This window comes from Pinus tabuliformis, chromosome J (assembly GCF_031772625.1).
Source record: "Pinus tabuliformis cultivar Carrire ecotype Pingquan chromosome J, CPIR1, whole genome shotgun sequence".
NCBI classification, from domain to species: Eukaryota; Viridiplantae; Streptophyta; class Pinopsida; order Pinales; family Pinaceae; genus Pinus; species Pinus tabuliformis.
Genome location: NC_142295.1, coordinates 911168368 through 911456725, shown reverse-complemented (window position 1 = coordinate 911456725; position 288358 = coordinate 911168368). Strand labels below are relative to the sequence as shown.

General features: G+C 39.1%; 1 protein-coding gene across 1 annotated transcript; it reads right to left on the bottom strand.

The window, feature by feature from the left end:
* Nucleotides 1–77890: 77890 nt before the first annotated feature.
* On the bottom strand, nucleotides 77891–283719 carry LOC149229703 (ATP phosphoribosyltransferase 1, chloroplastic-like). Its single transcript, XM_089378700.1, has 11 exons — nucleotides 283179–283719; nucleotides 251212–251271; nucleotides 232963–233076; nucleotides 155379–155444; nucleotides 155169–155276; nucleotides 154857–154940; nucleotides 79661–79762; nucleotides 79093–79203; nucleotides 78715–78795; nucleotides 78491–78610; nucleotides 77891–78337 (listed from the first exon to the last, which is right to left on the bottom strand). Exons 1-11 carry the CDS (start codon nucleotides 283473–283475, stop codon nucleotides 78242–78244), a joined length of 1239 nt encoding a protein of 412 aa, XP_089234826.1. The 5' UTR covers nucleotides 283476–283719; the 3' UTR covers nucleotides 77891–78241.
* Nucleotides 283720–288358: the final 4639 nt, after the last annotated feature.

The following is a 288358-nucleotide window of genomic DNA, read 5'->3' as shown; positions in this document are numbered from 1 at the left end:
CCTTTGGAACATGTACATATGCATCACATCCAAATACCCTCGAATGTGAAAGAGAAGGTTTCTTACCAGTCCATACCTCTTGTGGGATCTTATCCTCCAACGCTGATGAAGGTGATCTGTTGACCAGGTAACATGCAATCTCCACCACCTCTGCCTAGAATTCTTGTCCTAACCCGGCACCACTGAGCATACTTCTCACCCTTTCCATCAATGTCTTGTTCATTCTTTCTGCAACTCCATTTTGTTGAGGTGTGTATGGAGTAGTCTTATGCCATGCTATACCACACTTCTTACAGAACTCTTTAAATTCCTTCTTGCAAAACTCTCCACCATTATCTGTCCTCGACACCTTTATTTTCTTCTTTGTCTGGTTTTCCACTAGAGCCTTAAATTATTTAAACCTATCAAAGACTTCAGATTTCTTCCTGAGGAAATATATCCATGTATTCCTTGAGAATTCATCTATAAATAATACATAGTACACATACTTTCCCAGTGATGGAACCAACACAAGTCCAAACACATCACTATGCACAAGCTCTAATATCTGTTGTGCCCTCTTACCACCAGAGGGGAAACTCACCCGAATATGCTTCCCATATACACAATTTTCACAGAAATCAAAATACAGAGAGAAATTAGACATACCTTCTTCCATACCATTACCATGAATTATTCAAAGTCCCTTCTCTCCAGTATCTCCAAGCCTTTGATGCCATAACATGGTATTTTCTCCAGAGACCATTAGATTTTCTGCTCCACTTTCAGGAACCAGAGAACTGGTGCACCCATCAATAACAGTGCTACCATGAAGCTTGTGTTATCACTCAGGTTTTCCTAGAAGTTGTTGGGAAGAGGAAAGGGGCCTGAGGTAACCACAAACCAATCTTTTAGATACAGATTCTAGCCAATATACATCCAGAGAGGGCTCTCTCTTTCAAGTTTAGCTTTGTTTTCGAATGATATTAGGCTAGTTGTGAAGTTTAGGGGTTTTGTTTGAGTTTGGGTGGTGAGATTCAATAGCAAAGGGGTAAAACTGAGTATCTTATTCCATTGGGTTGATGGAGTCAAAGAAAATGGCTTAACTGGACTTGGTTTCTTCACAAAGGATGGTTTAAGAGAGCAAGGTAATCAAACAGGGAACAACTAGAGACTGAAAGATGGGATGGGTTTAAAGGGTTAAAGAGCAACTAAGAATCCTTCAACATACTTTAAAAGAGCAAGACGTGACTAACCACCAATAAAGAGAAATTAAGAATTCTTTATTAAATGATTAAAGTGAACAAACTAGGAAACAAGAGCAATCAAGAATTCACTGTTTATACTAGTTCAGAAGAAAACATTGAGAATAATAACGATTGAAAACAGAGTGCAATTAAGCATATTCTGAGTTATTCTTTTTCGTTTATCATTCAGATGTGAAACATAGATGATATTTTAAACAAGGAAAACTTTAAAACATAAGGTATAGATGACTTATTGATCCGGTGTTTGATTCAAGAATTCTGAGAAAAGTCCTTAGCTCCAATTCTTCATCCAGCAAGCCACAAAGTTGGTCCAAACAACACTTTATTCCAAAATAGTCAATATTACAACAATGTCTAAGAATCCACCCTCAATACTCCAATTGAGGGGGTATTTATACAAAAAATCCTTACAAAAATATCTCCTAGCAGTGTGAGATATATTCTAGTGAGGACTAATTATTTTTACAAAAAAATAGAGCCACTTAGGCTCGAAGATAGGAGAATGGTGAATTGTTGATGTGCTGTTCCTATTCTCGTTGAATGTGCTGGAGGCAGGTCCTTTTATTTGGTTTGCTGCTGTCCTCTTTAGCAACTTTGTGTTGGCTGCCCTGTTTTGACCAATGCTTTTCACCTGTTCTGATACACTTCGACCTGTTTGACCCTTTTCATCTTTGTTCCTCTTGCTATGGTGAAAGCCGAAAATTTACATTTTACCAAAAGTAAATTTACAAAAGTTTCAACATATTTTCCCACCATTTTTTCTCTGGCAATCTGTGTTTTTGAATTTTCCTTAGAGTTTCATCAATTTCTGTATATCTAAAAAAATTAGGCTGGATTTGGAACAAGTGTTTTACCTCATGCTCAATATAGAAAAATTTCTCCAAGCTATCATAGAACTCGGCCTGTGGGGAGTGCTTTCATTCCTGATGCATTTGTTTATGAGCTTGCTTGACTACCAGCATACTTATTCAATCTATCTACATAATCAATGTGCTTCATTAACCTGTCATTGATGACCAAAGGACTTGGTAGCCCTTTATTTTGCAAAACTGTGAACTTATCCATGAAAGAATTGATTTCTACCTACATATTTTGGCATCTCCTCTCTATGTTCTGCATTAAAGTCCTCATGGTTAGCACCCTTTTTTATTTCCATAATGGTGTCTATTCTGTCTAGGATGCCAAGTCTTTCCAATTGTTCCCTACTTCTGTTATTCAAAAGATGTATAAGTCTGTTGGCTTGTTCAGGCATCTGTCCTAACAAAGCTTTCGTTTTTTGAATTTCTCTATGTGTTGCTTCCACTAAGTCAATCTGCTCATAGATCACTTGGATAGATGGCCACACATCATTTATAGATTGAATGATGTTGGCCCAAGGGATTTTCTTGATCTCTGTCAGGGGTTTGTCAAAAGTGAGCTCTTGTTCCAATGTCTTAACTTTATTTTCTAAAGCTTTAATCTCCCTTGTCTTCTTTGCAACACTGATTTTTGATTTATCATAATTTATTTCTATCTTAGCCAATTTCTCCTTTACTTGTTTCAATTCTGAAACTTGTAGTCTTAATTCTTCCATGGCCTTTATCAATTCTTCAGTACTCATATTGGTGTTGCTGCCTGCTGCTGTTCCTGCCGTTGATATACCTGTGACCACCTCTGTTGTGGCTGCTGGGATGTTTGGAGCCAATGTTGTTCCGAGTACAAAAGGGACTGTTGTTGATGTACCCATAGGAATTACTTCAGGAGGCTGGGAGGTCGACTCTCCTTGCTTTTCCTTCAGTGCTTTCTCTAATGCCTGCTCTGTATCATTCAATCTTTCATTAAGTTTCATGAGTAGGTCCATCATATCTTCTTCTGATTTCTGTTGTATAACTTCGACTGTTTGAGGATGCCTTGAGGGAGGCAGCTTTAGCTGCTTCCTCAAGGCAACAATGTCCTCTTCTTTCTTCTTGATCAGAGCCTGTATGCCTTTAGCATCTTTGGGATCATGTCCCAATCCAATGATGATTTCTTCTAATGATTTTATTCTATTATCCTTGGCCAAGGAGGAGGCTCTCTCCAAGTGAAGTTGAGTAGCTATATTATCCAAGAAATTTTGTAGCTTGTGGGCCATCATTGCTTTGTCAGCCAGTGTGGAATAGACCATTTCCCCAGTCTGCTTGTGAAGTTGAATCTGGTCCATAGGATGAATATCTTTGGCTAAGACCTCCAAATTTGTTCTGATGTAATTTGTTGCTGACTGAGGTTGTTGCACCTTTGGCTTGAAGTAACTCATTAACATTTTTCCTTCTTTAATATCATAAGCTGACATCAATCTCTGCTGGTTTGAGGGGGCCATTTTCAGATATTGGTTATAAATTTGAAGCCTCACTGGATCATTCCTAGCTTTTATCTCTGTAAATGTTTTCTTTATATCTAAGGCCTATTTGCTTTGTGGCCTAGTGGATGATACTTCTGCACTGTGTTGCTTTTCTAGCTCTTGTCTTTGTGAGCTAAGAGATGTTTCTCCCACTGGAGAAGTTTGCTGGCTCACTGCTCTTTCTTCTCTGTGGCTGTCTATGGTTTCTTCAATGATTTCCTCTTCTGAAAAAGGATTCAATCTCTGTCTCTTTGCTCCAGGTTGTTTTGTAGGTCCACTGATAGGTGTGGTGGTTTCCCTATCCCTTTTCTTGTTTCTTTCCTCATTTAGAGGAGTTTGTAAACTTGGAGGTCCTTCAGCAATGTTTTGGCCTGGAGGAGTTGGTATTTGAACCTGTTCTTTAGCAGTTTCCTGTTGTTGGGACATTGTAGCTTGTTCAGTGGTCTCTACTTCTTTGCCTTTGGAAGTTCCTGTAACTGGTATGCTGGTTTCCTGTGCAGGCTGTTGAGAAGTTCCAGCAATGGATGCCCCCCTTTCTGGCCCTTGAGATAGCTTGAAAAATACCTACCCAAAAGAATCCAGGTCAAGTCTTTTCTCAAGATCTTTCATTGCATTTTCCATTTTTTCCTTTTCACTAATTTCTTCTATTAAGGTCCCTTCTAGCCATTCATCCTGATTTGCAAACTATTCAATTTCTGGGATCTTATGATGTATATAAATTGACAGCCTGTTTCTTACCCTTCTGTCACTTATGAAACTATTTGGGTCATATGGCACCCACCAAAAGATTTTCTTCAATCTAAGGTGGTCTTCTAAAATCTTTTCAACTTCTTGCCATGCCTCTCTAGAATTGATGACAAAAGGGCCTAACTGGTTCTTGATTCTCAGCTGAGCCTTTTTCTTTGCATTACAAAAGTGGGTTAAGTCTGCATTTATGATCTGTCTGAAATATTCTAGTGCAAATAATCTCATGGGCACATATCTAGGTAACTTGAAAAGGCAAAGTTCACATCCATACATTCTGATTTTTGTGTGATTTTCATATAAGTACCAGTCACCTATCCTGTACTGTTTAGAGAGCTGCAGAATCTTTTTCATGTCACCAGAGATTCTAGGAGGGGAAACTCCTATTAACAGACTGGTTTCTGGATGAACAAATAAGTCAATGAACTCATTATAGTTGTAAGGGGACTCATAGGTATTATGAAAGATTGAACTCCAAAAAATCACAGACCTTCGATTTCCTTTTGAGTCCAATTTCCTGATGGGGAAAGGAAAGTTGTCTGGCTGATGATATAACAAAAGATGGTATATGAAAGATGTGTATTTGAAAACTCCTTCCCTATCCAAATTCAGGAATTGTTCATGGATTTTGTTGGCAATGAAAGTGGCATAGTCATATTTGACAGTAGGGGGCTGTCCTGGAGTAAAAATTGACAGTAAAACTAAGGTGATCTCATCAACATATTCACTGGTATTAAACCCCATGATCGAGGCTATCATATCAACCATGAATCTTCCTGTTTCAGTGAAGAAAACATGCAGATAAGGAGGTGGACCTTTGGGCTGGTGCTCTGGTAGCATGAAGGTCTGAGCAATACGGCTTATTTCTAATTGGGACAACTGAGATGCTTTTTCAAGTAGATAACCCATGGAAAGAGGAGCAAGGGGCTCAGTGGAGTGGAACTGTATCATTTCATTGATGGATTGAGCAGTTATGGGAAAAAGAACAGTTTGGGATGGGGACATAACTGCTCTATGGATGGGAACATAATTGGCACAGCAATGGTGAACTATCTCTAGGAAAATATGGACTGAGGGGAGAAAATACATGGGAAGATTAGATTCCCACAATCCAAAAATGTCAGACTTGTTTAGATAACTGTCTCTGGTTTGGCAAAAGGCTCTCAAATGATTATAATCAGTGGTTAAGTCCTTTATTTGAAAATCTCTATCTGCAAGAGGCAGATAATCCAAGTCTTTGTGAGGAGTGTTCAAGGGCGCGACATTCAGGGCTACCGGGGTTTCCATATTTGGTTCTTGTGTATTCAAACTGGAATTGGGGCTTTCTATGGAAAGAATGGACTACACAACAGTTTTGGGGTCTTTTATGGTAGTTACAGATTGGCTTTAACTTGAATTTTGGCTTTCGCTGGTAGAATTCTTGGTGGAAACTGAAATTACAGGTTTACAGGGTAAAATGGATAAATACCTGGATTAAGGAGGAAAACTGTGTAATTGCAGGTTGGTTGGCAGACTGCAGAGCACAACGCTGGATTTCCTTGTCGGGTGGTGGGCTGAATGCTCGAACAGTGGACTTGGTCGTTAATTTGCATGGGAGCACAGTATGCAGAAAACTACAGCGAAAAAAGACCTTTCATCGTTTTATTTAACGAATTTCAGGTTGGCGGGACTTTTTGACATTTATTGGGCAAGTGACGTCAGCGTGATGGGACATTGTGTCGTCACATGGAGGGTGGTAAGTGGTTTTCCCCGCACCGCTTTTGGGGTCGGGTGGTTTCAGATGGAGGGCGAGCGAGCATACTGGGAGCGCGACGCGTGGCGGAGGTACGGCGAAAAACCGCCGAGTGATCGCGACTTAAAGCGAGGCGGGAAGGGTGGTCGCGATATGATCATCGACCGTTGGATGAAAAGATAGAGATCGAACGACTGACGGATAACGAAGTTGGGCGGGGTGTTAATTTGTGGTGGGCCCGATATATTAATTGCGTTAAATCGTATCGGGGGTGTTTTTATTGGTTAAAGGGTTGGTTATTAATTAACCCGGGTGGTTAATTAATCCCATGTGCGGCTGCAAGATTTAACAAGTTTAAAATAAACCTATTACTCTTTGTTTATTAAATAATGGTTATATACCATCGGGGTGGGAAATTTTATAAAATGTCGGGGTTTTACATAATTAAATAATACGGGGAAGGGGCTAATGTTTTTGGGATTTATATAATAATAGTTTTAGAAGTTAATATGAAGTGTAAGAAAGCGCCCAGTTAAAATGTTAAATTTTACATTTAAAACTTAGGCTAAAGTGTGAATAGGGGTCTTTCAAATGATATTATGCATTTCTTAAGTAAAATAGGTTTTTTACTTAGAAAAACTTTATGAAATGAAATGTATGATGGATGGATGATTTATGAGTACTTAGGCTTCTAAATCATTGGGCCGAGGGTCTGGTCCCTCTAGAAGTCAGAGAAATGCTCTAATCCCCTTTGATTTTCAAAGTCCTTAAAACTTTAGGGGGAATTAGTGAAGTCTTTAGGGGAAAATGTGAACTGAAGTTAGTTATTTATCCTTGCCTTGCTTGAATTGTATCAAGTGTAATGCATGCCTTGCACTGGTGATAAAAGTAAAGATCAACACATTTAGAAGCATTTTTCACCACAAGTATTATTCTGCAACACCATCTACCTACCCTACCTACTATAACCTGACATTTTTTCTTCTTTATTAGGGTGCACTTAGACTGGCAAACCCTTATCACACTTTTTCTTTTACATATGGAAATCTATTTCAGTCTAACCTTATTACATCCAAGGGCTCAGATTACACTGTTGAGCTCCTTTTTATTACTCTACCTATCTACTTATCTGCCAAGATTAAACTATTTGGCTAGATATTTATTCTCTATCTCTAAAACATGAAATTCAAATATGAATGAGCCAAGTTTGAACAGTTTGACCCTTCATCAATTGTGGCATAAGTTTAACAAGCTGCACACAACTGCTTATTACAGAAAATGAAAAAGTAGTGGCATTTAGACTTGCACACTTTCTTGGTCTATTTTTGTTTAGGGTTCATTTCTTCTCATTTTTTGACCGTTTTATTCTTTTTACCCTTTGATTTTTCTTTTAGGGTATACCCTCTTTACATTTGTTAACTTTTTTTATTTTTTGATAATATGGAAAACCTTTGCAACAAGAAAAGGTATGAACATATTACAGAGCTTATCAATTCAATAATGAAATATGACACCTATTTGTATAGGAGCATAACAGCTTGTACAAAGTTCCAATTCTAACTCGCCGCATTAATACTAATGCTCCCTAAACCATCTTGCAGGTATCTTTCTCGAGCACTATTTTTACACCTGCATCATCCAACTTGCTTACAAAAATCAGATTTCTGGCCAATGTAGGAATATGTAGAACACCTAGAAGTGTTCTAATCCTTCAACCTTGCAACTTCAACTTGACTTTTCCACAACCGACGATTCTAGCCTTCCTGTCATCCCCTAAGAAGACATCACCACCATCATATTTCTCATACTCCCATAACCACTCCCTGTGAGGAGTGAAGTGAAAGGATGCACCTGAAACAATCAACCATGCCTTATTATCTATATGTGTACTTGAAGAAGAAGCCAAGTACACATCCCCACCTTCATCTGAGGTGGTTTTCACCTTTGCAGAAGGAGAATCATCAGATCCCTTTCCTTTCTCAAGAGCTTAAGATTTACAATCCCTTTTGAAGTGCCCTTCCTTTCCACATTTCTAACACACCTTTACAGGTTTTCCTGGAAATTTATATCTCCCTCTAGATTTAGATCTCCCATTCGAGGACTTATTTTTGTTTTATTCTAGGACCATCCTGGTATAGACAAAGCATCACCATTCTGGCCCTCCATATTTTTCTGTCTCATTTCCTCTGACATCAAGGATAAGACTATTTCATGAAACTGCAAGGTAATTACATTACTACCTATTGCAACAACCAGACTATCCCATGAATCTAGTAGAGAACACAACAAACTGATGCACTTATCTTCATCTGAAATTTTAATATGAACAGATAATAACTGGCTTACCACAATATTAAATGTGTTTAGATTCTCTGTGACTGAGTCTCCATCTTTCATCCTCAGGTTATACATATTTTCCCATAGGAACAATTTATTCACAAGAAACTTAGATTGGTACAAAGTCCCTAACTTGTCCCACAAAGCCTTCGTCGAAGCTTCCCTTAATACATTCAGCAATACTGAATCTGAGACACACAATCGTATTGTGTTATTTCCCTTTCGATCCAACTTCACCCAGTCTTCAGCTGATATTGATGTTGGTTTAGTACCTGGATCTACTGTGATCCAAAGATCTTTATCCACCAATAGATCCTCCATATTGAGTTTCCACAACTCAAAACTCTAACCATTAAATTTTTTGATCTCTATCTTTCCACTGCTCGTCATCTTCTTTCACCACAAGAATTGATCCTGTAGATCTCCCACTGAACAGGGTCTACTACAAGCCCGAGAAAAACCCCTCAGCAGCAAATATGTCCCCTTCAAGCCAAAACAACTCTAATACCAAATGTAGGTTTTAACCCCGTACAAAAATTACCTGCATACGAATTCTAAAAATAGAAAATAAACAATGGCAAGAGTATAAAACATAAAACATATATACACAAAGATTTTCCCCTAGATCCCAAAACCGGGACTACCATATTGATTTTTCATTATGTTCCTTTCAATGTTACAATACATATATATACATGCCAAAACATCCATAAACCCCAATCCATTAACCCTGGATTAGAACATAATTGTAGTTGCCTTGACCGGATCTACAAAATACCATGGAAAGAAAACCATCATGCCCAAAACCATGTGCAAAATCCATGCACAAAACCATAGGTAGGTCTGCCCACCTAATATAGGGTAGTCGTGGAAAGAATATAACACAATCCAACAGTTCCATTGCTCAACTCCTTATATAGCAAGTTTCCAACTATTGTTGTTACTATTCATTTATGTCATAAGTAGTCAACTTCATTCTACTATTCTTGTCATATCAAGTCACATTATGTAAAGTCATGTCATTGTTTTAAAGTCATAGTCAAAATAAATCAAGGTTTGTCAAGAATGCTGCCATAGTTAACTTATTAAGTTAAAATCAAATCAAATCATGTTGTTGTTTTAAGGTCATGTAATTGTTTCATTAGTACACTAAATCAATCACCATATGTCAAATAAGGATGTCCTAAGTTCAACAAGGTCAATGATTGGCTTAGTGCATTTGATATGGATACTCAAATGATGAACCCCTTACTACAATTGTCTTCTGGTTAGAAACAATGTCATATATTGACAAGGGGACCAATGTCTTCACACATGTTACCTTGAGGTCTATATATCAATATGTCACATTATAGTTTCATTGTTTATATAGTTCCTGGGATTGTTCATAAAACAAGATTGCAATCCAATAATCAAAACCTTCCATACCTCATGACTAGAAACTTTAAAATATGTACAAGATGGATACATAGTTCTATTGAGAATCCCTTAAAGGAAACCACAAACAAAACTTCAATCTATGTTAAACCTTGGAGGCTAAGGTCTACTTACGTTGTCCTAGGATTGAAGTTTATAACAATGCTTCAAGCAACAAGGCCAAAAAAAAATCAGATCAAGACTAGTCTAATCAAGAGGCCGAAAGTCTTGCTATATAGTGGTTGTAACCAAGAATTGAAAAAAATTTAGAGGAATCTCCCCGTATGAATCAAAATAAACAAACAAAATATCCCTGGACTAGTCCTAATGAGGAGGCTGAAGTGTTGTTGTGAAATCTTTCAACAAATCAACCAAAATACCTAAAATAATATTAAAGCCAAACAAATTCCACTTATTGACTTACCTTAGGTGACCGAAAAATTCTGTGAAAGAAAAAAATTCCTCGAGAACATTCAATGTTCCTTTCCTCAAAAAGTCAAAGATTTCAGAGAGTCTTCCACAGGTAGGTCAAAAGTATTTGAGAATGTTATGTGTTAGAGATTTAGATTAGGTTTATTTTTATAGAGTTTAGAGGGACTTCATAAGTGACCTTTTAGGAAAAGGAAAAGTATTCATGAAGAAGTTATAACATTTTTAATTTATTAATGTCTTGTGTGTAGTAAGAAAGGTCGTGAGCCTTATGAGTGAGAAAGGTTGTGAGTCTTATGAGTGAAAGATATTAGCCTTTACAATATGAGGGATACCTTTTATAATAAATAAATACTCTTTCTAAGATTCCTTAAGGTATGGTTAATTTATTTTATAAGTACTATAAATTTGTTTTTTTAATCTCTAAGGAATTTGTACACTATTCCTTTTTGGTGTGTTTTGTAGGTGACATGTGAGTGTATTAAGTCAAGGATTGATTTATTGTCTTTGGTTTTGAAGTTATGTAACTTATATGGGGTGAGGTTACAATGATAAACAATGTCATATGTTGACAACCATAGGAGGAGGTGTCATGTTACTACCCCTTGGGGTTTTAGCCCAAAAAATGGGGTCACTAACTTCAATTGTGAATATCTCTCAAACTAGGAGGCCTCTCGGGGAGTAGCACATATTAACATAAACATATTTTCGAGAAGAATCTAATGGCATAGATCTCCAACCTAAAATAAATTATTTTACCTACCAAAAACCCTCGGAAAAGTTAAGGTACATCCTCAGTCTAGGGAACCCAAGCCCTAGGACTTGGGTTTTCAACCATCCAACAGTATAACTTCCATCTTGATGTAATCCAACAATTACTAAGAAGCGTTCATTAACCATTTGACATCAATGACTGGTGTTTTTGGTCAAATTCAAACCCAATCAACTCCATGGGTTGACATCAATGACAACACCATCCAACAATATCCCCCTTTTTCATTGATGGCAACACATGTACTAGTCCCGTGAGTAAAAATCCCCCTTCCTTCATGCTTCACCTCCTTCTCGAGATTTCAATCTCCTTCTCAGGTTTTTCTCTCCCCCTTTGACATCAATGACAAAGGGTTACTCCCCCTGAGAATTTTCTTGCTTCATGTGGACCTGTTATCTGCCTGTGCTCCCCCTAATGAGAAGCCTCTTGTAATAGTCTATCAATGATGGTCCCTGTGGACCTGTGTCCTTTATGTGCTTCCTTTAAAGAGAAACCTTCCTTTGTGAACCTGTAATCCTTCAACCATTCTACTCCACCTGAACCTGTAATGAAACTGCTATCTTGTTCAAACTATTTGTCTTTCAATCGTAGACTTGTGCCATATACTACTGCATAGACTCCTCTTCAAATTTCGAATCAATGAGTTGAAGCATTCAGAATAGTGAGTCATATAACGGACCATCTTGACTTGAGTCATTAACCGAAGCAATTTTTGGTTCCTTATGACCTGTTACAAATCCTGAAAGCATAACTACTGAGACCTTCTTGCCTTCTTGCTTTTCTTGCTCATCTTGTACTTGTTCATCCTATATTTGTTTTCTTTTCCAAACCTTCTTATTCTCATCATCAAGCTTTTCATTCATGGTTGATTCCATCTTGTACCTGCAGTGACAAGCTATGTATCCATAGTTATGACACTTGAAGCATTCAATGTTGTCCATAGGTGATTCCATCTAATATCTGCAATCGTGCGCGCTATGTCCATAGTTATGGCATTTGAAACATTCAAAGTTTGGCCCATCTAGCATGTATTCACTTTTGAAAAAATCATCGTGGAGCCTGTCTCGTGATCCTGCAAACTTACTTCTAGTGTTTTGTAGATAATGATTGTACATGTCAAAAACTTCACAATCCCTAGCCATATGTCCATAGTTAGCACATAAAAAGAAGTAACCATCAAATGAACATGCGTACCTGGATAATTCATTCGGATGCAATGGTCCTTGATAATTGTACCTGTCAACAACTTTACAATCCCTGGCCATATGTCCATAGTTAGCACATGAAAAAAAATAACCATTAAATAAACGAACATACTTGGAAGATTTATCATTCTTCTTTGGAGGCAGTGTTGTAGTTTGTTGTCATCCTTTTCTCTTGACTGCATTGGTCTTGTTCTTTGGAGTTGCAACATTCTTCTTTGGCTTTTCACTTAGATCAACTTCCTTCTTAGAATCATCCTGCGAAGATGTGGAGCTTGTACCTTCATCAACTGGAGCTTTACCAGCTTTAATTGCCTTCATTTTTGCTTCATCTATCTTATCTTGCAAGTGTTATTTTTGCGATCCCTTGAGTTTGTTGATCTCATCATGGGTTACATCAAGTTCTTCTTTCTTTTTAGAAAGATCTTCTTGAAACCATCTTTTCAAGATCTCCCTTCTTTTTTCTGCCTCCTCAACCTGTAGCTTGAGAAGAGTGGTCTTCTCTACTTCTCTGTTGAGAACCTGTATATGTTCTTTCTTCTCCTCATTTTCAATCCTAAGCCCGCTTAGTTTAGCTGAATAGGTTTCCAATTCCTTTTTATTTTGGTCAACTGTGAATATGTATATTTGATCAGATTCTTTCCTTTCAATTTCTGCTTCTTGCATCTATTGTTTGAGCCTGCTAATCTTTGCAAAGGTTGTGTCAAGTTATTGTTGATTTTGTTGGATTTCTCTCTTGATTTCTTGTGTCTCTGTATTCTTGAGCTCTTCCAATTGAGTTCTAGGATTAAAAATAATCTTCTTAGACTCTTCATTTCCTTTGATGAGTTCTTTTGCTGTCTTCAATTATGCTTCCAAAAGTATTGTCTTTTCCTTTTGACTTTTGAGTTCCTTTATTACCTTGATCACTTGATTTTGAAACTCTGTCTTCCTCATTTCTATTACTTCTTCATCATAATTAGAAGGATCCAAATTTTCAATAACATCTTGACCTAATTGCTTTGTTGAATAGAGATTATGAATCTTTTCCCAAAGAGCTTTAGTTGTTGAACATTGACCAACTTTTGCTTTCAAAGAATTTGGAAAAACATTCAAAATTACCTTCATGGCCTTTGAATTGTACCTTTTAAATTTGTTGGTAGATGTGTCTCCAGAAACAACTGATTCCATACTCGATGTGCCTACAAATGTACTTCCATCCTAGATCCTCATATCCAATAATTATCTGCATCAAATTCAGTGATTGGTACACAATACTCACTTTCTTCAGATTTTCTTGTACCTAGTCCTTCCTTTGAAATCCTTGCAACCTGCTTATTTGACTTTCCCATCTCTATGCTCTAAAAACTACCTTCCAATGGTTAATATGTTACTGAAGGAACCAAGCTCTGATACCAATTGTTGGAAATACTGAGAGGGGGGTGAATCAGTATTTCTTAGCAATTAGCACTTTTTAATCTTTTTCAGAGCATTAGTTAATCTTCAGTTATTATTATTGTTCTTCTTCAAATGATCATAAACAATAATCAACAGTAGACAACACCATACAACAATGCAGAAAGATAAAATAGAGGACATAAATATTTTTAGGTGGAAAACCCCCTCTGAGTCAAAAACCATCGAACGCTTCTTTAGTAATTGTCTTCTCCCTGTTAAAATAAAATTGATTACATCAAGATTTCAACTACAACTAAGGGAGGCGTCAACCCCCTAATTCACAGGCCACAACCTGTAGGACGCTACTAAACCCTAATATCTTGCTGCAACCAGAAGGACGCCCCAATGCCCTATAGATCATGCCACAACCTGATGAGTGCCCCAACACTCTGTTTACTAGCTGCTATCGGAAAGGATCTTCGTTGCCCTGTGAGTTTATCAGATACAACTAAATGGACGCCACAATGCCCTGTGCAAGCCACAACTTCCCTTAGCACCACCCTGCCACCCTGAAGTGTTCTCAGGCCACAACTTGAAGGTGACTCTAATCACCTGCCTTGAGGAGCCAAAAGACCACGTTTCGCAATTTTTAGACTAGATCCCCCTGTGCTCTAAATCAATACTAGAGTGTTATAAAAATATATTTTTGTTGCGTATACCCTATCAAGTCCTGGTAGCCACTAGCCATTGTACAGTACTGATCACTACATAATGTTGCTCAATTCATCACTACACATCAAACCTTGACTATCAATGCGGCCAAATCAACTGCACAAGCTAACCACTGCTCACCACTATATAACCTACAACCACTGACAACTCCACGTCACTGCATTTCACTACTCACATAGGCCACTGTACATCACTACTGAACCACTGCACATGAATATATGAGCGTTCATGAGCTAACAAAATTGGATACCAACATCATTGTACTAAACTACATGTACTGTTGCATGTGAAGAGTGATGATATTTCAAACCAAGGTGCCTCAAGTCATCCCTATGACCTTCTTGAAAATATCTCAAGCTTGGCCCAAGGAGGGCTATCATCATATGACTTTTCACTTCTATAGTTGATCACAAATTAAATATTGTTATTCATATCCCATGCCAATAAGTTGTACAACAAGGTTACTAACACTTGTCAAGAGTCATGTCTATGTGTTAAGTCAATTCACTATAGGTATATAAGTCTTATGTCAAAATAGGTTCATTGTAGTCTATAGATTAGGTCTAATAGGTCAAGCTTGACTGTTATATGGCATAGATTAATCAGTTCAAATCACTACTAAGTGTCTCATTAAATGAGGTCATAATATTGCTATCAATTTATAAGGTACATAGTCATATTATCAAGTCTTTATGTGAAAAGTTAAGTCATGGACAAGTCTATCACAGTCAAATCAATGTGTCAAATAAGGTCATTAACATTGTCATATCGTCGAAGGTTGTATCACTTAGTCAAATGTTAAGTCATTGTCAAATTTTTCAAGTCAACATATACAAGAAGACTATTATCTCAACTTTCAATACATTACAATGAATGTCATTCTGTTAAGCAAGGCATAGTTCCATTGCTCGACTCCTTATATAGAAAGTTTCCAACTATTGTTGTTATTATTCATTTATTTCATATGTAGTGAACTTCATTCAAATATTATTGTCATATCAAGTCACGTTATGTCAAGTCATGTTACTGTTTTAAAGGCATAGTCAAAATAAATCAAGGTTTGTCAAGAATGTTGCCATAGTTAACTTATTAAGTTAAAATCAAATCAAATCATGTTGTTGTTTTAAGGTCATGTCACTGTTTCATTATTACACTAAATCAATCACCATATGTCAAAGAAGGATGTCCTAAGTTCAACAAGGTCAATGATTGGCTTAGTGCATTTGATACAGATACTCAAATGATGAACCCCTTACTACAATTGTCTTCTGGTTAGAAACAATGTCATATATTGAAAAGGGGACCAGTGTCTTCACACATGTTACCTTCAGGTCTATATATCAGTATGCCACATTATAGTTTCACTGTTTATATAGTTCCTAGGATTGTTCATAAAACAAGATTGCAATCCAATAATCAAACCCTTTCATACCTCATCACTGAAAACTTAGTATAATATGTACAGGACCAAGACATAGTGTTGTTGAGAAGCCCTTAAAGGAAACCACAAACAAAACTTCAATCTATGTTAAACCTTGGAGGCTGAGGTCTGCTTATGCTGTCCTAGAATTGAATTTTATAACAGTACTTCAAGCAGCAAGGCCAAAAAAAAACCAGATCAAGCTTAATCTAATCAGGAGGCCGAAAGTCTTGAGATATAGTGGTTGTAACCAGGACTGAAAAAAAATTCAAAAGAATCTCTGCATATGAATCAAAATAAACAAACAAAATATCCCTGAACTAGTCCTAATGAGGAGGCTAAAGTGTCGTTGTGAAATCTTTCAACAAATCATCCAAAATACCTAAAATAGTATTAACGCCAAACAAAGTCCACTTGTTGACTTACCTCATGTGACTGAACAATTCTGTGAAAGAAAAAAAGTATTGGAGATCATTCATTGTTCCTTGCCTCAGAGAGCCGAAGATTTCATAGAGTCTTCCACAGGTAGGTTGAAAGTAATTGAGAATGTTATGTGTTAGAGATTTAGATTAGGTTTATTTTTATAGAGTTTAGATGGACTTCATAAGTGACCGTTTTAAGACTAGGAAAGGGCTTCATGAAGCAGTTATAACTTTTTTAATAAAGTCATGTCCTGTGTGTAGTAACAAAGGTTGTGAGCCTTATGAGTGAGAAAGGTCGTGAGTCTTATGAGTGAAAGATACTAGCCTTTACAATATGAGGGATACCTTTTATATAAAAAAAAATTAATACTCTTTCTAAGATTCCTTAAGGTATGGTTAATTTATTTTACAAGTAGTATAAATTTGTTTGTTTAATCTCTAAGGAATTTGTACACGAATCCTCTTTGGTGTGTTTTGTAGGTGACACATGAGTGTATTAAGTCAATGATTGGTTTATTGTCTTTGTTTTTGAAGTTATGTAACTTATATGGGGTGAGATTACAATCATAAATAATTTCATATGTTGACAACCGTAGGAGGAGGTGTCATGTCACTACCCCTTGGGGTTTTAGCCCAAAAATTGTGGTCACTAACTTCAATTTTGAATTTCTCTCAAAATAGGAGGCCTCTCGGGGAGTACCACATATCAACAGAAACATATTTTCGAGGAGAATATAATGACATAGATCTCCAACCCAAAATAAATTATTTGACCTATCAAAAACCCTCAACAAATTCGGGGTACATCCTGAGTCTAAGAAACCCAAACTCTATGACTTGGGTTTTCAACCATCCAATAGTATAACTACCATCTTGGTGTAATCCGACAATTACTAAGAAGCGTTCATTAGCCATTTGACATCAATGACTGGTGTTTTTGGTCAAAGTCAAACCCAGTCAACTCCATGGGTTGACATCAATGACAACACCATCCAACAATTAGAATACGAGGCCCGAGAAGAATAAAAACAAATGCATTTAGGAGTTTTCTAATATGGTATGACTCCAGTTGTTGGCTTATCATATTACTACAGACATATTATTAAATATGACACCAGAGTATTGAGTAATGTTGAATAATGACACCAACATGATTTAAAAAATGATGGCTTGGCAATGTCAGGAGGACACGTGTCACCCAAATTTAGCATTTTTGGCATGACATTTGTATGAATATGAGTGAACTGTGGCACATATATGTAATTTCCATGTGTCAGAGGGCATGTCAACATATACCATGTGTTGGGTGGCGGTTGGATGTTGTAAGATGATGTGGCATGCTAAGTTGTCATATCAACATATCGACATATCGAGACTCCGCGAAGGGTTGTTCCTTGGAAAAACCCTAATATCTCGATGTTCTATATACACAATAGCAATGCAATGTGTTGAGCATGTCAAAATATCACCATTTGGTGGGATACGACTACATGTCATAGATATGAGGATGCATGCTGACCTAGTCAACATCCAATCAGTCTATTGTTAATTACAAAGGTTTGTAGTTATAAGGAATTTGATGATATCTAGGTATTCCATGTTGGGATATTGCTATATCAAGACATCGACACCTCAGAGGTGTATAGAAATAAATATCAGCATATTGGCTATATCAACATATTAGGATATTAGAACCCCCAGGAATTTTGGACAAGGAACACTTTATGGAAAATGTTGATATGGTGAGGCTTCGATACAATGGGCATGTTGATGACATGAACTAGCTTGGGGGTGATACATGAACAAGGGATTCCATGTGTCGTCCACATGGCTTGTATGATTGTTGATGTGGCCCTTAAGGGATTGGATTTTCAAGATGACATAACTTTTTTAGTGGAACTCATAATGAGATGAAATTTATATAATTAGGAATCTCTTTACTGGCAGAAGACAATGGGGGTATAGGAATTTTTTATTTTAGGTGATGGAAGAAAGAGGAATTTTGATAACCATATCTTCACAATAAACCTTGAATGTCAGGTCTAGTTATGCCCTATAGCCCTAATATGATATTAGGGGGTTGAGTGGTGTTACAAGACCCTCCTAGGCTAGATCACTAGCTTCATGGATTTGATCTGTTAGACTCCCACAATGACCCAATCCCTACCTAGCACTATCCTCATTGATTTGCACTCACCTAACTCCTTGCACTTTTGATTTTATGGTGGATCTATCTCTAGCGTATTCCACTTGTGTGGAAATAATTTGCATAACTCCAATTTGGTAGTGGTTATGTCCACGACACCCAAATCTATCTTCCCCTACTACTATAAATACCAACAAGGTCTAGTATTTCTAAGGGATACTGCCACTAGCCTTGGTGGTATGTCTAACAACCCATGGATATCAACCACCACCAATTGACAACCTATAAATCCTACATCCTTTCTGCATAGCCCTTGTTTTCAGTGACTACTCTAGCACAACTTCCTCGTGCTCCTTCTGATTTTCTAGGGGTCGTGCTCTCGACTTACATTCATGGCCCGAAATCCCACTAACCTTTTTCTGATCCAACGCCCAACTATTTCTTGTGTCTAGCCTTTGCATCTAACCACATGCTCAAACTTATGTTGTTTAAAGCTACTTATTTTGAGCATGTCAGTCTCCCTTAAGAGCCCAAACAATGGTTGTTTCCCTTTCATGGGTCGATCTGTCGAACCTCCTTTCCGACAACTGGCCTTAGCTGTCGAGTTTCTTGTGCACTATCAAATCTGCCAGAACTGTGAGCTCCTCCAGCTAGCAGCTGGGTGGGTTACGATGGCTCACTCAGGGTTTTCAACTACCCAACTATATCCCCTCCTTTTTCTATGCAACCTTCAAATTGGGTTGTTGTACATTCAATTTTTCCTTCAACCCGTATCATGATTCATTTTTTTCAACGTTTTAGACATCGTACAACATATGTCCTTTGACATTCTAGCTCTCAATAATAAGACAAACTTTGTTGCCACATATAGGTGTGGCCATACCTGGAATTTTTACAACACCTATATGAACTTGGCTTCCTTAGTGATTCGAAGATTAATTTCAGAGTTTACACTTTGATACCATGTTACATTTTTTGAATCTGGCACTTGGAAATTAGTTCCTAGTAGATTTATCACAGATCTACTAAATAAATGCACAATTAAGTTCTTAACAAAATTATTAAACAAAAGAAAAATATTACACAACCAATATCAATCACATGTGACACATACAGATTCTTCCGAATCAAATCAATTCATCATTAAATCGAATCCTACTCGAGCTCACGTCCTTTGATAATTTCCCAACTAAAAAAATTTACAATGAAAACATACCTTGGATAGGATCTAGTTGATCAAGCCCTAAATTCGTCCTTGATCTCATTAGCTGATCTAGATCTCCTTTGTTGCACTTGTGCACCTTCGTTGGACCCGAAACACTAGAATGGAAGTCCTTCTCCACTCACCACTGAGATGCCTCTCTCAATGTCTTGTGTGGTTGTATGGTGTGTCTTTCTTCTATCCTTAGCCTTTATTTTATAACTTTACATTGCGATGAATCCCTAATCCTAATCACAAAAGTGATTGATGATTGACATTTGATCTCACTTCACTTGAGATCGATGATTGAGATTAAAACATAATCACTAAAGTAAACACTTTTTCTAAATTTCATTAGCTTAATATCCAACATAGTTAATTATGTATTTTTCCTAAGTTATACTTAGGCTAAGTTACAATAGAAATTTACTCATGCTTGATCAAGTGTCCTAAGGAGTCTTTAGATTACTTATACATGCCTAGACATTTAGACCTGTGTAGTACCTGCCCAAACTACAAACATCAACAAAAACAAGAATTAGTAATAGTTACCACCATTACATAATGTCTAAGCTATCCTTCCATATACATAACAAACATGATTGAAGTGAGCTACAACCTACTCTATACACATCGAGTAAAATCACCTTGAAATATTAAAACTATGTGGATTCCTTATACATGAAAATCTCTAACAAATTCCTAGATATAACCTTCTCATGGTTCCAATATTGAACAAGTACCGACATCAAATAATAGGTAGATTTGGACAGGGAATCCACTCTATAATTTTCATTGTACACATAAGAAAAATAAATGGAATTAAAGACAACATGGTAAACTTGGAGTTCCTCAAGGACATGATTTAAACACAAATTTAGCATCATGTTTTTCCCCTTAACCATTTAATAATCACCACAGAGTCCCCAATAATTTTGAAGCAAGCGATGCAACAAATTTGTTTGTTCCTAGGACTAAACTTATCATGAACCTAAAAAATGATTATTATTCAGGAAGAGAAGTCATCTTGCTCCAAACTTAGAAGAGAAGCCCTAGATTTCTCTTCAAAGAATCTATAGGTTCAAGTCTTCTTAATGTGAATTGGAACAATTGATTTATGCACATAAGGGATATATTAATCAGTAGGGGATTTTTGAGGTAAAAAATGGGTCTCAAAACAAAAAATGTACTAACAAAATTGTTTTTAAGAGAACCAATAGGATTCAAGATGATGATGTCATCCCCAAAGGAAAATATCTTGGAGGAAAAAGAAGAAAACTATTTTTTAATTGTATTTCTGGCTTATCTCCTTATAGGTTTACTCAAATTTCATATGTAGAGAGTCATTGGATGCAGAATTAAATTCCACATTAGAGTACCCACTTTGTATACTTCTGAGAAGGTCCACATCAAAAAAAAAATTGAAGATACATTAAAAAATTGTGTTCAAACATTTTTTTTAATGTATCTTCAATTTTTTCGATTGGGTTCTTCTAAGAACTATGAAGAGTGGGTACTCATTGGATGTGGAATTTAATTACGCGTCCAAAGGGTGTCTACACATGACATTTGAGTAAACATATAAGGAGATAAGTTGAAAATATAATAAAAAAAGTAGTTTCTTTCCTTTTCTTTAAAAATTCATCACTATTATTTTATTGTTTTCCTTAGGAGACCCATTTTAGATCTCAAAATTATCCTAATGACATATAGCTTCTAAAAAAAGCCTTTACATAGCATATTGAAAAGGAGGAATTAATTTCCCTTCAAATATACTTGCATATCTTGTGAGCCAAATTCCACTTGCTACTATAATAGGGAGAGACTTAAGTGTTTTAGTTTAGCTTTGAAACCCAACTTTTGAGTTCTCTATTATATCTCCCTTCCACCCTTTTTTGAATCTTGTGAAATTTTCCGTTTTAGCTCATCCTTGTTTTGCAGAATCACAAGAAATGTGGATGAACTATTGTTTCCTCATTTCCTATGCACAAAACACACAAGTTAGGGAATTTTTTGTTCCTCTTCTACAACACTTACCAAGTTAGAGGTTTATTCATTATTATGGACCACATGATAATCATTGCTTTCATGGATGACATAATCTTCCATATTGGTTTCCACCACAATTGAATATTTCTAGGACTCTTCTCACCAAACATAACTTTGTATCCTAATTTGGGAGTATAAAATGCTACAACAAGGTTTTTGATCCATAAAAGAACATCTTCTTCCTCTTTTATTTTAACATAGTTGCTTTGGAATCTAAAAATACATTGTTTTCATAGATATCCTTCATTACATTCTATTCCAAGAAGAGACATATTTTCCCACTCTCAATGCCAAATAGTCATCAGATCAAGACAAGTAACCTCAACAAGATTATATATGTCTCTCATGAAGCATGGTAACTGAATTTTAAGAAACATAAACTATTTTCCACAGTTAATCCAAGGGTTTGCTCCTATCCCCACAATATTCCCATAGCCCCATTACATGCAAGCACATTGTGACTTAAAGGGAAATCCAAGACTGTGTCTTCCATATAGTAAAAGCATTGTGAATATATTTTGGCTTCTCAATCCAATGTTCTAGTGAATCAATTTCAATATATATTTTTATTTTTATCTAACTCCACATCCCCTTCTAGGATTTTAACTTCCACAAACATTTGGCTTCAAGAACCTTCCCAAAGAGGTGTTTTTGAGGCCCCATCCTACAACATCATTAGGTTTTTTTATATATTGCCACTTAATAGATGAAATGCCTTCACTCTCCCTTTTTCCTACCCACCTAAATTTGAAATTGGTCCTTTTGATTTTCCCTAGTACTCCTGAATTGCCTCCAGTACAAATTTAACCAAGACTAACCTTCCACCTCTAGACCAACACTCGTCACACCTTAAATTTTATTCTTTTTTTTTAATTTCTCTATCAACCACCTCCAATCATTGATGCTACAATCTTTAGGATTAATGAAAAACATGTTGATGAAAAAGAAATATTTAAGTAAATTCCATCATTAAATCATCTTCCACCGCATTAAAATATAATAATTTTTCTTATTGATCATTTCAACGTGTTCTATAAACTATCATAGATATTCCACTGGAACAATTTTTCACAACAAATCTTATAATAATATGAAATATTGGCCTATGCAAATTAATTTTTTCTTAGATTGAAAATTAATTAGTTACAAGATTTGCTTGAATTTTATGAAATAAATATAATACAAAAAATTAAATAATAGGTACGCACAAGTATATACCATCCATATAAAGGAGCACAATATTTATATTGGGAAAACTAAGACGAGAGAAAACCCAAGTTGAAGGTGATACTTATGCTCTACTCTCTTTGCTTCAGTTGTAAAATGCACATACAAAAGAATGGGAACTCACACTGGAGATACATTTTGACACTGTGGCCTGCACAGTTGCTACAAAATCATTCTCCTCTATTATGTTCACAAAATACCACTCTTAGATATCATGATTAACTATGGAAAAAGATACAATGCTAAAAATGGATCATTTCTCCTCTTAGTAGCACAACATTTAACATAGCTCGAATCCATCTAGGAGTAGGGTTTTCACTTCCCCAACCCTCAATCATAAAAATATTTTGGAACTTCTGTAATCTTCTTGATGTTGGAAAAGTAACTAGGTTTGATTTTCATAATTGTCTTTGTACTCATGTCATTATGTATTTCTGATATAACAAAAGAAGAAATAAAAAGTATTTTTTTTAAGAATGGGTTTCATGCTCAAGTCTAGGTCAAGCATGTTCTTCATGCTTCAAGGTTTTTGTTAAGTCAAAAGATTAATTTTGAGTCGAATCCCATTCAGACTCTTTGTAAGAAAAAGGAAAGTTTTTATTTATTTATTTAAAACAAGTCAAATAGCCTTCTATAAGACCAAGTCACCCCTCCTATTGGTCAAGTTTTATTGTTGAACAATCTTGATCCTTCATAGTGACGAACAACTATTTATAGGCGTGAATCCTCGAAATAAAAATTTCATTCAGTTTTGTGATCATATATGAGTTTCTGAGGAAGTGATATGTGAGTTTTAGAATAAATATATGAAACTTTATGTTGGAGAATAAGACCAAAGTTTCAAGGATGAGTTTCACACCTACAGTTGCAGGATTGAAGGACGAGTTGTAGACTTGTAGTTGCAGGATTGAAGGACGAGTTGTAGACCTATAGTTGCAATATTGAAGGATGAGTTGCAAACCTATAGTTGCATGATTGAAGGATGAGTTGCAAACCTATAGTTGCAGGATCGAAATGTTGACTTGAAGTAGATTGACAATCTTTGACTTGGTAAATGTTGACTTGATTGAAGAAAGTTTTGGAAGGGATGACTTGGTACTTGGAAGAGTTATAGATATTTAGGTCTTGGAGGTTTCATTTTTATCTGATTCTATAAGGAGGATATTGTTCAGGTTTTCCCCAAGTTGTGGGGTTTTTCCTTGGCGTGGAGCCTATATCTTATGTTTATTGTCTCTTGTTATCTTCATGTTTACATTTTGATAATTTCTTAATGAAAGAGAATAAAAATAATTTAATAAGAAGCCGACAAAATTCACAAGTAATTATCAATTCAAGGAGAATCAACATTAATCGACATCCACTTTGATTTTCCAACATGGAACCAGAGCTAAGGTTGACAAAAGATGGCCAGAATATCATAGGTTACTGGCATTGTAAGAAGGTCCACTACAAAAGGATCTGAATTCAAGTCTGAATGTGGTTTTGGGTATCAAGTAATCCAAGTTCCATCCAAAATGAAGGCAAGTACATCTGATATCTAGAAATCCGAAAAATCAAATTTTGTTGTTGTATTAATCTCCTACTTTGATACAAGTTTCCTTCTTATATGACTAATCTGAAGCTATGATAGTGAAATTTATATCCAAATAACAGTGATCTGAAATCATCAAAAGAATCGAAGCATAGTTGAAAAATGGTGATGTGAGTTCCTTATTAACTATGAAAAGGTTGATAGTAAAATAATACAAGCTCTGAAGTTATTATAAGACTCAAGATCTTCATGTGAACACTCCCTCAAGTATGATGTGAAAAATGCATAACATCTTAGTCGTATGAGTTACACCATTGATATATGACATCTCCTCCAAGAAATGATGAAGATACAAGGTCCAGAAGCAATTCAAGCCTAAAGCAGTAATTAATGTCCAAACTATGACAAGAAACTACACTTATATGTCAATGATTCGAGTTTCAAGTTGAAGGTATTTTGCTTGTTGCAAATGTAAAACAATGATATGTATTATCTCCAAGACAATGCATGTATATGCTACTTCAAAATTCGACTATCCAAATTACTTTCTATGAGTTGGACCATAACAGTAATATGTGCGTTAAGCTTGAAGAGACAAACTACTAAGGAAGATATAATCCATCAACCAAGTGCAAATCATTATAGAGAAGAACATATGTATTAGAGAATATAGCCTAGATGATACCTCGATCCTTATTAGAGTTGGTATCTTAGCAAGTATGTGATCAGGTGCTCAAGTTTATGCTCAAAAATCAAAGTGTTATAATTTTTTCAAACTCAACTTCAGATCGAAGAGCTCGTCATTCCAAATTCAATGGTACGAACGACACTAAAATCCGAGCTCATATGCAGAAGTTAGAGCAAGTCAAAGTTCAGGTTTGACTTGGACACGTGGCAGGATTGGATGACATGGCAAAGGTCCCAGAAAATGGGGAAGCGCCAAGTGGTAGGTTGCCACTGGGTCCCAAATGTCACATATTAGGGAAAAATAGAGGACGCAGGTTAAGAATCGACCCCAACACAAACAAGTTGCGTTGCGATCTTATCGCAATCGCATATCGCAAGTGGAAGGTATTACAAAAATCGGCCCCCAGCAGGTTGGGTCGCTATTTGTGATAATCGCAATCACACATCGCACCAAAACCCTGCTGATATTTATGTTACCCAGTACTCTGCCAATTGTGAAAGGCCCCAGGACGTGATATGTTATACACAATATTTCATAGCCTGGTGAGTTTGTTGATATCGCAGTTTTATGGACTTTGATATCCGCCGAGGGAAAATGTCGATTGCGATTTGCGATGGGACTCCAGACCCGATATTTTATGGACTAGTTTTGATAATCTCGGTGGGTCCACAGTGGTATGGGTTCTGGTATCCACCGATGGAAAGTTCCGATTGCGATTTTTGATTGGGTTCCTGGATGCGATAATTTATATGTTAAGTTTAATACTCCTGGCAGGTCCGTTGTATCGCAATCGCATATTGCCCGCCTAGTTCCCAGTCCATAAGACCGTGGGACTCCACCAATTGCGATTTGCGATATGGCCGACAGGTTATGGCCCATGATGTAGCCAAATTCTTGCTCGATTAGTGGATTTTGGAGTGGATTTGTGGGATTATGTCCGTTTTGGAGCATTTTGTGGAACAAATAGTGGGAGAACTAGGAGAAGTCATAACTTCTTCAGTACTTATCCAAATTGGATGCAAAAAGAGGCTAGATAGTCGTTTTTTGGGTATTCTAAACTCATTGAGACAGGTTTCAGAGGCATCTGAGCATTGTAAACACACTTTTGTTGTAAATTGTGCATAATAGAGAGGCCCAAGCCATTAGAAGCTGGACCAAGGAGACGTAGCCTAGGAGGGGTGAACTCCTTTATCATGTGCTTTTTGTGTGTTTTATTTTGATGTTCTTTGTTGTTATTTTGTTGTTGTTCAACATATGTTTTTATGTTAAATTGTTTCTAACATTTACATAAGAAACTCTCATGGGAATCATTTAATTAAGAAAAAATATTAATCCTTAAGCACTTAATAAGCAAATGATAAGCATCTTGGGTTTTATTCTGAATCGGGAATTAGCACAACATCACTAATCTGCTCCATTTCAGATCAAGTTTGTATCAGAGCACTAGTTTTTGGTTACTAGATTTTCTTTGTGAAAGAAGGATTCAATTGTTTGCAAGTTTATGTCATTCTTACAAGGTTAAAGCTCAAAAGAGGTGAAAGAAATCTGGTTGGAAGCCCTGAAGTTGGGTCAAGTGGAGGAAGAGAAAGGTTTCAAAATTCTTCTACACCAATACATCCTCAAGTTGCAGAAGTTGCAGTTGAGTCTCCAGGGACCATGTCTCATGAAGGAGAACCTACCATGATAAAAGATGAGAAGACCTTCATAAATGCTTTCTTTAATATGGCAGAGATGGTGAAGGTCCTCTATGAAGAGAGGAATAGCATATTGCAAGGAGAAAGTTCCAAACCTCCCAAAGGATAAGGCTCTTCAAGAGGAGGTAATGGAAAAGGACGTAATGGGAATGGAGACAAGCCTCCACCATCTCCACCATCTTCTTCATATTCTACTTCACCACCATCTTCACACTCTTCCACTAATACAACCCTTACTCATAATCATCATCATTCTGCAAAAAGAACGGGTAAATCACCTTTTTTAAAGCTTGATTTTAAATTTGAGTTTCTATGTACAATGGAGAAGTTAATGCAGAAAATTTGGATAACTAGATTCGTCAGTTGGAGGTGTATTTTAGAATTCAGAAACTTCAAGAGGATGATATCAAAATTCAGTTGGCTTCATTGAGAATGGAGGGTGTAGAACTTGTATGGTGGGAATCAAGGACTCAAGATGAGATCAAAAAACATGGTAAGATCTCTATTACTTGGTTTGATTTCATTGCTGCTATAAAAAGAAAATTCTACCCTTTATCGCATACGAAAAAATCTATCATGAATTAGAAAAATTTCAGACAGCTAAAAGGTCAAAATGTGCAAGATTATACTCAAGAGTTTAGGAGAAGAGCTCTTATACTAGGAGTAGACTTGCAGTCACAAGATACTTTGCTTAAATATATAGGAGGTTTGCATATCTATCTTCGACATACCATTCTTATGTTTAATCCCGCAAATCTTGACGAGGTCTGTGTTCAAGCTACACACCTCAAAACAAGAGGGAAAAATGTACAAGAAGAAGGTAAGAAGAAGCCATTCCTGAGTGGTGGAATTGGAAAGTATTTTAAAGGAAAGCAGAAGAAAAATGCTTTTGTTAAGAAAGAAGGGGAGAAACGTGTGTGCAAAAATTGTTCCAAAGAGGGCCATGATGAAGTGTATTGCTGGAAGCTTCATCCTGAATTAAGACCGAATAAATTTAACAATAAAGGGAAATAGAAGACAAACGTTGTTGTACAACAAGACTTGGGTTCTGACTCAGGTGATGAATCGAAGATTGCAACCACAGTCACTAAGGGAAAAGCCATGGCAAAAGCAAGCAAAGAGGAATCCATGGCAAGCACCAGCATAGCAAATAACTCCAATAATTTTTCAAATGAGGAAAATAGAATTGAGTTGTTCCATATCCAATTTATTTCCAAACACATGAAGAGCGATACGTGGTTTGATAGTGGATCTCAGGAAAATTTAATTTCTACAGATTTGGTCAAGAAATTGAATCTAGAAACAATGCCTCATCATAAACCATATCCGTTGGGTTGGATAACCAAGGATGAAAATATTTAGGTCACAAGGAAATGTGTTTTCAGGTTTTCAATTACTGCCAATTTCATTGATGAAGTCAAATTAGATGTAGTGTCGCTAGATATTTCTGGAATTGTGTTGGGAAGCCTGTATTTGTATGACAGGAAAGTTGTTTTCCATAGATTTGAGAACAAATATCATTTGTTCAAAGACGGAGTGGAGTATATTGTAAGAGCCCATTGTAGGAAGCTTAATATGTCTTTGGCAAGCGCAGGGAAATGAAATGATTGGTCAATTTCAGCAAGAGTCTCGTGCTCCTTATGGTCAAGCAGAAGAATGACATGGAGCATGAATTTTTTGCAGGTTGTGACATGAAGCTGAAATCTGAATTGGTTGATGTGGTCAATCAATATGGAGACATGTTTCACGAACCAAAGGGATTGCCACCAAAAAGGGGAATTCAATAAGAAATTCAGCTATAGCAAGACTGATCACTCCCAAATATCTTTATGTATCGAATGTCAATTCTGGAAAGTTTAGAAATTAAGAAACAAGTCCAGGAATTGTTAGATAAAAGTGTAATTCGTCCCTCTACTTCGCCATGTGGTCCACTTTTGGTACCCAAGAAAGATGGAACCTGGCGTATGTGTGTATATTATCGAGCTTTGAATAAAATTACCATAAAGAATCGATACCCACTTCCCATAATAGATGATTTGCTAGATCAGTTGAAGCATGCAAAATATTTCACTAAATTAGACTTGAGATCTGGATATCATCAAGTTAGAATAGCTGAGGAATATATTTGGAAGACTTCTTTTGAAACCAAACAGGGATTGTTTGAGTGGCTGGTTATGCCTTTTAGTCTTTGCAACGCTCCATCTACATTCATGAGAGTTATGAATGATGTTTTAAGATCCTTTCTTGATAAGTTTGTAATTGTCTATTTAGATGATATTTTGATATTCAACAAATCACGAGAAGAGCATGTCAAGCATGTAAGGAAAGTGTTGGATATCTTGAAAAAAGAATAGTTATTTTTGAAGATGTCTAAATGTGAATTCGGAAAAACTTCCTTAGTGTATTTGGGCCACATAGTTGGAGGAGGTGAGCTGAAGATTGACCCCTCTAAAGTTTTGGTCATTGTGAATTTGCTAATACCCAAATCAGTCACAGAAGTAAGGAGTTTCCTGGGAGTATCACAGTACTGGAGGAATTTCATTACCAATTTCTCTTTCATAGCAGCTCCACTACATGCTTTGACCAGTATGAAGGTTGTCTTCTAGTGGGGAGGTAAACAACAAAAATCATTTGATGCTTTAAAACAAAAGATCAGTTCAACCCCAGTTTTAGCATTACCGGATTTGAAACAACCATTTGAAATACAAACAAATGCAAGTGACTACACCATGGGTGCAGTTCTTTTACAGCATGGTAAGCCCATTTCATTTCATTCTGAGAATTTTAATGGTGTTGTTATTAATTATCCTACATATGATAAAGAGCTTTACATATTGGTGCAAAGTGTGAAGAAATGGAAGCATTACTTGATGGGTAAAGAAACTATTATTCACACCGATCATCAACCTTTGCAATATCTACAATATCAAACAAAATTGCAACAATCAAGGCACTTTAATTGGGTGGGATTCTTACAGCAATTCCACTTGGTAATCAGGTACAAGAAAGGTATTCATAACAGAGTTGTTGATATGCTTTCTAGATTGGTTGTTAATGTAGCCATTTTACTCAAGAATAATTATGTTTTGCCTAAAATTTATGTTGAAATGATGTTGACTTTCAAGAGGTATATTCAAACTTGAGTCAAGGCCACCAAGTTGAGTAATTAGACTACCATGTACATGATACTTTGTTTTATCATTTGGGAAAACTTTGTGTTCCACGGGGAGAGAGAGTAAATGTCACAAGGGAAATGCACACTTCTCTTATTACTGGACATTTCGGTGTAAGTAAAACAGAGGAAAATCTTCAGAGGTATTTTTACTAGCCTTGTATGCTTGAAATTGTGTCACGTTTTATCAGAGGTCGTTCATTGTGTGCAGTCAGTAAGCCTAGTAATAGGAAACTAGGATTATACACACCACTTCCAGTACCTTCAAATCCATGGGAAAGTGTTTCAATGGATTTTGTAGGAGGTCTTCCTTTATCAAGAAAAGGTCATGATTATTTGTATGTAGTTGTGGATAGGTTCAGCAAGATGTGCATATTAATGCCTTGTAAAAAACAAATTACAATTGAACAAACAACTCAACTTTTCTTTCAAAATGTATGGGTTCATTTTGGATTACCTACTTCTATTGTAAGTGATCGTGATTCCTGATTAGTTGGGAATTTTTGGTCAAGTATATGGAACTTGATGGACACCAAGTTGAAGAAAAGTACAACCTTCCATCCACAACAAGATGGTCAAACTGAAATGGTTAGCAGAACAGTTATTCATTTGCTAAGAGGATATTGCAGCAAACATCCTAAGTTGTGGGATGAACAGTTTCATTATATTCAACATGCTTACAACCAAGTAAAACACTCTTCTACTCTAACTTCACCCTTTGAGGCATGTCTTGGTTATTTGCCTAAATCGCCTTTGGATTTCATCTTTGAGAAAGATCTAGTTGTAGATGGACATAGCAACATAGACAGAGCAAAGAAATTCATTGAGAAAATTCAATTGATTCACCAAACAATTCAAGAACAACTAGAAAAGAGTCAAGGCAAGTATAAGGCAAGACAAGATAAGCATCGTGTGGATCATCAGTTTCAAGTAGGTGATGAATTTTGGCTTTACATTAGCAAGGAAAGGCTTCAAGGTGAAGGTAAAAAGCTTAAACCAATCCGTTATGGTCCATTTAAAATTCTGGAAAAGATTGGTAATAATGTTTTCAAGCTTGATTTGCCTTCATATATGCAAATTTATTTCATTGTTAATGCTGAAAATTTGAGATTGTATGAGCCTAGTTTCATTGAAGATCAAGGAGAAAGTGTACAGATTCCATCAATTGAATATTTTTCTTCAGAATTTCTTGATGAGCTTCAGCAAGACACCATACTTGACAGAAGAATGAGGTCATCAAAGAGGGGAAATTTTGATTATCTTCGAGTGGGTCTCAAAGGTACAAATCCATCAAAGGCCAAATGGATTGAAGAGGGGAAGGTGAGGGAACAATACCCTCATCTATTCAATAACTGAATATAATATTTTGGGGTCCAAAAGGCTTCCAGTGGGGAGGAGTGATCAGGTGCTCAAGTTTATGCTCAAAAATCAAAGTGTCAGAATTTTGTCAAACTCAACTTCAGATCGAAGAGCTCATCATTCTGAATCCAATGGTGTGAACGACACTCAAATCCGAGCTCATATGCAGAAGTTAGAGCAAGTCAAAGTTCAGGTTTGACTTAGACATGTGGCAGGATTGGATGACATGGAAAAGGTCCCAGTGAATGGGGAAGCACCAAGTGGTAGGTTTCCACTGGGTCCCGCATGTCACATATTGGGGAAAAATAGAGGATGTAGGTTAAGAATCGGCCCCAGCACAGAAAGGTTGCGAATTGATCTTATCGCAATTACATATCGCCGCTGGAAGGTATTACAGAAATCGGCCCCCGGCAGGTTGGGTTGCGATTTGCGATAATCGCAATCGCATATCGCACCAAAACCCCGTTGATATTTATGTTACCCTCGGTACTCTGCCAATTGCGAAAGGTCCCCGGATGCGATATGTTATACACTATATTTCATAGCCCGACGAGTCTGCTGATATCGCAGTTGTATGGACTTTGATATCTGCCAAGGGAAAAAGTTGATTGCGATTTGTGATTGGGTTCTTGGATGTGATAATTTATATGTTAAGTTTAATACTTCCGGTGGGTCCATCGTATCGCAATCGCATATCGCACGCCTAGTTCACAATCCACAAGACCGCGGGACTTCATTGATTTCAATTTGCAATATGGTCGACAGGTTATGGCCTGTGGTGCAGCCAAATTCTCACTCAGTTAGCGGATTTTGGAGCGAATTTTTGGGATTATGTCGGTTTTGGAGCATTTTGTGGAACAAATAGTGGGAGAACTAGGAGAAGTCATAACTTCTTTAGTTCTTATCCAAATTGGATGCAAAAAGAGGCTAGATAGCCATTTTTTGGGTATTCTGAACTCATTGAGACAGGTTTCATAGGCATCTGAGCATTGTAAACACACTTTTGTTGTAATTTGAGCATAATAGAGAGGCCCAGGCCATTAGAAGATGGACCAAGGAGACGTAGCCCAGGAGGGGTGAACTCCTTTATCATGTGTTTGTTGTGTGTTGTATTTTGATGTTGTTTATTTTTATTTTGTTGTTGTTCAGCATATGTTTTATGTTAAATTGTTTCTAACATTTACATAAGAAACTCTCATGGGAATCAGTTAATTAAGAAAAATATTAATCCTTAAGCACTTAATAAGAAAATTATAAGCATATTGGGTTTTATTATGAATAGGGAATTAGCACAGCATTACTAATCTACTCCATTTCAGATTAGAATGCTATATGGTACCTAGAGTTGGCAGCTTGGAAATTAGCCTAGATGGTGTTGGAAATAATACTGAGAAGGGGGAGTGAATCAGTATTATCAACTCAATAAAACTTTTTCATTTCCAAACTCTGATTCATATATGCTGCTTCAGTTCAATAAACTTATGATTCAGTTAATTGATCTTCAATGAGTGCATTAGAACATTGTCAACCATATTAACAGAAAACAGGTGCAGTAAAATAGAACAGATCATCACACACAAACCATACACATGAACACCATCATATAAGGTGGAAACCCAATGCGGGAGAAAACCACCTGCTGCAAGTCATCTCAATCTTCTTCTTAATAAGAAAATCCTTTTACAATATTTCTATACTGGTGCAGTCTTATACCAGTACGCAGGCTTCTACCTGCAGAGAGATAGAACTCCCATAGACCTTGTACGAGCCGATCCATTTACTAGTACGCAGGCTTCTACCTGCTACAATGCTCTTGTACTAGCTAAGATACTAGTACGTAGGCGCCAGCCTACAATCTTCTTTCCTCTGGGTACCACGTTTCATACATTTTCAGACTGGATACACCTGAAGCACAATACATAATCTGAAAGGCCATGTTTCATCCAATTTTCATACTGGACCCTTTAATATCATTGAAGCACATAATCAATCAATCTTTTGAATCACCCAATCACCACATATAAGTATATTACGATAGTTATCACCCGATCTAGTCAACCATTAATACAGAGGCTGATTATGCCGAAATCAAAACCCAATACAGAGGATTTACATACTGCTGCGCACCCGGAGGCTAAACATTATCACTACACAGGAAAAACTTAATATTGCGCACCCAGAACCCTTTTAGTAAACAACAGAGGCGGCTAGAGCATATTTAAGAAATGAATGCAGCTTCTTTAAAGGAAACCTGCGGGTGACCGCTCCTACACCACCTTCTGTTCTGCGATTATCCACACCCGAAGAGGCTTCTGTCCTGTGCGTGTCTGCGGCTGCACAATTTTCTTCTCGGAGAGTATCTGCACTTACGGCTGCGGGTTGCCCATCTCTAGCCTGCGGTCCTTCGCTCTGATCTCTGATCTGTGCGCTTTCTCCTTGTAATCACTCCTCAACTGATCACAAGAATTTCCGATCTAGCTTTTCTTAGGATCTTCGTCTTTTTCACCGATGATGGGCCAAAAGATCTCCTTTCCTCTTATATAGTCAAGCTCTTGTTAAAAACAAAGAATCGAAACTGTAGATTACCAATACAGGGGATCCGAAAACCTGGGGCTCAATAGTTTGGACCGAAACTCATAAGATCACTTAATCGACGACTTAAGTGATAAAAATAAAGAATATGATAAAATCAGTCCAAAATACTAAAAGGCGAACTTTAAGCAATATTAAACCCACATCTAAAATATATCGGGTCCGCTTCTCAAGACATCGCCGACGGCCGATAGGCCGATGGGCCGATCCTCCTATGGACGCGATATTACATTGAATCATGTTGTATATGCCTGTCGGGTCTGCTTGCTTATCGCAATCGGCGTTCAGGTGTGGCAGGGCTTCAAGCGCTGCGATACACAACTCTCCGATATGACGGACGCAATATTATTATAAACTGTTTTTAATGCCTTCATCGGGTCCGCAACCTTATCGCTATCGGCGCATGCCCATATCATAGCCTATTGCCGACGGCCGATCCGATGGATCGGATGCGACATGGCCATTAACCATGCTTTATATATATGTCGGGTCCGCTCCTTATCGCTATCGGCGCATGCATATAACATCGTCTATTGCCGATGGCCGATCCGATGGATCGGATGCGATACGGCAATTAACCTTGCTTTATAAATGTATCGGGTCCGCATGCTTTCATCACTGTCGGCGATTGGATGTGGGAAGCCTTTATAATATGACTGATTGCCGCGGATGCGATATTATTATAGACTGCCTTTAATACCTCCATCGGGTCCGCTTCCTCTTATCGCAATAGGCATTCGGGTGAGGCAGGGCTTTTAAGCACTACGATATATGCCGGACGTGATATTATTATACACCAAGATTAATTCCACCATCAGGTCTGTTCGCAATCGGAGGTTTCAACGGTGTCACATAGCGGAACCCCCGATCAGTGATGTGTCGATATCCATATATGCCGAACTATATGTTAACACATATAACTGTGTTTTTCCGTCGAAAGGGGAAATGCCTTTGATTATTGTAAAATGCACATATATGGGTTCTAAGCGCCCAACAACTTTCCGATAGAGTTAAAACATGCATATGTGGCCTGATGACTCCGATAACTCTGTCTGCACTCCCGATAACTCTGTTTATTGCTCCCGATGGCTCCCGATAAGCTCCCGATGGCTCCTCTGGCTTGGTAGTGTCTTCCAAAGACCTCCTTGCATATGTTAATGCCTCTATTGCTCCGATAAGCTCCCGATAGCTGTGAATGCTCCTCTTCTTTGGCATATATATGTGACATATACATATATATGGCTCCTCTTGTCTCCTCTTGGCTTCTCTTGGCTCCATCTTGCTCCGATATGACCTGTTTTCTCTGTAGATTCATCTGATTGTATATAAGTGAGATGTTCTTCTATGAGAGGGTTGCCATCAAGTACAACACATGCATCATAATGCCAACAGATGGTACCTTGGCAATTAGTAGTTGTAAGTGGTAAGAGAGGAAAGATACAATTAATAGTAGATGATGTAAGAGAAGTATGAGTACTTCTAACACAAGTTGAGGCTTGTTGATAATTTATCCCTATTTGAGAGGGAGTGAGCATGAATTTCTCCTCTCAGTTTGTGAAGGAGTAATATTGGACACTTACTCTCGTTGTCTCATGTACTAGGCCAGGACTAACAACCATAATTCTAGTGCATGCATCATGGATAAGGAGAATGATGGATTCGATAAGCATCTTGGGCAAGACATTCTTGAGTCATGTAATGTGATGGAACATGATGGAGATCCTAAGTCACATGGACTTGGATAAGAATGGTCTGATGGACAAACATTTCCTTGAAGGAAATGGTCTGGTGGTAGATATACTCCGGGTATCCTAGGTGTTGTATACACCATGATGATGCGGTGTGGTGTCCTATGGAATGCCTCCCAACATTGTGCTATGATCTTGTGAGAAATAGAGTGTATCTGTCAAGACCTTGGTAATGTGACAATGTTGGCTATGGTGACATTTTGATGCTTATCAATCTAGATTCCTTCTTATGAGAATATTTCAACTTGAGATGGACCTATTGAGTCATTATGAATACCTCCCTAGTTAAGAAGGAGTGTTGGAAAAGTGACTAGGTTTAGTCTTCATAATTGTCTTTGTACTCATGTCATTATGTATCTCTGATATAGAAAAAGAAGAAAGAAAAAATATTTTATTTAAGCATGGGTTTCATTCTTAAATCTAGGTCAAGCATGTTCTTCGTGCTTTTAGGTTTTTGTTAAGTCAAAAGATTAATTTTGAGTCAGAGTCCATTGGGACTCTTTGTAAGAAAAGGAAAAGATTTATTTATTTAAAAGAATTCAAATATTCTTCCATAAGCCAAGTCATCCCTCTTGTTGGTCAAGTCGTCCTGCTAAACAATCGTAACCATTCATAGTGACGAACAACTATTTATAGGCATGAATCCTCCACAGAAAAATTTCATTAAGTTCTATGACCATATACGAGTTTCTAAGGCAGTGATATGAAAGTTTTAGAGCAAATATATGCGAGTTTTTGTGGGAAAATAAGGTCGAAGTTTGAAGGATGAGTTTTCGACCTTTAGTTGCAGGATTCAAGGACGAGTTGTAGACCTGCAGTTGCAAGATTGAAGGACGATTTGCAAACCTATAGTTGTGGGATTAAAATCTTGAATTGAAGCAGATTGACCATCTTTGACTTGGTAAATGTTGAATTGATTGAATAAAGTTTTGGAAGGGTTGACTTTGTACTTAGAAGAGGTCTAGTTCTTTGGGTCTTGGAGGTATAATTTTGATCTGATTCTATAAGAAGGATTTTGTTTAGGTTTTCCCCAAGTTGTGGGGTTTTGCCTTGGCGTGGAGCATGTATCTTGTGTCTATTGTCTCTTGTGATCTTCATGTTTACATTTTGATAATTGATAGATGAAAGAGAACACAATAAAAAGCCATCAAAGTTCACAAGTAATTATCAAGTCAAGGAGAATCAATATTAATCTACATCCGCTTTGATTTTCCAACACTTGAAAGTCCACATATGTGAGTAATGGGAAATTGATGTGGTAGCCAGAAATACCTTGGTGATCATCACGGTAGGTCACTTTGTGGGAGGCATAAATTTCACATACACACTTTGATTGAAGTGATTTTGACATTGTTGGAAAGGTCTCATGAAGTAGATTACTATCAAGGGTGTGTGCACAAGTTCCAAACATTGCAATCACAAAAAATGTCATTTGATACCTCAAACTAGATTTGGAAGGTTCCAAACCCTAACTTTCCAAACTGGGACATGCCACTAAAATGCACACTTCATGTCAATTCCTTCGATTTTTCCACTCAAAAACTACCAAGATAGATGAAAAATTATATTATGATCTAATTTGGATCACAATGATTGCACAATAAAGATCTAAATTTTCTTTTAATTTCTTGACTTCTCTTTTTAAACCATCACAAAATAAAAGGACATCATTTGCAAAAAGAAAATGTGTCAATTGTATGTATCCTTCCAACTTATACCTTTTAAAAATCTAGTGCTTATGGGCTCCAAGATGGCCCTTTTAAGGCCCTTTATTACAATCAAGAATAAGAAGGTAGAGGAAATCCATGTCTTAGCCCTTGTTATGACCTTGGAAACTCAAAGGTTGATCCACTAACATAAATTGGTGCCAAACAATACATCGCCCAATTTACAAAATGCACACCAAACCTAAAAGATGAAAAAAGATAGGCTTAGATATAACCAATTTTCTTGCTCATACGCTTTGCACAAATCCAATTTTAGGACCATAATTGATAACCTTTTAGTTTTTATGAAATGCATACCCTCTTTAACCACATCAATGGCACCATGGACCTTTTTTTGACGTAAGAATCTAATTTTTTCCCTTGAGATAGATTCAAACAACATCATTTTGATCCTCATTGCAATTATTTTGGCTATGATCTTACATATGAAATTGCATAATGAGATGGGCCTAAAATCATTAAAGTAGGGATGTCCATTTTTGGAAGTAGTTCTATGAAATTGGAGTTGAAAGACATCTTACCAATGTTCATTGACTCTTCGATTAATTAATTATATCATCTTCTATCAACATATAGAACCTCAAAGAGAACTCCATTAGGAGAATCTTTAGGTCAAAATTAGCCTCAAAACAAAAAATGTACTAAGAAATTCAACTTTAAGAAATGGGTTCAAGAGGATGTCATCCCGAGGGGTAAATATTTTGGGAAAAGAAAAAACTACATTTTTAATCATATTTTTGACTTGTCTTCTTATAGGTTTACTCAAATGTCAAGTATAGACATTCATTGGATGTAGAATTCGTTGAAAGCATCTAACAAGTACCCACTCTGCATACTTTTGATTAGACTCATATTGATACAAAAAAAAAAACAAACAAACAAACAAACATGTTTCTTGAAAGAATTTTATTTTTTTCATTTTTTCTCAATGTATGTGGCCTACTCCAAAGTATGTAGAGTGGGTACTCATTTTTAGTTTTGCATTAGTGAGTGCTACAATTGTTATTTGACTAAACTTATAAGGATACAAGACGGATATACAATTAAAAAAATAGTTTTCCCCCTTTAAAAAATAATTACTCATATTTTATTATTTTAACTATTTTTGTATCATTTTTTCTTAGCATGCCCATTTTAGCCCTAAAAATTCCCCTAATGCATAGCCCATCCATTAGGGCTTTTTGGAAAATGAGTATTGTCTATTACTTTTCTTTTGAAATTTCCTCTATCATTCACCCATTTCCCAAATAATCAACAAAATTAGGAAAGAAAGATGTCAAGTTTACGACCTCGATAATGTTTAAATAATGTAAACTATCAAACGAGAATTGTAAACTCAAATCAAGGACTCTAGTAGAAAACCAAAAAAAAACAGGAAAAAATAGCCCAAAAACGAAAAGTGTTGATGTTGCACCAATATTTTTTATTTTTATTTTTTATTTTCGGGGTAAACTTTCAATATTTTTTAAAAATGGTAGTAAAATCCAATAAGAGCCAATTTTTTGTGTGTAAAAAACACCCTAAAAACGAAAAGTGTTGATGCTTGAATAACATTTTTTTTTTTTTCAGGGTAAATTTTCAACACTTTTTAGCAATGACATTAAAGACAAAATATCATTACTCTGAAAACCTTAAAATTCCAACGATTTCCAGATATGGCATTAAAGATAAAATATCACATTTTTTAAAAACCTTAAAATTCCAACAATTTTCGGCCATGGTGTTAAAGATAAGATATCATGACTCGGAAAAAACTTAAAATTTTGACAAATTTTCAACCATGGAATTAAAATCAAAGATCATGACTACAAAAAACCTTAAGATTTTAATATATTTCAACTATGACATTATAAAGAAATTATGACTAAAAAAACTTAAAAAATGAACACTTGAATAAAAGAGTAATTATACCAAGAGTAATTTCTTTTTTAAATGCTAAAAATATAGATATTTTAAAAACTTGGCTTAAGACATCCATTGGGTTTTGGATAGACGATGATCACGTGCTTTGTTAAGGCACTTCTTGATGTGAACTCATTGGTTCAATTCCCCTTCCGGATCGGGGTTATATATTGGACATGATGAAGATGTAGTCCTACTAAGCTTACAAAAAAATCTTAGCTTAAGACAACTTGAGACATTGCAACAAAAATTTAAAAATCGACCATCAAATTCACACGCAGTGCAGGTGAACTTGACCCATTGCAATGAAAAGTTAAAAACCAACCATAAAATTGACACACTTTGGGGGCGAACTCAATCCATTATAACAAAAATTTAAAATCAACTATCAAATTGACACTTAATGGGATTGGGTCGCTAGTCGAGGATCGACATGGACCCTCTAAAAATAATAATAACAATAATAATAAGTAAATAAATAAAAATTAAAAATACAAACAGAATAAAAATTAAAACATTGAAAAAAAAAAACTAAAAAAAAGCTTAAGAAAATAACAAGTAAATAAAAATATATATTAAAACATTAAAAAAAAACACTCTAGAAAAAAATATCAAATATAAAAAATTAATATTGAAAAAAATTCAAACATAAGAAAATAGAAAAAAACAAACAAACAAAAACAAAAACAAGATAAATTAAAAATTATAAGAAAATAAATGAAAAAATAAGAAAATATTTCTAAAAAGACAAAATTTAAGAAAAAAATTAAAAAATAAACACAAAAAAAAAATACCTAATTAAATGATTAAAAAAAAAGAGCAAGCAAACAAATTAAAAATTAATAAAACATTAAAAATTAATAAATAAATATATAAAACATTAAAAAAAATTAAAAAAAAAAACACTAAATAATAAAATTAAAAATAAAATAAAAACATTAAAAGAATAAATTTAAAATGTTAAAAAATAAAAATAAAAAACATTTTAAAAATTATATATATATATATATATATATATATATATATATATATATATTAAACGTTAAAAAACAATTAGAAAAATATATATGTGTTTGCCCATTTTGGGAATTAGCCACAGCCACCCGAGGGGTCGCGGCTAGGCCGAGCGGGGCTATAGGCCGAGCCACTCGAGGGGCCATGGCCAGGTCGGGCAAGGTTGTGGGCAGAGGCTACGTGATAGCCCTACCTGGCCTGGCCACGACCCCTCAAGCGGTTGAGCCTAGCCATGCCAATTCTCGAAATCATCTTGGCCAAGCCCAGCCGACCAAGGGGTCGTGGCCAGGCAGGGCGGAGGCTACGTGACAGCCCTGCCTGGCTTGGTCCAGACCCCTCGGGCGACTGCGCTTGGCCAGATCGATTCCCAGAATCGGCCAGGCCAGGCACAATTGCTCGAGGGGCCACAGGCCAAGTCAGGAGGGGTTGTGTGACAACCGCTCTCAGCGTGGTCTGTGGGCCCTTATGCGGATGGGCCTAGGTGGTCGATTCTCGAAATCGGCCAACAAGGCAAACTCGTGTTTTATGTTTTTTTAATTGTTTTTTAATGCTTTTTTTAATGTAATTTTTTATTTATTATTATTATTATAATTTCAGGTTGCTAGGCCAGGCTAGGTGATTCCCGAAACGGAACATAATTCTTTTTTTTTTCGATTATTTTTTTTTTTTACATTTTTGAATATATATATATATATATATATATATAATTTTCAAATTTCAATCTTTTTATTTTAATTCTTTTTAATGTTTTTTCTATAAATATTTTTTTTTAATTGTATTTTTTATTCTTTATTTATTTATTTTGAAATTGTATGTGTTAATTTATTTTTTTATTTTTTTATTTTTACTTGAAAATTTTATCTGAATAAATTTTTTTGGAAAACGAAAATCAAATTTCATCAATTTTTTGATATAAAATTCATGAAAAATTCATAAAACTTGTTATTTTTCCAACTTTTTTAATTCAATTTTTTCATAAAAATATTTTATTTAGCATGTTATTGTTAGCGAAAAGGTCTTGAAATACGTGTTTTTTTTTAATATATCAATATGTAAAATGTATATTTTTTGTCCGACGTTTAAAATTACTATTTTTTAGTGACAATTATTTTGTGTATTGCAGTATTAATTAACCATATATAAATATATAAAAAATTCAAACCTCAAAATATTAATTGTAAAAAAAATTAAACATTTCATTATAAAAAACCATTTTAAAGAAAAACAAAAAAACACAAGTTCGGAAAACCCTTAAAAAATAAACATCTTTGGATGAAAAACAAGACGAGGAATTAGACAACTTGAAAAATGGTTAAATAATCAACATTTAAAAAAAATGTGTGCATAGTAAGGACATACAAAAAGATTAGGTGTCAAAAATATGCCTTAAAAAAAAGGTGTTGCTTTTGAAAGTCTGCGTGAGCCCGCTTGAAAATCACCAACATTTTAAAAAAATTATCTATACTTAATTATATCAAAAAATTAAAGTGTCAAAAATAAGCCCTCTAAAAAAGGGGGTTGATGTCACATCAACACTTTCCAAAATCATCATGAAAATCATTAACATTTAAAAGAAAATGCTCATACTTGATACAGAAGAAAATTTGAAGTGTCAAAAATATGCTTTAAAAAAGTGTATTCTGAATAAGCACTTTTCAAAATCGGATGTTTTTTTGTTACCTCAAAAAAACGGGTACTTGGTATAGTTCCGATTTGATAGTTTACTTTGTTTTTACTCTATCATCCTTTATCAATCTAAACTAAATACTCCAAACCCAACCCAAGGTCAATATTATCCTTATTTTTCCTAGAATTTGCAAATTATGAAAATATTGTGGGTCTCATTACCTTTGGAAAGACATAAAGCTTTGTTGTTTAGCCTCCCAAAAACCTCTTTATTTTTTATAATTTTCTTGTTTTTCCTACTCTAACACCTTCAAATTTTCTTGGAGTTCCCGTCTAAACCATCTTGGAGTTCAATAATTTAGAACTCTATTGAAATCAACTCTTGTTCATCCTTTATTAATTTCTAATGAGACCATGAAGACACCACCCTTTTGATAGATTTGATGTTTGAAGCATCATAATGTTTCCACTCTTTTTTTATCAAGTTAATAAAATCCTCATCCTCCAATCTAGAATGATGGAACTTAAAGACACTTGAGGACTCTGAGCCTTGCTTTGCATATTGAAAGAGAATGGGCATATGATCTAAAATCCCTCCAAGTTCAATCCACTACTTGATAATAGATTGGTCTTGCACCTATACCTTTGAAATGAGAAAATGATCTTATCTTTTTGTAACTTGATCTTCCTCCATCCTCTCATTCTTCTATGTAGGTGTCATGTTGATGTGTTCTACAAAAATCCATCAAATTTTCTCTCACTTATTAACGAAAAAAACCACTCGAGGATCAACCCTTACAACACTTGCCCAAATTTGAGCGTTACTTAGGGTTAAATTTAAATTCCCTCCTAAGATAGCATTTTTCTCCACATTGAATCATTTGTCATGAACAAACCCTCCCAATAATCTACCATATTTTCATAGGGTCCATAGACATTCACCACAAATAAGACTTCCCCCAACTCCAATTAGTTAAGTTCAACTTCAATTCCTAATAACCACAATGTTGATTAGTCTCATCATGTTATTTCCATAACCTATGATCAACCCACCGACCTACCTATAGGATTAATTGATAGAAAGGAAATTCCAATATTTCATAAATTTGGATAACCCCCTTGTCCCCATTGTTTCTTGTAACAAAATTGGCTTATGTATATCCACAAGCTTCCAAGTGGTAAATTTCCTCGAAAGGTTGCCCAACCCTCTCACATTGAATGTCATAATGATCATGGTAAACCAACATGTGGGGTATGACATCTAAGAGCATTTTTTTGTTTTCCTTGGTGAATCGTCTTCTTTGCTTTACTATCTATCTACCCTTGGATAAACATAGCAAAAAATTGGAAAATGAACCCTCCAACTTAACAAAATTCCCAAAGTTTAAATTCAATGGAGATTAAGCCCCATCATTACATTGTTCTGGGCTTGCTTCACATTTTATACCTTTATAGGAATTTTTAGGAATTAAAGGAGAAGGAATAGGCCTAATGGACTTACTCGAATCACTCCCATGGATGTATAGGATAGACATTGCTTCCTTTCCTTAAAAACACATGCATGCATGTTCACTATCATCATTTGACACATCCATGACCAAAGATTCCCTTTTGGTGTCTCCCATATCACCTTCTTTATCTAATTCCATTTTCTATATATACACAAAGCTTGTCATCCCCTTACAACATTTTACCATATTTCCTTTCTCCATGACAAGATGTTATGTATCCAAAGGCCCTTCATTTTGTTGCACTAAGTTAACTGAGATTTTATCCCTCCTTATTTTCTTCTTCAACTTCAAAGAGCAATCTATACCCAAATGACCATATGCATGACACCTCATACCCAGTAAAGGCTCCCCTATATAATCAAGGACATATGGTGTTGTCTTCATCTAAACTTAATCACAATGTCTTCACATCTTCCCTTAGGATTTGTTGCCTCAAAATCTAGCAAATCTTGTAAGAGGCTTCACAAGGTGAAGGTCAGACCTAGTTGCAACAATGAGGTGGATTTCCATTGTCACCTCAACAATCCTCCTGTTTCTCTTTAGTGGAATTACACCACACGAGAGGTTTCCCAATTTTTACCTAAAGGATACTCTAATCTAGATGGCTCAAGATGATGTGAGTGAAAGGCTAAGTAAAGGTACTTATTCAATGGACAAGGGCATAATTCTTTATGTGGAGAAGCAATGTACCGTATACAAAGCCCTAAAAGACGCACTTGTGTCCTAAAGTGTCTAGATATAGATCAAAAAAACAATGCCTAGGCATATAAGTACCAAGAAATTTTTTTCAAATGATATAATCAACAAAAAGGAAAAGGAAAACCTTCAAATTAAGCCCCAAGTTGAAGCCCTAACCAAGGTTATTGTTTTTCTAGGGTAAAAATTACTTTGGGTGGATGACATCAGCCCTAGTAGGGAAAATTCAACCATGAAAAGTGCCAGATTTTGAGTGTCGGGGATCAATAAATATGAATTCAAGATTGTCTTCCATAAAGTGAAAGCGTTGTGAATATATTAATTTGGCTTCTTAATCCAATGTTCTAGTGAATCAATTTCTATATATATTTTTATTTTTATCTAACTCCGCATCCTCTTCTAGGATTTTAACTTCCACAAACATTTGGCTTCAAGAACCTTCCCAAAGAGGTGTTTTTGAGGCCCCATCCTACAACATCATTGGGTTTTTTCTATATATTTCCACTTAATAGATGAAATGCCTTCACTCTCCCTTTGGCCTACCCACATAAATTTGAAAGTGATCCTTTTGATTTTCCCTCATACTCTTGAATTTCCTCCAGTACAAATTTAACCAAGACTAACCTTCCACCTCTAGACCAACACTAGTCACACCTTAACTTTTATTCTTTTTTTGAATTTTGCTATCAACCACCTCCAATCATTAATGCTACAATCTTTAGGATTAATGAAAAACATGTTGATGAAAAAGAAATATTTAAGTAAATTCCATCATTAAATCATCTTCCACCTCATTAAAATATAATATTTTTACTTGTTGATCATTTCAATGTGATCTATATACTATCATAGATATTCCACTCGAAAAATTTGTCACAACAAATCTTATAATAATATGAAATATTAAACTATGAAAATTATTTTTTTCTTAGATTGAAAATTAATTAGTTACGAGATTTTCTTGAATTTTATGAAATAAATAAAATACAGAAAATTAAATAATAGGTACGCACAAGTATATACCATCCATATAAAGGAGCACAATATTTATATTGGGAAATATAAGACGGGAGAAAACCCAAGTAGAAGGTGATATTTATGCTCTAGTCTATTTGCTTCAGTTGTAAAATGCACATACAAAAGAATGGGAACCCACACTAGAGATACATTTTGACACTGTGGCATGCACAATTGCTACAAAATCAGTGTCCTCTATTATGTTCACAAAATACCACTCTTAGATCTCATGCTTAGTTATGAAACAAGACAAAATGCTAAAAATGGATCATTTCGCCTCTTAGTAGCACAACGTTTAACATAGCTCGAAGCCATCTAGGGGTAGGGTTTTCACTTCCCCAACCCTTGTTCATAAAAATATTTTGGAACTTCTATAATCTTCTTGATATTGGAAAAGTAACTAGGTTTGGTTTTCATAATTGTCTTTGTACTCATGCCATTTGTATTTCTAATATAACAAAAGAAGGAAGAAAAAGTATTTTATTTAAGAATGGGTTTCATGCTCAAGTATAGGTCAAGCATGTTCTTCATGCTTCAAGGTTTTTGTTAAGTCAAAATATTAATTTTGATTCAAAGCCCATTGGGACTCTTTGTAAGAAAAAGGAAAAGTTTTTATTTATTTATTTAAAAGAAGTCAAATAGCCTTCTATAAGACCAAGTCACCCCTAGGCTTCCTTCCAAGATACCAACATTGAACCTTAAAAGTAAAATGTCAGCCCAATCTTATGAATATCACCCCCACTACAAGCCAAGAGGTTCTTTTACCAATAAAAACGCACACCTAGAGTTTTTTAGCCTCCATTGTGGTTTGGTTGAGTGAACACCACGGAGGAAGTCAAACATGTTGAGAAATCTAGGGCATCAATAGTTAGGTGATTTATCTTTAATGAGTAACTACTTGTGAGTGTTTTTTACAACTTTAGATTAGGATCTTCTTTACTTAAGTTATTAGTGTTCTTCTTCATCAAACAGCTACCAATAAATGAACGTAAATAGACAAGAAACACAAGATGTAGGCTATGAGCTAGGCCCAAAACCTCTCACTCTTTGAGAGGAAAACCCACACAAAATTCTTCTTATAGAGATTCCAATTGACGAATACTAAGACCAAGTCCCTTGACCTATTTTCCACTCCAAGACCAAGACACAAGTTCTCTTGAAAGTCAACCTTCTTGACTCCTCTTCCACTTTAACCTTCTTAGCATCGAGACATTGTCAGCACAAAGATATTATCATTGTCTTCACATCAAGATCTCCTTTACTGTGAGACCTCCTCGCTGTCACATTATCGAGAACTTAATTTTGTGATGGCATCGAGTCCTTTTTCCCATGTGATAACATTGATTCCTTTTGTGGTGCACCAAGACTTTTTCCTGAGCTAGCACCAAGACCTTTTTCCTGAGATAGTACTGATATATTTCCTTTAAGATAGCGCCGAGACCTTTACTGAGATTCCACCGATATTGTATCAATGTGGTGAGACTTCATTACTGTGTGTATACTGCAAACTCTTGTTGTAGTAGCACTGAAGATAAGATCACCTATCTGAGTTCCCTTTCCAAAATTCTTTTCACGGTAATTGTGATCTAAATTACAAAGATAAACCAAACTCCTTGACTCTTCACCGAAATGTGTTTCTCTTCCTCTCTAAAATAGTCATCTGAATCTCAGAGCTAATCCGAACTTTTGTCTCTATAGAATAGGTTGAGGTTCTTATTTATAATAGTTTCCTATGAATATAAGTTGACGTGGCCTTATGAAGGGATGTGTCTCTAATTAGGTGAGCCGACATGAGTCCTCTACTTCACTTTGAGGCCGACTTTGAAGAGGAGAACTTGTGCTTGTCTTTGGAGGGCTTCTAGACAATTCTATAGACTCATATACATTTGTAATATGCCCAAGAATGGTTCTTCATACATGAAATTGACTCCTTTTTACCTTAATGACAAATCCTAAAGGCTCTCAATGGGAACCATCTAAAAATAAAATCTCTTGCTCATGAAACCATGAAGCAAGCATTACAATAATAATTTTATTTTTCTCCTTTTCATCATTTACAAAAATCACAATTACATGTCATTATGAAGATCAAACCTAATTACACTTTTCAACACTCCCTCTTAACTAGGGAGGTATTCGTAATGGTACTTGGTCATTCTCAATCTGAAGAATTTCTCATAAGAAGAATCAGATTGGTAACCCATCTGTATAGCATCATATAAACCAACATTGTCACATATAATGGCCTTGATTAACAACTCTATATCTCCACAATATTTGAGCTCAATGTTGGCAAGACCAGTGATTTATAGACACCCTTATCATTGTCTCTCCTGGAACATACCCCACCTAGGTTCCCAGGGTGTGTTCCATCAGGACTATTCTTATCTTTGATTCCCAGTCCTCAAAGAATATCGGTCCTCTACGACTACTCTTATCTTGGATGCCCTATCTCATCCTGGATGCCCTATCTCATCCTCAAAGAGCATTGAATGCCATATGTTTACACAATCCTCCATTCATTCTTCCCAGGTAAGACAAGAATGATGTGTCTATCTCACCCTCTTAATTAAGGAGGGATATATATTCCAATAAAGGAATGTACTCATTCCTATGGAAGGAATGTACCTAAGCTCCCTCTTGGCTTAGGAATTTCCAAGTTTCTTCCAAGTAAGAAACTTTTTTCCAAACTCCCTCTTAATTAGGGACCTACAATAGCTCCTCAAGTGGAGATGAAAAGACAACCAACTGCTTGAAGAGCTCCTATGTTCGATGTCATGATTTTTTTCTTCGTTATGGAGCCTTCATCTTTTGGGACTTCTTCATAGGGCAAAGACCATCCATCACTTTCATCCATGAGTTAGTCATGTCATCATTCCTTTCATCATAAAGTGACCCATCGGTCTACATCTGGCCTTGCTTCATGTCATGTTGTCTTCTTCATATTATCTTCTTCGGAAGGATCTTACATCCTTCTACATGGTCCTCTGGGCATATATCCATAGTTCTTCCTTTGGCAGTCCTGCATAAGCCCATCCAAATATTTGTTCAAAAATAAGAAATGAACACTTAAATCAAAATTACCTTTGTGATGGTATTTCATCATGTCATCTTCCTATTGGCATCAAAATCCTACATACATGTTAATACATCTCCTCTCTCTCTCTCTCTCTCTCTATATATATATATATATATTGTCAAGGTTCTTTATATTTTCCATACTTCCATAAGAGTCTTCATATCTTTCTGGGAGATATCATAGTCAAATCCTTCAGATATTGGATGTTGAATGCCTTCTTCCACGATTGCATAGTCTACGATCTCTTCCTTTCTTTCTTCACACGTGATATTCCCAAGAACTTTCAATCACAGTTCTCCCAATTACTGTCAATCACCTCATGTTCCATATGAGGACATATTATGTTAATTCTATCTAGTGTGACCCATGCCTTCCTGCATCCTTTCATAGGAGGAGATTCCTTTCCTTTGATCATGCTTCTCAAGTTAGAGAAATGATCCATATTACCTACAACCACACGACATGACTTTATAGTATTGAATACAAGCATACATACCTCATTTACCTTTAGGTCATCTAGGCTTCTTTCAACAACTTCCGTGATTGAAAATAGCTTCAACCCCTTGATCTGCTTCATCTCTTATGTCATCATAATATCATCCCATGAATACCACAAGTTGGAGTTCCTGATGAAACACTTGCTTCCTCTCTATATTGATGAACCTTCCAATGAGGATTCCATCAGAGAATCTTGAGGATCTTGCATATCCCTATCTAGTAGATGTTTCCTTTTGGCTGATGTATGATGAGACTTGTCTTGGATGACTTCTTCCTTTTTCCCATAAGTGTCACTTGAGATTTTAATGAGGTCACCAAGAGTTATATCATTCATAGTAGACTGCCATAGATTGTGTTCTAGACATCCTTCATGTTTCCTATGGTGATGTCACAAGCTCTTACTTTTAATGTTTTTTCTTCTTCCTTGGACTTCCTTCACTTATTTGGTGATATGGGATTCTTCTCTATCTTTCTTGTTATTTCCCTTCTTGAGCTTAAGAAAATTTTGCGCATAGGATTGAATCTTAGCTATGTTCTTCTTTCTTTCCAACAAATGTTTGAGCACTTTTTGTCCTCAACCTGTCTTCTTCTATCTTGCATAGAAACCACAATTTGTTGAATGGAATAGCTTTCCTATCCTCATAGGCAGTTGTTACCTTGTTCATCAGTTAACACATTTAGAACAAAAGAGATCACTTCCTTATCTAAAATCATCTCTCCCAAATCTTGCAGTTGAGATCTTATGAAGATAACCTTTTATATTTTGATACCTTCAATTTGTGTAGATCAGATCTAAGTGATATGACCTTTCTTATCACATCTTCAGAGAATAGTTCTACGAGCTTATCATATATATCTTTTGATGTCTCCAATCCTGCTATACAGAGTCCATAAGAATCTCTTGAGCCCTTAGATCATTTTCCAAGTATTCAGAAGTACTTGACCTCCGGATGGTTTGGAGAATTTTTCCATTGATATTATCAATGACTTCATTTTTATTTGAGGATTATTTCTACCCTTCTTTTCCATGCAAGGATGTTTGATGACCCAACTAACTTATAGATCTCCTTGCAAAATGAAGTCATTTTACTAGATTAGATTATAGAAGAAAAGGTACTTACTTGTCAAGTGAAGATAAAATCTTCAACCTGATCCCTTTGGTGGTGGTTGACGAAGATGTATTAGTGCCCTTTGGGATGATCTTCTTCCAAATGAAAATCCCTTCTTCAATAAAAGTAGATTTCCCTTTGTTGGAAAAAGTAACTATGTTCGGTCTTCAATAATGTACTTGAGTCATTATGTAATGTACTTGTCAAAAGAATAAAGAAAAGAATTATTATTATTATTATTGTGACTTATTAAAGCATGGGTTTCATGCTTGGGTCACCATGTTTTAGGTCAAATTTCCCATTGATTACTTCTAGGATTTATTCTAGGTCTATAGAATTATTGTACATTTAAAGAGACCCTTCTTGCTCTTTTGAATCATGTAAAAATGTTAAGTATTGAGTCAAATATGAATTATGGAACCTCCACACCATTTCAGCCTAGGGGAATATCAAGTCGGCGTAAGACCTTATTCGACCCCATAAGAAGCCTATAAAGGAAGGACATCGAATTCATTTGGAGCATCACTTCTCATCAAGTTTGAATTCTCTCTACTGGGTAGAAGTTCGAAGTGGGTAGCTGGGAAATTCTGTTGTCGGGAAGCCAAGGTAAATGTGAGTTTGGATGAGACTAAGGAGTCAACGAAAATCGAAATTTTGGTGGTGTTCTCTCTCTGTTTCATGCTATGTATTAGGAGATCGAAGTCTTCCAAGTTGGATTGTTGCTGGAAGTTGTTGCATAGTTGAAGTCATTGGGAAGAGGTCAATCTTTGGGAGGTTTACTTGGTGTGGAGGGAAGGTTTGGTCTTGGTATAGGGTAGAGAGTCTCAAATAATACTATTGGAAGGAAGAAGTACTTTGACTTGGTTTTCCCCTCAAGGGGTGTTTTTCCCTGGCATGTCCCTACATCTTATGTTCATTGTTTTATGTGTTGCTTCTTTTGGTAATTCCTTGATGAACTAAAGAAAGAAGATATAAAGAATCTTAATAATAAGAAAAATAACAAGTAATTATCAAGATCAAGAAAATCTTTACTACCTTTCTGATTTTCTAACATGGTATAAGAGCTTTGGTGAGGAAAGAAGAAAAAGGTAGATCCATTCATAGGCACTATCTCATGGAAGGAGTCTATTATATTCAAGTAAGATGTATAACTCAATCAAGGGTGAGAACAAACTTGAAGGAGCATCCAACTTTAGATCCTGGAAGAAGACGATTGACCTAATCCTCGAGAAGAACAAGGTGTTGGATTTAGCAAAAGGAAATGTAAAGAAGCCTACAAAAGAATCCAGTGATGCCGACAAAGCGAAAATCATGGATTTAGAATTGGTGGCTATGACTCTGATGGTAGAATGGATAAAAGAAAATATTGTCCCATTCATAGCTAACATCGATCATGCTCAGGAAATATATGAAGCCTTGTCAAAGTTGTTCACTAGTAAGAACATTGGTCAAGTAGCAAGTTTGAAGAATGAGCTGAGGAATATGAAAATGACTAAAGAAGATATTGTTGCAACCTTATTTGTGAAGATAGCTAGACTCAGGGATGATCTTTTGGCCGTCGATAAGATTGTTCCGGACAAAGAATTGGTGATCACTGCTATATTAGGATTGCCACCCTCTTAGGGTGCATTTGCTTCATGTCTCAACAGTTGGAAGGTATCTCCCACCTTTGAAGAATTATGGACCGCATGTATTCAATAAGAATTAAGGATCTCAATGGTTGCCAATCCTGGAGAAGTATCAAATGCTTATGTTGCTCATCATAAAGGAAATAGATTGAAGGGACCAAGGAAGAAAGTTGACATGTCTAAGATAGAGTGTTATCAATGTCATAAGAAAGGTCACTACAAGAGTGATTTTCCCAAGAATCCAAGGAATAAGGAGAGAGGAAGAGACCAAGCCAACTTTGTTGAAGAAGGAGAGTCAAAGAAAGTCAACCTTGAAGAATTTGACATTAGGGACTTAAACTATTAATTCATTTTATTTACATAACTTGTTTTACATGTTTTAGAATTTATAGGTTTTTAACATATCTTTGGAAAATACATTTTTGTATTGCTTTAAAATTGTAGGTTTCCCTCAAGCTTTGGAGGGAGCTCCCAAAAAATCTCAAAGATAAGTATCTCATGTCTTTTCAGTTTTGGGTTCATGTACTCATTTAGTTTTGATTATATTAAATACTAATCATTTTTCTCCCTCAACCGTCTTGACTAGGAAAACATCTACAACAAGGAGGATCTCTCAAGACAAGGTTAGTCAACAAACAAAGGTATGCTTTGAATACATTGATTGAAAGGATTATTCATTTTATGATCTATTACTAACTTTGTTATGAATAGTTGTATTGAATCCTAGTGATTCTTTTTTGGGTGATTCATCTCTTGAGAAATCAACCCACCCCACTGATATTCTTGATTGACTATGTAGAACACTAGACAGGTTCTGGAAAACCCTAACCAAAGGGTTTGCTAGTGTGAATGTCTGAAACCCTAAACTACTTAAGGATATTGTCAAATTCTAGTTGAATTTTTATTGATGATGTATTGTTTTTTGGTATGATCAGGAAACCCTAACTTGTTAGGGTTGAGTGATAAGGTCTAAAATCCCCAAAACTTTGAAGCTTTGGTAATGTTGGGTTTGTTGTGTTCTACATTGGAACCCTAACTCATTAGCATTTGGTGGAATGAGTGATTCTACATTGGAAGCCTAGCGCATTGGGGTTTGGTGAAATGTGTGAGCAAGGCCCTTACATTGTCTTAAAAAATGTTTTCTTTGGTATGTGTGTGTTTGTCTAATCAAACCCTAGTGTAGTCAAAATGATTGTGTGTCTAACTCTTATTTGATATTGTTGTGAAGTTGGGTTTGACTAACACATGACATGAAATTTGCATGATGATGAAGTCTAAGCATGTATAGATATGTTCTTTTGATTGAAACCCTAACTTGGTCTAGGTGAGATGTATTAAATTTGTTGGATATATGATATGCTTATGTAAGCTTATGAATTCCTAGATATGTGTTGACCTAGTCATTGATGGTCATGAGTTTTAGGATTTAATGGAATTCCTTGTCTAAAAATCTAGGATGATGATATCTGAAAATCTAGGGTGTAATAGCTAAACCCTAGTGAAGTTAAAAATTGTCTAGTACGTGTGATATAATAATCTGAAATTTATTAGGTGATTGTTGAATCTAAAAATCTAGGGTTTAGCAGTTAAATCCTAGTAGTGACATTGTCTAGTGTGAAATGTAACAATATGAGATCTATGTATGTAATGATTGATTGAGATTGTGAAAATAAACATTAGTCAAAGTATAAATATTTAATGAATATTGACTATATGATAAATTGAGATTTTTGAAGAGATTGTTGAAATTTGAATTTTTGGTTGAGTTTGTTGGTTGCTCAGAAATCTAGGGTTTGCAACTAACCCTAGTAGTAGTTGGTCATGTTAGTGACTGATTGATCAATGATTGGAAAATCTAGGGGTTGGAACTAACCCTAGTGGAATATGGTCAGGTTAATGACTAAGCTGTGATTGAATTTGATTGATTCTATGATATGAAATCTAGGATTTGTATGAATCCCTAGTGTGAAGTTTAACAAATGTACTTTGAAAGATTTTTAGATATTTTAGATCTATATTTGTGTGAATTGTTTCTAGGGCTTTCTATATGTTGTATTAAGGTATGTCATACCTTTGGAAGACACATTGAAACCCTAGATGGAATGAATGTTGTTATGAAGTAGTCTAGGGTGTATAAAGTCCCTAAAAAGATGTTGAAGAGTATATGTCTCTTATTTGTAATTGAGTATGGGTATCTTATATGAATAAAGTTGAAATTATTTCGTGATTTTGATATGGCTAACATCATGCTTCTGTAGATTTGGTTGTACTTTATATTGAAGTTGTGCAGGTACACAATCTTCAACTTAGAGAATATGCTCATTGATGTGATAAGCATGATGGGGATTATGATAACTCTGTTGAAATGGTTGGAAGCCACGAAAGATTCTCCGATGTCGAAAAGAAGAAGTTGATATCCCAAAGGAAGCATGAATAAAAGAGATCTCCCTGAGATTAAGAGGGAGTCCATATAAAGAGGTGCTTCCTAGTTGAAAGGGAGGGCATAGCTTGGTATTATTGAAGAATGAATTTTGGAGGATATGTTGTTGCATGAGAAGTAGGAAGGAAAAAATATGATCAAGGAATCTTCTTTCAAAGATTCGAATTTATATTCCTACTATGGAAATTTGAGAAGTAACATATGTTGTCTATAAGACTCCAAAGGTTTGTATTTGATTATGTACATGTGAAAGTATATTATTTATTGGGGTTGTGTTTTTACAGGTGAATCTCTCAAAGGAAATCATGTTGGTTACCAATCAGTTTGATTGGGAGAGATTGGTTATTCTTGATTTGCTGGATCAATGGGTGTTGAGGCTTTGCGAGTGAAGCATTGCCTAGGAAGACATTTGGTTGGCACTTAGTGTTGATGTCTAGGTCCCAAAGTTGGAAAGGTGGTGTTGATTGTTGAGCTCTGTTCTGGATACACACCTGGATTTTTGGGTTGATGGTTAGCAAGTAAACCTGATGGTACCTAGAGGGGATGAAAGCTTGAGTCCATCTTTGTCCCACCTGGATAGATTGCCTTGGTCAGAAATATAGTCCATGGCATTGCTGTGCCTAAATTATTGAGTGATTTTTTGGATACATTGCCCTGGTCAGGAATCTATTCCATGACATTGTGGTGCCTAAATTTCTTCATGGTTCATATAGTTCGATATCTTTCATTGTATTTTTACATTTTGAATACCTCCCTAGTTAAGAGGGAGTGTTGGAAAAAGTAACTATGTTCGGTCTTCAATAATGTACTTGAGTCATTATGTAACGTACTTGTCAAAAGAATAAAGAAAAGATTTATTATTATTATTATTGTGACTTATTAAAGCATGGGTTTCATGCTTGGGTCACCATGTTTTAGGTCAGTCCCCATTGAGGACTTCTAGAATTTATTCTAGTTCTATAGAATTATTGTACATTTAAAGAGACCCTTATTGGGCTTTTGAATCATGTAAAAAGGTTAAGTATTGGGTCAAGTATGAATTATGGAACCTCCACACCATGTTGGCCTAAGGGAAGATCAAGTCGGCGTAAGACCCTATTCGACCCCACAAGAATCCTATAAAAGGAAGGACATCGAATTCATCTGGAGCAACACTTCTCATGAACTTTGAATTCTCTCTATTGGGCTGAAGTGCGATAATTTTGTTGCAAGGTGGAAGTGCAAAGTGGGTAGCTATGAAAGTCTGTCATTGGGAAGCCAAAGTAAATGCGAGTTTGGATGAGACTAAGGAGTCAAGTCAAATCTAAAATTTGGTGTTGGTCTCTCTTTGTTTCGTGCTCTGGATTGAGAGATCGAAGTCTTCCAAGTTGGACTGCTGCAGGAAGCTGTTAGCTATTGCAAGTTGCTGCATAGTTGAAGTTATTGGGAAGAGGTAAATATTCTCGAGGTTGACTTGGTGTGGAGGGAAGGTTTGGTCTTGGTCTGGGGTGAAGAGTCTCAAAGAATACTATTGAACGGAAGAATTACTTTGACTAGTTTTTCCCCTCGAGAGGGGTTTTTCCCTAGCATGTGCCTACATATTGTGTTCATTTTTTAATGTGTTGTTGCATTAGGTAATTGCTTGATGAACTAAAGAAATAAGATATAAAGAATCGTAATAATAAGAAACATGACAAGTAATTATCAAGGTCAAGAAAATCTTTACTGCCTTTCTTATTTTCCAACACCATTTTTATGATGACAACGCTTTTTGATCTAGTTCCATTTGTTGATGTTGATTGATGAGGATGTCTTGATGCTTCCTTGAATGATCTTCTTTAAGGAAAAGGAGGGGATCCTTGCTTCAATGAGAGGGATATTTTCGTTATAGCCTTTTTGAAGATGATGACAATTCCTTTAGCCTTCTTTGGATAACTAGCCTTCAAGATATTTCGACTTCTTTAGTGGTGGATGAGTGTAGATCCCAAAAATGCTTCTAGGGATTTGACTTTTTCCAAGATGATGTGATATTTGTCCTTGAAGTGCTTCTCTTGGACGTCTATACTTTGGTCTACCTTGCTTTGAAGATCTCTTCAACTTGATATGGGTCTTTGTGGTCTTTTGATTATGACTGGAGGATCCAAAAGTTTTGTTGGTGTAGAATTCTTCTTCGATCTAGGGTTTGATACTTCGATGTAGATCTCAACTTCACTTTGATATCCTTTGACTTTCTTTGATTCCTTTCTTGAAACTTGATCCTGGGAGTCTCTTTGATTAGATGCCCTTTTCTTGACTTTGTCACTTTAGCTCTGATACCATGTTGAGGAATATAAGGCATTAATAGTTAGGTGATTTCTCTTTAATTAGTAACTGCTTGTGAGTGATTTTCATTTCTTTAGATTAGGGTCTTCTTCTTACTTAGGTTATTACTATTCTTCTTCATCAAACAACTACCAATGCATAAACAAGATAGACAAGAGACACATAATGTAGGTTATGAGTCAGGGCCAAAACCTCTCACTCTTTGAGAGGAAAACCCACACAAAATTCTTCTTATAGAGATTCCAATTGACGAATACCAAGACCAAGACCCTTGACCTATTTTCCACTCCAAGACCAAGACACAAGTTCTCTTGATAGTCAACCTTCTTCTTAACTCCTTTTCCACTTCGACCTTCTTAGCATCGAGACATTGTCACCATCAAGATCTTATCATTATCTTCACATCAAGATCTCTTTTACTTTGAGACCTCCTCGTTGTCATATTACCGGGACCTTACTTTTGTGATGGAACTGAGTCCTTTTTCCCACGTGATAACATTGATTCCTTCTATGGTGCACCGAGACTTTTTCCTGAGCTATCACCGAGACCTTTTTCCTAAGATAGTACTAATATCTTTCCTTTAAGATAGCACCGAGACCTTTATTGAGATTCCACTGAGATTATATCACTCTGGTGCGACTTCATTACTGTGTGTATAATGCAAACTCTTGTTGTAGTAGAACTAAAGATAAGATCACGTATCTGAGTTCCCTTTCCAAAATTTTTGTCACTGTAATTGTGATCCGAATTGCAAAGGTAAACCGAACTCCTTGACTCTTCATCGAACTGTAGTATCCTTACCGAACTGTGTTTCTCTTCCTCTCTGAAATAGTCATCCGAATCTCAAAGCTAATCCAAACTTTTGTCTCTGTGGAATAGGTCGAGGTGCCTATTTATAGTAGTCTCCTATGAATATAAGCCGACATGACCTTATGAAGGGATGTGTCTCTAATTAGGTGAGCTGACATGAGTCTTCTACTTCATTTTGAGGTTGACTTTGAAGATGAGAACTTGTGCTTTTCTTCGGAGGGATTATAGACAACTCTATATACTCATATACATTTGTAATATGCCCAAGAAGGGTTCTTCATATATGACATTGACTCTTTTTTACCTTAATGAAAAATCCTAAAGGCTCTCAATCGGAGCCATCTAAAAATAAAATCTCTTGCTCATGAAACCCATGAAGCAAGCATTACAATAATAATTTTATTTTTCTCCTTTTCATCATTTACAAAAATCACAATTACGTTTCATTACGAAGACGAAACTTAGTTACACTTTTCAACAAAATTAAATAGAGGAAAGTTCTCTAGGAGGTCCCATATGGTATTCAAGGAAGACAAATTTAACATGCAATGATAAAACAAGATATTCCATAAAATATATGCATTTAGACATGGAATAAGAAAAACCCTAGTATAAATTCATCACATGAAAAACCTTAAAAATATGTAATTACATGTACAATTCTTCCAAGAAACAGCATTCTTTCAATCCCAAAAAGACATCTCTAAGACAAAAGTCATTCTCCCAATAGAAATAGTTCCAAAAATACCACATTTCCTGTTAAACACACATGGAAACAACATAATCTGAAAGATAAAACATGAGAATACATTTTTATTAACAAGTGATATACATTTATAGTACATGGTTTGACCGTTGGGTTCCACATCCCAAGGTCTCTTGGACTCCTTTTATCTATTTGGCTTCCACACTAACCCATTGAGGATTAGGTGTCCAACATTCCCCCCCTTAATCCGAAGGGTTATGTATGAGTCCAAGAAGAGATTTGTAATACAAAATGTGCAAAAATGCATGGCAGCACTAGGCTGAATGTGCTCTCTGAAATGTTGGTATAAAGGGCGGTGGTTTAAGGATGACCACCAACACTGGAACGCTTAGTGCAATTCTCGGAACTCTTCCAAAACTAGAAAGAAGTTGAAGTCTTCTACTAGATGAAGTGCTCCTATTGTTTTAAAAGAGGGAAACCTTCAACCATGAAAGGGAGGTCTCATCCCGTATAAAAGGGAGAACTTCAACCTGAAAAGGGAAGTCTCAACCTGTGATGGTTTAAGGATGACCAACAACTCTGGAATGCTTAATGCAATTCCTAGAACTCTTCCAAAACTGGCAAGAAGATGAAGTCTTCTGCTAGAGGAAGTTTTCTCAATTTTGTTCCTGGAATTTTTTTGAAACTGGCAAGAAGCTGAAGTCTTCCGCTAGAGGAAGTGTCCCAGATTACCAACTGAAGGCATGTTCAGGGGCATCTTTGTTTCTGGCTACAACTCTGAAATTGGTATGGCAGGTTGTGGCTCAGGGTCACTTGATGTGACTTTGAATCTTGTAGGTGACCATCATTTCCCCCCTGTCATATACAAGGTGAGATGATGAAGAAAACTCAACTGCAAGATTGTTCAATACTCTGGAACAAGTTCTGACATGTGACTGAAATATCTTCTTGGTTGTTGGTGCCCATTGCCAAGAAGCAATCCATCCTAGATGAATCTTTGTTCTTGCAGGAGACTTGTTTCTGAAGCATCTGTTTGAAGAATGACTGGTTTTATGACAATGCTTACATGGATGAAGATCAAAACAGTGATCTTTCAGATGGCCAATTCGATGACAGTGTTGGAATTTCACAATCTATTGTTGTTGTTGTGGAAGAGGAGCAAAATTTGGAGCAACTGGAGGTGAATTGTCATGAAGGAATCCAGCACTTTGAAACTACATGGGCTTTGAGTAGTCTGGAATATGAAAGGACAAGTCCTTCTCATATCCGAGACTAGTTCTGTGTTTGTTGTGGACAAGCTCTTCCCAAGGTCTGATGATGGGCTTGGGAAGTGCAAGCTGAACTTCTGCCTCTGCATGTAACCTTGCTGGTTTATTGGAGTCTGTTTCAATCTTCTGAACAGAAACAGGTTCAGAATGACTCCTCTGTTTTAATTCTTCTTGCTGTAGCTGAGATTCGAGCTGCAAAAAATCAATTTTCTCTTGTGCATTTTGTAGACAGACCTGAATGTCTATGAGAGAAACTTTGCTGACTTTTAATGTATCATGAGTAGTAGACAATATCAAAGTTTTGAGGAACTCTAATACTTCATTGATTCTAGCCATTTTTCTTTAATGTCAAAATTACACCTTAAAAACTGATCACAACTACTACTCAATGCAGAAAATTAATACCCACTCACAGTACACAACAATATCCTTTATAAATGTGCAGCAAATGATCAGTGTGCAACCAGAAAGCACCAATTACAATCCATTACATAAAAATAAGAGTTTACTCATGACCAGCACTATGTTCTGACAATACAACCGACTAAACTTTTCTCCACAAAAGATTACTTTTATTTTTCAAAACAATCACTGCCTTTATATAGCCCACCAAACTCTTATGCAGCAGTCGAATCAAGGAATCAATGCATATATGTAGACAAAAACTATAATGAGTTTTAAATACAATGCCACACTGGGGCAGCAGCAACTACAAACTTGCTTGGATCCTTCAAATACTCCTTCACTTTCTCGGCTAGTGGAAAAGAATAGTCAAGTTCAATATCCATTGCTAATACACTCTTGTAACCATTGATAATAGCATGTGGAATAGCTGCAATTGTGGGATTACAGATCGCCAAAGAAAGAGTTGTACATAATCTCATAAACTGCAAATTGCTTGTTGTGGTGTGCCAAAGCTGAACAGCATATATATGTCAAAACAACAGTTATGAAAACAGCGTATATATATAACAGTTATCAAAACAGTGCATAAATTTCTGCCTTTGGCCTTGACATCTGTTGGGGTCGAAGATAGACACAATCACCGACTATGAAAGGTTGTATGGATTCATGAAGCGATTTGACAGCTTCCATGGGATCTTCCTCTCCCGCAGACTTTATACAAATCTTCAATAATTGCTTCCGAGAAATGTAGGAGCCCGTGCAATCTTTTTATTAGAAAATCGACTCGTATGATTACTTCCTCGGCAGATATCGATGCTGATGTCATCGTTGTATCACAATATCTCGATTCTATGTTACAAGGCTTCGAGGCTACAGTGCCTTCGACATACAAACTCCAATGCTTCGGTGGATGATGAGCATTTAAATTCAAGCATTCCGGTCAACATGACCATGCAACACCACGAGACTTGGTATCATGGATACGCTCTGTGGAGGCACCACGATTACACTCCACCACAGTTACGCTGGAGGCACCACAGTTTATCAATCCACCAAACAAAATACCATTCAAAAGTTTCTTGCAACACATGATTGAATACAGTCAAAGCCAACGTTCACACCATTCGTAGGCCATAACCATCTATATGCAACATTGTTCACATTCTTCGAGGATTGTTCAACACATGGTTTTCTCACTCAACTCGATTCAACATTTCACCCAGCATTACAAAACTCATGCAACACGTAGAGAATTTGAGAGAAACGACAGATTCTAGAGCTTCCACAATTGGCAAAAGGGATTTACAGGAGCACAAGGAAGCTAGAAATATTCACGTCAGGATCACCACAACGTATACCATATGCAACGAAATACCATTCAACTCACAGCAACAATTTTAAATATACAAATAGACAGAAAACCCAATAGTTATGCATGGACTTGGCTCCATTCCAACACACTGCCTTCAAAATCTCAACGTACAGAAGTGCTCGGCATGCACAATGATGTTGGAGATTCTTCAATGCAGAAACACAAATCATGCTCCAGTATTCAATCGCAGAGCTAAATATTCATCACGTTCCAACATTCATTATAATGTCTCTTTTATTTAGTACTCAATGCAAATCAATCACGGTATAACCCAATGCGCACAGAGAATAAATAACAGAGTTCTAGATCATACATAGTCGGTTGTCATAACCTATACATAATCACTATGATTCTTCATAACCAACACACGAACTCCAACATAGATTCAACATCGTAAGCTATTGTTTCAATGCTTCTAGGTTCACAACCAACGACATGCATCAGGTAACGATACTGATTGGAGAGACAGGTTCTGGAAAGAGTATTGTTGCTTCACTTGCTAGTGATATGGTTGAACTATCAGAAATAACTGTTTGTGAAGATTCAACAAGATTCAATATATACAGCAATATTATGATGGGAGAGACACCACACTCGAAAGAAATCAGAATGATATGGGCTCTAATAAAAGACATAAAACTGAGTCGTGCTATGTGTCAAACATGTGGTATAGTCCTGCCACTGAAATTGATAAAGGGATGGCTGATAATCGAAGTTCCAAAATGCTGTTATCAAATGTGGAACAAGGAAGACAGAGAAGAGAGGTTCCTAATGGCACCAAGATTGAAGATTTTGAGAGCTCAGTGAAACACAATTCAAAGGAGTATAGAAGTAATGTATCTTGTCTTCCAATTAGCAGAGATGTCTGCATGAGAAAGCAAAGTGATTGAAGGATCCCAAATTGGGCGTTCCCCGGATGCGCGCCACCTCTGGAAGATCCGGCAGCAGGAATCCGACGTCTACTAGCAAAAGAAGCAGCTAAAGGGTGGATGCGGCAACGGAATGCGGTTGAAGCTTATTCATATTGTCCTCTCACAAATGTCCTAGAACCCGTTCCGTGGCTCACTTCGAATAAATTTGCCATCCCGAGTGATGAAAATGGCATTTACATGGTGTAGATGTCGGAACCGTTTGTTGTATGGGGAAATGATGGAGCGGTTATACTTATCGATCAACAAGCTTGACAATGAAACCCTAGAATGGGTTAGGGTTTATCAGATTTTGGACAAGGCAAAGAGTGATTTCTATGAATGCCCTGATATTCTGACCAGACAGGTGCCTTTCCATGGCCTGAAGGATGGGTTGTTGTTCTATGCTACCACCACAGCTAAAGGTGCGGGAATTAGAGGACTGCATCAAACACTCAAAGCTCGTCAGAATCTCTGACAGAACCAACCATTGGCACAAATTCCATGAATAGCCCTTATAATGCCCTAGAAAATGCATGTAACAAAACTGTCAGGCATATTATTATATGGCAGAGAGGAGCAGCAATTCGGTGAACCGATACCACAGAGAATAGAAGCGTTTTTGCATGGCAGAATATACAGAGCGCATGACTCACAAGCGCTCAAGGCAACCTAAATGATAGGTCAGTATTCGCAGGAAAATAATGGCTCATTATAATGACTCAAAATGGAGCAGGACCAGCAATCGCCTGCTCTGATACCATGTTAAACACACATGGCAGTAACATAATCTGAAAGATAAAACATGAGAATACATTTTTATTAACAAGTGATATACATTTATAGTACATGGTTTGATCGTTGGGTTCCACATCCCAAGGTCTCTTGGACTCCTTTTGTCTATTCGACTTCCACACTAACCCATTGAGGATTAGGTGTCCAACATTTCCATAAGTAGCGAGTTACATCTTGGCTAAGTTGAGCTCTCTAAAGGAGGCCAAAATCCACAAGCGGTGATGAAAAAATATAATGGAATGATCCTCTATTTCTATGAGGTCAATCACTTCCATTAATTTGCCGAAACACTATGACAAATTTTATTTTGAGTGTACATGAATAAAATGGGTTACAAGCCAACCCAATAGCCGAATACAATAAAATATACCTATAATAGCCCACAAGTGTGGGTTGAAACTCCTCCTAAGCATGGCATCATGCCATTTTATGGCTAATAAAGCTCCAAAAATGCAAGACAAGGACCAAATTCATCTCCAACCATCATAATCAACCATGGATTGAAGGTGAGCCCTCAAATAAAGCCTCAAAACATATCTGTGTCAAAATCCAACTTTGGGTGTCCTATGTCACCTCCGTGGGGACCATCAAGACAACATGGTGTAATCTCTTTCAAGCATTGGAGCTACATGAGGTGGTACAATCCCTCCCTAATCATCATGGGATGATCATCATCATCTAGACTCCAGATCAAACATTCCCATCAAACATTGTCAAGGCTAGCTTGGGGGCGTGCTCGATCCGCGTGGTACATATTAAGAATCTCCAACACCAAGCAAAATGAGTTCAACGTTTTAGGATTTGGAGGTGCTCTGAGGTGTCAATCAACTATTGGAATCATCAAAGTGCGCAACGCTTTGTCATAGAAGGGAAACAATGCATCTGCAAGGTCATCATTGCACTTTAGAAGTGTAGTACAACGTAGCCATATTGTGGAGTAAGCATGGAGTGAGTATGCCCACAAGGCCTCTATTGCTCTGTGAAGGACCACCTGGAAAAACCATCTTAAATTCAAGCAAAAACGACCACTCATTAGAATGACGACCATAAATGCATCATAGTGGACCCTGTGTAATTGTTAAGGTAATAGTAATACTTCAAACCAATTTTATCGGAATCGAATCAGTGACCGAACTGGAAAACCTTGTGGACTGAGAATTTCTCGAAACTAGACCAGAACCACTAAAAAAACCAGACCACAAAACCAGTTGACCAAAAATGCATAAAATATTCAAAATTTAATAAAAACATATATATTCATCTTCATCCATATGAATCCAAACCATTTATACACAAATAAGCAAAATTTATTATTTATATAGCATGTAAGGGTGCACATAACCAAAATAGCATCGAGTGCAATCTATCTATGAATCGAAAAATGCATCAACAAATAGACTCTAGATGGCCTCTAGCATAAAAAATTAAAAATAAATAAATAAATAAAAATCATGCTACAACAAAATCATATCATATCTATTATGAAACCAGCTCACAAAAAGATAGAAAAGATAGATCAACGCCTTATAATTCAGCCTCTTCGAGGGGGCAACCTCCTTTACATTACACAAATGAACAATTCTTGGATGATACAAATGAAAATACCTCCTTTCTATATATAGGAGTCTAAGGGGTCATAATATAATCAGAGCCGACATAACAATAACAATGTAAGGGCATAATAATAACAATAGTGGGCTTCTATGGGGCACAATAGTAACAATATGGGGACTACAAGGGTACAACGATATAATAAGGGGGTTGTACTAATAACAATAAGGGGTTACACTAGTAGTATAGGGACCTAACATGCCCCTCTCCTTCAAAAAGTTTTTTCCTCAACGCTTGAGTAGTTCTTGATGCTTCTGTATAAAATTATTGTCCTCCCATGTGGAATCTTCAGCGGGTAAGTTCTTCCACTTGATGAGATACTCTGAAATTGATCGATTTCGTAGCTTTTGGTTTCTTGTTTCTGTGACTACTCCAAGTTCCAATATGATTTTTCCTTCCTCATCAAGTTCTGGCAATATTGTTTTAATTGGGATCTTCTGCAACTTTTGAATGAGTGGCCACACTTCTTCATCCTTCTTCCATTCATCCTCTGATACCAAATGTTATGGAACTAGCTCGATCTTGAAACGATTGTAACTATATACTTTTGGATCTTTAAGTTCTGAAATCATGACTTGCAGTAGTCCTTTGCGTCCTCTTTCCAATGCCACTAGTCTGATTCAAATTGGATTCTCCAAGGAAGAGTTATGCCAAATCTCCCACGGTGACCTAATTATAGACCTTTTCAGAAGAGCTAACTTGTATGAAGTGCCACGTGTCACTATTTTGACTTTAGGATCTGAAAAATATACACAGGAAACTACAGTCTGTCCTCTTTCTATAACTTCTTACGAAATTTCAATCCGATGCTCAGAGAGAAAGTTATGACGATTTTCCTCAGGTCACCCGTTTGGAATGTAATTCGGGAGTTTGCAAAAACCTTAACTTCCTCAAACTATATCTCCAAAAATATAGCGAGACAGGATCTGAAATTTGGAGCCAAGGTTCAGACCGATTTCAACCCAAATGGGTTTTTGTTTTAGCATCTGAAACATCACAGAAATAAAGTTATAGCGAAAATTCCATGATGACCTGTTTGGAGCAGCAAAACCCTAGAATCCAAAGCTCTGATACCAAATGTTATGAAACCGGCTCACAAAAAGATAGAAAAGATAGATCAACGCCTTATAATTCAGCCTCTTCGAGGGGGCAACCTCCTTTACATTACACAAATGAACAATTCTTGGATGATACAAATGAAAATACCTTCTTTCTATATATAGGAGTTTAAGGGGTCATAATATAATTAGAGCCGACATAACAATAATAATGTAAGGGCATAATAATAACAATAGTGGGCTTCTATGGGGCACAATAGTAACAATATGGGGACTACATGGGTACAACAATATAATAAGGGGGTTGTACTAATAACAATAAGGGGTTACACTAGTAGTATAGGGACCTAACAATATCATATAATCAAAATAATTTCCTATATTGGGATCTTTGTCATATATATAACCCTCTTTACATTAAAATAAGATAGAAAAACGTAGCACTTCAAGTCAAGATTTTGTTTGAGTGATAGGTACATTTTTAGTAGATTCATGAGCGAAGAGCTCAATAACCAATGCCACTATGATCAAAATACATAGAGGGCTTGGTGCCCTTGATTAAATACTAGTTCATACCCTCATACATCACAAAATCCAATGGAAACATTGCAATCTCCCCAATCCTGAAAACTGTTTTGTCTGCTAGATTTTGAGTGAGATATAAAATTCTACTTTCTCCATATGAAATCCAATGAGGTTGAAACCAGCCTCAAACATCCTGAGCCATTTTATGGTAATGTTAACATTACCATTAATTTCATATAAATACAAAGGAAATAAGCTTGAATATTAGGTTGGCCTTATGGGAAAATTAGAAGCAGGCCAACCAAATGAAAAAAATAAAAATAAATAAAACAAAGGCAACATTTTTTCAAGTTGGCCCGCATAGTTACAAAGCAAATGGAATGCTAAATCCCACATCATTATATAGCTTTTATAGGTCCACATACCACTTTACTAAAGGAGGAAGACAATGGTTGAAACATCAACATCCCTGATAAGTTAATTCCAAGGTTTGCACGAGCCTTATCATCCTATAGTTGAACCTCCACATTTAAGGATCTAGAGATGTCAATGGCATCTCCATCAATGACACCTCTAACTAGTCACCTTGGCCCCTTACTATTCCTTTGCAAATTGGAGAAGACATATCTTGAGAAATGTATGAAGGATTCACCCTCCATGTGATCCTTTTGTTTAGAGCATCAATTAAGAAAAAAGGACCTCTAATGAAAATATATTGTTATTTAATGTGCCATGGGAGTATTCAATTTGCTTATCTTCCATCAATTTAGACCTACAAGAGCCCTAACCCCATATCTATATTTCCATACTTCAATTTTAAATATTTTATACAAAGATAATGTTCGAAAATAATAAATAAATATCAATTATAAATATTATGTTTAAAAATAATAAATAAAATGTAACACGATAAATTTAGTATCAATAACAAAACAAGAAAATTAATAAAATTACTTTGTCTCATGAAGTAATCTACCTTTAATTACATTGATAGGTAGGTGTATATTGGAATTGGAAGGGAGGTTCTAGATTGAATGATTGGGATATGTTCAATCGTCATCCTCCCTTTTAATCCCCGTCGTCCAACATTAATGTGGGGATTAACAACATCACTCCAAATTTGAGGCTGCCACTTTGCCATCAAAGGGGAAAATCAAATATCTGAAAGCAACACACCTCCCTAAGGATGGGTCACCATTGTAATGGAAAAATGAGAGTCCATTGTTGTTGTGGGGGAAATAAAATATATGACAAGCAATTTTTTGACAAGCCAAGATATACGGCGAATTTTCCTCCAAGAAAAATTTCAAACAAGCTAAAATATACAACAATATATGAGGAGATATATGGTTAGAGGTGTCTTGTGAGTTTTTCTTGCTTTTTAAGAAAATGTTGGTGAGTGTATGATACTAGGTATGTTACCCACCAAAATGGGTAACCCCATAGGTGAAAACCTTTCTCCCATATTGGATAGCCAATGAGGCAACAACCATTTCCATTCACTTCTTGATGATGATATTCCATATGCCATGCACCTCTCACCATATGGAATTCCTCTTGATTGATACTCAACAAGTACTTCGATCATTTTGCAATAGGGTGCCTATACTTGATTTGGGCATTTAGCATGGATAAAGAGGTGATATAGAAAATTGATCGATCTTGATTATAAATTTGATCTCTCACCTTACCTGGGGGGATAAATCCTTAGCCCTAGTCTAGTGGGACCGCCCTTGAGTCCTTAGGGTTATAGGAGGTGCACTACTTGGAAAACCTGGATTGAACTAGCGTGTTCATTCTTAAGGTCTAACTTGTCATTAGTTCATTAGGATTTGAGACCTTCTTATCCACATCCTTTAGTAGGGATGAGAAACATTGCCTTGGAGGTTAATGCAGCTAAAAGAATGGAAAAACATAATATGGCCGAAACAAAAGAAAAAGAAAATAAAAACACAAAAGATGCCCATGACACAAGATAGCATGTGGGAAAAAGCCTAGCATGATCTCTACCCTCCTCATTAGCCATCACCCAATTCCTAAGCACTTGATACTCCATCTCATCAAAAGGAACCATTGCACGTCCCAACCCCAATGACCAATAAACTGCTTCATCTCAAGGGGTAAAATTAAATTCTATATCATAAAGAGCAAGCTCTAACCCTTAAGCTATGCACCCAAAATAAAAAGCATTATTATGAAGAAGTAAAAGGTGCACTAGAGGGGTAGAAAAAATAGGTTGAGCAAGGTGACTCATGCATCCATGGTTGCTCCCTCCATTACGTCTATATACTCAGGATGTGGACTCCCATTAGCTAGTCCCCTGACAATGGCACTTGGCCATGAAGCCTTTCCCTTCCATTACCACTCATTTACACCAACACCTATTGATTGAAGGGTTAAACTTGGAAATTCCACCTCCCCTTGGGGGCTAGAAGCACCTAATAGGGTTGACTATTAGCCACCCCTACCAAGGTAGGAAACACCTTTACAAGACTTGGTCTAATTAGATATTGGAATGTGATCCCAGTTTGAAGTATTAATATGCCCTTAACATACAATTTTGGTCGACCTAGATGTTTATATGATCTTAGTCCCTAATGAATTGTTGCTTTCACTGAAATTTAAGTTGGTCTTGCCAAGTGGCACACAGAAGCACAAGCGTTGAGGGCACCCACTCCACAAGTACCCAAGCCCTACAGAGAGATTAATGACTTAGCAAATGCAATGTCGCCCACTTACAACAAAGCATTGGGAAGTATAATGACTTGAGAAACTGATACAAATCCCAGAGTACCCCCTAGACCCAAGATGTTGATATTATTTTTCCTAGCATAGAATATTCTTGATGATTGCACCACTGGACCTAGCATGGCCCCAAGTTGGCCTTAACACTACCTAATGGGCAAGCCATGATTAAGATCCTAGATGAAAATGGTCTTCCATGAGATGACTAGGAAGGGCATGTTGTGCCTAATGGAGCCCTAACGTTGGAGAAAGGAGGCACTACACTGAGAATTGGAGGCCCATGGAGATGACATGGGGGCACCCCAACTTGATTTGGGAACCTTGGAGCTTCCTTGAGGTTAAGTTTGACGACTACTCAAATAATGGATGATCATGATGCTTGGAGACACCTTTAGCCTTCTCTTCACCATCACCTAGCATTTGGAGCCCAAAAAGGGCATGACGTTGTCATATTAGAGGCTTATGGCTCACACGTGAGTTTATTTTGGCATTATTTCATTTTGAGTTAGCGGGTTGGCTTGTAACCCAAGGTTTATTTTATGTTTTCTCATTATCAAACTTGTTTTATGGGCTTCTTAGTTAAAATTACATGAGGTAGACCTCATATAAATAAAAGGTCACCTCACTTTGTTCATTCATGATCACTTGTGGACTATTTCAGCCTCTTAGATGATTTTGTCCTAGCTCTTGTAGCATTCGACCAAGTATAAGAGAAGAGTAAGCAAGTTCGGATCTGCAACTAGATAGTCAAAGAAAGGATGTGAATAGTCTATTAAAGAAAGGAAGAACACATTACACACATGAAGAAGATCCCAAAAAGGAGACACCGAAATTATGCCACATGTGTATAGATGTTTGCAACAGGAGAAGCAAAATTGCAGGGGTCAAAGTCTGTGACAAGAGCAGCGAAATTGCAGGGGTCGAAGTCTGTAATAAGAGCAGCGAAATTGTAGGGGTCGAAGGTACAATGATGGAACAGTGAAATTACAAGACCGAATCTATGATTGAGCAATGAAGTTGTAGTCAAGAATGAAGCAGTATAGTTGCAGGGTCAAGCCTGCATTGGAACAATTATAGACCTTGTTGACTTGTTTCTAAGGAGCATATTTATGTTTGGAAGTTTGTGACTTATCTTCATAAAAGGTTGACTCGATGGACGGAGGGAGGCCTTGGTCTTGGTTGTCTCATTTGACTTGGTTCTACTATTGAAGAAGTTTGACTAGGTTTTCCCCTCAAAGAGGGGTTTTACCCTGGCTGCGTACCTACACCTTGTGCCATTGATATTCATGTTTTTGGTTAGATAGTTGCTTAATGAAAAAGTTAAAAGAAATAACATAAAATAAACTAATAAGAAACAAGAAACATCACAAGTAATTATCTAAGAAAATAAGATATTTATACCTTTATGATTTTCTCACATGGGATCAGAGCTATGGTGATCAAGGAGAAGGAAAAAGGAAGGTTGAAGATCAATTGTCCTCATTTAGAAGGTTTCAAGTCTAGTGAAGAGGACTGTGTACAAGGCCAATTTAACTAGAACCAATATCATACATTTATAGGCTTGTAGAAGAAAACACTCAGAAGCCGAGAATTATCAGATTGAGAATTCGAAGAGGCTAGGACCAAGTTCCTTATAGAGAGCGAAAATCTAAACAATGTTTGAGGGTTCTAAAATCATCACTAAATTTTCAAGTTCCTAATATTTCCACAAAGGTCCAACTACATTTCTAAGAGGAAGCCCTATTTGTCAACCAAGAATCTAATTGAAAAAGGAGCCAAAACTGATCCAAAAGTCTTGTTTCAACTCTTGTCATTCAACAAAGAAAGTGGTAAATTTTGTGGACATGGGTACCTATATATATACAAGATCCAACAGTAGAAAAGAAGCTGACTATATTCCTGCAACAAAAATTCCTTTATAAATTCTTTGTCTTGGGTTTACAACAGTGGTTGGTGAAGCCCTAATCAAAGGGGTCATACTTGGAAATTTACATCAGCCTTTCACAAGGCTTGTAGTAGCCTTTCTATCTCATGTGTTATGTCACCTTGAAGAAGATCAAGTTCTTTGTTGGAGATATAGAAAAGCGTATTATGTAGTAATTAAAAGGGAGCAGTGGAATTTTGAAAAATCATATTTGCTTAGCTAGTTGAAAATCCACTTAGTCTACAAAGAGAAAATTTTGTACATAGTCTATCATTAAAATGGAAGAATTCTTCAAGTAAGCTTAGCATCTCAAGAAAGGAAGCAGTTTACAAAGAAGAATTTGTTTAGATTTTCTTGCACCAATTGTCTCTTGACCTCAATATCTTTGAAGTGATCATAACAAACATTGCAAGTAGATCATGAAGGACCAAGGTAAGCAATCCCGAGGTAAGTATAATTGTTTTATCTAATCCTTATTATATTAGGATTTTGAAATCTCTTTCAGTTCTATAGTTTGTAACATTAAAAGGATATTGGCATTCAAAGTTCTTGTAAAACCCTAGATGATAAACCCTAACCTTACTCTACCTTGTTCCATAAAAAATCTTGGTTTTGGTCTTTAGGGTTTGTAGGTAGTCTAAGAAGAAAATTGGAAACTCTAGTTAACTTTTGTACTTGTCAAGTAAATGTTGCATGTACATAAATAAATATTGATCTTATGCCATGACAGTGAGAGAGAGCTCTTCAAGAAGAAGCTTTCACATTCTTAAGCTAAGTATTATGTTGTCTTTTCTCTTGTAATCTCCTTGGGAGGACTAAGCTTGCAGATATGAATATTTTATCTAGATTCAGGGGGAGACTTGAAGTAAAGACATGTATTATGAAAGAAGCCTTATTGCAAAAGATACCCTACAAGGTTTGTGTTAGGAACAACTCGAGGTATGTATAAAGACTTATAGCAAGCCTTCTTCATATAAGTAAATATGATCATTTGCTTTATATTACTAACTCTTTCATGTCTAGGATTGCACTATATGGATTCTTATGTCATTAAGATCAAATCAATCCTTACCGTACTATCTATCTTTTACTCACTTCGGTAAAACACTAACCTTTAGGGTTCATTGTAAAACCCTAGCCTTTTGATGATTGGGGTATGTTGATAATGAAACCCTAGCCTACTTAGGGTTTGTTAATAAAGTCTAGAACATATGATAAAAATGCTGCTCTCTTGGTGATTACGGTTTGGTAATATAAAACCCTATCCTTTTTAGGGTTTGCTATTGACATCTAAGCTATATGATAAAACCATAAATCTTTATGGTTTGGTGTATTAGGGTTTATGACAAAACCCTTGGAATGTAAATCCCTAGGAATGAAACCCCTAGGTGTATATGCTTTTGCTTGATGGAAACCCTAACTTTTGTCGAATTGTTATATATCTAACATTGAAATTTTGATAAAAACCTAGTAGAGATTGATATAAGTTTCTAGGGTTTGATAATGAAACCCTAGATATAAAATGCTTTTTCTATGAATGGATTGCTAACTTGATTTAGTTGTTGATATCTAAGGCTTAAAGTCTCGATGATGGAATCTAAGGTTTGTGACAAAACCCTAGCAAAGTTGTTGAAGTCTAGGGTATGAAAGATGCAACCCTTGTTGATTGTAAACCTAACTAGGTTTAGGTTTTGGATATCTAAAGTTTGATTTCTTATTTTGATAAATGCTCCCATAACATGCTAACCTTATATTGATAAAGTTAACTTCATGCTCTTGTATATTTGTGCTTGGTCGTACTTGTTATTGAAGATTTGTAGGTACATAGTCTTCAAGATGTTGAAGATGTTCATCTACCTCATACTTAATGATAACTTGATGATAATGTTGAGCATGATGATAAGAGGGAGCTATAAAAATATTAATTGCATATCAGGAATGATGTTCCTCAAGAAATAAAGTTTTGGAAGATCAAAGTTCTCCAACGATTATGATAATGTGAAAGAAAGAGGTTGTGTGGCTGGAAGAAAGAGGTTTATATTGGACTTGTCCCAAAAGAAGCTTGGATAAAGAAAATTGTATATCTCCCCAGTTGAGAGGGAGGGCATATTGTGACAGCTATAGTGAAGACCTTGAATGAGATAAAGAAAATTGTATATCTCCCCAGTTGATAGGGGGAGATGAAGCATCTTGGGGCGACAAGATGCTTGGGAGGACATATGGTCGGCCTATGATGATATTTAGATCCCAAAGTAGGGAGGGTATCGTTGGTCTTGTGGAGCTCCGACCTTGGATACGATACCTAGATCCCTAGGTTGGTGTTAGAGTTGAAGCCTGATGGTACCTATAGTGGTAGAAGCTTAGAATACACCTTAGTCCCAACCGGTTAGATACCTTGGTCAAGTATCTAATTTGTAGCATTGTGTGTGTTGAGACTCTTCATTAAACATGCCAATTTGAGTTCATCCTTGTACCTATGTGTGCAATTATGAATACCTCCCTAGTTAAGAGGGAGTGTTGAGAAATGTAACTAGCATCGATCTTCATAATTGTATTTGAGACAATGTAGTTGTCAGAAGAAAGAAAAATATTTTTAGCATGGGTTTCATGCTTTATATTTCTAGGTCAAGCCTTCTTTGAAGGCTTCTAGGCTTATGTCATTGTCATTATTTTATACACCCTTCTTGGGCTCATTATATCATAGAAAGAAAAATATTTTATGTCAAAAGTATGTCTTGTCCCTCCTCCATCAAGTCGGCTTTGCCTCCTTTCAAGTCGACCTCTTCGAACAGTCATGTCGGCCTCAAAGTGTAGCTTCAAACCATTATATATACCCTAGCATTCGACCAAGTTTGAGAGAAGAGTAAGCGACTTCGGATCTGCAACTAGATAGTCAAAGAAAGGATGCAAATAGTCTATTAAAGAAAGGAAGGACTCATTACAAACATGAAGAAGATCACAAAAAGGAGAAATCGAAATTCTACCACATGTGTGAAGATATCTGCAACAGAAGAAATGAAATTGCAGGGGTCAAAGTATGTGATAAGAGCAGCGAAATTGCAGGGGTAGAAGTTTGTAATAGAAGCATTGAAATTGCAAGGACCGAAGATACAATGATGGAACAACGAAATTACAAGACCAAATTTGTGATTGAACAGCGAAGTTGCAATCAAGAATGAAGCAGTACAATTGCAAGGTCAAGTCTGCATTGGAACAATTACAAACCTTATTGACTTGTTTCTGAGGAGTAGATTTGTGTTTGGAAGTTTGACTTATCTTCATAAAAGGTTGACTTGATGGATGGAGGATTGTCTTTGTCTTGGTCAAAATGGTCTTCGTTGTCTCATTTGACTTGGTTATATTATTGAAGAAGTTTGACTAGATTTTCCCCTCAAAGAGGGGTTTTTCCCTAGTTGCGTGCCTACATCTTGTGTCATTGATCTTCATGCTTTTGGTTAGATAGTTGCTTGATGAAAAAGTTAAAGAAAGAACATTAAAGAAGCTAATAAGAAACAAGAAACATCACAAGTAATTATCTAAGAAAAGATATTTCTGCCTTGATGATTTTCTAACAATTAGAAGGCAATGGCATCCACATAGATGGTCAAAACTATAAAAACTCTATTCTTCTCTCTCTCTCTCACCTAATTTGACCCTTCAAGGCAAGCCACTAAGGCTAGGGCACAGGATCAAATTCAACTAGGGTAAAGTCGTTTACCTATTTTGAGGTTGCTCTTGCTGGTTGGACATTATCTCAACTAAATCTTGCATTTTTGATGATTGGAATATCCTATGAAACCCTAATCTAGCATTAGGGCTTCAACTTAGGACTTGTTGAAGGTTTGTTGCTCTCATTTATTGATCATGTCTTCCTTGCAAATCTTTTCTTGGTCTTATATACTTAATTGTGCCATTTTGCATCATATCATCTAAACCCTAGGCTATAAGCACTTCTTTGTAGATTTTTTTCAGGGTACAATATTACTTGTTGCATTGGTTTGAGCCTTATTCTTAGTTTGAGTGCCCTATCTAAGCCTATTGAAACTATCACATTTAAGCTATTGACTTATAATATCCTTTAGGTGACTTATACCGGGAAGCTTCCCTTGTGGTGAAATTCCACTAAAGAGGAGCTGGAGTGTTGAGATGATAGTGGCCTCCACCCCATTGTTGTATCTTGGTCTAGTCCTCTTCTTGCGAAGCCTCTCATAAAACCTGCTTGATTATGAGGCAATAAGGCCTATTGGTGATCATTTAATATGCTAGGACAATTGCTGCACTTAAGGTTTCTCATGAAACTAGGGTTTCTTCAACATAATTCCTTCATTTATCCAATAATGGAATAAATAATACTTTCCAACAATAATAGAACTAATGTATGACTAAGTAATTATGATTTTTAAACAATAATCAATAAGGACTTCCAAGCACATAATTGTATTCAACAATGATTCTAACACTTAACAACAAATGATCTTAGTTCCTGAACTAATCCATAGACAAGACAACAAGAAAGATAAACTCTTCTATTGCAATTGTTACTTGTTCCCTCAAGTTATGAAAAGCCACAGGAAGAGACCCTTGTGTCTCTTACTCAAAACGATACGAGTAGCCAACAATATAATGATATCATTCAACCAACCAACAGATCCATAAACCGGCATAACACAAGTTCAATAGTTATAGTTTTGAACTGACCATAATAAATTCAATAGCGCAAACAAAGCTCTGAATTAATCTAGGTTAATCCGCAGACTAATAAAAACACTATGCGAAATTTGTTTGGATGAATGCCTAAGTGGCCTTAAGAATGCACTCATTTTCTACCATTACTCAACAAATTTCGAATCTGATGCAACTTCTACCCTCACATTCCCTTAAGTAGCTCTTCCATTTTGTTACAAGAGTCGTAATTCCCTTGAAACGTCGGGTCTATGGGAATGGCCTCAAGAAAACCTTGTATTTACCACAGGGGTATAAAATGGTGTCATTTATCCTTAGAAGATACTCAATATACTATGATATCTCACAAGATTAACCCCAAAAGGTCTCACCTTGCCTCAAAGAGTTTGGATTACCAACCCTAGATGGTTTCAATGCCTTACTTCAATCTGTTGACTACAGGTGATCTAAGTTGCCTCAGTTAATTCCATTTATCTGCTTTAGATAAATTTCAGTGGGCTTCAAGATAATTCTCCTAATCTCAGGAAAATCCAAACTTGCCTTTTTCTCAGGTTTCCACCACAAAATCGTTTTTTCAGTTAGATAATCTCCCTGTTTGGTAGAACAAGTAAACAAAAGAAAAAATAGGTTGAAAGACTTCGTTGTTTCCTCAAATAGATGCTTCATGTTGCTAGAACAAAGAAAGGTGACTAGGTAGGAGAGGATGGGATCACATCCACCAAAACATGTCAAAGGAGAAATGGGGTCTTAAAATCCTCAAAGCCTCAAGCTCAAAGAAAAATAGAGACTAATAATCCAATCCAATGATGCCTCAAATGATTCTAATCCTCTTTTATTTAAAGATTTCCTTGAGGAGATCCTTTTTCTTAATTAATTGAGTGAGGTTCAGCAAACCGACACTTTGGGCTATTTTGCCCCAACTGCCCCAAAACTTGTCCTCCACTACCCAAACATCGATTATTTTGGGTTTTTCACCTTTATCACAAACTATAGCCTACGAGGATAGGCTACTTCATCTCGTGAGCCAATTAATCCGTTGGGGACATCACAGATAATCAACCATTTTACTTATATGGTTGTGTTAGTCTTATTATAATGGTCATCTTGTAAATATATGTGAAACATATATCTCATTAAAAATGTGTACAACTACAATTTGTCACTGGAATAAAGCACTAAGGGGTGCTCACTTAAACCTTACCCTAGAACAATAATAGATTACTCATGTAGACTTTGACTAGGCAGAATAAATGATTGTATTGTAGCTTAAATGCATAGCACATGACTTTAGTATTTCTCTCTTTCAACCCAAACAAATTGAATGTGCTATCGAAATAGGATATACCTACAACTCCATCAAAACCTAAGAATTCTCTCTAATAGGGCTTCAAAAGACCACATTGTGTGATACCTCAAAAATGAAGTTTGCTTTTGTTGAGAAATTGAGAGGCTTATGATTTAGATTATATTTCTCTTTACAGGATAATTACTTGTCAGTTTGTTGGCATTTTTATTATTATTATGTTATCCTTCTTTCATCAAGCAATTACCATAATAAAAATATGAAGATCACATAAGACAAAAGAACGCAAGTTATAGGCTCCAAGCCAAGGCAAAACCCCTCCAAGGGGAAAACCCAGAAAATTCTCTTTATAGAATCAGATCAAAGTGAGATATCCAAAACCCATGACCACATAAAAATACTAGTCTTCTAGATGCCAAGTCAAACCCTCCTCTTGCACAATAAATCCATCAACAACAAGAGACCAACAAAAAATCTTCATCAAGAGATATGATGAGGTAGAACTTCCACAAACCCTTCTCCAACTTCAGAGTTCGATCCTCCTCCTGCGAAGTTTCAAAACCAATTGAGTGAATTGTGTCAAAATGAGCTCCAACTTTCCTTTAGTTATATTGTCCAGAGGGGTTCAAATAGACATGTCCTTTGGGGCAAGGCCGTCTTGACAAGTAGGCCGAATTGGCATCTAGAAGGGTTTTTGACCCAAATTACATATTTAAAATTCTTTTTCTTTTTTCTTTACAATAGGTCCAAATAAAGACTCAAGAAAACCTAGAAGCATAAAGAACATGTTTATCTAATACAATTCTTTTTCTTCTTATTCTTTTACATAAAATATACAAAGATATAAGTACAAAGATCTTTATGAAGACCGAACCTAGCCACATTTTCTAACAGTTTCTTCATGAGAGATGGATGTGTTTCATATGTGAATATTTCTTATGTTCTCGGGATCTAGGCTGTCTCCAATCACATGGAACATACAACATGTCAGTTCATTATTTAATTAGGGCTTACATACAACATGTCAGTTCATTATTTAATTAGGGCTTATTTACTTGTAACACAATAAGCAAGAGTGCTCCACAAGTGGTATGCTCCAAGCGTGCTAGAATGAGACGAAAACTGAAATAGGAATATACAAGTCAAAACAGCTCAAGGATGAATTTCAATTCGTCCCAAACAGTGCATAAACATATTATATATGAATTTGAATAGTCAGGTTCGTGCATCTGTTACTTGGGAACACTAAAGTTATATCGTAATTCATTGAACACATGTGACAATTTTCTTAACTTTTGAAATCCTTAGCAAGTCTACCATAATTTATCTAATATGCACGGCATTTAAAACAATCACTATCGTTACGAGTAGCACAAGTTGAGAACAATCTATAATGCCATTCAAGCACTGAAAATAAAACATAATATAGGTTCAGTGGGATTTACTCTGCTGGCCTCATGCAATAAAATAATTTCCAATAATGCCAACAAAATACAAAATTGTCATCCCAGCTCATTGAAAGTTTATCAGATCCAATTAGTCATGAAACAAACAGAAAATAGACGAAAACAGATTGCTAACAAACCATTATGGGTGCCGGGGTAAGAAACTATAGACAATACAGATATTGGCAGATTGACTAAAACATTCCTGAAGACTCTTTTGAGTAATAAGAGCAGGACAGAATTAGATGAACAAAATTTGATATACGGAAGTATAAATATAACCTGTTCTGTTTAAAACTTTAGTGTCTTTGGCTGTCCTGACAGCAAGTTGGGGAATGCTGCTTAAACCTGGTGTATTCAATACAAATGGTTGATATAGATCTTCATTGTTACATTCTTTCTCATCCAACTTGAAATTGTAATAACGCAACTCAACTAGACTAGAGGGAAAACTGCCGAGCAATAAGCAGTGGCTAAGATTTTTCCTGCATAAGGGAATTGTTACAAGTGGTGAGCAAACGAAGCAGGCATAGGAATGCAGTCAAAGATTTAACTGGTCCAAAAGTTTGCGCCATCTTGGTGGTTCTTCATCAAAAATATATGTTAATGGAGAAACAAGAACTCCACTTCCTCCAATCTGTATGAAAATGAACACAAATAACCATTTAGACAAAAAATAAGCTCTAAAACCTTTATATAGGTGTTTCATGTAAACAAAGAACTCAGAGAATGAATGAAAGTGTATATGTCTCATGTGTACTGTATATCAAAAATAAACATAAGATCTTACTGCTCTCAACTGGCGGACAGAATCATAAAGTTGTTTTTTGGGTACACATATGACTATGGCATAATAATCTGGCTTAACTTCTCCATTTCTCTTGGAAAAGACAGGACTCACAGTGGGCCCCTGCATCAGCATACAACTTAGATTATTTTGGACAAACTATAATTTGAACGAAGGATTGCAACAGATTTAACAATCCAATCAAAACATCAGGGTGCAACTTTTACCTGTAAACCACGAAAATCAGTTTGCTTGATTACACGTTCTGCCACTTCCTCTGCCGAACTTCCTCGCATGTTTGCAGTGACCTAACATAGTAAGACGATTAAACAAGAGTTTGGTCAACGTTTTCTGAAAACTCTGCAAAGTACATAAACAAGATATTGAAATCAATTGAATTTGTTGGCATATCTCAGCATTACAAATCTTTAATGAGTATTTGTGATTAATGCTTCAACAATATATTTGCATTATGATTCTAGCACAAAACAAGAAAATGCACAAGATCCTCTCGTAGCATTGAATATCATCTTTAAGAAATCAACAGCATCGCATTCAAGAAGTGTTCACACATATATCTCAGTATCACAATGGTGGCTTATTACCGTAAACTGACCAACTGCTCTTAAATGGGCTTCCAACCTTTCGAGCATTTCATGTGCAGCCTCTAGCACATCCTTGCGCTGAAGTGCTCTCTTACTTGCAACAAATACAGCCTGCAGTATGAAAAATGGTGAGATGGTATAGTTTGCTCAAAAGGCTACAATGATTATTGAGTGTATGGATGAGCAAACTTGAAATTGAAGATATTCTTCCAAAACTCTGATCTTTCTGCTAACTAACAAATAGTCCTTGTAGAATTGTCAGATATAAAATTCAGCACATCTTGATAGTTAAATCCCCATGAACAAATAGGCCTAGCCTTCATTTTCGACTAGTAAATCCATAACCAATAAGTGATTCAACTTTTTTGTTATAGGCATAACATCGTTTGAACATATGTAACATGTTAAATGGGGAACTGGATTGCTAGGAAAATTTTTAGAAAGTCAAATATAAGGTGTTTAACTCATTATCAACACACTTTACGAGAGAACTCATTTGCACAAATCAATATCCCGAAAGAAATAATACAATTGTCTGGCAGCAAGATGGAGAGATTAACAAGAATACCTGACTCTCTACAACAGTTCCACCCTTTATTTCCTTGAGATTGTTTTCACGCAAAGTTGTTCCACTGCTCACAAGGTCCAAAATGGCATCGGCTATACCCATCTAGAAAGCAAAAAATAGACATAATTAAAATGAAACAGAAGAAAGCTGTTCAAAGGTTCTTAATTGTCAAGCATGCATCTAATCTGAAATGGCAAGAGACTTTACTCAAATCATGTAAAATTACTGAATCATATTCCATATCATTTTTCTGAAAGCATAAATAGATGGTGGTAGCACTTGCATGAGTGCATGAAACATGAATAAATAAAACTTTAGATTACAATCAACATTGGCAGAAACAATACCCACGGCCATCTATGCAGAAGACAATAGCACAGAAGCACATGCAGATATATCAACAGAAACTCTCCTAAAGGTACATAACTACACATGCACTTATATCTCAATATCAAGATTGCACATTCAGTCACACAGAAAAGCTGCCGCAATAGGAGAGAAACCTGATAAATTATTCAATATAATAATGCGATACACCAAAATGATATCAGGGAGACATAAGTTGGTGGTAATCACCAACTTGTATCTCGAAATAAATGTGACTTTATTACCTTTTTAGACCACTAACATAAAAGTACTATGCTAACTATAATATAATATCATAACACCAAAGGTGTTTCATCGTAAAGGCTATGTTTTAGATTGGACATTCATTGTCTGTTTGGCTGTCGAATGGGTTTTGAATGATAGCTTGATCGTCCATCCATGCAGATGTTTTCTGCTGTGTGTCGACCTTATGATTTTTATCACATTGATGGAGATTTGCCTCTTCTTTTTTGGAGCTGCTGGAAGAACTTGTGAGGATTTGTCTCTATGGAGACCTCTCTCTTCATGGCAATATATCATTTGATGGAGATCTTTGATTAGGGGAGTCTCACTTCTCCTTGGTTGGACGGTGATTATGCTTGCAGCTTGCTGCCTGATGGTCTTCTCAAATGTGTTTGCCTTGTCGATCACCCCTTAGTTGCACCATTGATGATTGTGAAGCGTGCTTATGGATGATGGTTCTAGTCTCCCAAGGGTTTAGATGATGATGGTTAGGTGATATACATTTCATGACTGTTGAAGTTTCCTAGTGATTTTTGCATGAAGAGGTGGTATTATTTGGTGTCACTAGGAGGGAGTGTTATAGATGGTCTTCATGTGTTGGATGTGTTATGGGGGACACACTTGATGATTGGATGGGGCTAGCCTTTTTGTTATGTCTCTCTCTTATCATGTCGCTATGGTGAAATAATTCATGTTGCCTTTGTGGGATTCTCCTAGGTGATGAGCTTTATAATATGCATTTGTTGGTCTTCATGTGTTGGATGTGTTATGGGGGACACACTTGATGATTGGATGGGGCTAGCCTTTTTGTTATGTCTCTCTCTTATCATGTCGCTATGGTGAAATAATTTATGTTGCCTTTGTGGGATTCTCCTAGGTGATTAACTTTATAATATGCATTTGTTAGACATCACCTAAGAGGAATATGTTTTATGATGTTGACACCCTCATTGATATGTTATTTCCTAAGTTTGAATTAGAAAGGGGGTATTACATTAGAATTTGATGGTGATCTAATCCTTTTCTTAAGGTTAAATGGAGATTTTGGTGTCATAGTCCCTCAATGGTGGTGCAGTTTAGGTTGGACTTTATGTTTTGTTGTTATCATGGAGGGGTTTTGCTAGGGAGAACATCTTTTATTTGTAAGGTACAACACTTTATTAAAGTGCACCCCTCATTGGCACACATGTTCATGGTGACTTTGTTGGTAACTAATTTGGAGGACTATGGTTATATTTGAGCATTAACTTTTGTGCACACAGGTTGAAGTTGTTTTGATTGTTAAATGGTTAAATTGATCTTATCCAAATAAAGGTTAATAGCTTGGACACCCAATTTTATATGCTTTCTTTTCACAATTAGAGTAGTTATTTGGACTTAGTTGAAGCTTTCTAGTGGTACGCCCCTCTTCTTGGGTACATTTTTCAAGACATGTAATAAATTTCACTCGTAGAGAGATTGGCACACTTCTATACGGTGCACTCTCTTGGGTTGGTTGGACACTTGTACGACACGCATATGGAGTGTTTTATTGGTGATTTCTAACTACCTTGGTAAATTCTCCTAGGACACATCTCAGGTGGAGAATATTTTATGATTTATTGGGTGGTTGAGGTAGCTACATGGTAGAGTTTTTTAGGGCACACATCTCCTAGGTGCTCTCTCATATTTATTGCATGGATATTTGAGCTACATCGGGCATCTTTCAACCTTCATTGGACAGCATCCTTACCTCTTTGATTTCTTTGGGTGGGTTATGGATTTGTTATTGGGAGGTGTATGGTACATGAGGAGAATCACACATGTGACTTCGCATGCTCTTGTATTTGGTCTCCTTTCCATTTTTGGAGATTATCCTTGGAAGGTGCATTGTGGTGTGAAAATTCCTTCACTGTAATTACTAGATATTATTCTCCTACTTGTTAGGAGGTAATTGTTTACGACAATTAGCAAATAATTCACAATTGCAATCTTCACCATAAAATAAGTTGCGGAAAATAAAATCAGGAGCCAAGAAATAGATGCACACACATAAAAATCGACATAATAAATTTTGGACTAACGTCCCCGGAAAAACCTTGAAGGGAAAACCGGTGCAGCAGATGAGGGTTTATTTTATTATTATGCAACAAATTCTGGTAGTGCAATAATCTGGATGACTCAATTGGCAATCCTTTGGAAATAATCTGGCAAAATATCTAGGAGAGAATTTTCTCCCTCTGCTACTTAATTGGGCATCAATTGGCCTGCTCGCACTCCTCACCAAAAATGCACACTGTTGGCCTAGAAATAACTCACATTGCCTGCTAGCTGGCTCCAAGTGAGTTGTCCTACCTCCCTCTACCTCTAGAAAAATTCGCTCTACCTTCCGGATGATCTCTCCAGCCTCCAGCAACTGAAACGACCTCTCTCTGACAACTCGCACTGGGGTTTCTGGCTGCTCACACTGGTATTCAAATTTTCTGTAGAATAATTTCAGCCTCCCTTTTCTTGACTCCCCCGCACTAGAAAATTGTTGGGAAACTCTCCAGAATTCTCCTCTGCTACTCCCTCAATCACTAATGATCTCCTTCTCTAGCTCGAACTCTCTTCCTTGTTGAACCACTGCAACTGGATAGCTCAATCTGCCAAGGTAACTCACTCCCCTCTTGTTCTCACAATTATGTCTATCTCCATTCCATCGACTTGCTCTTATAATCTCTCGCTAGAGCATCAATGACCAAGATCTAATCGTGATCAATGGCTAAGATCATCTTAGACTTGATACAAGTCATTTTCTAGAAGTCTCTACAACACTAGTATATCTCCTTAATTAATTCACTTTAATTAACCACTTTTCCTAAGTTAGACTTAGGAAATATTTAAATGATGGCTAATTAATTTAATTAAGGCGTTTCACAAGCTTATCTCACGAAATCTTTTTTGGGTTTTGGAGATCTCGTGTTCCTTAGCCTCTTAGACACAAATCGAGACTAGAACACCTATTTGATGCTACCAAATCAATCACAAACTAACACATGGAAGATTTATTCTTGCTATGTTTGGATATTCTTGAAGGGCACACTTGTGGAAACATTTTTGTATTCTTGGAGATATATATTTTATTATTTCATGGAGTTTTGGCATGGTCAAAACCCTAATTCGACCTTATCTCCTTGGATTTTCTTTGTGTAGATGGTCCACTTGCTATTTTGGGGTTTTGACTACATCTTTTCTTGCGAAGTACTCCATCCACTTGGCATTTGGCACATTCATCTATGGAGTTGGTTACCTAGGAATTCGCATATGTGTAGTAGTTGCATGCATGCAAATTCTTGGAGGGCGCATTCCGTGTGGAAACTTGGCATTTGACTTGGTTTGATGCCTATTTTTTATGGTGCATTCCATTCATGACCATTGTTTTGTGCATACTACTATTTTTGGATGAGGGTGAATTGCCTTTGAGAGGCTAATTTCTACCTGTTGTAACATGGTCAACAATGGACTTAGGAGAGATCTAACAACTCCATTATTAAAATATTTATTTGATTTGTCATGAAGTTAGTAAATCATATTTATTGAATGAGAGAAAAGACTAACTCTATAGAGAGGAGCTCACCCCCTTGGGCTATATTATATATCAATTTGGCAACCTTAATGGAATATTGGAGGTATTGCATCTTATGATTTTTGTTTCATTACATTTGGTAGTAGAGCATACAATTCTCAATTAAGCACCTTCAAGGAGTTCATCTCGTGGTTTGATTCATACCTTTGGCTATGGATATCAAATTAAGGGTTGGAAAGAAGACAAACTATATCAAGTCAAAAATTTTGTAGCAAAGGCACAAAAATCTTTGAGTTACATGCCATATAAGTTAATGGTTGTTTCTAGTCATTACACCTTGCTAGATTTAGTAGTGTTCACTAAATAAGACATATATCAAGATTTCAAGGTATGATTAAAGTGACACTAGTGTTATTGGAAAGAAAATAACACAGTAATACAAGTCCAACGTTCAGAATTGTTAGAGCAAAATTGCAAGACTGATCACCTTTACAAACTCGCCAAAGAAGGGTGAAAAACAACAAGATTTGGCTAATTGGCCATAACTTTTTCTAGGCAAATCCAAAGTGCCCAAGACCAATAGCATGTTAGCTCACATTGTCACATACAATTCCAGAATCATTAGAGTAGAAATATCGAATATATTACAAGCACATGATTGATGTTGATTTTTCTATTTCCATTAGGGTTAGCACAATATTTCTGAAATTCTGATAATTAGTCTTGATGTACATCTTCTTTTATCTTATTTCAATATATCATTTAGCAATTATACCTCAGAAATTCAACAGCAGAACAATAGCGATCATAATGCACAAAGAGAGACAAGATTTACCCTGGGTGATATGAAATGGGGCACTAAAGGCTTCTTGTCAAGCTTACAAGAACCTCTCCCACTTCCAAAGCTTAAATATTCCCATGACCTTATGATTAACCAATTGCAGAATAAAAAAAGTGCTTGAAATAGGTGTATGCTTTTAATTTGCCTTTAACTGTTCAGTGCTTTAAGTTTTGTTGCTTATGCTGATATGTAAATACATGTAACAGTAAAACAGTGCAGCAAATAAACAAACACACATAACAGCAATATTAATATGGAGTTCACCCAAAACTCTTGGGCTACGTCTCCTTGAGCTCTAGTCAACTCGACTAGGCTCTCTGGGATTATGGCATAAGTTCTTTTACAAGCTCCACGCTCAACTCCATTGGATTACACAGAAAACAATGGGCTTATAACACCATCTTATCCCTAGCTCTCGGGCTTTCTGGCTCTGGCTCTGGCTCTCGCTCTCGCTCTCGCTCTCCGCTCTGGCTCTGGCTCTTAGCTCTCGCTCTAGCTCTTAGCTCAGGCTCTTGGCTCTGGCTCTCGCTTTGGCTCTTCAGCTCTCTGAGCTTCTCTCGGCCTTTGCGTGCATCAATGGATCGCTCGACCTCCAAGCACACCTTAGCAACCTTCCAGTGGCCTTCAGCAATCTCTGCTACTGTCAATTGAGCTCTCTGGTTCACTCGACCTCCAAGTGACTCCCAAAACTCTCTGCGCTGCCTCTCAATCGTGCTCTCTGGCTTTTGTGAGGCATCCCTTCGGCTTTGCGACTTCCTGTCCGTTTCTCTGTGCTTGATCATTCCTTTGCCTCTTCGGCTGGCCCTCTGGCTTCTAGCTCTGTGGCTCTGCACGTTACAAATGCATCATTGTTTACAAAATGCCCGCTTGCAGCGTGGCACAATGATCAGGGGCAGTTACAAAGGAATCGGGGCCTTTCTTCAGGCGAAAACCCGAAAACAACAGCATAACGGAATACACAGGCAAACGCGTTAAAAACACATCATTTGCCTTTTAGCCGAACTTCAAATATTATAGAATCGCGTCTATAAACCCATCGGGTCCATCCTGTCATCGCAAATCGTGATCGCACAGGCGTATTGGCCAAAAACCCAATACACGGGAAATACACAGAAATCCCGAATTTCCAGATTTCAAAACTTATGAAATCAGGTCCATAATCCCTATCGGGTCCGGGTCCTGATCGCTAATCGCAATAGCAATGGCCCAGGGGTTCTTTCCATATACCATCGAATATTGCGATGCGATCTCATATCGTCGATGCCGATCCGTCGATCCGATCATCGCAATCACAATCGCAAGTCGGCACTGTCGCATATCGACGCCATCGCTGATCGCATATCGGCATATCGCAGTGCTACGGGTCCTTCCCTTTTGGGTGTGTCGATCCGCCGATCGCAATCGCTAATTGCACGTCGCATGGCCCTTAGCGCTATCTCCTCTGATCGCCCAATCATCAATCGTCGATCGCTTTAATCGCATATCGCTCATGCGAATCCTTCATGCCTTTGGCTTAAGTCCGCCCTTTGAGCCTTTCCGATGCGATTTCCTTTAGAAAGCCTTTATTTCTCCTAAGTCCCATTTAATAAGAAAATGTCTCATTTTCAAAGGACAATGGGCAATTTCTTTTTACAATAACTTCTTCATTTGAAGTCCGTTTTCGCCCATTCAAATTGCGTTAGATTCAGAATGAAGAGATCTCTGCAATGAGACTATTTCCAGGAACATCCTTTGACTTTCATTTTTCCTCTGTGAGGAAAATTCATAGACTTAAAAGTCTATCCAAGATCCATTTTGGATCACTGGGAAAACCCACTTCAAGGAAAAACCCAACAAGCTTTTCAATAGAGAAATTCTCTCTGTTCAAGAAGAGACACAACTAGACCTATGGTCAAACCTGGTCTTCTCCTCCAAGTCAACTCACCCAAATTGATCCTGCACTTTGTTCTGCATGCCTGATCTAGAAATTTCGGCCTCCCAGCCACTGCTCAGTAGCCCACAATTTCAACCCCCTTAAGCTGCCCAGTAACCTAGAAAATTTCGGCCCTCTTGAAGTTGCTACCCCAAAAAGATGTGAATCACAAAGAGAGACTTCTATCCACGCGTGAGTTTATGAGAGAGGAAAGAGAGAAACTCAGAATTCTTTCTTTGTCCCTCTTGACCTCCTTTGCTTGCCCAAAAGTTGTCTTGAGTGAGGAATGTGAATCTGCCAAATGAGGAGCTAGAGCTACCTTTATCTAGTAGTATGTCTAGGGTGAAAAGACATGTCTCTCGGCCAGGGCCGACTTAACTTAGAGGGATGCTGACTTGTCACTTATTGGAGCCAAAAATTACATTTAAAAAATTCAAATTTACATCTTTTAAAAGTCACAATGGGACTTTGACTCAAGATATTTTTTTCTTTGACTCAAGCATTTATAAATATGCTTTACAGTGTTAAATATAATTACATCAAGTGACCAAAAGTACATTATGAAGACTAACCACGGTTACAAATTCAATGCTCCCTCTTAACTAGGGAGGCATTCATAATCATTGTCATAGATGTTCTCATATTGAACAAATTTTTGTGAAGAAAAAGGTTATCCATTATTACCAGCATCATCATTATCAGCATTCACTAGCGGCCATTTTCTGGGCAGTACCAAACCATGGCAATGTTACCAGCATATCAGGACTCACTCCTCCAGAGTGTTCGATCCTCAAATCCCATGGCCACCACCTAGGCCGAAATGTTGAGACCCTCAACTCACTCACCCTTCCTAGTGAGCACTCTGGGCCAAGACCTTACTCAACCCCTTCCTTCCTGGTTGGTGATCGGGTCTAGATGCTAAACCGAACCTCACTCCACCCTACCCAATGTGTGATCAGGGTCCAGGACCTCACTCCACCCTACCCAATGTGTGATTAGGGTCCAGGACCTCACTCCACCCTACCCAATGTGTGATCAGGGTCCAGGACCTCACTCCACCCTTTCGGTGTGTGATCAGGGTCTAGATACTGAAGAACCTCACTCCACCATGCTTGGTGTGTGATCAAGGTCTGGGACCTCACTCCACCATTTCTAGTGTGTGATTAGGGTCCTCCAAGAGACACTCACTCAACATTGCCTGTTGAGTCCTCTGGGTCTCTTGGACCCATTCTCCCTTTCGAGAGAATGTCCATCCATGATGCAGACAAATTAGTACTCCCTCTTAATGAGAAGGGTGATCTCCACTAGCCCCATCTTTTTTCTAAAGTACACAAACTTGTCCCTTGGCAACGGCTTCGTCAGAACATCAACTGTCTACTCATCGGTGGAGATGTACTCGAGCCTTATTGCTCTCCTTTGCACCATGTCACAGATGTAGTGGTACTTGATCTCAATATGTTTCGAATTGTCATGGAACACGAGATTCTTTGAAAGCTTCACACAACTTTGATTATCGTAGTGTATCACCATCGGTTCCAACTCTTGGTCAAATAGTCCTGCAAACATCTTCCAGAGCCATACTGCTTCAGTACAAGCCTCATTGGCTGCGATGTACTCTACTTCAGCACGTTGAATTGCCTTCCTTTCAAGGTAACAATGCCATTAGTGCTACATCACATGTGAAAAACTTTAATGTTTCTATCTTTAAATGGTGTAACACTGCTAATTATGAGGATGTGAAGATGAGGCTTTTTGTTTTATCTTTCGAAGAGGATGCTCTTGATTGGCTCACTGAGCAACCTGCTAACTCATATAACTCTTTACAAGCCATTCTGACTGCATTTTTAGATAAGTTTGGAGAGAAGAAGGAAAATAGCCATTTGATCAATGCCATTAGCAACATGAAGAAAAATGAGAATGAGACCATGGAGGAGTTTCACAAGAGAATCAATGAATTAGTAAAAAGCATGCCTGCTACTGTTAAACCTCCTGATGAATTTCTTTTATGCTCATATCTAGATGCTTTTGGGGTTGACACTGCCTATGAGTTGAGGAGGAAGGAGCCTACGAATCTAAGTGTAGCTCAATCTGAAGCCTTGAAGATAGAAAGGGCTAGAAAGCAATTAGGAAAATTTGAAATTCCTGGTTTCAATAGAGGGCCATCAAAATCAAATGATTCCAAAGGCAAGGCCAAGGAAGAGACTACACATGATCCTATTAAAGAATTAACTCAACTCATCAAGAGCATGGAAGCAAATCACATTAAAGAAATGCAAGCCATGCAAAATAGGTTGGTGGCCATGGAGAGATCACAAGTGCAAAGATTCCAACCTAGGCCAAATGATAGATGGCAAAAGAATAAAGGCCCTCAACAGGAGCATAGGCCTCCAAATCCATTGGAATCCACCAACATGGTAGATCAGATTCCCCCTTTTTGTAGGCCATGTAATCAGTTCCATGAAGAAGCCACATGCCCATATGTGAAGAGAATCATGGAAAGTGGCATGTTAGGAGATGAACATGTAGGGACAACTGGTCAAATCAATATGTTCTCCATGGAGGATCAGATATACACCATTGAAAGAAATCAAGAGATTGACCATATGCCTAATAATCTTGGGGTTTACAGTATGATTGCAAATTTTGACGAGGTCACTAAGATTTTTGGGGAAAAACCTACATCTGGACAGATTCTTGCTATGGCAAAACACAAAGGGATGACTTATCAGAGAAGTGATATCCAAGACCAGAATAATCACAAAAAAATTTCTCCTCCTACTTCAAAATTGAATTTTGACTTAGGCAATTGGTTGACTAATGAAAAGGTTTATATTCCAGTGACAGAACTTTTCAAGATACCATCTCAAAGGGCCAAGTTACTAAGTGCCATTGAAGTTACTCAAAGGAAAGAAAAGCCTAGTGACAAACTAGAAGAAGAAGAAATTGTATTGGAAAGTATGAATTGTTATGTGGGGAATGAAAATCATCTACCATTTTATGTTTCTTTGATAGTGAATGATCGTCTTTTACACAACTGCATCCTTGATTTAGGGGCTTCATCAAATGTCATGACCAAGAAAGTCATGGAGCAACTGAATTTAAGGGTTTCTAGGCCCTATCACAACATATGTTCAATGGATTCTAAAAGAATTGAAGTGTGTGGGATAATTAAAGATTTACAGGTTTTCCTAGCTGCATACACATATAGAATAATGACTATAGATATTGTTGTGATAGATGTTCCAGATTCATGGGGAATTCTCCTATCAAGAAAATGGGCATCAGATCTAGGTGGTAGCCTTCAAAAGGACTTATCATATCCCACCATCCCCATGCCTGATAATACTTTGTCAGACTTGATCGAGAGTTAGAGAAAAGATATCATGTTGAAGATCCAAGGAAACCCAACAATGAGATTATCTATAAATCAGCCAGACAAGGAGTGATGCAGTGTTGACAAATTTCCTTCCCCCCTTAACAAAACAGATTCAAAACGAAGAGATTAGGCATAGCTCAAAAAGATTGGGTACTTCAAATTTTCCATCAGAGCATTTTCAAGACAAAGCAATAGGATTGGAAATAAATGCATCATCATCACCATCGCAACTAACCAAGAAGAAAAGAAAAAAGAGAAAAAAGAAAAAAGATATAAAAAATGAACCACCAGTTTTGAGCAGGATCAAATCTCAACGCATCAATACGCAGAAAAGGAAAAGGAGGAGGTTTGGTATATCTGATGGCCACAAACATTTTAATACTGGGGCAAGTCATAGTCCCAAGATAGTCAGAATTGGGCTAGGCACATCAAAGAAAGAACCTATGGACTTGCCTGTGAGTAGGCAGGTTCTTAAGATCGATTTCACCGAAGACATCTAATGCGATGGGGCATCTTTTTGTATCATATTTCTAACCTTATCTTGTGTCATTTTTGTTTAAGTAGTTTTATTTCATGAATAAATTGTCATTTATGCTCTTAGAATAAATTTTCATTTCTTCGTTTCTGTACTTGATTTCTTTTCATGATATTTTGAATGGATACTGCTGATATATGTCTTTTGTCGGTGGATGCAGATTCCAGGTTCTTGCACACTATCACTTCATATCTAGCATGCATCCCCATATGGAGCCAAATGTTGACCACTGGAGTGACACCTGATGATTATATGAAGACTCCATGCCCAAGGATGATCCAAAGGACACCTGTACCATCAGATATTGTTAGTGAACAAAGTTTTTCAACTCTACTTCTATCTTCTCATCATCTTTCTTGTACCCAGATTCCACATCCTACGAGGAATTGTAATAAGTGATAATAGTAATGATGTGTTTTGAGTGTATAACAGGCCTAGGATGTTGGGACTCGATCAACAAACGAGTACACCTTGGAGTGTTTTTTTAATTTGGTTAATTATCCCTTCTTTTTCAAAGGCGGATAATTTTCTAGGTTTTTTCACTCACGTTTTACCCCAAAGTCGGGGTGACGGTTTGAAGGTTGAGCCCCTAACACATCTTAGTATCTAGAGTTGATGTATATTACCATGCTAGATCACACAAAAAAAATTGTGGAATTTGGTTAGGTCTAAGTAGCCATTTTTTAATTTTTTAGATTTCCCGCAGGTCAAAAATTACAAATAAAATTGTATTTAAATTGTAATAAATGTAGTCTAGAGAAGTTGTACGAGGCATGAGTAATCAAAATTACACCTCTCACCCTCAACTTTCTACTAATGACACACTTTGAAGGGTTAATAATGTGTTTTGGACCCTCAAAACACACTTTTCTTAAGTTTAGTGGGAAAATTGACAATTAATTAAGCCAGAAATTAAATAAATGGAGAAAAATAAATATCCACACATGCTAAATGTTGTGGAAATGAGGTGGAAAATTATGGGGGAGTTAAAGTGAAGTCTCAAGGTGATGTGGACTCCTAAAATCAAAGAAAGGGCATGTCCTCAAATAAAATCGAATTTCTGGCATTAAATGAAAACGTTGCTTGGAAATTCGAATTTGTGAAGTTAATGCACATTTGGGAGGATTTGGGAGAATATTTGGTGGAAATTTTTGTGGGAAATTGTCCCCACATGGGTTACCACCCATTTACACTTGTCGTTCCACCATAAAATTCGAATTTGGCACATAAGAGAAGAATAAAATGATGTCCACTTGCCAGAATTCGATTTTTACACTTGGCATTGGAGCTTCATTCAACAAATTTGAATTTCTCTTTGGGATTTTCACCTCATGCCACTTGTTTAATCACTTCTACATTGGGATTGGCTCCAATGCCATTTGTCATTGTCATTCTTCATTGGGATTTGCTCCTAACTCTCTATATTATAAAGCCATGGGCTCTCACATTGTATAAGATTGTTACTAGCTATTGTGCTTGCGGAAGCGTTGCTGCCTTGTACACTTCCAAAAATATCAATAAAGACTTTGGGGTTTCATTCAAGAGGTGTTCCTCATTTTTGAGTGTGATGACTTGTTGAGCATTGGTATAATTCCTTTTATTCATGCTTTGATCTAATTTGCTTCTATATGTTCTTGTAGATTTGTTAATGTAGAGCTATCTTGCATTGACATTTGATTTAGAAGTATGCTCTAGGTATAGAATGCTCTAGTTGGTTTTAAATAAATCTCTAGAGTTTCTTATCATTGTTTATCACTAAATCTATATGGAACTAATTCTTGATTGAAGTTTTGTACAGGGAACATCTTATTGAGATTACAGAATCAAGCGTGAGGGGAAGTCTTTGGAGAGACCAACCCACTACTACATTCTTAAAGGAGCTTTCATTTGTTCTTTGAACCTTCATAGTCTTATCTTACAAAGTGGTTTTGCAAGGATTTCGGCACATAGCTTGTACACAATCCGAGAACTTCTAAATTTAAATCTCTTTTAAAAAACATTGTACTTCATGTCTTTCATTTACCATCTAAGAGCTTGAAGATGGCTAAGCAAAAATGAGAGTTTACTCTCACTCTTTAACTTAGCCTTTTGTAAATTGTAATTGTACATATACATTTTATCTTGTTGATTTTTCCATTAATACTTAACTTATTTTGCAGTCATTGTTTGGATTGTTTGCTAACTCTCATGTGGCAGATTTTGAAGAGCAACTTCCCTCAACATCTAACAAGTGTTTGCAGAACCTTTGGCAAGTGTTGGGGGTTTGATTTCCAAGGATATTGTGAGCCCGTTTCAGCCTTATTTTGGCCAAGTCGAGTTCACTATAGGGCTGCCCATTTTCCTCTTTAAGCCGTGGGCATTTGGAGGAAACTCACACCTTGTTTCCCTTGCATAAGTTTTGTGAGATCTTGTCACTACTTTCTTAAGAAAAGAGGTTTAGTGTCCAAGTTTCAAGCAATTATTGTGAGGACTCTCTTTGGAGTATAGTTGAGAACTTTGAAGGGCCCTCTTCTCATTGTAATATTAATAAAAGATCTAACTTGCTTGTGGGAGCTTGGGATATCTCCCATGGTATCCTATCTCCCCATTTTGAGGGAGGCTTCTCTTGGGTGGATTGACATTCGCATGGTTTAAGCTTGCATACTTCATTCACTTACATGCATGCTTTAATTGGGAATTAACACAACTTCACTATCACATTTCATTGAGTTAAAGTTTGTTACAATTTCATTTGAGCTTTGCATTTTCTTTCTTATTGTTGCTTGGAGCTACAAGGTTACACTTTACTTTGGACAATTCATCCTTTACATGCAAGCATTTTATACTCTTAACAAACTTTGATTCGTTTCCATTTACCTTAGTAAATTGTTTCATGAGCACTTGAATACATGCTTCAATTTTATGCTACATTGTTATCTTGAATATTGGAGCAATTTATTGTCATTGTCTATTTGAAACAAATTTTACTTTCAAGCAAATTACTTGTATCATTTTAATTTATTGATGATACACATGCACCACTTGTAAGCTAATTATATTCCTCCAATTGAAGTTATAATTGCAACTTATGTTGAACACTATTTCATTTTCAAGCATTGCAAATCAATCTCTTTGAAGCATTTGTATGTATCATTATTTTAATTTGCGGAATTAACACAATTTGCATTTCATCTAGGCACTTTAGTGTAGGAAGCCCCCAAGCCTCATTAAAATTTTACCTCCAACATAAGTTGCTTGAAGTAGACATCTTAGCTAAGTCACCTGACACGGGGATTCGGGACACGTAGGATTCGAGATTCGTGGTGTCGGATTCGGACACGCTGACCCCCGGAACAGGACACATTAGGACGCGTTATATATTATTTTATTAAAATATATATATATATATATATTAAAAATTAGATATTATCATATTTCTTACACAAATTTTAATTAATGATACAAATTTATTGATTTCAAACATAGATCTTCATCTATAGCTATTAGCATGCATAGTACATACAAAATTCAAATAAATTCAAATTCAAATAAATAATAAATCTATTAAAAATTTAAATCATGATTCATAATTCATAAGTCAGCATCAAACAAAGGGCACATAATTATGCTTTATTGTTAGAACCCTCTCCTACTGCTGCTTTGAAATTGATCTCACAATTATCTTTTACAAATATAATAGACCTCCAGCGCCACACTTTCTGGTATTACCCTGATTAAACATGTCAAAATAACCCCAGGCTACTGATTTGTCTATTTCCAAGCCTTTAGAGTTATCTCTCTTTCCCCTTCAACAGATGTGATATCCCTCTGTACGCATATCTAATCTGGTGACAGACCTGTCTAGGGGGTTGTGAAAAGTCTTTTCATTTATGGTAAGCTAGATTTCCCATATCACCATACAAGGCAAAGACATGTGACTTCTAACAGCCCTATCCTTATGCCATTTCCGCCAACATTCCTGCAGAGAATTCCCGTCCCACTTATAATCACCATCCACTAAGTTTGAAGCTTGCTCTAATACTTCCTTTGTGAATGAGCATTGCACAAAGAAATTTTCCATTGGTACATCCTCCCAGCCATCCACTAAGTTTGAAGCTTGCCCTCATACTTTGTGAATGAGCAGTGCACAAACAAATGTCCCATTGGTAAATCCTCCCTTTTGCACAAGATGCACCAACATGGACCTTGGATCATATGATGCTTCTTTCATTCTTTCATTCATTGACGCTTCACAACCTAGTTTTGGATCATATGCCCTAGAGGCCTTGTTTTTAGACCAAATAATTTCATCTGCCTTTGTACTCAGTCTTATAGTACTGTTTTTGAGGTTTTAAAGATATCATTTGCAGTTTCCACTCCTATCTCCTTGGATTCGCAATTGATCTTGTGACTTCAAACCTTGATTCCAAACTGAAGTTGATTCAGGATTAGTTTCCCTTGCTAAATAGTTTATTTCCTTACCTACCAAAAGAAATTTCAGCTCTTCTTAGAGCTTGTAAATGCTAGTGCCCCCATCCAAGGATCTTCTTCGATTCTATCTGTTCCACTAGTTTTCCAAAACAATCATCTCCCTATTAAAGGAAAAGCTTTGACTACTGCTTTACACATCACTGATCGACTTGTATACTTTTTTGGTTCCCTTCTAACGCAATCTTCAACCATTACAGGTTCAATGTGTATTCCAATCATTATCTTCCCATATAACCCTTCTAACCCGCGCTGGAAACGAGTCCTGGAAACTCGTTTGGAAACAGGACACGTTCTTCAAAATCACGACACGCTCAGCAAAATCGTGACACGTTCTAGGACACGACGTGTCATAAAGGGACACGACGTGTCATAAACTTTGGACACGAATCCATAGCAAATCGTGTCGGATTCACTGGATTCGTGATTCGAGTGGGCTTTTGGACGAATCTGGCGATCTAGCATCTTAGGGATCCTCTACTTCTCTATTGACTCCTCACTGTGAGATCCATATCATTGGGCGAAGGTGAGGTCTGAAGATTGAAGAGTTAAATTGTAATCTTGTTGTAGAGCTAATTAATAAAATTAACCAAGAGCGCTTTCCATTACATTTACTTTACTTGTCTCTTGATGGTTTGAGTTTTCATATGCAAAGTCTATTCCAAAAGCAAGTATTGTAATCATTTCAAACAAGTGTTTTCTTTTCATGTTTCAAGTCGAATCGCATATTGATGTCTTCGTTTGGCACTTCCTTTCTTTTACATTCCCAAGTTAATTACTATTTTTTTGGTTTTGGCAAGATATGTTTCACATGTTTTGATTTATAAATTTGATTATCTCAAAAGCATTTTCTATCTTACATATCTTGTGCTAACAATTCTTATTTACATTTCAAGGTTACTTTGTTTTCTCTTTTGAGAGCATTGCATTTTACTTTGAGCAAATATATCTTTAAATTGTTGAGCAAATTCCTTATAAGGCACTGGTTTTATGGTTTTTAATCATATTAATGATTGGCATTGTTATTTCAAGTTGCTCACTTCATATTTGCTCATAAATCCTTAAAAGTAATCCATTTTCACTATAACACTCTTCTAGAAATCACATCTTTTAACTTAACTTTTCATTGGGGACCACCCCCCTTAGCTAACCTAGGAGATAGCTCAAACGGAGAGAGTCAGGATTAGTGTGACAACCCCTTCTCTGAGTTCCCTGCCACCAACCACACCTTGTGGGGTTGAAGGCTTTTCTCACTGACTTGTAGGTAGGTGTAGGTGGCAAGGTCAACATCTTTGGTGCCGCTGCCGGGGACAAGCTTTCTTGTACCTGGAAAATCGACTAACCTTTTGGTTTTAGCATTTTTGAACTTTAGATTTAGATTCTTGCTCAAGTGGCGACTCCACTCAATCCAAATTTTGCAAGAGTCTCTACTAGGTAGTCTTGGGCAAAAGGTTATTTCTAATATTCATTTGCTTTTTCAAGAACAAGTAGAGCCTAGCATCATGAATGATCTTTTTGCTCCTTGTGACTTCACTAACATAAATGGCTATCCTCACAATATCCCTGACAAGGTTATTGAAAAGTTGTCTTCCTTTCAAGGTAACAATGCCATTAGTGCTACATCACATGTGAAAAACTTTAATGTTTCTATCTTTAAATGGTGTAACACTGTTAATTATGAAGATGTGAAGATGAGGCTTTTTGTTTTATCTTTCGAAGAGGATGCTCTTGATTCGCTCACTGAGCAACCTGCTAACTCATATAACTCTTTACAAGCCATTCTGACTGCATTTTTAGATAAGTTTGGAGAGAAGAAGGAAAATAGCCATTTGATCAATGCCATTAGCAACATGAAGAAAAATGAGAATGAGACCATGGAGGGGCTACAGTTAAACCTCCTGATGAATTTCTTTTATGCTCATATCTAGATCCTTTTGGGGTTGACACTGCCTATGAGTTGAGAAGGAAGGAGCCTACGAATCTAAGTGTAGCTCAATCTGAAGCCTTGAAAATAGAAAGGGCTAGAAAGCAATAAGGAAAATTTGAAATTCCTAGTTTCAATAGAGGGCTACCAAAATCAAATGATTCCAAAGGCAAGGCCAAGGAAGAGACTACACATGATCCTATTAAAAAATTAACTCAACCCATCAAGAACATGGAAGCAAATCACATTAAAGAAATGCAAGCCATGCAAAATAGGTTGGTGGCCATGGAGAGATCACGAGTGCAAAGATTCCAACCTAGGCCAAATGATAGATGGCAAAACAATAAAGGCCCTCAACATGAGCATAGGCCTCCAAATCCATTGGAATCCACCAACATGGTAGATCAGATTCCCCCTTTTTGTAGGCCATGTAATCAGTTCCATGAAGAAGCCACATGCCCATATGTGAAGAGAATCATGGAAAGTGGCATGTTAGGAGATGAACATGTGGGGACAACTAGTCAAATCAATATGTTCTCCATGGAGGATCAAATATACACCATTGAGAGAAATCAAGAGATTGACCATATGCCTAATAATCTTGGGGTTTACAGTATGATTGCAAATTTTGACGAGGTCACTAAGATTTTTGGTGAAAAACCTACATCTGGACAGATTCTTGCTATGGAAAAACACAAAGGGATGACTTATCAGAGAAGGGATATCCAAGACTAGAATAATCGCAAAAAAATTTCTCCTCCTACTTCAGAATTGAATTTTGACTTAAACAATTGGTTGAATAATGCAAAGGTTTCTATTCCAGTGACAGAACTTTTAAAGATACCATTTCAAAGGGCCAAGTTACTAAGTGCCAATGAAGTTACTCAAAGGGAAGAAAAGCCTAGTGACGAACCAGAAGAAGAAGAAATTGTATTGGAAAGTATGAACTATTATGTGGGGAATGAAGATCATATACCATTTTATGTTTCTTTGATAGTGACTGATTGTCTTTTACACAACTGCATGCTAGATTCAAGGGCTTCATCAAATGTCATGACCAAGAAAGTCATGGAGCAACTGAATTTAAGGGTTTCTAGGCCCTATCACAACATATGTTCAATGGATTCTAAAGGAATTCAAGTGTGTGGGATAATTAAAGATTTACAGGTTTTCCTAGCTGCATACACAGATAGAATAATGACTATAGATATTGTTTTGATAGATGTTCCACATTCATAGGGAATGCTCCTATCAAAAAAATGGGCATCAGATCTAGGTGGCAGCCTTCAAAAGGACTTATCATATGCCACCATCCCCATGCCTGATAAGACCTTTGTCAAACTTGATCGAGAGTTAGAGAAAAAATATCATGTTGAAGATCCAAGGAAATCCAACAATGAGATTATCTATAGATCATGCCAGACAGGGAGTGATGCAGTGTTGACAAATTTCCTTCCACCCCTTAACAGAACAGATTCAAAACGAAGAGATTAGGCATAGCTCAAAAAGATTAGGTACTTCAAATTTTCCATCAGAGCATTTTCAAGACAAAGCAGTAGGATTGGAAATAAATGCATCATCATCACCATCACAACTAACCAAGAAGAAAAGAAAAAGGTGAAAAAAGAAAAAAGATATAAAAAATGAACCACCAATTTTGAGCAGGATCAAGTCTCAACGCATCAATACTCGGAAAAGGAAAAGGAGGAGGTTTTGTATATCTGATGGCCACAAACATGTTAATATTGGGGCAAGTCATATTCCCAAGATAGTCAGAATTGGGCTAGACACATCAAAGAAAGAACCTTTGGACTTGCCTATGAGTAGGCAGGATCTCAAGATCAATTTCACCAAAGACATCTAAAGCCTTGGGGCATCTTTTTGTATCATATTTCTAACCTTATCTCGTGTCATTTTTGTTTAAGTAGTTTTATTTCATGAATAAATTGTCATTTATGCTCTTAGAATAAATTTTCATTTCTTTGTTTCTGTACTTGATTTCTTTTCATGATATTTTGAATGGATACTGCTGATATATGTCTTTTGTCTTTTGTCGGTGGATGCAGATTCCAGGTTCTTGCACACTATCACTTCATATATAGCATGCATCCCCATATGGAGCCAAATGTTGACCACTGGAGTGGCACCTGATGATTATATGAAGACTCCATGCCCAAGGATGATCTAGAGGACACTTGTACCATCAGATATCGTCAGTCAACAGAGTTTTTAACTCTACTTCTATTTTTTCATCATCTTTCTTGTACTCAGATTCCACACCCTACGGGGAATTGTAATAAGTGATACTAGTAATGATGAGTTTTGAGTCTGTAACGGGGTTAGGATGTTAGGACTCGATCAACAAACGAGTACACCTTGTAATGTTTTTTTATCTGGTTAATTATCCCTTCTTTTTCAGAGGCAGATAATTTTCTAGGTTTTTTCACTCACGTTTTACCCCAAAGTCGAAGTGACGGTTTGAAGGTTAAGCCCCGGACACATCTTAGTGTCTAGGGTCGATGTATATTACCATACTAGATCACACAAAAAAATTCGTGGAGTTTGATTAGGTCTAGGTAGCCATTTTTTAATTTTTTAGATTTCCCGCAGGTCAAAAATTGCAAATAAAATTGTATTTAAATTGTAATAAGTGTAGTCTAAAGAAGTTGTATGGGATATGAGTAATCAAAATTACACATCTCACCCTCAACTTTTTACTATGACACACTTTGAGGGGTTAATAATGTGTTTTGGACCCTCAAAACACACTTTTCCTAAGTTTAATGGGAAATCTAGCAATTAATTGAGCCAGAAATTAAATAAATGGAGAAAAATAAATATCCACACATGCTAAGTGTTGTGGAAATGAGGTGGAAAATTATGGGGTAGTTAAACTGAAGTCTCAAGGTGATGTGGACTCCTAAAATCAAAGAAATAACATGTGCTCAAATAAAATCAAATTTCTGGCATTAAATGAAAATGTTGCTTGGAAATTCGAATTTGTGAAGTTAATGCACATTTGGGAGGATTTGGGAGAATATTTGGTGGAGATTTTTGTGGGAAATTGTCCCCACATGGGTTACCACCCATATACACTTGTCATTCCACCATAGAATTCGAATTTGGCACATAAAGGAAGAATAAAATGATGTCCACTTGCCAGAATTCGATTTTTACACTTGGCATTGGAGCTCCATTCAACAAATTCGAATTTATCTTTGGGATTGTCACCTCATGCCACTTGTTTAATCACTTCTACATTGGGATTGGCTCCAATGCCATTTGTCATTGTCATTCTTCATTGGGATTTGCTCCCAACTCTCTATATAATAGAGCCATGGGCTCTCACATTGTATAAGATTGTTACTAGCTATTGTGCTTGCGGAAGCGCTGCTGCCTTGTACACTTTCAGAAATATCAATAAAGACTTTGGGGTTTCATTAAGAGGTGTTCCTCCTTTTTTAGTGTGATGAATTCTTGAGCATTGGTATAATTCCTTTTACTCATGCTTTGATTTAATTTGCTTCCATATGCTCTTGTAGATTTGTTAATGTAGAGCTATCTTGCATTGACATTTGATTTAGAAGTACACTCTAGGTATAGAATGCTCTAGTTGGTTTTAAATAAATCTCTAGAGTTACTTATCATTGTTTATCGCTAAATCTATATGGAACTAATTCTTGATTGAAGTTTTGTAGAGGGAACATCTTGTTGGGATTACAGAATCAAGCGTGAGGGGAAGTCTTTGGAGAGACCAACCCACTCTTGATACATTTTAAAGGAGCTCACATTTGTTCTTTGAACCTTAATAGTTTTATCTTACAAAGTGGTTTTGCGGGGATTTCGGCACATAGCTTGTACACAAGCCAAGAACTTCTAAATCTAAATCTCTTTTAAAAAACATTGTACTTCATCTCTTTCATTTGCCATCTAAGAGCTTGAAGATGGCTAAGCAAAGACGAGAGTTTACTCTCACTCTTTAGCTTAGCTTTTTGTAAATTATAATTGTACATATACATTTTATTTTGCTGATTTTTCCATTAATACTAAACTTATTTTGCAGTCATTGTTTGGATTGTCTGCTAACTCTTATGTGGCAAATTTTGAAGAGCAACTTCCCGCAACATCTAACAAGTGTTTGCAGAACCTTTGGCAAGTGTTGGGGGTTTGATTTCCAAGGATGTTGTGAGCCCTTTTGAGGCTTATTTTGGCCAAGTTGAGTTCACTAGAGGGCTGCCCATTTTCCTCTCTAAGTCATGGGCATTTGGAGGAAACTCACACCTTGTTTCCCTTGCATAAGTTTTGTGAGATCTTGTCACTACTTTCTCAAGAAAAGAGGTCTAGTGTCCAAGTTTCAAGCAATTATTGTGAGGACTCTCCTTGAAGTATAGTTGAGAACTTTGAAGGGCCCTCTTCTCATTGTAATATTAATAAAAGATCTAACTTGCTTGTGGGAGCTTGGGATTTCTCCCATGGTATCCTATCTCCCCATTTAGAGGGAGGCTTCTCTTGGGTGGATTGACATTTGCATGGTTTAAGCTTGCATACTTCATTCACTTACATGCATGCTTTAATTGGGAATTAACACAACCTCACTATCACATTTCATTGAGTTAAAGTTTGTTACAATTTCATTTGAGCTTTGCATTTTCTTTCTTATTGTTGCTTGGAGCTACAAGCTTACACTTTACTTTGGGCAATTCATCCTTTACATGCAAGCATTTTATACTCTTAACAAACTTTGATTCGTTTCCATTTACCTTGGTAAATTGTTTCATGAGCACTTGAATACATGCTTCAATTTTATGCTACATTGTTATCTTGAATATTGGAGCAATTTATTGTCATTGTCTATTTGAAACAAATTTTACTTTCAAGCAAATTACTTGTATCATTTTAATTTATTGATGAAACACATGCACCACTTGTAAGCTAATTATATTCCTCCCATTGAAGTTATAGTTGCAACTTATGTTGAACACTATTTCATTTTCAAGCATTGCAAATCAATCTCTTTGAAGCATTTGCATGTATCATTATTTTAATTTGGGGAATTTACACAATTTGCATTTCATTTAGGCACTTTAGTGTAGGAAGGCCCCAAGCCTCATTAAAATTTTACCTCCAACATAAGTTGCTTGAAGTAAACATCTTAGGGATCCTCGACTCCTCTATTGACTCCTCACTGTGAGATCCATATAATTGGGTGAGGGTGAGGTCTGGGAATTGAAGAGTTAAATTGTAATCTTGTTGTAGAGCTAATTAATAAAATTAACCAAAAGCACTTTCCATTACATTTACTTTACTCGTTTCTTGATGGTTTGAGTTTTCATATGCAAAGTCTATTCTAAAAGCAAGTATTGTAATCATTTCAAACAAGTGTTTTCTTTTCATGTTTCAAGTTGAATTGCATATTGATGTCTTGGTTTGGCACTTCCTTTCTTTTACATTTCCAAGTTAATTACTAATTTTTTGGTTTTGGCAAGATATGTTTCACATGTTTTCATTTATAAAGTTGATTATCTCAAAAGCATTTTCTATCTTACATATCTTGTGCTAACAATTCTTATTTACATTTCAGGGTTACTTTGTTTTCTCTTTTGGGAGCATGGCATTTTACATTGAGCAAATATATCTTTAAATTGTTGAGCAAATTCCTTATAAGGCACTAGTTTTATGGTTTTTAATCATATTAATGATTGGCATTGTTATTTCAAGTTGCTCACTTCATATTTGCTCATAAATCCTTAAAAGTAGTCGATTTTCACTATAACACTCTCCCAGAAACTCACATCTTTTAACTTAACTTTTCATTAGGGACCACCTCCCTTAGCTAACCTAGGAGATAGCTCAAACGGAGAGAGTCGAGATTAGTGTGACAACCCCTTCTCTGAATTCCCTATCAGCAACCACACCTTGTGGGGTTGAAGGCTTTTCTCACTGACTTGTAAGTAGGTGTAGGCGGCAGGGTCAACACAACCCAACTTTGTTATATTAATCAACATATAATACAATTGTCTAGGGCTCTAATGCAAGGGATAATGACCCTCAATTATCCACAAGTACAAGAATACAAGATACACTGACAATCTCGCTGCAGTCTCAATGTCGTACCTCGCCCTGTCAGTCCTTCGCTCTCGTTCTGCTCTCTAGCTACCCCTTAGTCCATCAAGAGACAACACATAGAATCTCCAGGAGGGTTGCCTCCTATCAATGTTGGAAGTCACTTCTGCTTCAATGAACACAAGCCGATCCAATCTGCTCTTCTAGGCTAGCCAACACCTGAGCTCCAATCTGCCAATCTAGTAGCTTCTTTCGTCCATCAAAGAGCTACACATTAGGCTCAATCCTTCACCCAACCTTCATCTTCCAAGCTCTCATTATCACTGCTAGTCAAGGGCTACTTTGGGCCATCAACACGCTACCCTCCACCAGTCCAATGATGCCCAATACAATCATTGTGGGATCTGCTCCTAGATGAGGCTTTCAACCATCAAGACAAGCCTCCTAATTGGCTCCCATAGGCTGCTACAATTGTCCAAACATGGACCATCCACCTAGCATCCAAACAACTCAAATACACCTATACATACCTTGGGCTGATGTGTCACTATTGTAGCTCCTCACTGGTTAGGGCACCCACAGTATATGTTACAGCCCTAAACTGCTCCAACAGTCACCTAAAAATTTGCGGCTTCCTTTCCTTTAGCTCCTGTTCTCATACGCTGCCATCTCAGCCCTTGTCGCGGCTCTTTAACCCTCTCCAAGTGTTTGTTGTATCAACACTTTGTTTTGGGCACAAGCGACAGCCCTTACGGACCTCCCAAACAGCCTCAACAGAGCTCGGACTGGTCTGTAGACGAATGTGGCCTAACAGGACTGGAAAATACCACCTTAACCACACAAGAAACGGCCCAGAAAACTCACCTCATCATGCGGCCTTCTCTGCTATGTTGGAAATTGTAACTATGTTCAGTGTTCATTAATGTACTTAAGTCATCATGAAATGTACTTGTCAAAATAATAAAGAAAATAATTTTTATTATTGTAACAATGACTTATTAAAGCATGGGTTTCATGCTTGGGTCATCATTATCTTAGTCAAAGTCCCCATTGTGGACTCCTAGGATTAATATTGAGTTTATAGAGCAGTGTTGCGAGGGAGTGCTCCCCCCCCCTCTCTCGCTCCCGCTCCCAATTCGCACTCCGAGCGAGAGCGCACTCCCTAAAAAAAAAAATTCTCCCTACCTTTTCAGGAGCGTTTAGCCTTTTTTGCAAAAAAATTTGCAGTAATGTTCGAAATGCAATTTGTTTTCAAAGAAACAAATAAGTTTTGAGTGGGGCAGCTTAATGATCAAGCCTATGGCCCTAGTATTGATATGCGATTCATAGTAATGTTAAATTCTTAAAGTAAAAGTGACATTCTCCTTAATCTTCATTTTCATCTTTTTAAATTTTTAACATTACCATGAAATGACTCAGGATGTTTGAGAGTGGTTCCAACCTCATTGGATTTCATATGGAGAAAGTAGAATTTTAGATTTCATTCAAAATCCAACAAACTTATCAGATTTTCAGGATTTCAAGATTGGGGGATTGCAATGTTTCCATTGAATTTTGTCATGTATTAGGATATGGAACTCGTATTTAATCAAGAGCACCAATCCCTCTATGTACCTTGATGTTAGTGACATTGGTTGTCGAACTCCTCTATCATGACCCTCCTAAAAATGTACGCATCACTCAAACAAAATCTTCACTTGACATGCTATGCTTTTTCTATCTTATGTTAAAGCTTAGAGGGTGATATTAATGACAAAGATCCCTATACAGATACAGAGGTAATGACAAAGACACCTCTGAATATTAATGCTTAGAGGGTGATATTAATGACAAAGATCCAGATTTTCCAACAAGACTAAAAAATTAGACATTTCTCGTGGTGGCGAGAGGCCCAAGCATAAGCAATAGATAATAGATTTACTTGTCTTTTCTAGTTTCTAGTAGTTTTTATAACTATTGACTCTTTCATATTTATTATGATATTTTTTTAAACAATATATGACGATTTAATTTTGAAGTTGGCAATTATAACTCATTAGTAATGAATTATGAATATGATGCTTCATGAAAGTTGAAAGTGGTTTCATTTCATTTCATTTTATAACATTTCATTTCATGTTAGATATTATTTGTTGTAATGGTTACACTTAGCTTACAAGTACAACTTTGGTGATCAATGATGATAAATGTTATATATTGAATTTTGAAAGCTTGAAACATTAAGATTGATGAATCACGAGACTCAATATGTTGTATGTTACTATGTTATTAACTTGTGGACGTGGTTGATGAAGATTATAACTTCTAGATGATTGTTGTTATATGGTTCAATCTATGTTTTTTTATGTTTTTTATATCTAATTCATCATTCTACATGTTTTTGTTGACATATATGTATCAAAATATAAGTTATATATATATATAAAACGCTCCGGGATTCGCTCCCAAACCGGGAGCTTCTGAAAATGTCGCTCCCGCTCCCAAGTAACACTGTTATAGAGTCATTGTACATTCAAAGAGACCCTTCTTGGGCTTTTGAATCATGTAAAAAGGTTTAGTATTAAGTCAAATATGATTTATGTATCCTCCACACCAAATCGGCCTAGAAGAGATCAAGTCGGCCTAAAGACCCTAATTCGACCCACAAGAAGCCTATAAACACAAGCTAGTAAAAGTCATTTGGAGCATCACATTTCAAGCTAGTTTGATATCTCAAGAGTAGCTAGAGAAGTGTGAAGTCTATTGTCGGGAAGCCAAAGGAAGTGCGAGTTTGGGGAAGTCTAAGGAGAAGAAGAAAATCATATTTTTGGTGCCTCTCTCTCTTTGTTTCGTGCCCTAGTTTCGGAGATCGAAGTCTTCCAAGTTTCGTTGTTGCTGGAAGCTGCCTGATGCCGGAAGTTGCTGCCTAGTCGAAGTTGTTGGAAGGGGTCGACGATCTGGGAGGTTGACTTGGTGTGCAAGGAAGGTCTGGTCTTTGTCTAGGGTGAAGAGTCTCAAAGAATACTATTGAAAGGAAGAATTATCTTGACTAGGTTTTCCCCTCGAGGGGTTTTGCCTGGCATAGTGCCTATATCTTGTCTCTTGTTTTGTGATCTTCATACACACATAATATGGTGATTGCTTGATAGACAAATAACCCTTAAACAATCCTCAAATTAACTCATCCTCTCCTCCTGTAATTCGTTGCTACAGATAGGTGGATTACTTGTGTTTGAATGCATTTGGATGCTCGAAATGAGCCTCACACACCTTCTATTTATACACTTTAGAAGGGTCAACGAATAGACATGTCTCTTGGCACATTCACACCAAGCCTACATGACTTATGTGCCAAAAATTCATTTGTCAACTTCAAAAATTCATAACTCATCAAGGACATCTCAGAATTCAACGATTCTCGAAGCGTTGGATTCTCCTTGTCGTCCTCTATCATCTCCATCCATCTCATGTCCAAAATGCTCCATGGTTTTGGCCCAAATATTGATGGGTGCAAAACCCCAACCTTGGGTTCCAAGCCCACAAGTGACTCTTGTGGTGCTCCAACCTCCAAACCCTAAACCTAGGGCTTGGAGTACCTCCTAAACTACTCAAAAAAGCAACACAACAGTGTTGAGTGCTATTGACCTCTGCTTCTTGCTCATCCACAATATCACAGCAGATCCCAAACTGAGGCATACTCCCGAGGTACTCTTCTTGTCTTCAGCACTTCCAGCCCAATCTGCATTTGATTGTGGCCATATTATGCTTTTTGTTGGTCAAGGTTGTTATTGATGTCAATAAGGCATTGTTGAAGATGCCCTAAATGTTAATCTAGGTTGTCATTGATGTCAATATGGCACTAGCCGAGATGGAAAATATTGTTGAGATGCCTGGTTCCAAATGATGATGTCATAACTCTTGTTTCATAAGAATGTCATCAATTAATATGTCAAGTCACTAATGAAGAAGTCTTAAGAAGTGCCAAGTATTTAGAAGCCCTTGATGACATATGGAGGACTAGATTTGATGATGTCATATTCTTGATGACTGACCATAATTGATGATGGCACTTGATGAGGTCTTGATAACATGGTTGGAGATCATTTGATGGTTGGAAGATTATTTTGGAGTTATCTTAATGATGATGCACTATGACTGCACTAGTATATCATGACATTGTTCATGCGTCAAGCTATATAGATGCTGCACTCCTAGATAATGACTCTATGATCCTATGATGACATTGATAACAATGGAGAAGCCAAAGAATGAAGAAGCCACACTGTCCCAAACATTCCTCATGTTGTCTCAAAACTTTTATGCATAAAATTTAAGGATAGTCACAAAGAAAAATTATTTTGGACACCTTGGAGGCATCCTTTGAAAAAGGATCCTAGACCATCTTAAAGAGGATTTTTCCCTCTTTTTAACGAGCCTTTATTTGCCCCGAAACTCCCAATAGTTTGTGAAATATTGAATTTTTAAGTTAAGGAAATTATTCCTAGCAGTGAGCCGACCTACACTCAGTCATACAAGTCGGCCTCACTTCAAATATACATGTCCCTTTAGTTATAAACGAAATCTATATAAATAGACGTCTAAACACTTCATTTTGATCAGCAATTCGGGCAAGAATTCAGAGATACGAAGTACAAGAGAAGACAGAAGGCCGAGGAGAACAAGGAGACTATTGTTTAGGACAGAAAAAAGGATAGTTTTTTTTTGGCATAAAATCTCGGTCGAAGCTGCCGTATTTTCCGTGGTCGAAGCTATCGTATTTTCAGTGGTCGAAGCTACCGTAGTTGCCGTAGTCGAAATTGCCATAGTTGTCATGGTCGAAACTGCCGTAGTTGTCGTGGTCGAAATTGTCGTAGTTGTCGTGGTCGAAATTGTCGTAGTCGCCATGGTTGCAATGGTCGAAGCTGTCGTGGTTGCCGTGGTCAAAGCTGTCGTGGTTGCCGTGGTCAAAGCTGTCATGGTTGCCGTAGTCGAAGCTGTCGTGGTTGCCGTGGTTGAAGCTGCCATAGTTGCCGTGGTTGAAGCTATTGTGGTCGAAGTTTTCATAGTTGTCGTGGTCGAAGCGTTGATTTATTGGGATTGGACAAATAGAGCTTGTTGAAGTCTTCTCTTGAGAACAGAATAGCGCAGAGTTGGAGAACTTCGTGAAGTAGCCTATTGAAGATTTGTGGAGATCATTGAAGACCATGATGCATTGAAGCGAAGAAGTTTTGTTTGGGTAACATGAAAAGTAGTGGTGACACCTTCATGTGAAGAACAAGGTTGTCATTGATGATGTGACGTGGAGACTAAGTGAAGGCATAAATAAAGATTGATAGGGCTTGTTGAAGAAAACATTGGGAGCAGTGAAGTATAACCAAACACACCTTGACAAAGTGAAGCTATAGGGTTGGAGCCCTTGGGGTTGGTGTCTCAAAATTGACAACGTTGCTGCCCTGGAAAGTGCAATTTGATGCTTGGCAAATATAGGATTGGTGTCATTGGAGTTGGTGCTCCTAAACTCAAGGTTGGTGCCTTGGATAAGATAGGGTTGGAGCCCTAGAGGATCGGAGTCCTCAAGAAACTAGGTCGAAGCCTGAACCAGATTTAGGGTTGGAGCCCTTGAGGTTGGTGCCTCAAAATTGACAAGGTTGGAGCCCTGGAAGTCCAATTCGGTGCTTGGTAAATACATGTTGGAGCCTGGGAGATTGAAGATCGGTGTCTTCACCTAGGGTTGGAGCCCTACATATATTGCGCTTGATTTATTGAAGAAATTAATAAAAGCATTTATTCTTATTGTTCATGTTGTGTTCTAAATATAAGTGATCTAACTAGTAAAAGTAACAATTGAAAAGAAACACTGATTCACCCCCCTCTCAGTATTTTCAACACTAAACCCTAACTACTTGACTAAGTACAAAACCCTAAGGTGTGAAATTCTAACCCTAAGTGAAAACCCTAGATTCCTAATATCAACATGATGAAACCCTAATCCCTAGCTCTAGATGACACCCTAGTTGTTGCATGAATACAATGTTGCCTAGCAAACCCTAGCATGAAACCCTAACCCTAGAGTCACCTTAACCCTAATTATTGAAATGCTCTAGAAACTCTAGTTTTTTATGGAACCCTAACCCTAGACTATGAAACCCTAAAACCCTAATCCTAAATCTTATAACAAATTTAAAATAATTTAAAATATTATAGATAAATTTTTTCTAAAGTCCTAAATCCCTAAAAAGTTATTCAAAAAATATTATCTTAAAAAATGGGGCCACATATTCCTTTATTTCACCATTCCCTATAACTCTCTATTATAACGAAAATCTAAGTGTAACCTCATACATTCAAATATCGGCTCTCCATATGAAGTCACACATTATATAATTGTTGAAAATGTTGGTTGTATTATAATTCATACCTCCAGAACTCTACATGTCGGCTCCACTATACACGTCGGCTTACCCACCAAACATGTCCACTTATAGGCACACGCTCAGCAATATATAAAACCATTGAATTTCGCCTAAAGGTATGTATTAGAATTTCAAAGACAATCAACGCAGAGATAGCTCATCTCTTAGATGTAGCTATTCAAAATTGTATAGACAGCGTGGAAGCACAAATCGAAACCAACTTTTGTGGATCAATGAAAAAATTTGTGGTAACTCGGATTTCAAAGTTCGGACAATTGCAGACAGACTTGTTGTAGTGAGAAGCCCATCAACTTGTGGTGAATCAGTTTTAGAACTCGGAATTAAGAACAGTCCTATAGAAGACTGTTATACTTCGGAGTTGTGACAGCAAGGTGCCATACTCTCGAACTGGTGTCAAGAGACAGTCCCTTAACAGTGGAAGTGTTGCTAGCCCGGATTTAGCATTTGTAGAAGGCTTGGGTAGTGACACTTGAAGTGAAGACAAATTCAGTTTAGTGAACAGTTTGGAACTCGGATCAAGAACAATTATTGTGGATGGCTCCTTGTGTTCATAAACAACAATAATCTCGGACTCAGTGTGACTATTGTGTGAAGGATTGTATATTTGACCTATGGAGACTCCAGTGCGTATTGCAAACACTACAACAACCATTTTTGGAGCCTCCATTCAAGCTCAGACTTGACAGAAAACAATCATGTGTTTTTGTAACTCAGACAACACAACTAGACTGTGGTATCTCTGTGCTCGAATAGTCACATAACTATATTGTGGTGCAGCTTGGATCCACTTCATTACAGTGTTCGGATCCTTGAATAAATGCAAGTAGTGTTACATCTTGTGCAGTAAAGCAACAACCTTAAGAGGATTCTTCTCTTAAATGGTGGCATTGCTAGACAACAGTATCCTCTCTTGGACAATAGCATTGATGGACTGAGTGAAGCTCAGTAGGTGAAGACAAGTGCAAGGCACAGTGAAGTCAACACAAATGATTTTGGAAATAATTGAACAGTGAAGAACTTTATTGAAGATATACAAACACCTTTGAAGAATTCTTGGCGCAGCAGATTGAAGCCTTGAGCATTGTTTTGAAGATCCTTTTGGAGCACATTGACGACACCTTGGAGCATCTTGTGAAGATACTTTGAAATTGAACTTGGATATATTATTGGAGATCATGATGCATCGCTGATGTCATCATGAGGTAACTTGAAGAAATTGCTTGGGTACGATGAAGACAAGTGGTGACACCTTTTAAGAGATCAAGGTTGTCATTGATGACGTGACATGGGGACTAAAGTGAAGACTAAGCGAAGATTGAAAGGGCTCGTTGAAGAAGCCGTGAAGTATAACCAAATACACCCTGACGAAGTAAAGTAAGGGTTGGAACCCAAGAGGTTAGAGCCTAGAAAAGACAAGGTTGGTGTGTTGGAGGATAGGGTTGGAGCCCTAGAGGATCGGAGTCCTTAAGAAACCAAGTCAGAACCTGAACCAGATACAGGGTTGGAGCCCTTGAGGTTGGTGCCTCTAAATTGATAACATTGGAGCCTTGGAAGTCCAAGTCGGTGCTTGGCATAATACAGGTTGGAGCCTAGGAGATTGAAGATCGATGTCTTCATCTAGGGTTGGAGCCCTACATATATTGTACTTGATTCATTGTAAAGAAGAAATTAATAAAAGCATTTATTCTTATTGTTTATTTGGTGTTCTAAATATAACTGATCTAACCGGTAAAAATAACAATTGAAAAGAAATATTGATTCAACCCCCCCCCCCCCCACTATTTCCAACACTTTTATCTTTCTTTTTAACTGCATCAACCTCAAGGCCATCATTCCAGGCTAACACCTTGTGGATCCAGTGGACAAAAGTGGACCCAGATGCAGAAAATGTGAAAAGGGCTTGTAATGAGCAGAGGGGAGTGAGATATATGGTATCAGGGAGCAGGACCACGCAACCAAAATCAAAGTTTCCCATGTAGTGCCACTCCTAAAGAAAGTAGCCAATAAAGGAGATCCCACAAGACTAGGACACAAGATTAACCCCCAAGTTGAGGTAAGGGAACAAAGTTACAGTCAAGGCCCTTCTTTCCGCCAAATCCCCCCACTGATCCATGCCCAAATGTGCCCAAGAAAAACAAACATAAACACCCAAGTACGTAATGGAAAACCATACCTTCAGGGTTGGAAGGCCCACCTTCAAACATACGATCATAATAGATGAGCGAGGACACACAATGGTTGGCTCAGGTGGCGAAAACTAGTGGCACATCGAGCTATTAGGTGGTTTCCAGGGGTTGTTGGCTGTCGACTGAAGACAAATCTAGGAGAAAAATTCTCCTATAGGGGTCACCCACTAGTGGTCGGTAACATACTACTAAGAAACATATGCATGAGTTTTATTGGGCAGTGAATGCTAAGTTGATCATGGAGGAAGACATAGTTATGGTGTTATTTGCCTTGACTTTAGAAGGAAATGCGAGGGATTGGTATCTTAGTCTACAACAAGGCAAAATTATTGATTGGGATACCTTTCACCAAGCTTTTGATAAAAGATTGGCCACAGGCAAGGAGGGCATCATGTTTCTTGACAAATTCCTAGAGGCCAAGAACACTGAAAATGAAACTTTTGGGGAATTCACCAAATGTTTCGAGAACTTACTTAAGGAAGTCCCCGATTTATATAAACCAACCAATGAGACAATCCTTGATAAATATGTACGAGCTTTCCTTGGCCATTTGATGTATGCTCTAAAAGATAAGAAGCCTCAATGTTTAGATGAAGCTAAGATCCCAGCTGCTGAAATAAAGCAAAATCTGAACCCATCTAAGATTGACTTGTTCACCTATCCTAGGGCTAGAGTAGAACCCAAGGCTGCTACTTAGCACCTAGATGGATCTTGCCTTGCAAGTATTTTCCCAAAAATTTGAAAAAATCACTAATGAGTTGATGCAGGGAAAAATGGAAACGATGAACAAGTTGTCAACCTTGGAAAGATAAAGGGTATCCCATCAAAATTTCCCTCCAAAGGCACAATTAATAAAGAATGACCTCTCAAGAAAAAGGCACCTACAAGAGACCATTCATCACAATACAATGTTCCAAACACCCTTGCCCCAACCAACATGGTAAGACAAGAGGGGAATCCTTGGGGTCAACCTTGCAATGAGTTTCATGTTAAAATCGGGCAACGTCGAGACGAATTTCCCAAAGGGAAACCCTAATTCCCCTAGAGGAAACCCCTAAGCCCCAAAGGAAGAGTTATAAATTGAAATTATTTGAGCAAGTAATTATAAAAATTCTTGGAAATCTATATTTAATATTAGTGGAAAAATAAATTTGAAATAAAATTGCCTCCAAGGTTTTCAAGCGCTGGTTGTTCATCTTTACCTCATAGAGACAATTATAAAAGGATGAATCACTTCCATTGTTCAAATCATCGAATGGGATTATTTCTTGCATTTGTTTTATTTACGGGTCTCTCTACAATCTCGATTGGTCTATTGCATTTTGGCTCAGGATCTTCAACTACAGTACTTTCTCCCTTCGTATTGGATATAGGACTTCGCATTTTTGGCTTCTCTCACTAAGGATCTTATGGCACCAGATTTGCATTGATCTTTTGGCACCATAATCGCATTGGTCTTATGGCACAAGATTTGCATTATATATTCCACTGGTCTCATGGCACCGACTTGGTATATATCTCGCTCAGATCTTCGCACTCTTGATAGTTCATCCCTTTGTTCTCTCGCTTCTGGCATAACAATATGGTTCAAGGCTTTCGCATTATTGGCTCTACGATGATGGTATTAGATTGGCTCTGTTATGGTGCTAGTATTGGCTCTGCGATGATGGTGGTATTGGCTTTACGATGATGGTATTGGTATGGCTTTGTGCATGGTGTCTCTATCATCACAATTGTAGGTATAGCTTTGTCACTCAATTCTGTTATGTGGTTGGGATACTCTGCATAGTATGCATGGATTTACCTTAGTTTCTCTGCGTCACTGACTCCATTTCATAGTATCAATTCTCTGTACAATTTGTACAAATTTGACACATAGTCATGTATGGTATCAATTCTCTGCACAATTTGTATAGCTCCTCAGTTATATGGTTCTTGGCATATGGTCTCAGCGCATATTATGATCTTGCTCCAACTATTGTATGAATGATTTTGCACAGTCGTATATGTATAACTTTATTGACATCACAGTTATGGAATCACTATAGTCTCAACATCACAGTTGTATGATTGGTCTTGACATAAGTAATTCAATTAGTCTTAGCACAACAATATATGGCACTACAGTATGTATGACATGCATTGGCCTTGGTATGGTTCATAGTATTGATCTTGACACTATGGCAAAATTGGTTTCGACTATGTATAGCATCATTATAGTCCAGACGCAGTTATGATATTTATATTTTGAAACCCTAATGTCAAGCAAGACAAGTTATTAATGAAAAGCATTGTGTAACGACAAATCTTGTTCATAAACAAAGTTGTGAACAAGACATGTATAGGCCATGGGAAACCTGTTGATATTTTATATCTCAGTTGAACACTTGATGAAATCTAATAGAAGAAGAAGAATTAAATCCGGGTTTTCCCACCTGTGGGGTTTTGCCCTGGCCTTCAATCAATCCTAGTGTCCCTATGTGTGCTTGTTTTTCTTCTATTGTTACTTTATGTTTCATTGCATTGTTGTTGATATTGTTCTTTCTACATAATTGCATGTGATGTATTGATGTTATAATATTGTGGGGTGAAATTAACATGTAAAAGATGTAATGCAATTATAAAAGCAAAGAACAATATATCCCTAAGAGAAAAAAATAACATGGTATCAGAGCCAGGTTGAAGAGAAGTCATGGATATCACCCCTGTGAAGACACCGTTGATGGAAGCTAGTGAAGACAACGGAGACCTAAAAGAAATCTAGGGTTTGAAGGAAACCCTAGGAAACCTTGTTCTAACAAGAGAAGTTAGGGCTTGATAGATAGTCATGAGGTTAGGGTTTGGAACAAACCACTGGAGTATGGCTTGGATATTCTAGCATGATTCTGGCACCTGTGACAAATTCGGTGTAACCCTAGATGGGCTGAAGATGATAAGTTTGAGCCTCGCTGCTGATAAAGTCAATTGATGATGCCAAGTCGAGGCATCTCCTCTCTTGATGATAGATATATGGCTAATGTCCTGTGGTACTTTATGATTTAAGGATTCTACTAAAGCCAACATCGATATGCAAATGATGGACTATCATGACCATTGGAGATCGAATCAAGGAGTTGATCACTTCCTTCAATCCTCATTAAAGATTAGTACCATCTAGATGATCAAGCGGATGCTAGTTGGTGCAAGAATAGGATGAAAGTTGGTATAGGAAAAAGGAAGCTAGAGTGATATGCAAGCTCTGTTATTGGCAATGAAAAAGCTATGTGTTATCTGAATGCTACAAGTTGATAAAGGTATCTGAATATTACAAGCTATGTACAATATGTTGTTTTAGGTTAGTTGCAATATTGGATGACAAGTTAAGCCCCGAGGTATGACAAAAATATCACCCTCTGTAATTACTTAAGTTATGCATACCAGTCACATTCATATGAAAGTAAGTGTGATCTTTGGTACATTGATGCACTTTATAATAACAATTAATATGATCTCCTTGATATTTGGCATTTGGACAAGGTTTGAGGATTTATCTCTCCTACTGTTGATTGTGCATTATTCTTCTTCTATGAGACAGAATGTAATGATGTTGCAGTTGCCTAGCTTCTTTGAGACATGACATCCGAGATGGAACTTATGATTATCACTTGTCTAAGACTTATATTACAAATGGAAATTCCTCCCTAGCTGAGAGAGAGTGTTAAAATTGGTCAGCGTCGGGACGAATTTCCGAAAGGGAAACCCTAAGTCCCCTAGAGCAAACCCCTAAGCCCTAAAGGAAGAATTATAAATTGAAATTATTTGGGCAAGTAACTATAAAAAGTCTTGGAAATATATATTTAATATTAATGGAAAATTTAATTTAAATTAAATTCCCTCCAAGGTTTTCAAGTGTCGGTTGTTCATCTTTACCTCATAGAGACAATTATAAAAGGATGAATCTCCTCCATTGTTCAAATCAACAAATGGGATTTTTTCTCGCATTTGTTTTATTTTTGGGTCTCTCTTTGCAATCTCGATTGGTCTATCGCATTCTGGCTCAGGACCTTTAGCTACAATACTTTCTCCCTTCGTATTGGATATAGGACTTCACATTTCTGGCTTCTCTCTCACTACAGGTCTTATGGCACCGGATTTGCATTGATCTTTTGGCAGCAGATTCAAATTGGTCTTATGGCACAAGATTTGCATTTATATATGGCGTTGGTCTCATGGCGCCGACTTGGCGTATATCTCGCTCAGATCTTCGCGCTCTTGATAATTCATCCCTTCGCTTTCTCGCTTCTGACATAACTAAAATGGTTCAAGGCTTTTGCATTATTGGCTCTGCGATGATGGTATTGGCTTGGCTCTGTGATGATGGTGGTATTAGCTCTGCAATTATGGTGGTATTAGCTCTGTGATGATCATATTGGCTTGGCTCTGCAATGATGGTGGTATTGGCTCTGCGATGATGGTATTGGCTTGGCTCTACAATGATGGTGGTATTGGCTCTGCGATGATGGTATTGGTATGGCTCTGCGCATGGTATCTTTGTCGTCACAGTTGTATGTATAGCTTTGTCACTCAATTGCTTTAAGTTATGTGGTTGGCATACTCTACATAGTATACATGGATTTACCACAAAATTTCTCTGCGTCACTGACTCCATGTCATAGTATTGATTCTCTGCACAATTTTTATAGCATTGACACAGTCATGTATGGTATCAATTCTCTGCATAGGTTGTATAGCTCCTCAGTTATATGGTTCTTGGCATATGGTCTCGGCACATATTATGATCTTGCTCCAACTATTTTATGAATGATTTTGCACAGTCATATATGCATGACTTTATTGACATCACAGTTATGGAATCACTATAGTCTCAGCATCACAATTGTATGATTGGTCTCGACATCAGTAATTTGATTAGTCTCAGCACAACATTGTATGGCACTACAGTATGTATGACATGTATTGGTCTTGGTATGGTACACAGGATTGATCTTGGCACTATGGGCAGAATTGGTTTCAGCTCTATGTATGGCATCATTACAGTCTAGAGGCAGTGATAATATTTATATGTTGAAACCCTAATTTCAAGCAAGACAAGTTATTGATGACAAGCATTGTGTAACGATGAATCTTGTTCACAACCAAAGTTGTGAACAAGACATGTATGGGCCCTGGACAGCCTGTTGATATTTTATATCTCAGTTGAACACTTGATGAAATCTAATAAAAGAAGAAGAATTAAATCCGAGATTTTCCCCCTTGTGGGGTTTTGCCCTGGTCTCCGACCAATCTTGGTGTACCTATGTGTGCTTGTTTTTCTTATGTTACTTTATGTCTCATTGCATTGTTGTTGAAATTGTTCTTTCTACATCATTGCATGTGATGTACTGATGTTATAATATTGTGGGTTGAATTTAACGTGTAAAAAATGTAATGCAATTATAAAAGCAAAGAACAATATAGCCCTAAGAGAAAAAAATCATATTCCATACTCCTAAGGGATGTCCATATAGTCAAGTGGAAGAGGAGGAAATCCCAAAGCATCTCAATGTTGTTAATGATGGTGCCCCTTTTAACATCTTGCTGGTGATTTTTACTTCGAGCAGTAGCTTGGTCAAGACCTATGTCGTAGGAAACACCAAAAATGGTGGCGTCTTAGTACCGGGGACGGCCCAAAACGCCAAAACGGGCTTGAAACGGGTTTGAAATGTCGTCGGCCGTAACATATGGCGTTTCGAGATTTTGAAATGTCGGACGATACGGCCGACGACATTTCGACCCCGTTTCAGTCGTAACAGGCTGAGTTTCGGCGGCTGAAAAGGAAAAAATAGATTTTTGTTGGCCTTTTTCGGCCATCTCAAATAGTGGAAAAGGGGTGTGGACCCCATCTAACGCAAAAACACACTAATAAACCAATTTTTATGTGGTTGTTAGCTAAATTTAATAAAAAAAAATTACAAATGGAATTCTCTAGAAACCCTATGAACCTCTTCTTTTCTTTAAAAAGGCACTTCATTCACTCATTTCTCACACATTGTTTTGCAAGAAGAGCTTCCTATAGCAACAGCAAGGAGTTTATTTGTGTTTTGGAGCGTGGGCAAATGGAGGGAGGGCGTGGGAAACAAGAGGAAAAGTGTGGGCAACAACAGGAAAAGCATGGGTAGTAGCTAGTTGGGTGAGTTTTTCATTTCCTAATTTTGCATCATTCATGGCTTCTCAAAGTTGTGTTTCAAGTGCCCCTAAATTGGGTGAGTTTTTCATTTTGTATTACTGTAATTTTGCAACGTTCATGGCTTCTCAAAGTTGTGTTTCAACTTTCAAGTGCCCCTAAATCCACTCAAGCAAGCAAGCAGCAAAAATATTATCCTCTATGGAAGTATGTTACCAAAGCGAAGCAGATGGGTTCCGGTGGTACATGGGAATGGAAGTGCAATTCATGAAAATATGAAAATACTTTCAAGGGCTCTTACACAAGAGTGAAAGCTCACATTTTGCACGAAGAGATAAAGGTATTGATGTGTAAGGTTCCCTAATTTACTCATACATGAATGTAAGGCTCTAATTTATTCAACAAGAATGTAAGGCTCTAATTTACTCATACATTTACCTTTAACAAAATATGGAAACTATTTTGAGAACTTAAACAGAATTCATAACATCAAAATTTCATTGATTCGCTGTTGAGTACTTACCTAGTTTACTGTGGTTGAAGATGCCTCAGAATTACTCCTGTTCTCGTTCCCGCTCCCGTTACCAAAAGACCAAAACCACCCAGCCAAACTGGGTACAACCTAGGTACTCAGTTCCAAAGTGCGGCTCAATTGATGCAATCTGGTCCCCCGTGCCCAAAAACTTAAGAACAATTGAACTCTTCCTCTCAGTAAGTAAGATTCTCAGAAATTTCCCTTTCTCAGCCTCCTTCCCCTTCCTCAAGATTTTCTTCCTCCTTTTATTTCTCTGCCCACTGCCTTCTTCCCATCTCCGTGTCATTATTTTTGTTACGTGTAACTTTTTATAAAAATCAAATCTCATTTGATTTTATGGATTTTATTTTGAATACGTAGGATTTGATTTAATTAAAGTTTATTATTATTTTAATAAATTAATTTGATTTATTTAGTTTATAATTTTAATTAATTTATATTATTATTTTATTAATTTTAATTTTAAATATAATTTGTAAATTAAAATTAACATTTTCTTTTAGTTTAAGGGTTTATCGTATATATATATATATATATATATATATATATCTGTGTGTGTGTATTTATGGTGGTATACGTATTACCTACCTAAATTGATATATATGATATTCTAGTGAGGTAGGGATTTATTTTGATAGTTAATTCATTACCTTAATTTATATCTCTCCCTATAGTAACCAACCTATATATAGTGTGTGATACATGTGGTTCCATGCATACATAGCTATCGTATGGAGGTCTCGTATGTATGCTAATATTCGTATTTTATTTATAGTTGTAGGTGGGTCATTACATGATGCGTGTGCACATACCAAAAATGCAGAGGTGAGGGCTAAATTCAAGAAAGAGTGTGATGAAAATTAAAGATTGAAGGATGAAAGAAGCAAAATCGGCATGGGCATTACCAATCCTCACATGTCTGATAGCGTTGAGCCAAGGATTGTTCAGGAAGCAAGAAAGAGGAGGGCACTAGCAGTAGAAGCAGAGTTATCAAAGCCATCAACTCCAATTCAAGACATCGGATTGTTGAAAATGTTCGATAGTCAAGGGAGAGAAGAAGTTGACTCAAGAGTGGCAAGGGCCATCTTTGCTTGTGGCATTGTAATATTCCTAATGGAAATTTACAATGATAAACAAGCGAACATAGCAAAAACACACAAAAAATTATTCAAACCATTAGTACACCATTTTAAAGCCAAAAACTGAGCTGCTGAGCCATTTTATTAATAAATCATGAAGTACAATAGGGTGCCTGGAAAGTATGCACCTGGACTTGTTGTTAAAATTGGCAACTAGGGCCAAACTCCATATGGGTCACCTTATTCATGACAGCTGATATTTTTCTTGGATTCCTCTCTCAAAGAGGTGTACGATTGATCTAAAGATCATCCAATTTCGACATGTAAAAATGAAGATATGAATTTATTTGTATTATTGACAAATTGTCATGGTCGGCCAGCAATCAAAACAGGGATTTTTATTCATCCTCAACATTGCATATAAAAGGAGGAGACCTCAAGGCATTATTTCATCATCTCATCTTCACTCATCTCTCTCTCCTCACTTGATTGGGTACGCAGATTAGGGCAGCTTTCTCTCACACGTGCGAAGGAAGGAGGATTTTCTGTTTAGCTGCATTGACCAGTTTGACCAAAGTTCAGAGGCTGTTGTTTTGGGCTGCGTTGACCAGCATTGACCTCCCTTTGACTGCACTTTGGGTGTGGCAGCTTCTCCTTGTTAGGCTGCAAATTTGGGCACGAAAACCGAGGTGGTTTGACCTTTGGTTTGACCTGCGTTGACCAGCGTTCAACTAGACTTTTCCGGGTTGTTTTGGACTGTTTGGGTTTGTTGCTGGAGGCTGAAGTTGACTGGGTTTGACCGAGCTGCTTAGAGTAAGATTTTTGTCTTGTTTGACCAGTGTTGACTTTTCTGGTTAGGGTTTTACTGATGTTGTCATAAATTATCAAATTTGTAAATTTGTAATATCTCTCTGTGTTGAACTATTGAAGAATATAAGAAGAATTGATCAAGGGTTTCCCCACATTGGGGTTTGTCCCTGGTTGGTGCCACATCTTGTGTCCTCTTGTCTTGGCTTGTCTTCTTCTGTTTATATTTATCTTCTATCTGCATTTTAATATCATGCTGATGTGATTGTTAAATTGGATATTGATATTGGGCTAATAAAGAAATTGAAGTAAATTGCTCTTAAGCATAGAACATACCAAAAATTAACACTTGCCCTACGCAAGCTAGCTAAGCCCAAGTGATGAATATGAGATCTCCTCCAAAAGTGTTTGCTGGTTCTCCTTGGCTCTACACTGAAATGCCCAAAAAGTGTGTTGTTGGTTGTGTAAAATGGTTGTTAGGGCCTCCTCCGGTGCTCAAAAAAATTTGGGAATTTAACCTCGGGCTCTCCACCAATAACCCACAACAACACACGAAGTAATTGGCCAAATTTCAGCCCAAATTTCCCCTAGCTCCTCTAGCTACTGGCTCAATTGGGACACTTGTTTGACCACTCAAATTTGCCCAGAAAATTCTGCCAAATTATTTTTGAGGTCCTTGTCAAAAACACAAAAAGGGTTTGTCTTGTTTTGTCGCTCCAAAATTCACCCCAAATGCTTGGCCCCTCCTCCACAATTAGAAGATGTAACCTACAATAGATTCTGCGTTTGTTGCTCCTCCAAAGCATTGGAAAATTCCCCAAAATAGTTGCAAACTCCAAACAAGGGCTCCCCCGAACTCCTCAAACCTCAAGCCCAAGCTCCCTTCACTCCTCAACTCCCAAGTGTGCCTCCTCCAAGCAATGCGTAGTCCCTGCACTACTTCTAGTGTCTCCTCCCCACAAACTCGCACTCCCACTGCTGGAACAATCAGAACTAAATGGAACTGCCTCCTTGGGCTGGTACTTGAAGTCCACCAAAGCAAGGGTTGAGATCTCCACTCAGAGACACTCGTGTGCTAAACAACACTCGCAAACATGGCTACAGCTCAAGCGTTCTATGTCAAAGACAAGATTTCTGAATAGATGAATGAATGCCCAAAATGAGTTCCTCTTGCTCTATTTATCAAGAGACTCCAAGATGCCCAAGTGGGCCCAGCGCTACTTTCCCCACCAACTTCGCTCCAATGAGAGTGTCTTACACATGGGGCGTAATTCTCCATGGGGTGGCCCCCACACTCCACTAGAGCCACAATATTTCCCTTCCTTCCTAATGTTTGGGCTCCCACTTAATCCCAAAATTCATGTGGGACCTCTAAACCCACATCTCCTAAGTGCAAACATGAAATAAGACAAAATTGGGCAAGATTGATATTTCCCTTAGCAATATTGCTAAGTGGGAATATCACAGTCCTCCCCGCCAAAATGTTGCTTGTCCTCAAGCAACTGCCGAACAATGCTCTCTCTAGTTGTTGCTCCCCATTGTCACTGCAAAAATGTGCTAGGGTCCCAGATGCGCCATTGATTCGTCCCTGACCTCTACGATGTCTTGAAATGAAAGAATCCCTCAATACCAAGATCCCAAGCCATCTTGTCCCATGTGAATCTCCCCTTGTTCCACTCACTATTTTGTCCCGTATAAGTATCAGAAGTCCCCTGTATACCATCAATGAGTAGGGGATCATGATAATGTGGCACTATGCCCAACTCCTCATGAAGTTGTCCTACCACATAGGCCATCCAATGCACTCCTGGAGTATACCCTCAAAGATACCACCCAATCCCTACAGAGATAGCGTCTCGCGCACTTTAGCTTCTCCTGATATCATCCTGCTCGCCCACCTGCCATGTTAATGAAGTCCCCCATGCCAACAGCGAGTCATCAAAGCCCAACAGAAGATCTAAATAATCTTCCCTTACAGAAATCAGCTCATCCCCAAGGGTAGTTGTATTGCCAAGTCCTATGATGCCTGGATCCCACGCTAGTCTTAAAAGGGTGCCACTATGTTGTTGCTACGCAACTCTGATCATGACAGTCTGCCCCTCATGTTCAAGTTGTATCCACCTCTCCTAGGACCTGATGGTAAAGCATCCATGGAGTCCCAACGAATCTGCAACAAGCACCTCCATGATGTCACCTCTTACCCATCCAACACTCACCCTTATCCGTAGCGATAACAAGGAAAACCAACCTTGCCATGTGATCAAGGCCCCAATGCTCCCCCACATGTCAAACCAAGGGTGCGTTGGGTCATCCCCCGTCCTGATCCCACTCACTACGAAGCAGTGTGTCCAATCGACCAACCAAACCCCTGAATCCCACAGAAAGAACGACTGTGGCATAGTCCTAAGAGCTGATGGAACCAATATGTACCACGTCTCAGGTCCCTGCGTGCAATCGATATATGAACTCCATACATCACAAACCAAACTGGTGCGTGCGACATAACCCTGCATCGGCGATACCATAGTGGGATCTGTCGTCCTGCCTCCTAAAAGTGCTCCGCAATATTGTCAAGAGTTTAAACATCCGCTTGTAAACAAGGTCCACCAACCGTTGTAGATGCTCCAGAAACACCTCGAAATGTCTCACCAAAAGTGGATCATATATCACGCTGAGTGTGGGCTCAAGTGCTACCTCTGCAGGAGATCGGACTACACCATAGCCTGCATCCCCCAACTCGCGTCCTGACCATATGCCACAACTGGAAAGCATCTCTCCCAATGCATTGTGTCATATCCAATTGTCTTAGATGAACCTCATGGGTCATGTTGCTCGTGATGAGAGCATCAAGAGATGATATCCAAGTCCCCTGTGTCAGTGTGCAATACTAGAGAGTCATAAATGGAAGCTCACGATCTGCCATGTGATCAACTCTCTCTACAAATCTGAGTACACCCAACCCAATGGTGTGCCCAATGCCCTCGTCAGGATATCTCTCTGGCGGCAACGCTCTGACAACCTATTATGCCTCATCTTGCTTGGTTGCACACAAGAACGTACCCCTATACTCCTCTGGCATAGCATTGAACTTTGTGGCACAGCTCCATGCACTTCGAGATACCAACGCTCAACGCAATGCCCCCATGTACCATAGGGAATCCCATATGTGCCCATGCAACCACCACGCTGCTAGTACTCATGCCACAAAGTGATCTACACCTCCACATCTGCCCTGGTAAACCTAAGCAGCCTAACTCCACACCTGCTAGAGGGGATATCTCTGTTGTGTCGATCCTCGATGACTCATGTTCCCAATACCCAATGGGAGAACATCGTCTCCATACAATGCCTGGTCTGTTGGCCTACCCATGCCACCTCCTCCCACCAACTCTTGCTAGAGAATGCTAATCATCTTGCGACCCCATGCGCAACCAACATGCCAATACAATCCATGGAGCCTGCTCACAAACTGCTTGTCCGTTAATGCTGACTAGGATTCCCCCCTAGGGAATGTATGTGCTCAGTCACTGGGTCAACTACCTCATCAATGCCATATCCATCCCACATGTCTGATATCGGATAGGGAGCTCCACCTAGATCCCAATGCCAACATGTGCCTCCAGTGCCTTCGGAGTCTAAGAGCTCCCACTGAGCTTTACTCCAGACTATGACCATATTTGTGAGTCCAGTCCACTCCACCGAGTACAAACTCAGAATCTATCGCCATCCAACCCTAAGAGAGGGATAGAATGCACGAACTTCCGCACATAGAACAACCCCAACATGTGAATGTTGCACCTTCTACGACTCTGATTTGCTCATCCCGTTATCCACGTCAACACATGAGATCTGATTAAGTAGCTTCGTCTCCCTCTCTCCAATGGGTAAAAGTGACCCAATAGTGTTGCTAACCAAGTCATCCCCTCTGATATGTCTAGACAACTCCGCCTCTCTCAATCCAATGCGTAGGGGTGGGCTGATAACGTTGTAGATCCTGTCAGTGCGCCTCTGAAGCGAACTGTGCTGGAATCCCAACGTGTGGTCTCTAAGTTGCCCCTCATCAATGGCTAGCCCAAAGGATGGTTGCACATCCTCCTCCATCATGGGCTCGACATGAGCCTCCAACTACTCCTCCATAGACAACCCAACATGTAAGACATGCTCATCAGTCAGTTGTAGGTGGTTGTTGTTCTGAAGCTCTATCATAGACCTGGATGCCTCATCAATGGATGTGTGTTCAACTGCCTCCTCCAATTTGTCTACTAGGGCTACCAAAGGAAACTCCATCAAGGGTAACTCTTGCGTCACACTAGGTGTATTCTCGTGCTCCTCCTGCATGCCATTAACCTCATGCTCAACCGGATGGAACATATCTAGATGAACTCCCTCCTCCAGGGGTATGTTCTCTCTCATCTCGTCACTACCTCCACCTCCCATCTTCTTCTCTGCAATATTGCTACTAGTGTTTTGTTCAACAAACATGCTCCTCTTATTTTCTTCATTTGTGCGTCGACAACTGTTATTTCTTCTTGCTGCCCTTGCTGACAACCACTCTTCGAGAAGCCCCGCCAGTCTCTCGATGCTCCTAGTAACATTTTCAAATTTCTCCTACTGAGACATTTTTGGGCATAAGTTCAATCTGGAGAATAATATGGGACTAGTGTTTTAGCCTCTGGAATTCTAGTCCACAATAGCACTTGAGCATTTGTGTGATTTAGACCCACAGTTAGCCAAAATCATGCTATGATACCATTGTAATATTCCTAATGGAAATTTACAATGATAAACAAAGCAAACATAGCAAAAACACACAGAAAATTACTCAAACCATCAGACCGCCATTTTAAAGCCAAAAACTGCGATGTTGAGCCATTTTATTAATAAATCATGAAGTACAATAGGTGCCTTAGAAAGTATGCACCTAGGCTTGCCCTAGGCAAGCTAGCTAAGCCCAAGTGATAAATATGAGATCTCCTCCAAGAGTGCTAGCTGGTTCTCCTTGGCTCTGCGTTGAAATGCCCAGAAAGTATGTTGTCGGTTGTGTAAAATTGTTGCTAGGGCCTCCTTCGGTGCTCAGAAAAAAATCGGGAATTCAACCCTGGGCTCTCCACCTATAACCCACAAAAACACACGAAGGAATTGGCCAAATGTTGACCTCCGAATTTCATCCCCAATTTCCCCTAGCTGCTAGCTGACATATTTGAGCCCTCAAATTTGCCCAAAAAATTCTGCCAAATTATTTCTAAGGTAATTGTCAAAAACCCAAAAAGGGTTTGTCCTAGTTTTCACGCTCCAAAATTCACCCCAAATGCTTGGTCCCCCCTCCACAAGCAGAAGATGTAACCTGGGTCCTGCAATAGATTCTGTGTTTGCTGCTCCTCCAAAGTGCTGGAAAATTCCCCACAATAGTTGCAAACTCCAAGCAAGGGCTTTCCCAGACTCCTCAAATCTCAAGCCCAAACCCCCTTTCACTACTCAACTCCCAAGTTTGCCTCCTCCAAGCATTACACAGTCCCTGCGCTGCTTCTAGTGTCTCCTCCCGAGTCCCAACAAACTGGCAGTCCCACTGCTAGAACAATCGAAACTAGATGGAACTCCCTCCTTGGGCTGGTACCCGAAGTCCACCGAAGCAAGGGTTGAGATCTCCACTCGGAGACACTCATGTGCTAAACAGCACTTGTAGACTTGGCTTCAACTCAAGCACGCTATGTCAAAGGCAAGATTTCTGAATAGATGAATGAATGCCCAAAATGAGTGCCTCTTGCTCTATTTATCAAGAGACTTCAAGATGCCCATGTGAGCCCAACTTGACTTTCCCCACCAACTTTGCTCTAATGAGAGTGTCCTCCACATGTGGGTCGTAATTCTCCATGCGATGGCCCCCACGCTCCACTAGAGCACAATATTTCCCTTCTTTCCTAATATTTGGGCTCCCACTTAATCACAAAATTCATGTGGGACCTCTGAACCCACATCTCCTAAGTGCAAACATGAAATAAGATAAAATTGAGCAAGATTGATATTTCCCTTAGCAATATTGCTAAGTGGAAATATCACAATCCTCCCTGCCAAAACATTGCTTGTCTTCAAGCAACTGCCGAACAATGCTCTCTCTAGTTGTTGCTCCCCATTGTCACTACAAAAATGTGTTAGGGTCCCAGATGCGCCACTGATTCGTCCCTGACCTCTACGATGTCCTGACATGAAAGAATCCCTCAATACCAGGATCCCAAACCATCTTGTCTCACCTAAATCTCCCCTCGCTCCACTCACTATCATGCCCGGTATAAGTATCAGAAGTCACATTTATACCATCAATGAGTAGTGGATCATGATAATGTGGCACTATGCCCAACTCCTCATGAAGTTGTCCTACCATTTAGGCCATCCCATGCACTCTAGGAATATACCCTCAAAGATACCAACCAATCCCTGTAGAGATAGCGTCTCGCGCACGTGAGATTCTCCTGATATCATCTTGTTGGCCCACCTACCATGTTAATGAAGTCCACCATGCCATCAGCAAGTCATCAAAGCCCAATGGAAGATCTGAATGATCTTTCCCTATTGAAATCAGCTCATCCCCAAGGGTGATGGTACTGCCAAGTCCTATGATGCCCATATCCCACGCTAGTTTCAAAAGGGTGCCACTATGTTGTCGTTGCGCAACTCTGATCATGACAATATGCCCCTCATCATCAAGTTGTATCCACCTCTCCTATGACCTGATGGAAAAACATCCATGGCGTTCCAACGCATCTGGACCAAGCACCTCCATGATGTCACCTCCTACCCAGCCAACACTCACCCTAGTCAGTAATGATAACAAGGAAAACCAACCTTGCCATGCAATCAAGGCCCCAACGCTCCCCCACATGTCAAACCAAGGGTGAGTTGGGTCATCCCCTGTCCTGATCCCACTCACTAAGAAGCAGTGTGTCCAATTGACCAACCAAACCCATGAATCCCACAGCAAGAACAACTATGGCATAGTCCTGACAACTGATGGAACCAACCTGTACCACGTCCCAAATCCCTCCATGCAATCAATATATGAACTACATACATCACAAACCAATCTGGTGCGTGCGACACAACCCTGTGTCAGCCATACCACACAGTGGGATTTGTCATCTTGCCTCCTAAAAGTGCTCCCCAATATTGTCCGAAGTCTAAACATCCGCCTGTAAGCAAGGTCCACCAACCGTTGTAAATGTTGCAGAGACACCTCGGAATGTCTCACCAAAAGGGGATCATGTATCACACTCAGTGTCGTGCAAGTGCTACCTCTGCAGGAGATCGAACTACACCCAAGCCTGCATCACCCAACTCGCGTCCTGACCATATGCCACAACAAGAAAGCATCTCTCCCAATGCACTGTGTCCCGTCCAACGTCTCAGATGAACCTCATGGATCCTGTTGCTTGTGATGAGAGCATCAAGAGATGATATCCAAGTCCCCTATGTCAATGTGCAATGCCGGAGAGTGATAAATGGAAGCTCACAGTCGGCCATGTGATCAACTCGCTCTACAAATCTGAGTGTGCCCAACCCAATGGTGTCCCTGATGCCCTCGTCAACCCAGTGTGCCTCATCTCACTTGGTTGTACACAAGTATATACCCCTATACTCCTCTACATAGCACTAAACTGCGTGGCACAACTCCATGCACCCCGGGATACCAACGCTCAACACAATAACCCCATGTACAATAGGGAATCCCATATGTGCCCATGCAACCACCACACTGTTAGTACTCTGCCACGAAGTGTTCTACACCTCCTCATCTGCCCTGATAAACCTGAGCGGCCTAACTCCACATCTGCTAGAGGGGATATCTTTTTTGTGTTGATCCTCGGCGACTCTTGTTCCCAATACCCCAATGGGAGAACATCGTCTCCATACAATGCATGGTCTGAAGGCATACCTATTCCACCTCCTCCCACCAACTCCTGCCAGAGAATGTTAATCATCTTGCGACCCCATGCACAACCAACATGCCAATACAATCCATGGAGCCTGCTCACAAACCGCTTGTTCGAGAGATGTCGACTGGGATTCCCCTAGAGAATGTATGTGCTCAGTCACTCGGTCGACTACCTCATCAATGCCATAGCCATCCCGCACGTCTGATATCGGATGGGGAGATCCACCTGGATCGCAATGCCAACCTAAGCCTCCAGTGCCCTCGGTGTCTAAGAGCTCCCACTGAGCTTTACTCCGGACTATGACCATCTCCATGAGTCCAGTCCACTCCACCGGGTACCAATTCAGAATCTCTCCCCATCCACCCCCAAGAGAGGGATCGAATGCACCAACTCCCGCACATAGAACAACCCCTACATTCGAATGTTGCACCTTGTGCAACTCCGATCATCTCATCCCGCTATCCAGGTCAACACATGAGATCTGACTAGGTAGTTATGTCTCCCTCTCCAATGGGAAAACGTGACCCAATAATGCTGCTAACTTGGTCATTCCCTCTGATATGTCTAGACAACTCCGCTTCTCTCAATCCAATGTGTAGGGGTGGGCTAATAACGCTATAGATCTTGTTAGTGCGCCTATGAAGTGACCTGTTGGGATCCCAACGTGTGGTCTCTAAGTTGCCCCTCATTAATGGTTAGCCCAAAGGATGGTTGCACATCCTCCACCATCATGGACTCGACATGAGCCTCCAACTGCTCCTCCATTGACAACCCAACATCTAAAACATGTTGATCAGTCAGTTGTAGGTGGATGTTGTTCTGAAGCTCTGTCATAGACCGAGATGCCTCATCAATGGATGTTTGTCCAACTACCTCCTCCAATCTGTCTACTAGGGCTACCAAAGGAAACTTCAACAGGAGTGACTCTTGTGTCACATTAGGTGTACCCACGTGCTCCTCCTGCATCCCATTAGCCTCATGCTCAACTGGCTGGAAGGTATCTAGATGAACTCCCTCCTCTAGGTGTATGTTCTCTCTCATTTCGTCACTACCTCTGCCTCCCATCTTCGTCTCTGCAATATTGCTACTAGTGTTTCGTTCAACAATCATGCTCCTCTTATTTTTTCATCTGCGGGTCAGCAACTCTGGTTTCTTCTTGCTTCCCTTGCTGACAACCACTCTTTGAGAAGCCCCACCAGTCTCTTGATGCTCCTAGTAACGTTTACAAATTTCTCTTGCTGAGACATTTTTGGGCATAAGTTCAATCTGGAGAATAATATGGGACTAGTGTTTTAGCCTCTAGAACTCTATTCCACAATAGCACTTGAGCATTTGTGTGATTTAGACCCACAGTTGGCCAAAATCATGCTTTGGTACCACTGTAATATTCCTAATGGACATTTACAATGATAAACAAGCAAACATAGCAAAAACACACAGAAAATTACTCAAACCATCAAAACACCATTTCAAAGCCAAAAAATGCATTGTTGAGTCATTTCATTAATAAATCATTAAGTACAATAGGTGTCGCGAAAGTATGCACTTGGGCTTGCCCTAGGCAACTAACTAAAGCCCAAGTGATGAATATGAGATCTCCTCCAAGAGTGTTAGGTGGTTCTCCTTGGCTCTACATTGAAATGCCCACAAAGTGTGTTGCTAGCTGTGTATAATGGTTGCTAGGGCCTCCTCCAATGCTCAAAAAAATCCAGGAATTTAACCCTGGGCTCACCACCAATAACCCACAAAAACCCACGAAGGAATTGGCCAAATGATGACCTCGAAATTTCGGCGCAAATTTCCCCCAACTCCTCTAGCTGCTGGCTGAATTAGGACCCCTGTTTGACCCATCAAATTTGCCCAGAAAATTCTACCAAATCATTTATGAAGTCCTTGTCAAAAACCCAGAAACGTTTTGTTCTAGTTTTGACGCTCCAAAATTGACCCTAAATGCTTAGCTCCTCCTTCATAAGCAGAAGATGTAACTTGCAACAGATTCTGTGTTTGATGCTCCTCCAAAGTGCTGGAAAATTCCCCAAAATAGTTGCAAACTCCAAGCAAGGGCTCTCCCAGACTCCTCAAATCTCAAGCCCAAACTCCCTTCACTCCTCAACTCCCAAGTGTGCCTCCTCCAAGCACTGCGCAGTCCCTATGCTGCTACTAGTGTCTCCTCCCCACAAACTCGCACTCCCACTGCTGGAACAATCAGAACTAGATGGAACTCCCTCCTTGTGCTGGCACTCGAAGTCCACCAAAGCAAGGGTTGAGATCTCCGCTCAGAGACACATGTGTGCTAAATAGCACTTGCAGACTTGGCTTCAACCCGAGCGTGCTATGTCAAAGACAAGATTTCTGAACAGATGAATGAATGCCCAAAATATGTGCCTCTTGCTCTATTTATCAAGAGACTTCAAGATGCCCATGTGGGCCCAGCTCAACTTTCCCCACCAACTTCGCTCAAATGAGAGTGTCTTCCACATGTGGGTCGTAATTCTCCATGGGATGGCCCCCACGCTCCACTAGAACCACAATATTTCCCTTCCTTCCTAATGTTTGGGCTCCCACTTAATCCAAAATTCATGTGGGACCTCTAAACCCACATCTTCCAAATGCAAACATGAAATAAGACAAAATTGGGCAAGATTGATATTTCCCTTAGCAATATTGCTAAGTGGGAATATCATAGGCATACCCTTTAATGTGGTTTGATCCCCATATTGACAGGATTTGGTGAGGGCGATTCACAAATCTCCTCAAGGTTACAAGGGCCCAAACTATGAAAGAGTCACAACAGTTTTGCTGAAGAGAGGCAACTTCTTGATGATGTTTTGAAACCAATTCGTAACTCATGGGGTAGTACAGGGTTTTCCATTATCTCAGATGGCTGGACCGATACAAGACGCAGGCCTTTGATTAATGTCATTGCATCATCACCAAAAGGAGCCATGTTCATCAAAGCAGAAGATTGTTCGGGTGAGATGAAGGATAGTAAGTTCATCGTTGATATTTTAATTTCTACTATTGAACAAGTAGGGCCAGAAAATTTGGTGCAAGTTATCATAGATAATGCACCTGTTTGCAAAGTTGTAGGCTTGATTATTGAGAGTAGATACAATCACATATTTTGGATTGTCCACAATTTGAATTTGATTTTAGAAGAGATTGAGGCAAAAACATAATGGATTAAGGAGGTCACAGGGCACACTAGGGAGATTATCAAATTGATCACTAACCACCACCAATCTCAAGCAATATATCAAGAATAATCCAAATTGGAGTTGTTGAAAGTTGTTGAGACAAGGTATGCCTCAAACTTCATCATGTTGTGTCACCTTATTGAAGTTAAAAATGCATTAATGAGTATGGTGGTGGGTCCAACTTGGGCTGAGTGGGGACAGGGAGATTCAAAGAAGGGAAATATGGTGAGGAGGGTATTGATTGATGAAGATTGATGGAGCAAGATTGATTTCTTGCTCAAGTTCACATCACCTACATTTGATCTTCTCCGAGATGCAGACACAGAGAAACCTTTCCTAGGAGAGGTTTATGATGGCATGGATACCATGGTTGAAAAAACTGTGGAACTTATTATACAGGGGGCTCCCACTCTTCCTTTTGTGGATTTTAATTTTGCTAAACAAGTGAGATCCGTTATTGTTACCAGGTGGAATAGGTTCAACACTCCATTGCACACTTTGGCACATGCTCTGAATCCAAAAGTTTATGATGAAGAATTCATTGCTAAAAGCAATGGGAAGAAGAGGCTCCACATAAGGACAAGGAGGTGGCCAATGGAGTGAAGAAAGCCTTTCAGAGGATATTTCCAGCTTCTTTACAAACTGATGTAAGGCAAGAATTTGCCTGTTTTGCTGCTGGATTAGAGGATTTTGCAAACATATCAACTTTGGATGAGAGGAGGACCATGGACCTAGTTAAGTGGTGGACTTGTCATGGGGCAAGTGGTGTTCATTTGCAAAGTCTTGCCACTCATATTCTATCACAAGTGGCAAGCTCTTCATCAGCAGAATGGAATTGGAGCACCTACAGTTTCATTCATAGTGTGAAGCGCAACAAGTTGGGATCGCAGAAGGCAGAGGACCTTGTATATGTGCATTCAAACCTACGCCTTGTGTCTCGTAGGGGTGAAGAATATACAAGTGGACCTCATAAAGATTGGGATGTGGATGCAGAATGTGCAAATTTAGAGCTCACTCTTTCTGCTCTTGATATTTGTGTCAGTGGTGATAAAAGTGCAACTAGAAGTACTAGTAGAGTTGCCTCTTCTGCTGAACAAGCATCTTGTTCTATCTTCGCTGATGAGGATGAGGAGTTTTATTAGTAATGATATGTTAATGTAGCCATGATTGTCTTTAGTTCATGTTTTATTTCAGTTTTAGCGCATATAATCTCACATATAAAGGCTGCTTTTGGAGCCTTGGATGTAAAGCCTCATCTATAAAGGCTAATTTTGGATGTTCGCATCATGTAATCATCTGTTGGAGTTAAAATAAATTTGGATTTCCTTCTAAAATGTCATTTATATGTCTTATTCTTTCTTTTCTTGCAAAATAACGTGTTATAATTTATTTAATATTCACTGTGCAGATTTAGAGCTCTCTCTTTCTGCTCTTGATATTTGTGTTAGTGGTGATGCAAGCGCAACTAGAAGTACTAGTAGAGTTGCCTCTTCTACTGAACAAGCATCTTGTTCTATCTTTGTTGATGAGGATGGAGAGTTTTATTAGTAATGATATGTTAATGTAGCCATGATTGTCTTTAGTTCATGTTTTATTTTAGTTTTAACACATATAACCTCACATATAAAGGTTGCTTTTGGAGCCTTGGATGTAAAACCTCAACTATAAAGGCTAATTTTGGATGTTTGCATCATGTAATCATTTGTTGGAGTTAAAATAAATTTGGATTTCCTTCTAAAATGTCATTTATATGTCTCATTCTTTCTTTTCTTGCAAAATAATGTGTTCTATTTTATTTAATATTGACTATATGTGTATGTGTGTGTGTGGCATTTCGGTCGCGTTTCCATTTTCCGAGGGTCACATTTCGAGTCATCCCCATTTCGAAAACTTCTAGACGTTTTGGTGTTTTGTGCAACTTAGGTCAAGGCCATGATGAAGATACTCGAGATCAAGATGAGTCGATCATGGTTGTGGAGAACAATGGAATATTTAAGGGATTACAGTACTCAAGGAGGAATATTGACCAAATCCAAGCAAACACAAGCTCTGATCTTACCTTCCAAAAGAAGGATAAACCTCTTGTACAACATGAAAATGTCCCCAAGCTAAAGCCTCAAATTTCTGATGTAGCCCTAGATGTTGATTTGACAAATGTTTTGGCTAAAGTGAATGTACATGTTCCGCTTTTGGAGATAGCTAAGCTTGAACCTAAAAGGGGGAAAGTTAGGAAGGCCTTCAAATTCGAAAAGGAGCTTGAGGACCCTCCAATTATCCTGCAAAACATGTATATTGGTAAAAGCCATTCTTCCTATCTCTAGTGATAAAAAACCTCAATTTGCACAATTGTATGCTTGATTATGGTGCTTCTACTAATGTATTAAGAGTCATGAATCAATTAGAAATGGATATCAATAGACCTTATAAAAATGTATGTGGATTTGATTCCAAATCTATACCTTCGTATGGCCTCACGAAGAATAAATATATCTCAATGTTGATTGATATTGTAGTCACAGATGTACCAGATGTTAGAGAATGTTGTTGTCTAGGAAATGAGTGCCTCAATTGGAGGACAATTACAAATAGATTTGTCATATGCAACTATACCTACCATTGATGAAACACCAATTGTCTTGTATAGGAAACCACAGACGCTTGACCACATAGAAGATATGGAACCTTTCCCATTCCCCAAGCCCCATGAAAAGCCGAAGGCTACCAAACCTCATAAGGGTATAGATCAAAATCATTTTAAATCCAAGGGGCTTGAGCAGTTGAAAGAACCTAATCCTTTCCAAAAGGTATGTCATATCAATAAGAAACAGATGCTTCCAAAGAAACAGTGGGTCTAGAAACCAAGTAGAGAATATGAAGTAGGTGATCTTATATTGGTTGATAGGAATCCTATCTCGATTAGGATTTGTTGAGAAATCAATATGCTTGTAGATTAGGGTTGATTCCTCTTAGTTGATAATTACTTGCGAGTGTTTGTAGGCTTTTATTACTTTATTATATCTTCGTCATCAAGCAATTACCAAAAACATAAAGTGCATGAAGATCAAAAGAGACAATGAACACAAGACATAGGCTCCAAGCTAGGGAAAAACCCGAAAAGGGGGAAAACCCAAACAACTTTTCTTCTTATAGAATTGGATCAAATTGATACATCTAAGACCCAAGACCAAGACCTCCACAAGGAACCAAGTCAGCCCTACTTCAGATCTTCTCCAACCAAAATAAGTCAACAAGAATCAAAGCTGGTCAAACCTCTTCTATGAAAATTTCATCTATTGCAGCAACTGGAAATTATACTCCTAACTGTAAATTTAATTATGTAGTTTATTTGCTACGGCAAACATTGAATAAAATCACAACTGCAATTTTCACTATAAAAATATTGCGGAAAATAAGATTCTCGAAATTGAGAAATTCTAGCACACACACAAGAATATTGACATAGTTACTTTTGGACAATTGTCCCCAGAAAAACCCAAAGCAGGAAAACCGGTGTAGCAAATGAGGTTTTTATTATTATTTTTCAGCAACAATTCTGAATACAATAATTTAGATGCTCTACAAAAAATCTAATATGAGGAAAAACAATGGCAAAATTATTGTGAGAATTTTCTCTCACCCAATGTTTTAAAAACCGGTCGGTTTGAACCGGAAACCGATCACACCAGTCGGTTCATTAGCTGACCGGGTCAAACTGGCAAAAAAACCGGGTTGGACCCCCCACTTCGCTCGAAAACCACACAAACCAATGCTAACCGACCGGTTTAGGACGGAACCAGCCGGTTTATGACCGAACCAGCCGGTTTATGGTCAAACCGACCGGTTAGCTGCCAAGGCCGCGGAGGACCCACGCAACGCACTTTAGGAAGGTTCCAGGGTATTTTGGAGGGAAAATAAGGGTTTTTTCCCTCCTAAAACACCCTCTCCAAGCCTTTAAAAGGAGCTCACCCTCTCATTTGCCTCACACACCTCATTTGGATTTTTTTAGTTTGATTGGGAGCTTGGAGAGTGTTGAGTTTTTGTTGGAGTAATGAAACGGCAAAGAGTTTGAGCTAAGTAGTAATCATCATGCCTCCAAAATCCAAGGATACTGCATAGGCTCATTGTGATATGATTGATGGCAAAATGATCTGCAGATATTGCCAAAAGTCTATTGAAGGAGGGGGTATTAACAGGTTCAAGCAACACTTGGCTGGGAAAGGAGGCCATGTAAAGCCATGTGGAGCAACAAATGAAGTGATAGGGCATATTAGGGCAGAATACCTTCAGAAGTTTGAGACTCAAGTCAATGAACCAATATAGAAGTTTGTGACTCAAGCAGTTGCAAAGTTTGGGAATCGAGGCTCAACCAACTAAGTTTGATCATGATGAGAAGTATCAAGTGATAATGTTGATCACTAATATCATATATGTAGATTTGTAGTAGGCCAGTAGCCCATAGTTTGTAGGCTTTGTTTTTGAACTCTAGAGGCCATTTAGAGCCTCATTTATTACATATTTTGTTGTTGATATGTATTGCACTTGGTGCCATTTTGATATATTCACCTTTACATGGCTATATATGAGCAAACTTTGCATATTTTGTGTCTATTGGTTTGGAATCATGGTTTTAAATCTTAAAAATAGTTTTTTTCATTAAAAATCAATTATTTCATGTGTTTTTTTAAAACTGGTTCATGTGGATCTAACCAGTCTCTATTTGACCGGTTCCGGTTTGAAACCCGGTTTATTAGGTGGACTAGTCTGGCCACCAGTTCCAGTTTTCAAAACTATGCTCTCACCCCACAACTAATTTCTGTCATCGAAATTACCTCCCCAACGACACACAAATCCTTATGTTTTAGCCTTTGCGCAGTCCCTCTGGGAATTTCGGCCTTCCTCTTACTGCCTCTCCTGGAATTCGAACACTTCCTCCTTAAATGCTGTTGACCTCTTCTGCCACCTACTACTCACCCACTGGCTCTATCTTCTCTGTTGAGCCTTTGCTACTGAGAAAATTGAACTGCTTAGGCAACTGAGTATCTGCATTGGTGTATTCTCCATCTACCTATCATCTTCATCTTATAATCTTTTGTTGGAGCACCAACGACCAAGATTAAAACATAATCGATGGCCCAAATTAATTCCTTGCCGATCCGTGTGAGTTTCTAGATGATTCTCACCTTATCTCAATTAATACTGATTAATTAACCATATTCCCTAAGTTTAGACTTACGAAATATTTTTAAAACGACTAATAATCTAATTGAGACACTTCTAGGTGGAATTTCCAGAAACGATTTATGGGTTTTGGAGAACTCATGTATTCTAGCCTCTACACCAAATTCTGTGGCTAGAGCACATAAGAAGCTACAGAAACTAACACTCCCTCTTAGCAAGGATTGTGTTCTCTCCAACTAGTGCCCAACAACTCAAGCTGCAATCTGCTGCATCCTATTGCTAATGTCTGGCTATTGCTGCCTGCCAACTATCGCGTAACTCTAATTGTGCATTTATGTTGTTGCTGACACTGCCATACTACTGCCAACATTGCATCAAACTACAACTCCCTCTCATATGTTGTTGCTGCAACTGCAATTACTGCAATTGAAAAGCATCCAAAATGCTTTGTCCCTGCTACTGAAATAGGTTCTCCACCATACCCATTTGTTCTCTAAAGTAGACGGGCTTAGCTCTCCCTAGAGATTTTGTGAGTACATTTGCAACTTGCTCTTCTATGGGAACATACTGTAGCTGGACTGCCCCACATTGTACAAAATCTCTGATAAAATGACATTGAATATCTATGTGTTTCGACCTATCATGAAACACTGGATTCTCAGAGAGCTTAATGCAACTCTGATTATCACAATAAACATTGGTCGCCTCCATCTTCTGCCTGAACAAGCTTACTAGCAGCTTCCAAAGCCATATAGCTTTGCACGTAGTTGTGCTTGCTGCCATGTACTCTGCTTCTACAGAGATCAATGCTACTGACTTTTGCTTCCTGCTGCACCATGAAACCATCCCTGATCCAACGTTGAAGTAGTACCTAGAGGTACTTTTCCTATCTATTGAACTGCTTGCCCAATCTGCATCTATGAACCCACATAATATGATGTCATCCCCTCGGGTATATTTCAATCCATACTTGACTGTGTCATGCACATACCTCAGAATATGCCTCGTTGTTCCCCAATGTACCCTCTTCGACTCTACCATAAACTAACTGAGGGTATTGACTGCGAAGCAAATACCTGGCCTAGTGTTGACTAGATACATGAGAAATCCAATAAGTTATCTATACAAGGTTGGGTCGACATCCTCCTCATCTGATGCATCTATCTTCTTCCAATTGGTGATCATGGGCGTAGACATGGGTCTACAATCCTGCATTCTGAACCTCTTCAAAATATCTGTAGTGTATCTTCCCTGCCCAAGTAAGATCTCCCCATCCTTCTGCAACACTTCCAATCCTAGGAAATAGTGCATCAACCCCAAATCTTTCATATCAAACTCTACAGCCATGTTCCTCTTGCAGTCCTCTATGAGCCTTGATGATCCTATCAAGAAGAGATCATCCACATACAATACTAGGATGAGTGGCTCGCCCTCTACCATCAAATAGGGATCTGTGTCACTCTTGACGAATCCCATCTATTGCAAGTAGCTATCAATTCATCCATACCATGCCCTGGGAGCTTGCTTGAGTCCGTATAGCACTTTCTTTAGTCTGCACACATAAGTGTGCCTCTCATGTGTCTCGAAACCCTCTGGTTGTTCTATGTACACCTCTTCTTTTATCACCCCGTTCAAGAATGTTGTCTTGACGTCCATCTGGTGAATCTGCCATCCCATCTGAGCTGCTAGGGATATAACTGACTGGATAGAGGTGTATCTGGCAACTGGGGCGAAGGTCTCCTCATAATCTATCCCTTCTTTTTGTGCATACCCCTTTGCCACGAACCTAGCCTTGTACTTTTCCACACTGCCATCTGCAGCATACTTGATCTTGTAGATCCATCTAGAACCTACAACTAACCTGTCTTTAGGCCTTGGCACCACCTCCCAAACATCATTCATCATGATAGAGTTGTATTCTTCTACCATGGCATCTACCCACACCTGATGTTATGCAGCCTCCTGAAAGCTAGAAGGTTATACAACCTGAGCCACCAATGCTTGGTACTTGTCAGGCTATCTGTGTTGTCTTTTGTTCATCCAAGGAGTCCCAATAAACTCCTCTACATCTCTCAATGTCTGACGAACCTATCTACTAGCTCGACCACTAGTGGTGGGAGGCTCAAACAACTCCTCCTCATCCTGCCTCTGTTGCTCTGTCTACTGTGAACTCCCTGGATCTCTTGCACCTGAGGAAATACTGGTACTAGTCATTGTACTCGATCCCTGTGACTGTCCTATTGTCGGTCCCACTAGCTACCCCTGTTATTTGACCAGAGGAGCTTTTGCTGATTGATTCTGATCACCTACAGGCATCTCATGAGATCTCCTAAAAGCTCGGTCCTCCATAAACTTCATGTCTCATCTCACCACAATCTTCCTACTGTTAGGAATGTAGATCATGTATGCCTTTGAGGTTTCGCTATACCCAACAAGAAACCCCTTCTCTGCACTCTGATCCAATTTGGTACGCTTTTCATCTAACACGTGGCCATAAGCAACACTGCCAAAGATCCTAAAGTGATTAACTTCTGGCTTCTTCCCTGTGAAGACCCTTCTAGCGTTTTCTTCCCCAATGCTCTATGAGGAGTCACGTTTTGAATATACATTGTCGTGTTACATGCCTTTGCCCATAAAAATCTGGGCAAATCCTGGTCATACAACATCGCTTTTGCAACCCCAACTATGGTTCTATTTTTCCACTCCACTACCCCATTCTGCTATGGATTATATGGAGTTGTCCATTCTCTTCTGATGCCTTCCTTCGCGCAAAAATATGTGAAATCTTTATCAATATATTCTCCACCATTATCTGAGCAAAGCACCTTGATCTTCTTCCCTATCGTATTCTCCACGAGAGCCTTAAACTCTTTGAAATGATCGAAGACCTCATCTTTGGTCTTCAAGAAGTAGATCCAGGTTTTCCTGGAATGGTCATCAATAAAGGTGACGAAGTATTCGGCACCACTGAGAGCTCTAGTGGACATCGGGCCACAAATATTTGAGTGTATAAGTCCTAACACGCCATCTGCTCTGCTGTCACTTCTTGGGAATGTTGCCTTAGCATACTTCCCAAGTATGCATCCTCTACACACATCATCGTGTTCCATGCTAAGTTCTGGAACCCCTATTATTGTTTCCTTGAGCATCTTGAGTGCTCCATGGTGTAGATGTCCCATTCTCCTATGCCATAACTCATTCAGTTCCTTCCCACCACTATTGTCACTGCCTATCAGTGCCATTGGAGAGATGAGTTGCAGCCTATACAATTTTTTGCTTCAAACTCCAATCTGTCTTACCTTCTTCTAGCTTGAGTGTTTGACAAACACTTTCTTCCCTACAAAGTGGATATCATATCTCTTATCCTGTAACTGGGATACTAATATCAAGTTCATACCCATTCCTGGCACATGCGGACTACAGGACATTTGTAGTGTTAGTGCTTGCTCCTAACTCCCTCTGAAAATATATGGTACCTCTCCCTACTAGAGTACACTTTGTTCTGTTTCCCATCGTAATCTGGAAGTCCATCTGCTCCTCCTTGTAGCTAGAGAAATATTCTCTAACCTCTGTCATATGAGTTGATCCTCCACAATCTATATATCAGACACCTTGTGAAGCTGAGCCTGATAAGCAAGAAAATTCATCCTTCAAATCTGGAAGACAACTCTGAAGCTTCCTGAATATCAAATCGATCCATGGCCATACTATGTGTTATTCCTCTCCGCCCCCCAACATTGATTCTACTATTGCAAACTGCTGCAAAACCCTTTATGCCACAAATCAGTAATCTGCGCTTGAAAATAACTACGTTGTTGCTCCCTCAGCCTGTCGGAGTCACTACTCAGGAAATCGATCTTTTTCTGCCACTTGCAATTGAAAATCGAATTTCCCAAGCAATTCGTACTACTTGGCTAGGTAAACTACGCAGCCTCGCCGAATTTTCTACTATTGCTGCTTCAAAATTTATGTTTCTTTGATCTGGGCTACCAATCTGCTAAACCAGCTCTTATACCATGTGAAAACTTCATCTATTGCAGCAACTGGAAATTATTCTCCTAACTGTAAATTGAATTATGCAGTTTAATTGCTAACGCAAACAATGAATAAAATCACAACTGCAATTTTCACCATAAAAATATCGCGGAAAATAAAATACTGGAAACTGAGAAATTCTAGTGCACACAAGAATTTGACATAGTTATTTTGGACAATTGTCCCTGAAAAAACCCAATACGGGAAAACCGGTGCAGCAGAAGAGGGTTTTATTATTACGCTTCAGCAGCAATTATGAGTACAATCTTTAGATGCTCTACTGGCAATCTAATCTGAGGAAAAACACTGGCAAAATTATTGTGAGAATTTTCTCTCACCCCACAGCTAATTTCTGCCACCGAAATTACCTCCCTAGCCACACAAAGATCCTTCTGCGTCAACCTCTGCACAATGCTTGCGCAGTCCCTTTGGGAATTTCGGCCCCCTTCTACCACCTGCTACTCACCCACTGGCTCTCTCTTCTCTGTTGAGCCTCTGCTACTGAGAAAATCGAACTGCCTGGGCAACTGAGTATCTGCATTGATGTATTTTCTATCTACCCATCGACTTCTTCTTATAATCTTCTGTTGGAGCACCAACGACCAAGATTAAAACATAATCGATGGCCCAGATTAATTCCCTGACGATCCGTGTGAGTTTCTAGATGATTCTCACCTTATCTCAAATAATATTGATTAATTAACCATATTCCCTAAGTTTAGACTTAGGAAATATTTTAAAAACGGCTAATAATCTAATTGAGAAACTTCTAGGTGGAATTTCTAGAAATGATTTCTAGGTTTTGGAGCCTCTCCACCAAATTTTGTGGCTAGAACACATCCGATTCTACAGAAACTAACATCTTCAAGACAGAAATTTCGGGCCTGCAACTTGTTTGAAAATCAGGAGGCCTGTAGTTTAATTTAAATTTTCCTTTCCATAGTAATTGCTTGTGAAATCTATTAACCTCTTTAATTAAGCAATCACCTTTGGAAAGATTTGAAGAAAACTTATTTGACTTGGTCAAGATGTCTACCTCATACTTCAAGGAGGAAGAGAAGCTAAATGATTCATTAAATTTTGTTGCTTGGAAAATCAGGTTGGAAGTGACCTTGGATGAGAATGATGTCTTGGAATATGTGGAAGGAAAAGTACTTGAGCCTACGAAGAATGCTTCTATTTCTATAAAGGCCAAGTACAAGAAAGGTGAAATCAAAGCCAAGAAAATAATTATTGATTCTTTGAAAGATCATTTGCTTAATTATATTTCTAAGTTGAAGAAGTCCAAGGAAATCTATGATACATTGGTTAGGATGTATGTGATCAACAATTTGAATCACATTCTATCCTTTAAGAATCAACTCAAGGACATCAAGATGAACAAGGGGGAAATTGTGTAGTCATACTTCATGAGGATATCCCAACTTAAGGATCAACTACTGACTATCGGGGAACCTATGTCTGATAGAGAGCTAGTACTAACTGCACTTCAAGGTCTTCCTCCAATTTGGGAGACATTCATCATAACTATTAGCAACAATGAAAGGTTCCCTTCATTTGATGAGCTCATTGGCAAGTGCACTCAAGAAGAGACCAAGATGATATCTAGAGGAAGAATTCAAAAGCATGAAGAAGGATAGCCCTCTACATTTGCTGCTCAAAAGAAGAAATGAAGAGGGAGGCCATTTAATTCAAGAAAACCTGCCCCTAAATCAAAGGACTCCAATAGAAGATTGAGGAAAATTGAATGCTACAATTGTCACAAGCATGGTCACTATGCTTGAGACTGTTCGAAAAGGAGAGATGCTCCAAGATCTAACTACAACAAGTTTAATGATAGAAGAAGAAGAGATGCTATTGATGATCATGATTCCTCTCCTCCAGATTCATTTGATTGTTGGTTGGTAGATAGTGGGGCCTCTAGACAATTGACAAAGTATCATGAAGTCCTCCCAAACCTGGTTGAGAGGGAGACTAATTTGAAGATCATTCTTGGGGAAAATTCCACTTATCCTATGAAGGGTTTTGATTCTACTTCATTTCATTTGGACCAAGGTGAAATCACACATCTACATGTTGTTATGTATGTTCCGGGATTGAAGTAAAATCTAGTATCTATATCTACCTTGGAAGACAAAGGGATGAGGGTTGCCTTCATAAGAGGAAAGGTCCTCACCTGGCCTATGGAATCTCGCATGAAGCATGCATTTACTTTGGGATCTAGAATTGAAGGACTCTATAGAGTCAATGGAGAACCAATCCAAGCATTATTACATGATAGCAATCATCAAAGTGAGCTATGGCACTAAAGGTTTGCTCATCTTCACTATGAAGCCCTGCCTAAAGTAAGGAGGATGGTTTCTGGAATGCCTAAGGTTCAAGCTAATCATGATGGAGTATGTCCAGGATGTGCAAGTGGAAAGAAGTCAAAGGGACCATTCCCTTCTAGCAAGAGCAGGACCAGTGATATTCTTCAACTCATACATTTTGATTTATGTGGACCCATGTCGGTGAAATCTCTTGGTGGCTACCTCTACTATATAACCTTTGTGGATGATTTCTCACAAAAGACATGGATATTCTTCTTGAAGCACAAGGACGAAGCATTTGATATGTTCAAGGACTTCAAGGCTCTAATAGAAAATCAAATAGGGAAGAGAATCAAAGTCTTCAGGTCTGATAATGGTGGAGAATTCACTTTGAACGAGTTCATTGACTTTTGCAAGAAATTTGGGATCAAGAAGGATACCATCGTACCTTACAATCCTCAACAAAATGGAGTGGCTGAAAGAAAGAACAAGACCATCATGGAAGTTTCCTAAGCCATGTTGCATGATCAAAAGTTGCCGAAGTTTCTGTGGGGTGAAGTTGCCAACATTGTGGTCTATGTTCAAAACAAGACCCCTCATCAAGCCTTGGGTGACAAGACTCCCGAAGAAGTCTTCACGGATGTGAAGCCCAATGTTGGACATTTCAAGATCTTTGGCTACCCCGTATACTTTCATGTACCAAAAGACAAGAGGAACAAGCTGGAATCTTCTGGAAAGAAAGGTACATTTGTTGATTGTTGTGAACATTCTAAAGCATTTAAAATATATATGCATGGTCAAAGGAATATCAAGTTTAGCAGGGACATAGCATTTGATGAAGATGTTGCCCTTGGGAAAGCAACGGACACTCCTCCTCCTCCTCCCTATGTTGAGAAGAAGGATGATGACATGGACCTACTAGAAGGTCCTTTTGTGCCTAGTCCTGAGCCTGATATTGATGATGACCCTATGGAGCCCATGGACCCCTTTGATCCCCCGCCAAGTGATCCTCCTTCTAGGAAGGGACCATTATGGCTTCGTGATACTTTACAAGACGCTAAAAGACATGTTGCTGCTAGAGAAACCTTCAGAGAAAGTAAGAAGCCATGTCGATACCAGGGTTATGTTGTAGCTATGAGCTTCATTATATAGGTTGAACCTGCCACCTTTGAAGAACCAGTGAAAGAGCAAGTATGGAAGGATGTTATGGCCGAAGAATATCAATCGATAATGAAGAATGAAGTGTGGGAAGTAGGTCTGAGGCCTAAAGGTAAGTATATTATGACTTCTAAATGGATGTACAAGATCAAGCATGGAGTAGATGGAAGTATCGAAAAAATATAAGGCAAGGTTCATGGCTAGAGGTTTCTCGTAGAAAGAGGGAGAAGATTATGATGACATTTTTGCACCAGTTACCAACTACACTACTATCTAATCTATCATTTCCCTTGCTACTAGTAAAGGATAGACTCTTCACCAAATGGATGTGAAGACCGCATTTCTTCATGGAATGCTCCAGGAAGAAGTATGTGTTGAGCAACCAAAGTGATTTGAAATACGAAACCATAAGACTCAAGCGTGCAAGCTGAAGAAGGCTCTCTATGGATTGAAGCAAGCCCCTAGGCCTCGGTATGCACGTATTGATAGCTACCTGATGAAGCTTGGTTTTACAAGAAGCACCACCGACCCAAACCTCTACTTCAAAGTTGTACAAGGTATGCCTCTAATTTTGGTTTTATATGTTGATGACTTATTCTTGATATGTGGTGAGCTCTAAAACTGGATTTGTCCAAAACAGGCCACATGTCTGAATCCCACGAATCCAACACAATTCGATGGGAATTTGAATCCAAAAATGGGACACGACATGTCCTAACAGGACACGATCGAATCCCGGTTGCGTCCCATTAGGACACATCGTGTCCCGATTTTGAGATTCGAATCCTAAAAAAGTGAAACCCGCGGCATAAAAACAATGTTGTTCTTTTCATTATTTACCATTTCTCTCATTCGTTTTTGCAAATAGTGAGCTGTGGGCAAGGAGCTAAGGGTTTGGAGCGTTCGGCAAGGAGATTCAAGCACCAGGTAAGTGCAAATCATGGGGCAACAAGCCCTCCTTTTCAGCAATTAGCCATGAGGCTCCTCTCTCAGGTGACTTCATCCTCTTTTTGCGAGAGGAATTGGAGGACATATGGGAATTTGTATAGTGTGAAGAAGAGCAGGCTTGAGCAATCCAGGGCAGAGACAATGGTGTATGTGCACACCAACCTTCGTCTTATTTACAGGCAGAGGGAAGAGTGGTTAAGGGGAAAGACAAAGATGTGGGATGTCTTTCCTAATGATATGGGTCTGGACAACAGTGTTGAGTTGGCATTAGCCAACATGGATCTCAATGATCCAGTGCTAGAGCCTGTTAGATTTGATGACGGTGATATTTTAGAGGGGTCATCCTCCACACCAGCAGATGCAGAGGCGTCCATGGATACAGGGGAGGAGGAGGATGCAGAGGAGAGCAGTGGTGACCATGATGATGAGGACAATGATGCTGATTCTGCTGATGACTATGAGGATTGATGACTCATGAGTCATGGGCTACCTATTGCCTTGAGGCTTGTAACCTGTAGTTGTTTTATATTTTCTATTTCTATTTGTCATTGGCATTGCACTACCTATGTAACACATTTTGATTTGATGACTTAATGAGAAAACTACAACTATCAGTGCCTTTATCTTACTATCTTGTAAGTTGTCTTTCATTTATGAATCATGATTTATGTGACATGTATTTGAATTTTGTATGTACTATGCATGCTATAATGTTACTAACTTACTTTGTAAACAGTAAAATTAACATCTAGATGAAGATCTATGTTTGAAATCAATGAACTTGTATCATTAATGAGAATTTGTGTAAGAAATATCTAATTTTTAATATATATATATATATATATATAAAACAAATCCTACGTGTCATGTTTCGGGGGATCAACGTGTCTGAATCCGACACTCGAATCCTTGTATCCTACGAATCCCGAATCCCCGTGTCAGGTTACTTAGGTGGTGAGCCTTTCATGCTTGAGTGCAAGAGGGAGTTGGCCTCTGAATTTGAGATGAAAAACCTTCGATTGTTGCACTACTTCTTGGGAAGTGCGGCAGAGGCCTGGTGAGATTTTCCTTCCTCAAGGGAAATACGTTGTGAAATTGCTGGAAAGATTTGGAATGGTATAATGCAAGTCCATGGCCACACCAATTGAGATGAACTTCAAGAAGCTATGTGAAGAAGTTGTTGGACCCGATATAGAAAATCCCTTTGAGTACCGACAATTGATTAAGGCACCGATGTTCCTTGTGAACACCCGTCCAGACATGTTTTGCAATTAACACTCTAAGTCAATTTATGACCGAACCTCTACATGCACACTAGGTCAATGTTAAGCATGTGCTGAGATATTTACATTGGGCCAATTAATCTTGGTCTAAGATATACTATCGGAGATGTGAGACTTCATGGTTGCACTGATGTTGACTGGGCCAGAAATGTTATTGACAAGAAGAGCATGTAAGGGTGTTGCTTTAGTTTGGGTTCTTCCATGATATCTTGGCTGAACAGGAAGCAGAAGTTCATTGCTTTAAGCACGGGTGAGGCAAAATAAATTGTTGCTAGCATGGCTAGCTGTGAGGTAGTATGGTTGAGGAAGCTCTTTGGAGAGTTGTTTTGAGTATGTTCTGGATACGACAGTTATATATTGTGAAGAGAAAAGTGGGATCTAATTGGCAAAGAACATTGTGTTCCATGAAAAGTCCAAGCACATTGAGATCAAGTATCACTATATTCGAGATATGGTGCCGAAAGGAGCCATAAGACTCCATCACATTTCGACTGATGAGCAGATAACAGATATTCTTACCAAGGCTTTGCGAAAGGGAAGTTCTTGGTCTTCAGAGAGTAGCTTGGATTGATGGATGTGACTATCCTGGGTAAGGTTCACAACTGATCAACGACATTGAGCTATGCTCTTTCCCCCTATTTGAGCTCACAGGGAGAGGAATTGAGCCAAAGAGCTCCTAGGGTTGAGGGAACTCTGGACAATAGGATAGACTATGATCCTTGCCATCTATGGTAAGTAGTATCCTGCCTATTGTCATTGTAGGGTGTGTGTTTGATCCTTGTCATTTATGACAAGTCGGTATCTCCCCATACCATCAAGTCTGGGACTTGACAGAGTATACCCCAGTATGCATCCTACCCACAAGATGGGCTTGTTGGGATTGCCACCCATCTAGCCAATGGATGAGGAGACTTGAGATAGACTGTAATCCTTACCATTTATGGTTAGTATCCTACTCAAGTGATGGGATGCAAGTGTTCTACCACTGACTCTTAAGGGTCAGGATAGGAAGATCAACGGACAATAGGACAAATTGTGATCCTTACCTCTCATGGTAAGTTGTATCTATCCTTAGATATAGGGTGGTAGTTGGAGCTTCTCTATGATCATTCTTCTTTAGATTCGAGTGTTCAACAGATGAATAGAGCTGAGAAGAGACAAGATATGATATGATTCAGTGATGATGATGACGAGACAACTGAAATGAGATTTATGATGTAGTCGGTTATTCCTCCCTAGTTGAGAGGGAGTGTAGAAATTTGGCAGCTCATGGAGAAATTCCCTCCATTGGGAAGCCTTCCTCATCTAGAAGGCCCCTACTAGCCCTTGGAAGAATTTAAGTTGGTCAAGGAAAAATATTCTTTTTGATGAGAAACCCACATGTGCACAAAAGTACAAGTCGGCTTGGGCAAGCTAATTCGACTCCTTGAGACACATAAATAGATCATATGTCACATCACTTTGGAGCATCATCACACACATCTCTCTCTTTTCTAGGTTGTTTGACCAAGGTTGCCCACATACTTTGACTGAAGTTGACCGTAGTTCTGTGAAGGCTTGACTGCAGGTTTTACCTCACCTTTGACCGAGCTTTTGTTGACTGTTTTTACTAGACTTTGACTAGCAAAGGAGGCCGCATCCTTTGACTGTTGGGCGAGATGATTTGGAGGTGGTTTGATCATTGACTAGTTAGGGTTGTTGTTGTTGTTGACTTTGACCAGAATTGCAGATTTGACTTGTTGATTAGATTTTACTTTTGATCTCATCATTGGATTGGATATTGATTGTTGACTTGGTTAGTCAAGGGCTTGACCCTTCAACTCATTGTGGATGAAATTGAACATTATATCTCTTTGTTGAACATTTGATGACAATCTAATAGAAGAAGAATTTTGTGGGGCTTTTCCCTAGTCTTTGACCAAATATTGTCTTTATTGTTCTTGGTTGTCTTCTATTGTGCATTGGTTTATTGTTCTATCTACAATTGCTTATTGTTGTAAAAGCTTTAGCTCCCCCGCTCCCCGACGAGCAAGCAGTAAAAGCACGAAGCAAGAGTCGTATGAGCAAGCCCTCCAAGCAATCGTGTCTTTCAGTAAACCCTCGCTTGGTTTAATGGAGTTGTTGGAAGAACATTGGATAAATTGAATATTGAAGAAGAATTGTTGTAAGTGATTGTGTTAAGCATAAAACACTGGAAAATTTAACACTGATGAAGTGTTATATCCAATAAAGATGCCTCTTATACCGTAAGGTCCAATTTCTTCCTTTTTTCCTTGGAAATGTGAATGTATATGGGACATCCAAAAATTCGAAGATGATCAAAACTTGGCTTCTTTCTTGTGAATGCTTCTTTCAGGGTCATGTCATTAAGAATTCTATGAGGGCTTCGATTTTGTATATATATTGTTGTTACAAATGCTTCTCCCCATAAGAACTTGGGAAGGTCTTGGTCATGTAGCATGGCTCTAACACATTCTTGAATGGGTTAGTTCTTTCTTTCGACCACACCATTTTGTTGAGGATTGTCGGGAACTATCAGCTCCCTCTGCTTCCTTGCAAAACGCTACAAGTTCTCTGGAAGTATATTCTCCACCATTATCTGATCTTAGGGTTTTGATCTTTATTTCCGTCAAATTTTCTACTTCTGCCTTGAACTCTTGAAATTTCTCAAATACTTCATTCTTGGACTTTAGGAGGTATATCCAAGTCTTCCTAGAGTGATCATCAATGAATGTTACATAGTATTGATGACCTCCCAGTGACTTCTCTGTGATATGTCCACAAACATCAGAGTCTATGAGATCCAAAATCTCCTTGGATCTTGTGTCACTACTAGTAAAGGGTTTCTTCATATTCATGCCAAGAGCACATTCGTTATATACTCCTCCGTGCTTTTCTTTCAATTCAGGAATCCAATAACCATATGATTCAATGATGGCAATCTCTTGTAATGAAGGTGACCATGCCTTCTATGCCATAATTCGAAATGGTCGATATCTAAGTGCACTAGAGCTTGAGGAGGAGGTGTTAGAAGTCTATACAACCTCCCCTCACGAATCCCAATAGTCTTATCATTTTCAATACTAGATCCCTTAGCCCATACAATAACTTTGCCATCAATAAATGCAACCCCATGACCTTTATCTTCTAAGAAAGAAATAGAGATCAAGTTCTTTTTCAAACCTGGAACACAAAGTATATAATTGAGATGAATATTTCCACCGATTTCCAGCTCTAAGGAGGTAGATCCAATTCCTTTGACCAAGTAGTTATTCTTGTCTTCAAGTTCCACTGAGTGAGAAGAGTTCCCTTTTGATAGAGTCTTGAGTTGACCACATTCCCCTATCATGTGCCTTGAAGCTCCACTATCGATGACCCATGTACTATTGTCTTCAAATGAACTGGTAAGAGCAGAATAAAAACTTCCATCCATGACTCCTTTAGATAGCTTGGAGATGAACTTGATGATGCAATCTTTGATAGTTTCAAGGAGACTCCTAAGAGTCTTGAGGCCTTTCTTCATATAGCTTGCCATTGGAGAGGGAGAGAGAAGATGATAACTACTTCAAGAATTTCTTCCAATAAGAGTGCCAACAAAAGTGATCCTCAAGTTGTCCTTCCTTCACCTTAGCTTTGATACCATGTTGAGAAATCAATATGCTTGTAGATTAGGGTTGATTCCTCTTACTTGATAATTACTTGTGAGTGTTTGTTGGCTTTTATTACTTTATTATATCTTCTTCATCAAGCAATTACCAAAAACATAAAGTGCATGAAGATCACAAGAGACAAAGAACACAAGATATAGGTTCCAAGCCAGGGAAAAACCCCACAAAGGGGAAACCTTAAACAACTTCTCTTCTTATAGAATTAGATCAAAGTGAGACATCCAAGACCTAAGACCAAGACCTCCACAAGGAACCAAGTCAGCCCTCCTTCAAATCTCCTCCAACCAAACCAAGTCAACAAGAATCAAAGTTGGTCAAACCTCTTCAAGACAAAAATTTCGGACCTGCAACTTCGCAGAGTTGCCCCAGAACCTTTACAGAAACAGAATTTTGGCTTGTAATTCGCAAAGTAACCCCAACAACTTCGCACGTGTGGAAAAAGACAAGCAAAAATTCAAATTTTCTTCCTTCCTTGGATTCTTCTCTCTCTTCCTTGGCCTTTGCACTTCTTCTTCTCTCTTGTTCAAAAATCAAATTGTGAGTGAGTGAGCAAATGAGGTCGAAGTCTCTTCCTTTTATAGTCATCTAGGAGGTCAAATTAGGCCTCTTCAAGGCCGACTTGACAAGGCAGGGTTGACTTGGTCTTGTGGAACGAAAAGACACTTTTTGACTCAAAAATAATATTTTTCTTTTGTTAAAAAATAGTCCAAATGGGACTTCGACACATGATAAATTCTCTTCTCGACTTAATACGCCCTAGAAGCATAAAGAACATGCTTAGACTAGAAAAAAAAATAATAATAATTTTCTTTTCTTCTTTTTGCTTTTTACAAGAAATACATATTGATACAAGTACAAAGACAATTATGAAGCCCGAACCTAGTTACATTTTTCAACAGGATCCATGACAAAGTAGAAGTCGGGTACTTTTAAATCGCTAAACTTGATGGTTAACTCTCTCCCTCACCGGTAAGAGGGAACCACCTCACTTTGTTTAATGGAAACTAATTGAATTATACAAAGTTAGTTGCATTTCATATTGTGTGAGCATTCTAACTCTTGCATTCTCATATTGTATTGTTTCATTATAGACTAGGTTGCATTTAGATAGATTTTACTTTCTATACAGATTTTATTATCATCATATAAAACCAAGATGATAACCAACACCCTGGGCACATGCTTCCAAACAAGTTGATTTGAGTGTGCACATAACATGTTCACGAGCCCAGGGATTGTTGGATTTCTCATGAACTCTTTGTTCAAGCATATGGATCATGTGTTCTATGGTGAGCTTATGCCACTGAGTTGGAGCCAGATGTTACCCACCAAAATGGGTAACCACATAGGAGAAAGCTTTTCTCCTACATTTGACAACCAACCAATTAGCAGCCCTTGACATTCACTTCTTGATGATGATGTGCCATGTTCCTCTACCATCAGCATCAGCATCAGCCACACATCTCTCACCATTTGGCATTGCCTCTTGAAAGAAGGTGGGTTGCTGTTCAAAAAGTACTTTGATCATTTTGCAATCAGTTTCTTATACTTCTTTGTTTTGGGCATTTAGTATGGATAAAAGGGTGATCTGGAAGATTGGCTGATCTTGACAGTAAATCTATTCTCTCACATTACCATGGGGGTTAATCTTTAGTCCTAGTCCAATGGGATCTCCTTTGAGGCCTTAGGGTTATAGGGGGGGTACTATTTGGAAAATCCAAACTAAAATAGCGTGTTCATTTTCCCTTACACCATACTTGACACTTTTCCATGAAGCCTTTTCCCTCCATTGCCACTCATTTACACCAACACCAATTGATTGAAGGTTTAACCTTGGAAATTCCACCTCCCCTTAGGCGCTGGAAGCACCTAATAGGGTTAACTATTATCCACCCCTACCAAGGTAGGGAGCACCTTTACGAGGCTTTGTCTAGTTAGATATTGGAAGGTGATCCCAATTTGAAGTATTAATATGCCCTTCACATTCAAGTTTGGTCCACAAAGATGCTTATATGATCTTAGTCTCTATTGAATAGTTGCTTTCACTTGAGTTTAAGTTGGTCTTGCTAGATGGTCCATAGAAACATAGGCCTTAAAGCACCCACTCCACAAGTACCCAGGCCTTTTAGAGAGGTTGATGACTTAGCAGATGTAGTGTTGCCCACTTACATCAAAGCATTGGACAATATGATGACTTGTGCAGCTGATGCACATCCCACAGTACCTTGAGGACCTAGAACGTTGATCTTCTTTGGCTCAGCATAGAGGATTATTGATGATTGCGTCATTGGAGTCAGCATTCCCCCAGGCTGGCCTTGACACTTCCTGATGAGCAAGCCATGCTTTAGAGCCCAGACAAGGATGGTCTTCCCTTGGATGACTAAGGAGGGCTTGTTGCACTTGATGGAGCCCTAATGCTGGAGAGGAGGAGCACTACATTGACCATTGGACACCCATGGAGATGACGTGGGGGCACCCCATCTAGATTTGGGACCTTTGGAGCTACTTTGATGATGGATTCGAGGATCATTCCTCAAATAATGGATGATCATGATGCTTGGAGACACTTTCAGCCTTCATCTCACCATGACATGGCATTTGGAGACCAAAAGAGCATGATGTCATCATTTAGAGGCTAATGGCTCACACGTGTGGGTCCATTTTGACATATTTTCACATTGAGCTAGTGGGTTGGCTTGTAACCCAAGGATTATTTTATGTTTACTCATTATCAAACTTGTTTAGGGGCTTCATAGGCTAAAATTAGGTGAGGTAGACCTCATATAAATAAAGGTCACCTCACTCTTACATTTCATCATCACTTGTGGACTATTTCAACCTTCTTAGAGATTTCAACCTAGCTCTTGTAGCCTATTACTCTTGTGGAGATGTGATCTTTGTGGATATTTTTGCTATTGGAGACTAGTCCTTGTTGTGGAGACGTCACTTTGGGATAATGAAGGATTGTTCATGGATATCTTGTGAGTATTTTTGTTGTTAAATATCTTTTAATGGTTATTGCATGCAATATATTTGCTAGGGTTTTCTATGTTCTTGTTCAATTGCATATCTTTATATGAAATTTTGGTGAAATATTGTATGCTTTAATTGGAGAATCTTGAACATCCCTTGAGAACCTCCTAGAGAGATTTTCTCTTGATTTTATCCTCGTATTGAGTGATAGCTAGGGTTTTGAAAGTGGAAAACTAGGGTTTTCCCCCTTACTCCCTTCTAGGGTTTGATATCTCCATAGTAATTTTTCCCTTAGACTCCATCACCCAAGAAGTAGGCATTGGCTTCCACATAGATGATCAAACATCATTACAACCTTTCTATTTTCTCTCTCTCTCAATTTCGGCCCTTCAAGGCAAGTCGCTAGGGCTAGGGCATAAGGTTGAATTCAACTAGGGCCAAGTTGTTGGCTTGTTTTGAGGCTTATCCTACTAATTGAACCTTATGGCATCAAAACCCACCCGTTTCCATAGTTGGAATAGCCTCCCTTTGGCTGACATCATCAACACTACGTAGTTTTGCCCTAGGAAAACCTTAGTCTAGCATTAAGGCTTCAACTTAGGGCTTGTTGAAGGCTTGTAGTTCCTTTTTGTTGATCATACCTATTTTCACAAGCCTTTTCTTGGTCTTATATGCCTATGTGAGCTACTCTTGTTGTATATTCCTCAAACCCTAAGCTATCGGTAACCTTGATAGGTTCCTTGTAGGGCACACTATTCCTTATTTCATTAGATTGAACCTTGTTCTTAGTTTGAGTTCCTTACCTATGCCCATTAAGGTTGTCACCTTTGAGCTATTGCCTTAGAATATATATTAGGTGACCAATACCGGGAAGCCTCCCTTGTGGTGAAACTCCACTAAAGAGTAGGGGGTGGAGTGCAGGGGTCATAGTGGCCTCCACCTAATTGTTGTATCTTGGTCTAGCCCTTGTCTTGTGAGGCCTCTCACAAAACATGCTAGATTTTAATGCAACAGGTTTCAACCTCATTGGATTTCATCTAGAGAAAGTAGAATTTTAGATCCCATACAAAATTCAACATAATTAATAGCTTTCAATATTTCAGAGTTGAAGGGATGGAAACATTTTCATTGGAATTTGTCATGTATGAGGGTATGGAACTAGAATTTAATCAAGAGCACCAAACCCTCTATGTATCTTGTTGTTGGTGGCATTGATTGTTGAACAACTCTGTCATGACCCTAGTAAAAATATACCATCACTCAAACAAAATCACTAATTTGACATGTTAAGCTTTTTCTATCTTCTTTTATACTCTGAGGATAATAATGATTATGAGGATCCCAATATATTCAATGATTTTGATGATATGTAGCTATTGTTGCAGCAAGATTTTTTTTGGACCCTAAAGGCCATTTAGAGCCTCTTTGTCAATGTATTTTTGGTTTAGAGATGGATTGCACTTGGTGCTATTTTGGTTATATGAACTCTTGCTTTATATATATATATATATATATATATATATATAGATAGATAGATATTCAAAATTTGAATATTTTATGTATTTTTTGGTCCACCAGTTTTTCTCCAGTTCTGCTCTGGTTCACATTTTTGGGGTCAACCAGCTCAATAACCAGTCCACTTCTGCTAGCATTGAGAAAGGGCGGGGGGTGGCAGATTTGTTAACCCCACACAAATGTTTTTATTGATCTTTTTGTCTGATTACTAGCAACACAAGTATATTATTTCTAGCTTACAGTGCATACTTACAAAACAGCCCATAATGTCATACAGTTTGTCATGTAACTTTGGACTCTGGAGGTAGGCTCATCTGAGAAAGACCAGGCCTTCCATCGTAAAAATGTTAGTTCTAACTAGCTTCCACTATCAAATAGCATTTCAAAGAAAAGCCCTCTTATCTCAATTAAAAGGTTTAAAGTTACCCTTGGCTTTGAATCACGGACACAAAGATCTCAAAATATCCTTGTAAGAATAAGAAATCGGTGACAATTGCTTCGTTTATTCTTTATATAAAATAATAGAAAGGAAAAACAAATTATTTACAGCAGGAGCCGCTTCCAATGCTCCATCAGCTGTCGAAAACTTGACATGCTTTAGCCCCTTCTCCTTCACAAATTTTGGACCTAGCTGCAAAGAAACCATGATCACTCAATCTCTTACCATTTTTCCATGAACTGAACATGTACTGATCACAAAGATGATTAATGACAAAGTAGACCACAACGATGCTGCAATCATCAAGGAAGACCTAGTAAAGAAAATTAAAATGTCAAATATAGCAGATATTTCTGAAGATCATCTCAAATAATCAATTTTTAGATTTTGAACGAAATATCCAAATATGGAGTAACATACGTAAGTAAATCCTGTTGCAATTCGTAGAGGCCTGTTCTCAGTCCATTGAGGCATTGCTGCCAGTTCATCCATAGATGAAATGTTCTCAAAAATTCCATACTTTGGAATCTGCAACAACCAACGTTGTGATTGATCCACACAAGGCTGACATAAAAACCAAATTAGATATAAACAAATAGCTGAAGGAGAAACATTTGGAATACAACTCACTGCAATAGACAACCGACACTCCCCATACTCAAGGGCATCATGAACGAAGATCAAGTCCTCATCGTCCTGTTTCAGAAAACAGTCTTTACATAAGAACCTATAAGAAATAAGATGTGTGTCAATAGGATTCATTCTTATCTCAGCAATTTCATATAAGTGGAGGCATCCAATCTTGGGAATAGAAAAAAAGAACACTTTGATTTATACATGCAGCCAGATAGGTATATCTGTGTGTTGATGAATATTTGTGTCTATCTAGGTTTTCAGTTCTGGTTCTTTTCAATCTTAGATTAGAAGGTTGGGCTTAGTTAAATTAGGGGATCCAATGTATGAAATCACTCAGATACAAGACATAATCATATCAAATTCGAAATTATTCAACCAATTTACATGTCACAGCAACATTATCCTCATAAGAAAGATCAGGTTTCAGTTTTAGCTGGAAGAAATGTCACCTAGGTTGGCCAGAAGCAGCCCTAGGCTGGCATTGAATGTGTGTTTGATGTGGATCATGGACATGGGGAGGTAAATAGCGTGATAGGATAAGATATCTAATTACCTTGGAAAAGGGTGTGTGCATGTGACATTGGAGAACACAGGAATCAATGAGATATATGGAGATGATATTCTGATTTATTTGTTTTCATTTGTTAGTCACATTTTAGGTTTGATATTGTTAATGTGAAAAAAAAAAAGTCTTCACAATGTAAGCTGTTGGTGAGTTAAGAACTGTCACAATGTAACCCTTAGTAATTAAGATCCTGTTATGAATGTAAATAATGAATTATTAAATACTTAACAGTGATTAGTATATTGAAGAGGTATGTCTAAAAAGACATGATTGTTCATGAAGGAGCACTTGCCTGGGTATATAAGCGGGTTCTCACTTGTAACAATCTTACCTCATGTCACCTGTATTCAAACATTCTTATATAAATATATTATTCGTCTCATGATGGACATTCTTATATTCTAGATATTCTGAATATTCTGCTGCATATATGAACTTTGTTCGTAACATTTGGTATCAAAGTCTCGTCTTCTGATCCCAGCCTTTGGCCGTCAACTCTTCATCTCTTTATCAAGTTCGTTGATGTTGTGATTGAGGCTTTTAGCCACATGAGCTTTTGGTTGTTCTCCACTCTGCCATCAGGCCTTCGGCCATTTAAAGGAAAAATAAAATAAAATAAAAAATATATATATATATGAGAAAAATATTGCATATACTTAATTAAAAAAAATTAAATAAATAAATAAAAATTATATATAAAAAAAAGTCAAAAAATTATATAACAAAAAAATTTCAAAAAAATATATATGTAAATATAAAAGGCAGCCACAACCGACTTTTTATTGTCGCCGATGTATAGTAGCGGCCGCTGCCATCATCTGTTCACACCGCCTAATGACCGATCATAGTCGCACTTGCCACCCCACCTCGCCATAGAAACACTCCATCTTCCGCAACCTTGTCTCCCCCACCACGGTCGCAATTCTTATAACCCAATCCGACCACCCTGTCAAACGCCACCCCATTCCATTCTTTGTATCCCCGCCAACATCCACGACTCATTCCTCATCCCATTTGTCGTCCACAAACTACTGTTGTTGCTCAGCCGACAATTTCTATCCATTAGAATGACACCTCGTTCCGCAACAGTCACGATTAACTGCTATCAGCCACTTCACACCATTCCACAATTATTGTCAGTGATTTCTCTACTGTTGTGGTACGACCCGACGCACCCATACATCCAGGGTTGTGGACTATTCAAATGTACCCTTGCGTCGTTTGATACCAACTAGTATATTAATAAACGGAGGTTACCGTTAAAGTTACAAGGGGTAGCATTGAAAAATCGTGTATATATATATATATATATATATATATATATATAATTTGAGAAATGAAAATTGTGTGAAGAAAAAGGATTAGACACACTTTTATAAAAGTAAAAGAAGGTTATAAAGCCAAAAAGAAGGTATAATACAAATATAAATAAGTGGAATTGTTGGAGGAATTATAAAAAGTGAAGGTAAGAATTTTGATTCAAAGATTTTAGAAGAGAATAAAAGAAAATATTAATTAAAAAAAAAGATGCATTCCATAAGGAACCTTGGCTTCTTTTCAAAATGTCCTTTTCGTTCAAAAGGATATTCAAATTGTCAAGAGCCATTTAGAAATAAAAATGTCCATTGCGAAAAGTGTCACAAAACTTTTATTTTAGTTGAATATCAAAGTGACACACAAAAATAATCCTCAAAAAGAGAAGCTAAGTTTTATGAAGGGCTAAAAAAATTAATAGCGACACTCGAGCTATTAAAGGAAGATTTTGATAAAAAACTTGTGGCTCAAGAATTGAAGAAAACAAAATCCAATTTGCAAGTTGAACACCCAACATCGCTCCTACAAGACGATGCAATCCAATGTATCGAGAAATTACAATTGGAAGATCAAGAGAATTCACATATTAAAAATTTAGAAGACAAAATAGCCAAACTTCAACGAAACAAGAAAGAGTCACAACAGAAATATAATATTTTGAGGATATGCATTACAAGGAAGTAATAGATCATAGTGAGAAATTACTCGAACAAGTTAGGAAGGCTAAGATTACAAAGAAAGAAATCAAGAAGCACCTATCAGAATAAGAAGAAGAAAATTTACGCTTAAAGAACCTTAATCAAAGGTTATTAGAACAAATCAAAAGTTTAAAAGATGAGGAGAAGGACACTAAGAATAACGTCAACAATTCAGAAAACAAAGAACTTTCTCATCTAAAGAATCATAATCAAAACCTACTTACACAAATAAAGAAGCTTAAGAGTGATAAGAAGTCGCTAAAAGACAAGTTAGAACAACTTATTCAAGAAGAAGCATCAAAATTTTCAGATGTGCAAATTCAAGTTAAAGAAAAGGGAACAAACATTGATCCAGATAATGCCACAATTCAGAAGGATCCCAAACCAATTGAAGTGAAGACATACTCAGAAGGTATAGTTCAAATGACATTAAATTCAAGTGAAGATCCAACAATTAACTAAGCGACTTTTGTCCCTGAAGTATACCTCTAGTAAACAAAAAAATCACCACAAACAGGTTAAGGGTAAATAAGATCACAAGAACTCCTTATCGACACCCAAATCATAAAAGCAGACATCTCAATTAGTCTGCAAATCCATATCATTCAAACAAGAAACAAGCAACTTATATTCCGAAGAAAAACGATGTCACCGTAATCCAGTCTTGTGATAACAATTCATCCCAAGTTTCTAGTAATCGCAAGATTACACAGAAAATTAATTTGGGATGGTTAGATAACTTCACAGTACGACAATTTTGTACCACACTCAAAAATTCATATCATCTTGCATCATCGAGAATGACCACCCAAGAAGTGAGAAAGACGAAAAGACATTATGAGACAGAAAATATATCAAGCTTTTTCATTAATAAGCTTTGAGGACAAGGCTTTTCTAAAGGGGAAGGCAATGTTATGAATGTAAAAAATTAATAATTAAATAGTTAACAGTGAATAGTATACTGAAGAGGTATGTATCAAAGAGCAATTGCCTAGGTATATAAGCAGCCCCTCATTTGTAACAATCTCATCTCATGTCACTTGTATTCAAATATTCCTATATAAATATATTATTCGCCCCATGATGGACATCCTTATATTCCAGATATTATGAATATTATGTTGCATATACGAACTTTGTTTGTAACAGAACCAAAAGGTTTGTTGCTTATCGCTAGTTTGCATGCAACTCAACCCACCGACAAAGAAGAGTGGCAAACAAGAGGGATTTTTTCCTCTAGTTTAACAAGACTTGTGAAAGTGGAGCAGAGGTCACAAAGGATAGTTACATTCAAAAAGGTCTATTAGAGAAGGAAATCAAGTTCAAGTTAACATCTAAAAACTGGTGGGCAAGAGAAGGCTAGGGACCACCTTTGAGAAGGCCAAGTACATACAAACACAAGTACGCACGTGCATTGTAATATAGCACTTACGATGGAAAGGAAAAATGACAATGTCTACAACATCAAAGAGATTATCTAGTTTGAAACTTAGAAAACTAGTGAAAAGTTCAAGACTAGTCACAAAACATTAAAAATTGTCTCAATGTTGGAATTCTACAACACAAGATGAAAAATTGCTAATCAAATTGGATGCACAAACATTACACGAAGAATGGACAATAGCGATTGGTAACAAGAAGGTTTCATCAACAAACACTGACAGGAGTAACAACCACTGAAGGCTTTCAAGGATGTAACAAATGAGAAGGATGTAAACGGTGTTGATGATAGGATATCTAGAAAGCATAACAACAATATGCCAATTGCTTTTTCCAAGTATCTGTCAAAAAATATACCATTGATAATTGATGATGATGACAAAGGTATTCATTGAACCTATAACACAAGGCAACTTATAAAGGCCACTATATTACTGCTCCCTCGCTTAATGTTTTTAGTAAATTTGCAAACAATGACAGAGAATTTAAAATTCTAAAGAAAAACTTAGTGAGACATTCAAATAGCATTACATCATAATCTTGAAACGACTCTTCCATGTGAGTACATGGAGTGAGACTCTTCATATTCTATAATTAGAGACTAATTAAAAGTCTAAGCTAAACTAAAGTCATAACACAATGAATTTATTCCAAAGTGTACTTTCTAACTTAACTATCTAATGTACTATATGTGACCATAACAAATATACCCTAATACCTCCCTTAATTGTCATATTACACAATTACTTGTCACAAAACAAAAGGAACTTTTTCAGACCAAGTAAGATGTAGAAGTTGTTTCAAGTGCATTATTAGTAAGGCAACCAATCAACAACAATTAAGGTTTCACCATTCCATTTCCATTATCATCTCTATGCACCACATAACTCTCTTTGATATTGTCAAACACAAGAGGTAAAGTGGCTACACACCTTGTACAACCAACATAATTGATACCAAGTCATCAACGATTTGATCATCGACACTAACGCATTTGCCAAATTGGAGCCAGTGATGGCTGAAAAAAATAGCCTATCTACCATCAATGTAGAATCCAATTCTTCCTCCAATATACGCACTTTTCCCATTAGCTTTTGAGGTTATCCCAAAGTGTTCACATCATGCTTGGAGGCATTTCATGTCATGTGATTGCATGGTGTATGGAAGATCCTGTTGACCTAGTTTGTCATTGATGTCAATATGGCAATATTCTAGATACTAGATGATCCATGAAGGGGAAGCAGAACAACTCCATGAAGAGACAAGAGCAAGGCCATCAGGATAGCCAAGCCATAAGCAAGAGTCTGTTAACGGAGGAGTTAACAAAGGAGGCATATCAAAGCTACTGCAGAATATCAGAGCAAGAGAGGCATATTGCAGAATATCAGAGCAAACAGAGGAGGTTTCTTTGAAAGACATTGCCAAGCCAGAGGAGCCACATTGGAGCAAGAGGAGCCACATCGGAGGAGCATTGCATGTAATACATGCCCAAGAAGAACCAAGAGGAAGAAGTCATCAAAAGAGGAGTTAACATGCCAGAGGAGGCAAAACAGAGCTATCGGAGCTATAGGAGGAGCCATATATATATGTCATATATATATGCTAAAGAAGAACATACTGGAGGAGCAAACAGAGCAAACAGAGGAGCCAATAGAGCAAATAGAGGAGCAAACGGAGCAAACAGAGCTATCGGAGGAAGCAGAGAGCAAAACAGAGCTATCGGAGAGCATACCGGAGGACCAAAGAGCAAACAGAGCCATTGGAGGAAGTAATCAGAGCTATTGGAGCCATCGGAGGAAGCAGACAGAGCTATCAGAGCAAGAATGCCAAAGAATACACTATCGGAGGCCATATATGCATGCATTAACACTATCGGAGGCCAAAACTCACATATATATGCATTTACACAATTGGAGGTGGAAAACTTAATTATATTGCAAATACACTATCGCAGGCGGAAATCATAGTTGCATTGGAATACACTATCAAAGCGGGCATATAGATATATATATATATATCGACGACAGTGAAATCCACAGTTCGGCTATGTGCCATCACCCCAAACCCCCGACAGCGACATATATATATATATATATATATATATATATATATATATATATATATCGGCGATATGATAATTGGTGGTTCGGTTATGTGCCATCACCCCAAACCCCCGATTGCGATACATATGTGCGGACCCGACGACATATATGTCCGGGTATATAAACAGGTGAAGTCCGGGTAAGTGCTTCAAAGCGGGTTTAAGTGTATTTCATATATATCGTTATGTATGCGGGCCTTAAGCCTCGCCACGTTAAACCATGCGAATTGCGATATATATATGTATATCATACAACTGCGATACGTTGCGGACCCAACAACAACATTATGGAAGGTTTAATGTTATATCGCATTTGCCCTATCGATACTCGCATACTGCAATACCCAAAGGGATGTCCTCCTGCAAGTGCCGATTGCGATGATTGTTGCGGACCCGATGCAACATTGCGTTTTGCCTTAATATCATATCGCATCCGCAAGTGAATCAGCCATCGGGAACCTGTGACTGCCAATTGTGATATATGTAGCGGATCCGATACAAGAATAGATGCAAGTAAAATAAATTTGAAGTCCGCCCTTTAGAATTTCAATCGCATTTTCATATATTTCCTGTGTAATTCAAAATTGTATTGCACGGGGTTTGAAGGTTGAAATGCATTAACAACCGTTCCGATAGTTCAGTGGGTTGAATCATGGCAATGGTGATAGTGATTGGGACGTGGCATGTCCATTAAACGATAAAGTCCTGTGTATGAATGATATTAAAAGAAAAAAAAGGGGCTCTCTCTGATATCTGTTAATAAGCATCATTTCCTCTGTAATACACCTGGCTCTTCTGTATTAACGTGTCCGTGAAGTAGTGGCTAATCTGAATAGGCAGAGGAAACTACAGTGCCCAAGGAGGGAAGTCGAAGGATCAAGCGAGGCAGAGGAAACTACAGAGACCGAGGAGGAAGCAAAAGAGCCAACGAAAAAGAGGAAACTGATAGTCAGAGGGATCAGGAATGCATACAAAAAAAGACGGCGAAGAACAGTGTGTGTAGAAAGTGGTTGTTGTGTTGTTGAAACAATTGGAGGAAATAGAGGCAGCTGGAGAGGGTCCAGCAAAACAGAAAAAGGGCCGAAGGACCAACAGGACAGGAGATAGTCGAAGGGGAGAAGTAGCCAGCAAAGAAACAGTCATGTTGAAGCATTCACTATGACAATAAGAACATATGCTTGAACAGAAAGTTGGTTCTTATGCAGAGCCTAGTGCAACTAACAGTGGACTCACTAAAGTTGTGTGGAGACATTATCAGAGGTCATGAAGGCTATTGGAGACTCTGTGTGGGCAGCATGAAGAGTTGTAAAGACTCCTTCATAAGAAGACTGGTTGTCATTGATGTTGTAGCATGGAGACTACAGTGAAGCTATAAACAGACAGAACTCAGTAAAGAGTTCTGAGACCAGAACATTACTATCAAACATGCCTTGACAAGATTGGGATGGAAGTTGGAACCCTTGGGGCTAATGCCTCAAAAGTAAGAAGGATTGGAATCCTTGGGGTTGATGCCTCAGAAGTAAGAAGGATTGGAGTCCTTGGGATTGGTGCCTCAGAAGTAGGAAGGATAGGTGTCCTTGGAACTGGTGTCTCAGGAACTGGAAGGATTGAAGTCCTTAGGAGTTGGTGCTCCTAAGTCCAAGATTGGTGCCTTGGCAAAATAGAGTTGGAGCTCTGGAGGTTGGAGCCTCACAAAAGTCCAAGTTGGTGCTTGGCAACTGATTGCAACCACTTATATATTGTATCTATTTTACTGCAAAGATTATATTAATAAAGGCATTTATTCTTGTTGTTCATCTTGTGTTCTGAATATGAATGTTTTAACTAGTAAAACAATAGTCGGGAAAAGAAATAATGTTTCACCCCCCCTCTCAGTATTTCCAACAATTGGTATCGGAGCCAGTACCTTCATTCAAAGCCTAACAGCTTGAAGGTTGATCTTTAGAACACAAATGGCGAAGTCAAGGAAGAAAGTCTCCAATCCTCGCAAGGATGTGTCTCTCTCTACTACCAAGATAGAAGACAATCAATTTGAGGAGGCTCCAAGGTTCAATGGGAACTTTAATATGTGGGAAGCAAGAATGAGGAATTTCTTACTGACTCAAGGCATTGAAATCTAGAAATCAGTAATTACTGATAGCAGGATGGATGAAGAATCCAAGGAGTACAATACAAAAGCAATGAAGGCAATCTTGAATGGGCTACCTGATTCTATAAAGAACAATCTAGGAAAATATTCATCAGCAAAGGGTATATGGGACAAACTTCATGACCTTCACTCAAAAGGAGCATTGACCATGACCATCAGTCAAGAAGATGATGGAAATCAAGAAGGAAATCTAGAACCCATCATAGAAGCTGAAAATGAGAATGATGACATCAAGGCTAAAGCAAACCTAGAAGATGAAGAGAATGAAAAAGATTTTGTAGAAGAACTCCTCGCTCAACTTATGACTGCCATGGAAGAGATTAACAATTTGAAAAAGGAAAATGAGGAATTTAAGAAGATAGCACTAATTGGTGACCAAGATCAAACAAGGAAGAAAGTTGACCTCATCAAGCTTCAAGTACAAGAAAGGGATGAAGAGCTTGCCAAGCTTAAGAAGGAATTTCATCAAAGCAAAAGAAAGCATCATGAAGAAGTCATATCCATGACAAATCAATTGAATAAAGCAAAGAATCAGGAAGATACCTTGTCAAGTCAACTTGAACAAAGGCACAAAAGCTTGAACAAACTTGAAGAAGAGATTGGTCAATACAAGGTAGAGGTCTCCTCTCTCAAGTCTCAACTACAAGAAGCAAGGAAACAAGCACAAGGAGCTGAAAAGACCATGGAAGCATTGGAAGTCATAGAAGGACAGGTTGATGAAGCAGGAAAGGAAAGAAACACCATGATCTGTCAACTGAAAGCAAAGGATGAAGAAATCTTCAAATTAAAATCTAACATCAAGCTTCTCAAGGCTGAAACATGTAAAGCTACAAGGATCAAGGAAGAAATGAAGAGCAGCCAAGCAAAGAATGAAGAAATCTTCAGAATGAAGTCAGATATCATCTCCCTTAAAATAGAAGCAAATGAAGCTACTCGTATCAAGGAAGAAACTGAGAAACAGCTTGCTAAGAAGAACAATGAGTGTGAAAGATTGGAAGAAGAGATTGTCTTCCTCAGAACAAAGGTTGAAGGGATGAACAAAATCTTGATGAGCTTTCAGGCCTTGGATGACATGCTCAGCTATCACGGATGTCCATTTGATAAATCAGGTCTTGGGTATGCAGGTGAATCCTCAAACAAGAATGATAATGCTTCAAACAAAAGGGATGTGAAGAAACCAGAAAGAAATGGTGATGCTCCCAATTCCAGTAAAGGCAAGGAGAAAAATCAAGGCTACAATAGAAGAAATCCTGTTCCAAGAAGAAATCTTGCTCCAAGAAGAAATCCTGCTCCAAGAAGAAATGTAGATGATGTCAAAGATGCGAGAGGCAATGGTTATCATCAAAGGATCTCAAGGCAGAAAGGCTTCAGAAGTACATCAAGGAAATTTCCATCTCCCAGGTACCAAAGTTCATTTTTTGGTTATTGTTATTCTTGTACAAAGATTGCAAAGCATATCATAAAGATAGATGTTATGGTCCCCAACCATCTCATAGAGATAGATATTATGGTCCCCAACAATCTCCAAGAAACAATTTTGCAGGAAGAAATCATGAATTCTTATTCATGAACAATGTAGAATGCTTCAAGTGTCATAACATTGGTCATATGGCATGTGATTGTAACTTAACTTGGGCTCTTACACAAGCTAGAACCATGCAAAAGAAGAAAGTTACACAAGTATGGAGAAGGAAGCAAATACAATCCGAAAGTCCCTTGAACTCTCCAGCCAACAGCATATGTCATTGGCCTGAATTTTGACAATCTAAGCATTTGATGGGAAGACTCTGCCAAAAGGAGATGATGCATACAATTAGGGGGAGCCTGTGATCCTTGATCATTATTGCAGAAGCTATTAGTGAAAGGGTCCCTATGAAATCCTTGTTGAGCTATATTAACAGTCATTCTTTGATAAAGATCATTTCTCAGGGGTACTCCATTGAAGAATATGATTCTGTAACCATTCTTTGGGCTGTTGTTAAAGATGCTTTCCACTTAATCACTAAGTAGTATTTGGAGCAACAGAGAAAGTCATCTAATGCTAGAGAAATAGGGCAAATAACTATGGTGCTGATATTACAGATGCTAAATGTCTTGACTCAGGGATTTAATGTGAGAACAGATAAATTATGGACACTAACAGAGGCAATCTTCAAACAAAAAGATACATCTGGAATGGAGTTTGAAGTAAGAGCAGCCGGCAGCATATAACAAAACTGAAGCATTGCATGAAGATGCAAATCAACAAATGTATTTAAAAGACAGTCACAGACTAGATATCTAAATCTGCTAGCGGAAATAACTTGCAGAGATATGTACAAGAACACAAGGAAAAGATGGCTCATAGAAAGGAGAATGTTGTGCAGTCAAATATAACTTATGCTAATACTGGTCACTTAGAAAATACAGCAACAATCCTTAATATGACATCGTATCCGCGTTCAACAGCTAACTGGCGGGTTTGTAACAGTGGCAGCGGTTTTCGAGTGGACTCAAGGCTGTAAGTGGTATTTAGGGTTGATCACCCGATACCATTCATCGACCAACACATGGAAGGAGAAGGAGAGAGGAAACCGCCTTATCGGGCGAGTAATCCTCGTGCATATAACTCACCCGAAATCGTTGTCGAGCGTTGGATCAAATATGGTTTTGATCTATGGTGCGGGATCACTGAGCAACTTTGATGGTCGGGTGTAATATCAACCGTTGGATGGGATGGTAGGATCTACGGTGGAGGATTGATCTGGAAAACCGTAAGCATTGATAAACGCGCCAAGGTTATGGAAGAGCGGAAAATTGCAAGTTCCCGTGTGTTTGGGTATATTTCCATTATACGAGGATTATAATTGAATTAACGGGAAAACTATTGGATGCGATATAGTATTAAGTTATATAACAACAGTAAGGCATAACCTCTCACCACTTCATCCAAATGCAGTAATGTTGAATACTGGATGGCAATGACTTAAGGAGAAGCACAGAGACACAAAGGAACTCGGATCTGAAGAAAGATAACAAGAAATAAAAGTTTAGTGGCATTTTTCTCTTGATTCGGACTATGAAGGCCTCTCAATTCTGACTATGGAGATAACAATCTGGATTGAAGCATAAAAACCTGAACTTGGACACTTGGTGTATGGCTATTTGCAATTTGATTGAAAGCATTGAAGTAGAGCATCTTTAAGCATTGTTGAAGCCATGATAAAGTAGTTCTGAGACATGAAGAGGGAATAATGTGCTAATTGATGATAAAGCATCAATCCTTCTATCTTGAGTAAAAAGAAGAAGAGCACTATGACAGGGGGAGTCGTAGAACCATGAAAATCTACCATTCATGAAGAATAGAAGCAGTTTGATAGGGGGAGTCTCAAAGCACTCCTTTGCCATTGATGTCAAAGGGGGAGAGAAGAAGAATATTGCCATCAATAACAAAGGGGAAGATTGTTGACCTAGGTTGTCATTGATGTCAATATGGCAATATTCTAAATACTAGATGATCCATGAAGGGGAAGCGGAACAGCTCCATGAAGAGACAGGAGCAAGGCCATCAGGATAGCCAAGCCATAAGTAAGAGTCTGTTAATGGAGAAGTTAACAAAGGAGGCATATCAAAGCTACTGCAAAATATCAGAGCAAGAGAGGTATATTGCAGAATATCAGAGCAAACAGAGGAGGTCCCTTTGAAAGACATTGCCAAGCCAAAGGAGCCACATTGGAGGAGCATTGCATGTAATACATGCCCAAGAAGAACCAAGAGGAAGAAGTCATCAAAAGAGGAGTTAACATGCCGGAGGAGGCAAAACAAAGCTATTGGAGCTAAAGGAGGAGCCATATATATATGTCGTATATATATGCCAAAGACGAACATACTGGAGGAGCAAACAGAGCAAATAGAGGAGACAACAGAGCAAATAGAGGAGCCAATAGAGCAAACAGAGCTATCGGAGGAAGCAGATAGCAAAAAAGAGCTATCGGAGAGCATATCGAAGGAGCAAAGAGCAAACAGAGCCATTGGAAGAAGCAATCAGAGCTATCGGAGCCATCAGAGGAAGCAGACAGAGCTATCGGAGCAAGAACGCCAAAGAATACATTATCGAAGGCCATATCTGCATGCATTAACACTATCAGAGGCCAAAACTCACATATATATGCATTTACACTATCGGAGCCAGAAAACATAGTTATATTGCAAATACACTATCACAGGTGGAAATCATAGTTGCATTGGAATACACTATCGAAGCGAGCATATATATATATAGATATATATATATATATATATATATATATATATATATAGATATATATATATATATATATATATATATATATATATATATATATATATATCGGTGACAGTGAAATCGGCGGTTCGGCTATGTGCCATCACCCCAAACCCCCGACAGCGACATATATATATATCGGCGATATGATAATCGGCGGTTCGGGTATGTGCCATCACCCCAAACCCCCAATTGCGCTACATATGTGTGGACCCCACGCTATATATGTCCGCGTATATAAACAGGCGAAGTTCGGGTAAGTGCTTCAAAGCGGGTTTAAGTGTATTTCATATATATCGTTATGTATGCGGGCCTTAAGCCTCGCCACATTAAACCATGCAAATTGCGATATATATATGTATATCATACAACTGCGATACGTTGCGGACCCAACGACAACATTATGGAAGGTTTAATGTTATATCGCATCTGCCCTATCGGTACTCGCATATTGCAATACCCAAAGGGCTGTCCTCCTGCAAGCGCCGATTGCGATGATTGTTGCGGACCCGATGCAACATTGCGTTTTGCCTTAATATCATGTCGCATCCGCAGGTGAATCGGCCATCGGCCATCGGGAACCTGCGACTGCCGATTGCGATATATGTAGCAGATCCGATACAGGAATAGATGCGGGTAAAATAAATTTGAAGTCTGCCCTTTAGAGTTTCGGTCGCATTTTCATATATTTCCTGTGTAATTCAAAATTGTATTGAGCGGGGTTTGAAGGCTGAAATGCATGAACAACGGTTCCGATAGTTCAGTGGGTTGAATCATGGCGATGGCGATTGCGATTGGGGCGTGGCATGTCTGTTAAACGATAAATTCCTGTGTATGAACGATAATTAAAAGAAAAAAAAGGGGCTCTCTTTGATATCTGTTAATAAGCATCATCTCCTCTGTAATAATCCTGGCTCTTCTGTATTAACGTGTCCGTGAAGCAGTGGCTAATCTAAATAGGCAGAGGAAACTATAGCGCCCAAGGAGGGAAGCCGAAGGATCAAGCGAGGTAGAGGAAACTACAAACATCGAGGAGGAAGCCAAAGAGCCAGCAAAAAAGAGGAAACTGATAGTCAGAGGGATCAGGAATGCATACAAAAAAAAAGAGGGCAGAGAACAGTGCGTGTAGAGAGTGGTTGTTGTGTTGTTGAAACAGTTGGAGGAAATAGAGGCCGCTGGAGAGGGTCCAGCAGAATAGAAAAAGGGCCGAAGGACCAACAGGACAAGAGACAGTCGAAGGGGAGAAGTAGCCAGCAGAGAAATAGTCATGCTGAAGCATTCACTATGACAATAAGAACATATGCTTGAACAGAAAGCTGGTTCTTATGCAGAGCCTAGTGCAGCTAATAGTGGACTCACTAAAGTTGTGTGGAGACATTATCAAAGGTTATGAAGGCTATTGGAGAATCTGTGTGGGCAGCATGAAGAGTTGTAAAGACTCCTCCATAGGAAGACTGGTTGTCATTGATGTTGTAGCATGGAGGCAGAACTCAGTAAAGAAGAGTTCTGAGAGCAGAACATTACTATCAAACATGCCTTGACAAGATTGGGTTGGAACCCTTGGGGCTGATGCCTCAGAAGTAAGAAGGATTGGAGTCCTTGGGGCTGATGCCTCAGAAGTAAGAAGGATTGGAGTCCTTGGGATTGGTGCCTCAGAAGTAGGAAGGATAGGTGTCCTTGGAACTGGTGTCTCAGGAACTGGAAGGATTGAAGTCCTTGGGAGTTGGTGCTCCTAAGTCCAAGATTGGTGCCTTGGCGAAATAGAGTTGGAGCTCTGGAGGTTGGAGCCTCACAAAAGTCCAAGTTGGTGCTTGGCAACTGATTGCAACCACTTATATATTGTATCTATTTTACTGCAAAGATTATATTAATAAAAGCATTTATTCTTGTTGTTCATCTTGTGTTCTGAATATAAATGTTTTAACTGGTAAAACAATAGTCGGAAAAAGAAATACTGATTCACCCCCCCTCTCAGTATTTCCAACAGATCCTTAGTTGTACTGTGATCATCAAACACATTAGAGTTGGCTTGCTTATTGATTGATATTCCTTGTCTTGATGCTTGTGTGGCATTCTTCATTGGAGTGTTCTGGACTTGTGGAGCTTGATGACTTCATCATGTAGGCAACACATGGAAGGTGGTCGCTTGCTTAGGGGGATAACTTACCTTGGATGAGGAGCATTGGGCATCTTGGAGGAGGTCGTTGAGCCCTAGATGGCATGGGACACTTGGTTGCTTGCATGGAAACTTGCACTTGACATAAGAATGCTTGGGTTGAGTGATCATGTAGGTCTAGTGGACCCCAAGGTAAAAATGGCCTAAGAGATGCATGGGAATCAAAAGCAAATTAACAACAAAATTAACATGCTAAATCTTTAACTCATCCAATATCTATTAATCATTAACAACAAATTACATGCTAAATTATTTCCTTTCTTGGCTACAAAATACAATGGGTTTGGGACCTGTACATTGCTATGGAAAAATGGAGCTGAATAGAAGGTTGAGCAAAGTGCTAGATTAAAGGTATTAACTCGGCCCCTCCACAAATAGAATTCGTCCTTTGCAAGGAAGACTTCAGCCTCAGTAATAAACTCGAACCCTAGAAAGTAAACTCGGCCCTAGCAACTGATTCAACCTCTTGGAACTAGAATTCAGCCTCTGCAATGAAGAATTTGGCCTTAGCAAATAAAATTGAACCCTAGCAAATAAACTCGTTCCAACAAGATAAATTTGGCCCTAGCAAAATAAATTCGGCCCTGCAAAATAAATTTGGCCCAACAAGATGAATTCGACCCAACAAAAGAAATTCGGCCTAGCAAGAGAAATTTGGCCCAACAAAAGAAATTCAGCACAACAAGATAAATTCGACCCAACAAGATAAAATTAGCCCAGCAAGAGAAATCGACCAAGCAAAATAGATATGGCCCAACAAGATAAATCTGGCTTCTACAAGTAACTTGACCTCCAAGAATTAGGGCTCAGCCTCCTTAATTTAATTCGTTCTTCAGAAGTTGTCTTCAGTATTTGCACAAATCGAACTCAATCTTCACAAATCAAATTCAGCTTCCCAATCTTAATTCAACGTCAATAAGATAGAGTTGTTGTAATGGTGAAGCACTTCTCCTTCAGCTCCCCTTATATCCTGCAAATGAACTTCTTCGTTTGAGCACCTATGAGGAATCTGAATGATCCCTCCTTTTTTACTAGCTAGGGTGCATAGTTTCACCACAGAAACCAATCTTAATCAACGAGGGTGGATGGTTCCACCACCAAAACTAATCTCCACAAGGGTTTCACACCCTTACACAAAGCTCCAAGAGCTCTCAGATCAATTATCAAAAACAACAACCAATTCATGCCCAAGAGCAAGCTACAATCTTCCTTTTATTGTCATGGGCTATCAAAAATACAATAGGTTATTACCATGTGTCATCCGAATACCATGGGTATCCCTTTTTCCCTTTTTTAATAAAGTGGCTTTATAAAGTTTTTATTATTTTTTCCCAAAGTCACTTAATAGCACCCTTTTTATTTAATTATTCACTATCACTTCTAAATGTTGCTTTTTTCACCCAAATGACAGTCAAACAATTAGATTAATTGATCCCCTTTCTTCCGTATGACCTACGAGAATCAAATAGGCTACTGGATTGGTGACCCTTTGGAAAAGGGACATTACATATTAATATACAATGTTAATATTAATATTATTAATATATGTAAATTTTAAGAAGTTAACATAGTGTTGTCAAATGGGTTCAGCTTGGGTGCATGGCAGAAATGTTGTGATCCTCCCCACCCTAGCTCAATTCCTGCATGTGACATGTTGAGCTCATAATGAGTATTTCTTGTAATGGCTTCGAGCCTTATTGTCTAAGCAATCCCTCGAGGATCGAAGCATGTATATTCCTCATATGGAGAATAAAGATATTTCTCATCGGACAAAAAAAGGATGAAGTTAACATGGTGTATAAATAATATATGTTATAAATATTATGTATAATGCATAAAAGTTATACAAGTTATATAAAATTTACTGAAAAAAAACAAAAAGTGAAGACTATGGAGGAGAAATAGAACATTTCTTGGAGAGAACATCAAAATTTGTATTTTCTTAAATGAAATTTAATATTTCTTAACGTTTCTTAATGAATGATAATTTATTCGACAGTAATTTCTAGACTCTAAAGCATGTAGATTAACCATTGACACTGTTGAAGAATGTGTAGCTATGGTCGGTCGTCATAATTACCATTGTACTTGAGAAGAACAAAATTATTATTGTCATTAACATGTTCTTCATATTTTTGTTTTGGTCAAAAACGTATTTTTGAAAAGAAAAAAATATTTTATTTGTAATTACAAGTGGTTCCCCATGTGCTAAGTCAGCTCTTCTAGATGGTCAAGTCAGCTCTCATTTGGATCACATGATGGCTAGTTGGCTTGCCTTGAAACTCTCTCATTCAAATCACGTGATGGCTAGTTGGTTTGCCTAGAAATTCACTCATTTGGATCACATGATGACTATATAGAGAGGTTAATTCGCTCTCCTTTGCAGGGAATTTGAACATGCATACCTTACTCATTTGCTCTCATATGTGAAGTGGTCCAAGATTCGTACATCTGCTCATTAGATTTATGATCTGAAATCAGTGATTAGAGATCTGCTCATTATACTAATGATCTGAAGTCAGAGGTTCAAAATATGTTCATTAATGATTATACTTATGATCTGAACTCAGAGATATGTATTTGATCTGAAGTCCGAGCCTCGGAAGGGAAGAGATTCGAGCTTTGTCTCTATGGTATGGTAAGAGGATCAACCTCTTAGAATTGATCTTGTTGGACTATTTGTTGATATTTGCATTGGAGACTTAATACTTGTGGTCAGTATTATTCATGTCTTGATGTACTGTTGAAGGATCTCTCTAAGGAAAGGCTTGATTGGGTTTCCCCCCTTGTGGGGTTTTGCCTTGGTCTCTGACCTAAACTCTGGTGTCTCTTATTATTGTGCTTTGTGATCTCTACTTTCTTGTCAGTGCTATCTGTTGGATTTCTAAAGTATAATTCTTTGATGAAGAAAATGAATTAAAGAAGCTCTAAATTCACAAATAATTATCAGTAGTTTAGAAATACTGCTATTTGTTTTTTCAACAAACGCAATGCTCAAATGGACGAAGTCAAACAAGTTCAAAAGGCCTCTGTGTAGAAAAAATGGATAATTTAGACGAATTTTGGTATGTGCTGACAAAGCAAATGTGTTTCAAGTTTAAACATATGATATATTACATATGTGAGTATTTGGTCAAAAATCAATGAGTAGGAGAGTCATTTCATCCACAACCAATACTCAATAACTTTCTAATGACAATTATGAGTAGGGATTTCATAGATTATTGATGCCGACAGACACAATGTCATCAATCCAAACCATGCTACTCACCTACATTGTTTTCATGCTCAAATTTAGTAGCTTAGAAGCTCCCAAATGCAAGATATTCTGTGACACTTTGTGGGAATGGGTTTGGAGTGATTGACCCACAATCAAAATGCTCCAAAAAAGCCTCTAAATATCCTGATATTTCTCTATATGTATTTGGAATGTTTCGCACCCACCTTAAAGCTCCTAGATCAGAGAAATGATGGGTACAAACTTACCAAAAAAAAGGGGCAGTACCCTTGCAACATAGCTTGTACTTGTTCACTTTTGAGATCACATGCTTGAGTTAAAGATGTGATACTAGGGAGAACTTGTCTTCTTGTAGCCTTCTTCAAGTATGTTTGCTCTCTTTGTCTTGGACACTAGGTTCTTGCAAGAATTTAAGGGGAAGTCAAGGGTTAGGGTTTTACCCTAAGGAGGCAAAGAATATGGTTTGGAATACTCCCTAGAGGAGAAAACAAAACATTTTCTCTTTTAGCCTTTGTGAGAGAAGACGACTAGAGTTTTGTAGCTATGTATTATGCTTGTTATGGAGGAAAAGAGAAGGAAATATTTTATACACTAGTGGGATGTGAGTGTAGGTGCCAAGGAGGACTTGCTAGTGGTTGATGCTAACTTGTTGATAATCTTTGGTGGACTGACTAAATTTGATTGGTTGTGATTAAAATTGTTGCAACAAAATCTAGCACCTTAGTGCAAAACCTCACTAGGTGACTGATACCCATTAAAATGGCTAACCCTATAGGAGAAAACATTTTCTCCTATCTTGGAGAGCTAACTAGCCAACAACCCTACACATTGCTCAATGATGATGATATGCCACATTCCTCCACCATTTGCACCAATCATGCACCTCTCACAATCCAACATTCCTCTTGAATGAAAGTAGGCTACCACTCGGCAAGTACTTTACCCATTTTGTAATGAACCATTTTGTAATCAAGAGCTTTTACTTATGTTTTGGGCATTCTAACATGGATCAAGGGCTGATTTGTATGATTGACCGATCTTGAATGTAAAATTGTTCTCACCTTACCAGGGGGGTTAGTCTTTAGCCCTTGTCTAGTGTGACCTCCTCTAAGGCCTTAGGGTTATAGGAGTGGCACTACTTGGGAGACATGGATTGAATTAGCATGTCCATTACCATTCCATAGTTAACATATTTCATCATTCCCTTGATACAACATCCATCCTTCAGGTTAACTGTCATTGGTTCATTGGGATTTGGCACTCATACATCCACATCCTTGAGTAGGGCCATAAAACTTTTCCCTAGAGGTCGAGGCAACCATTAGAATAAAAAAGCATAAGATGGCCACAACAAAAATAAAAAGAAATTTTAAAATGCAAAAGATGGTCAAGACATAATTAGTGCATGGGAAAAAGCCTAGAATGAGCTCTAAACCCCCTCATTAGCCATCACCCAGTTCCTGAGCACTTGATGTTCCATCTCATTATAAGAAACCCTTGCATGTCTCAACCCTGATGAGCGAGAAACTAACTCATCTTAAGGGGTAAAATAGATGCTAAACCATAAAGAGCAAGCTTTGATCCTTGAGTTATGCATTGTATAAAGCATTATAAAAAAGAAGGGAAAAGCGCACCAGAGGGGTGGAAAAAGCAAGTCGAGGAAAGGGGTAACTCATGTCTCCATTATTTCTCCCTCCATTACATCTATACACTCAAGATGCAGACCTCCATCAACTGATCGCTTGGCCATGGCACTTAGCCATGAAGACATTCCCCCATTGCCACTTATTTTCACTAACACTATGAATTGAGGAGTTAACCTTGGAAATGCCACCTCCCCTTAGGGGCTGGAAGAACCTAATAGGGTTGATTATTTAACCACCTCCACAAAGGTAGGGAACACTTTTATGAGACTTGGTCTAGTTGGATATTTGAAGGTGATCTCGTTTTGAAGTATTATGACGTCCTAACAGTTAAATATGGTCCACTAAGATGCATCTATGGTTATTGTCTCTAATGAATGGTTGCTTTCACCGCAAGTCCGATGCAGGTTTAACCGCAGACTGTTGACCAAGTTTTGACCAGACTTTTGAAGGCTACGTTGGCTACATTTTGGCTGCCAAGAGAGAGTGAATTTCTCCCTCCTTTGACCGAACAGATTGGGCTGATTTGACTGGGTTGTTAACCGTTGACTGCTCACTGGTTAGGAAAGCTTCGACTGTTGTTGACTGTTACATTGACTGCTGTTAACTTCTGCAGTTGTGACTTTGACTTTTGGATAGTGGATTGGGATCATCTATGGCAAGTCAATCTATTGACTTTGACTAATGTATCATTGTACTTATGGATTTCTCTCTCTCTGAACATTTGATATTATCAAGAAGAAAAGATCTGTGGGTTTTCCCCTTTGTGGGGTTTTGCCCTAGCTTTAAGCCTAAATCATGGTGTCCTCTTGTCTTGGCTTGTCTTCTGCATTTATGTTTGATGTTCTTTCATCAGTTACTGTCATATGATAATGGTTAATGTGATTGCTAATGGATTAATGGAATTAATAATGGGATAATGGATTAATGAAGTAACAGACCTAAGCAAAGAACATGTTAAGCTAAAATTACAATGGTATCAGAGCTAGGTGAGGTCAAGCCCAAGCAAGAGGAGGAATGCAATCACAAGAGATGAAGCAGTGTACTGTTAATGCATTCGAAGTATCTTGTTGCAAGCCCTAGAAAACATGAGAGTTCTCAAAAAATAATACAAGTTTGGGTATATAACAGAGCTGGGCTAAATATCTCATAAAGGCCATTAATCAAATCTAAAGATGCTAAAGCCCTCCTTCAGCAACTAAGCCACCTATCATGATAAGAAGTCTATGAAGAGTTTTGTTTTATAAATTTGTTGATCTGAGTCCAATCTTCTCCTTTGTTAAAGCAGCTAGCAGTATATTTGAAGATATGATCCCTTTGCGTCTGGTGCATCAGAATTCTGAAGCTAGCAGTCCTTCCATCCAGTCACCTGTGCTCACATAAATTCAAGTCTTGTAAACAAAGATGTCCAGCAAGCAAATTTGTTGAGGATCAAATCAGTGAAAGTTTGATGGAAGGGCTACAATCAAGGTATGTTGTGTTAATTATGACTCTAAGGATACATATATTTATTTGGATTTGATCAATGAATTAAAGAGAGTACTGTGGAGCAATTAAGAACCGAGTTGTTGGCCTAGTTCTCTAAACCATTAAGAGGGAGCCAAGTGTTCCTATTGTTCTGAGCACAAGAAGCACTAAAAGGTCTGTTATGCAATGGAGCTATCTCTCTTTTACATTCTGGGCATAAGTATGCTTTTGGAAAAGTCTGTCTTTTGAAAAGAACTTTATTCTCCTAAGAGGCCAAGAAAAGTGCAAGAACATAAGAATATGTCAAAGGTCATTTCATGAAGCCAACTTTGGAGAAAGGATTACTCTGTTATGTGATCTTGTGGTATGAAGGCCAAAATGCTATGGCTCAGTGAACTCTGTTTCTCTCTCTCACTCTCCAATTCAGAGAGTGAATCCAACCTATTCATGCCTCTTTGTTCTCTGAGTTATTGAAGAGAAAAAGTTTTGGTTATGTTGATTGTTTTATCTCAGAAGATGCCTACTTATTCCTTATGCTTGTAATCAGGCCAAGAAGCCTATGTCACATAAGCACTGCTATATACAGTAATTGTTAAAATTGGCAACTAGGGCCAAACTCCATGTGGGTCATCTTATTTATGGCAGCTGATATTTTTCTTGGATTCCTCTCGTCGAGAAGTGTAGTATTAATCTAACGATCATCCAATTCCGACATGTATTCGTGGAGATATGTATTTATTTGTATTTCCTGACAATTTGTCAAGGTCAGACAACAAGTTAAGTTGTGTTGCACACCCCCAACTAACCTCAACGTTGCATATAAAAGAAGGAGACATTGTGTCTCATTTCACTCACTCTCATCCTCTCATCTCTTCCTTGTCTCTTGGGTATACAAAGGAAGGAGGACGCAGATCTCTTGGGCAGCTTTGAAGAACGCAGATCTCTAGGGCATCATTGTGAGGACGCAGATTAGGGCAGCGAGGACGCAGGAGGGTACAGCCATCTTGTTTGGGGTGATTTAGGGCTGCTTTGACCAGCGTCTTACCTTCTTTGACTGCGGCTTTGCATGGGCAGCCTCTCCTAGGCTAGACGAAGTGCTGCGTTGACTTTTGGAGAGTTGATTTGGGACAGCGTTGACTGGTTAGGGCTGGCTGCAGTTTGCTGTAGCATTCATTGCTGATTTGACCATCTTTCTTTGACTGTTTTGGGCTGCACATACTTGTTGTTGGAGGCCGAGTTCTCCTAGGATATCTTAAGGTCATTGGTGAGCTGTTTGACCAGCTTTGACCTTGCTGATTTGATTTATGTTGCTGCTGTTATAAATCACAGATTTGTGATATTGTACTATCTCTCTCTGTGCTGAATTATTGAAGAATATAGAAGAATTGATCAAAGGGTTTCCCCGCATTGGGGTTTGTCCCTGGCTAGCCGCCACATCTTGTGTCTCTTGTCTTGGCTTGTCTTCTGTCGATTTTATTTATGTTCTATCAGCATTTTACTTATATGTTAATGTGATTGCTATACTGAGAATTGACATTGGGCTAATAAGAAGAATTGAAGTAAATTGCTCTAAGCATAGAACATACCATAATTTAACATGGTATCAGAGCTGAGGTGAAGACAAAGCCCAAGCAAGAGCAAGAGCAATCACCGAAGATAATTGGAAAAAGTCAAAAGGCTTCATGGGTTCCTCATCACACTTCCCCGCCGAAGACAAGCTCCGTGAGAAGTCTGACTATCATGGATGGAAGATGTCTCTTGATCTGACATTGGAAGAGCAAGAAGTGTTGGATTATGTGAGAGGCAGAATTATGGAGCCTCCATCAAATGCACCAGCTACTACAAGGAACAAGTACACTAAGGGTGAAGTCAAAGCAAAGAAGATCATCTGGGACTCTATTGACAAGCGTCTAGTGGCCTACATTTCCGAGCTGAACACATCCAAGGAGATCTACGAAGACAAGGATATTCAATCCTACTTATTAAGGATCACTAAGATCAAAAATGATCTCCTCTCAATTGGAGAAGTCATTGCTGACAGGGAACTAACTATCACTACTCTTGGAGGGCTCCCATCCGAATCATATGTATTTAGAACCACTCTTCTCAACAACGATTGAATTCCGGGATTTGAGGAATTGATGGCAAGATGTATTCAAGAAGAGACAAGGATGGTGGAGCAAGAAATGCCTTCAAGCAAAGGCAACCCCACTGCTTTCTCCTCTCAAGCTAAAAGGAGAAATAATTATGGGTCTAAATTCAAAGGAAAGGCCAGATCGAAGGGTGGAAGAAAGGGAAGATGCTTCGCTTGCAATAAATTTGGCCACTATGCGAGGAAGTGTCCAAATAGGAAGGACACATCTCATGACGATGATCAAAATCACTCCCAAGGCAACTCCAACCACAATCAAAGGAATGGCAGGTTCAATGGCAAAGGAAAGAGGAATGTTGGAAATCAAGGAAGTGGTCAACCCTCCAAGAAAGCAAGGAACTCCAGGTATGAATCAAATGTTGTTAACAATAAGCAAGATGAATATTATCTGATATCGGCCCTCTCCACTACCTCTCCTCCGGACTCGTTGGGCAATTGGCTTATTGATAGTGGTGCCTCAAGGCACTTCACTAGTTACAAGGAAGCTCTCTCTAATCTGATAGAGAAGGAGACAAACTTGGAGATTATTCTTGGAGACAATTCCACCTATCCCGTAAAGGGTGTAGGGAATGTTACTCTTCAATTAAATCAGGGTAACACAATTCATTTGCAAGAAGTCCTATATGTACCTGATCTCAAGAAGAACCTGGTGTCCATTTTGGCAATGGAAGACAAAGGCTACAAGGTGGCCTTCATTGATGGCAAGGTAGGTGTGTGGAAAAACAATTTTAAAGATGCTTTCACTCTTGGGTTTCGAGTTGACTCCTTATATCAAGTTAGAGGAAGTCTGTTGGGAGTCATGTCTTGCGACACAACTCTTCAGTCTGAACTATGTCACTGAAGGTTTGCCCACCTTCATTATAAGGCTCTACTCGATGTGAGACAGATGGTGACAGGGATGCCCGAGTTTAAAGTAGAGCAAGAAGGTGTATGTCTGGGATGTGCCGAAGGAAAGCTCAAAAGGGGACCATTCCCCTCAAGCCATAGCAAGACCTCCGACATTTTGCAGTTGGTTCACTTCGACATATCTGGTATGATGCCCGTGAACTCTTTAGGAGGATATCTATATTATCTCACTCATAGTTGCGGGGGAGCGCGCCCCCCCCCCCTCGAACCCGCTCCCGAATCACGCTCCGGGTGGGAGCGGCTCGGGAGCGCGCTCCCTAAAAAAAATTTGCGCTCCCTGCCCTGTTCGAGAGCGTTTCAGGGAGCGATCGCTACGTTGCTCCCAGAGCGATTTTTAACGCCCGGGAGCAATCGAGGAGCGATCGCTCCCCGATCACTCCCGGGCGTTAAAAATCGCTCCGGGAGCGTTTCAACGAGCGCCGGGAGCGATCCGGCGGAAAAATTTCCACGGACGCCAAAAAAATCGAATTTAAGAAGAAAAAAAAAAAAAAAAAAAAAAAAAAAAAAATTGGTTTTAAAAGGCCAATGGGCCTAAAAAAAATTCATTGTTACTTCATTGAGCAAGAGTTTGGAGCAAGAGCAAGAGCAAAGGAGTGAGGAGCAAATGCCGAGGAGCGAGGAGCAAGCCTGCAGAGGTAAGTAGCTTAGTAATTTAGTTAGTTTAATTAGTTAGGTAGTAATTTAGTTTATTGAGTTTAAAAATTATGAATTTAAATTAAATTAATTAATCCCAATAAATTAAATTAATTTGCAGATTCAAGAATCAAAACCCTACAAACATCAAACACCATGGACCTGGCTATATTTCTTGGCATTTTCCTCTTCCTGGTCCCTTTTATGGTTATTATGGTCCTGGAGAGTAGGAAACGGAGGGGCCAAACTGAAGAGGGGGATGAAGAAGCTGGAGAAAGTCAAATTGGTGAAAACCCCGGTGAGGAGGAGCTGGAGGAGGGTGAACATGACCCTCAAAAAACTAAACAAGACCAAACTCCATTGTGGAAATATGTTAACAGGGCTGAAACAGGGAGAGGGGGTGGAACCACTAAATTTCATTGCCCCCATTGCAACACTGATTACACAGGTTCATACACCCGTGCTAGAAGACACCTCTGTGGGAAAAGGCCATGGGATGGAGACAAACAAATAGGAATCAAAACTTGTACAGCGGTGTCAGCAGCGGATAGAGCCAAATACATAAGGGAAGAGGAGGAAGCCCAATACAGATCAAAAAAATCAAGGGGTTTCTTTGAACCAAGCTCACAATCACAAAGAACTCCTTCAGCATCCTCCCAAGGCAGTGGATATGGAGGCACAGGGTCATCATCTTTAAGGCGTAGAACCATATCAGATTTCCTTGATGAGGGGTGTAGGAATGATGTGGATTCAAAGGTTTACAGGTTTCTCTATGCATGTGGGATACCATTCAATGTTCTTCGCTCACCTTATTGGCACGAAATGGTTTCTGCCATAAATGATGCCCCTAAAGGATACAAGAGCCCTGGGTATGACAAGGCAAGAACCGTTGGCCTTGATCATGAAAAAGAAAAAATATCACATTCTTTGAATAGAATGACAAGTTCTTGGACTAACCATGGGGTGTCCATTGTATCTGATGGATGGACAAATGTAAAAGGCAAGCCATTGATAAGTGTTCTTGCTGTGTCTGTTAGTGGTCCCATCTTTCTAGCTGCACATGATTACTCAGACAAGTTCAAGACCGCCATCAACATTGCAGAAGCATTACTTGAAACAATTGAGCGTATTGGCCCATACAATGTCATCCAAGTCATCACTGATAATGCTCCTAATTGTAAGGCAGCGGGAGCAATTATTGAGGATAAATACCCCAACATATTTTGGTCTGGATGTTTGGTTCACACATTGAACCTTCTGTTGCATGATATTGTCAAGAACAAAAATGAACAATACCAATGGATTGGTGATTTGTACAAGAAAGGCAAACAAATGATAAAATTTATTACAAATCATAGCAATACCCATGGCCTTTTCCGCAGTCACTCGAGATTGGAGTTGTTGAAGATTGCAAAGACCAGATTTGTTAGCTATTACCTCACCTTCAGGCGCCTTTTGAAGGTAAGAGAGGCATTAGCTAGCATGGTATCAAGTCCACATTGGCAGGTATTAAAGGAAAGGGCTACAAATGTAGCTGACATGGCAGGTTTTGAAATGGTGGAGGAGGTCGCTCTTGATGGGCAGTTTTGGACAAGTGTGAGGCAGGTATTGGATTTCACCAAGCCAATTTATCACATGATTCGGTTTGCAGATATAGACAAACCAGTGATTGGCGAGGTGTATGAGCAAATGGATACCATGTTGGGGGAAATAAAAGACATTGTTCATAATAGAGATCCCAACTTGTACAAACTGATTCATGATTGTGTGTATGAACGGTGGAATAGGCTTAATCTTCCACTACATTGCTTGGCGTATATCCTTATGCCAAAATACTACTCTACATCTTGGTTGGGCCAACCTGCAACAGGGGGTGGGGTTAGGACCAAACCCCATTTAGATCCAGAGGTAACTAAAGGATATTTGGAAGCATTAGAAAAGTTGGTACTTGACAGGGAGGAATGAGCCGTTGTGCGCTTTGAAATAGGCAGATACTTCAGTGGCACTGGTTTGTATGGTAACTTCCATGCAATGGACGACAGAGATAGATTTGATACTCTCACGTGGTGGGAAACATATGGCAGGCATGGACTTTTGCCAAAATTGGCAAAAAAAGTTCTTTCACAGGTTGTAAATACTTCTTCTGCAGAGAGGTGTTGGAGCACCTACAGCTACATACATAATGTGAAAAGAAATAGACTCATTGAAAACCGAGCAGAAAGCTTGGTTTATGTGCACTACAACTTGAGGTTGTTGAGTCATTACTGTGATCGGGCTTATGAGAGTCCCACATATAAAATTTGGGACAATCACCCAGAGGATGACAATTTGGAGGATGGCATTGTACATATTGAAGAACTAGAAGAGGAACTTGTAAGGGATGAAGATGAAGCAGCTGCAGCAGCCATGCCACCTCCACCTCCACCTCCACCATCCAGTAGCAGTGCTCGAGGTCCGAGTCTTATTCCTTTGTTGTCGCCACCTCCATCTACACCCTCACGTGGAGGTTCTAGTTCTGGTCATCGGTCTGTGCGGGAGACTCCTAGAAGACCACCACGACCTGCTTATACTCCTGGAGACTCTCATGGCAAGGGCCACATGTAGATTCTGATTTACAGTTTACTTGTCTTTTTTAGTTTCTATTAGACTTTAGTTTTCATAACTATTGAGTTTTGAGTCCTTGACTCTTGACTCTTTCATATCATAATGATATTTTTTGTAAACAATATATCACTATGACAATGAAAATTTGAAGTTTGAAGTTGGGCCTTGGCAATTATAACTCATTGGTAATGATGTGAATTATGAATATGACGCTTCGTGAAAGACTAAAGTTGTTTCATTTCATTTCATTATTCATGTTTCATTTTATAGATTTATAGCATTTCATATCATGTTAACAGTTAGAAGTTAGGATTTAGAAATATCTTAGATATTACTTCTTGTAATGGTTAAACTTAGCTTACAAGTACAACTTTGGTGATCAATGATGATAAATGTTATTGAATTTTCAATTTTGAAAGCTTGAAATTGAAACTTTAAGATTGAATTTGATGAATCATGATTCATGAGACTCAATATGTTGCAGTTGTAATATGTATTTTACTAACTTGTGGACATGGTTGATGACGATTATAATTTCTAGATGATTGAGGTGATATGGTTCAATGATCAATCTATGTTTTTTTATGTTTTTTATGTCTAATTCATCATTCTACATGTTTTTGTTGACCTATATATATCAAAAATTAAAAAATATAAAAAATATATATATTTTTTAAAAAATCACTCCCGGATTCGCTCCCAAACCGGAAGCTTCTGAAAATGGTCGCTCCCGCTCTCGTTTTCACTCCCGCTCCCAAGCAACATGGATCTCACTTTTACAGATGATTATTCTCACAAGACTTGGATATATTTCTTGAAAAAGAAGGATGAAGTGTTCTCCTGGTTCCGTCACTTCAAAGCCTTGATCGAGAATCAAACCGAGAAGAGGATCAAGATCTTAAGAACTGATGATGGGACCAAGTATGAATCCAATGAGTTTCACAACTTTTGCAAAGAAGCTGGCATTGAGAGGGAGACCACAACACCATACACTCCTGAGCCAAATGGTGTGACAGAAAGGAAGAACTGTGCAATTTTGGAAGTTGTTCGTTCCATGCTCCATGATCAAAGGCTTCCAAAGTTTCTATGGGCCGAAGCTGTGAATACCGTCGTATATGTTCAAAACCGATGCCCTCATCAAGCATTGGATTCCGAGACTCCTGAAGAAATGTTCACTGGTAAGAAACCTGATGTGTCTCATTTTAGAATTTTTGGAAGTCTTGTATATTTTCATGTGCCGAAAGAGAAAAGAAGCAAATTGGGTGCATCTGGTAAGAAGGGTCTCTTCGTGGGCTATAGCGAAACTTCTAAGGGCTATAGAATCTATGTGCTTGGTCAAAGGGAAGTCGAGATAAGTCATGATGTCACATTTGACAAAGATATGACTATTAGCAAGGTTGACAATCTTCCTATTCTAAGGAAAGATAAAGAAGCTGACACCAAGAAACCGGATGAGAAGGAAGATGAGACGATGCCCGATGTGGAAGAACCTATGGATCCTATTGATCCCCCTCCGCAAGAGCCTTCCTCTTCTAGGAAGAGGCCCTCATGGCTTAGGGGGGCACTTGATGATGCCGAAGGACATATTGCACCCAGAGGGACTTTCCGTGAAAGTAAGAAGTCGACCAAGTATCAGGGATACTTGACCATTATGAGCACCATTATTCAAAATGAGCCTTCATCGTTCGAAGAAGCCGTGAAGCATCAAGTATGGAAGGATGCTATGAATGAGGAATACGAGTCCATCATGAAGAATGATGTCTGGGATGTGGTCCCCAGACCCTAGGACAAAACAGTTGTCACCTCAAAATGGCTTTACAAAATAAAGCATGGAGCTGATGGGAGTGCTGAAAAATATAAGGCTTGCTTTGTTGCTCGAGGCTTCTCTCAAAAGGAAGGTGTAGATTATGACGAGATATTTGCACCTATTGCCCGATACACCACCATCCGCTCGATCATAGCCCTTGCCACTTCGCAAGGATGGAACCTACATCAAATGGATGTCAAGACCGCGTTCTTGCATGGTTCGATTAAAGAGGAAGTCTATGTGGAACAACCCGAGGGGTTTGAGATTCATAATCGGGAATCTCACGTATGCAGGTTGAAGAAAGCTCTCTATGGGCTGAAGCAAGCACCCCGAGCTTGGTATGAGAGGATCGATAGCTACTTGATGAAGCTGGGATTCACTAGGAGTGAAGCCGATCCAAACCTTTACTTTAAGGTTGAGGATGATAAGCCTCTCATACTGGTGTTGTATGTTGACGACCTCTTCCTGACAGGTGCAGACCCTCTCATTCACAAATGTAAGAGGGAGTTGGCTTCCGAATTTGAGATGAAGGACCTAGGACTGATGCACTATTTCCTAGGGCTAGAAGTCTGGCAAAAGCCAAGGGAAATTTTCCTATCTCAAGGAAAATACGTGGTGTTGATATTGGAGAGATTCGATATGGTGGACTACAAGCTCGTGACTACCCCGATGGAGCTTAACTTCAAAAAGTTATGCGGTAGTGCTGCCAGACTTGTTTTGGGAAATGCTTCCGAGTATCGTCAACGAATAGGAGCATTGATGTTCTTGGTGAACTCCTATCCAGATATATGTTTTGCAGTCAACACGTTGAGCCAATATATGGTTGAGCCTCATCACTCACATTGGATTGGTGCCAAGAATCTTCTGAGATATCTTCGGGGCACAATCACTCATGGGTTGAGATACACTACCGGAGATGTGAGGCTACATGGATATTCCGATGCTGATTGGGCAGGCAGTGTGGTGGACCGAAAGAGCACTTCTGGGTGTTGTTTCTCTTTGGGTTCTACCTCGATATCCTGGATGAGCAGGAAGCAGAAGTCGGTGGCTTTGAGCACCGCTGAGGCAGAGTACATTGCTGCGAGTATGGCCTCCTGTGAGGCTGTCTGGTTGAGGAAGCTCTTTAGTGAGTTGTTTGGACATACATTGGATACTACCGTGATCCTCTGCGACAACCAGAGTGGGATTCGTTTATCCGAGAATCCCGTATTTCATGATCGCTCCAAGCACATCGATATCAGGTACCACTTTATCTGGGATATGGTACAGCAAGGAGCAATAAGGCTCCATCATATTGGGACAAATGAGCAGGTCGCTGACATTCTGACGAAGCCCCTGGGAAAGGTCAAATTCTTGACTTTCCGAGAACAACTAGGAGTCGTTGAGAGACCCTCTTATGAGGGTCCTGTATGATGCATACATTGAGCTCTGGGAGCTCCGAGGGGCTTGGGGTACTTCTTGGAGCGACAAGCGACCATAGGGTGACTCACCCTCCCCTAGTGGTGCGTTGTGTACAAGGTGAATGGTTCAGCCTTCCCCTGTGATACCCTGTGGCGACATGTAGGCAGGATGAGTGGTTCATCCTTCTCCTGCCGAGACATCCTACCCATGCAGTCTGGGACTCATGGGAAGTACCTCTCATCTGGCCAATGAGTAGGGAAATGAGGATAGGGACCATAGTAGTACCAATGGACGCATCGTGTATCTACCATACTCCCTATGCTAGGATGACATTGATCTAGGATCAATTGGAACTGACTTCGGGTCAGTAAGAGTGATATAACTCACTCTCTTTTGGAACTAATCTGGGATCAGTAAGAGTGGTATGACACACTCTCTTCATTGGAACTGACTTCGGGTCAATAAGTGTAACAACCCATCTATAAATATAAAGAATGCAAGCATAATAGCAGGTATATGGTACATGCATATGATAGCTACATATGCATGTGTCGCATACACCGCACTAGTATTTTATACTAAATTGATTATAAGTGCTAAATACCATGACACTTCTTGGAATAGAGGTTCTACTCATTCATCAATATTGCTTAAGGTATGTGTAGATCTTAAAAGAGGACTATATATATTATATATTCCAGTTTATTAATATAATTTTGTATTAACAAACTGGAATATATAATATATATAGTCCTCTTTTAAGATCTACACATACCTTAAGCAATATTGATGAATGAGTAGAACCTCTATTCCAAGAAGTGTCATGGTATTTAGCACTTATAATCAATTTAGTATAAAATACTAGTGCGGTGTATGCGACACATGCATATGTAGCTATCATATGCATGTACCATATACCTGCTATTATGCTTGCGTTCTTTATATTTATAGATGGGTCGTGACAATAAGAGTGATATAACTCACTCTCTTTTGGAACTGATCTAGGATCAGTAAGAGTGGTATGACACACGCTCTTCAATTGGAAGTGACTTCGGGTTAGTAAGATTGATATAACTCACTCTCTTTTGGAACTAATCTGGGATCAGTAAGGGTGGTATGACACACTCTCTTCATTGGGATTGACTTCGAGTCAGTAAGAGCGCTATTGGGCACTCTCTTTTATCTGGGACTACACTCTCTTCAATTGGCACTGACTTCAGGTTAGTAAGATTGATATAACTCACTCTCTTTTGGAACTGATCTGGGATCAGTAAGAGTGGTATGACACACTCTCTTCATTGGGACTGACTTCGGGTCAGTAAGAGCACTATTGGGCACTCTCTTTTATCTGGGACTGACTTCGGGTCAGTAGAGGATGGTATGATACATTCTCGATCATTTCTTCTTCTTCATAGTTCAGCAGAGCAGAGCCGAGCAGTGCAGGGAAGTGCATTTGATGGCAGAGATAGTACCGACAGACAGATGGATTAGCAGATGGAGTTCTCCCTAGTTGAGAGGGAGTGTTAAAATTGGCAACTAGGGCCAAACTCCATGTGGGTCATCTTATTTATGGCAGCTGATATTTTTCTTGGATTCCTCTCGTCGAGAGGTGTAGGATTGATCTAACGATCATCCGATTCCGACATGTATTCATGGAGATATGAATTTATTTGTATTTCTTGACAATTTGTCAAGGTCAGCCAACAAGTTAAGTTGTGTTGCACACCCCCAACTAACCTCAACGTTGCATATAAAAGAAGGAGACATTGTGTCTCATTTCACTCACTCTCATCCTCTCATCTCTTCCTTGTCTCTTGGGTATACAAAGGAAGGAGGACGCAGATCTCTTGGGCAGCTTTGAAGGACGCAGATCTCTAGGGCATCATTGTGAGGACGCAGATTAGGGCAGCGAGGACGCAGGAGGGTACAGCCATCTTGTTTGGGGTGATTTAGGGCTGCTTTGACCAGCGTCTTACCTTCTTTGACTGCGGCTTTGCATGGGCAGCCTCTCCTAGGCTGGACGAAGTACTGCGTTGACTTTTGGAGAGCTGATTTGGGACAGCGTTGATTGGTTAGGGCTGGCTGCAGTTTGCTGTAGGATTCGTTGCTGATTTGACCATCTTTCCTTGACTTTTTTGGGCTGCGCATACTTGCTGTTGGAGGCCGAGTTCTCCTAGGATACCTTAAGGTCATTGGTGAGCTGTTTGACCAGCTTTGACCTTGCTAATTTGATTCCCGCTGCTGCTGTTATAAATCACAGATTTGTGATATTGTACTCTTTCTCTGTCTCTCTCTCTGCTGAATTATTGAAGAATATAGAAGAATTGATCAAAGGGTTTCCCCACATTGGGGTTTCTCCCTGGCTAGCCGCCACATCTTGTGTCTCTTGTCTTGGCTTGTTTTCTGTCGATTTTATTTATGTTCTATCAGCATTTTACTTATATGTTAATGTGATTGCTATACTAAGAATTGACATTGGGCTAATAAGAAGAATTGAAGTAAATTGCTCTAAGCATAGAACATACCATAATTTAACAATAATGCTTTGTGAATTTGGACGACCAAAATAGGTCATCGGGACTGTGATTTTTTTATCTCCGTGCTATTAAAAAAGAAAGGTGGTGGACTTCTCATTCCACATGTTTGTAAGGAAGCTAAGAATCTTTTAACGAACATATTGTAGCCTTGAAAAGACAATCCATGGGCATCCTATGTCATCCATATCAATGAAAACCCTATTCTGTGTATTAAAGAAGAGGCTATAAATATATATATATATATATATATATACATATACACAAGTGTTATAAGCCAGTTCCATTGAAGCCGACTTGCAAATCAATAAGGAATATATATTCATGTCTTTGAAGCCTTCATAAAAGGTGCCCTGAAGTCAATGAAAATAGAGGATGCAGTTATGAGAAGGGATGGTCTCTTTAGACATCAATTTGAAAATGATTTTTGAAGAATAGTAAAATCCCTCCATAATGTCATATTGTTGACTAAGCTGCTCATTATCTAGCAGCTGATGTGATTTTGTTGAGAAGGTTTAGTGGCAGCCCTCCATGTGATCCTATTTTTGTCTAGAAGCTGAAGCAAAGGAAGTTCATCTAAGAAAAGTATGCAGCTCCTTTATGTTGGCACCTTTGGATAAGGATGATAGTACCCTTGAAAGTCTGACAGATAGAAGAAGTGCAAGGCACTTTGGAGCAGACCCTTGTAGCAGCCTGTATGAACGTAAAATCAGAGGTATGGTATCTCTCAAGGTACGTGTAATGCATTTATTTTTATTTGTTTTAAGGGTCTTTTGATGGAGGGTTTGATTTGAATAAAGAACCTAGATGGTTCAGGGGAAACCCAAGGTATGTGTAATGAATTTATTTTTATTTGTTTTAAGGGTCTTTTGATGGAGGGTTTGATTTGAATAAAGAACCTAGATGGTTCAGGGGAAACCCTAGCTCACATATGAAGCCCTAACCCTATTATGTGTTGAAATATGTAACTAGGTTAGGTCTTCATAATGGCATCTATAATCGTGATTTTATGTATTTAATGAAAAGAGCAATAAATTTATTATTATCTTTGAGGCATGGGTTTCATGCTCAAGGGAGATTTATTTTTAGATCAAGCACCCATTAAGTGCTTCTAGGTTTGTTTAACAACTCCTTAGTCAAAATAATTAATGCATGGGGAGGGCAAGGTTTCCTGGGAGTGGACATCATTTCCAATTCCCCCCTCCTTACACTGAGAATTATCAACATCTACGGGCCATGCCACCACAGAGAGGCTTTCTGGGATAGCTTACTACAGCAGGATTTCATGCAGACAGAAAACATTATCATAGGGGGAGATCTAAATTTCTCCCTGGGGCTGGCAGAATCTTGGGGGCACAGGGCTCAATCAGATGCCCTAACTGGATATTTCGAGAAAATATTGGATGACTATGACCTCCTGAGCATTGACTCAGCCCGTATAATGCCTACCTGGAGGAACCGCCGCGTCGGGGAGCATGCCCTTGCCCAACGATTAGATCATTTCCTCATCAGACCTCCTCTCCTAAACAGGCTGGGCCATATCAGGCATTGGGTCGGCTCAGGAGGAAGCTTAGACCACTCCCCTATCTTTCTGGAACTTGAAGATGAGGCCAGGAAGCCGGGATCCCCCTTCAAATTCAACGCAGCATGGATAGGGGAAGAAGGGTTCCAGGAGCTAGTAAAAAGGAATTGGACCCATTTTAATAGGGAGGAGGGGTTGTCTCCGGGTTCTGCCATAACTAAAAACTTAAACTGTCTCAAACAGAAAACTATTGCCTGGGTAAAGACCAAAAAACAAAAGGAAGATGAGGAGTTGGTCAAGATCGAGGCAGAACTGGCCCACCTCGACTCCCGGGGGCTGATGAGCTACTCCACTCTCGACTCAAGGGATCAGCTAGTCAAGCTTGAAAAGGAAAAAATTAAACTACTACGACAAGCTGAAGAGACATGGAGGCTAAAGAGCAGAGCTACTTGGTTAAAAGCTGGAGATGAAAATACAAAGTTCTTCCAACAGTACGCCAGAGGTAGGCGAAATATCAACACCATATGGGCTCTAAGGGACCAAAATGGAAGAGTAGCCAACACTTTTGCTCAACTGGCGGACCTTGGGGTCAGACATTACTCAAATATCTAGCAAACATAGCCGAAATACTTCGGGTTGCCGAGGCGGTCCCTCTCTTCGTTGAAGAAGATGAAAAGGAGCTACTGAATGCGCCCATCACCTTGGAAGAGCTGGAGGCCACCCTCAAGAGTATGGGCAAAGACAAGAGTCCGGGGTCGGATGGTTGGCCCATAGAATTCTATATCACTTTTTTTGAGCTCATCGGCCAAGACCTGCTGCTAGCTGCTGAAGAAAGCCGAACCTCTGGGGAAATGTCTGAAGCTTTCAACTCCACCTTCATTGCCCTCATTCCCAAAGTGGACAATCCTCAAACCTTTGATGACTACAGACCTATTTCCCTATGTAACTGCATCTACAAGATCATCTCCAAAATCATCGCCCTCCGCATCAAACCCATTCTATCTAGGATGATCTCTAAGGAATAATTCACGTTCCTTAAGCACCGCCACATCCAGGAGGCTATTGGAACTACACAGGAAATGCTCCATTCCATAAAATCCAATTCAAAAAAAGCATCCATCCTCAAAATCAACCTATCCAAAGCTTTCGACAGAGTCAACTGGACCTATCTACAGCTCATGCTCACTCACATCGGTTTCCCCCACCAATTCATCAAGTGGGTGGGATGCTGCTTCACAGCGGTTTCATTCAGTGTCCTGATCAATGGTGCAGCTTCAAACTTTTTTCATGCAGAAAGGGGTCTCAGACAAGGCTGCCCTCTATCCCCACTACTTTTCCTGCTGATAATGGAAGGCCTTAGCAGACTAATAACATCAGCAAGGAACAATGGCACTCTGAGGGGTGTGGAAATCAATGACAGGACCACCATTTCTCACCTTCTCTTTGTTGATGATATTCTAATTTTTCTAAATGGATCCTATAGGGATACCTCTAGTTTCAAGGCAATCTTAACTCTCTTTTGTAAAGCTACAGGAATGGAGCCGAACTATACAAAATCAACAATCATTTTCAACTCCTGCCTACAAAATGAACAAAGATTCACCTCCCAACATTTCGGCTTTGTGAGACAAGAATTGGAAGACGGCCTTAGATACCTGGGGTTCCGCCTCAAGCCAAACAGATACCGCATTGCAGACTGGGCATGGATGATAGCAAAGATTGAATCCCGTATAAACATCTGGCAACAGAGGTGGCTCTCCAGGGCTGGGAGACTCACCCTTATCAAATCAGTCCTTGAGGCCATACCGGTATACTGGATGTCTCTGGCTTGGATCCCAAAAGGCATCCACCGCAGAATCAAATAGATCTGCTGCAGATTCCTATGGAGGGGACTAACAGATGGAAAAGCCTTCGCCTGGGTAAAATGGGAGAGGATAGCAAAACCAAAGAAATGGGGAGGCTGGGGATTAAAGGAACCCCAAGATTTTGCCAAGGCTTTGGGAGCAAAATTGGCCTGGCAAATCATCACCACTAACAGTCTCTGGACAGAAGTGATCTACAACAAGTACATCTATCCTCAGTCAACCACAGATTGGCTACGTAGCACACAACACCACCACGTGGGGGCCTCAAACATCTGGAAGGCAGTCATACAATCTATCAACATCATAAAATCAGGACTGGCCTGGAAGGTGGGGAATGGCACACAAATCAGAATTGGGGCCGATGCTTGGGAAGGTAGTGGGAATGGCACACAAATCAAAATTGGGGCCGATGCTTGGGAAGGTAGTGGGAATGCCCACATCCTACCACAAGACATGAGACAGGAACTCAGCGAGGCCGGATACACACTCCTTGCTCACATCAAAGAGGAAGGGCGGGCTGAGGCTCCCCACAGACAATGGCGGGGGTTTGAAACCCTGGGCATCAGAGACAGATGGAACATGGACTAGTCTCGCTTTGTGGGAGGCCTGGAGGAGGCAAATATCAAGATCACAGCCAGAGAAGACAAGCTAATCTGGGCAAAGGCACCCAACGGCAACTACACCCCCAAAGTCGGTTTTGCTGCCATCATGGAAGCTCGTGCACTAGGTCCACAATGCTGGTGGTGGAGATCCTTATGGAAGCTGAAAGCTCCCCACAAAGCGCGACTCCTCCTCTGGTCTATCCTCTCAAACAAAATTCCCACAGACCACAACCTGACAAAACAGAGTATACATGGGCCTTCAAGATGCAGTCTTTGCAACTCGGCGATAGAGGATACTGACCATTTATTTCTCCTATGCCCTGTCTCGGTGGAGATCTGGAATACAATCACCACTGGACTAAATATCCCCTGTCGATGGATCGGCAACAATATCAAAGAGGCATGGGAGTCCTGGTGGTCCAAAACTGCCAACCAAAAACAAAAAAATCTACCTCCCATTATATGTTGGGGCATCTGGATTATCAGGAACCACAGAATTTTTTAGGACAAGAACATTCTGGGAGCGGCTTTTTGCAACAATATCCTAGCCATATACAATTCTATCCCCGAAGACCAAGATCCGCCCCCCCCGGATAATAATCCTAGAAACAATAGACAAGGGCCAGCCTTGGGCATACTTCGATGGCTCAGCCCAACCTGAGGGATGTGGCGGTGGAGCAGTCCTTCACCTGTCGGAGACAGTGAATTACAAAATAAAAGTGGGTCTAGGGAGAGGCACAAACAACTTTGCCGAACTAAACAATCTCAGACATTTACTCCTCTTTGCCAAGGAAAAACAATGCCATTCTATACAAATTTTTGGGGACTCTCAGCTCATCATAAATTGGCTTAATGGGACTTATAATTGTCACGTGCACACACTCAGAGACCTGCTGGATGAAGCTATTGGTTTAAAATCACAGTTTGAGTCCTTTGTCTGCTCTCATATTTACAGGGAAAGGAATGAAGTCGCTGATCTTCTTTCCAAAGAGGCTGCGCAGCTGAACCGAGGACAGTGGATAATCCAGGAATACAGGGACGGAGACTTCTTTCAGATCTACCACAGGCCATACATCGATGCGGCGGCACATTCACAGGATTGATCGACAGGATCAATCTTGACCATGTTTACTCTGTCATTTTGCTTTTTTGTTTTTGTTTCCTACAGAACAGTGCTTAAAACAGTAATGTTTATATTTTTTGTACCTTCAAGTTTAATGAAGGATTTTGTAAATATTTAAGCAGCAACAAAAACCTCTCCACCACCTGACAGTAGTGAAAGCATAACACAATGCTGGCATACAACATGTAATTTTCTGAAAAACTTAATGAAAATTACGCTTTTTTCTTGGAAAAAAAGTGCTTCTAGGTTTGTCATAAAGTCAATTGAGTCATTGTCATGTATTGAAGACTCATTTGGGCATGTTACATATTGTAAAGAAAATTTATTTGAGTCAAAATAGAATCAAAAGACACACCAAGATCTCGTCATGGCACAAAGATCAAGTCAGCCTACATGAAGGGACAAGTCGGCCTTAAGAGAGCAATTTGTACCCCTCACTAGCCTATAAATAAGAAGGAACTCGACCTCATTGTGACTCACTCAAGCATGTTCGATCTTCTCAAGATAGAAGCTGTAAAAAGAACGAAAAGAAGGAGAAGAACTAGATCGAAGTTTTTGGGCCTCCCTCTCTCTCTTGTGTAAGGGTTTCTACATTTGTCGGGCAGAAGAATCTGTTGGGTAGGTTGAAGTTGCAGAGGAATTCGCTGGGCAAGTCGAAGTTGCAGAAGAGTTTGTTGGGCATATTGAAGTTGCAGAAGAATGTGTTGGGCAGGTCGAAGTTCCAGAAGAATCTGTTGGGCAAGTCGAAATTGCAGAAGTTGCTGGAATCAAGGTTTGACTTGGTCTTGGAGGGTCTTGGTCAAGGGTCATAAGTCTTGGAATTTGTCAATTGAATTTCTATAAGAAGAGAAGAATTCTTGTGGGTTTTCCTCTCAGTTGGAGAGGTTTTGGCCCTGGCTGATCGCCTACATCTTGTGTCCTATTGTCTCTTTGATTTTATTGTTTGGTAGTTGTTTGATGATAAAGAACACTAATAATAATCAAGTGTAAGAAGAAGCTAATCAAGTTAAGTAAAAATACATCACAAGCAGTTATCAAAGTAAGAGAAATCACCTAATCTAGTTGCCCTAGATTTCTCAACATGGTATCAAAGCTAAGGTGTCAAGACAAGGAAAGGCAGCTTAAAGAAGGACACTCAAGGGCTGAAGCACTAGAAAAGCATCTAAGAAGCATCAAGAAGAGTTCGATCAAGAAAGAGAAAGAAGCCTTATACCCAGCGAAGGAAGAATAAAGAAGAGTGAAGAATTTCTGGCTCTGTTTTGGGCTAATTCTTCTCCACATGTGCGAATTTTATCCTCCAACAGTAGAAGCTGAAATTGCAGTCCTGTAACAGCAAGCCTAAAATATGAAGAAGGGTTGAAATCTGAAGTTGTAAGAAGACCTGAAAACCCTAGCTCATCCATAGAAGAACTACACATTGAAGCATCTAAAAGTCTCTACATTCTAGAGAAGCAGGAAGAAGTGTAATCATCATCATCAAGGAATCAAGGTGATCTCCCTCTCGTTGAAGGATCACTTTTGAAGGAAGACATCTTCTATCATCATCAAAATCAAGAAGGCATCAAGTTGAAGATATTAACATCAAGGAGCATCTTCACTTGACAAGTAAGTATCTTTATATCTACATTTGAATCTATCAAAATGACTTCATTTTGCAAGGAGAGAAACAAATTGGTTGGGTTGTCAAACTTTCTTGCATGGAAGAAGAGGATAGATTTGATCCTCATAGAAAATGAAGTCGTTGAGCATGTTAACGTTTTGTCACTAAACCTCCAAAGGAAGAAGCTCAAGCTCTAGTTGAATACATGAAAAAGGAAATAAGGGCTCAAAGAATCCTTATGTAGCAAAATTGGAAAAGTGAAAAGACATCTATGACAAACTGGTGGAATTATTCTCCGTAAGTTCTGTAGGAGAAGTGATATCATTAAGAACCAAGCTCTACAAGATGATGATATCAAAGGAAGAAGGAATGATACTTTATGAGGGTGTCTGAAATAAGGAACCAACTGCAAGAGTTGGGAGAGATAACATCTGACAAGGAAACAACTACTATAGTACTCAATGCACTACCAGAGGAATGGGGTAACTTTACATCAAGCATTTATGGGAAGAAGGAAGCTACTCCATTCAATGAGTTGTGGTCACTATGCAAAATTGAAGAAACTAGGTTGAAGGAAAAAAGTGATGTAGGATCAAACGAGCAAACTCAAGCATATGCTGCCATGGCAAAGAGGAAAGGAAAGTTTGGGAAATTTGGTCCTCAGAAAAGGAAGAAGAATATGGCGAAGGTTCAATGCTATGGATATGGGCACTATAAGAGAGATTGTCCTAAGCTCAAGAAGGATGACAACAAAAGAGGAAGGGAAACATCCCATATCACTGAAAAAGTGGAAGAAGATGAAATGAAATCCAAGAAGGAAGAAGTAAAAGATCTCTACTATGATTGAGATAAGTCTTCTCCACCTAGTTCTTTTCAGTTTCTGTAAATATAGCTATCATGGTAGGAAGCATTAGAAGCATGATAGGATGCATCATTTTAGGGGATGGCATCATAATAGCATATGATTGAAAGCAAGAGCTCATGGGAAGCTTGAAAGATAGCTGAAGTTTATGGCAGTCACTATTAGAAGGAAGTAGCTCTTGATAACCTCATTAAAAGCATAAGTAGTACTTATGGGTAGAAGTAAGTCATCTAGTATAGAACTCATCATACATCATTGGGAAGGAGCATCTGCAAGATGAGGATAATCAACATCCTCAGCTAGAATCTTCATTGCAAGGTTCATCTCATGGGAGAAGCAAATGTCTCGTTGAGAATTCCACTTTGGATGGGATTCATTGTTTGAAAGAATAATGGTAAGATGACAAAAGAATGCAGCATATCAAAGATGATTGAAGCACCCTCAATCAAGGATAGGAATCTACAGAAGGAAGTCTAGATGACCAAAGGAGAAAAGAGGTATCTATGCATATGTTTAATAAATTGAGTCATGTCATATAGTTGCAGATAGCATGGATAAATGCTCCACCTCATGAGCATGATCAAGAGAAAGGGATCTCCTCCTTTTGAAGGATGCATAAAGGCATGGTTCACATATTGACTAGATGAAATCAACATAATAAGTACTCATATGGAATATGAGGTGGTTAATAAAAATGAATGAACTACGATTGGAAGTTCCTAGGAAGCAATGTGTGAATAAAGAAAGGAAGAGATCATGAAAAATGCAACTATGGAGAAGGCAATCAAAATCCAATGACTAAAAGATTTGACTATCATACCTCCATGGGAAAGATATGAAGACCCCGATGAAGTCTGGAAAAGAAGGAGACCCTTGACATTGTATATCTTGGAGATGTGTCAAATATATGTGTGGGATGTTAATATTGCAAGCAAACAAATGTCATGATGAAGGGCCATCACAAAAGGTAATTTTAATTTGATGTTCTTTTTTATTTTTGAATAACATCCGAATAGGTTAATGCAAGGCTACCAGAAAAAGAGTTGTGGATGTTGTCTACAACTACCACTCATGTGGTGGGATAGAAGATTCTAAAGGAAGCATCATGTGGAAGACATAGTTGTATGAAGGAAAGCCATATGTGGACTAGAAAATCACTTTTCGATAAGGGGAAGGATGACATGATTGACTTGAGGAAAGTGATGGATGGTCGATGCCCTACAAGATGAAGGCTCCATAATATTAAAGATAAAATTCATGACATCGAATGGAGGAGCCCTACAAACAGCTGAAGGTCCCATGATCTCTGCCAATGAATAAAAATTTGTTGATGGAAACAAGTCCCTAGTTAAGAGGGGGCCTGAAAACAAGTTTCTAACTTGGTAGAAAACTTGGAAACAAATCCTTGGCTAAGAATGAGCTTGGAAGCAAGTCCCTAGGAGCTTGGAAAAGTCCCTAGATAAGAGGGAGCTTGAGAACATTCCTTTATAGGAATGGGTATATCCTCCCTAGTTGAGAGGGAGAGATAGACACATCATTCTTGTTTTCACTTGTAAAGAAAGAATGGAGGATTGGGTAAGCATTTGGCATTTGATACTCTTTGAGGATGTGGTAGGGCATCCAAGATAAGAGTAGTCGTACAGGACCGATATTCTTTGAGGACTAGGAATCCAAGATAAGAATAGTCCTGGTGAAACATAGTCTGAAAGAACTCGGGTGGGGTATGTTCTGAGAGAGACAATGATGAGGGTGTTTGTAAATCATTGGTCTCACCAACATTGCGGTCTGATCTTGTGGAGAGATAGATTTGTTAGTCAAGGCCTTGCTATGTGACAATGTTGGATGATATGATGCTATACAGATGGGTTACCAATCCGACTCTTCTTATGAGAATTCTTCAGATTGAGAATGTCCAAGTACCTTGTATGGATTATGAATACCTCCCTAGTTAAGAGGGAGTGTTGAAATATGTAACTAGGTTTGGTCTTCATAATGACATATGTAATCGTGATTTTATATATTTAATGAAAAAGAGAAAAAAAAATTATTATTATATTTGAGGCATGGGTTTCATGCTCAAGAGAGATTTATTTTTCAGTCAAGCAACCAATAAGTGCTTCTAGGTTTGACATAAAGTCAATTGAGTCATTGTCATGTATTGAAGACCCATTTGGTCATGTTACATATTGTAAAGAAAATTTATTTGAGTCAAAATAGAATCAAAAGACACTTTGAGACCTCGTCATGGCACAAAGATCAAGTCAGCCTACATGAAGGGACAAGTCGGCCTAAAGAGAGCAATTCATACCCCTCACTAGCCTATAAATAAGGAAGAACTCAACCCCATTGTGACTCACTCAAGCAAGTTCGATCTTCTCAAGATAGAAGCTGTAAAAAGGACGAAAAGAAGAACTAGATCGAAGTTTTTGGGCCTCCCTCTCTCTCTCATGTTAGGGTTTATACATTTGCTAGGCAGAAGAATTTGTTGGGCAAAAGAATTTGCTGGACAGAAGAATTTGCTGGGCCAGTCGAAGTTGGAGAAGAATTCACTGGGCAAGTCAAAGTTGCAGAAGAGTTTGTTGGGTATATCGAAGTTGCAGAAGAATGTGTTGGGCAGGTCGAAGTTCCAAAAGAATCTGCTAGGCAAGTTGAAATTGCAGAAGTTGTTGGAATCAAGGTTTGACTTGGTCTTAGAGGGTCTTGGTCAAGGGTCATAGGTCTTGGAATTCGTCAATTGAATTTCTATAAGAAGAGAAGAATTCTTGTGGCTTTCCTCTCAGTTGGAGAGGTTTTGGCCTTCGCTGATCGCCTACATCTTGTGTCCTATTGTCTCTTTGATTTTTTTGTTTGGTAGTTGTTTGATGATAAAGAACACTATTAATAATCAAGTTTAAGAAGAAGCTAATCAAGTGAAGTAAAAATACATCACAAGTAGTTATCAAAGTAAGAGAAATCACCTAATCTAGTTGCCCTTGATTTCTCAACATTATGTTCCCTCATAAGAAACCCTTTCTTTTGATTTTTAGGGTTTGTGGATTCTAGGGTATGATTGATGAGGATGATGTTTTGAATTCCATCCTCCATTAGTGTATGAAAACCCTAGATTGTATCTCATGCTTTTATGATGACATATTGTGCTTGGCAGTGCTTATCTATGGCTATTACAGGTGCCTCATGAAGAAAGCATTGGAAGAAGAATGTGCATGGCAAATTCTATGTCTTGGCAAACACAATGAGCAGAGGGAATTGTGAGGACCCTGATTTTGGCATCTTGATTAGGTCATTGGGCACTTTGATGTGTTGAGACAGGATCTTATGAAAGACAGTCTCATGAATATGGATGCCTCGATGCGAAGGACCCCTCCTCATCATGGATTGGGTAATTTAATGTGTTGGTTGACATCATCTAGCAATGAAGGATAATGCAGTTGTTTTGGGATAATCTCATGGGAGGATTTCTTCACTCTGGTTGAAGAAGGACCATGATGATTCTTTAGAGTTTACTATCTAATCTAAAGCAAGCTTCCTAGAAGTTTGTTGTTGCAGTTGCCTCATGGAAAGTCTCATCCCTTGCATGAGAAGCTCATGATTGAAAGCTAGATGATCATGTAAAGCAAGGCTTCAGAGGGAGCTATAGAATCCCTGGCAGTATGACCCGATGACTCTTCTTGCCTGATGTTTATTGATGAAGGCAAGTCATGGCAGTTGATTATGATTATGATGACTCTGATGATGCCTTGATATATCCATGTTACTTGAGAGGCTGCATGGAAGTTGCATGATTATGATTGATGACTTTGGCACATGGACCTAAGGGTCTATAGCAAGAAAAGGGACAGGTTACAAGTGGCTCGATGATTATGTTTTGGCAAGGTCACTTTCCCTATATTCAGAGGGAGTTATGGACGAGCCATGTTGATTGGATTGCAAAGATGCAGCTATTGACGATGTCGGATTGATGACCCTCTTGTTTATCAAGATGGAAGATCTAGCCTTGATGCACTATTTCCTGCACTTAAAGGTTTGATGAGATGGAGAAGTTGTTGGTCTGCATATGTATATCTTGTGGGATCCCTGGTGTTCTTGATAAACACCCTATCAGTCATATGCCTCGCTATGAAGACTCTGAGTCGATCTATGGATGAGCCTCATATATTGGATAACTGCTTATTAAGATATCTATGTGATTCTATTATCTATAATCTGAGGTACAATGCTAGAATCTAAGATTCCATGGATATTCTGATGTTGGCTCGATTGGCAGTGTGATGGATGGAAAGAGCACATCTAGTGCTATATCTCTTGATTCGGTTGCTCTGGAAGCACTATTGAGGCTGAATGTATATAGCAACAAGTATGGCTTATTATGAAGCCAGTTGGTTGAGGAAGCTCTTCAGTGAGCCATTTGAGCATGTGTTGGTAACCACCATTGTATATTGTGATATTCTTGAGTGGGATTCATTTTTCAGAGAATCCATGTTCCACGACAGCTCCAAGTATTGGGTATCGCTTTATTTTGATATGGTACATTGGAGAGCTACCAAGCTCCATCATTGTTGGTTGGATGAGCAGATTACTGTCATCCTTACATAGCCTCTTAGTAAGGTCAAGATTATCTTTCTTCAGAGAGAGGTTGGGAGTCGTGGATAGACCCTACTAGGAGGGTCTCGGTTGAACATTGAGCTTTGGGAGCTCCTGGGGACCTAGGGTACTTCTTCGAGGTATGTGCGACCATAGGGTGAGTGATTCACCTTCCCCTATAGGTACGTTGTGTACAGGGTGAGTGGTTCACCTTCCCCTGTGATACTCTATGATGATATATGAGAGCATAGGGTGAGTGGTTCGTCTTCCCCTATAGTTGATGATATATGCATCGGATGAGTGGTTCACCTTCTCTTATGGCATATGAGCAAGATGAGTGGTTCACATTCTCCTGTGGATACCCCAGCGAGAGATGCATATAGGCATTTGTCGGTTGTGACATGTGGACACGTCAATGGGGCATAGTTCATCCTTTCCCCACATCGATCAATGGTTGACATGTCCGTGGAACGTGGTTCTTCCTTTCCCCATGTGTAGGATCCTTCCTACGATTGTTGGTTGGCATGCATGTAGGACGTGGTTCATCCTTTCCCTACTCTTGGTGGTTTGCATGCGCGTAGGATGTGGTTTATCCTTTCCCTACAATGGTTGTGACAAGTCACTATAGGATGTGGTTTATTCTTTCCCTACGTGTAGTTATGAATAGGATGTGATTTATTCTTTCCCTGTTGTTGCCCTAGCATCATCCTACCCATGTAGTCCGGGACACATGGGAAGTACCTCTCATCTGGCCAATGAGTTGGGAAAAGTGGTTAGGGACCATAGCACTACTGATGGACGCATCGTGTATTGTCGTACTCCCTATGACTAGGATGCATGGTGTTCAACATGATCTTGATCTGGGATCAAGCTTGGTTGGGGTTCTACCCCTAGACATGAGGATTTTCCTCTGTCATTTCCAAAGGTGGAAAGGTCTTTCGACTCACCATCCAGGATCTTTTCTTCTTGATGATATCAAATCTTCAGCAGAGATGAGATGAGATGCAGTCAGTACATGATGATTATGATGTCAGCGATATGATAGCAGCATGATGGTTATGATGGCAGCAACATGATGGCAACATGAAGATGGGTATTGGCAGGTGAAATTCCCCTTAATTGAGAGGAAGTGTGAAAAATGGTCAATAAGGTCAAATTCCACTATAGACAGCTCCTTTGGATGAGATGGTGATGGCATTGGATTCCTCTTCTCGAAAGCACCAATTTTGATCTAAGGCACGATGGACTCTGACAAGCAAAAATGTATTTTTGAAGTCAAGCCCACAATGTTGGTTTTGGTCAAGGTCCGCCCCACAGCCATGTAGGCTCATGACACATGACCTTTGACCCACATTGACTTGTATAAATATAAGATGAGTTCACTCCATTTTGGCATCATCACACACATGATTTTCTCTTTCCTCTCATGATGGATTCGACTTTCTTTGGGCAGCTATCTCTCTCACACATGCAAATTTTTGGAGGACGAATTTCCTACGATTTTCTGCGATTTTTCTGCAGTTTCTGTGGTTGACTTTTCCAGTACACAGAGCAGCATTGACCAGGAACTTTGACCAAGTGTTTGATTGTGGTTTTGATGGATTATTACTCTGCCAGCTAGGCCGCACTTGTGGGCACATCAACCGAGGAAAACCGAAGTGTTTGACTTGCATTGACCATAGGGTTGACCACAGGTCTAAGGGAGGTTTAACCATAGACTATTGACCGAGTTTTGACCAAACTTTTGAAGGTTGCGTTGACTGCATTTTGGCTGCCCAGAGAGAAATTCTCTCTCCTTTGACCAAATAGATTGGGCTCATTTGACTAGGTTGTTAACTGTTGACTGCTCACTGGTTAGGGCAGCTTTGACTATTGTTGGTTGCTGCATTGATTGTTGCTAACTTCTACAGATGTGACTTTGACTTTTGGACAATGGATTCGAATCATCTATGGCCAGTCAATCTATTGACTTTGACTAATGTATCATTGTACTTATGGATTTCTCTCTCTCTAAACATTTGATATTATCAAGAAGAAAAGATATGTGGGTTTTCCCCTTTGTGGGGTTTTGCCCTGGCTTTAAGCCTAAATCATGGTGTCCTCTTGTCTTGGCTTGTCTTCTACATTTATGTTTGATGTTCTTTCATTAGTTATTGTCATATGATAATGTTTAATGTGATTGCTAATGGATTAATGAAGTAACTGACCTAAACAAAGAACATGTTAAGCTAAAATTAACAGGGACACTATTCCACTCCTACTCCACATGATGCCCAGGCCCTACTACACTTCCGGAGAGTATGATGACCTTGTAGAGGCAATGATGCCCTTCTACAACAAAGCATTGCGAACTTTGATGATCTTAGGAGTCGATGGACACCCCAAAGCACCCTCAGATGCCAAAACGCTAAGCCCATCTTGCTTAGCATTGAGGATTCTTAATGATGTACCTAGTCGACCCAGCATGCCCCCACGCTGGCCTTGACACTACTTCATGGGCATGCTTGTTGATTTGGGGTAGCATCGGATGTGCTCTAGCCACGAAATTTGATGGAGGGGTTAGGGCACATGAGATCTCCAATACCCAAAAAGAGTTTGGGCAGATTCTAAACAGTTCTGGAGATATTAAAATAATTATTATTTTTATGGAGTCCATAAGTCTAAACATAGGGAAATTAAAATATTAATGTGAATTAATATAAAACTGTGTTAGAATGGTCCAAAAGACATGGATCAAGCCAGATCTAATCTTAGCCGTTGATTAGGGACTTAATCTCGGCCGTTGATTTGTCAATGAGAAAAGTATAAGCGGAGGCTTGAGGGTCACTTGGAGAACACACCAAGAGATCAAGATTTCGACTTTCTGGGGCTGGGTTTGCTGAGAAAGTTGAGAGAGTGATCCTAGTTGCAGCTGAGGGGCAGTGAATACAGAAGCAGAGAGGCAGAGATAGTACCTGGAGGATTAGCCAGAACTACTGGAACAGCTGGGAAAGCTGACGCAGAGGGCAAAAGCCGGGAACTGCCGGAACAGCTGGGAAAGCTGACATAGAGAGAAGAAGCCGGAACTGTCGGGAACTGCCGGAACAGCCAGGAAAGCTGATGCAGAGGGCAGAAGCCAAAACTGCTGGGAACAGCCAGAACTGTCGGGAACTACCAGAACATGTTAATTTTAGGTATGTTCTATGCTTAGAGCAATTTATTTCAATTTTCACAATTAGCTCAATATCTTTTCTAGATTAGCAATCACATCAGCATTAAAGTAAACTGCAGATAGAACATAAACATAAATTGCAGAAGACAAGCCAAGACAAGAGGACACAAGATGTGGCGCTAGCCAGGGACAAACCCAATGTGGAGAAACCCTTGATCAATTCTTCTTATATGTTCTTCAATAGTTCAGCACAGAGAGAGAGATAGTACGTTTACAACAGAAGTCAACACTTTGACTTATCTAGATAAAAGCATAGATCATCTCTAAGAAGATGATACATCAGATCAGTTGAAGACATGTTGCTTCAACTGATTCTCCAAGGTGACTCCTTCACCTATCGTTGTGCTGCATTTCGTCATCATGATGCACCTCACCGTGCTACACCATGTTGCACCCATCATCACTATGTTGCATCTCATCATGCTTCATTAATCATGACTGTACCCATCATTGTACTGCATTATGTGCCATACTAACCTATGTGCTGGCTACATCTTGCTTGCTTGTTGTCCCTAGCTTGCTTGTTGTCCTTTGCATGCTTGTTGTTGCATGCTAGTTGTCCCTTGCATGATAGCTGTAATATTTTATTTTGTTGAGCTATTGGCTTGGCTTGTAACCCATTTACTTTGTGTCTACTCAAAATTAAACTTGTTTAGGGGCTTTTAATGAGATTAAGGGAAGTGATAGGCTTCCTATAAAAAGAGAATCACTTCATTCATTTGTTCATCATCATCTTTGTGGATTTTGGCCTCTTTAGAGGAGCTAAACTTAGCCTTTGTATTTCGCTACTTGTGGAGATGTGATCTTTTGTGGAGCTTTTGCTATTGGAGACTAGTTTGTGTATTGGAGACATCTTTTTCGGATTAAAAGAAGGAATTTTCTTGGGAAATTTGTGAGTATTTATTGCATATATTTTATGGTTTTATATGTAATGAAATATTGTTATGGTTTTCTATCGTTCCTTGCCTAAATGCAAATTTTTATTGCAAAGTCTTGGTGAATTGTGGCATGTTAAATCTGTTTTCCTTGAAATCCTTAGAAGACCTCCTAGAGACCTCCTAAAGACATCTCCCAAAAGAAGGCATGACAACTCTGACAAAGGAAGAAAAAGATCAAAGGACCCTTGACACCTATGAAGGCCCTGGAGATAGCAAGGTACAGATAGATGATTCAACTCTACAACGATGTCATGATGAAGAGGCCATCCAACAAAAGCGCTATCTAATGTTGAAGCAAGTCAAGATGAAGTCATGAAGGGCTACCAAATCGAAGCATGGAAATAAGCAAGTACAACTAAGCATCTATGTGATAAGTATTCTAAAAACATAGACAAATGACAAAGGAGTAGCCAGATGATGAAAGAACCTAACACATATCTAGAAGGACACTTTCCATGAAGAAGCAATGACATGACAAGACAAGAAGGAAAGTGATCAATGGTCGGTGCCCTACCAAGAAGAAGTTAGAACAAAGAATTCATGACATCAAAGAAGGAGATCAAGCAGCTGAAGGACCCACAAAGAAGAAGTTGTTGATGAATGGACAAGTCCCTAGCTAAGAGGGAGTTATAACAAGTTCCCAATTACAAAGGAACTTGGACAAGTACCTTGTCAGAGGATACTTGGGCATATCTTCCTCAATTGAGAGGAAGAGATAGACACAACATTCTTGTCTTCACTTGGGAAGAAAGAATGGGAGGATTGGGTAATCATCTGGCATCCGATACTCTTTGAGGATGTGTAGGGCATCCAAGACAAGAGTAGGAAAGAGGATTGATATTCTTTGAGGGTTGGGAACCCAAGACAAGAATAGTCCTAGAAGGTCATACTCAGTGAACACCCGAGTGGGTATGTACCTTGAGAGACAATGACTAAGGTGTCTATAAGTCATTGGTCTTGCCAACATTGTGCTCTGATCTAATGAGAGATAGAGTTGTTAGTCAAGGCCTTGCTATGGACAATGTTGGTTACTATGATGCTATAACAGATGGATTGCCAATCTGGTTTCTCTTATGTGAATTCTTCAAGATTGAAAAATAGCCAAACACCTTGTAATGATTTATGAATACCTCCCTAGTTAAGAGGGAGTGTTGAAGAAAGTGTAACTAGGTTAGGTCTTCATAAATGTACTTCTGATATCTATATTTATTCAAGAAAAGAAATATTATTTTTGTTATATTTATCAATGAGTTTCTTTCTCATTGAAGTAGGTCTTGCACATGTTAAAGTGCTAGAGGAGAGTCAAAGAGTCAAAAGAAAATGTTGAAGACCCTTAAGAGCATGTTACACCATGTATATGCTTGTATAAAGAGTCAAAGGAAATCCCTCCAAGCAAATTCAAGTCCTCTCCATGCAACGACATCCTTCAAGGACCAAAATGATAAAGAAACTTCAAGTCAGCCTCAAGTCGGCCTAAAGGAGGGAAAGTCCTCTATATATAGAGGTTGTCCACTCCCTCATAACGTCAAGTATACATCTCTGAAATCAGCAAAGGAAGAGAGCCAAGTAAAGGGTGAAAGAAGTCGAATAGAAGGAGCCTCTAGTGCAGCGAAGGAGAAGACAAGACCGAAGTTGTGAGGGCTGATCTAAGGGTAAAACACAGTCACGCATGTGAGAAAAAGAGGCCTCTCTACGGTCATAAAAGCAGTAGTATATCAGCACCATATCTCACATCGTTTGGGCTAGTAACTTAGGCCTATTAGGCCTCCCACTATAATGAAGAAGAGGCTATCTCAAGCATTGTTTTACAAAACGGCCGAATCGACTCCGACTCGGCCGAGTCGAACCGAGTCAAAGGCCTGGGGAGTGACTCGGCCAGCTACCCGGTTCGGTTGACCGAGTCACATATGACTCGGCCGAGTCATCCAATGACTCGGCCGAGTCATATGTGACTCGGTCAACCCGGCCGGGTAGCTGGCCGAGTCACTCCCCAGGCCTTTGGAGTCTAAACGCAATCTTTGTCTCATCTCAGCATAGCAAGAATGATAAGGAAGCACATCTCTCTGTCTCGGCATCCAGTCATGATCTCGGTATATTTAAAGAGGTAATACACTCTCAAGTTTCAACATACTCTGTCAGACAACAGAGTATTGCAATACACTCTCATCATATCACAGTTGTTACCACATCATAATAATCTGACTTGATTCTCAACAGTACTGCTTATTAAATGAATCCTTCCAATCTCAGCTTGAATTCAATATTTCTGCAGATAATTATAATATTAAAGAGGTAATACACTCTCGAGTCTCAACATACTCTGGCAGAAAATATTATAATTATTAAATGAATCCTTCCAATCTCAGCTTGAATTCAATATTTCTCGACATAACAGTGATTCCACAATACACTCTTGGTATACTCTGTCTCAGTATGAAATTTGAACATTGAATCAGCCTGGATATGAATGTTGGACTCCAATTTGGCAATGTGACCCCTTCAGAATGCAACGCTGAGCCTGCAATTACAAATTTATTGGCCCTGTACTGTATACATTAAGGAAGAGACCCTGTAGATGCTGGTGGCTGAGGGAGACAAGGCTGCAGAAAAGAGAAATAAGCCTTTTAGACCTGTGATAATGCCCAATAAGCCAGTGGCCAAGGTAAGGAAAGATAATCAGGCCTGTAAATCAACAGGGATAGTCACAAATGACAAATTCTCAATGTAAACTCACACCAATCCCTCAAAAATTCATCTCTAGGCCTGTAAATAAAATATCAGTATATATGATTAACAACAATAAATCTATTAAAAATTTAAACCCCAGCGTCAAGGGTAAATGTCCCCTTTAAAGCTTGTAATAGGGTTTGATACCCTCGGTGCCTGCAGCTAGGTTTCTTTTGGCAAATGTGGGCCAGATGGATACAAAGTTGTCTTCCATCTATATTATAATGCTGTGTGTTTGGAAACATGAATGAAAATCTTTAAAATTATGTTTTTTAATAAAAAAAATAAATATTTAATGTATTTTTTACAACGACCGAGTCATTGAAATCGAGCCGGCCGAGTCATTACCGAGTCGAAGTCCGAGTCGGAGTCGATCCTCGGCCGAGTCCGAGTCCGAGTCCGAGTTGTAAAACATTGATCTCAAGTGAAGGTTAAAAGAGCCTAATACTCAAGGAAATCACCAACATGTGCGAGAATCTAGGGTTGTTGTACAGTCACATCAGTCTACATATACATCTCAAGAAGAATCTCGTTTGGTCAAGAGAAGGAAGGTGTCTCCATAAGAGAAGGATATCACTAAGTATAGAAGAGAAGCATCTCATCTAGAGCTCACATAAACAAGGTCTATCTCCAATCAAAGAACGAAGGAGTACGAAGTGTCGGGGAGCAAAGTGTCGAAAGAAGGAAGACTAAGTACCAGGGAACAAAGTGTAGAAAGGAGGAAGGACTTGACTTGTGCTTGGAGGACATTCTAGTCAAGGGTCTAGGGTTTGGCATTGATCAATAAGAAGCTTCAATAAGAGAAACTTACCAAAGGTCTTTCCTCTCTAAGAGAGAGGTTTTGGCCCTGGCAGAGAGCCAAGATCTTGTGTTCTTGTTCTTATGTTTTTGGTAACAGTTTGATGAAGTAAACACACATGCATTAATAAGAAGTGAAGAAGATTAAGCTAACAAGATAAATTGTAAAAGAGCTTCACAAATTGTTATCAAGTCTAGAAGAATCCTATCTTAACTATGATGCCCTAGATTCTTCAACACAAACATCCTACTAATCTTCTTCACCTTGGTGAATTTCAGCTGCAATCTTATCTGATCTCTTCAATCTTAATGAACTTCTCACTCTCCGACAATCCTGCAATTTTACTCATGCAAGTCTCTTACTCAAATGTCTTGATTGTGTGTCTTCATCCTCTCCCTTAGGCTTCTTTTATAATTTCATCTTGAGCTAAATCCCTAACCCCCAATCTCCAAAGTGATAGATGGCTAGGATTAATTCCTAACCCACTTAGATCAATGATAGAGATTTGATCTAATTCACTTAAATAATTAAATTATTTATCCTTAGAAACTTAGCCCAATAGCCAACATTAATCAATTAAATTAATCAATGTGTTTTTCCTAAGTTAGACTTAGGAAAGAAATCATATTAATCACTTACTCATGAGTAAGCACCTAAAGAGGATTTTCAACATCTTTTTGCATGGGTGACACCTAAAGTGACATTGTTCAAGCCCAGATCGGTGGATGAAGCTTGTGTACAGGCATAGTACCTAGAGAACATAGGCTTGAAGAAAAGGAAATCACGTGGATCGAAGTAGGAACGCTAGGACGTTTCTAAGGAGGTAATGAAGTGGAAAGAGGGAAAACATAAAAAAAAACGACAACCATAGCAACACCAATGCAAAGATCCCATCAACCATTGCAACCACTATAACATCGTTAAAATTCGCAACTAGGGCCAAACTCCATGTGGGTCATCTTATTTATGGCAGCTGATCTTTTTCTTGGATCCCTCTCATCGAGAGATGTAGGATTGATCTAAAGATCATCCGATTCCAATAAGTATTCATGGAGATATAAATTTATTTGTGTTATGAGACAATTCGTCAAGGTCGGCCAGCAACCAAGGTCGGCCAGTGACCAAATAACCCCCACATGTGCTCAACGTTTTAGTATAAAGGGAGGTGACTTGATAGTAATTTGTACACACACTTCACTCTTGATTTCTCTCCACTTGTTTTGGGTTTTAGTGGAAGAGAAGTCTAAGAGGAGGAAGCCTTAAACGCAGGTCTAGAAGGAGACCCTATTCGCTGTAAAAGAAGGATGCCCTAGCCGCGGGTCTTGTGAAGGTTTCGCTGCAGTGCAAAGGGAGATCTAGCACGTTGAAGGAGGCCTAACAGCTGACCCTAAATGCAGTCTTATCATACCCTAGATGCCCTAATCTATACGCTGTTTGAGACAGCCCTTAGACACTGGAAAAGAGGCAGTAAAGAGGCTCCCTAACTCGCTGCCCTAACCAGCAAAGAAGGTAGGGACAGCGTGGGTGTTTTAGGGCTGTTAGAGCCTCTTGGTGACTGCGTGGAGGGTTGTTCCATGCTACAAAGAGGCTGAGTTAGGTAAGGAGAATTGTGGACTGTTGTGGGCAGCTTCAAGGTAAGGGTGACATTGTTTTGGTTGGCTATAGGTGACAACAATCCCTGTGGTAGGCCACAAGCCTTGCCTAACTAAAATAGGGATAGCGTGGAGGCTTCTTGGGCTGAAAAGTGCCCAGAACAGCGACACGAATGGAGGAGACCCTTCCTTGATAAGGCCACAGTCTTTGAGGGATGTTTTAGGTGATTGTTTGAGGGTTGTTGTAGCACATGGGTGCCCTAACCAGTCACAGTAAGGAACAATAGCAAATGCAGTCTTCTACACCTCCTATCTGTTGTAAGAAAGAGACATTGTTGTGTTTTAGGTGCACATCTTGTCTGTTGTCCTAAAGACCAGCCACGTTGAAGGGAGAGGTCTCTTCAGATGAGGAGATCCTATGTGCTGTCACAAAAGGTTCTTATCAGCAGTTTAGATAAAGGAACTGCTACCCATACCTTTGATGAGTAGAAGCTCCTATAACACACAGATCAACAATGTACATATTGATGACAACATTGTGTGTTTCCTAGGACTGTGGGATCATAGTCTATCTAGCTGTTGGGCTAGGCCATAGGCCATAGCCAGCAGCTAAGGCAGTGTGGCAACATGACAAAAGTTTTGGAGCAACATGGTGGTCAATGGTACATGGTGCAGCATTGGTATAGCAATGGGAGCTGCAAGTACAGTACAGCATAGTGCAATGAAGAGCTCAGCAGTACAGTGATGGGTACAATCATGTTTAAGTGAAGCATGATGAGATGCAGCATAGTGATGATGAGGTGCAACATGGTGCAGCACAGTGAGGTGCAGCATGATGATGAGGAGCAGCACAATGGTAGGTGCAGCATGGCAATAGAGTCACCTTGGAGAATCAGTTGAAGCAGCATGTCTTCAACTGAGTTCAGCTACCTCATGTATCATCTTCTTAGAGATGATATATGCTCTTATTTAGATAAGTCAAAGTGTTGACTTCTGTTGTAAATGTACTATCTCTCTCTCTCTGTTGAACTATTGAAGAACATATAAGAAGAATTGATCAAGGGTTTCCCCACATTGGGGTTTGTCCCTGGCTAGCGCCACATCTTGTGTCCTCTTGTCTTGGCTTGTCTTCTGCGATTTATGTTTATGTTCTATCTGCAATTTACTATTATGTTGATGTGATTGCTAATCTGGAAAATATATTGAGCTCACTATGAAAATTGAAATAAATTGTTCTAAGCATAGAACATACCTAAAATTAACAAACATTGATGGTCATGCAGAGGAGAAGTGGTGGAAGTCACATCCAGAGTTTAACCCAAAGAACAAGAAGAAAGATAATAAGAAAAATCTCATAGACATTGATTTGGGCAACCACGTTCAAAGTAGCTTGGACGTGCATGAGAAGATTGTATGTACATTAGTGTAGGAAGTGAATCTGAGCAGAGCCTTTAGCAACAGAAGAGAAGGAAAACACTAAACTCTTCCATATACAGATACAGGTTAAAAAGACCAAGATTGATGCTCTGTTCAACTCAGGATCACAAGCCAATCTCATTGCAGCAAAGCTGGTCAACAAATTGGAATTGGAAGTTAGTGATCATCCAAGCCCATACCCATAGGATGGTTAGGATGCGGGAATAAAGGTAGCACAACAGTGCAAAATCAGATTTGTTATCAGTGTTGATTTTATTGATAAAGTAGAACTAGATGTAGTTCCCCTCGACGTGTGTGGACTCTAGAGTGGTGTTTGGAAGCCCCTATATGTATATGTGGGATGCAATCTTCATGTTGAGAGGCAACCGGTACCATCTTGTCAAGGATGGAAAATCGTTCACTATCAATATGCACAAAGGCAAGTTGAAAATTTTGTTGGTAACTACCAACCAAGCAAAGAAACTACTCAGTTCTAGCAAGAAGTATGTTTTACTGTTTTGAAGAGAAAATCAGTCTGTATCTAAGACAATAAGAGGAAAGGCATCCCTAGAGGGGTGTACTAAGAAACAAAAGCAACAATTGGAAGAGTTGTTACAGGCATACTAGGATGTGTTCTACGAGCCTAAAAGCAGTGTTATCAAGGCCAAACCGAACCGGTCTGAACTAGCCAGTTTGACCATTTTGGAGCAAAAGTCGGTTCGGACGAGAGACTTGAACCAATTTTGGCCGGTTCAGTACGGTAAAGCCACATAGAGTGTAACAAGTGGGGCCTGTTTTGCATATTTTCTTTTAATTTTTGTCCTAGCTAGGCATTAGCCCACAATAGGTGCTCAATATTCAAGCCTATGGCCCTACTATTGCTATGCAATTCATGGTAATGTTAAATTTTTAAAGTAAAATCCTTTTACTTAAATTTTTAACATTACCATGAAATGACTCAGGATGTTTGAGAGTGGTTCCGACATCATTGGATTTCATAAGGAGAAAGTAGAATTTTAGATCTCACTCAAAATCCAGCAGACTTAATAGCTTTTCAAGGTATGAGGATTGGGGGGATTACAATGTTTCCATTGGATTTTATCAGGTATGAGGATATAGAACTAGCATTTAATCAAGTGCACCAATCCCTCTATGTACCTTGATGTTAGTGGCATTGATTGTTCAATCACTCTGTCATGATCCCACTAAAAATGTACGGTGCACTCATCACTCAAACAAAATCTTTAATTGACATGCTAAGCATTTTTATCTAATTTTAATGCTTAGAGCGTGATATTGAGGACAAAGATCCCAATATAGGCAAAGATTTTGATGATATGAAGGTATTTGTTGTAGCATGATTTTTTTTGTATGCTAGAGGCCATCTAGGTCTTTTTTTGTGTTTTCAATTCAAAGATGGATTACACTAGATGTTATTTTGGTTATGTGCACCCTTACATGCGATAAAAATGAGAACTTTTTCTTATTTGGGTATAAATGGATTGGATTCAGATGGATGCACGTGAATATATGTGGTTTTCTCTAAAATTTGAAAATTTTGTGTTTTTGGTTGACCAGTCATTTGGTCTGGTTTTTTTACCGGTTCCGGTCCAGTTCTGACTAGTTCGAAGTCTGAGGGGTTTACCGGTTCAATGATCGATCTGGTTCTGATAACATTGCCTAAAAGGCTACCACCTAAGAGGGAAGTGGAGCACAAGATCCATCTATCGCCAAACTCCCCATTGCTAAACATTGGTTTGTACAAGTGATATGTTATAGAAACAAGTGAGGTGAAGAAACAATTGGAGCAGCTACTAAAACAAGGTGTCATTCGACCGAGTACATCACCATGTGGGTCACCCATCATCATTGTGCCAAAGAAGGATGGTGTAAAAATTCCTTGATTGCAATTACTAGATATTATTCTCTTAATTGTTAGCAGTTGAATTGTTTACGACAATTAACGAATAATTCACAATTACAATCTTCACTATAAAATTGTTGCGAAAAATAAAATTAGGAACTAAGAAATAGATGCACACATGTAAAAATCAACACCAATATTTATGGACTAACATCCCCGGAAAAACTCCAAAGCGAAAACCAGTGCAGAGAATGAGGGTTTATTTTATTATTATGTAGTAAAATGGGGAGTACAATATTTGGATACCTCACTGGCAATCCTCTAGCAAATAATCTGGCCAAAAATAATTAGGAGAACAATTCCCCCTCTGCAAAATAACTCGGCCTCCCTTTGGCGTGCTTGCACTACCTCCTGGCTGCTGGCCCGCGCAAGTCATACGACCCCTAAATCAGCCTCAAATTGGGTCGTCTAGCCTCCTCCAGCATCTAGAAAAATTCGCTCTGCCTTCTATGACTTTCCCAGCCTCCAACAACTCCCACTAGGGTTTCTGGGTGCTTGCATTGGTTTCTTGACCTCCCTTTTCCTGCCTCTCTGGCACTAGAAAACTATCGGGAAACTCTGTGGAATTCTCCATTGTTGCTCCCTCAATCATTGATGTTGTCCTTCTAGCTCAAACTTTCTTCCTTACTGAATCACGACACATGGATAGCTCGATCTGCCAAGGTAACTTGCTCCCCTCTTGTCTCACAACTATGTCTATCTCCATCCCATCAACTTGCTCTTATAAACTCTCGTTGGAGCTTCAATGGCCATGATTAGATCCCCATCAACGGCTAAGATCATCTCAGACTTGATCCGTGTGATTTCCTGAAATTCTCTAGAGCAGAAGTCATTCTCCTTAATTAATTCACTTCAATTAACCACTTTTCCTAAGTTAGACTTAGGAAATATTTAAATGATGGATAATTAATTTAATTAAGGCATTTCATAAGCTTATCTCTCGAAACCTTTTCTAGGTTTTGGAGATCTCGTGTTCCTTAGCATCTTAAACACAAATCGAGACTAGAACACCGGTCTGATGCTACCAAAACAACAAAAACTAACACTTACTCTTAGTGACGAAGGTGTTCTCTTTCTACTCTACTACATCTCTCCTATGTAGTTGGAACATGTTGTTGGTGTCTGACATCTGCAACACATTGTCACTGTCCACCATGCTACTGCGCATACTCTGATTCACCTGCTAACCCTGTAGTTGAACCACTCTGCATCTGCGCTGCTCCTGACACTGCACGGTGCAACCCTACACTGCTGCCAACACTATCTGCACTGCTTCTGATCTCATGTTGTTGCTGCTACTGCAACTACTACAACTAAGAATTGATCTATTGTCCTTGCTACTGGCTTCTACAACTTTCCCTTGAGTCTCTGACTGCAACTAGCGCTGCTCTGTCTAGTGAGTATCTGATTGCGCCCAACTATCTTTGTGCCCCTCTAGTACCTGAGTGCAACTAGCTCTGCGATGTCTCTCAAGATCTGGTTGCGCCTTACTGACATTTTGATCTTCCTACTATTGAATATTGTGGGCCCCCACAGCCAAGGTAACGATCCATGAGGAAACACATGTCCAATGTTGGGCCTCCTCGGACCTTGCCCAATATGCAACTCTAAAGCATCATGCTCCTCCTCCATCTGGAGGTATAGCTACTATCAATGCAACCTCCTCCAACCTGAAGGTCAACTCATCTATCTCTATCAAAGTTGCTACATGCTGCTCCTTCCCCTTCTTTCCTTATTTCTCTTGGGACACTAAGTGACATAGTGACCAAACTCACCACATCTGAAGCATTTGACCTTCGACAAGTCTTTTTTCTTCTTCTCGCCTCCTTTTGAGTTTTGTTCCTAGTTGGGACCTTTCTTCGCCTTTCCCTCACTAGCAAGGGCTACATTCTCCTCCTCTTTCTCAACCTTCGGCCTATTGGTACTGTTGTTGGTAGTACCCTAGACAAGACTAGGCCTTAGCTCCTTTTGTGTGAAATCGCTCCATATGTGTTCCCAAGCAAGCATTTTGTCTCATCCAGTGATTCCCTTAACAAACATTGCCCACTCTCTAGTAAACCCATTCAGAGCTATTCGCACAAGTTCACTATCTTCTGGTTTCTCACCTACAATTGCTAGCTCATTGTAATAGTCATAAACTTGAAAGCAGGAAGCATAAAAATTTGATTTGTACTTACCTGAACTGCTAGCTGATCCCGTGAAGTTGACGATACTGCTGCTGCTGTTTTGCTCCAATTACCCAGGGAGACCAATTCCACCCAGCCTGATTGAGCAGAGGCTGGCTGCTCAATCCAGCAAGCTTCTCACAGAAGCCCACTGTCCCCCGTGCCCAGAACCTCAGACGGATTAAAGCTCTTCCAATGGCAGACCTCTCTCACTGCTGAATTCCTTCTCTGGCTTCACTGCTGAATTCCTCCTCTGGTTTCTCCTCCGTTCTTTCCCCCGTACTCGGTTCATATTTCCGGTTTTAACCACGGGCTTGGCGGTGGCCGCCCTCCTGCATGCAACCACCGCCTCCCTCCCTGCTGCCACGCTCTCAGACCGTATGCTTATCCCCGTTCCTTATGATTTAGTTACGGTTTGCCCTTTTGTTCTATTAATGTATTTTATTTTGGTATTAAGTTTCTAAATTATAAAATTTGAACTTTATATTTAATATGATTTTCATATATCTTTTAATTATGATGTTTATTAATATTATTTTAAAATATAAGGTTTATAACTTTATAATAATTAATTATTATATATATATATATATATATATATATATATATATATATATATATATATATCATTTCTTAACTTTTCTTAACTTTTATAAATGGGTCATTACATACACTCCCCCTTCAGAAAACTTCGTCCCGAAGTTGATTACTTATGATAGTAATTAGTACCCCTCCCTCTTAGTTTTAAAATTTTATTTTAATATCAAGAGACTAAAGCAAATTTAGAATTTTAAGTTTATGATTTTAAGGAATATGTCGTGTTCCATCCAGGTTCCCAAGCTATTCTAAATCAACCTATCCTTCCTAATCTCTTCCGCTCCCAACCTATCCGTCCTCTACTGAAATATGCCATGGCATCAGTTTTACTGACCCGACCATTCATAAACTCTAAGGTGACAGCATTGGTTATACCGACCTGATCCCTAGTAGGCATCCGGCAGTCATCATCACACGTCTAGGGGAGCGTGACTCGCACAGTCCTCCCATGACTCCAGGGTTCGAAGGATAAACGGTGGGTAACACCTCCACCCCTCCCAATAGAACTTAGGGCTATCACCCTATCATAGAATTACTTGGAGCTTTAATTGTTCTGAGGTTCTGTCATCACGTGGTCATCCCGGTAACTGTCTATTACCTGCAATCAGACGCTTATCCATGCATTTGTAAAATGTGCATCAGCATATTCAAAATAATTCACATATTATTCCCTTATGAATTCATCTATGATACTATAGTACAACATATTTTGCCATATTCCATGCATGTTTTTTTTTTACGTTTATCTAGAATGTATTCACTTCCTGATTTCTATCCCATTGATCATATTGACATAAATAAATAAATCAGATTTATAATATCTTAATTTCTATCAGAAGAAAATTTATTCAACTGTCTTAACTTTACTTTAACAACTATAATTTGGTAAAATAAACCACATATATTATTTTGGTATCCATGTACCAGCAGGAATTAAACATATATTATGCCACAAAATTTCATGTTTATCCATAATCATTCAAAAAATGTTTCAGAGTCTCTGATTGTAGTGAAGTAAATATATACTAAACATAGTGTAAAGTTCTTCAAAATGGACATAAATTAGGGTATCTCTGACATATGTCCTCTGTATTTTCCCAAGTTGCTGATCCAGGGCTATACTTGTCCCATTGGACCTTAACTTGGTCCACCAGGCGATTCCTCAGCTGTCGAACTCTATGCTCCAGTATACGTAACGGTTCGACCGTTATGACTCCCTCGTCCGATACCTGCAATTCCTTCCACTGGAGATTATGAGATAGATCAGCTATATAATGTCTTAATACAGAAACATGGAATACATTATGAATTTTATGCAGGTGAGGTGGCAGGGCAAGACGATAGGCAACAGGTCCAACTCTTTCCACGACTTTAAACGGTCCAATAAATCGGGGTGACAACTTTGTCCATTTTCCGAATCGAATAGTACTTTTATTTGGTTTGATGCGGATGAAGACCTGATCCCCTACTTCATACTTCCTATCAATTCGGTGAGCATCAGCGTAACTCTTTTGTCTATCCTGTGCTTCCTTTAATCGTTGTCTAATCTGTCTGACCTGCGCTTCCATTTCATGGATTAATTCTGGTCCTATTATCGCTCGATCTTCTAACCTGTCCCAACTTAACGGTGTTCTGCAAGGTCTGCCATATAAAGCTTCAAATGGAGGCATCCCAATCGAACTGTGGTAGCTGTTGTTGTATGCGAATTCGACTAAGGGTAAATACTTTTCCCAGTGTGATTGCTGATCCATCACATACATTCGCAACATGTCTTCAAGTACTTGATTTACTCTTTCAGTTTGCCCATCAGTCTCAGGATGGTAAGCAGTGCTCAAATTTAGCTGAGTCCCTAAGGCTGTTTGCATGCAAGTCCAGAATCTGGAAGTGAATCGTGAATCTCTATCGGATATAATCTTCTTAGGTACTCCATGAAATCTGATAATTTCATTTATGAATACTCGAGCTACGTCAGCAACATCGTAAGTATCTCTTACCGGAATGAAATGGGCGCTTTTTGTTAATTTATCCACCACTACCAGAATGGCATTGTGTCTTTGAGAAGTAAGAGGTAGTCCAGTGATAAAATCCATAGAAATGGTCTCCCATTTAGACATAGGAATGTCGTGGGGTTGTAAGAGGCCCGCTGGGTGACAATGATCTGCTTTTACTTGCTGACATTCCAAACATTTTGCAACAAATTGAGTGATATCACGTTTCATGCCTGCCCAAAAGAAGAGTTTCTTAGTATCCGCATTCATTTTCCCTACTCCAGGATGAGCACAATATACTGCTTTGTGGGCTTCCCCAAGGATGGTATCTCGAAGATCTTTATCATCAGGAATGTACATTCTTCCATGGAATCGTAAGATCCCATCGTTTTCTAATTCATAACCCTCAAATTTAGATTCTTTTGCCTTAATACCCTCAAGACTTGCTCTCACCTTTAAATACCAGCTGTCTTTTATAAGATGATCCAGTACTCATTGTCTTAAGTCCACTTTAATGGGTATGAGAGAAAATATCCGAGATCTCCTGCTTAAAGCATCGGCTACTACATTTTCTTTTCCCTTAATGTATGATATTCCGAAGTCATATTCACTTAGGAATTCACTCCATCGCCTTTGCCTGGCATTTAAGTCTCTTTGGGTGAACAAATATGGTAGAGTTTGATGGTCGCTTTTAAGTGTAAAATTTCGTCCCACTAGATAGTGTCTCCAAATCTTTAAAGCTAGCATTACAGCGGCCAATTCTAAATCGTGAGTAGCATAGAGTTCTTCGTGAGGTTTTAGTTTTCTGGAAGCATAAGCTATCACTCCCTTATCCTGCATCAATACTGCACCCAGCCCTTGCTTGGATGCATCAGTACATACCGTAAAGTCTTTGCCCATATCAGGGACTCTTAGGATTGGTGCACTAGTGAGTAGTCTTTTGAGTTCAGAGAATGCTTTATTACATTCCTCGGTCCACTCATACTTAACACCTTTACGCTGAAGGGTTGTGATTGGCTTTGCGATTTTGGAGAATCCCTCCACAAATCTCCGGTAATAACCGGCTAAACCCATAAAGCTTCGTATCTCATGTGCATTTTTCGGTATTGGCCATTCCATGATCGCTTTTACCTTCTCAGGATCTACTGAAATCCCTTCACCTGATATGATGTGACCCAAATAATGAATCTTTTCCTAAAAAGAACACTTGGATAGTTTTCCATATAACTGACGTTCTCTAAGGCAGGACAATACTATCCGCAAATGATCTTCATGCTCTTCCTCATTCTTGGAATAGATGAGAATATCATCTAAAAAGACTTGCACAAATTTATCAAGATATTGACGGAAAACACTGTTCATAAGATTCATGAACACGGCTGGCGCATTTGTTAACCCAAATGGTACCACAGTAAATTCATAATGTCCAAAACGTGTCCGGAATGCAGTCTTAGAAATATCATTTTCAGAAATCCTTAGCTGATGATATCCTGATCGAAGATCAATTTTTGAAAAGACAGCAGCTCCTTTCATTTGATCGAAAAGATCATCGATTCGCGGCATAGGGTATTGATTCTTTACTGTAGCTCGATTCAAGTCTCGATAATCTATGCATAATCTTAAGGATCCATCTTTCTTCTTCACAAAAATTACAGGAGCGCCCCAAGGTGATGTACTGGGCCGAATATGCCCTATATCGAGTAGTTCCTTCAATTGGATTTGCAATTCCTGAAGTTCTGGAGCTGTCATTCTATAAGGCGTTTTAGAGATCGGTTGGGTACCTGGCTTTAATTCAATAGTGAGATCCAATTCTCTTACCGGCGGTAATCCAGGTAGTTCCTTTGGAAATACATCCGGGAACTCGGCTAACACCGTTCTAAGGATGGCCCTTTTTCTTGGCTTACTTCGTGAATTGCATAAGCCTGACAACCTTTTCTTAAACAACGCTTCACCTGCATTGCTGAAATGTAGCGTAAAGAAACTTCCCTCTTGATTCCTTGAATTTGGATTACTTCTCCCTCGTCATTTATGCCCAGAATCCTTTTCCCATAACAGTCCACCCAAGCTTGGTGAGCTTCTAGCCAATCCATACCTATGATAAGATCATACGTTCCTAAGGCTGTGACATAGACTTTCAGTTTAGTCGAACAGACCCCTAGGTCAATTTTGCATTGATCCACACTCAAGCCCACGGTTTGGAGTTCTCCTGAGGCCATTTCCACTTGGTGGAAATCATTTTGTCTACGAGCTGCCAACCCACATTTGTTTAATGCATATGACGAAATGAAACTATCTGTGGCACCAGTATCAAATAAGATTTTGAGTTTTATGCCATTGATAATACCTGAAGATTCCACTACAGTGGATTGATGGGCTGCTTGGTCGTGGTTGACTACTGCATGAATTCTATGATTACCTCGATTGGTTGATATCGGCTCCTTCCCAGTCCTATGCAATATATTCGATGAAGCTTCTGGGCAGTCACGCTGGAAATGCGGTCCCCCACATCCCCAACAATTGAGCTGCGTTGATCCTCTTGAATCAAGGTGTGAATTTCTAGAGAACGAGCTTCGTCCTCTCATGTTGATTCCTCTCAAATTTCTTCCTCTATCGGCAGTCCCTCGTGATGCCCATGGTCTGGTGTTTGATGATTCCGCGGCTATAGAGTTTACTGCCATGGGAGCTCTTGTCCCAATATTTCTTGGGGTAAACTTGTTACAATAAGGTGGCCTCGAGCTACCTCCTCTGAAGAAGTTCCGGGGAGCCTTCCCTGGAAATCCTGATTGTAAAGGCCCTGCTGGCCCCATATCCTTTTTGATTCCAAGGTGCTCTTCTGCATAACGGCCACATTCGACTGCCTCGGCTACAGATGATGGTTTCCACATACTTACCAAGGCTCTGATGCGAGGATTTAACCCAAATATGAAGCGTTCAGCTTGACGTTCATCAGAGTCTAAGTAGTGAATGTATTTTACCAGCTCCATAAACCTTATTTCGTACTCTTCCACCGTTTTACTTCCCTGAATTAATGTATGAAAGGCTCTGGCTTGCTGTTGTTGAAAGTATGGAGGTAAATACTTTGCGCGGAACCTTTCCTCAAATAGCTCCCAAGGAACATTATCCGATGTAAGGTGCAGCTGCTTTTCCAGATTTCCCCACCAAATCAAGGCACTTTCCTTTAGTTGAAACACGGCAATTTTTGTCTTTGCTGAAGATGAATATTCTCTTAATCTAAAGCATCGGTTCATTCCTTCCAACCATGCTTCAGCGCGTTCACCTGCTCGACCTCCTGAGAATTCTGGGAGTCTAATTTTCTGAAGCTCCTTAGAAATGTCTTCTCTCGATCTTCTGGGCTCAAATTTATTTGGTTCCGCTGAACTGGTCGCTACATGTTGAAATTCCTCTTTGGTTTTAGCCTTAGTTGATTCTTTTAATGTCTCCAATAAGGCTTCCAAAGAGTTCATTATCACAGTCAATTCTGGCGCTGGGGCGTTTGATGTTGACAACGGTCTTGGTGGTGACGAAGGTGATGGGGATGATGATGGCGACGGTGGCGGCATTAATGGTGATGATGCTGCCTGGTCACGTCGCCGTCGCTCATATGTCCTTACCATGGTAATGGTCCCTGAACACATAATAAAATTTCTATAAAAATTTGAGGTGGATAACCGAATTTTAACACACAATTTTCTTGTGCAACTTCACATTTATAAACGGGTATAGTTTTGCTATTTTTACCCGCTAGGCGGATCTTACTGGTACCGAGGTCAAGGAGGGTGGTCTCGCGACCTCCTTGTCCTAATGCAGGGTATTCTATCCTAATATGAATAATGCAGAAGTGTATGGTTATTAGCTCCTAAGGTAAGACATCTAAAGTTTATTTACCTAATAACATTCACAAAATGAAAATGTTAGATGTCTCGTTTATAATGTACATTGGTAACATACTTGTCATACCTCAATCTGATTATTACATTTAAGGGAGGTCATATATATCTATCTCCCGAATATATTACTTGGATATGGATTTAATCCAAAAAAAGAAGGGTTGTGTTGTTTCCATATTAGTTTGACCTTTAGCCGTAAAATTTACCATAGACATGTCCTGATTAAAATCTAGAAGAGACACAGTTCATCAGTGAATCATAAAAGTAGATTGGATTTTAAGCGGAGGAAAAATAAATTAGGAAAAAAAGTGATTTATGATTTCGAGAACCAGTTCTGTTCAAAAATGGTTCCGTCCAAGGATGTAATTAGTACAATTTTGTTCTCTAACTGAGGTTTTGGAAAGTATTTTTTTTTTTTACAATTTGCACTTAATACTTTAAGGGTTGATGCAAAACGCTATTTGACTGCAATAGGATTCATAGAGGATTCATACACATTTATAATTCTACATTAACGAAATCCTTTTATTCACATCCAACACTGATGTACTTAGCAGCCCCAGGAGCCTCATTTTAGTTCTGCTCTACAAATCTGGAAATCACAGAAACTCACCATATTCCAGATCTGCCCTAAGAACTAGAAATCTAGATACACTGTTTTCATACATAAATCCTAGACTTGAGTCTGAAGCTATAAAACTGCAAGTTGAACCCTCTAACAGCATACTTTAAGACTTAAGAGCAGATTTATATGTGTAAAAATCTGTCTGCCAAACAGCTAACAGAACCTTGAGATTGTATCTTCATCACTGATCATTTTCAGCCCATAAACACAAGTCATACTTATCACCCCATTTGAATAGGTTGATGTGTATAGGCCAATATTTCTCAAATAAAAATAAACTAAGTGGATTGTCAACTATACCATTATAAAGAAGTCAATCATCATATACTTGATGAATATATAGAAATAGGGAAGCCAACCTGGTGGTGATTGCAATTCCTCAGAAAGTGGGGAAAGGGTGCAAAGGTGACAATTGGGTTCATTGCCAGGGGAAAAGTTCATTTCCTGGAAATCAAGAAGATAATGCTTTGGCAGGCTTGATAAGTGTCTCTAAATCTTTATCTAAAACACTCATCTGGTGAGTCCGTGAGATGAAACTTCACATCATAAATACTATACAAGGAGTTCGTCCCAGAAGCTTTCTCCAAGATTTGTTGATCTAGAGAAAGTTTATAGGAAGAGAATCAAGAGATGTTCTCAAGCTCCCTTGAATAAAATCTTGAAATCCTTGGAAATATAAGAGTTTTATTTTGTTGAAAGCTCAAAACAGCCATATTTAAAGAATATTTATTACGCTCCAATCCAAGGATCCCCACATAACTTGCCATAGAAGTATAATACGTGGCTTCCAATTTCCAAAATTTGTTGGCAACAATGTAATTAAAATTGAAAATCATTTAGCCAATTATCATGATGAAGTTGGTGAAGTTAGCGTACATCAAGAAATTATTTTCTGTCTTTAGAAGAAGATTTAGAGGCCTTACAGACAACAGTAAGAGAGTCGGCAAGATATTTTTTTATATTATTTTTTTTTTTTTTTTTTTTTGATGTTCAAAAATAAGTTCTTTTTGTCATTTTGTCGTCCTTAGATTTCCCTATATTTACTCCTAAAGCCTACCATAGCCATCATTTCACATTTCTATGCTATCATTTGTGCATAAAAACCATATATGAACTATAGTGGTTACAGGTGGAAAGTCTCAAGGGAATAATGTCCACCTTTCTATATCTTTGTATGTTTATTTATAAAAAACAATTCAAAGTGTCGCGGTTGTGGAAACTGACATATTCTGCAGCTGCTCTTCCTTACTGTAGCCAAATCGCGGGTTGTTGAATTAAATTACCAACAATATAATGATATACTACAAAATATACATCAAACGTATATTTTTAGCATGTCGCCTATATTCTTAACATGTTAGATATCTAACGCATGGGTACATACATAGGGCCTCTCAGGGATGCATACTACTAATATTGTGTTTTCTATTATCATCTTCGATATTTGTGTTGGAGTTATTTTTATATGCTCAAAAGGAACAACTTACCATATATTGCAAATATTCGTATCCCCTTCATATTAACACTTACCATGTGCATTTTACGTGAATTTTTCTATATAATTTGCCATACTTATAATAAAACCATGTATTTTATCAGGTGTGCACTCATGATGCCGTTAATGCTCTCAAATACAGTTTTATAAACATTAGTTTTATATTTGAACTGGGCTAATAAAGATATACATGCGAAGATGAGTTTGCGTCAAGTCCTCTTAAAACCCACCTTATACCATGTATAATACTCATATACGACCAAGACTACGAGAATGAACATCAAAAAAATTTCTAAAAGTGAAACCCGATAACAACAGAGGATAGCCAAAGGCACAGATTTTCCTATGCGAATTTATCGTAGATCGTTTTTTTTAATCAGTATCGGTCTTTAAAGTTTGGAATCATATTTTAATATGACTCGGTCGGTTGGGCTACGCCTGCGCAGGTTCGAACCCTGCTGTCGACGCCAAATCCCAAAACGAATCCGCAAGAATATTAGGTCAACCCCCGCCGCGAGGAAAGGGTTCTCAAACCGCTGATCGAGGGCAAATCCCTGTACAAAATGTCTTTGTTCTGCAATTTTCGGTCTGATGATACCAGGGGCTTTGGCATCTGCGTGGTTAGAAACATTACCCTTTTAACTAATTAAATTGATTACGGATTAATAGAAATTCACAGCAATTTCGGTTTATTATTGGGTCACACGCTCACTTAACCAGAAATTTGAAATTCTAGCCGTCAGACAGACGCTCAGACAGCCGTTTATACGCTCAGACAGAGGTTTATACGAAATTCTAGCTGTGTAGGGCCTGTGAGGTCCCGAAGGGTTTGAACGCAGGCTCTGATACCATGTGTAATACTCATAAACTTGAAAGCAGGAAGCATAAAAATTTGATTTGTACTTACCTGAACTGCTAGCTGATCCCGTGAAGTTGACGATACTGCTGCTGTTTTGCTCCAATTACCCAGGGAGACCAATTCCACCCAGCCTGATTGAGCAGAGGCTGGCTGCTCAATCCAACAAGCTTCTCACAGAAGCCCACTGTCCCCCGTGCCCAGAACCTCAGACGGATTAAAGCTCTTCCAATGGCAGACCTCTCTCACTGCTGAATTCCTTCTCTGGCTTCACTGCTGAATTCCTCCTCTGGTTTCTCCTCCGTTCTTGCCCTCGTACTCGGTTCATATTTCCGGTTTTAACCATGGGCTTGGCGGTGGCCACCCTCCTGCATGCAACCACCGCCTCCCTCCCTGCTGCCACGCTCTCAGAGAGTCAGACCGTATGCTTATCCCCGTTCCTTATGATTTAGTTACGGTTTGCCCTTTTGTTCTATTAATGTATTTTATTTTGGTATTAAGTTTCTAAATTATAAAATTTGAACTTTATATTTAATATGATTTTCATATATCTTTTAATTATGATGTTTATTAATATTATTTTAAAATATAAGGTTTATAACTTTATAATAATTAATTATTATATATATATATATATATATATATCATTTCTTAACTTTTCTTAACTTTTATAAATGGGTCATTACACTCATCTTGAGACATTCTAAATTCTGGTGAGATAGGGAGTTACACCTTCACCCTTATGCATCTTCGTGATCCTCAACTTCTCCTTGACAATCATTTTCCGATTCTTAGATGGACCCTCGTATAGTTTTACAATGGCATCTCATATTTCCTTTGTTGTACACTTTTCTGCAATATGCGGAACAATATGATCTTGAACTCCATTGAGAACCATCCCCTTCACCTTAGTCATATCCTTCCTATACTCATGAAACTGGATAGGGTTTGTCGATACAGTTATGGTTGTCACGAACTCCTTTAGGCCAACTCATTAGAAAGGAATTGCATCCTAGCCGTCCAGACACCAAAGTTTGAGGCTCCGTCAAATATATCCTAATCTTTGAGACTCGTTGCGGCCATCTCTATGAAACTCAAATAACTGGAGACTGAAACTAGAAATTTCCTTCTCTTCCTTGTTGGGCCTCTCTTTTGCTACTCGCACTCTTCAAAGAATGCACAGATCTGCCTTCGAACGTCCTTCTCCAGCTAATATTTTGCCTCTAGCTGCTCACTGAGACTACTCGCTCAACCTTCCAGATGTCTTTCTCCGGGAACTGGCACACGATCTGCAATCTCTGCAACTCGAACTAGCTAATCTGGCAAACTTGCACTGGCAAATTAATTTGCTTGCTATGACCCTCTGCAATGAGAATTCTTGTATCTCCTCCTGGAAACTAGAAATCCTCTCAGAAATTCTGGAAATTCCTCTTTAGTGTGCTTTTCTCTTCCTACCCAGCGCAAATTTGTAGCTAAAACCCTCGCTGCAAAACTTTTGCGCTCAAATTTGCTCAATGAATCAACTGATCTGCTCACCATAACTGCTACCTAGCAAATTTGCCACCTGCGAGAACTCTACTCTAGGAAAATCAAACTTTTCTTGCACCTGCAACTGTAAATCAACTTCTTCCCAGCAATTCGCACTGCCTAGATGGTTTGCACAAATTTGGAGAAATTGTGCTCATATCTCCCTCTGAAACTACACAAACTTGCTCCTCTCGCTTTTGAACTTCTAATCTAATCTTCAATGCTCTAATACCATGTGAAAATTCCTTTATTTCAATTATGGTTTAATTATGTATGAAAATTAACGAATAATTCACAATTGCAATCTTCACCAAAAAAATGTTGCAGAAAATAAAATCAGGAATTGAGAAATACATGCACACACATAAAAATCGACACCAATATTTTTTGGATTAACATTCCCGAAAAAACCGTGAAGGGAAAATTGGTGTCGCAGATGAGGGTTTATTTTATTATTATGCAACAAATTGGAGAGTACAATATATGGATGCCTCGCTGGCAATCCTCCGGAAATAATCTAGCTAAAAATAATTAGGAGAAAAATTCTCCCTTTGCAAAATAACTCGGCCCCCTCAGCTTGCTCGCACTGCCTCTTGGCTGCTCGCATTGCTGGCTTACGCAAGTCATACGGCCCCTAAATCAGCCTCAAATTGGGTCATCTAGCCTGCTCTTTCCTCTGGAAAATTTACTCTGCCTTTTGGATGACTTTCCCAGCCTCTGGCAACTGAAACAACCTCTCTCCAGCAACTCACACTAGGGTTTTTGGCTGCTCAGCCTCTCTACAGAATAATTTTGGCCTCCCTTTTCCTACCGCTCTGGCACTGGAAAATTGTTGGGAAACTCTCCAGAATTCTCCTTTGTTGCTCCCTCAATCACTAATGCTCTCCTTCTGGCTCGAACTCTCTTCCTTGTTGAATCACGGCAACTGAATAGCTCACTCTGCCAAGGTAAATCGCTCCCCTCTTGTCTCACAATTGTGTCTATCTCCATCCCATCGAATTGCTCTTATAATCTCTCGTTGGAGCTTCAACGGCCATGATTAGATCCTCATCAATGGCTAAGATCATCTCAAACTTGATCTGTGTGATTTTCTAGAAGTCTCTAGAGCATAAGTCGTTCTCTTTAACTAATTCACTTTAATTAACCACTTTTCCCAAGTTAGACTACGGAAATATTTAAATGATGGCTAATTAATTTAATTAAGGCATTTCGCAAGCTTATCCCGTGAAACCTTTTCTGATTTTTGGAGATGTTGTGTTCCTTAGCCTCTTAGACACAAATCGAGACTAGAACACTTGTCTAATGCTATCAAAACAACAAAACAATAACCGATGGGACTTGGCGAATATGTATAAATTACAAGGCATTGAACAAAATTACGCTCAAGAACATGTACCCCTTGCCCAGAATAGATGATTTGTTGGATCAGTTGCCACAAGCAAAATATTTCACCAAGCTAGACTTAATGTTTGGATATCACCAAGTTCAAGTCAGAAGAAGACCCCTGCAAGACCGCCTTCAAAACCAGGGAAGGTTTGTATGAGTGGTTAGTCATGCCATTTGGCCTATGCAATGCATCAGCTAAGTTTATGAGGTTAATGAGCAACTTTGTTTATGAGGTTAATGAATGATATACTGCGCCCTTTTATAGATTCATTTGTTATTGTCTATTTGGATGTGTACTAGTATACAATGTTACTTGGGAGGAGCACATCTCACATTTGACACAGGCGCTGGAGACATTAAAGAAGCACCATCCGCTAGCAAATCTCAATAAGTGTGAGTTTGCACAACAGTATTTGGTGTATCTGGGGTATGTCATAGGTGGAGGAGAGCTGAAGATAGATCCTGCCAAGATGGAGGCCATCATGAAATGGTTTGTTCCTACTAATGTTTCTAACATTAGGAGTTTCGTTGGGGCAACACAGTACCTGAGGAAATTCATAACCTCATTTTCAATAGTAGCAACACTGCTCCATGCCATAACAACAAGTGGCAAGACTTTCCAATGGGGAAAGGGTCAGTAGAGGGCCTTTAAGGAGCTAAAGAAGAAGATTAGTCAAGCACCAGTTTTGGTATTATTAAACTTACGAAATCCCTTCAAAGTGGAGACAGATGCAAATGGGTATGTTATGGGAGCGGTCTTGATGCAAGGAGGCCTATATGCTAATATTTTGAAGTATTTCATGGGGCAATTCTTAACTACCCTACCTAGCAATTTGAGCCATTACAAGGCATTTTTTGGAGGTAAAACTTTGCCGCTTTAGTGCCACCTTTTTTTCCTTCAATAGACACAGAGATCTTTCCAACGGCGCAAGAATCACCTCAACCGGAATCTGTACGCAAAACTTAAGTCACTCAGAAGTTCACCTTCTTGTTTTGACCATCATAATTCGAGAGGATACCACGTTAGCCCCCAATACTCATGGAAAAGGGGTTAGCTATGTGATCGTGATGAAGAGTACTCTAGAAGAGATAATGTTGTAACTCTAGTTAAGAGTTGAAGGAGTCAACCCTAACCATTAGTAGGCTATTGGGATGTGTTATAATCAAGCCACTATGAGGAAAAGGGATTCCATTCTTTTCAAGTGCATTTTGTTCCATAGATGAGCAGAGAAGCAGAGAGGGATAGGGAGAAAGCACACAGAGAGGAATTGTGCACTATAGTAGCCCACAGGCCACAGGCCTTACTTCTTTGTACTTGCATCCATTTTCTATTCAGAGAAAGAGTAGAGCAACCTCACCTTCCAACTCGGTTTTATCCCAAAAGGGGTTCAAGGATATATCTTGTGTCAATTGTCATTAGTGAGTTTTTGTTTTGTTGTTCTCTATTTTCTACATAATTATAATTTGCATGCATACGCAATAAATAGTAGTTAACAAATCCAAAAATCTAAGGAGAAATAAACCCTCAGTGTAGATTTATGATTTTCTAATATATTTTAGTAGATCTGTTGTGACGAACCATCCAGTGGAATATCCATAGCAGCTTGCGGATCATCCTATCAAATGGCCAAATCAAAATCGTACGTCTCCAAATGATGACCATTTCAATGGTGCCATTTCCTCAAGCATTAAGCAATCTATGATGATGGTTGGCTCTACATATACCTATCAACACTTGTATTTGAGGTGGGTCATCTCATACCCACTCTCTTTTATGTTTTCAACCATGATTGTATCTATATTGGGCTGACATGTGGACTCCTATACTTTATCATCCATTTTCATGTCCCCATCCTTAGATTAAGGGGGGAATGTTAGAATGATGGTAATCTTCACATGTGATCATTTATGGTTGGATGCCCTCTTTATTGCATTATTTGTATATATTTCACTAGGTCAGCCTAGCCACACTCTTCAGGTGTGTGCCCTTATTTTATGGGCCCATAGCCCCCTATTGAAGGAACGCCTCCCTTTTGATGAGAAATTTCACTTGAATTGTGTATAAATGCACTATTAAAGCTCTCATTTGTATCATCTCATCATATTGATTCATAGTTATCTTACAAGCATGATTTTTCAACCTACAAGTGCCATAAAAGTATAAGCTCTAGACAAACCCTAAGAAAGGTGCCTTCCACTCATCAGATTACCTCCCAAATCTAGAGAAGTAGCCAAAGATCTACCCAAAGTTTGTTTCTTTTGACCTCAAATGCTACGAGTATGCCCCGCTCCCACATCCTCCCCATGATCATACAATCAGATCCCCCAAAGGTTCCACTTCAACAACAAACCAGTACTCAATTCACCCCCCTCACCTTTGCCATCAAACCCTAGAGACACTTTCTCTCTCTCTGTCTCTCCAAGTTCTTGAGTTGGCCACTTTTCCAGCCTTGGACATACTCACTCAGTGTTTGTATTTTGTATCACAACTCCGTGGTCATGGTTATATATACGTGTTTTATCTTGATGATGTACTACTATAGGTTTCTTTCTTTCTTTATCTTATTTTTGGCATTTTCTAGGAGTTGCACTTTCACTCCCACATTGTACTCATATTAGTTGTATTCTTCAATCCCATTAACCTACTTTTGTGGTCATTTGTTGGATATTAATAAAATTAACTTATCTTAATTTGTCAATGGGTTCCTATTTTCTTCTAGTTATGATGTGCTTATGGTTGATGTAGAGTTAGGTTTTGTTGGTGGTTCTATTGGATCATTCTTGCTCTCTTGTGAGCTCAACAATTAACATAAACACACACAAACATATCAAAAAAATTATGCAAGAGGGCAAATTAGTTACACAAAATATGAAAACATAGATTTTTGTGCTAGTCGTATATAAATACTATATTATTAATAAGTTGGAAATGTCTTCCATAGTAGATAATCATTAGAGCATCAATTGTGTAGCACATAGAGAAGATGTTACATCAACCATCTAAGAGTTACAAACTTACAAAGTTTTAAACTAGATAATAAAATTTACGGCTTGCATGTATTCATAATGTTTTACAATATAAGTTGTGTGCCCAATTTACAAATAGATATTAGAAATTGAAAGCACCAAACTGATATAAAGTAAATGTTGCATTTATCATGTCAGCAAATACATCATGCAAGGCCAAGAATATAGCTTATCGGCAATTTCAAGGAAAACCACAAAAATAATATAAGCAAACGTAAAAACAATAAAAGATATTCATCAGATAAATATGAAAGCATCAACAAAATATCGAAAAATATCAGCAAATATTGAAAAAGATATAGTAAGGTGATATTCACCACCTTGAAAACCTTGCAATCTATTGTGATATTGTTGATATTAGCATGATAAATACAACAATGTGTAAAGTAGTAAAGTATGTTACAAGTTAATAAATGAGAAAAGAGAAACAATTAATTATTCTTACTCTACTATCTACTTGGCTATCTTCTTGTCAAGAGAAAAGTTACTCAAGTTCTCGTGATCTAAAATACCAAATGCATCTTGATAAACATTAGAACAAGCACCACCATGAGCTACACAGCCCCCACATCATTGTGGATGTCCTACTTAAGCATAAATTTAGGAATAATTCTAATTCTACTCTCTACTTGACTATCTTCTAGTCAAGAGAAAATTTACTTCGTTCTCATGATCTAAAATGCCAAATGCATCTTGGTAAACCTTAGAATGAGCACCACCATGAGCTATACAGCAACCACATCATTGTGGATGTCCTACTTATGCATATATTTTGGAATAATTGTTTCCTTTAAAGGAAACATAACTTCTATTACTCACTAACTAATTTTCACCTCTTTAGTTCAATTTGTTTACGCGGCATATTATTTTGTATTGGGCTATTCAAGGTACGTTGCTAAGTAGCCAACCTAGACAATGCACCCTAAAGTTGAATCTTGTGTAGTAATGAGGTAACAAAGCTCATTACTAGCACATGTTCACTACGAATTTTCTTGACTCTTCTATACAATAGATCAAATCCTAAGTTTCAATCTCGTAATCCTACCTTGCCCAACCCAAGGTTGTAGGAAAGAAATATCTACGTTGTCTTGTTTCACAAAATGTTTGAAATGCTAAACACTATTAAAGCCCACCGAAAATTGGATACACCTCAATTTCTACTTTCTTTGTATGAGGTCCTATGGGTCCAAGTTCATTACCAAACATCGTGAAATGGGGATCCCATTTTTAACTTTTAATGTTAAAAAATTAATATTAATATTATCTTTATGACTTCATAAGTAAATATAACATTAACTTTAAAAATTTAATAATAGAACTTAGCTACAAATCCAAATCCTTTAGGAATCCTTTTTTAACATTCAAGAAAGTGCTCCCAAAATGAACCGATTTTTATAGGGTCAAGGGCACACTCCTCAAAATGTTATGAAAATAGCTGTCTCGGAGCGCACTCACACCCAAATGGAGCACACTTCAAGAGGGAGTGCAAAATGGGGGGACACTTACCCACACCCCAGAACACTTTATCCATAAACACTTGATCCAACATTACCCTAGATCATGTATTAGACAAAAGGTTACAGAGGGCGTCCGCATTCCTCTGGTTGAGGTTGGTCCTAAACTTGGGACAGGTGTGTTTTAAAAGAGTGCACTCCCTAGAGAAATCAACACTCAAAACCATCCAAAGGGCACACCAAAAGCAGATGCAAATTGGGAGCATGCTTACCCACACCATTGAACTAACTTAAGTACATAAGTACGTGATTTAGCATTTATCTTCCGTCATGTATTAGACAAAAGATTACAACAGGAGCCCACATTCTTCTAGTTGAGGTAGGTCCTAAACTTGGATCATCAGAAGAAAAAGCTAATGAAAAAGGCAAAGCCATGAAATAACATAATGAGTGGTTCCTAATATTTAAATAAGCTTACTTATTTAGCGGAATATTGCATGCACCTCGCACCAACGATCATAACTGCTAGGATGCAAAATGAGGATTTTATTTTGGGAAAATTAACTATTCAAAGTTGAAACACAAAATTATAACAATGCGACAAGAAATTAAACCTGACCTATCTCCTTGACAGCAAACTTACTGAGAATTAAAATAAACTACAGTCATTTTTATTGGTATTACAGAAGTGTCACTTACCTGTCCAAATTCAGCAACAGTATCAATACCGACAATCCCGAGGTCTAAATCCCCCGTGAGAAGCTTACGAACGACATCTTTTGGTCGTTGAAACCAGACTTCTAGTTTGGATAGCTGCTTAGACATTTATGGAATAAGTCAGGTATTCCCATTCTTATTATATTGTGTGAATTTAGAAGTTTATGAAAGAGTTACTGTTAATATATTTATGCATCTATCTTGCAAGGGGCAATTAGGAAAAACTCCAGGAAAGGTACACACCTTTATCCTAACAGAATTCAGAATAACAGAATCAACCTTAAATTATTCATTGAAAGCTTACTAGAGTAATCTTGCATAGCATTTGAGAAATGCATTGACAAAAAGAATTAAAGGAATGAAAGGCATATTAAAATTTAACACCACAGTATACATTGAACCAGAAGCATTTACTCAATAGTATACATCTCACGTTCCATTTACACAAATGAAGGCTTACATTGTTCCATTTTTGAGCTATCCCTAGAACATATTGACCTGGCATCCAACATTCCATTTCTCATTTCATGTTTGACAAAAAGAGGAAACAAGACAAAAATATCACTGAAGCTCTAGACAAAATAGGATCATCAATCCATCCTAAGTCAACTTTCATTTGAAACATCTATTGCTAAGATTCCAAACTGAACTTCCTTTATTATGAGTCCATATATGCATTTGAAAATAAGTTGCAATGGAATTTTGGTTCTTTGTGACATAAAAAGTGTCATCTTTGTTTAGAGTAATGGGAATGTTGGTAGGTTGATAGTGCAGAGAAACAGATCCTGTGATTAAGATGCCATTAAGGTTTTATTGTAAAATATTTTTCTTGATCTCCACATTAGGGCACTCCTCCCTAACCTTAGTTGTGAATTAATATCTTCATCATATACTTTAGTTGATTTATTAAATTCAATTGGGCTGTAGATGTCTCCTTATTAAAAAAAAAATCCCTCTGTAGATTGCTTGAGCTAGAGAAGCCAGAGATCATACTTCTTCAAGAATCCATGGGGATTGGGACAACGACTACCAGGATATTGAAAAATTGTGCTTAAAATAATGGGACTTTGAGGCTTTAGATATAGATAGTATGTCAGGAGATATTGTCACCAGATGGGGACCATTTGTAGAACTGACAAACTCTTTTTCATTTGTATCAAGTTTGTGCATTTCTTTCAAGATGAAGGAACTGGGTATCATTGTTTCTGTTCTTAAAGTCTATGGACCAATGAAGATAGACAAAGGTATTGACAGTGCTTTCTTGGTCTTAATATCTATAGGATGATTTTGTTGTTAAAGGAATCTGAACATCACTTGGGGCAGTGCAGAGATTTTGGGTCCCATGGTTAGATCTGATAGACTACGGGAATCTTTAGATACAACTTTGAGCAGGTTGGACTTCTTGATGTTGAACTAGTTAAGATCTTTCTAACATGTTGAAATAACAGATTGGGAAATGGAAGGGTATGGGCTTATGGACAAGATGGACAGATGTAGGTCCTGTTATCACAAAATCTAGTAAGCCTTGGAGAGGGAAACTCTACAAGTCAAAAGCTAGACAAAGTGCTAACAATGGGATAGAGGCCCAATGTCACCTCAGCCAAAACCCTCTGCTCTTTATGGATTTTCACCGATGCAAGGAGTCTAGGAAGGAAGGAGATCACTTAAAATAGATATGCTAGGTATAAGGCACCAAGTGATCAAGCTAGAACTCATTCAAGAGAGAGACTCAATAATGGTTCAAGGCTTCAAAGAAGCAAAACGCTCTCAAAGAAAAGCCCTAGAAAAAGGGGCTCAAGACCTATGGGCTTGAGATTTTCCGATGGTGATAGGTATTCACAAAGTCAAGGCCCGAGAGAAAAGGCTTCTTATGATATACTTCAACAAGTACTAAGCTCATACAACCTTCAAGGAAGTCCTCAAGTTGAGGGGAAAAGAACTAGGGTTTCCCTCTTGGAGCAACACCTAGGGCAAGAGATTTTATGGATGAAATTTGAGTGGATGCCCACCAAACTTGGAGAATAGGTAGCTTAGACCCTAAGCTTGATGTTTAGGCTCTCAAATCACCAAAAAGCCTCCTCCCTAAAATTTCGCTGCAAGCCCTAGATTTTTGCCCTAGCCTTAAAAGGACCAATTTTAGGAGAGAAAATTATGGAGAAAATTTAGGATTGATCACCAATGACTTGGACTAGTGCCTTGTCCTTTAGGCATATGGAGTCAAGGATGAGATAGATAAGCTAGATCCTTTCTAAGGAGGCTAAAAATTGATGCCCTAGGTATCAACTTTTAGCATTTACCCACTTCAAAAGAAAATGGAGTTTGATGGAGAGATTAAAGATTTCCTCCACTAGGAACATTCATTACATGTTGTACAACGAATATCATATGCAATACCCAACTAGATAGCCTTTCAAAATTAATTTTCAATAATCAGGGCACAAAATAGCATAACCTAGATAAGACAAGATAAGATAATTTTATTAATGTCCAACAAATGACCGTAATAGATCAACGGGACTGCCGGTTACAATGATTACATCATGCCAAGCCAGTGGACCAAACGGTCCCCTTTAACATTTCTTTTAAAAAGTAGAAAATATATCTATAATCTAAGTAAATGTAAATGTAGAAGCTAGAAGCTCTCGGCTTCGACACAAAGCACTGCGATGAAGCAGAGAAGGAGAAGAAGAAGAAGAAGGAAGGGCGGAAGGAGTCTCCTGCCCAGTTCCTACTCCTAACATCCGAGGTCGAGAGAAGAAAACTGAGAGAAGCTTGTCAAAGTCTATTGTCCTGTGGGCATACTAGGTTGTCGTTGCTGTCGCCTGGAGGTTCTAGGGCGCCTCCCAGGGGTGGATCCAATCCTAGAGCGTCGGTGCAGTCTGGTGGGTCGGCCCCCCCGGGACCGCACTGATCTGGTCTCAGTGTTTGTGGGTCGGTCAATGGTTCTTTTGGTGCCCTGCGCTGATGGTAGCGCCCTAAAGAAGTTTGTGATCTTCTGCGTGGTGTTCGATCTAGTGGGGGGCTGAAGAAAACGGGCCCGAAATCTGAAGGCCTCCTGGAGATAAAGTACAGGGCATCTCTCATCAACATATCTGAGGAAGCTGGTCAAAGTCTGAGAAGACCTAAAGAGACAATGGAAATGACCTCGAATCTCGTAGTAAGCAGGGCATCCGAAGATGAAGTGTGTCTCTGTCTCTATCTCTTGTAAGTGACAGAGCTGGCAAATCCTATCTGCCCTATCGATGTGGTGATCTGTCTCCACCCGGAGTCTATGAGACCCAACTCTGAGCTGCCCGAGGGGGATTCTAAGGGCATGCATCCAATGCTAGAACGTGTACTGGGGTCTGATGATGAGCCCATCCCTGATCTCCAGGCAATGCTCCGCATAGAAGGCCATTTTTGGACGCAACCCATTGGGAGGATTGGTCCATGTAGTCTGAATGTATCGTCTGTAAATATCCTCCTTAATGATTTTATTCAGCTCTTGCTGATTGGGAAGGAGGTGGCCTGGAGCATTCAGAGAGTACTGAAAAGGAGGGAGATGGTCAATCTGGATTCCTGAAGCCTCCAGAAGCTCTGTCACACCAGTGTACCAACATTTGGATCGGCCTGTCTGCATATGGGCGATGTTCTCCAAGGAGCAATATGCTAAATATGGGTATTTGTCACGACCCTTCCTCGTGTCTGCCAGGCCTCGAAGCCTGTGCAGGAGCGACACTACCCTGAATATCACCTCTAGGCGGAAAGGTTGAGCCCCGAACTCTGCTAGAATGATGTGTTGAGGAACTGTCTGCTTGCACCTAATGAAACGACGCAAAAGGAGGGTCTGGACCCGCTCTGCTGAAGCCCAATCTGACTCTAGGAGAGAGGGACCCCAAATCTCTGAGCCGTAAAGCACTGTGGGGCGAATCAAAGTGTCCATGATGCTCATTTTGGACGAGATGTCCTGGAAATGGTGCCGGAAACATTGCCTCTCCAGAAGGGCTAGGGAGCCATACCCTTTGTTGATCCGAGGCTGAAGGGCTGGCCGCAGGCTGAAGCGAGGCCCTAAAAACTGAACTCCCAAATATGTATAGGTGCTGACAATCTCGATCTCTTCTCCTTTAAATAGGAAGTGGAAGTCTGAGGTTTTCTTGACTCCATTGAAGACAATTCCATACATTAGACAATTTCAAGATAGAAAATCTTCAACAATAGGCCCTTACAAGACAACATGTAGTATGTCCATCCGTTATCCAAAGAAGTAGCTCCAAAGACAATCAAAAATAGCTTCCAAATATCGAAATGCATCCAAAATATCTCCAATAGCCAATAAGGAACAACTGTGAAATTCTTCTAAGAGGTTGAATTGTCCAAGAGAAGATGATGAGAGACTAAATGAGCTCTCTCATATTTATATATGTCCAATCAAGTCTAATTTTAGCCTAAATCCCCTCTTAGTTGTCAAATGGAGGGCAAAATCTAATTGTGGTTACAAGCCAACCACATAGCCAATGTGAAATCATAAAAGTTAACTCACTAGAGGGTTGAAACACTAACGTCATCACTACGTGATCTTCTTGAGGCATGCATTGAGCTCCCTTGGTGCCAAATTGAGTCAAGAGGGCTCCAAAAATCATCCTCTAGGGGTTGGCCCCTAGATATCCATGCAAATCATCATGTGGACCTTTGTGTTTGGGGCACAAAATGGGTTTCATGGGTCTCCTAGTGATAGAATAGCCTAGATTTGCTCCATCGTTAAGGGCTCAGAGAATGGTGCTAACTCTCCCACGTCTCAAAGGGTGAGACAAACCTCATCTGGACCTCGGATCAGCGACCAAACCATAGGTGCACTACTAAGCCAACTGGGGGCATACTGATCCAAGTGCGTCATCTCATGAATAATGTGGGGCAAAGCACAGACTGTTGTGGTGTTGTAGGTGCCCATAGAGTGGAATGATGATACTCTGCAAGTAACATGAGTCCCATGGCTCTCAACACTTCACCTGTGGGGTGTCATATGCTCCTCTAGTGGACTTAGGCCCTAGTTAAGTTACCCATCCCATGATGAACCACATGTCGATCACACATAATGTCCAATGTTGCATCTTCACCATCAGGTACAACAATCATTAGTGCATCTATGTGAACCAACCTTGTTAGTCAAGGGCACATTAAGACTTCATATGGGGCTTATCTTCCAAATTTGGGGCTTTAATATCGAAGTAGTGTTACCTCCCTAGGTAGGAGTGATTAATAAAGAAATCCTATTAGGTGTTTTCAGCCCCTGAGAGAAAGACAGGTCCTTAGTACATCCTTCAATTAATAGGTGGCATGTGAATGATAATTGAATGGATGGGATACAGGGGTCTCAAGGCCAAATGCCGTGGGTAAGAGGATAGCAATGCTGAGGGATGTCCACATGTTGGGTATATAGATGTGAGGGAGCAATCGTGGTTACATGAGCTACCCCAGCCTTAGTTTTTCCACCCCTCTTTACTTTCCTTTTGCCTTTTCTTGAATTTTCTTTGTATTATTGCTCGAAGCTCTTGGGAATTGAAAGCATGCTATGAATGATGTAAAGCAATTATAACCCCTTTAAGATGGGGCAATTCATCGCCCACCAAGGGTTGGGACATGCATGGGTTCCTTTAATGATGTGAGGGGTACTCATGGGCCCTAGGAACCAGACTGATGGCCACCATGATAAGGAGTGATGCTCATGTTTGACTTTTGCCCACGTGCTATTTTAGATGTCCATACCATCTTTTGTATTTTATGATCTTCTTTTTCTCTTGTTTCTTGCTTGTGGCCAATATATGCTTTTAAGTTTCTTTTAGTTGCATCAACCTCCTAAGCAATGTTTCCAAGTCTGAACCAAATATGTGCACAAGGGGAGGGAGAGTGCCAATGCCCTGTGGACCCAGAGAAGGAAAAATGATGAAATAGGGCTTGTAATGTACAAAGGGGAGTGAAAAATGTGAAACGAAAAAACGGGACCACACTACCAAAATCAGGGTTTCCCAAGTAGTGCTCTTCCTAAAGCCAAGGGCCAATATAGGAGATTGTAGAAAATCTAGGTTCACTGGCAGCTTACATAGATTTTATTTTTTTGCATGAATGTTTAACCATAGTCCCAAATCTGATAGGTCTGATATACAACTTTCAAATGCAATTATTTGAACCATTTACTAGCTACTACCATTAAACTTTTCAACTGATATAAAATTAAATGAGCAAGCACAACATAGAAAATTAACATAAGTACACAGTGTTTTTGGTCAAACTTGACCCTAGAAAAAACCCGATTGCTTGGGGAAAACCAGAGTTGGAGTTTTATTTGCTTCTTTAGAGAATTTTTTACAACAAAAAGTACATGAGAGATTCAACTTATCTCTCCCTTTTAAGTCCCTTTTTACACTGGAATTTTTGGTTGATTTGATTCGCATAGTCTTCCTTACAGCAACTAGAACTCTACGCTGCTCCAACTACCTTATAAACACAGGCTCAGTTTCATCATCTACGTAGAAGCCTTTAAGAGCTCAGGATTCAAAGGAATCGAACCACAAAATGAGTGTCTCTTTTCCTAGAAACTAAAGCTTATATCATTGTATTTAATGCAAGCTGGAGCTAATTGTTACTTCCCAGGAAACACAACGATACACACTCAGATATGTTGCATAAAGCTCACGAGTTCCATCTCCTTAAACTGAGCCGAGATTCTCGTTGAGATAACCCGAGAATCTTGATTTTGCTGCAACCAGTGGTTCAGCTTCGGAGCGTCGATCTCGCCACAGTATGCTTTGATATCGACTTTTGCTTCCATTTTAAACAAGGACTGTGATTGGTTCACGGCATTCGAACTGGGTTGATCTTTTTCGGGTCCTTTCTTCAATTGGTTCTTCATTTCTCTCTGATCTTCTGATCACCGTTCTGATTTGTCCTCTGCATTCGAACCCCCATCTTCTCCAAATATCTGCAGCTTTCTATTCAAGGCCGTCATGAGGAGGCTTACATTGCGGTTCATATCTACGACATGTTGTTCCAACTGCGTAAACCTCACTTCTGCAAGTTCATGAGGTTCATTTACAAATTCGTTGACCATGATTAGGGTTTTATGATTTTTGGCCCCGCCAATCTAGATCCCTGCAATCTCCACAAAATACCCAAAGAAACCTGGCTCTGATACCCAATTATCCGTAAATTGTCATGGATATTCCACTAGATAGTTCGTCACAACAGATCTGATAATATTATATTAAAAATTTGAGACTCTACACTATTACAGTTTTATTAAACTTTAAGATCTGTAGATTTAACTATAATTAGTGCATGCATGCGAATGGAAATTATGCAGAAAAGTAGAGAACGACAAAATAAACTCACAAACACACACATAAGACACAAGATATTCTCTCTAGAAAACCCTTTCGGGAGAAAACCCAGCTGGAAAGTGAGGCTGCTTCACTCTCTTTCTCTATCTGGAAATATGGTTGCGAGTACAAAGAAGTAATGTTTGTGGCCTGTGAGCTGCTACAATGCACAGATCCTCTTTGTGTGCTCTACCTCCTATCTCTCTTCACCACCTTTGCTCGGTTATGGAACAAAATGCTCTCGAAAGAATGGAATGCCTCTTCCTCCTAGTGGCCCGATTATAACACAGCTCGATAGCCTACTAGTGGTTAATTTTGACTACATCAACTCTTAACTAAAGTTACAATATAGACTCTTCTAGAGTCTTTCACATCATAATCACGTGGCTAGCCCCTTTTCCATGAATAATGGGGGTTGACACAGCATCCTCCTTAATTATAGGTGTGAAAACAGGAAGGTCAACTTCCGAGTGGCATAACTTTTGCATACGGACTCTGATTGACACGTTTCTTGTGTCGTGGAAAGATCTTTGTGTGTAAAATAGCATGAACTGGTGTGGCGCTAAAACAGAAAAGTTTTACCCCCAAAAAACGTCATTTGATGCCTCAAAACGCTCTTGAAAGGTTTTAGACCATGTTTTGCCAAACTAGGTCCCGCCAGTAAAAACCGTCCTGTGAGCTGATTCCTCCACTTTTTCCACTCCAACTGCATCAAGGTGGATGACAAACAATTTAATGATCCAATCCGAGTCATGTATTTTAAATGATGCTAGTATGACTGTTAAATTATGTAACAGCGCCTAAATAAGCCTTTGATTTTGGAAAAGGATTTCATCCTAGGAATTTTTTTAACTTCACCGAATTATGTGTGTTTCTAAACACGGATAACCGGCAGAGTTTTTCTTCTAGCTTAAACCCCAAAGCTAGGGTTGAATTCATTCACAAAGTCTTAGGTGAGTCCTAGTGATATATCGAGACTATTGCAAAAGTGTGTTTGAGAATAATTTCAGCACATTTGGCTAAATTATTTTATTACAAGCACACTTGGTTTCATACTAGATCATATTGTGTCGCAGAATTGGATAAATTATTGAGGGTCTGAATATAAATGTGTATTTTCCCTTTTAAGAGTTGATATTGTAAATATTTGATGTAAAAATTATTTTAGTGCATGGTTACTCATAGTTATACACCATGGTTAAAATATTCGAGGGTGGAAAATCACTAAATCCCCTCTAGCGTCAATTAAATAATTTTTGTGGCTAAATTAAATAAAAATCCTAAGCTAGAAAATTAATTAATTTTGAGTCAAAAAATTATTATAGAGAAATTCATTTCTCTCCAAGTGGAAAATAATAAAAAATTCATGGGTCAAAGAGAAGTCAATTTTTGGAGGTCCACCACCAAGAGAAAAATGGATATTTTAAAAAAATTTAAGCCCTTGGACCTCGGTGGTTAAGTCAAAGTCAAATTTTTGAGGAAATTAATCTAAAATATTAACTTTTGGATTAATTAAAAGTAGGTTTCAAGAAAAATTCGAATTTTTCTTCAAAATTAAAAATTTGATGGTGGAGATTAAAAGATAATCGAGCTATTTGCAACAATCGAGATTATTTTGACAAGGATCAAGCCAACTAGCTGTTATTTTCCACTTGGAGGGATTTCTCTATATAAAGAAGCCATTTAGCTTCTATTTGATATCTTTGGAGGATGTAATTCTTGAACGCTTGTATTGAGTTGCTACTCTATTGGGAACATTATTTTATCCTAATAGAAAGACTTTGGGGTTCAGTTCATGGTATTCTTTTTCTGTTGATTTATGGTATGTGTTAGCTATGTGTGATCAAAACAGTCATCGTGTTAACCACTAAAAAGGTTCTAGACTTCGCAAGCTGGGTGAGAAAGGTGGGCTTATCTCGCTATCAACCAAGCTTGGTTTCTCTCTCACAACCTACTCTAGAAACTAACTTCAAAACAGTTGAGAGGAAAGATACACTTAGATAGGCATATAATTTAAAATAAACCAAGATTTTGCATCTCACATAGAATGTAGGATTCGCATCTCATTTAGGATAGTGAAGCATCTTTAAGCAACAACTGTTCATCCAATGACTTGGTAAATAATCTATCTCAAGCAAGTAATTGACTCCATTTAAGGCATTGGTCTTCCACAATAATCTAATCAAATCATTTAACTTGCTAATTCAACCAAGTTGCTAGGCCATTCAGTTGTGTCTCCCGGACTTGGTTGCCAACTAGTCACTCGTTTTCACATTTCATAAGAACTACCCCACATAGCTTGTTGTAGGGAGACAGCTTGTAATGTTCCTAAGTAGGAATGTAAGTAATATTAAGCAAATAAATTGTGCAATAGCATATAAAAATAAAACACTCGTCAAACATCCATGAAAATGCTGCCAATAAGGAACTGCTAAGCCATATTATTAAAAATCTGCAGGCTAGATATAATATGAAATGGAATGGTGCACCTGGGCTTGTCCCAATGAACAAACAAGACCAACCCCAGGTGGGAAAATAATTGAGCTAAAGGCTGCCCAACTGCTGCACCACTCTACACTGCGCTACCCCAGTAAACCACTGCCCTGCTGAACTTTGACTAGCTGAAAGGTACTCAAAAACTGCACAGAAAATTGTGTGCTTTTAACCCCGGACTCCTTGAACAAAACCCAGAAAAACCCAAAAGGGAATTCCGTTGGTTTTGACTTTGGATTTTCGACCCCCTTAAAGCCTCTCTCTAGCTTCCACTACCAATTTTAACTTGCAAGAAACAGCCTGCAAATCCCCCTGCAAACTCCTCCAAAATGTTGGTTTCATGGAAAATTTTAGGGGCTAATATTCGTAGGTGGGCTAATTTTCCACGATTTTTCCAAAAAAAAGATTCACCAATTTCCATTTTTTATCAAAATGATTCACCCAAATTTTACAATATAAAAATAATTTATCTTAAAAATTGCCAACATTATATAGAGAGTATATATAAAATCATTATAAATTTGAATAATTTTACAAATACATCAATAAATAGTTTATTGTTTGCATATTAGGGACTAGTGAGATTCGCCAATGTTTTTAAAATTCAAGATAATTTTCCATCCTTACAATTTTCCCTGGTTGGTTTTTACCTATGTTATCCAACTCCTAGCTCCCCGGATGGCTCTCGGCCAAGACCAACGACTCCCCAAGTCCCCACGAATTGTTGTTGGATGGCCTCTACGCAGTCCCTCTGTCCAGAAATTCGACTGACTGATGCGCTGGTCTAGCTGGCTGCAAACTCCAGTGAAAATGCCTTCACTATGCTACCTCCTCAACTCCCGAATCTCCCAGCAAGCAATGAATCCCCTTGCTGACCTCCAACTCCTCCTGTGTGTTTTCTGGCTGCCCAGGAATACGCAGTTCCCTCTCTGCGTTGATGGCTGAAGTGTGTTGTTGTCCCTGACTCCCTGAAACTCCTATAGAACAGCCTCCCTAGGGTGGGCACGGATGGTCCCCCAAAGTAGAGGTTGAATCTCCCGCGTGAGAGATTCGTGGCTAAACAGCCAGTAGACTTGCTAAGCAGCAAAGCATACAAGTGAGTGTTTGTTTGCAAATGTAGAAGATGGTCGAAAATGAGAGTTGATCCTCCTTTTATTACCTTGGGCCTCCTTAGCCTCATGTGGGCCCCTCCATCCACCCATTTGATTTCCCTCCAAGCACATCGAATGGCCAAGTTTGAATTCCCCATGTGGGTGGCCCCCACATTCCACTCGCTGCTAAATAAAGTCGAATTTTCCCCATAGTTCCTAAGTCTAAGTGTGGGGTCCTCCTAAGTCAAAATTGTGCCAAATGTTTTTGAGAAGGGACATGACAGTCCTCCCCTCCCAAATGTTGCTTGCCCTCAAGCAACCTCAAAGCTGGGTGCTCTAATATGTGCTCACCTTCCCAAGTGGCATCCTCATCCGGCAAGTTCTTCCAGCGTACCAAGAACTCCCTTATGTTCCTGCTCCTCAGTCTCCTTTCCCTGCCTTCCAAAATGGCCTTTGGTTCTAACACCAAGTGGCTCTCATCATCCAGCGGGGGTAGATCAATTGCTACCGTCACTTGTTGTCCCAACACCTTCTTCAGGCATGAGACATGAAACACGTTGTGGATTCTACTCCCTAGAGGCAGCACCAACTCATAAGCCACCTCCCCAACTCACTTAGTCACCCGGTAGGGCCCATAGAAGGTTGTAGCTTCTTGGCCCCCTTCGATTTCAACGTAGATTGCCTGTAAGGCTGCAGCTGGAGGTATACTAAGTCCCCCTCCTCAAAGTGCCTCTCTGTCCTGTGTCGGTCTACATAAAGTTTTGCTGATTTTGGGTTGTCACCAAATTATCCTTGAGAGCCTTGAGGATATCTTGGCTCTCTTGGACCCAGTCTTTGGCCTTTGGGGCCTAGCTGTCTCCAAAAACAATATCAGCAAAAGTCAATGCATCATATCCATAAAGGGCACGGAAAGGAGTCATACCAATAGACATGTGGTGCGTAGTGTTGTAGCAGTACTCGCCCAGATGCAACCACCGAATCCATGTCCTCTACTGACCTGTCACATAGTTCCTCAGGTACCCCTCCAACCACTAATTAACCCTCTTCGTCTGGCCATCAGTCTGAGGGTGATAACTGATGCTAGGAGTGAGCTCCATCCCAACCAACCTGAAGAGTTCCTGCCAAAAGCCACCCATGAATCTGTTGTCTCTGTAGCCCATGCAACCTGAAAACCTCACGAAAGAACAACTCGACAACCTGTGCAGTCGTGTACCTAGTGGGGATGGCAAAGAAGTGGGCAAATTTGGTCAACCTATCGACCACTACATATATGCAATCCTTCCCCTGTACTGTGGGGAGCCTAGTGATGAAATCCATCAAAATACTTTCCCATTTCCCCTCTGGAATGGGAAGTGGTTGTAGTAGTCCTACAGGGTGGATCAGCTCCCCCTTGTTCCGCTGACAGGCCTCACACTCCCGTACGTGCTGCAACACGTCCTCCTTGAGGCCCTTCCACGTGAATCTCTCTCGAACAGCCATATAAGTCTTCCGAAACCCCTGGTGTCCGGACAATGGTGAATCATGAGCTGCCTGGAGTATCCTCTCCCTCAACTGCGAGTTGGGCACTAAGTAAATGTGCCCCTTGTAATAGATGACCTCATCCATCACACAGTAACGCTCATCTGCATGTGTCCCCTCCAATACCTCGCATGCCCTCCTGTCCTTGGAGTACTCCACCAACAACTGAGCCTCCAATCCTGGCAAATGCTCATGAGAGATAACCTAGCTGGTCTCCGAGATAGAGCATCAGCCACCACATTGTGCTTCCCCCGCACATACTCGATGTCGAAATCATAGGCCTGCACCTTGCTAACCCATCTCTGTTGCCTGTCGTTGAGGCTGTGCTGCCCCATGAAATGTCGAAGACTGTTGTGATCAGTGTTCACTCAAAACCGGTTGCCCACCAAATACTGGCGAAACTTGGCCAATGCATGCATAATGGCCAGCATCTCCTTGTCATATATGGAATATGACAGCTCATGCGGTAGGAGCTTTCACTCTCGAAAGCTATGGGATGCCCCTCCTGTGACAACATTGCTCCAACTCCTACCCCGGATGCATCACACTCCACCGTGAATGGTTGGGAAAAGTCTAGAAGTGCCAAGACAGGGCAACTGCTCATCACCTCCTTGAGGTGATCAAAGGCAACCTGTGCTCCATCAGTCCATGTGAAGGCCCCCTTCTTGGTCAAGTCTATCAAAGGTGTTGCCAGCTGCGAGAACCCTTTGACAAACTTCTTGTAATAGGTGCAAATGCCCAAGAAGCCCCTCAGTGTAGTCACGTCTCGAGGTACTAGCCAATCCCGAATGGCCCGAATCTTCTCCTCATGAACTTTCACCCCATCTGCTCCAATAATATGCCCTAGGTAGAGCATCTTTGTCAACCCAAACTCGCACTTGGAGAGCTTGGCATAAAACTATTGCTCCTCCAGAATGCATAATACCTCCTCCAAGTGTAGGAGGTGCTCCTCCCACATCTAGCTATAAATCAGGATGTCATTGAAGAATACTAGCACAAACCTCCTCGGTTGTCCCCGAAAAACATTGTTCATGCAAGACTGGAATGTGGCTGGAGCGTTGGTCAACCCAAACGGCATGACCAGAAACTCAAAGTGCCCATAGTGGCACCGAAAAGTTGTCTTCAGGATGTCCTGATCCCTCACCCTGATCTGGTGGTACCCTGAACGTAGATCAATCTTAGAGAAGTACTTGGCTCCTCTAAGCTCATCCATCAGCTCGTCAATGCAGGGAATTTGGTACCAGTTTTTAAGAGTCTTCCGGTTGAGGACCCGATAATCAATACACATTTGAAGGGTTCCATCCTTTTTCTTCACCAGCACTACTGAAGCAACGAAAGGACTGGAACTTCGCCTGATATGGCCCAATGCAAGCAACTCCTGGATGGCCTTCTCTATCTCGTCCTTATAGGCTTTGGGATGCCTGTAAGGAGTAGTGATCACTGCCTGTACACCCGGCTCCAGCTCAATGGTGTGCTCAAATCCTCTATCTGGTGGCTGCCCTAGTGGAATGTCCCCAAACACTACCACATACCTATCCAGTAAACCCTGTATGTCTGTTGGTGGTGGCTACACTTGTCCCCCAGCCTCTAAGATCCTCAACTCAACTGCCCATGCAATGTCCCCATGTCGTAGATCTGCCTCCATCCTGTGGGTCGAAACTGTCTAAGGTGGGTAAGACTGCATGCCTCTCAAGACCACCAGTTTGCCATCTGGCCCAATGAACTCCATCTCTGGTTTCCTCCAATCCGTCGTGACTCGCCCAAGGGAATACAACCACTGGACACCCATCACCACGTTGGTGTCTGGCACATCGACCACAAAGAAGTGGTCTGTCATCGAGTAGTTCCCCATAACTACTGTCAAGGAGGGCACATATCTGGTGCACTGGATGGTACGGTCACCTGGCACTAGGACTGAGAAACCCTCAAACTTTGTTGTGGTGAGGCCCCTCCTCTAGACCAGTTGTGCATCTATGAAATTGTGGGTAGCCCCACTGTCTACCAGCACTGACACCCTCTGTCCCTGTACAGTGCCTTTGATCCTCAGTGTCAAAAACTTAGGAATCCTGCATAAAGAAGCAAGGACTCTTGCTGGGGCAAGAGATGCCCCTCCCTGTGGAGGTGGTGGGGGTGACCCTCTGTCTGTCGAACACTCTCCATCTGTCCCACCACAATCCTGCTCCACCTCATCCTCTTGGTCACTGTCAGAAAAGACCTTGATGTAGTGTGCTCTACCCACAGTGCACCTATGGCCAAGTGCCCAGGGCTCTCTGCATGTGAAGCACAGCTTCCTCCTCCGGAGGTCCTTCCGTGTCTCCTCATCCAACTGCCCCCTCCCCTATGTGGTCCTCGGCGATGGGGGTCTAGTCTCATGCCCCTTTTGTGGGAAAGGGGTCCGTGCAGGAAATGGTGCTCTAGTCTTGGGGATGACCCCCTATAGATCCCTGGCACACAAGACTGCTTCCTGCAGCGTGGAGGGTCCACGTGACTTCACCAATCCACGTAGGGGCTCAAGAAAGCCCTCAATGAAGGTATATACCCTCCTTGCTACGGATAGATCCAAGACCATCATTGACACACATAGAAATTCTGAAAAGTACTGCTCTAGGTTGTCTGTTTGGCGCAGTTGTGTCAGTTCCCTAAAAGAAGCCTCTGGATCCCTCTGATCAAATCGCTCCACCATCCTCCAGGTGAAGTCCTCATAGGAAACTATCTGGGCATGCCCCAAGGTGGTCAAGCCATGAAACCACCAATCATGGGCTTCCCCCTCCAGGTGCAGCGTGGCCATCTTAATGGCTTCCTACTCTGTCATCCGGTTGAGTTGAAAATATGTGTCCATCTTTTTAACCCAAGCCCTGGCCGTGCACTTGGCAGTGCCATCAAAGGTAGGGAAATACATCCTCCCTATGGTTCTCTACAGCTCATAGTTTTGGGTCCCTTGTCCTCTGTATCCCTTGTTCTTCTCACTCTATTTGAGCTTGCAATAATCTCTGAAGGAGAGGGCTTCTTCAAAGTCTCCATCTGTAGTCTGCCACTCTCTGAAGTAATGCCCCATATGAGGAGTGTCATCCGCCCTTGTTGGCTCGATTTGTGCCAGTGGCACGAAAGAAGGTAGTGCAGCCCGGGTCGGCACACTGACTGAAGGACGTTGCGCTACTGGTGAGGAGTGATCGAAAGGCTGAGAGGCCCCAGAAGTTTCTCCACATGGAAACCCTCTAGGCATGGTCCTTTCTCTGTTTTGTGACTTGATCTCCTCCAGCATGTCTTTTTGTCCCTTGGCCAAGTCACTCGAGGCCCTCAAGAGGTTGTCGAAAGCCATCTCCTCCCTGCTCTTGGGTTTTGTCATTTCCTCCTCTCCGACCACTGCTTTCCCTCTGTCCTCCACATCTGGAGTAATTTCTAACTCCCTTTCTCTACTCCTATACCTCTGCCTACGGTAGGTGATGTTCTGCTGGTCTCCTCTCATAGGAAATAATCCCCACACTGAGCCAAGAACTAGGCTCTGATACCGCTGTAATGTTCCTAAGTAGGAATGTAAGTGATATTAAGCAAATAAACTGTGCAGCAACATATAAAAATAAAACACATCAAACATCCATGAAAAAGCTGCCAATAAGGAACTGCTGAGCCATATTATTAAAAATCTGCAAGCTAGATACAATATGAAATGGAATGGTACACCTAGGCTTGTCCCAATGAACAAGCAAGACCAACCCCAGGTGGAAAAATAGCTGAGTTAAAACACACATCAAACATCCATGAAAAAGCTACCAATAAGGAACTGTTGAGCCATATTATTAAAAATCTGCAGGCTAAATACAATATGAAAAGGAATGGTACACCTGGGCCTGTCCCAATGAACAAGCAAGACCAACCCCAGGTGGAAAAATAGCTGAGTTGAAGATTGCCCAACTGTTGCACCACTCTGCACTGCGCTACCCTAATAACCCGCTGCCCTATTGAACTTCGACTAGTTGGAAGGTACTCAAAAAATACCCAGAAAATTGTGTGCTTTTAACATCGGACTCTTTGGACAAAACCCAGAAAAACCCAGAAGGGAATTTAGCTAGTTTTAACTTTGGATTTTCGACCCCCTTGGAGCCTCTCCCCAGCGTCGACTGCCAATTTGGACTTGCAGGAAACAGCCTGCAAATCCCCCTGCAAACTCCTCCAAAATGCTAGTTTTACCTGTGCTATCCAACTCCTAGCTCCCCGGATGGCTCTTGGCCAAGATCAACTGCTCCCCAAGTCCCCACAAATTGCTATTGGATGGCCTCTACGCAGTCCCTCTGTCCAGAAATTCAACTCACTGATGCGCTGGTCTAGCTAGCTGCAAACTCCAGCGAAAATGCCTTCACTGTGTTGCCTCCTCAGCTCCCGGATCTCCCAGCAAGCAATGAATCCCCTTGCTGACCTCCAACTCCTCCTACGTGTTTTCTGGCTGCCCAGGAATACGCAATTCCCTCTCTGCGTTGATGGCTGAAGTGTGTTGTTGTCCCTGACTCCCTGAAACTCCTATAGAACAACCTCCCTAGGGCGGGCACAGATGGTCCCCCGAAGTAGAGGTTGAATCTCCCGCGTGAGAGATTCGTGGCTAAACAGCCAGTAGACTTGCTAAGCAGCAAAGCGTACAAGTGAGTGTTTGTTTGCAAATGTAGAAGATGGTCGAAAATGAGAGTTGATCCTCCTTTTATTACCTTGGGCCTCCTTAGCCTCATGTGGGCCCCTCCATCCACCCATTTGATTTCCCTCCAAGCACATCGAATGGCCAAGTTCGAATCTCCATGTGGGTGGCCCCCACATTCCACTAACTGCTAAATAAAGTCGAATTTGCCCCATAGTTCGTAAGTCTAAGTGTGGGGTCCTCCTCCTAAGTCAAAATTGTGCCAAAAATGTGTAGCTGCACCCTGTGACTAATGTTTTTGAGAAGGGACATGACACAACTAGAATGGAGAGGGCAGGGATCAAAGTGACAGTCCCCTGCCCTTAGTGTTGTTGCATATTCCCTGTACAGTTTGGGAGACAACAGGACTGATCGAGGTCTTTCTTGACTAAGGCACAAGTCAAAAAGACCTTTCTCACTACTATTTTCAACAGTACCCATTCCTAAAACTGGTACAGGAGACAGGAACCCAGGACAGGTTTGGGAACCCTAGCTCTGGGTGTGGATACCCATGCAACATAGCTCTTCATCTTTAGATTTTTTATAATACTTTACAGTATCATTAACTTAACAATTAATGACTATTTAGCATACATTAAGATAATTTCAATTCATTTCATGTAGGATGCTACTTTTCATACAAAAGCAGAGCATATACATAAATGAAGCATCTAAATTCCTGGAAGCAGAACACATAAGGCCAACATTCCAAAAATATGGATACTGGTCCACAATTAAAAAACATTGCTTGCAGGTTTTAACGCCGTGGAGCAATTTGGCATAAAACAGACGTTGCATTTTCCATTTTCTGGAGTTTCAATGTTAATTTTCATATTTTGGATTCATTTCAAAAACTCTTCTTGTGATTAGCCTATATGTACAAACAAAGACACCAGGGTAAGGGATTTAAAATGTTCCAGTTACTGACTAAATTCCCACGGAAAGATTCTCCATTTAATGTAAGAGAACTTGAGCTTAGTTTATTTTGGCCAGCCTGCAAGGCCATTGATTACTCTCAGGTATTAATTCTAGAAGATATAATTTTGTGAAAGTTAAATTTCATAATTATTCAAACTGGCAAAAAAGAAACTCAGGCAGTAGTTAAGATACTCACTCCTGGTATATCTGCAACATACTGCCTAGGATTAACCTGCCGCACTGCAAGCTGACAATCCTGCCAAGATAAACCAACTTTAAATGTTACTAATCAAGGTTTTACATAAAACATTCTGGTCTTTAAACACTATTAAACTTCAAATGTGTCCATTCTACAATAAAAAGTTAAAAACGGATCTTAAATCAAACAGAGGAAAAAGCAAAATTAAATCAAAGCTTAACCAACTTTGCCTAAGGCCTCAGAAACACCAATCCCGATGGAAATCCAACAGTTGTCTCACTCTAAAGAAATGTCACAAATGCACCTTGGTAGTTCAATTAATGGTTACAAAAAAACAAAAACAATGGATAGGTGCATAGATTATTTTACCACAAATTCTATTCCAAGAGAGATCACCTATCATGTTTGGAATGTTGGGGAGTGTTCAAGACCGATTGCCTCGAAAGGAAAGATATGCTAAAAGCTTACCTACTGGAGGAATTCAAAGTTCATGAAGGGCAAATGATAAAAGAGAAAAACATATTTATTTAAATTATTCTAAACAAAAATGCAGACAACAGGTTTGGGCATACCTTAAAGCCAGAATTCCTTCACAATGATACGAGAGATAGTACAGCCCAGCACAAGCTTTTCTCAACTTTAACTTAATTTGGAAGATGGAAAAGAGCAAAAAGTTGACTGGAATGAGAGGCTTGTCAAATATAAACTACTGGGCAGGTGGGAGTTCAATAGCCCTTCATAATAAAATGTACGTCTTACAATCACCTTAGAGAAATGTTCAAAGAAACTTTCAATATAAATAGACGCAGCGTGACTGCAATCAGAAGGCAGCAAAATTTCTTAAATAAGAAAATACGCTCAAAGTGAAAAAAAGAGGATGACCAATATTCGAAATAAGTGTATGATTCTTAGTACTCTTTGAACCTAGATTACCCTTACCCTGAAACATCTGATATCATGGAAATATCAGTTTTCAAAATTTAGGAAATGCAGAAACAATGCATTATATGTATGTGTGCAGCATTGAAATTACTTGCAAAGTATAGACATGCCAACATACATATTATATAAGCCAAAGTCCAACCAAGACATTTTCTTACATAAACCTTCATAACCAAAGATAGCAGCTCTCCGATGGATGGAGCTCACAAAAAGAGCATGGAATCCTTGACCAATATCTTTCAAAGTTGACTGGTAAAAGATCCAATCTTCAAAGAACATGCCTCATGTTCTTACTCTTTCCATATTATAATGCACAAGCAGTCTGAACCACAGTTTTAAAAATCGGAACAGGGTTTTGAACCAATCCACCTATGAAACTGGGTTTTGAACCAGAACTAGATCAAATTGGACCGCACAAGATTCAATGAACCGGTCTTTACTAGATCAAATTGGACCGCACAAGATTCAATGAACCGGTCTTTAAAAACATACATAAAATAAATATTTTTTGATAAAAAAAATATATTTTTAAGACTCTAAACCATTTGAGATGAAATATGCAAAGTTTGTTCATCTATATACCATGTAAGGGTGCATATTGTTGAAGAATGTAACTAGTATCAGTCTTCATAATTGTATTTGAGTCATGATGTATTATATTTATCAAAAGAAAGAAAAAGAAATTTTATTATTAAATAAATTGACTTATTAAAGCATGGGTTTCATGCTTGGGTCAATTGTTTTTAGGTCAAAGCCTCCATTGAAGGCTTCTAGGGTTTATGTCAAGTGTCCTTGTCCATGTCATATTGTAAAGAACCCTTCTTGGGATTTATTTGTCAAAGAAGAAATTTATTTTATTGTAAAATAGGTCAATTAGGCCTCCTCCACCAAGTCGGCCTCAAACTGGACAAGTCGGCCTAAACTGAGCAGCAGAATCACTATATAAAGGCAGCAACTCGACCTCATTTATCACTCACTCACAACAAGTTCGATCTGCAACTTCTAGGGCCAGAAAAAATGTGAATTTCAAGGAAGAAGAAGAAGAAGAATTACGAAGGATAAGGTCTCTCACAAGCATAAGATGTCAAAATTCTCTATCCTTTTCCCACACGTCTGAAGCTGTGAAGCTGCTGGAACAACCAAAATTCTGCAGTGGCTGGGAAGGCCGAAATTCTGAAGCTGCTGGTGAATTTGGGGCCGAAATTTCTGGGTTGATGCTGGGTTGAAGTTGTTGGACAAGAAGAGACTACTAAAGCAAGCTAAAACATATTGGAAGGCTGACATGGTGGAGGAGGAAGCTTTGTTGGTATAGGGTCACGGTCCATCTCATTTGAATTACTGAAGGAAGAGTTCTTGACTGGATTTTCCCATATATAGGGATTTTGCCCTAGCTATGCGCATACATCTAGTGTTCTTGATCTTCGTGTTTTGGTTTTGGTAATTGCTAGATGAACTAAGATAAAAGAAGAACATAAGAAAGATTAAAATAATAATCACAAGTAATTATCAACAAGAGAAAATCTTTCTACCTTTCTGACTTAAATCTTTCTACCTCTCTGATTTTCTAACACATATATCAAAATGGCACTAAGTGCAATACATATCATCAAAAAAAAAAAAAAACTAGTGAGACTCTAAATGGCCTCTAGAGTCCAAAAACAATGCTACATGCTATTAGGCCACTGGTCTACTGCAAATCACTCATCACCACTATTAGACATGGGATCATCACCAAGAGCTACAAAAACATCATTTTGCTCGAAGGCTAAGGACTCCTTAGACTCCTCTGCAGCCTCAATAGTAGTAGTAGTGGCAAAAAAACCTAGCAAAAGCACAAGTTTCTTTAGAAACCACTCAAAACCGCCCCCTACTACAGCCCCTGGTTTTCTTAGAAACCACTCAAGAGTCAAAACCACTAACCACGGGTCCCACAGCGCGGCACATGTAAACAAAGTGTCTTGGAGCGGACTGGTCCAGATTATGTCGGAATCGGCCAGTTGATGCTAGTTGGTACTAGTTAGATACCAAATTGGGCCCTACTACAGCAGTTGGTTTCCTTAGAAACCACTCAAGAACCACGGGTCCCACAACGCAACACATGTAGACAAGGCGCCTTGGAGCTGACCGGTCCAACTTATGTCAAAACCGCCAAGTTCATGCTACTCAAAACAACCCCCTACTACAACCCCTAGTTTCTTTAGAAACCACTCAAGAGTCAAAACCACTAACCACGGGTCCCACAGCGTAGCACGTGTAGACAAAGTGTCTTGGAGTTGATTGGTCCAGATTATGTCGGAACCAACCAGTTCATGCCAGTTGGTACCAGCTAAATACCAAATTAGCCCCTACTATAGACCCTGGTTTCCTTAGCAACCACCCCAAGAGTCAAAACCACTAACCACAAGTCCCATAATGCAGCACATGGAGACAAGGCATCTTGGAGCTGACCAGTCCAGCGTATGTCAGAATCGGCCAATTCATGCGGTTGGTACCGGTGTGGTACTTAACCGGTACCAACCAAATGATGAACAGGGTTTTTCTATCGGTTTGAAGTAGGCAGGGAGCTAACTAGCCGATTTGATTGGTTACCTGTTCAAACTGACCAGTTTTCTGAACTATGGTGTAATATCCCTATTAATTTAATGAAAATCTTGGGTATTTGTCTATATAAATTTAAGGGATGAATTTTTACTCCAAAAAACACCATAAAATTTATTCAAAAAAATTCACACAACAGCGATTACTAGTAATTAAATAAATGTGCAACTAAGAAATGAAATGTTGTACCTCCAGCACTATTTTAATGAATGGAAATCTTTGGAGGAATTTTAAGAAATTTATGAGATAGAACTCGGTAGAAATGTTTCAGAAAGACTTGCCTAGGATTGTTGTATCATTTGGTCCTCCCACTCAAACTATTTGACCAGACATTACGGTCCTCTTCAACAAAATCAATTCGGCCCAGATGTTGGGCTCTTCTACTGGTACGAATGGAAATTCGAAAGAATAGCAATCTGACTCCTTTCATCACAGCTCGACCTCTACTTGGCACTGATAATTCGGCCTCAATAGATCTGGCAATTCGGCCCATAAATTTGTCTTCGTCAATTGATTATAAGTTGGCCTCCTGGCAAATAGGGAACTCGACCAGCAACTTAGTAACCCAACATTGATTATTTTGGCTGCCCACACTCCTACGATTTGCTTATGGAAATGATAACTCAGCCCAATAATTCAGATGAACTCATCCCCTGTCAAACAATAGACTTGGCCTTTTGCAGAATCAATAAATTCGGCCCTCTGTCCATGCAATGAATTAGACCAATAGGAAGATAATAATGCGGCCCTTCTGATATGATTGTTTATCCCTCAAATTGGTCACCTCACAAGGTTTGATCTAATCCCTGGGTGAGAGGAAATCAGCCTCAAAAATTTAATGGAGTTTCAGCCTCTTGCTTCGTTGATTTGGTCCAGCTACATAACAAATTCAGCTCCTGTTGAAACAATAGACTTGACCCAGGAAAGATGATAATTTGGCCCCAATAATTCACTGGAATCTCAACCCAATAAAACCAGCTAGCACGATCCTTGCTAACCACAAATTTGGCCCCTGTAAATAAACTCGATCCCTGAAACACAATGAACTCAGCATGCACAATGGATTGGAAATCGTCATCCTAAATCAATCTCCTCGGCCATGAGATCAACCTGTAACATAATAATTGGCTAGGTTGGCTTTACAACCACCTAAGCCAATGCCACCACCTAGGGTGTATATTTCAACAACGAAACTAGGAACCCAACGAGAATTTCACCTCTCTCAACAAGAGACTAGACCTCTTCAACAAATTCTCCAATAATTATTCGCATGTCCTCCTTCAATCTCCTTCTCCTTTTTACTAATAATTTCCTCCTTCAATCTCCTTCTCCTTTTTACTAATAATTTCCTCCTTCAATCTCCTTCTCCTTTTTAATAATAATTTCCTCCTACAAAAACCATGGGTAATACCATGGGTCACTATATTTTCCTAAGGTCACATTTTACGATTCCTTTTATAAAACTATTATTTTATTTTATTATGGTGATTGTATATTTGAGGGATAAACGATCATATCAAAAGGTTCGAATTATTATCTTCCTGTTGGTCTAATTCATTGCATGGACAGAGGGTAGAATTTATTGATTCTGCAAAAGGCAGAGTCTATTGTTCAACAGGGGCCGAGTTCATCTGAATTGTTGGGCCGAGTTATCATTTCCATAGGCAAATCACGGGAAATTCTCTTATTGTTAGACCAGAGTTTGGACACTGATTTGTTGGGCTAGATTGGAGGCTATCACTTGGGTCGATTTTTCTATCTTTTGACAAGGATGCAGAAGCTAATTCGTGGTGCTTGGGGGAGGAGATTCTCGGGGAACTTCCCTTCAGGAATTTACAGGAAATTTCCTCGAGGGAGTACAAAACTCTGGAGTGATTTTCAGGGCTAGAGGTACTTGCTTCAGTGTGGGACGAATTTGCCTTCCTAGGGCCTGCGCAATCATTTTATGGGCTCAGCTTGTAGTAGCAAAATCACTTAGAGCTAGTGGGAGAAATATTGCAGGAATTTCCAGCTCAGTGGAGGAGCTTTAGAGCAGGGATTTAGCAGAAATTTCTGAATTGGGTGTTGGGCCAGCAATTAGAGGAGAACGCACCAATTTTGGGTAATTTCAAGTCGATGGATTCAGGCCAAACCCTTTCTGGGTTTTTGTGGGTTTGGTGAGAGGAACCCAAGGTTAACACAGAATTTTATGGGCAGTATTTTTGGCCAAAATCAGTGTTCCGATCAGTAGCCAGTAGTAGAAATCACTGAAGGATGGCGCAGATCACTTCAGGACCATTTCCACCACTTGGGTTCGCGAGATATTTCTGGGTTTTGGTTGGAGCTAATGTGGAGAGCCTACATTTAATTTTGCACAATTTTTGGGGTAGATTTGAGGGTCGATATCTCAATGCACCTACAACAACAGTGGCAGTAATTTTCTAGGCTAGCGCAGAACATGGTGGGGAGCTCATCTGGCATTTGCGCAGCATCATCATCACCTAGGTTTGGCTTTGCTTGCTGTAGCAAGCCCAAGTTCCTCTTCCATACTCATTTGTACTCCATTTTGCTCGAAAATAAATAAAATGGCTCAAAGTTTTGGTGCATTTCCTCTTGTGTTGTGATTTCCTGTGTATGTGTTGAATTTCCTAGTTGTTGTTATAGTGCATGTTTTTGTTATTCACTTAATATTTCCGTTAGGAATATTATAGTGGTATCGGAGCCATGATCTTGGCCAACTGTAGGGTAGCCAACTAGATCATGGAAGATTTGGGCATGTATGCATAGTGATGGGTTAAATCATAGACAACCCATGGCTCCACAAAGAGTTAGTATGCAAGAATTTTGGGGTGGAATCCGCTAGAATGATGAGAGATTGGTCCAGTTGAGGAAGGTGTCAGACCAGATCCATCCTCATCCTTACAACAAAGACACTAGAGGTGCACAGGCTGTGGGGGTGCAGCCATCTACACCATGCAGGGGAAGTCGACAGACTCAGGGCACCAGATCTCCTCAAAGGGAGGAGGCAAGACAGGAACAAATAGAGGGTGAGACCAGGAGGCGCATTTGTTGGTGGAGACTTAGCTTTTGATATCAGGAGCCTGAGGAGGAGGTTGAGCATGAGGCTGAGGGCATGCAGGGTTGTGAGGGGCACGTAGATACACCCAGTGTGACGCAAGAGTCACCCTTGTTGGAGATTCCTTTGATAGCTCTGACTAACACCTTGGGGGAGAGAATAGAGCATACACCCATAGGGCCATCCATTGATGAGGTGCCAGGAGACACAGAAGTGTCCACCAAAGAGGAGGTGTCATTCATTGTTGAGGTATCCATTGATGAGGTATTCATGGCCGTGACTGAGTTTTCAGGTGATAGCAGTGCACAACAAATTGATGAGGTGTCAGGAGACATCTCCACCATTGATGAGGAGCCGATAGGTACAGAGGCATCCAAATTTATGACAGAATTGTCGGACGACAGTCACCTACAGTAGACCGGTGAGGATGTTTTATATGATTTGTTGTCGATGGAGGAGCAGTTGGAGGCTCAAGTGGAGGTCGTGATGGAGAAGGATGCGTAGTCGTCTTTTTGGGCTAGACATTGACGAGGGGCAGCACAGCGAGCACACGTTCGAATTTCAGCAAAATTCACTTCAGAGGCACATTGACGGGGCCTATAGCGTTATTATCCCACCCTTATGCATTGGACTGAGAGGGGCGGAGTTGTTTAGACAAATCATACGGGATGACCAAGTTTGCAGGGGCCAGCAGCTTGAGTTGAGTATGGCATAGCGTCACCATGGAGGGCTTGTTCCGTAGACAGGGGATTGTACATTTCATCCCTCCTTTGGGGTTGGATAGCAAGAGGTGCTGAGTTGGTACCTGATGGAGCAGGTTCGGCGGTTGGGTACGCCCATGGCCTCATTTCAACAAAGGTTGTGGCTTACCAGAGGGGCTCGAGGGTTAGACCGTTGTTGGGATCCAGGGGGGTTTCTCATCACATCATAGAGCCGGTAGGTGATAGTAGTAGCTGCGTGATGGATCCGATGATTGGGCACACACACATTTTCAGATCTACATCAGCACTAATGACAGGATGGTTTGACAGGGGAGCAGGCAAATTTCAAAAGTTATATTAGCATCTTGATCAAGCGTGGGATCACAGGGTGATTAGCCTACTCTAACAGGAGTTCGTAGGAGGAGGTGGCATCACCAGGCCACCTAACAGGGCATCATATGGAGACAGTGCTCTTTCATTAATGTATTAGGCACCGGAGCTACTCAGGTTTGGCACAGTAGAGTTATTCCCGATTGCATGTGAGGAGTTGGGCCACTCAGGTGTAACTGGGCAGATGAGGTGTAGATCACATAGTAATGTGTGTACTAACAGAGTGGTGGATGCATGACACATATGGGATGCCCTATGGTACATGGTGGCATGGCATTGAGCGTTGGTATCTAGTGGTGCATGGAGTCGTGCCACGAAGTTCAATGCTATGCAGAGCAGTGTAAGGTTACGTATTTGTGTGCATTAGAGCATGGTGATGCACGACAGGTTGTTGGAGTGTGACCGCTAGAGAGATCGATTGACGAGGGCATCAAGCACACCATTGGGTTTGGCACACTCAGATTTAGAGAGCAAGTTGATCACAGGGGCAATCGTAAACTTCCATTTATCACTCTCCATCATTGCACACTGACACAGGGGACTTGGGTATCATCTCTTGATGCTCTCATCACGAGCAACAGGACCCAAGAAGTTCATATGAGACAGTTGGACGGGACACGGTGCATCGGGAGAGAGGCTTTCTAGTTGTGTGATAGAGTCAGGGCACGAGTTGGGGGATGCAGGCTTGGGGTAGTCCAATCTTCTGCAAAGGTAACACTTGCACCACCCTTGAGTCCATACTCAAGGAGATGCATGACTCCCTTTCGGCAAGACATTCTGAGGTGTCTCAAGAGCATCTACAACAATTGGTGGACCTTACTTGTGTTGAGAATTCAGTAGGGCAATGAATATGTTAATTATCTTAACTTGATAATTGTTTGTGTTACCTTTTACTTATTAGCTTTGTTCGTTATTATTCCAATGTGAAATACATCAAACAGCTACCAAACCAATAAGAACAGTGACACAATATATAGGCTATAATCCAGGGCCAAAACCCCTCCTCTTGAGGGGAAACCCTGTAAATCTCTTCTTTATCTTTCAGATCTTTCAATTTACGAATACCATGACCTAGAATCAGACAAATAACCTCCAAGATCAAGTCTACCACGGCCTCCTGTTGCAATATCTTCGACCTCCCAATAGATCTGAAATTCTGCTCCTTGGCAACTGCTGCAACTGTTGTTGCTTCTCTAGGAGACTTCGATCTCCTTCTAATAGCCTTCCTCTTGACTTTGCTTGCCTTGACTTGAGTCCTAGGGCTAGTACGATGCCCTAAGAGACCTTCTCTTTTGCTTTCAAAATCGAACCCCGTAAGATCTAGCGCAAAAACCCTAACTTCAATCTTCCTAGAAGAATAGATAAGGCCTATAAACACTTCGACTTCTTCGACTTCCTCTTTTTCGCACTTCATTCTTTGACTTCCCCTTCTTCGCATAAGAGATGGGAGAGTGAGTGATCCAAATGGAGGACAAGTTCCTCTTATATATAGGCTTCTTCAAGGGTGGATGTGGATTTTCATGTAGGCCGACTTGACAACTCATTAGGTCGACTTGATCTTGGAGGTATTTTGACACTTTAAAGACAATAATTTTTTCTTTACAATTTACAATGTGCCCATAGGGTCTTCAATATATGACAATGACACTTATACCTAAGACAAACCCTAGAAGCACTCAATGGGTGTTTGACATATAAAATAAAAGAACTTGAGCATGAAACCCGTGTTCCAATAATAATAATAATTTGTTTTCCATTTTATATTTACAAGAATACATTTCATACTTATGAAGACCGAACCTAGTTACACATTTTTCAACACTCCCTCTTAACTAGGGAGGTATTCATAAGAGGTACATGGTCATTCTCAATCTGAAGAGATCTCATAAGAAGAGTCGGATTGGTAACCCATCTGTCTAGCATCATATTAACCAGCATTGTCACATAGCAAGGCCTTGACTAACAACTCTATCTCTCCACAAGATCAGAGCACAATGCTGGTGAGACCAATGATGTATAGACACCATCATCATTGTCTCCCAAGGTACATACTCCACCCGAGTGTTCACAGAGTATGACCTTCCATTGGACTATTCTTATCTTGGGTAGCTAATCCTCAAAGAATATCGGTCCACGACTACTCTTATCTTGAATGCCCTACCACATTCTCAAAAAGTATCGAATCCCAGATGGTTACCCAATCATCCATTCTTTCTCCCCAAGTGAAGACAAGAATGTTGTGTCTATCTCTCCCTCTCAATTAGGGAGGGCAAATCAACCAAACCAAGCTTGTCCCTTAAGTATACAAGCTTCTTGTTCGGAAGTGATTTCGCCAATATGTTAGCTACATGTTCATCAGTGGAGATATGTCGTAGTTGCAGCACACAATTTTGTACTAGCTCTCGAATATAGTGATACTTGTTGTTGATGTGCTTTGTCTTTCCATGAAACACTGGATTTTCAAACAAACGAATGCAACTAGTGTTATCACAAAGTGTCATTGTAGGTCTCATCAATCCTTCAAACAAATCAGATAGCAGCTTCCTTAACCATACTACTTCTTTGCTTACTTCACATGCTGCAACATATTCAGCGTCAACACTACTCAAAGCAACGTGTCTTCTTTTCTGTTCATCCATGATACCATGGAGGGTCCTAAACTGAAACATCCTCCTCCCATAGTGCTTCCTCCATCTTGTTCACTGCCTCCCCAATTGGAATCTATATATCCAATCAGTTGGACATCATTCCTTCTATCATATTTTGGACAATGGTTGATGGTTCCTCGCAGATATCTCAAAATATGCTTTGCTGCTATCCAATGATCATGCTTCAGCTCCACTTGGAATTGACTGAGTACATTTACTGCAAAACATATGTCATCGTCGAGTATTCACCAAGTACATCAATGAGCCAACAAGTTGTCTATACCTGGAAGGATCCACAGGGCTTGATTCGGAACCCCTCAGTCTCTTCAAGTTTGTGATCATCGGAGTGGTCATAGGTTTACAGTCCATCATGTTGAACTTCTTTAGAATCTCGATCACATACTTTCCTTGACCCAAATAGATTTCATTCAATCCTTGCCAAACTTCTAGTCCCAAATAGTAATGCATCAACCCAAGATCCTTCATGTCAAATTATGCTGCCAACTGCTTCTTACATTCTTCAATTCGACCTTCTACACCTGTCAAGAAAAGATCGTCTACATACAGAAGAATAATTACAAGTTCATTATTTACAACCTTAATATAAAGGTTTGAGTAAGCAAAACTTTTTGTGAGGCTTATTCTCTGTAGGTATGCATCCATTCTAGCATAGCATGCCCTTGTTGTTTGCTTGAGGCCATATAATGCTTTCTTCAATCTACAAACATATGCCTTCCTATCTTTGACTTCAAATCCCAAGGGGTATTCTATATAGGCTTCTTCATCTATAGTGCCATTCATAAACGCAGCCTTGACATCCATTTGGTGAATGTTCCATCCCATTGATGTTGTCAAAGAGACTAATGATTGAATCATTGTATATATTGTTGTTGGAGCAAATGTTTTTTCATAGTCGATGCCTTCAAGTTGATAGAACCCTCTAGCCACAAATCATGTTTTATACTTATCTATACTTCCATTAGTTGCACGCTTGATCTTATAGATCCACTTGGAAGTAACCACAGATTTGTCTTCAAGCCTAGGTACGATCTCCCAGACTCCATTCTTCGTTATAGACTGATACTCTTCATTATGGCATCCTTCCATTCTTGATGTTCTACAGCCTCTTCAAAGGTGGATGGTTCTGCTTCTATTAATTTTGTCATGTATGCAGTATACCCAGAATATTTCTTGGGTCTCTTACTTTCTCTAAATGATCCTTGTGTTGCCCCATGACCTTTTGCATCAAGTAGTGTGGATTTCAACCAATTAGGTCTTTTCCTTATTTCTGGAATGACCACCAGTTGAACAGGTTCACTAGGCCCTTCTTCATGGTGTGATTCTTCTCCTTCCTTGTCAACTTCCTCCTCAAATATTGGAAGTTCTTCATCATCAGAATCTATAGAAAGTTCTTTTGACTTCTTGAATGCTATACTCTCATCAAATATGACATCACGACTAACTTCAATGTGATGTCCATCTTTCATATAGATTTTGTAAGCTTTCGATGAGTTACTATATCCAACAAATATTCCCTTCATACCAAAAGGATCCAACTTCTTTCTTTTGTCCTTTGGTATATGAATATACACAGGACACCCAAAGATTCGAAGATGATCTACAGATGGCTTCTTCCCAGTGAACACTTCTTCCGGAGTCTTGTTATCTAGAGATCTGTGAGGACATCAATTTTGAATGTAGATTGTTGTCTTTGTTGCCTCTCCCCACAGAAACTTAGGTAGATCTTGATCGTGTAACATTGCTTTTACACTTTCTTCAATGGATCTGTTCTTTCTTTCTACGACTCCATTTTGTTCGGGATTGTATGGGACTATCAGCTCCCTCTTAATCCCAGACTCCTTACAGAATGCTATAATCTCTTTGGATGTATATTCTCCTCCATTATCAGATCTTAGTATCTTGATTCTTCTTTCTGTAAGATTCTCCACTTCAGCCTTGAATTCTTGAAATTTTGTAAATACTTCATCCTTGGTTTTCATTAAGTAAACCCAGGTCTTTCTTGAATGATCATCTATGAATGTGACATAGTATAGATGGCCTCCAAGTGATTTTGGAGTCATAGGGCCACACACATCAGAGTGAATGAGATCCAAGATTTCTTTCGACCGCGAAGCACTACTTCCAAATGGTCTCTTGGTATTCTTGCCCAATGCACATCCCTTGCAGACACCTTCATGATCTTCCCTTAGATTCGGGATTCCATCTACTATGGAACTTAAAGTTGGAAGTATTTTGAAATGTAGATGACCAAACCTTCGATGCCAAAGTTCACATGGACTAATCTCAGTGTGAACTAGGGCTTGGTTTACAGGAGATATTAATCTGTAAAGCCTTCCTTCTCAGATACCAATAACTTTAGCTTGATCTATGCTTGAGTCTTTTCCCCAAACAACTACTTTTCCATCAATGAAGGCTACTCTATCTCCTTTATCTTCTAAACTTGAAATAGAAAGTAATTTTTTGTGCAAACCTAGAACAAATAGAATGTTGTTGAGGTGGATGTTGCTTCCATCCTTGAGTTTTATGGAAGTTGATCCAATGCCCTTCACCGAATAGCTTTTGTTGTCTCCAAGTTCCACAGAGTAAGCGGATTTTCCTTTTGATAAGGTCTTCAATTGGTTGGAGTGACCAGTCATGTGCCTTGATGCACCACTATCAATTACCCAGATGTCTTCGTCTTGGAATGTACCAGAGAGAGCCGAGAAGAGACCTTCATCCCTTTCATTGATTGATGCCTTCTTTGAAGAGAATAAGAAACTCCATGCTTCCTTGATACCTTTCTTGAGATGGCTTGCAATTTTCTTGATGAACTTCTTCATTGTAGAGGAGATCTTCATGATGCCCTTAGAGAACCAAAGCTCTGATACCATGTTGAGAATTCAATAGGGCAATGAATATGTTAATTCTCTTAACTTGATAATTGTTTGTGTTACCTTTTACTTATTAGCTTTGTTCATTATTATTCCAATGTGCAATACATCAAACAGTTACCAAAATAGTAAGAATAGTGACACAATATATAGGCTGCAAGCCAGGGCCAAAACCCCTCCTCTTGAGGGGAGAACCAGTAAATCTCTTCTTTATCTTTCAGATCTTGTTGATTTGGGGTAGCATCGGATGTGCTCTAGCCATGAAATTTGGTGGAGAGGTTGGGGCAAATGAGATCTCCAATACCCAAAAAGGGTTTGGGCAGATTCTAAACAGATCAGGAAATATTAAAATAATTAATATTTTTAATGGAGTCCCTAAGTCTAAACTTAGGGAAAATAAAATATTGATGTGTATTAATATGAATCTATGTTAGAATGGTCCAAAAGACATGGATCAAGCCAGATTGGGCAAACGCTTGGGTTTCTGGGGCAGATTGGTGTTGAATAGCTGCCAGAAGGATTATCCGGGGTTTCAGAAACTGAGGTATTACTGCCAAGGAAATTCTCTGTTGGGTAGGCCAGTTTCGGCACCCAGATTGTACTCTGATATTGCTTAATAAGAAAACCCTCATATAGCTGCACCAGTTTTCCCACATTGGGTTTTTCCGGGAACATTGGTCTAAAAATAATGGTGTCATGTGGTGTGTTTGTTCTTGTTTCTTTTAGTTGTTGATCTGTAATATGTTGAGCATGCACTAGTGTTTATTTTCAATATTTACTTTGTAAATAACTTGTTAAAGAAAATAACAAGTAGGTAGGAATAAATCAGAAAAAGTGCATGAAGGGTTTCTAAACTAAATAAACTTAGAAACTTCAACATGGTATCAGAGCGTGATTGCAGATCACAGGAGGACTAAGAGACATCAGTCGAACGGTGCAATAGCAACAGAAAACAATTGACTTGAGGTGACAGAAGTTGTTTCCAGCAGCGCAGAAGCCAAGAAGTGTGACACAAAGGAAGCGGGAGCTGCACAGAGCCCCAGAAAGGCCAGCGTTGCTGACGCGGAGGGCCAGAGGGCTGATGCAGAGCCAACCAGAGACACGGAAAGGAAGCCAGGAGTTGCGTGGAGCCCCAGAAAGGCCAGCGTTGCTGATGCAGAGGGCAAAAGGACTAACGCAGGGCATCCCAGGGCTGACGCAGACCCATCTGGGGTGATGCAGAGCTAGCGTGAGGCAGAGAGGGGCTGACGCAATTCATAGACAGGCAGTTGCTGGGGTATAGAAGGCTGCAGGAATATTGCAGAGTGGAGCTGGTGAGGTACTTTAGTCAGAACAGTACCTGACAGAGCAGGGCCAGAGGAGTTGTTACCGAGGGTTTCTAGGCGAGGAACCCGAATCAGAAGTGCAACTGCACAAGTCGATCAGAGTAGGGGGCATCTCGACAAGCAACAGAAGGATTTCCAAGAGGGAAATCAGGATTCAGAGGGAGTCCAGAAGAGAACTTCCAGACAAGAAGTAGAGACTCAGAGGAGTCGAACAGAGAACTTCCAGGAGGGAAGTAGAGGAGCATCATGGCACTACACGGGGTAAGAGACCAGGATAGACTAGACGGAGCATCGAACTTCGCAGTCTGGAAGGTAAGAATCTTATCAGTGCTTGATAGGAATCGTGTCAAGAACTTCGCCTTGAAGGTAATAGTTGTCCCAATCGACCCCAATGATAATGACAGGTATGAAGAGGCGATGGCGAGGGCCAAGTGCATTATCCTTGACGGGGTCAAGGATCATGTGGTACCACATATAGCCGAGAAGGAAACGGCATTTGAGATGTGGGAGGCTCTCAAGAAGCTGTACCAGCATACTTCTGTGTAGAGAAGAATGCTGCTCGAGAACCAGATGAGGTCGTATCAGATGAAGAAGGGTCAATCGATTGACACCTTCCTCGGAGGACTGAATGAGATCCGAGACCAGTTGACTGCTATAGGAGCGACACCGGATCAGGAGCTTATGGTGAGGACAGCCTTGAATGTTGTCTCAAAAGATTGGGAAGTATTTGTCCAGAGTATCCTGGGCAGAGGGACTCTCCCACCTTGGGACGAGATGTGGGCAGCTCTTCGCCAGGAAGAGATTAGACGGCAATCGAAGATAGGTAGCAGCAGCAAAGGGATCAAGGTCAAGCAGGAGGAGGAGGATGTAGCCCTAGCATCTGAGGGAAAGCAGGAGAAACGGAAGAAGAAGGATCTCTCCAAGATCAAGTGCTTCCACTGTGGGGAGCTGGGTCATTATGCGACCCAGTGTCCAAGGAAGAAGAGTAAGGGAGAGTCTTCCGAGACTAAGGTAGTGCTAGCACGAGCAGAGAAGGAAGTTTTGACAAACGATGACTGTGCCATGAGTGCACACACACCACTTGAGCGGAAGTGGGGAGACATCGAGCTGTAGTCAGGCGGACTACAGGCGATAAGGGGCAGGATCCTCGAGGTTCCCAGCCCTTAGATTAGACCTTGCTACGGGAGCCCCGATGAAGAGTAGCACGACTAGCTGAGTGGGTAGAGACGGATGCGAATGGAGCGGCAGAGAGAGCTACAGTGCAGGAGTCCCGAGACAGCGCGAGGCTAGCAGGCTACAGCAGTGCAAGAGGCACAAGAGTGTTGCACCAGTGCAGGATGGCACAGAGAAGTGTGCAACGGTGCGAGATGCAGGGAGTTATTGCAGCAGCGCAGAGGTCAGAGAGGGAGCACTTGTTAGCGGCAGAGGGAGCTTCAACATCAGGAGGGTCTCTAGCCCAACAGGGAGCTCAGAGTTGGGAGATCAGTTACTTACTTCTCAGTAACTGAGTTGCAGTGCAGCAGTGGGCAGCACGATGCAACTTGATGAGAGGAGGTGCAGTGCAAATGCAGTGCTGGGAGAAAGGACCAGCAGCGGCACGAACGCAAAAGGAGTTGTTGTACAGATGCAACAATGGCAGTGGTAGAACCATGGGCAGCAATGCAGAGGATGTTGGGCAGGAAGGCCTAGCATTAGCACAGGTACCGATGCCGGATGATCAGAGTAATACTCAGTAAGGAGTATTGCTAGAGCACAGTCCTCGCTAAGAGGGAGTGTTGGTTTGGGGTAGCATCAAATATGCTCTAGCCACGAAATTGGGTGGAGAGGTTGGGACACATGAGATCTCCAATACCCAGAAAAGGTTTGGGCAGATTCTAAACAGATCAGGAGATATTAAAATAATTAATATTTTTAATGGAATCCCTAAGTCTAAATTTAGGGAAAATAAAATATTAATGTTTATTAATATGAATCTGTGTTAGAATGGTCCAAAAGACATGGATCAAGCCAAATCTAATCTTAACCGTTGATTAGGGACTTAATCTCAGTCGTTGAGAAGTCAATAGGAAAAGTATAAGAGGAGGCTTGAGGGTCACTTGGAGAATACACCAGAGTGATCAGTCATTCTATTCCCTAGAGCGGGGTTTGCTAAGAGAGATAGAATTAGTGATCGGGAGAGCAGTTGAGGAGCATTGAGTACAGAGAGACAGAGAGGCAGAGATAGTGTCGGGATAGCAATAGAGCAGCCAAAGAGAGAGACGCAGGAGCAGCCAGTGCTCACGCAGGGCCACGCAGAGGTAGCTAAGTGTTGAGCAGAGCACCAGAGGGGCCAGCGTAGCTGACGTTGAGGCTCAAAGAGTTGACGCAGGGCCTCCTAGTGCTGACGCAATGCCAGCGTTGGGCTAGGAGAGGCTGATGCAGTCCAGATTGGGAAAACGTTGGGGTTTCTAGGGCAGATTGGTGCTAAGTAGCTGCCAGAAGGATTATCCGGGGTTTCAGCCAGTAGATTTGTCAAAAACTGAGAGGTATTACTGCCAAGGAAATTCTCTGTTCGGTAGGCCAGTTTCGGCACCCAGATTGTACTCTGATATTGCTTAATAAGAAAACCCTCAGATTGCTGCACCGGTTTTCCCACATTGGGTTTTTCCGAGGACATTGGTCCAAAAATAATGGTGTCATGTGATGTGTTTGTTCTTGTTTCTTTTAGTTGTTGATCTATAATATGTTGAGCATGCACTGGTGTTTATTTTCAGTATTTACTTTGTAAATAACTTGTTAAAGAAAATAACAAGTAGATAGGAATAAATCAGAAAAATTGCATGAAGGGTTTCTAAACTAAGTAAACTTAGAAACTTCAACAGATCTTTCAATTGACAAATACCATGACTTAGACTCAGACAAATACCCTCCAAGATCAAGTCTACCACGGCCTTCTGCTGTAATATCTTCGACTTCCCAGTAGATCCAAAATTCTGCTCCACAACAACTTGTGCAACTGTTGTTGTTGCTTCTCTAGGAGACTTTGATCTCCTTCTAATACCCTTCCTCTTGACTTTGCTTGCCTTGACTTGAGTCCTAGGGCTAGTAAGATGCCCTAAGAGACCTTCGCTTGTCTTCCCTTCTATTTTGCTTCCAAAATCGAACCACAGAAGATCCAGCGCAGAAACCCTAACTTCGATCTTCCCAGAAGAATAGATAAGGCCCAGAAACACTTCGACTTCTTCGACTTCCTCTTCTTCGTACTTCCTTCTTTGACTTCTCCTTCTTCGCATAAGATATGAAAGAGTGAGTGATCCAAATGGAGGACAAGTTCCTCTTATATATAGGTTTTTCAAGAGTGGACGTGGCTCTTCATGTAGGCCGACTTGATCTTGGAGGTATTTTGACATTTTAAAGACAAAATAATTTTTTCTTTACAATTTACAATGTGCCCATAGGGTCTTCAATATATGACAATGACTCTTATAGCTAGGACAAACCCTAGAAGCACTCAATGGATGCTTGACCTCTAAAATAAAAGAACTTGAGCATGAAACCCATGCTCCAATAATCATAATAATTTATTTTTCATTTTATATTTACAAGAATACATTTCATACTTATGAAGACCGAACCTAGTTACACATTTTTCAACAACTTGCAAGCGGATGTTTAGACTCCAGGCAATATTGGGGAGCGCTTTCAGGAGGCAGGACGACAAATTTCACTGTGTGGTATGGCCGGCACAGCACAGTTTCGCACGCACCAAATTGGTTCGTGATGTATGCAGTCCATATATTGATTGCACGTCCAAACTTGAGACGTGGTACAGGTTGGTGCCAATAGTTGTCAGGACCATGCCGCAATTGTTCTGGCTGTGGGATCCAGGGATTTGGTTGGTTGATTGGACACCCTATTTCGTGATGAGTGGGATCAAGACAGAGGATGACCCAGCTCACACCTGGTTTGACATGTGGGGAAGCGTTGAGGCCTTTGTCGGATGGCAAGGTTGGTCTTCCTTATTGCTGCTACTGAGGTTCAGTGCTTGATGAGGGCATCTATTTTGAACGTACACAGCAGTGTTGGCAGCTTCAGCCCATAAGAACTTTGGAAGGATTTGATCATGAAGCATGGCACGAGTGGCTTCTATAATAGAATAATTCTTCCTTTCAGCAACACCATTTTGCACAGGAGTATATGCGGTAGTAGTCTCCCTCTTAATGCTAGCTTCTCTACAATGGTCATTGAACTCATTTGATTCATATTCAGTTCCATTATCGTTCCTCAATATTTTGATCTTCTTCCCAGTTTGATTTTCAACCAAGGCTTTGAAAGAACATAACCATGAGAATACTTTGCCCTTCTTCTTCAAGAAATATATCCAAGTTTTGCGAGAGAAATCATCCACAAAGATAGCATAATATAAAATTATATATATCCTCCCAAAGATGTCACGAGCATCATACCAGATAGATCAAAATGAACCAATGTTATGAAACCAGCTCACAAAAAGATAGAAAAGATAGATCAACGCCTTAGAATTCAGCGTCTTCGAGAGAGCAACCTCCTTTACATTACATAAATGAACAATTCTTGGATTATACAAATGACAAACCTCCTTTCTATATATAGGAGTCTAAGGAGTCACAATATAACCAAGCCGACCTAACAATAATAATATAAAGGCACAAAAATAACAATAGAGGGATTCTATGGGGCACAGTAATAACAATATGGGGACAATAGGGGCACAACAATATTAATAAGGGATACAACTACAATAGTAATGGGGGCATCATTAGTATTATAGGGACCTAACATGCCCCTCTCCTTCAAAAAAGTGTTGTCCTCAACGCTTGAGTATTTCTAGATGCTTCTGTATAAAATTCTCATCCTCCCATGTGGAATCTTCAGAGGATAAATTCTTCCACTTGATGAGATACTCCGAAATGGATTGATTTCGTAGTTGTCGAGTTCTTATTTCTATGACTGCTTCCAGTTCCAATATAATTTTTCCTTCCTCGTCAAGTTCTGGCAATACTGTTTGAACTGGGAGCTTGTCGCCTATAACCTTCTTTAAGCATGAAACATGGAAAACTGGGTGCACTCGAGAAGCTGCAGGAAGCTCCAATTTGTATGCCATAGTACCAATCTTTTGCAACACCTTGTACGGACCATAATACTTTGGTGATAATTTGTTATCCTTCTTAGCTTGCTTGAGGGACATTTGTTTATATGGTTGTAGCCGTAGGAATACCCAGTCACCTACATCAAAACTTCTTTCGCTACGATGTTGATCTGCTTGTTGTTTCATTCTATTATGTGCCAACAAAAGGTTATCCTTTAAGAGTTGGAGAACTTGTTGTTGATGCTCGATGTGATGTTCCACTGCTTGAACCTTAGAATTTTCTCTTAAATATGATGTGATGGATGGTGGCTGATATCCATGAAGTGCCATAAATGGGGTCATTTTTGTTGCAGTATGGAAGGAAGTGTTATACCACCATTCAGCCAAAGGCAACCATTTGACCCATTGTGTTCGTTTATCAAATACAAAGCAACGAAGATATCCTTCCAAACATTTGTTTACTATCTCAATTTGCCCATCAGATTGAGGATGATAAGATGAGCTATGAGCTAACTGAGTACCAAGACAAGAAAATAATTATGTCCAAAAATTTCCAGTAAAAATGGGATCTCTGTCACTTACAACAATCTTTGGGTTTCCATGTAGCTTTTGAATTGTTTCCATAAATGCAGTAGAAACTGTACTGGCTTTAAATGGATGTGATAATGCACAAAAGTGTGCATACTTGGTAAGTATGTCAACTACCACCATGATGATACTCTTTCCCTCAGACTTGGGTAAACTTGTGATAAAATCCATTGAAACCTCCTCCCAACGTTGGCTTGGAATGGATAAAGGTTGTAATAGACCTTGGTGAAGTAAATTGATCCATGCAATTCATCCAATAATTTGTCAATGACAGGAATGGGAAACTTATCTTTAATAGTGAGCTTGTTGAGCTCCCTATAATCCGGACACATGCGCCATGATCCATCCTTCTTGTGCACCAATACTACTGGAGCAGAGAAAGAACTTTGGCTAAGTTGAATTATACCAGCCTCTAGCATTTCTGCAACCATACGTTCAATTTTGGGAATAGGGATATCTGTACGGCCTAATGTTTGGAGGAATACTTCCTGGAATCAAATGAATAGCATGATCGTGATCACAAATAGGAGGGAGACCTTTGGGAGTCTCAAATACCTTGGAATGATCATGTTGAACATGTTGACAGGGTGCTACAACTATTGGAGGAGAAACAATTATATGCAGAAAGATCCAAATGTTTCTTTGGAGTACACGAGGTGGAATATCTGGTTCATATTGTATCTCGTGAAGGAGTTAAGGTAGACCCTAGCAAAATTAAAGCCATTAAGGAATGGAAAATCCCCACATCCATAAAGCATTTGCGAGGATTTCTCGGGTTGATAGGGTATTATCGCAAGTTCGTTAAGAATTATGGGAAAATAGCACCACCTCTAACAACATTATTGAAGAAAGATGCATTTTCATGGACTCCAGAAGCAACAAAGGCCTTCGAACATCTTAACGAGGCAATATGCCAAGCACCGGTCTTAGCTACACCAGACTTCACAAAAACCTTTATTGTGGAATGTGATGCTTCAGGAAATGGAATTGGTGCTGTTTTAATGCAAGATGAAAGACCCATTACTTTTGAAAGTCGTCCAATCAAGGGAAAGTATTTACACAAAGCTATTTATGAGAAGGAAATGTTGGCAATACTACATGCACTTAAGAAATGGCGACCCTACCTAATGGGAAGACACTTCAAGGTAAAAACGGATCATGATAGCCTTAAATACTTTTTAGAACAAAGATTACCCTCTGATACCAAATATTATGAAACCAGCTCACAAAAAGATAGAAAAGATAGATCAACGCCTTAGAATTCAACCTCTTCGAGGGGGCAACCTCCTTTACATTACATAAATGAACAATTCTTGGATTATACAAATGACAAAACCTCCTTTCTATATATAGGAGTCTAAGGAGTCACAATATAACCAAGCCGACCTAACAATAATAATATAAAAGCACAAAAATAACAATAAAGGGATTCTATGGGGCACAGTAATAACAATATGGGGATAATAGGGGCACAACAATATTAACAAGGGATACAACTACAATAGCAATGGGGGCGTCATTAGTATTATAGGGACCTAACAACCAATTGCAAAATGTCGGTAGTCTTGCTATCACTTGAGGGGAATGGTCCCCTTGTATGTTTTCCTTCGGCACATCCCTAACAAACACCTTCATGTTCTACTTTAAATTCGGGCATACCTGTCACCATCTTCCTCACATCGGGTAGAGCCTTATAATGTAGATGAGCAAACCTCCGGTGCCATAATTCGGATTGAAGAGATGTGTCGCAAGACATAGCTCCCAATGGGCTTCCTCCAACTTGATATAGGCTATCAACCTTGAATCCAAGAGTAAATGCATCTTTGAAATTCATTTTCCAAACACATGCCTTTCCATCAATGAATGCCACCTTGAATCCTTTGTCTTCCATCGTCGAGATAGATACCAGGTTCTTCTTTAGATCAAGTACATATAGAACTTCTTGTAGATGAATGGTGTTACCTTGATTCAATTGTAGGGTAGCATTCCCAACTCCCTTCACGAGATAGGTGGCATTGTCCCCAAGAATGATTTCCAAATTTGTATCCTTTTCTATCAGATTTGAAAGAGCTTCCTTATACCCAATGAAGTGCCTTGAAGCACCACTACCAATTAACCAATTTCCCAAGGTATCCAGTAGAGAGGCAATAGAGAGGGCAGATATAAGATAAAATTATTTTTGCTTGTTATCAACAACATTAGATTCATCATACTTGGAGTTTCTTGATCTTTTGGGAGGTCGACCATTTCCATGTTGAGTAGCAGGAGCATTCCTTTTTCCTTTATTGTTGAATTTGCCATTCCTTTGATTGTTGTTGCCCCTGAAATTGTTGTTGTGGTTGTCATCATCATGAGGTGTATCCCTTCTATTAGGACACTCCCTAGCATAGTGGCCAAACTTGTTACAAATGAAGCATCTTCCCTTCCTTCCATTTTTGAATCCTGGTCTTCCTTGACATTGCTTCTTTGAACCTACATTGTTCTTCTTTTTAGCATGAGCGGAGAATGCAGTAGGATCATTCCTATTTGAAGGCATGTCCATTTCCATCATCCTTGTCTCTTCTTGAGAACATCTAGTCAGCAATTCTTCAAAACCTGCAACCCTATCGTTGTTGAGGATAGTAGTGTTGAACACGTGCCATTCATGAGGGAGTGCTCCAAGGGCAATGAGAGTGAGCTCCCTATCAGCAATAACTTCTCCTACTGAAAGTAGATCATTTTTTATCTCGGTAATCCTCATAAAGTAGAATTGAATATATTTATTTCTTCCCTTCTTTATGTCCTTTAACTTGTTCTTGAGAAAGAGGACTCGGTTTGCATTGCTAGCTTTGAACATGCCAACCAACCTGTCATATATCTCCTTTGATGTGTTCAAATTGGAGACGTAAACAACTAAATGCTTATAAATAGAATCCCTGATGATCTTCTTGACTTTGACTTCACCTTTCTTGTACTTTGTCTTAGCGGCAGTCGGTGCATTTGAAGGAGGTTCAATAATCTTTCCCTGCACATAGTCCATAACATCTTGCTTTTCTAAAGTCAAATCAAGACACATCTTCCTTTGTCTTAGCGGCAGCCGGTGCATTTGAAGGAGGTTCAGTAATCTTTCCCTGCACATAGTCCATAACATCTTGCTCTTCTAAAGTCAAATCAAGACACATCTTCCATGCATGATAATCAGACTTATCATAAAGCTTGTCATCAGATTTGGAGTAGGATGTGGAGGCCATTGAATCTTGTCCTTGATCAATAGATCTCAGTGATTGCTCTTCTCACCCTTGCTTGGGCTTTGTCTTCACCTCAACTCCGATACCATGTTAATTTTAGGTAACAATGGTATGTTCTATGCTTAAGAGCAATTTACTTCAATTTTCTTATTAGCCCAATATCAATTTCCAGATTAGCAATCACATTGACATGACAATAAATGCAAATAGAACATAAATAAAAACAGTAGAAGACAAGCCAACACAAGAGGACACAAGATGTGGCGCATGCCAGGGACAAACCCCAATGTGGGGAAACCCTTTGATCAATTCTTCTTATTATTCTTCAAAAGTTCAGCAGAGAGAGAGTACAATATACAAAATTCACTTGCCTAATCAAAGTCAAAATTTGTCCAGTCAAATAGACTACAGGAAGCCCTAACCAGAAATTCAACGTTGGTCAATGTAGCAAAATTTCTCCTCCAAATCAGCTTGGTCAAACCCAGTCAACTCGGCCTCCAACAACAATCCAAATCAGCCCAAAACAGTCTGGAAAATATCAGTCAAACTCGGTCAACGCAGAGCTCAAACCTGCGGTCAACGCTAGTCAAACAACTCTAAATGCCTCGATTTTTGTGCCCAAAAATGTGGCCTGCCCAAATAGAAAATTCCCCGAGAAAAACACAGTCAAACTCGGTCAACATTGGTCAAACCCTCCTGCAATTCAATCAACGCCCAAAACGAAAAATTGCAATCTTGTCCTTCGCACATGTGGAGAGAGAGCCTGCCCAGAAATGTGTGCGACCCAATCAGATGAGAGAGACATGTGAGTGATGAGTGTCCAAATGAAGTATATGCTCCTTCTATTTATATGCAACATTGAGGATGAATAGACGTGTCTTTTGGGCTTCTGAGCCTACATTAGATTGTTGGCCGACCTTGACAATTTGTCCATAAACAAAATAAATTCATAATTCCATTTGTACATGTCAGAATGAGATGATCTTTAGATCAATCCTACACCTCTCAGAAAGAGGAATCCAATAAAAATATCAGTTGCATCATATGAGTTGTCCAAGGTGGAGTTTGGCCCTAGTTACCAAATTTAACAAACTTCTTCCTTTTGTCCCTTGGAATATGCATATAAACAGGACACCCAAATATTCGAAGATGATCCACACTTGACTTCTTTCTTGTAAATGCTTCTTCCGAAGTCATGTTGTTCAGAATCTTGAGAGGACTTCGGTTCTGCAAGTAGACAGTTGTTACACATGCTTCTTCCCACAGGAATTGAGGGAGATCTTGATCATGAAGCATGGCTCTGACACATTCTTCAATTGTTTTGTCTTTCCTTTCAGCCACGCCATTCTATTCAAGATTATAAGGAACAATTAGCTCCCTCTTAATCCCTACTTCCTTACAAAACGCTATCAATTCTTTGGAGGTATATTCTCCACCATTGTCAGACCTCGGAGTCTTGATCTTTCTTTCAGTCAGATTCTCCACTTCATTCTTGAATTCTTGAAACTTCTCAAATACCTCATCTTTGTGTTGAAAAGTAGAGAGGGAATGGATTCCTTGATTTGTGCCTTAATTCAAGGAATCGATTTAGTGATCTTCTTAATCATGAACGAGTTCCAATGATGAGGACGAGTTCAAAAAGCAGGCTGACTAGTGCGAGTTTGTGGAACACCGAGTTATCTGTCATCTAGTGTGAGTTAAATTGGGAACTGAATGCTTTGTCATCTAGTGTGAGTGAAATTGGGAACTGAATGCTTAAGTGGAGTTAGCCTCCTAAAATTAGAAGGATCCAGTTAACTAAGTGTGTTGACTTTTATTAACAAGAAAATTTCCAGTTCAACTCCTAATTTAGAAAACTCACTAACAATAGCCAAATCAAATTGCTTATAAGGAGATCGAAAGCACACTCATTATTATCATTCTTGAGCACGAGTTTGTGAGCAAGAGAGCTTGTGGAGGAACGAGCCAAGAGTTTCTTGTGCAAGTTATTGTGGAGAGCATTTCTTCTTGGAAGTGCACATAGAAATAGGAGAAATCCATATTTATTAGGAGCTCAGCTAGAGCTAGGAAATAAGGGCTTATTTCCTAGGGATTTGCGCTAGGAATTAGGAGCATCTAGTGCACATAGCAGGAGGAAGAAGTTCAGCATCTTGCAGGTTGTTTCAAGCCTAGACTAAGGCTGAGAGATCAAATTGTATTCTCTATTGAAGCAAGGTTCTTTGTAAGAGATTTATTGCTCAGTTTTCCTCAATAAAATTCTCTAGCAAGCGAGGGCTTTTCCCTATTGGCTTCCCTAGAAAATTGTGTTGTTTCTTGTTTGAATTTGTGCAAATTATATATGTTATATTTCGTTGTTATTTGGTAGAGAAATTGTGTCTATGTGAAAAGTAAACTTGTTTTCAGATTGTTCATCTAGCAGGATCAGAATTTCGTGGAAAATACACTTTGTTCTTGAGGAGGTGCAATCAAGTTTTCCTTGAGAAATCATCAATGAAGGTCACATAATATCGATGCCCACCAAGAGATTTTACTGCCAAGGGAACACATACATCAGAGTGTATGAGATCTAAAACTTCCTTAGATCCAGTATCACTTTTTGCAAATGGCTTCTTTACGTTATTGCCTAGAGCACAACCCTTACAAGTCCCTTTATGTTCTTCCTTCAATTCGGGGATGCCATTGACCAATTGATTTAGAAATGGAAAAATCTTGTAATGAAGGTGTCCATACCTTCTATGCCATAGTTCAGAAGGGTTCACATCTAAGTGAACTAGGGCTTGAGAGAGAGGTGTAAAAAGTCTATATAATGTCCCCTCACGAATCCCAATTACCCTAGCATGATCAATACTAGAGTCCTTACCCCAAACCAAAACCTTGCCATCAACAAAAGCAATTCTATCACCCTTATCCTCTAGACAAGAAATAGAAAGTAAGTTTTTCTTCAAACCTGGAACATATAGAATGTTGTTGAGGTGAATACTTCCACCAGACTCGAGCTCCAACGAAGTAGATCCAATCCCTTTCACTGGATAGCTCTTCTTGTCTCCAAGTTCGATTGAATGAGAGGAGGTTCCTTTTGACAAAGTCTGGAGTTGACTGCATTCTCCTGTCATATGTCTAGAAGCACCACTATCAATAACCCATACATTCTCGTCCTTGAAAGTCCCAGATAAAGCAGAAAATAAACTTCCATCCATCACTTCTTTTGCTAGCTTGGAGATGATCTGTAATATGTAACCCTTGATGGATATAGCGAGATTCCCAAGAAACTTGAAACCCTTCTTCATAACCCTTGCCATAGTGCCAACTAGGATGTGATCTCCAATCTCCTTCTTGCACCTTAGCTCTGATACCATGTTGGAAAATCAAGAAACTTGTAGACTATAAATGATTTTCCTTAACTTAATAATTACTTGTGATATTAGTTGGCTTTTTGTTACTTATTATTTCTTGTTCATCAAGCAATTATCAAAATATTGAAGATCACAACGAGGCAAAGTACACAAGATATAGGCTCCAAGCCAGGCCAAAACCCCTTCAAGGGGAAAACCCAGAAAGAAAGCTTATCTTCTTATAGAATCTTCTTACAATGAGACTTCCAAGACCCAAAGACCAAAAGCCCAAAATCCTTCCAAGCACCAAGTTAGCCCAACAACAAGACTTCTTCAAGGCAGCTTCAAAACTTTGATCTTGCAGCTTCACATCTAGAATTTCGGCAAAGCAACTTCACTTCAAAATTTTGGCCTCCTGCAACTTGCAGCTTCACACATATGGACAGAAAAAAGATGATCCCCCAGAGACTTCAACTTCTTCTTCCTTTCTTCGTCCGTCTTGCTCTTTCTCCTTCTTCGGTATTATAGATTGAACTTGAGATGAGTGTGTGTCTCAAATGAGTCGAGCTCCTTCTATTTATAGCCTTCTTGAGGGGTCGAATAGCCCTCCTTTAGGCCGACTTGGTCTTAGAGGAATAAATGGCTTTTCTTCACTCAAAATAAATATTTTCTTTTGTTACAAAGAGTCTGAATGGGACTATAATACATGACATAAATTCTTCTTTGACCTAGAAAGAACTATAAGCACAAAGAACATGCCTTTGACATAGACTTGAGCATGAAACCCATGCTTTAAATAAAATAAATTTCTTTTCTTTTTCTTTCTTTATACAAAATATACAATGTCATGTTTACAAAAGGTCATTATGAAGACTAAACCTAGTTACAATTTCCAACAGTGACTTCACTCGGGAGGAGCCGAGGCTCAGCCTTACAAAAGGCACTACGAGCAACAACAACAAAGGACCGGAAGTGGAGAAGGAGGAAGAGGAGAATGTAGCCCTTGCAGGTAAAGGGAAGGCGAAGAAGGGTCCCAGTCAAGGACAAAACTCAAAAGGAGACGAGAAGAAGAAAAAGGACCTGTCGAAGGTCAAATGTTTCGGATGTAGTGAATTTGGTCACTACGTCACCTAGTGTCCCAAGAGAAAGAAGGACAAGAAGGGGCAGGAGCAAACGGCAGCTTCAGCAAAGATAGATGAGTTGACCTCTAGGGTGGAGGAGTTCGCATTGATAGCAGTTATACCTCCAGATGGAGCAAGAGCGTGATGTTTCAGGATTATCATATTCGGGCAGGGTCCATGGAAGAGCAGCAATAGTTGCAGCATACTATTCACATGGATCATTACCTTTGCTACATGGGCTCAGGAGATCAGTGTCAGATCTTGAGGGACAATGCAGAGCTAGTTGCAGTCAGATTCTAGAGAGGCACAAAGGCAGTTGGGCGCAGTCAAATACTCAATAGATAGTGCAAAGCTAGTTACAGTCAGAGACTCAAGAGACAGTTGCAGGGGCACAGTAGATCTATAGAGATCGAGTTTCCAATTGCAGTTGCAGGAAATTCATATGATTGAAGGAGGCAGTGAAAATTGCCCAATTGCAGGATTGCAGGTGCAGTTCCAGCCTGAGTGAAACTCCATAAGGGAGTTTCCATCCAGGAGAGATTTCCCAGTTTTGTTTCAAAGGGAGATCGGGTAAGATCAAACTCACTATTGCAGTAGTTGAAGCAGCAAATTGTAATACATGAATAGTAGCAGAGCAGTGGCAGTAGCAGTGTGAGATAGATCATAGCATGCGTAGCAGTTGATGAACAGTGTTTGCCAGTGGACTTCTTCACAGTGATTTCCTGTTACAGGGAGTCAAATCAAAGTGAGATGTGAAGAAATGAGGTGAAACAGATATCAGACATCAACAACGTGTTCAGAGAGATGATGGGGAGAGAACGCCTTCCTCGCTAAGAGGGAGTATTAGTTTATGGATTTGTTGTAGCATCGGACAGGTGTTCTAGTCTTAGATGGTGCTAAGAGGCTAAGAACACTGGATCTCCAATACCGAGAAATAGTTTCGCGAGATATGGCTCTGAAACACCTTAATTAAATTAATTAGCCAATAATTAAATTATTTCCTAAGTTTAACTTAGGGAAGTTGGTTAGTTAAAGTTAATTAAGGATGTTCGAGATTGCTCTAGAGACTTCTATTGATAAAGTCTAACTGATCTTAGTCGTTGATGGAGATTTAATCTTGGTCATTGAAGTATCAACGAGAGATTATAAGAGCTGCTCAAAGGGATGGAGAGAGACCAGTGTTGTGAACATCTTGTTAACATCCCAATTTTATCTCGAAATTGCGATTTTTTGGCATTGTCGATGTTTGCCAATTTTCACCAATATTTTGAGGATATCTTGATATTGCCAATGTTTGCCATTTTTTACCGATATTTTATCGATTTTTTTGGTTTTCTAGACCCTTGTTGATTTTTTCCCAATGTCGATGTTCGCAACATTGAGAGAGACACATAAGCATCAATTATCTTGGCGGATCGAGCTACCATCTCACAGCTTCAGTGAGGGCACGATTCGAGCCAGAGAGAGAGCATCGGAGAGAGGGAGAAGCAAAAAATCAGAGATCGGGATTCCAAAGAGTTTTCTCATGTTTCCCCAGTGACAGATTGGAGGAGACATGAGGTTGAATTATCTACAAAAAGGGCCGCAAAAGCTAGTGCGAATAGCCAGAAACACCAGTGTGAGTTGCAGGAAGAGAGAGGATTCAGTTGTCGGAGGCCATATCAGCTTCTAGAAGGCAAAGCAAGTCACTTCCAAAGGCAGAGGGAGGCACGACAGCTCACTTGGAGCCAATTTCCAGGCAGTTGGAGTTTCCCAAAGCCAACAGTGCAAATTCCAGGCTACAGTGCGAGTAGCCAGTGTGGGGTTTGAGCAGGAAAAGGAGGTCGATTTGTTTAGCAGAGGAGATCTGGGATCTCCAGATTATTTTGGCCAGATATTTGTCGGAGGATTGCTAGTTGGGTATCCAGATTATTGTACTCTCAAAATTTGTTGCATAATAATAAAACAAAATCTTCATTTGCGGTATCGGTTGTCCCTTCGGGGTTTTCCTTGGGACTTTTAGTCCAAAATAATTGTGTCAATTTTTTATGTGTATGCATCTATTTCTCAGTTCCTGATTTTGACTTCTGCATCGTATTTTTATTGTGAAGAATTGTAGTGTGACTTATTTGTTATCTATCATGAAACAAATAAACTGCTAATCAGTTAAAAGAATAAACTCCAGTTGTTGCAATTTAGGGAAATTTCGAACAAGATTGAGAGAGGCATCTCAATGAGCGTGTTAGGCCCGAAGAAGGGGGCAGCAAAGAGATCTAGATCAGCCAAGGATGGTTTGATCAGCTAGATCAGATCCAATGTTGTATGTATTTCCTCAGTGGGGCCATTTCCCGAAGAAGGATGCCCAAGTAAGTTCTAAAGAATTTAATAAAGAACTCTGATTGGGTAGAATCTATTGTGTCATATTTCGTATTGAGATTGGTAAATTTTGCTTCCGTTGAATTTTTGTCTTAATGAACCTAGTTTTTTATTTAATCAGTAGATCATTAATCTACTAAGAATCAAGTGTCTAATGCTAGATTTGCAGGAATTCTAACAAAAGGAAGGAGGATAATCTTCGATTCTTTACTCTCGTAGTTTTTTCAATGGCCTTGTTTGATCAAAAGTAATTTTTCATCTTAAACTTAATTAAGACATTTACTTTAGTTTTGTTTCATCCCATTCCTAATTTTGATTATGAGGGAACCCATTTTTAGAACTGTGGACTCTTTGCATTTACGTCGGTATGAATGATATTTTACTAGCAAACAAAAAAAATAGCTTACCCACCTACTTAACGTTAATACTCACCGAATGGATGATTTCCTTGCAAAAGTACCTATTCTACACAAATAGCCAACCGAATGAACAACTGCCCTGTGCAACTCTCCCTTCAAAATGGGCACTTTCTTACAATACTACATGCAGCATAACCACCTTATTCCAACAAAGACAAGGTTTTGGAACATTCAGATGGGTCACAATATGGTTTTGAAAGTCCTGAGCAAATTCACTGAGTATTGTCGTCATGAACATATGGATCATTTGATCCTTTGTATCATCACTCATCTTGTTAACCTCAATGTATAAAGTAACTAATATGGGTTAGTGATCCAATTCAGGATAAGGCATTTGAACTTTAGATTTTTGAAATTTTATGTTTCGGGATTGGAAGGATATAATGCAGTAACTTTGACCTGGTTAGACTTGGGACTTAAATGTAACTCCCGTACTTATTACTGCCTCTCTACAGCTTGAAAGGTCCACACTCCAAACTGGTCCCACTGTCTACAACACAACTTTGTGAACACGGACTATTTGTTAAAAGCTACTCCAGTATTAGTATATTGCAGATAGTGATTCTGATCAGTTTGCACTTTGCACAGATGAGAAGTTGTGCGGGCATACCAAGAGCTCAGTGCGTTTATATTAGTTGGCTATTTCACCCTTCTTGCACGCATTTCGTTTACTGCCGCTCGCTGCAATCTATTTCATTCATAGAAGGCCGATACTGAAAAGTTGTAATGTCTCGTTACTGAATTATTTATAAATTTGTTCAGCCCTACAAAAGAGACTGAACCGCAGTGAAATCTGCCACAGAGCCCACACAGATGGGCCCCGAACCACCATAATGACAAAATAGAGCTCGCTCTTGGTGCCATAATGGCAAACCGAGAGTGCTCGTGATATGCATGTAGGCGAGGCATGAGATCGGATCCTCTGCTCTGATACCGAAAAATGGATATGAACCACAAAAGTCATAAATGTATACATGTGTGTAGCAAAACAGAGTTAAAAAATGAAGCATATATCAACTAGAAAGCCGAACAAGGATCCCTCGTGTAAGCTGGAAAACATAGAGAAATGTGTATATACGCCGCTGGGACAAAACTAATGAATGGACAATATTCAGCATAAAGTTGTGTTCCTGGCAATAAACTATTTCTTATTACCTGGATTTTGCAAATACTGTTAATACATCAATCTAACAATGTAATCAAAAGGCCCTAATTTATCGACCATCTCTACAAAGAACAGGAAAAGAAAACAAATATGTAAATACCTTGAGTAGATCAAGTGTATCGGTGGCCATTCGACCCTTGCTCGGCAACCCCAGACGAACCACATTGCGCTCAACAGCATTCGGCTCTAGGAATCCGTTCCCCGCCTGCGTCGAGAGGTCCTTCGAAACAGCCGTGGATTGCAAGGATTGACATCGCAGAGAATTGAACCTGAAACCTCTGCGTTTGCCGTGAAACACAGACGAGGACTTGAGCAAGATTGGGACCGATACATTCGAGCAAGTGCTCGGGGAAGGAAGCAGTTGATGTTGTGGCGAAGCCGCCGCTTTGATCGACATTACAGAGTCCCGATAGTTGAACCGTCTTCTATGAATTGTTCCCAACCTCTCAACTCAACAATGGAGATCTGCTTCTTGATCTTCACCCACGTGACATGCCCTACATGAGCCTCTGGTCTTCTTTACTGTTACGTGGTAAGGATTCAAAGTGTCACGTTTTTGGTAAGTGGCGAAACATTATCGAGAACATTGAGATTCAAAGTGTCTTCCCTTTGATTTTTTACTTTTAAATTCATTCATTCATTAATCCTGTTATTTTTAAGGTATTACTGGCATTTAGGTTGTGGAGATTGCCTGAATCCGATTTGAATCTAAATATTTTTTATTTATTTTTGAAATTAATATACAAAATAATAAATGATATAATTAATATATTAAAATCTCGGGGAAAAAATAAAAGAGATAATTAATATATTAAAATATAGTTCCTCCCTATAAATTAAATTTTAAAAATATATTTATTAGATTTATATAAAAGTATATGATGATGATTAACGTCCGTTGAGACCAAATAATGGTCTATCGGACCTAAAAAACAAATTATCTATTTTGATTTATATATATTTGCACAATGTTGTAAGATTCGCGTGTATGTTAGAGAAGGTGGATATATTTACTAGCATTTGCACCTAATGTTGCAAAGAAAATGCCATAAGGCATAAAGTGTGAAAGAATAGCCACATGTGAATGGGCATTGTTGAAAGCAAGGGTCAATGATAATGAGTTTCAATTGAAATTGTTAGTTATGTGTATGTTGAATATGGTTTTTTGTAAATAAAATTAGTGTGTTGAAGAATAGTGACATGTGAATGGACATTGTTGAAAGCAAGGGGTGGATCAATTTGAGTTACAATTGAAGTATTAGTTATGTGTGTTTTGAATATGGATATTTTGTAAGTAACAGTAGTGTTTGGAAGAATAGCAATATCTGAATGGATATTCTTGAAAGAAATGGTGGATCATAATGAGTTATAGTTAATGTCATGTATAGGTTATCCATTATCAATGAAGTAGTTGTTGTTGATGTGAACATGTTTTTGTTCAATATTGTAAGGTTTTTTTTTTTTTGTATTTGGAGATTATGTTTTTCCATATGTTACATATTTATGTTGTTATTAAAAAATACAAGTGGATTTTAATGAAAGAGTTGAAAAAAGCGATACAATGATACGAGATTGTGAACAACCTGATGGTTGTCATTTTATAGTTGAATTTTTTTTTGTTAATGTGTTGTAGAAGTAATATTGATATTTTGGAAAATGTAAATTTATTATGGAAATTCTTTAGTAGTAGTTTACATGGGAAAGGTTATTGATAATAATATTTAATAAATAAGATTGCATGTAATGGTGGAAGATGAAGCCAAGTGATATACATAAGGTATAATTTACAAAAAGTAGAATGTTTGTAACAAAGGAAGTCTTTTGATCTTCAAACATCCTTTTTCAAGTTTCAATTGAAAAATACTAGTAAATTGTAACAGATGAGGTGACAAAAGAAATATAATATTGTGAAGAACATTGTGGTTGTCATTCCATATTTGAAGATGCATAATCATTTGTTGGAGGCATCGAAGTCCTGAAGAAGCAGCGATGAACCTGCAAAATGTATATCTGGTTAAAATTTGTAATATGTAAATTAATTGTGAAATTTATTAGTAATAGTTTGCATGTGAGTTGTGTTAAAATGAATTTGGAATGAATGGAAATGAACTTACCTTTGTCATGGGGATTTAAATATTGTTAGTCGAAGATGCAAGGTCAACGATGGCATACCAAACACCAATGGAGATTTATGCGTAATTGGAGACGCATATTTCTTGATTGCCATTTTGCTCGTATTTTTCACATTCTGTCACGTTGATAAATGTGGTTACCAACATTTCCTTTTCAATAGAAGTAAGATTCATGCCAAATGCATGATGTTTCAAATTTCTATACTCTACAATCTAATTATTAAGATATCCAAGACAATTTGCCAACTATTATGTAGCAGACAAAGATGTTTCCTAGACGAAATATCATTGAATGTTTTAATAGAAAAATGTGCACAAATATTTAAAGGCACACTCTTTATACCTCAAGTTTTTTTTGTTTCAGCTTCAGCTTTTGAAGTCTGCAGATTTATCCAAGCTTCAATTCTCGCTTCTTCTCGTTGGTATCTGAAATTTACAGACAAAGAATAATTATGAAGAATAAGAGGAGACTGATAGTTTAGCAATAATATAATCATATTTTATTGTAAAGTATTGATGAAACCATGCTAAAATCAGTACAAATATTAGCCCATAGGTCCTCATTGCCTTTGATCCTTAGTTAAACATTCCCATATTAGTTGTGAAGCTAGTAAAGCATTTAGAAGTCCATAAAAGATTCACAATAGTGACTTTGTAAAAATGACCTGGGATTTGAGTGATGTTCAATCTCAATGGTATTTAACTGAATTAGATCTGCATTCATGATGATAAGGAGTCTAAGTCTAATTATCTCACAGGTTTGATTCAAGAATATTTAGAGACCCAATCATATGTTAACATGTTTGATAGACCATTGAACGTTTTGAATACAAACGATGCAGACCTAAGTGAAAATTTGAGTAGACCAATTAGCCTCACAATATGATATATCTCAGGGGATGCTCCATAAGTTAATACCCTTGTAATTGAAGATGGGGATGAAGAGAGGTTGAATGACCATCCTAGAAGATGAGGATTCTATTCTTGGAAAGTTTTTGGAGACTCAACCAAGTATTTATGGGTATGAGAACACCATTGAAGTTGATGTGGATAGAAGGTTAGATGTTGGACACAAAAATCTTAAGAAATATTGGATGAATTTTTAGTGTGAACCCATTTTTGACGATGAATCAGAGATGCAACATATTCCTAAGGACCAAAATCCATCTTCTGAGTCTAACAATAAGAAGGATATTACTATGTATTATCAAGGTGCAGGGGTAGTTTTGCAAAGGATTAAGGTCTGGTTAGCAGAGGAATTAACCTCCAAGCCTAAGTTTGGTTGATAAAAAGATAGGAACACCCTTCATCTTGTAGCTTGCGAATGATAGACCCTCTCTAGTGGTTAACACGGTGACCTTGCAGTCGTCAGAGCCACAGTCTTTGCAACGTCGGAGGCACTAGGTGGTTAGATTTCAAGGGGAGGTATCGTTAATCAAGCCTTTGCTTGCTTCACCTTGACTTCTCTCTACAACCTACTTTAGAGACTAGCCTCAAAACAACTAAGGATTAAGGGATACACTTAGCTAGGCATTAACTAAAATAAATCAAGATCTTGAATTTCACTTAGATTGTAGGATTTGCATAGCATATAGGATAGCTTAGCATCCCTTAAGCAGCGATTGTTCATCTAGTCATATGGTTCTTAATCAATATAAAGCAAGTAGTTGACTCCACAAGGCACTAGTACCACATATTAATCTAATCTAATCCTTAAAACTTGCTAAATCAACCGAGTGGCTAGGCCATTCAATATAGCTCCCGAACATGTTGGTTGCCAATGAGTCTTACATTCTCATATTCCATAGGGACTACCCCCCATAGCCTGTTATTGGGAGACAGCTAGAACGGAGTGCGCAAGGATCAGAGTGATAGCCCCTACCCTGAGTCGTCATCGCACCGTGCCTATACAATTTGAGCAACAACAAGGACAAGCATTTGCCAATAGTGAACTCTCTAAATGTCAATCAACCAAAAATTTAACATAAGGGAATAGGGTTTCACCATGTTCCCCATATCACATGCAAAGCAACCCTAGCATGGTGTAACCACTTTCAAAGCAACCCAAAAGCTGTTAATTTTTGGCAGCTCAGTGACAAACTCCAACCATAGGACTAGATTCCTCTTTTCGAGAAGACCAATGTTGACTTTTGAAGCACTTGATTTGGAGAAGGGAAAGTGGATTTTTGAAGTGAAGTCCACAGTTGCACAAATTGTCAAGTCAGCCTAGAGAGACTAATTAGCCCTCCTCCAATGCCTATAAATACAGGAGACCTCCAACTCATTTGCACACACATCAACTCACAACTTCTCATCTCTCCTCTCCTCATTGGTTCCTACAAATTGCAGTGTCTCTTCACATGTGGGCTGGAAAAGAAGGACAAAATTTCAGGTGGACGAAATCTGAAGCAGACTGCAACTTTGACCAACTTTGACCAGCGTTGACTTTATCATTCTGGGCTAAATTTTGGTTCGATCTTTTCAGGGAAATTGCATATTTTGACCACAGTTTGACCGAGTTTGCCTTCATGTTTTGACTGTCTTTGAGTGTGGAAATTTTGTTTTTCAGAGGCCAACCTGACTGGCACTAAGACCAAGAAAATCTGGGCAGTTTGACCAAGTGTTGACTTCAGACTTTGACCACAGGAAATTTCAGACTGTGACAGCAGTTTTCTCTCTCTACTTTCACTGATTTTGGGCTAAACTTGACCAGCATCTTCTTTGACAAAGTTAATTGGAGGGTTGACCATTGACTGTTATGGACTGGTTATGGCAGACTTTGACTGCTGTTGACTTGGACAGAATTGCATATTTGAGACAGTTGACCAGATTTGACTCTTGTTGACAGATATTGCTCATTGTACTCTCTGCTGAACATTTTATGACAATCTAATAGAAGAATTACAAAGGGGTTTCCCCCTTGTGGAGTTTTTTCCCTGGTCTTTGACCAAACCGGTGTCTCTTGTTGATGTGTTGATTGTCTCCTATTTGTCATTGCATTTACTGTGGTATCTTCAATTACTGTGGATGAATGGAAGAATTAATTACTGTAGAAAAGATTGCTAATTCAATAATTGAATTGCGCTAAAGTAATTGATACTGAATAGAGCAGTGTAAGAATTAACAAGAGCTAATAGCTTGGGCACAC

What these genes read in the sequence shown, in the direction of transcription:
- LOC149229703 (XM_089378700.1), bottom strand. Translation starts at nt 283,475, where the DNA reads ATGTCGATCAAAGCGGCGGCTTCGCCACAACATCAACTGCTTCCTTCC. An exon ending in CTGTTGCTGAATTTGGACAG is followed by an intron (nt 155,445 to 232,962) that starts GTAAGTGACACT and finishes TTTCTGAAACAG; the next exon opens with GACGATGAGGACTTGATCTT. An exon ending in GAACTGTTGTAGAGAGTCAG is followed by an intron (nt 79,204 to 79,660) that starts GTATTCTTGTTA and finishes TTCATACTGCAG; the next exon opens with GCTGTATTTGTTGCAAGTAA.